General features: G+C 44.1%; 1 protein-coding gene across 1 annotated transcript; it reads left to right on the forward strand.

The window, feature by feature from the left end:
• Positions 1–39,040: 39,040 nt before the first annotated feature.
• dnajc10 (DnaJ (Hsp40) homolog, subfamily C, member 10) lies at positions 39,041–182,281 on the forward strand. The gene is given in 26 exon segments (XM_084314864.1): positions 39,041–39,129; positions 75,770–76,482; positions 76,576–76,738; positions 77,188–77,238; positions 77,784–77,866; positions 78,359–78,490; positions 83,122–83,215; positions 83,719–83,796; positions 84,218–84,261; positions 85,016–85,081; positions 89,665–89,730; positions 91,223–91,312; positions 104,136–104,243; positions 104,632–104,746; positions 107,238–107,365; positions 113,820–113,936; positions 116,399–116,500; positions 129,559–129,604; positions 129,607–129,618; positions 163,188–163,282; positions 166,364–166,503; positions 168,132–168,185; positions 171,017–171,164; positions 171,821–171,937; positions 178,859–178,966; positions 180,582–182,281. Coding segments are annotated over 25 exon segments (2,370 nt in total). The 5' UTR covers positions 39,041–39,129; positions 75,770–76,281; the 3' UTR covers positions 180,594–182,281.
• The last annotated feature ends 106,077 nt before the right edge of the window (positions 182,282–288,358 follow it).

Below are 288,358 nucleotides of genomic sequence, written 5' to 3' on the forward strand. Positions count from 1 at the left end.
AAACTCCTCCATAAGCTCCAACTGGTCAAGGACGCTGCTGCCCGTATAATAACCAGAACCCCTGTCATCAGTCACATCACCCCCGTCCTACGCCAACTACACTGGCTTCCCATTAAACACCGCATAGACTACAAGATCCTCCTCCATACATTCATTTGTGGGGCGGCGTGGCTCAGGGTTAGAGCGGGTCGTCCAATGATCGAAGGGTTGGTGGTTCGAATCCCGCTCAAGCCCATGTCCATCCCACTGCCGTTGTGTCCTTGGGCAAGACACTTAACCTACTTGCCTCGTATGAATGTGTATGCATGTGAATGAATGTTGGTGGTGGTCGGAGGGGCCGTAGGCGATGATTATTCGCCACGCTTCCGTGAGTCTGCCTCAGGGCAGCTCTGGCTGCAATTGTAGCTTACCACCACCGGTATGACTGTGTATGAACGAATAATGGACTCTGTAAGCGCTCTGGGGTCACTGGGGTGTCATGAAAAGCGCTATATAAATCCAATCCATTATTATTATTATTATTATTCAAGGCCATCCACAACCTCGCCCCTCCATACCTGTCCGACCTCCTCCACATCAACATTCCCACCCGGTCCCTCAGGTCTGCCTCCTCCATCAACCTGACCGTCTCCCCAGCCCGTCTGTCCACCATGGGGTCAAGAGCCTTCAGCTGCTCTGCCCCCCGCCTTTGGAACTCCCTCCCCCCGACATCAGGAAAATTGACTCCATCATCCCATTCAAAACCCACCTGTTTAGGCAGGCGTATGTCTGATTTTATTTAATTTTTTAAATGTATTGTGATTGTTAATGAACTGTTTTTTAAATTGTTGTACGGTGACCTTGAGTGTCTTGAATGGCGCCGTATGAATAAAATGCATTATTATTATTATTATTATCCTTATACCGTCCCACATGGTCTTTGTAAGCCTCACGATGGACAGTGAGGCCGGATTTATTGCGGCGCCTCTCCAGCTGGCGGCCAACCTCTTTCAAGGTGCGAAGTTCAGAGGTGAACCAGGGGGCAGGACGTGTGTAGGTGACTGTCCGGGTTATGATGGGGGCAAGAGAGTCCAGGCTGAGAGATAGGGCGGAGTTGTAGTGGGCAACCATATCATCAACGAGGGTGCTGGGGGGAGCTGAAGCCAGGTGGGTGGTTAGCAGGTTGTTGAGGGCTGGTGCACTCACTTTTTTTATATTCCTGTAGGTGATGGTGCGTGCATCTCGTTGCTTGGGTAGAGTAGCAGGAATAGTGAACAGAACAGTATGGTGGTCAGACACAGCTAGGTCAAGACACTGTATATCAGTTGGGGTTGTACCAGTGGAGCATACAAGATCTAAAGTGTGACCTTTGGTGTGGGTGGGACCTATGATGTGCTGTGTGATATTAAAGCAGTCCAATAGGGAGATGAGATCAATGGCTGCAGAGCAGCTGGTGTTGTCCATGTGGATATTGAAATCCACTAATGCACTAATAATTTACAAATAGGGTTGATCATGTGGAGAAAGGTGACCAACAGATCATTTATGTTAAACTAGTACATTTACAAATTATGTACTAATCAGTTGTAAATGTATATAAATGGTTTGTTCATGATTGGTTCATTATCCACTAATGTGTTGTAAATAATGTATAATTATTTTTTAAATGTTATACAAATATAGTTATAAATTATTTAATAATCTATTTTACGAATGTATATAAATGGTTTGTTCATGATTAGTTCATTATCTACACATACCTTATAAATGTCCTATAACTGAGTGTTAAAGTTTTACCGGAATTCCTTGGTAACTTTCACGTATGTCCGTTCGAGAATGAGGACCAATGTCTATGCATAAGAGCTCTGCTTCCTGTACTGCCTTGGTTTCCATTTCCTCCCTCTAGTTGGATTTGGGACCTAATTACAAACTACTGTATCTTTGCTCCCTGATAACAATAACTCTGTTCTCACCTTCATACACATAACCTCCTCAGTTAAACTCGTTATTGATAGCTGGAGAATGCCTTTCCCATACAATGCCACACTGCTAATACACAGAGGAACTCCTAGCCATTTCCTAATGTACAAATTAACCAATCTCTCAAGCCTTTCTACCTTTGATATTGGCACTTCATATATTGACAATGGTGACATCAACTTAGGGAATAAACCAAACTGCAAACACCATAACTTCAACTTGCCTGCAAGCCCTGACATCTCTATCCTTCCTATCCTCTCTATGACATCTTTCTTATGTCATCTGTTCACTATCATTCAACTCCTCATTATACCACCTACCTAAACCTTTCACTGGCTTGTCCCTTATAGATGGAATTTCCTCATCATCTACATAAAATCTTAGTTCTACTACCTTCTCTCTGGTCAATGAAATTCTTCTCGATTTACTAGGCTTAATCTTCATCCTAGCCCATTTGAGATTATCATTTTACTTCTCTAGTAACCTTTTTGTACAAGGCACTGTCCTGGTCACTAATGTCATCCATGTAAGCCCTAATAGATGGGAGGCACAGCCCGCCATGCCGTCTCTCCCCACCTACCAGCCATTTTGAAGCTCTAATAATGACTTTCATCGCCATTGTGAACGCTAGTAATAAAATAGTGCACCCTGCCATAATGCCTATCTGAATCTGGTGCCATATCATGCTTGTGTGTTCTATACATCCGGCAAACCCTGGGATTCCTGCTTTCTGCACTGTGGTGTCTATTAAACTATTCCTTTCTAGGTCGTTTGCTAGCCTCTGTTCCACTAAACTAAAGAAGATTGTACAAACGGTGATGATGGTACATTTATGCATATGTATTGGGAATGTCCGCCTGTTAAGATATTTTGGGAAGAAATAACCACACTATTATCAGGATTTTTGTATTTGACAATACCTGTAATGCCTTCTGTATTGCTGCTGAATGATGTCTCTCAGGCAGGGTTCGAAATTAACGGGGGCTTGGGGCATAATGCCCTTGAAAATGGACAAAATGCCCTCGAAAATCAGTTAAGGGGGGCACAAAATGCCCCCGACAGTTTACTAATTATATATATATATTTATCCGGTAATGGCGCGTCTGTGTATCGTACGGTTCAGATGACGCGCAAATAAAAAAAATTCATTTGGCGGAGGTGAGCACTGGCTGCTGCAGCTGAGCCAGGTGCTAGTCAGTTTGTGTACAAATGGCACGCACAATATAAATCAATCTTCATTACGACTTTAAAAACATAGCCATTAACATTACATAGGCCTACACACATCTTGCCATAGTGTTAGGAGTTTGTACAACACAACGCACGTTTTAACTATAGAATCAGCCCGCGAGGTAATACAGTCAACGAAATGTTACCGTAGCTACTAGCTAGCAGAGGAGGAAATGGGAGTCTGAGAGGCGGGGTGTTTAAAGACAATGATAGGCGTTTATTCAACATCCAAGAAGGCTAACATACAACTGTGTTTTACTAACTCCAACCGGGACCATTGCCGCTTTCCCACTGCATGCCATCACCTCCTAACGTTACCGGAGCTGATAATAACATTGCCTGAGCTGAAGGTGCGTGACACTAAAATGTCCGTGGGGACCCGGCGCCAACCCATAGATAGTTCCAACTCACCGAATTACGTAATCCACCACAGTTGCACTCAATATTTAAATAATGTTAGTCTAAATAAATGTAGACAGATAAATAATAATTTCAAGCAGAACACTAATCTTTCCATTAAGAACTGACAATCAGGGAATTTAAACATGGTTGACATTGTTTTTTTTGTGTTTATATTAAAGAAAGGAAAGTCTAGTGCTGGCTGAGCATATTGTTTGTTTGCACTAAGTTAATACTACAAATGTAGCCTATATTTTTCAGTCAGTTCGGTCTTTGTGTGCCAAACATTATTTAAGGCTGTAAACACTGTAAACTTTTTTATTTTTTTTTAATAAATGAGAAGCATGTTTAGATTTGAGTGTTAAATTTTTTTTTATAAAAATTTACGTATATCGAACCGAACTGAAAACCGTGACCCAAAACCGTGATACGAACCGAACCGTCTATTTTGTGAACCGTCCCACCCCTACCGTTTATCATAAAAATTCAGTGCCCCCGAAATACAAAAAAAAGCCCCCGAAAATCAATTAAGGGGGCCAAAAAAAGCCCTTGAAATTTTTTTTTAATTTCTAACCCTGCTCTCAGGTATCACACTCTGTACACATAAAGAGGCTAATCTTGTCCGGTACTACGGCTGCCAAAAAGCTAATAGCATCACGCTGGATTCAACCTGATAAAATGTGCCGGAGGGTATGGATTCTTACATATCTTGATGTGATTTACCTGGAGATATCTACCACACGAATTCTAGGTATTAATGAAGCCAGCATAGAAATCTGGTTAGGGGTGGTGGAGAGGATAAAACATTATATGAACTATTAATCCTTGGTATCAAACGGAATAATGGATGTATTCAAGGGGGGTCCGGTGGGGGGGGGGGGAGAACGAGTAAGAGCATGTATGTGTTTTATAGTGGATTTCTACTGTAAAGGTTTGTATGTCATGTCAAAAAATAAAAAAACATTTGTTCAAAACTAAATAAGATCTTACATTCTACATTCAGAAGGGATATACTGTATAGTCCAAAACTGGCAGTGAGGACTCTTTCTCCTTGGGAATTAGGATTCCTCCTGCTCTACACCAAGCTCTTGGTATAACCTGTTGATCCCATACTACTCTCAATAACCTCCACAAAAATCTGAGTACATCAGGCCCACTTTTATAAACCCAGTAGGGGACTCCATTCGGCCCTGGGGCTGAAGAAGCCTTTGCACGCCTTTACTACAGCTTCCACTTCCTTCCACCTTGGTGGCCTAATATCCATCGTATACTCTCTCCTAATGGTGGTATCTCTGAAGGAAGGCCCATTTCTCTATTATTTCCTGTATCTGAGTAAGTATTTTTTTTCAGCTTTGAGTTGTCCTCCCTTTCCTTGGCTGAACATTCCTTGAACAAACTTATATGGATCACTATAAAATGCTACTCGCTCCTTCTTTCTCTTCCTCCTAAGTTGTTCTGCCCTCCTGAGTAGGCCTACTGCTAACCGATTTCTTAGCTATTCCTGCAAAACATGAATTCCCTCTTTCTCATCTAATGACGCCTTTCTCCACTGCTTTCTTAGCTGTCTCCTGTCCTTCACAAATGTCTATTTCTTTTTGCCGTCTGGACCTAACTTTGCAGAACCATAAATAATGTCTTCCATCTTCTCTAATTTATTTACCACTGTTCCTTTAAGCCGATCTAACACCATTTTAAAATCCCTATTGTCGGGAATCCGACCGTGCTCCAGTCCTCTTGAAAGAGTTCTAGTCAGACGTGGATTTCTTTTATAGTTTAATAGCAAAAGTAGTCAAAATAAACAGAGCAGTTGATGCGGAAAAGATAACAGATAGCAGAGTATACTCAAGTCATTGAGTTATCTAAGTTTCGTGCCACACAGACTGGTGCATCCAGTTAGCTGTCCAGCACTTCACCTAGAAGTCTGACGAGAGAGCCTATCATATAATTATAGCAAAACGTCGAAAAGTCCCTTCCCCCTTGAGAGAGAGAGAGAGAACTCTCAAGGTCGGCCTGCAAATGGAATGCCCGGTTACCATGGAAACTTGACAGCTTTAAAACAGTTAATGTATGGTACATTGTAGATGCTGTTTTATAGTTATTTTACAATAGATAGATAGATACTGTAGATAGATAGTGTCACAGTCTCTGCCGGGCTACTCTCTCTATCAATCTATCAATCAATCAATCAATCTATCTATCTATCTATCTATCTATCTATCTATCTATCTATCTATCTATCTATCTATCTATCTATCTATCTATCTATCTATCTATCTATCTATCTATCTATCTATCTATCTATCTATCTATCTATCTATCTATCTATCTATCTATCTATCTATCTATCTATCTATCTATCTATCTATCTATCTATCTATCTATCTATCTATCTATCTATCTATCTATCTATCTATCTATCTATCTCTCTCTCTCTCTCTCTCTCTCTCTCTCTCTCTCTCTCTCTCTCTCTCTCTCTCTCTCTCTCTCTCTCTCTCTCTCTCTCTCTCGTTAGTCAGGTATGGAGTGCAGATGTGCTGCTGCTTTTCCCGGAACGTATGAGGACCTGTACCCGTTTTGACCCCTGCCTGGCTGACTACCCTGTAACCCGTGTATCGACCCCTGCCTGTCTGACTATCCTGTCCCACGCACGCCCCTGGACTGTACGAGATTCTCCCCCTTGTAATCAACCTCTGCCTGGAGACCTGACTACTCCTTTTCTAATTAAATATACCTGTGCTGGGTTTTAACAAGACCTGTCTGCCGTTTCTCATTATCTGCATATTGGGTTCAATATGCCGAGTCGTGACAGATAGCTCTCATTTACAGTACAATATTAATCACAATGTGGATGTAATGAGTTTAAGTGGCATATTGCATTAAACGGCTATAACCTCTCTTTGCCCGTCAATGTGCGGCTCTTCCATCCATAAAAAAAATTACTTTTTTTTCTTTTTTATGTCACTCATTCCATAAGGACGTAGAATAAACATTTAATATTTTTTTTTAAATGGTCCATTTGCATGTTCTTGGTATCTGAATCTAGGGACATATATGGATCAGTGTCAGAAATAGTGTGTCTGTTACTAGGCTTGAGTAAATTGTAATGAACCAAAGGAGAATATCAATTCTATTTTTTTTTTTTTTTTATCTTTGACTGTGAATAACACCATGCTAAAATTGACCAGACCTGAAAAATCTAAGCAAATGAATAAAGGGAAGATGATTAAACAGAAGGTTTTTAGATACAGTACTGAATTCTGCCATCTTTTTTATAATGTAAATTTCTCCACCATTTTTCATCATATTGCAACACCGTTTTTTGCAAGACGTTGACAGAAAGGTAGAGAAACTAACTGCGTTCTGTTTTATGGCAATAACGTTCAGGTTTGTGGGAGATAATCCCAAAAAATAAGAGAAATAAAAAAGTTAATCCAGAAGTCAGATGATTGACAGGGGCTGGTCTGAGCTGGGTAGGGTAGTTTTTCGAAATTTGAAAGCCCTGAGTCTCTTCCTTCAAAAGACTACACTCACTTTTGGATGTGCCACTTCCTCCTGTCAATATGCGCCGGTTTCCGACTCAATGCCCTGAGATTTCTATAATCTTATATTTCACTAATAACAGTTAAAATAATTGGTAAACAAACGTAATGCTGAAAATATACACTTTTACTGTATATCTCAGGCTTAAGAGGTTAACCCTGTGAGGCCCAAATTAAAAAGACATTAGCTACTTCAGAGGTCAGAGGGTGGGACATATAAACACATTTACTATCAAATAGCATTGTGAGGCTGAACAACAGGACCAATTGACTATACATGTGCTTAAAGGGGAACTATCTTATAAATGGCCCTTTTCAGTGTTTACCATTGTTTCTTCTATGTGGACTTATATTAATAGGATCTATTTCTCTAATTCTCATATTGGCGCATTCTTCCAATTCTCCTCTCACAATATTCACCCTCACTGAACCGAGTCATCTGAAAATGTGCATATCTGTGATGTCAGAGATTTCTCAGCTGCATAAAAATGTGGCAGTTGATGTGGCAGTTGGCACCAGGCCTCACAGTGGTTGGAGCCCAGCCTCAAAACGGCTTAAGATCTTGAGGTAGAAAAATGCGGTTTTTGAGTACTTGATTCGAAATACAAAACAATGCATTTTTTTTTTTTTTGAAAAAAACCTAGGTGTTCCATAGACTCACAGGAATTGTGTAAAAGTGCCCAAATAGTAAAATAGTTCCCCTTTAAATTTTTTAAAATAAACATTCTTTTTTTAAATGGCTAAAAGTGATTTTGTAATTTTGCAACCGTGGGTCTCACAGGGTACTTTTAACCCTGTGAGGCCCAAATAAAAAAGACATTAGCAACTTCAGAGGCCAGAGGGTGAGACCTATAAACACATGAAGGGTGCCGTGACTGAAAAAAAAGGTTGAGAAAAGCTGGTATATGGTGTGGCTCTTTGTGGTACCACAGTAATTTTTGTGGCTCTTAGGTCGCTTTCACATATAGTTTTGGTGGACTCGGTGCGGTTCTGGGGGTGAAGTTGCAACATTGTTGCATTCTTCATTTGGTTCGCCTGCTTTCACACTGATATCTGTGAGGCGGACCGAGACCTTCTGAACAATGTCACGCGGTCGAAAAGGGCGCTTGTCTATTGGACAGTGGAAATGTGTGTGTGGCTGCCTGCGATCCCGTGTGTGCGCGCGCGCGTGTGTGTGTCTGTGTGTGTACTGCGGAGCCCTCCAGATCAGCGGAGCCGAGTTTTGACATGGCATTGATCCATTGTTCTATTGAAGCACATTACCACCATCCTCTCGCTAAACAACTTGTAGACCACAGTGTTTTTATGAGTGCCCACAAGTAGCTGTTTTAATAATATAATAAGCCGCGCTTCGGTAATAATAATAAGCCGCGTTTTTTCTTCCTTCTTCCCAAGATGCACAGACATATATAGATAGATAGATAGAGAGATTAGATGCAGTGTGCTTGTTTTGCAGTGAGTGCTGCGAGCAGTGGTAATAATAATCACTTCCTATATTTGGTTCGCGTTTGGTTCGATGAAGCCGAACCGAGACCTACGTTTTCAGGCGGACTAGAGTTCGCCTGCTTGGTCCGCGGACCGAGTTCGACGCGCATTCACACAGACCCCAAAAACCGGACTATCGAATTCTGGTCCGAAAGTCCGGACCAAACAGCCCCTGTGTGAAAGCGACCTTAGTCTCTGACTGGTTGGCCACCCCTGCTCTAGGCTATACCATCTATAACCTCTAGTAGTCTCTATACCATCTAGAACAGGGGTGGGCAATTATTTTTCCCAGGGGGCCAAATGAGCAACTGAAAATATTTTGGAGGGCCGGGCCAAAATTCCGAACTAAATTATGCATAATATACATTTGATTTCTATATAAAAAGCAGTAAATGGCATTGTTTTGACCGCTGGTAAGAGTGTATGTTATTATTTGGCAATTAAAAGGTGAGGTTAGCTTTCAAAAATATCATTTCTTCAAATAGAATTTCCAAAATGATCATCTTTGTAGCCAAAATAAACAAGACATGTCACTGAACTGTGTAAAGAAAAGTGTCCCAGTTTTGTAGCCTTTTTGACTTTACATGCCTACACTGTAAGATCTTTCACCGTAAAGTTACAATAGCTTACTGGCAATATTTTGCATGACTTTTACAGTAAGATTCACAATAATTTACTGTGAATGGCTTCACAGCAATGTGTTGTAATTTCACAGTAATGGTAGTACAATACATTGTTGTAATTTCACAACTTCTTACTGTAAGAAATTACTGTGATATCACATTACTTACTGGCAATGTGTTGCATGACTTTTACAGTAAGATTCACAATAATTTACTGTGAATGGCTTCATAGCAATGTGTTGTAATTTCACAGTAATGGTAATTTCACAACTTCTTACTGTAAGAAATTACTGTGATATCACATTACTTACTGGCAATGTGTTGCATGACTTTTACAGTAAGATTCACAATAATTTACTGTGAATGGCTTCACAGCAATGTGTTGTACTTTCACAGTAATGGTAGTACAATACATTGTTGTAATTTCACAACTTCTTACTGTAAGAAATTACTGTGATATCACATTATTTTGTTGTATATATATTACAACAATGTATTGTGACTTCACAACATCAAATTGTAAGACATTTACTGTAGTATCACATTATTTTGTTGTATATATATTACAGCAATGTATTGTGACTTCACAAAATCATATTGTAAGAAATTACTGTGATATTACAATATTTTGTTGTATATATATTACAACAATGTATTGTGACTTCACAACATCAAATTGTAAGAAATTACTGTGATATCACATTATTTTGTTGTATATATATTACAACAATGTATTGTGTATTTACAATAGCCTACATGTATTTTTGTAGTCCAGCTCCAGTACACTTCCTGAAGGTCACACTTTGGTTTCCTGTCGTGATTAATCACGTCATCCTATTGTATCTTGACATGAAACTATTGTATGAGCTTCCTCCAGAAGTATACTGGAGCTGGGGACTATAGAGTTATGCATGTCTATCATTGTAAATTGACTGTTATTTTGCCAAATTATATAATATAATAATTATTATTTTTCAATTATTCAAGTCTTTTGCATTACTTTTCAGACTTGCCAACAAAATAATTGAATAATAATAATAATTATATTATATAATTATAAATAATTTGGCAAAATAACTGTCAATTTACAATGGTATGCATAACGTAAGGTTATGTATATAACCAAGTTCTATGAATTCTGGTGACGCTCAGCGTCAGTCTGCACTAACCTCACTTTGTGCACATGCACTGAATAAAAAATCCACAATGTACCTTTACATACCAACATTCGTCTGGCCACACCCCTATCCGCTTACCTTCATAAGCAGGTGTGTGGTCACCTACTCGCCTCCTTCCCAAACTTTCACCACAAGGCGAAATCAAGGGCCGCAGCGGCGTCCTGACGCTGAGCGTCACCAGAATTCATAGAACTTGGTTATATACATAACCTTACGTTCTATTTAATTCTGGCCTCCGCTCAGCATCAGTCTGCACAAGAGGAGCTGAGCGGAAGCCAGAAGCTCGACAAATGTACCCCGCTGAGGCCCCCCACAACCATCAGACCGGGGAGGACCGAGCCACCCGACCCTCCCTAATGGAGGGATAACCTCCCTATTGGAGGACGGGAGGGAGACGGATCCGACCGTGCGAAGAGGAACTCGAGCAACTCAACGCACAGGGTGAACAGACCGTAGCTTGACCCCACGACTACTCACACGCACAACCCGCATGCCACCAGGGAACGAACGGAAGGAACAACCTCGTTACTGCCCCCAAAATCATGGGGTCAAGAGCAAACTCAACCCCGTGGCAAGGCCGTAGCAGCGGAGCGCGAAGGAAGACCCAGACCCACTGAAGGGACTGGATCCCCCGGAAAAAGGGGGCCCGGAGAGGTCAATGACGCCAGGCATCAAGACCTCACCAGGCGGTCACTTAGTGACACCGCCCCCCACATCGCCAGCGTATTCGGACAGGGCCCCTCCAAGAGCGGGCCCTCCCCCCACTAGTACGCCGCATGGCACACTGACCCTGCAACACAGGCAGTCAGCATGGCACTCAAAAGGCGAACCATAACGGAAGCAGGCAGCGCACCGGGGAAACCAGGCAACGGGCTGTTGACCCGAGCCTGGAGCACTGCGGACGAGACAAGCGCCAAAGGGGTCAACTGAAAACAGCACCCCGGCGGAAGGGGCGTATGCTGCCATCAAAAAAACCCCACCCAGAGGGGTCGAGGCAGAGAAGGCTGACACGATTGGCAGACGTCATGGGGCACACTCAACCGGGTAACCCGGGAGTTGACTCTGCTCCAACACACCAGGGAATCAACCACCCTCTTGGTACACAGACAGTGGTTGTTCCTATAACCCCTCAAGAAAAAACTCCAAAACACACCTGCGGGTATACACCAGCTATACCGCAGTACAAGTGTTTCAGTTTCCAAAAAGGGTTATCCCAGGCCTACGGTTTCAACAAAACATTACTTCGGACCGGGCCCGGCGGCTCGGGACCACACAGGGTTACCAGAGGAGGTCCAGAAGACCACCCCAACAGCCCCCTCTTCGCCATGCGTGAGAGAGGAGCGAAAGAAAGGAGAACCAGCCCCTTATGATAGTGCCAGGTACAACGTGTACCCAACAAAGGGTCTCCATAACGCCTAACCCTGTGACACCCGGGCCGACCCGGCATTTTTCCCCCCGAAGTCCCTCAGGGTACCAGAACAGCAGATCTGCGTCCCCGGCGGACAACGGGTTAACTGACCTGGACCAGCACGACCAGAACCAGTCCCGTGCCCTAACCACGCTGACATGCCCACTCCAGGAGAGGGGGTAGGTATGCGTGTTGATCTAAAACATGAAAAGAGGGCGCCACCCAGACGGTCCCATTTGTACCGCGCTAAGTGGCCCACCCCAAGGGCGTGAGACCCCTCTACCTATGTTCTGATCTATTCCGTTAACATCCCCCAGATATGAACGAGAATTCATCGAGACAACCTAGTAAACTGGCGCTCGGAAGAGACAAAACTCCATCCCAGTTGCCCTATAAAAACGCTGTTTTAATAACGAGCAACCAAGGCGTACTAGCCCCCTGCGTGATTCTTAACAGAAACACCCCGAGCCAGCACTATGTACGCGTCGAGACCCAAACACATCAATGGATAGTCTAGCAAGACACCAGACATTGTTCCTCCAAGTCGCCTGGGAGAACGACACGGAGCCGTCGTGCTTCATGTTCTTTCCTCTTTTTATTTAAAAAAGAAAGAAACACAGACTGACATGAATCCCACGTGACGCAGCTGAGGGTAAAAATGGTTTACATTTTTACATCCCGCCACCCTCGCCACAGGGAGGAGACGGAAATCCCCAGAGAGACTTCCCACGCGAGCTGTATAGATTGAAAAGAAATATTGCAACATTGAGCTATGTAACACTTGGGTTAGGGCTCTCCGAGGAGGAGGCACTGAACCAATACACACTCAATAATCGAATTGAATCGAATACACACACAATAGAGCAGAACTCCTTTTTTGAAGTTCTACTCACCTTGACAATCTGAGGAGGAGGCTCTGAACTCTGAGGAGGCTCCCTCACTGGGAAGGAGAGTCCGAACTCACAGAAGGCACTTCTCCCTGAGGAGGAGCTTCGTGAGGAGGAGCTCTGACAACTCCCTGAAACAGATCCATAACATGGATCTGGACAACCCACGGAAGTCATACCAATAGAGACGCGCTCAGTGACGCACTCCATGGCGGGGGAATTTCCGCGGTGCACACGCCCTATCTTTCAGGCCGTGGGACCAGGAAAAAAGTACACTCTTACTACAGAGGAACGCCGTTTTTCATAACGAGAGAAGACAGAAGTCCTCGATTATGTAATGGCCACAGACCTTGCTAAGCACACATGATAAGTGACCAAACAACCTTTTCTTTAGGAAATTTTTTTTTCTCAAGCGGAAAGCACAACCCCAGCAACTTAAGCTGAGGGTTACATCGTATCCCCACAAACACAGTGACACAATATATTGTAACCAAACATGTCTGAGAGGAGGGGGGGGAAGCCCCAGGGAAACCGGGGGGTCACCCCTCCTATCTTACCCTTGATACGACCAAGGCGAACAGGCACCTCTGTTAATGTGTGAACACGCTGTTCATTGTCATCACAGGCTGAGAAAAAAGATTCATTCCTCAATCACATGTCACTAAGCATAGCTTTACAGGTTAATTAACCCTCTTAGTTGTGAGTTCACCCACGGTACAACGTTACATGAACACACATGTTCTCATCACAACCAAACCAGTTCATTTTTACACATGTAAAAAACAACGCCGATTTACTACAGAGAAAAAAGCTATACCAGTGACAAGACAATTCACACACAACACGCGTTGCATCCTCAATGTATTGCAGCAACACATGTTTTGGAAACATCGTTATTACAAAACATTTAGAAGGGAAGAAAAGAAGAAGTGTTTAAAGTCCGGTCAGGACTCCTACCTTCACCCTGAGCGCAGGCCGAGAGAACAGCAACACTGGTTAACGGGACACCGAGTTGAACCCAGCATCTCCTGCATTGGTGACAAGGGTATGTCCGCTACGCCACCCAGCCGCCGTTCTCCATGTTGACGAAGTCCTCGCTGGCACTGGCACCCGGATGTAGGGTCGACTAACATCCTCTGTCAAAGATGACGTCGTAGTCAGAGTGTTAAAGGCATGTTATAGTCACAGTAACGTTTCAACAGTGTAGCATTAAGCTAACAGCCGTCCGACTGATAGCAACAAGCTAACGTTTACTAGCCTAGTGAACACAACGAGCTAGCGCCGCAGCTAACAGCTGACTGGCTAACAACAGTAGGCCACAAACTAGCACGCCAGCTAAGCAGCTATCACCTGAACTGTACACAACGACATAACAAGCCACACTTCAGACAGGCCGCTGTCCAAGTCCCTCCCCATCCTAAGAGGGAAGAGAAAAAGAAATGTCAAACACAGTTTTCAACTGTGATTTACCAGACATACAGCGGAGCCGGCACAAATTCCCATCCGGGCTGCAGCCGACTTGAGCATGGAACTCCCGATAATGAAGATCCTATGACCACATTTCCTCGTTAGGGTGTACTTCCACATTTATGTGAAAGATGGGGCCTGCACTGGACAGAGAAGCATCCGCTCGTCCAGAGAATCCCCGGTTTTAACCAGGTCTTGGTCGCGGCCCACTAGGTTGACCATCATGGGCGTCAGACAAAGATCCTCCGTCCGCCGCTTAAGAAGCTGAGCAGAGAACCCCAGTCCGGGGTCGGCATTCGTAAAATTGCCAGCTAACCCCCATAGCATAAACAGACAACCAGTACTCGCAAGTAAAACAGTACTCACCTCACCCGGAAGCAAACCGGCTTCTCACAACAGCCGGTGCCTCCCACAGTCCAGCTGTATGACCGGAGGGCCAATACCCATCCAGCCGCAGCAAGGAGGACTGCAGTCGGGGAGTATATCAGCGGCGCGAGCCCCTAATACGAAAAAGCCGGTGGAGGTCAGAATGATCATCATCTTCCAGACACTCCAGTGACGAAGACAATATCGCCGTATTTTCTCGAAAATAGTGAGAGAGAAAATAAAGATATGATGTCAACGTATCTTCCCGTTCTTTTGTTTTCCAACTTTCTTCAACTAAACAACCTCGTCAAGTGTGGGTATCTACCGAGGCACTTCCTTGTGGTGAAAGTGAAGAAGGAGGCGAGTAGGTGACCACACACCTGCTTATGAAGGTAAGCGGATAGGGGTGTGGCCAGACGAATGTTGGTATGTAAAGGTACATTGTGGATTTTTTATTCAGTGCATGTGCATGAAGTGAGGTTAGTGCAGACTGACGCTGAGCGGAGGCCAGAATGAAATAGAACTGTATAGTCCCCAGCTCCAGTATACTTCTGGAGGAAGCTCATACAATAGTTTCCTGTCAAATACTATTGGATGACGTGATTAATCATGACAGGAAACCAAAGTGTGAGCTTCTGCCAGGAAGTATACTGGAGCTGGACTTAAAAAATGCACATAGGCTATTGTACATTAAAAACAACAGTCCAAACGCACAAATGAGGTAAGCCGGCATTTATTGTCAAAAGACAGAATTATTACAAATAATTATATACAAAGAATTACATGAGGTAAGCCAGCATTTATTGTCAAAAGACAGAATTATTACAAATAATTATATACAAAGAATTACAAAGAATTGTATTCTTATTCTTGAAATGGTAAATGGCTGTTTTCTTTTTTACAATTTGTGCACATTTTACCCATAGGAAAATCCCGCTCGTTGTACAAGTATTGCAGAGAAAATTCAAAGGTACTCACAGTTGCACGAGAGTTTCGGACAGAGAAACACAATGGTTTGAAAGCTCGGCGTTGCTAATAAACATTTTAAATATTATTTTATAAACTGCTGGTCAACACTGCTCAAAACGGCTTTAGCTGACTGATGCGCCTTGCACATAGAGCGTTTCGCCAGTTCTTCAGAGTTAATTATGGGATTTTATTGTCAAAACACAGAATTATATTACAAAGAATTATATTCTTATTCTTGAAATGGTAAATGGCTGTTTTCTTTCTTTTTTTTATACAATTTGTGCACATTTTACCCATAGGAAAATCCCATATTAACTCTGAAGAACTGGTCCTCTGAGAAACCCTCGTTGTACAAGTATCGCAGAGAAAATTCAAAGGTACTCACAGTTGCACGAGAGTTTCGAACAGAGAAACGCAATGGTTTGAAAGCTCTGCGTTGCTAATAAACATTTTAAATATTATTTTATAAACTGCTGGTTAACACTGCTCAAAACGGCAAAACTAAGACAAAGTAATCATATTCGTAAGTAAAATGGTAAATGGCTGTTTTTTTTTATTTTTTATTTTTTTACAATTTGTGCACATTTTACCCATAGGAAAATCCCATATTAACTGTGAAGAACTGGTCCTCTGCGAAGCGCTCGTTGTACAAGTATCGCAGAGAAAATTCAAAGGTACTCACAGTTGCACGAGGGTTTCGGACAGAGAAACGCAATGGTTTGAAAGCTCGGCGTTGCTAATAAACATTTTAAATATTATTTTATAAACTGCTGGTCAACACTGCTCAAAACGTAAGACAAAGTAATCATATTCGTAAGTAAAATGGTAAATGGCTGCTTTTTTTTTCTCCTTTTTTTTACAATTTGTGCACATTTTACCCATTCACACACCAACGGCAGCGGCAACCATGCAAGGTGCCAACCTGCTCATCGGGAGCATGTAGGGGTTAAGTGTCTTGCTCAAGGACACATCGACATGCTGCCCGGGGAGAATCTCCGGATTGCCAGACAACTGCTCTACCTCCCGAGCCACTGTCGCCATGAAACTAGTACTTCCAGGTCTTACCCGAAAATGGAACTAATGAATACACTTTATGCACTCACTCAAAAGAACAAAAGAGGCACTCAAAAGAACAAAAGAGGCGCAGGGACGACAGGAGCATGACAATTGTCTTTGCAGACCATTCAAAGTCTATGAGCTTCCGAAGAAGGCTGTTCACGTGAGGGGACGACAGGAGCATGACAATTGTCTTTGCAGACCATTCAAAGTCTATGAGCTTCCGAAGAAGGGTGTTCACGTCAGGGGACGACAGGAGAAGGACAATTGTCTTTGCAGACCATTCAAAGTCTATGAGCTTACTTACGAAGAAGGGTGTTCACGTCAGGGGACGACAGGAGAAGGACGATTGTCTATGCAGACCATTCAAAGTCTATGAGCTTCCGAAGAAGGGTGTTCACGTCAGGGGACGACAGGAGAAGGACAATTGTCTTTGCAGACCATTCAAAGTCTATGAGCTTATTTACGAAGAAGGGTGTTCATGTCAGGGGACGACAGGAGAAGGACGATTGTCTATGCAGACCATTCAAAGTCTATGAGCTTACGAAGAAGGGTGGTCACTTGAGGGTTGATGGCGCTTCGCTTCTTTTCCCTGGAGCCTTTCTCCGGGTTGATGCCCAAGAAGCACCTGTTAATAAGCAAAGATACGTTTTAGTTTTAAATAGACTCAGCATTTATCAAGGTGCTCACCTGTGTTTTTTCCCACACCACACCCTGATGAAGACTGCTACTAGTTCAAACTTGTTGGATCATCCTCACAATACAAATATTTGTTTAGCCTCATGGTACCTCTAACATAATGTTTACTTATCCAAATTTTGAAGCCATACTATAATGTGAATTAAACCATTATGTCAATTTCTTAACAAGATAGCAGCAACATCAAGTGATGGTGTGGTCCCAATTCACATAGTTGGTTCCAGGCTTCATACTCAAAGCATTTAATCTACTTTATGGCCTCTGTAGAAAGGCATGGACTTAATAGCCAGATAGTCTTTGCATGATAAGTCTTACTGATGACATTGATCATGTGTTCAGAGTGTTAAAATACCTTTGGATGAACTCCAGTGTGGATGATCCAACGGAAGGATACTCCAGGTTGAAGACATAGTAGCTGGTGAATAAAGCAGCTACCCCATGCAAAAAGAATGGGTGTGGGCCCATCACAACTTCTCCCTCGATGGATAGCATCCATCCAGAAGGCTGCATTGTGTCACCTGAAATGAACAGATACCCCGTCATGCGTTATTGTGGACAGGTATACATTCCTGCAAGGACATGACACAGAACTAGGGCTGTCTTAAATACTTCGAAGCTTCGTTCGATGGGCATGGGATTCAAATATGAAAATAAAATTCGATTATAAAAAAATAAAAAAATGCATATATATATATATATTTTTTTTTGCAAAATCAACTCTGCCTCTCTTTGTTAATAACAACAAGCAATGCTGTCTGTTATTTAAGATGAGGTCGCACTGACAGATTTGTGTTCATTGTGCTGCTTTTATAAAGCCTCAAATGACGGCTTACAATATTTAATGAAAGCAAAGTGTTTTGTTTGTCTAAGATTTAAAAAGGTTTAAACTTTACAGCACTGACAAAGTTGAACAAAGTGCTGTACAAGTCCCACAACATTAAAAAATTTTATATATATTTTTTTAATTTCGAAGCTTCTCGGCCCTGAAGCTTCGAATTCCAAAGAAAAATCGAAGGTCAGCCCTACACAGAACCCTGCAGTTCAGGTGGACAGCACTTTTCTACTCCACCATCAGATGGGTATAGGCTATACTTATCAGCCTGTAAAAGAGTCCCTGTGCAGATAGGAAAATCCAGCTAAAGGACAAAGCAACTCCTAGCCCTCCAGTTACAAGCGCAGATGGAATGGAGACATGCCAGCTCAGGATATTATTTATAAGCGTCATATGTGTGCCGTATCACAAACTGCCTTCTGTCAGATTTTCCCCCTCGATGCAAAGGAACACAAGCTCATCCCTGAACATTACATTACCTTGAATTATCAAACAGGGGGTGCTTGGGAGTGCTGCAGTATTCACATCAGCAGCAGTGGCACAGGTCTGCAACAAAGTAACACACAATAGCAGATTTAACATTATGAAAGGATGAAGATAAGCTAATCCACGCACTACAGCTCACCACACATCGGCTCTGCCCATTTGGAGCAACTTGGGGGTTAAGTGTCTTGCTCAAGGACACTTCCGACATGTGGACAGTCAGAGCCAGGATTCGAACCACCAACCCTACGGTCGATGAACGACCATCTCTACCAACTGAGCTTCAGTCGCCCCTAATGTAATCACTCGCATTTCAAATATTTTAATATTTAAATAAATAAAACTTACATCAACTTCGAGCAGTAGTTTCTCCGTAGGCTCCTTGAAGTACACCATACGGAGCAGGACAATGCAGGCACTGATCTCCGAAACCTCTGGATCATATCTGGCCAGAACATCCCTGATCTTCGTGTTGTCCAGTTTCTGGCAGAACTGCAGGATGGTCCGTCCTCGATGACACAGGGCATCTTTGATCTTTTGAAGGACATCGGTGTCTGTCAGGAGGCCAAAGTGGGAGAAAAGAGAAAAGGCCATTCTTCTTTGACCTCCACCATCGTTGGTGCAGGCATTTTGTTCAAGTAACGCCGCAGGATGACGTAGGTCCTCTCCATCAAAAGTTCTGCTCTCGCTGTCCCACCCATCCCTTCCTCTGTGTACAGACATACAAACCAAGTAACAACAATTAGATTTGATGTTGCCACATCTGGGAAATTGAGTGGCAAACCTTTAATTGTATGCTCTCTCATCATTACTCATTCTGAATATTAAGGTGGCCTTTTTGCTTAATGTGGGATGTTTATTCAGGTGTCAATTCACCAAAAGTAAAGTAGATTGCATGCCTGAGTAGATGTTCCGCAGATCCCTTTTCAAAGCCGCCAAGGTTTCCTCTGTCTCCCCGTCCGGTAAGCTTGCTGGGCCCCACCTCACACACCTAGGGATAGGAAGGAATCATAGGTTAACCCAATACTATTGGGGGAAATTATTAGGGCTGACCCCTATTAGTCGATTAATCGGTCGAAAGGAGCCGTAGTCGACTGCCAACCTCTTAGTGGAATACATACAAAAAAAAGATTATAATATATATATTTTTTTATCATTCTTTCCAAAAGAAAAAAGGCCTCAATGCTAATGGCACGCATACCAGAGGCTAACTGCCTACGAAAACAGGCACAGAGGCACTGAAAGAGGATTTCACCCATCTAATGAACACACTAGACTAGACAAATATCAAGATGTATCCATCAGTGGACCAATTCCATGCTTTTGCAGAGGACAAGAAGCCTTCAGTCGACTCCTTCAGACATTAAGCACCCCCACAGCCCAAATGGAATTATAAAAAAAAAACTATATATAAATATATATATATATATTCTACTTTTTTTCTTTTTTTTGTCGACTAACTGCACATTTTGGCCAATCATAGTCGACTATCCAAATCCTTAGTCGGGGACAGCCCTAGAAATTATATTAAAAAAAATCTACACATAATTTAAACATTCAATCCAAATAACCTAAGTTAGTCTAGCATGGCAGTGCCACTTTAACCCCTAATTGCTGCGAGTGTGAATGGAGAGGACACTGGCGCTGTTTGTTTTGCCACCCCTACCCGTATTGGTCGACAGGACCTCTCGTCAGCCTGGACTCTCCTGCCACACCAGTGGGCCGTCTTTCCTCTCTGCCTCTGCAGCGTCTAGCCAGAGTGTTGTTCCTGTTTTTATACTCCACTCTTGTTTTTACTTGTTGGAGAAGAGAGTGGCATCCGTCTCCAACAACTTCACCTCGCCTGCTAATGTCAGCAAAGGTGTCAGGATGGCTCCTGACAATTGTTTGGACGATGCTGAGGCACGTGGTTCTGGTTGGGTTGTGCTCGTGCTCCATCATCTGATCCACCAAAGCGTTCACAAAGGCTCTTCTCTCATCTGGCTTTGGTCTCTCTTCTTTTTCCACTGCACGTTGAATGGCTGTTGACATCCGGTTCCAGTTGACACAAAAGTCTACATGCCATGCCCTGCCAGAAAGTGCAGAAGTGCTTGGGGGGCTGCTCAACAGAGAGTGCGGGAATGATTGCATAGAGGTGTTCGGAGAGGACAGAGTGTTCACAGAGCTCGTTGTTGGGGAACTTGAAGCAATTGGATGGGGAGGGAGCACCTCCATATTAAGGGTTACTAACCCTAGAAGGGACAAAAACAGTTATGCCAATGTTCCAAGGGCATAGTTCTAAGTGTCATGTGAGTCTAAATATGAATTTACCTTTATTAAGACCATCCATCAGCTTCCGACACTGGATTGGTTTGAGGTGTCGGACCAGATCCACCCTCTCCATTAAGGCCAGATCTTCGACACTCTCCACTCCAAGATCCTCAAGTAGGGTGGTCAGTAAGTCATCAGGGAGGCCCGGTAAATATGACCAAACTGCTTCCTTTATAGCTTCCATTACCTAGTCTCATTGATTAGGGTCAATCATGAATCAGTTTGTGCATATTCCCTACTTGTCTGTTTGCAGTGCACTATATGCGGTTAACTGCCAACATGTGCTCGCTATACAATCAACAATACAAATTTAAATACAAAATCAACTATCTTAAGGTTACTTAACACTTTCTCTGCCAAGGACGCCTAAACTCGTCATTCCCCGCCATGCTAATTCTGCCAATGACGCCGTAACACGTCATTGAGATCAATATTTCAAAAATCTGTGATCGCAATCATATTTCTCCCGTGGAGACTTGAGATCTACTGTTGATCCCCTCTCAACTCTCCAACGGTTCAAGAGCGCCATCTGGTGGCCGATCGGCGGATCGCCCAAACCGGAAACGGAAACTGGTGCTCATCCAAATTCGGTCCAATCACTCGCTATAGGTCCCGGGACTCAAGCTAGACACAATGGATAGCAATCCGTTACCAATAACTCGATAAACAACATGATTTGGACGTATATACCATTATACAACCTGGAGATGGATCGCATATTTCAACATCCCATAATAGGAATATTTTTGCTCCACGCTCATCGCCCAATGGCCCGAGGAGACTGGGGTGAGTTTCAGCGTTTTTTTTTACCGTGTTCGATACAAACTGCTCTAATGATCATATCACCCACACTAGATGAATCATCTAACGTTGGCCACGGAATTATAAACGACCCCCCCCCCATCCGGTCAACATCAGATGATAAGTAGTAACTTCTAGAAGCACGTCCATTTGAAATTTTTTATCTCGCGCCGATCGCTATCAAACTGTATACAATCATCAATATAATGCATTTAGGGCTATAAATCACGTTCTGCAGAAAGCTGCAGAAAATGATAAAAACATATTTATACTTTAGACCGTATTTTAGTATGAATATGTGAATGAAAAAGTATAACGTTGCTACACCCTGAACAATAGATACTTGATGTTGAATGGGCCATAGTAATGTCAATTTAGCAATACAATTTAAAAAGTTATAGCCCTGCAAAGAAGGGGAACTTCTCCATAGACAAATAGAGCTGGCAGAGGATGGTATAATGATGTACATAAGCCTGGCGAAGAAAGTTTAAACTGCTCCTGGAAAAGAATGGTGGAGCACAATAAGCATCTGATCGTGCATGTTGTATGCTGGAAGAGGATAGTAGTCCAGTACATCTTCGTGCTTAATGCACACATAATCCTCTTGTGCCACTCCTAAGTATATGCGGTTAACTGCCAACATGTGCTCGCTATACAATCAACAATACAAATTTAAATACAAAATCAACTATCTTAAGGTTACTTAATATCCTGCTCCACTTATGTCTGTCCTCACGTCTGTCATATCCTCCCTTTCCTGTTTAAACTGCTCCTGGAAAAGAATGGTGGAGCGTAATAAGCATCTGATCATGCACGTTGTATGCTGGAAGAGGATAGTAGTCCAGTACATCTTTGTGCTTAATGCACACATAATCCTCTTGGGCCACTCCTAAGTATATGCGGTTAACTGCCAACATATAATTTGAAATTTATTTGAAGGATAAACCCCTTGAGATATGCTATCTCGTTTTCGAGGGGGTCCTTAACACTTTCAGCGCCACGCCTGGTTTTCCGTTTTACCGCTTGAATGCCACCATCGGCGCCAATGTTAACGTTAATATCGCCTAATCTATGTTTTAAATTATGGCTATGTGTCTAATCTGCCCATCGCATTATCAAAGACTATTTTCCAGTCAGTGCTGTGAAGGCAGATTGTTTTTTTATCGCGTCGTTGCCGTTTCAGAGCAGTTAGAAAAGCCCCCGTTTTGATATAAAAAACAGCTCATTCTGGAGCATTCTATGAAAATCGTCTTTTAGTGGAATATTCCACAACGTTGATATTCGTCGGCCTTTTTATGAATCGTTTTCAAATAAACGCTAGATGATCAATATTATACGTGCACGCACGCACATTACGGCCGCCCACGGATAATCGCCTCGTTGATTTCCTCTCTGACTTTTACAGTGAAACCGAAAGAAGACATTTCACAAAACAGCTTATAACTTCATCAAACTTACTCTGATTATCCTACCACTGATAACATAGAGTCCTTACCTGACATCAGATGGTATCCAACTGGTATATTCCAATTCCTGATCACCATTCGAAAAAATCGATACGTGTATGGATCCAACGCGATACAGTAGAACTCCATGATCCGCGGGGATCTGAGGCTCCAGAATGAACTCTAGTAACCCCGGCTGGATCAGTGAACTGGAAAATGTGGAGTACCGGATTTTTTTCCCCATTCATTTTCATTGAGTCCATTCCAAAATCACTTATGTCATCTGGGAGACGACAGGGGGCGCTTTTTTCCACAGTGATCGTCGGCGCCCCTCGGCTATACTCGGGTAGGCTCGGGTGATGCAATAATTTTTCAGATCGCAAAAAAAAAAAAAAAAAATCGAGAAATCTCGTGAGTGGCTAGCAACCACCTATAAAAAAACACGAGAAATCTCGTGAGTGGCACTGAAAGAGTTAACATAGGATACAAAACATACAATACAATACATAACAAAACAAAAAACAGGACAACAAATGCACTTATACACTGACAGACGCTCTCCCAAGCTCACCCCCAAAATCCACACTGATTCCTCCCAAGAGGATCACCAATATATATATATATATGTTCCCTTATAAAACACATACAAAATTATAATTTGATCTGAAAACGACATGTAAGCCCTAACACAGTAAATCAATAACAGGTGCAAGTAGTCTGTAGATGAGTGAACAAAGATATCTTGAATAACCGGTAAGAAGTAAGAGATCTGAGTGAACTAGGCAGTTTGTTCCAATCAGCTGGTGCTTTATATTTAAAGGCAAGTCGACCGATAGCTTTGATGGTTCAAGGTATACTAAAGAAAGGAAGATCCGTGTGTCTTAAATTATAAGTTGAACTATATGGTGTTAAGAACTGCTTTAGATAGGGGGGATAATTAAAGTAAATACATTTGTAAACAAAAAGCAACCAATGAAAATGTCTTCTGAATTGGGGAGAAAGCCAGTTTAAGGCGTAGCTTTAGCTCTTGTTGGCCTAGCGTCTAGCCACACGGTGCTCCCGGCGCTAACCTAGCCTATACTTTAGCTAAGCTTGCTACCCTTATTATTTCGCCCAGGCGTTATCTGGGCCCATAACCTGTTAACAGAATTCGGCTATAGGGCGACAATAATGTGGTCAAGAGGCATGGTTTCTATCTTGAGCCTTAACTGGCGTGGTTTATTATTCACATGGCAGAGCAGTAACACATGAGTCTCCTCTCACTGAGAGGCTGGGGGGAAGAGAAAGAAGTGGGAGGAGACATCTCTATTTATACCCGCCACCTGGTGGTGCTCCTGAGTGTCTCCGCCTAGAGCGCCCTCTAGTGGAAACAGTTATATATGCAGATAGACAGTTACTAGTGTAGACAGTTATATTATGCAGTTAGACAGTTACTAACAATCCTACACAGAACCTCTGCCTTCAACAATATTAAACATTTAATGTTTTCAGAACTATGCAAAAAAAATATCATGTGTCCTATTTCACTTGTTATATTTCCACATTTTAGTGTTCTTCAGTTCTTTTTTTTTACTGTGCAGAAAAAAAGAAAAGGATCAAGTGTCCCATTTCACTTGTTATATTCCCACATTTTAGTGTTCTTCAGTTCTTTTTTTTCATTCAGTGTGAGAAATCCAGTCTCTTTTGAGCTTTAACAAGTCCATCAAAGTCAGGTTGAATGTCTGAGGTGGAGATGCGAAGCACAGCTGACAGATGTTCATCAGTGAGAGAGGATCTGTACCTGGATTTGGTAAACGTCTTGACTGAGAATTAGGGATGTCCCGATCCGATCACATGATCGGGGCCGATCACGTGATTTTCCAAAGATCGGGATCGGCAAAAAAAATAAAAATAAAATCGTAATTTTTTTATTTATTTATTTATTTTTAACTTTTTTTTTTATTCAACAAACATGACCATGTTCACGACTTAAACTCATACTGAGGCCTTAGTTTTGGTTTTAAATTGCATATCATCATTCATTTATTTATTGTCACACAGAGCAGAAGAATTTTGCCAAAACAAACCAATAGTATCCAGCTGCAGAACGGCAGAACAGCCAAACTCTCAGACCCAAATAATTTTTTTTTATTTTATTAAAAAAAAAATGATCCCAATTTCTCACATTACATTCACCCTGAATGTTGACGTTATCCAGGTGAAAAGTTAACTTCATTCAAGCGAGGCATTGCAATCCTTGACATAAATCATTTGAAGGAATCGCGTTTGGGTCTGAGATTGTGGCTGATCTGCCGTTCTGCAGCTGGATACTACTGGTTTGTTTTGGCAAAATTCTTCTGCTCTGTGTGACAATAAATAAATGAATGATGATATGCAATTTAAAACCAAAACTAAGGCCTCAGTATGAGTTTAAGACGTGAACATGGTCATGTTTGTTGAATAAAAAAAAATGTAAAAAAATTTTAAATACTTTTTTTTCTTTTCTTTTTTTTCGGATCGGGAAAGATCGGTATCGGTAGATACTCAAAATCACATGATCGGGATCGGATCGGGGGCAAAAAAACATGATCGGGACATCCCTACTGAGAATGTCTGTTGCACTTAAAGTGCTCTTTCAGTAGTGAATCAGACTGCAGGTCAATGAGTTCAAGCTGAACATCAGTGGGTACACTATCAACACTGCAGGTAAAGGGAAAGGAAACCAGCTGCATTTCATCCTCAACCTTTTTGAAATCTTGAAAACGCCTTGAAAATTCATCATGCAGTGCTCCTAACATGGATGAGTACCTGTGCCGGTGATCAGCTGATGGTTTGACTTCTTTCAGGGTTTTCATGTGTTCGAGATTGTTGCTGCCTAGTTGCCTTGAAATTAATTGCAACTTTGTCATGAAGGCTTTCACATGGCTATGCATTTCATGAGCAAAAATGCCCTTGCCCCAGGCACGTTGGAACTATAAAACGGTAGGGGGTGCTGGGGGGTCGCCAGATGATAAATTTTTTTTTTTTTTTTTTTTTTTTTTTTTTTGCGGTCAGGCCACTGAACTTAGAAGCAGGCCAGGCCAGTGTTTCTAGTTGCACCAGCGCAATAGTTAGATAACCTAGGTGGGGAACAACCAGGAGATCACTGCAACTCACACAAGTTGGAGAACTATCTCTCTCTGTGAGGATTGGCCCATTCCCGCCTCACGCTTCAAGGTACTGTGAGGAGGATTGGCTCATTGCCACCACATGCTTCTAGGTCAAGTACCAATTGCCGTCACGCACCTGTCGGTTGTTTGTAATCAGCGCCCAGAGCCCTTCATATACTCGGGTCTTTCTGTCAATCGTTGTCGGGTCGTTTTGGATTTCCACTGCTACTGCCTGTGCCTCGTCTGTTTTTCTTCAGGACGTCCATGGAAGTCGCCGCTGTTGTGTATCTCTATCATCCGTTGGAGCTGTGCCTCGTTGCCCGCTTTGCGCATTTGCGCTTTGGTGAGTTTTTGGAACGAACCTTTTGGATTCTCTGTTTTCTGTGTGTTTGGATAACACTGAAGATTTGCCGTTTTTGTTTTGTACTGGACTCAGCTAAACTTGTGTGTTGGTAACACTGAAGATTAAGTCACGTGGGATTGTACTGGGCTCAGCTAAACTTGTGTGTTGGTAACACTGAAGATTAAGTCACGTGTGTTTATACTGGACTCAGCTAAGGAGGACGGGACTGCCTCTGTATTCCGTTGGCTTGTTTATTGACCACTCTCTCTCTCTCTCCGTTCCTCCCCGAGTTGGATCCTGGAGTAGCTGCAGAGCCGCAGAGGCAGTGGCGCTACGCCGCTTCTCCATCTCAATACCGGGACGATCTGCAGAGCCGCAGACAACTCTGCCAAGAACATTCTCCCCTTTGTTGTTCTTATTGTTATTTCGCTCATTCCTGTTTCAGAAATAAATACGCCCTAGTCTTTGGCTAACTCTGAACTACCTGTCTGTGCCGTGCTGTTGGGGTCGGTTTCAAACCATAACATTACGACCCGACCATGGCGACCCCAGTCGACACAGACAGGGTCAAGGCAGCGTTGGCGGTCCAGATCGAATTGACCAACGACCACAGCCTACAGTTAGGTGCGGCTGCGGCTGCTGTGCAGGACCTCCGGGCTCAGGTCCAGCCTATTCAGGAGTCCCTTAGCTCTCTGGCTACGCTGCAGACAGCCCAGGGTAATCAGCAGGCTGATATTCTGCACCAACTACAGACGTTGAGTGAAGCATTTAACGCCCTTCTTGTAACCCCACCTACTCCAGGAGTCTCGGCCAGAGCACCACCCGCAGCCGTGGCGGACCCCGCGCCTCCCGACCTCGCACCTCGGGAGCCCCGTCTCTCCGAACCACGTTGGTTTGACGGTAACTTCGAGGATTGTGCCACATTCATCATGCAATGTGAGTTGGTTTTCCTTCATCAACCCAGCCGATTTACTTCAGAGGGAGCCCGAGTGGCTTACATGACTAACCTGCTCTCAGGCTGAGCAGCACAGTGGGTTACTGCCTCCTGGTCAATGAGGGCTGATTATTGTTTTTCCTACCCAGACTTCGTGGCAGAGCTTCGCAGGGTTTTCCACCACCCAGCTCATGGCCAGGACCCAGGAGCTCGGTTGGGCACCTTCCGGCAGGGCAGTGGCAGTGTCACCGACTACGCGCTGGAGTTCAGACTGGCCGCAACGGAGAGCGGTTGGAACGATCAAGCGCTTCGTCTCACCTTCCTGAGGGGGCTCAACGACGCAGTAAGGGACCAGCTCGCGACCCGTGAGGAGCCCGATTCCCTCGAGGGCCTATTCGACCTCGCTATTCGCATCGACGGACGCCTCCGGGAGAGTAGGCGCGAGAGAGCCCGACTGGGACCCCCAGACGTTCCCCAGACCCCCCGCACTCGTGACGGTACTGCGGTCCGTCCTGCTCCCTCCGCAACTGGTGGCCCCTTCCCCTCCCGTTCGGTGCCCGAGGAGGAACCCATGCAGCTGGGACGCACACACCTTAGCCAGGCTGAACGGGAGGCCAGGTTCAGGTCCGGCCTTTGCCTCTACTGCGGCCGGGATGGACACCGTATCTCCAATTGCCCCACCCGGCCAAAAGACCAGGCTCGCCGGGACCCCGGGAGATCCTGGTGAGCCGTTTTTCTTGTTCCCACACCCGTGCACCACCTAACCGTCTGACGGGCGTCACCCTAGCCTGGGCGGACCAACGGGCAACGGTGGAGGCACTCATTGACTCGGGTGCTGATGAGAGTTTCCTGGATTTCGAGTTTGCCACCCAGGCCAACATTCCACTTGAGGACCTCGAGAGACCCTTGGAGGTGTTCGCGTTGGACCAGCACCGCCTGGCTGACATCACTCAACGCACCTGTCCAGTCCTTCTCACCATTGCTGGTAACCACGTTGAGAGACTCCAGTTTTTTATCACCAGATCCCCTCTTGTCCCTGTAGTCCTGGGTCGGCCCTGGCTCGCGCTGCATGAGCCCCACATCGCCTGGTCCTCCGGTACCATCAGGGGGTGGAACTCCTCCTGTCATGCCCAGTGTCTTCAGGCGGCGTCCAGTCCCTCGCCCCGGAGTTCCCTTTGTGAGCCGCCCCCGGACCTCTCGACTATTCCCCCCGAATACCACAACCTCGAGGAGGTTTTCAGTAAGTCCCGGGCTCAGGCCCTTCCGCCTCACCGGCCTTACGACTGTGCCATCGACCTCCGCTCTGGGGCTCCCCTTCCCGGCAGCCGCCTCTACAGTCTGACCGTCCCTGAGAAGGCAGCGATGGATAAGTACATCTCTGAGTCCTTGGCAGCAGGCCTCATTCGGCCTTCCTCCTCCCCGGTGGCGGCCGGTTTCTTTTTTGTTGGGAAGAAGGATGGAGACCTTCGACCCTGCATTGACTATCGCCAACTCAACGAGATCACCATTAAGAACAAGTACCCTCTTCCACTCATGAACTCCACCTTCGAGCCCCTCACCCAGGCTACCGTCTTCACCAAGCTGGACCTCCGGAGTGCCTACCATCTGGTCCGTATCCGAGAAGGCGATGAATGGAAGACCGCCTTCAAGACTCCCAGGGGCCACTACGAGTACCTGGTGATGCCGTTCGGCCTCACCAACGCTCCGGCGGTATTCCAGGTGCTCATGAACGACGTCCTCCGTGACATGCTGGAGGAGTTTGTGGTGGTATACCTGGACGACATCCTCATCTTCTCCAAGACCCTCGAGGAACACGTCCAGCATGTCCGCCGTGTGCTGGAGCGCCTCCTCCACAATCGGCTCTTCGTCAAGGCAGAGAAGTGCCGATTTCACTCCGACTCCGTCGATTACCTGGGCTTCATCGTGGAGAGCGGCTTGACCCGAGCTGACCCTCGCAAGATCCGGGCCATGGAGGAGTGGCCGGAGCCCACCTCTCGGAAAGAGCTACAGAGCTTCCTCGGGTTCGCAAACTTCTACCGAAGATTCATCCGGAACTACAGCCAGGTGGCGGAACCACTTACCAGGCTAACCTCTCCCTCCCTGCCGTTCGACTGGTCCCCAGCGGCTTGCGCTGCGTTCCGTTCCCTCAAGAAGAGGTTCACCACCGCCCCGGTCTTGCTCCACCCAGACCCCAAGAGACAGTTCATTGTGGAGGTGGACGCCTCGGATACTGGACTAGGGGCTATCTTGTCCCAGCGGTCGGCAACGGACCAGAAGGTACATCCGTGCGCCTTCTACTCACGTTGTTTCCTCCCTGCCGAGAGGAACTATGACATCGGCAATCGGGAGCTGCTGGCGGTAGTGGCTGCCTTGGAGGAGTGGCGTCATTGGCTAGAGGGGGCCGAGGAACCATTCACCATTTGGACGGACCACAAGAACTTGACGTACATCCGTGCTTTCAAGCGCCTCAACGGCCGGCAGGCAAGGTGGGCCAGCTTCCTCAGTCGGTTCGACTTCTTGCTGACCTTTCGCCCTGGGTCCCGCAACACGAAGGCCGACTCCCTGTCCCGGTTACACTCCAAGGGGGCTCCAACCACTGAGGATCCGACTCCCATCCTCCCAGAGGCCAGGGTGGTGGGAGTGGTCACCTTGGGCATCGAGGGGTTGGTAAGGCGTGCCCTACGCTTCCATCCCGCTCCCGGCAATGTACCTGTTCGTCGCCTCTTCGTCCCTGACTCAGTCCGGTCCCGGGTCCTCCAGTGGGGCCATACCAGCCGGTTCGCCTGCCACCCGGGCGTTCATCGCACGTTCTCCTTCCTGGCTCATCGATTCTGGTGGCCCACCATGAGGAACGACGTCAAGGAGTTTGTTCTGGCCTGCACGGTCTGCGCTCGCAGCAAGGCCTCCCACCAGGCACCCTCCAGGCTATTGCAGCCGCTTCCCATTCCGAGCCGCCCTTGGTCCCATGTGGCGTTGGACTTCGTCACAGGTCTTCCTTCGTCCCAGGGGAACATGTGCCTACTGACCGTGGTGGATCGGTTCAGCAAGGGGGTTCACCTCGTGGCCCTTCCCAAGCTTCCCTCAGCTGCCGAGACAGCGGACCTCCTGACAAGCCACGTGTTCCGCCTCCATGAGTTTCCCCAGGACATCGTCTCGGACCGGGGCCCCCAGTTCACTTCCCAGGTATGGCGGGCCTTTTGCAAGGGATTGGGGGCAACAGTCAGTCTTTCCTCTGGTTATCATCCCCAGACTAACAGACAAACAGAGAGGATGAACCAGAGCGTGGAGTCTGCTCTCCGTTGTGTGGCTGCCGAGAGACCCGCTTCCTGGAGCCGGTTCCTCCCCTGGGTCGAGTACGCCATCAACTCCCTGGTCAGTTCCGCCACCGGCCTCTCGCCTTTTGAGGTATCCCTGGGCTACCAACCCCCTCTTTTCCCTGCACAGGAGTCGGAGGTGGCGGTTCCCTCCGTGCAGGACCATCTCGACCGGTGCCGACAGGTCTGGGAGATCACCAGGACTGCACTGCTCCGGTCATCGGAGCGCGCCAGTCGTGGGGCTGACTGGCGCCGGATCCCTGCGCCGACGTACCACCCTGGGCAGAGGGTGTGGCTGTCCGCCAAGGACCTTCCGCTTCGATCCTCGGCCAAGAAGCTTAACCCCCGGTTCGTCGGTCCTTTTGAGGTTCTGAAGGTGCTCAGTCCCGCGGCGGTGAGTCTTAAGCTTCCTGCGTCCATGCGCATTCACCCCGTTTTCCATGTGTCCCGGGTTAAGCCTGTCTCCCTCAGTCCCCTGATGCCTCCTGCTCCGGACCCGCCTCCTCCCGAGATGGTGGACGGACACCCCCAGTGGCAGGTCCGTCGGCTTATGGACGTCCGATGGCGGGGACGGGGGTTCCAGTACCTGGTGGACTGGGAGGGATACGGCCCGGAGGAACGGAGCTGGGTCTCCCGCCAGCTCATCATGGACCCCGACCTGATCACCGACTTCCATCGTTCCCATCCGGACAGGCCGGGCCGGGCTGGTCGCCGGGTGGCTCCCGTGGAGGGGGGGGTACTGTGAGGATTGGCCCATTCCCGCCACACGCTTCAAGGTACTGTGAGGAGGATTGGCTCATTGCCGCCACACGCTTCTAGGTCAATTACCAATTGCCGTCACGCACCTGTTGTTTGTTTGTAATCAGCGCTCCAGAGCCCTTCATATACTCGGGTCTTTCTGTCAGTCGTTGTCGGGTCGTTTTGGATTACCACTGCTACTGCCTGTTCCCCCCGTTGTTGTGCCTCGTCTGTTTTTTCTTCAGGACGTCTATGGAAGTCGCCGCTGTTGTGTATCTCTATCATCCGTTGGAGCTGTGCCTCGTTGCCCGCTTTGCGCATTTGCGCTTTGGTGAGTTTTTGGAACGAACCTTTTGGATTCTCTGTTTTCTGTGTGTTTGGATAACACTGAAGATTTGCCATTTTTGTTTTGTACTGGACTCAGCTAAACTTGTGTGTTGGTAACACTGAAGATTAAGTCACGTGTGATTGTACTGGGCTCAGCTGAACTTGTGTGTTGGGAACACTGAAGATCAAGTCACGTGTGATTATACTGGACTCGGCTAAGGAGGACTGGACTGCCTCTGTATTCCGTTGGCTTGTTTATTGACCACTCTCTCTCTCTCTCCGTTCCTTCCCGAGTTGGATCCTAGAGTAGCTGCAGAGCCGCAGAGGCAGTGGCGCTACGCCGCTTCACCATCTCAATACCGGGACGATCTGCAGAGCCGCAGACAACTCTGCCAAGAACATTCTCCCCTTTGTTGTTCTTATTGTTATTTCGCTCATTCCTGTTTCAGAAATAAATACGCCCTAGTCTTTGGCTAACTCTGAACTACCTGTCTGTGCCGTGCTGTTGGGGTCGGTTTCAAACCATAACACTCTCTCTCTCTCTCTTGCTCTCACACACACACAAAGGGAGCCGCATGTGATTGGTGGAGGCGGGATCCTTACGAAAAACTGCTAATCATTGACACATGCTAGCCTGTAATAATCCCCCCCAGAAAAATGTACTTTGCATTTGATATATTGCAAATATATGCCATCACACACACTGGCATTTAAAGGGTTAGAATTATAAAATTAATATGTGGTGTTATGATCAGGGCTGAAGTTGAATAAAATATTGTATTTATCAATTACAAAAAACTGAAAATCCATAAAAATCTGTGTTGTTGCTAATTATACATATGCTAGCCTGTTTTTTAACAATAATTTGTGATGCCATCACAAACACTGGCATTTAAAGGGTACAAATAAAAAAAATGCCTGCACCAGAATGCAGGAAATGAAGTCTTTGTAACAAAAAAAATCCTGGTGGGGGACCCCCAGACCCCCTGCTTAAAAAGTGGCCTGACTGGGGCTATATTTCCTGGCCTGAATGATTTCCCCAGTCCGGCCCTGGTTAAAAGCCTCCAATGCTTATTAGTGTGTGTGCGTTTGAACGTTTGCATGTTTCAACCATACATTTCCATTTAATTTTTTTTATACCTCCTATAATAGTGGGGGTCTCTCTGACACCGTTTTTTTTGGGTCGCGGCCTGAAAAGTTTGGGAACCCCTGGTCTAGCCTGTACCCCCCAGACATGTTGTTGGCCCCGTCAAAACAGTATCCTATCAGCCTCTCCATGGGCAGGTCGAGGCGTAAAAGTATTTTATACACAAAAACAGCGTCTCGGCTGTTGTGTCTGGGCCGGGCATTGTAAAAACCCCAAAAGAAGTTCTGAGCTTCCAAGTTGTCATCGGCGAACTGTATATTACACGAGAATTGTTCTTTTCCAGTGAGTGACATCAGTGGTTCCGTCAGCGCTCAAGCCAAAGAATGGGCTTTTGGATGCTTTGCCTCTAATTTGTCGCTGAATATCATGGGCAAACAGCTGTAAGATTTCGTTTTGGATGTTGTTGGACATCCAGTTGTCTCTCTTTTGGAGCCAATTCTTCAACTCGGGATCAGACTCGGTGCGCACTCTTTCCATCATGAGCTGCCATAACACCCCATCCCTATTTGCATCACCCCTCAGTGGAAGCCCCTGGCGCCCGAGGGGGGGTATAGGGGAACAGACTCAGTTAACTCTTCAATACCTGATGCTGAGGCTGAACCTGTCGTCTCTGTCTCTCTCTGACGTTTATCAGATTTAGTGGGACTGTCACTGGGACCGGCGGGACGTTTAGAAAATAAATCTGATATTTTTCTTTTCTGCGAGTGAGACATTCTGTGCTAGCAAAGTCTGACTACTAGCTAAAATCGACTGACTGCGCAAGCACTGTATCACAGTAGCTCAGTGGTTCGTGGCGCGTGGGAAGGACGGGAGACGGGAGGTGAATACAATTAGTTGTTTCACCTGTCATTCAATCAGTCTGTGACAGTCTGTCATCACTCGAAAATCTACTCGGTTTTACACGTATGATTGTGTACATACAGTAGTGTAATGAATGAATGAAAACTTTATTTAACAGATTGGAGAATGGCTACAATACAGTACGGCTCAATACACACAATATTAAAATGGTGAAGTGCTTTGAGCAGGATAAACTTATAATATACAGTGTTACAGTTATATAGTTACAGTATATACAAATATATAAATACTGTCATAAAAAAAAAACATAAAAAAAAAAAAATTATATATATAAACGTTGTGTGTTCAGTAGGGATCGGTACCGTTCACATTTGAACCGATACGGTACCGGTACCGGTACCTGTGAATCGATACCGGTACCCAACGGTACCTTTTTTCGGTACTTTAGTTTCTAAAAATGTAATCTACCTACCTCAGTTGTGAAAAAAATATCCAAACTTCAAATAACCACACTTTCGACCGTTTTCGGCTTGCCATTGCCCCGACTGCTTTGTTGATGAATCAAGTCAAATCCTAGGTAAGCGCATGTTGTGCGTGTGAACGTTGACATGAAAAGAAAAAATGTAAAAAAAATAATAATAATAATGTAAAAAAAATAAAGATAAAAAAAAATTAAAATTATTATCATGTAATCTTTTGCGGGCTGGTCAGAATCATCCCGCAGGCCGTATTTGGCCCGCGGGCCGTACAATGCCCAGGTCTGATCTATAACCTCTAGTCCATACCATCTATAAGCTCTAGTCTATACCATCTATAACCTCTAGTCCTTACCAGTAGTAGCACTCACTCAAAACTGTAGCACTCAACACTTTGATGAACATTGTTACTCAGCTGATAGAGTTGTGCCCTCCCTGATGACTTGTCGTACAGAACTTTGGATCACTTTGGATAAAAGCGTCAGCTAAATGACTAAATGTAAATGGTTGCATTTATATAGTGCTTTTATCCAAAGCGCTTTACTGACAGTTTGTGTCTTTAAATGTTATCCATATTAAAAGGCCAAGGTGAAAAGATAAGTTTCAGCTTACTTTTAAAAATATTTAGTGAGCTTGCCTCCCTAATTTCCATGACCATGGGTATTGTGTTCCATAGCTTTGTGTAATTAGCAACGGCTGCATCCCCAATTTTCTTTTGGCTATTGTTGGGAACGTTTAGTAAACAAGTGTTAGAAGATTGTAGTGTTCTTGGGGGTATATAATTAACAAGTGAATTTGCAATGTAACCAAGTCAAACCGGGTACCGTTAGGTTCTACAAGAAAAATTTTACCTTTATCGAAGGATACCTTGGTGCCGCTTGCAGTAGCAGCTATTACAGATAATAGTCCTTGTGGGAACGATGGTACATATAGAGCGTTCTTTAGCATCACCGTACGCCGGCGCCCCCTGCTGTCCGTGAGGCATACCTGTGCGTCTCCCCTCTCTTGTGCCAATCCGTAGATGCGTCTACCATCTGCCAGCTCCATGCAGTGCCTCTCTGAGTGGAAAGTGTCGTCAAAGTTCTTGAACCGACTCCTGTCGTTGATGACATGGGACGACGCGCCCGTGTCCACAATCAGTCTCCTTCTCTGGGCCCGCTGCATCTGGGCCGGTACGGCGATGCCCGCCGTCTGTGCTCCAAAAGCGCAGTCTTCTTGTCCCGTTATCCTACGGGCGTCGCCTCGACTCGCCTCGCGTCGATCGTCGCCGCCATCGATTCTCCAGGCGTCATCTCGATTAATCTCACGTCGATAGTCGCCGCCGTCGTGTCCGCTGTCGTCATCCTGTCCACAGCCGTTATCTTGTCCGTAGTCACCATTCCGTCCGTGGCTTTCGTCTCGCCTGTAGTAGCCATTTTGTCCGTGGCTTTCGTCTCGCCTGTAGTCGCCATTTTGTCCGTGGCTTTCGTCTCGCCTGTGGCCGCCATCTTGTCCATGCGCGTATTGCACGCTCTGGTTGTGTTTCTTTATGCACGCTCTGTCTGTGTGCCCCGTGGATTTGCAGAAGCTACACCAGACAGCCTTTGTGCATTCGCTTCTCCGATGGCCTTTATCTCCGCATCGCCAACACGCCAGGTCCGTCGTAGTCCTGGTTCTCTCTCTTGGCGTCTCTCGAGCCTTTAGCACCCTCTCCCCCTCCTCCGTGGCGGCTGGGTGGGTGTCTTCTGAGGCCTCGAAGTTCCTTAACTTAGCCTTGAACTGTCCCAACGTAATGTCCGTTGAACCGTGTGTTATCAGGAGTGTAAACGGTTTGTACAGCTCCGGTAGTCCCCTCATCATCATCGCCATCATTAGCCCATCGCTCGGTGCTTCTCCGGCACTCCTCAATGGTGTCGTGATTTGCTCCGCTCTGTTGACGTATTCGGTCACAGTTTCGGTGATCCCCTTCCTCAGGCCGGTTAGTGCTGTGTAGAGGGCCACGACTCTGGGTCTTCCTCGCCCGATGAAATGCTCTCTCAGTACTGCCAGGCTTTCTCTGCCTCTGTCTTTACTGTCGCGGAATATCAGCCCCAGGCTGGTGTCGTCAAGCATCTGCGCTAACTCACAGTACGCGTTAGCATTCCGCTGGTCGTCCAGGGCTTGCTCTTCCGCTGTCAGTTCTCCGGTGGAGGCCCCCAGGATTGTCTCCTTCAGCCCCGCCCTGTGCATGCAGCACAGCATGCGCTCTTCCCAGAGTTCGTAGTTCTCTGCTTTTCCAGTGAATGTCGGCCACTTGTCTCTTCTCTGGTTTTCCATCCTCTTCGTTAATGGTATGCTTAGCTTTTACTCTGGTCGGCCTAGCGACTAGCCACGCGGTGCTCCCGGCGCTATCCTAGCCTATAACTTCAGCTAAGCTTGATACAGTACCTCCACTATTTCGCCTCGGCGTTATCTGGGCCCATAACCTGTTAACAGAACTCACTTTAGGGTGACAATAATGTGGTCAAGAGGCATGGTTTCTATCTTGTGCCTGAACTGGCGTGGCTTCTTTTATTCACATATAAGCAGCAGTTGTACAACTCTTCTCTCTTTGAGAGACGTTGGAGGAGAGAACGAAAGGGGTGGGCACCTTTCCTTTTATAGTTGCCCTAAGGTAGAATACCTGGGTGGCTACGCCCAGAGCGCCCTCCAATGGGGACAGATATATATGCACCAAGGCAATCACTGGTGGAGACAATTGTCTACACAGGTAAACAGTTACTAGTGTAAACAGTCATATGTACAGTTAGACAGTTACTAACAATCCTATACAGAGTCTCTTATCTCAACAATAATATATTGTCTATATTCATGTCTTGCCCGAAAAGGTCTCAAATGGCCCTAAGAGAAAGCCCTTTTTGTCATAAGTCCGTTGGAGAATGAGACCCAATGTCTGAACTGGACTGTCAAGACTTGCTCTGATGGGGAGGAGCTCTTGCAGAGCAATCGCTAGGAGATCTGCTTGCCTCAAAACCTATAGTTTCCCGTAAACACAAGTAATTACATATAAACAAGTAATCGCCATCACCCATGGGATCATTGGAATTATTCTTTTTGGAGTACCTTCTGGCTAAGGTAAGGTATATAGTCTATTTTACCAAACCTGAAACATGTTTCTGTAACAATCACAGTGTCTTATTTTACCGGACCTAAACCAAGCTTTTTCTAATGATCGCATTTTCGGGGTAAGACTAGTTAGTTGGGGGCTCGCTATACCAGCGAGTGCAGCGTTTACTAGTTTGTTCATCTTGTGATTGAATGGGAGGGGGAGGGTGATGAGGGGGCAGAGGAGAAGAAAGAGGATGATGAGGGGGAGGAGAAGGGAGAGGGCTGGGCTTAGATGGTCAGTCCCTCATGGACCGGCAGTGTGGGGGTCGTCGTTGGGGTCGTCAAGGTTTGAGGGCGGGGCTTCAGTGGTCAGTCCCTCCTGGGCCGGCGTTGGAGTGATATGGGGGTTGTTGAGGTTTGTGGGTGGGGATTCTGTTAGGGCTGGCGGTGGGGTGACATAGGGGTCATTGAGGCCAGGGGAAATTAGACGGAGACGCTTGCCATTCGGGGGAGGAGTCAAGTCTGTCGGGGAGCTGGAGGTGAAGGTGTGACTCTGGGCAGGTTGCTTCCTCGGGTTGGGGTCGACCTCGGGTGGTGTTGGTAGATTGGATTCCCTTTCTTGCGTCTGTTGGGCAGAGTTTGGGGGTGGGGAGATTGCCTCTTGCAGGCTCGCTGTAGCAAGGTTGTGGTCTGATACTGGGTGGCATGGAGTGTTCCCAGTTATCACTGTAGCAAGGTCATTTCCTGTTGTTTGGGTTCCCTTGTTGTGCTTTGTCAGAGTTTGGTGGAAAATGGTATAATGGATGTGGGAACTGAACAGCTTTGCTCCAAATCTGTTCAGAAAAACTCCTTGAAAACTGCTTGAAAAATTCCTTGTGCTCCCAGAATATATTGAAGTTGTCAATCAAATTCACCTTGTGCATTGGGCAGGCAACTGAGAGCAACCTATTCATTTTAATTAAATTAAATGTTTTAATTGTATACATTTGTTATGTTATTAATTTATATAAATTTTAATCCTAAATCGATTTGTCCTGTTTGTGACTGGTGATAGAGGACCACTAATGTATGCTTCTATATCTATGGAATTGAGCATTTTTAGCAGTTCTGTAAAGTGGCCTTTCAATGTTTTAGTTTGTCCCATAGAGATATAATTTGCCCCATTATGAACTACAATCTTGTTTAAAAATAAAAAATGTATTATCACGCTTTTATTTTGAAGGCTCCGAGCCCAACCCAGAAATGTTATTTCTGAGGAAGCAAGGAAACTATAAAATAAGGAAGGGACATTACGTCACTGTGTAGCGCGTGAACGCACATTGGTGCCAAGTGTGAACACTTTCAGTTCAGCTGACTTTTAATTAAATGGTATCGCATTCTCCTCGTTTATGTAATTTAAACTGGTTATTACCTCGGATGTCAGAATCGTCGGTAATTTGTTGCATTGTTAACTAACTAACGTTACGTTTGATATATTGATTGATGTATATTTTTGCTTCTCCGTGCCGCGTCTCCCATAGTCTTCAGTGGCACCAAGCAGGGCATAGAACCGAACGCTTGTATTCTGATGTAATGACGCTTCCTTCTTTTATAGTTTCCTTGAGAGGAAGGCGGATCTCGGTATCTGTAACCCGGACACACGCACACACACACAGTCAGACACACACACACAGAGAACAAGACACAAACTTGAGCTACTGTGATTGAAGAGAACAGCAGGTACGTACATACATTACTGATGAGAGCTGAGGTCATTTAACTAAAGCTATGATGACTGTCATGTTGCTGTGACGTTACGTGGTGCTAACCGGCTAAGCTAATTAGACTTATTAACTAAAGGCGGTAGGAAAAAGTTAGCTAGCCGCCTGCTAGCATGTAACTTAGTGATGATGATGACGAAGCTGGATGTTCTCATTGAGATAGATACAACATTTCTGTCTGTCTGTCTGTCTGTCTGATTTTGTGTTGTGGTCTAACCCTAACAGTCTTAGACAGGCTCACAGAGAATTATGTCTGTCTGATGTTGTGTTGTGTGATTGATTGATTGAAAAGTTTATTAACATATTGCAGAATGGGTACAGTACAGTACAGCTCAATACATACAATTGTTAAGGGGATGCAGACCAGAGCAAGACTTTCGTCTTGTTTACATCAGGGTCCCCCATTTTCAATTCATCATATATTTGTGTTGTGGTCTATCCCTAACAGTGTCTCCCCCCCCCCCCTCAATGTACAGTTTTGCTTGTATATGCAGTGTGCCCCCCCCCCCAACCACCTCTAATGTAGATTACCCAGTATGGTTGTCAATATCCCAGTGTACCCAACCCCCCCCCCCACCCAACCTCCTCCAATGTACAGTTTCTACGTCAAATGTATATACTCCCTTTTCCTGACTCCTTCTGTATCACAAACAGTACTGTATTTGCAAATCTGGTATGTCATAAATGTATAGATGTAGCAGTACTGACTATCTGTATGTCATGTATGTCATATATGTCCTGATGAATTGAAAATGGGGGACCCTGATGTAAACAAGACGAAAGTCTTTCTCTGGTCTGCATCCCATTAACAATTGTGTGTATTGAGCTGTACTGTATTGTACCCATTCTGCAATCTGTTAATAAAGTTTTCAATCAATCAATCAATCAAACACACAGTCTAACCCTAACAATGAATGAATGAATGAAAACGTTTTTTAACAGATTGCAGAATGGGTACAATACACACAATTGTTAAGGGGATGCAGACCAGAGAAAGACTTTCGTCTTGTTTACACCAGGGTCCCCCATTTTCAATTAATAGTGAACACAGTCTTAGACAGGCTCACAGATAACCCATAGCTGTCAACATTGGGATTTGAAAAAACTGTATATTTCGCCCCGCCCCCTTGCCCCTGCCCCGCCCCCTCCCAATGTAGTCTCCTCCCCCTTGTATGTATATTATAAGGGATAATGTATAGCTACGAGGTCATTGCCGCAAAACAATTGACCGACAAGGAGTTTAGAATACCGAGGCGCCTCGCCGAGGTGTTCTAAACGCAGTGAAGGTCAATTATTTTGCGACAATGACCGAGTATAGCTTGCTTGATTGATTGATTGAAAAGTTTATTAACAGATTGCAGAATGGGTACAGTACAGTACAGCTCAATACATACAATTGTTAAGGGGATGTAGACAGTGGTGCAGTGGCAAATTGACAGTAGGTCAAACGCTCCACGCGCGTGCGCGCGCGCATGCACAGTTTTTTTTGGCTGCTCTCGTCCTGCAGCTGGATACTATTGCCTCACAGCGCGGCCGTCAGCGCGCGGCCCAGAGAGCGCCGCTGGCTCTGCGGCTCTGCAGCTGCATGCTTCTCCGGGAGTCCGGTTGGATAATGCCATGTAAAAAGCGATTGCGCGTACTTCAGCCTCAGTGACCGAGGTATAACGCCGTTATACCGAGTTATACCAGCACTGCACCACTGGATGTAGACCAGAGAAAGACCTTAGTCTTGTTTACATCAGGGTCCCCCATTTTCAATTCATCATAACATATATGACATGCATGACATACAGATAGACAGTACTGCTACATCTATACATTTATGACATATCAGATTTGCAAATACAGTACTGTTTGTGATACAAAAAGTGTCCAGAAAAAGAGTGTATATACATCAGGGTTCGAAATTAACGGGGGCTTGGGGCATAATGCCCTTGAAAATGGACAAAATGCCCTCGAAAATCAGTTAAGGGGGGCACAAAATGCCCCTGACAGTTTACTAATTATATATATATATTTATCCGGTAATGGCGCGTCTGTATCGTACGATTCAGATGACGCGCAAATAAAAAAAAATTCATTTGGCGGAGTTGAGCACTGGCTGCTGCAGCAGCAGGAGCACTGCAGCTGAGCCAGGTGCTAGTCAGTTTGTGTACAAATGGCAAGCACAATCTAAATCAATCTTCATTACGACTTTAAAAACATAGCCATTAAAGGGGAACTATTTTACTATTTCTTTCACTATTTGGGCACTTTTACACAATTCCTGTGAGTCTATGGAACACCTCTGTAATATATATATTTTTTTTATTCATTGTTTTGTATTTCTAATCAAGTCCTCAAAAACAGCTTTCTACCTCAAGATCTCGAGCTGTTTTGAGCCTGGGCTCCTAAACCACTGCGCCGGGCCTGCTGAGCGTCGTGTTCGCCTGAACATTAACATGCAGCAGTGACTATATGACATCACATATAGGCACATTTTCAAACGACTCAGTTCAGTGAGGGTGAATATTGTGAGAGGAGAATTGGAAGAATGCACCAATATGAGAATTTTGAGACATAGATCATATTAATATAAGTTCACATAGCTAGGAAACAATGCTAAACACTCAAAAAGGCCATTTATAAGATAGTTCCCCTTTAACATTACATAGGCATACACACATCTTGCCATAGCGTTAGCAGTTTGTACAACACAATGCACGTTTTAACTATAGAATCAGCCCGCGAGGTAATACAGTCAACGAAATGTTACCGTAGCTACTAGCTAGCAGAGGAGGAAATGGGAGTCTGAGAGGCGGGGTGTTTAAAGACAATGATAGGCGTTTATTCAACATCCAAGAAGGCTAACATACAACTGTGTTTTACTAACTCCAACCGGGACTATTGCCGCTTTCCCACTGCATGCCATCACCTCCTAACGTTACCGGAGCTACCGGAGCTGATAATAACATTGCCTGAGCGGAAGGTGCGTGACACTAAAATGTCCGTGGGGACCCGGCGCCAACCCATAGATAGTTCCAACTCACCGAATTACGTAATCCACCACAGTTGCACTCAATATTTAAATAATGTTAGTCTAAATAAATGTAGACAGATACATAATAATTTCAAGCAGAACACAAATCTTTCCATTAAGAACTGACAATCAGGGAATTTAAACATGGTTGACATTGTTTTTTTGTGTTTATATTAAAGAAAGGAAAGTCTAGTGCTGGCTGAGCATATTGTTTGTTTGCACTAAGTTAATACTACAAATGTAGCCTATATTTTTCAGTCAGTTCGGTCTTTGTGTGCCAAACATTATTTAAGGCTGTAAACACTGTAACACTGTAAACCTTTTTATTTTTTTTTAATAAATGAGAAGCATGTTTAGATTTGAGTGTTACATATATTTTTATAAAAATGTACGTATATCGAACCGAACTGAAAACCGTCACCCCAAAACCGTGATACGAACCGAACCGTCCATTTTGTGAACCGTCCCACCCCTACCGTTTATCATAAAAATTCAGTGCCCCCGAAATACAAAAAAAAGCCCCCGAAAATCAATTAAGGGGGGCAAAAAAAGCCCTTGATTTTTTTTTTTAATTTCTAACCCTGATATACATTTGATGTAGAAACTGTACATTGGGGGAGGTTGGGTGGGTGGGTGGGGGCTGTACATTGGAGGTGGGGGGCGGGGGGGTTGGGTATACATTATCCCGCTTATTACATGGCTAACTTACTAACAATATACCTAATTCATTTTACACCATCGACAAGATGAGATCAAATGCAGACGCAGTTGTTCTGTTCTGTGGCTCCGCGCTGTAATCGCCGGCAGCTTGCACTGATGAGTGCAGCTGTGCATATGCTGAGCAGCTTTCATGACTGCAATCTAAATGCTTGATTGCTTCGGCTGCGAACAGCGGTCATTATTGCTCTGTTGCCCCTGACGGCGGTCAGTTATCGAAAAATAACTGACCGCTGCTATGGGCAACCGAGCGCTATTGACCAATCACAATCAAGCATTTTCGCGAATGTTAAAACACCATGTAATAAATATATATATTGTCTGCACTGCGCAGCCGTGGAATCGTGAGGCCATAGATTTAGAATAGATAGAAATGGCACATTGTGGTGTATCATAATTAATTTGTTGAATACAATAGGATTTTTATAACGTTGACAGACACAAATTAAAGCATAACATTTTACACTAAGTTCTCTTTTACCTCTTATTTAATTCATTCATTCATTTAATTGTAGGCACTGTTTATATTGTACATAGTCCTGTGTGTTGTATATTGTGTTACTTTTGTGTTTATTGTCTCTTTCTGTATACACCGTGGGAAGGGGGGCACGTAATTTAATTTTTCTCTTATGTCTTGCACAAATTGGAAAATGACAAAGTTGACTTTGACTTTTAACATGTGTCTATAGTGTCGGACACTAATTGTAATGTTAAAAACGGATACTGCTGTAATATAAAGTGAAATTCTACCATGCCTCAATGTATCAACTTTAAACACTAAATGTTAATGTTAGAAATTAGGGATGTCCGATATTATCGCATTAAAATGTGATATCGGAAAATATCGGTATCGGTTTAAAAAAAAAAGATAATAATTATTATTATTTTTTTTTACATTTCTATAACCTTTATTTACCTAGGCAAGCAAGTAAGAACAAATTCTGATTTTATTTATTGTCAAAAGTATGCATAATGTGTTAATTCCACAACAAGAGATATGTAATGTTAATTACCTGAAATTATTCCATTTGGGGGGGGGGGGGGGGGGGGAGTTGAACCCTGCATATATCGGTATCGGTTGATATCGGTATCGGAAATTAAGAGTTGGACAATATCGGTATCGGTAAAAAAGCCAATATCGAGCATCCCTTTTAGAAATGTTAATTTCCATTATTTCCACCATGTGCAACATTTCCTAAGAACACCAATGTCCATTCTATCAACTCCAAATCTGTGCTATGAGCTCAATTCTCCCGGTCCATGCAGAAGTAGAATTGCTGTCTTGTTTTGGATGAATGAGTAGAAATGAAAAACGGAAATCTTCTTTTATTAAAGTAGTTTTGACATGTGATATAGATAAAGATATTGTTTCATTGTGTATTGATTAACTTTACATTTGCTCTTCATTCATATTACAAAAGTTATACTGGCAGTGGCACGTCTAATACAGCAATGGATTATGGGTAAATGCAACGCTAAAGCAGTGCCAATGTAAGACTGACTTTACATTAAACTAATGACAATAATATAGTATAAAGTAGGGTATTATTTGGACTAAAGAATGGTGTTGTCTCACCCTACTCGCATGTTGAGGGAGAGCACCATACATTATACACTGAGAAACCACGGCCGAGAGTGAGCTCTCCGGGAACAACCCCACTTTGCCGGTATAGTGTAAGCAGAAGAAGAGAAGCTTGTCTGCCTTTTGTAGGTAGGTAGTTGTAGAATGTAATACATTTTCAGGGTTCGAAATTAACGGGGGCTTGGGGCATAATGCCCTTGAAAATGGACAAAATGCCCTCGAAAATCAGTTAAGGGGGGCACAAAATGCCCCCGACAGTTTACTAATTATATATATATATTTATCCGGTAATGGCGCGTCTGTGTATCGTACGGTTCAGATGACGCGCAAATAAAAAAAATTCATTTGGCGGAGGTGAGCACTGGCTGCTGCAGCAGCACTGCAGCTGAGCCAGGTGCTAGTCAGTTTGTGTACAAATGGCACGCACAATATAAATCAATCTTCATTACGACTTTAAAAACATAGCCATTAACATTACATAGGCCTACACACATCTTGCCATAGCGTTAGGAGTTTGTACAACACAACGCACGTTTTAACTATAGAATCAGCCCGCGAGGTAATACAGTCAACGAAATGTTACCGTAGCTACTAGCTAGCAGAGGAGGAAATGGGAGTCTGAGAGGCGGGGTGTTTAAAGACAATGATAGGTGTAACTGAGGGGTACAATTCCCTGACTGTATTGATAAGTATGGTATCATTAAACCACTACCGCTTTATGTACTTTAACTACTGGCCACACAGTACATGATATAGATATGATGAACACTTTCCCACCATGAAACCAAGTCCACACAAATGTATAAGTCGAATATTTAATATATAGCAAAGGGTATATACAACGTTCACTTAATGACATTTATGATTTGAATGCACTTGTAAGGCAAATGAGTATTCGTAGGCAAATCAACATTGAATGTCCAATCTCTGGTTACGCAGGAAGCAAGTATACAACCTGGTTCTTTAGGGAACTATAGCGATGGTACTTAATGATTATAGCTGGATATACTAAAGGGGGGTCCTGCTGGTTGTAAGTCAGTAGGGGGGGGGGGGGGGGTTAGGAGAGCCGCCGGCGATATCCCATCTGGCCAACGATTTCTTGGGAGAATTCAGAGTGCTGAACACGGTGCCCACAGAACCTTGGTCCACAGATGAATACAGTTGGGCCCTCTTGTAGACGGTAGCTGCCGGTCCACAACGAAGAGACGTGAGGCGACCTCACTCGGGGTAGAGCGCCGTCTCACCTGGACTCCTCTCGGGGGGTAGTTCCAACACTCACCAGTGTTGGCTGTTATCCATGGCATAAATCAAAGCACCCAAAGCAAGTAGATAATCCAAGCCGTGTAGGGCTCGCCGTCGTCCGGGTAAGGTAATCCAATGTGCAGGTCCACTCGTCCTAGCCCAGAACTCCTCGGATGAAAGCACCACACGTGGTCTGCCCAGCCTGGTTAAGACTCTAGATAACGCGAGGAAACGATGGGGGTACTGCTCACTTTATAACTCTAACCGAACGATGCACCATACATAATAGACTATTATTAACTTAATAGAAATACGTCCCACTCGACGGTATAGTGCCAAACTATGACAATTCAACTATTAATCCACACGATGTCTCAATGCCATTCTGAGGCCAAGTTGACCATACTGCACCACACGTGTATCGTGGGTGAGGCTTAACGTCTTGCCACTAGGTTGGAGGGTAAAGAACTAAGGGCTAAGGGACTAAAAGAAAGTTCTACTTTACTTGCGCCATATATATATGCGCTGTGAACAAATAGTACCATTCGTATTTCGCCAGACGTATTCCTACGCGGAACCGGGCTAGTAACGACATGTTCGTCGGCACGATTGAACTTGAACCAAGGGGCTTGGCTGCTGGCGCCAAGTTCTTGTCCAATGAGAGAATGAAACTATTATGGGCTGTTAGTAGACTAAAGGGATATTCAGTGTATATGTACAAGGAATATACAAGGGATATCAAACGATATACAAATACTATTAAATATATATCCATAAATAAATATATATATTCGGTTTAATCTGATCCTTCACAACAGCCGCCCCCTAATTAGTCCCACCTAATTAGCTAAGCAGAGACAGATTAACCGCACTGTCTACCACTCAAGGTCCGCTGTAAGGGTCAGTCAACTCACAAAGTCATGGGTTCATGGTCGTCATCGATAGTGTCTGGGAGTCTGGGCAGTTCTATTAGCCTCGCCACGGGTCGTGTGTAAGTTCGCCCTTGGACGAGCACCTCAGCTGCTCGGACCTTGCCATCGGCACCGGTGATCACTTTGCTTACGCGGCCAGCCGGCCACATAGCTCTGGGTAGTGACTGGTCGATAATCATGACGACTGTTCCTTCTGTCAAATTGTCTCTCTCTTTTACCCACTTCTGGCGGGTCTGTAGAGACGGTAGGTAGTGGAGTAGAAAGCTGTTCCAAAACTTGTCAGCTAGTACTTGACTGTACCTCCACATTCTTCGGCCGTTCGCTTCTTCAGGCCTGTACATTGTCTGGGGTAGCGCGGGGTCTAGCCGCCCCATCAAGAGTGTGTTGGGGGTGACTGGGTCGACATCTGCTATATCACTGGAGACGTAGCCGAGGGGCTTGGAGTTCAATACTCCCTCGATCTCCGTGAGGACTGTCATTAAGACTTCTTCCGCTACAGTCTGGGCCCCAAGCACGGCGTACAGGGCTGTCTTTATAGAACGTACTTCTCGTTCCCAGGTTCCACCGAAGTGGGGTGCGTTCGGGGGATTAAACTGGAAGTCAATCTGGGATGGAGCGAGGTGGGTCTTAAGTTCTGGGCCCATAGCTTGGAAGCTCTCTCTCAGCTCTCTTTCTCCGCCTTTGAAGTTTGTCCCGTGATCAGACAACAATGTAGACGGTTTTCCTTTCTGTGATGTGAATCTTCGGAAGGCCATAAGGAATGAGTCTGTGCTCATGGTTGGAAGGAGTTCGATATGTATCGCTCTGGTGGTCATGCATTTGAATACAATACCCCACCGCTTCTCGGTTCCTCTTCCTTTCTTTATATACAACGGGCCAAAACAGTCCATGCCTGTGGAGTGGAATGGCTTGTCGCCGAGTCGGAGGCGACAGGGGGGTAGGTCAGCCATCCGGGGTATGCTGGGCTGCGCGCGCCACTTTCGGCAGTCTAGACAGGTTCGCTGGAAGCGTCGCACCGCTTCTCTTCCTTGAAGTATCCAATAGCGACGTCTGATCTCCGCGAAGACTCTCTCTGCTCCTGCGTGGTGTACATCCTCGTCGTATTTCTTTATGATCAGCTCTGTGACCTTGTGTCGGCTGTTCAAGACTATCGGGTACTTAACGTCATCCGGTAGGTCGGGGGCTCTCCGCAGACGACCACCCACTCTGATGAGATTATGGGCGTCACTCTCGGGTGCCAGGTGGAGCAGTCTGCTGTCTGATGGGACGGGCTTTCCTCCCTGTAGACAGTCTAGCTCATCGGGGAACGAGTCTCTCTGGGCTCGTTGTAGTAGAAGAAGTTCTGCTTCTTCGTAGTCAGCTGCTGAAATGTCGGCAGTGGGCTGAATCTCTGGGTGGTGCCACAGAAATGTCTTTAGTTGCGCACTCTGTAGGGTGAGGCAGTCATCTATGTTGGGGTCTGTGGAGGCGACTGTGCTCAGTCCACAGAACATAGGTTTCTTGTTCTCAGCCTCCTCTTTACTCGCCTCCCGTGGGGTGGGCGTAGGCCACTCTCCTTCCGGGAGCTTGAGTAGGAGAGCCTCGGCTTCTTCTTGAGTCGAAACGCTTTGTAAACAGTTGTCCACGTAGAAACTGTTCTTCACACTGTGTCGGACCTCTTCATCTGCTGCTGGGTCCTCTGCGACGTGTTTCTGTAGTGCAAATGTAGCACAGCACGGGCTGCATGTGGTTCCGAAGGGGAGGACTTCCCATTGGTAGATGGCTGGGTGCTCATCTCCGATCCTCTCTCTCCATAGGAACCGCAGTAGGGGCTTATCCTCCTCCACTAGTCTCACCTGCAGGAACATCCCTTTGATATCCCCGCTGATAGCCACCTTGTCCTGGCGGAAGCGTAGTAGCACGCCTAGTAGAGAGGGGCCGAGTGTGGGGCCGGGCAAGAGCTCTTTATTCAGATTCTGGGATCCGATCTGGTAGCTGCAGTTAAACACAATGCGATCCTTGCCGTTGTGGTGGACCTTGTGGTGCGGCACGTACCATGATTCGGTCGTCTGATCGGCCTCTTTAATGTCAATCTTCGTCACGTGTCCCGCTGTGATTAGCTTCTCAATCTCAGCGCGGTACACACTCTCTTGAGCGGGGTCTTTGGCTAGGCGCCGCTCTGTGTTCAATAGATACCGCTCCGTAGCTTCTTTCGTGGCGTGAAAGGTGGGCATTCCCTCTCGCCTCAGGAGTGGAGTTGCGTATCTCATCACTCCGCCGACTGTGACTCTCTTTGTCCCTTGCTCGAGGAGGTTTATGGCGTAAATGTCTTCTTTAGAACGAATGTCTTTCTTTTCGTTCTTAAAGGGCATTGTCTCTAGTGTCCATAGCCTCTCGACATGCTGCAGGAGAGTGGTGTCTTCTTCTGTCACTCTGGAGTGGAGGCAGCTAGTGGCTGCTGTTCGGTTGAGAGATTTAGCGAGGGGGCCTTGTAGTGTCCATCCTAGGCGGGTCTCGACTGCTGCAGGACAGCCTCTGGGTCCTGTATGGACCCGGTCTATCGGGACTATGAGGTCTGCATGGTCGGAGCCTATCAGCAGGGTCGGGGTGGCGCCGTCTATGAGCGGGATAGGTAGTTGACGCAGGTGCACATATTTATCCATCAGCTTGGCGATGGGGTAGGTGTACTGTGATAGTCCTATTTCTTGGCTGGTGAAAGCATTTGTAATCCTATACCGTCGCTCTGGCTGCCCGCTTGCTGCCATAGTGAAGGAGACATTCTCGCCTTTTATCGTCTTTAAATCTCTTCTTATTGTCCGAATCGTCATTTGGTTCTCGCTCCCCCGCAGTCCCAGCTGGGCCGCAGCGGACGCGAGCAGAAGGGTCTTCTCTGACCCGTCATCAAGGACGGCGTAAGTGTCCATGACTTTATCTTGGTAGCTCAATGTTACACGGACTACCTTTAAGAGCACTTGGGCGCCGCTGCTGCTGGCGGGGTCAATGTACATGACACTTGCCTTGGTGCTGCTCGATGGTGCAGGTGCAGGCTTTCTTCTGTTACTGTCGTGTAGGACATCTAGGTGGGCTCCGTCACACCGACTGCACCTCTTCTTTAGGCGGCACTCGGCTGCCATGTGACTGCGCGCACATCGGTAACAGCGCCTGTTGGACTTTATCCATTGACTCACTTCTTCTGCATTCATCTTGGTGAACAGGTCACATTGTGACAGCCAGTGTTCCTTCTCGCAGTACGGGCACACCATCTTCCACTTCTCTTTCCTCGAGGGGGTACTGTGGTTCTTACTGCTCGGTACTGATTCTGATTGGTGCATGACAGTCACCGATCTTCTTCCATCGTTTATTCTCCTGGGTCCCTCTCTGGAGCTTGGTGTGCTCCGCACGAACGTATCCAGTCGTAAGCTGCTGACTTCTTTCGCCAGGAAGTCGGCTAGATCGAGGAGGGATGGTTCGGGACCGTTAGGATCACGGTGGTCTCTCTGCCGCCTAAAGCGCTCTTGTCTGGCGGGTGGCAGCTTCTCTAAAATCCTCTCGACGTTAGAGTTGGCGTATAGCTCGTGCATACCCTTTTCTCGTTGCGCTCCCAGCATCCCTACCAGGGACTGCACTTTTATAGACAGGTCGTCTAATGAGCGATTGTCTGTTGCTGGGGGTAGGCGGTCAATATGCCTTATCTCTTGGATTACGTAATCCCATATACGTCCATATCTCTGGTCCAGCGCTGCTAGAGCCGCGGTGTATGGGGTCGTAGAGGTGGCATAGGCTAGCGCTATATTGTGCGCTCGGGGTACTTTCAGGTGCTTCAGTAATATTGCATACTTGTGGCGTTCATCAGCGACATCCACCATCATTGTCTCTAAGCACATCCGGAGCTCCGTGTACTGTGCCCGATTCTCATGGGTGAAGTCTGGAATGGTCGGTGTGCCAATGTATGACGCCGTGGATGGCTGATACATCGGCGAGCGTTGGGGGAGAGGCCTCCTAGGCGAGTCTCCTCTTGCGCCTCTCTGTGGGCTGGTACCGGCAGGGTACCATGGCCCGCTGGTCCAGCTGCTATTCCTCGGGGCTGGTCGTGCGTCATGCTCACCCGTGAATAGAGTCGGGGGTCTGTAGCGCAGCGCCGCGGGGGTATAGCCTGGGCTGTACTGGACCTCCTGGTCCGGTGGAGTACTGTGCTGTCGTCGGGCTTGGTTCTCCTCCTCTCCCTCTTCTTCTTCTATCAGGTCCTCTAGATCCTGTAGTCGTTTATTTAGCTTCTCCGCAGTGTATGCTGCTCCTTCCTTGTAGCTGGGTCTCGCTTGGACCGGTCTGGGAAGGGGGTCTGCGGGGGGTATAGGCTTGGTCTGTTGGTCAAGTTCAGGGTCGCTTGCTCGGTTAGGGGATGCTGCCCTTGACTGTTGTCTCGACGAGTTCCTTGAACCCCTGGCGGAGGGAGATGGTGTTGCCTTGGTGATCAGCTGCTCCATTAGCTGCGCTTGTAGTCTGTCGCGCTCGGCTTCGCGCTTGATGAAAGCGATGTCGCGCTCTGCTTCTCTTTGGGCACCGGCAGCGGCACGCTGGGTGTCTGCTCGGTCTCTTGCCATATTCTCTTCCGTCTGAAGGCGTCTCATCTCCAGGCGTATGCGCTCTTCTTCGCTCCGTTGCTGTGTCTGGAGTCGATCGCGTTCACCCTGAAGTCGATCGCGTTCACCCTGGAGTCGATCGCGTTCGGTAGAGGCTGTCAGGCTGACGAGGAACGCCTGTGATAGCATCCTCTCCGCTTCGCTGGGAGAAGACGGTTGTAGAGGTGAGCCGCTCCTGGCTTTACTCGTCGGGGAGTCCTGGAGCTCTATTTTCTCGGCGCTCTCCTCATCTTGTTCCGTGCAGAGTTCTCTCTCTGTAGGGTTGTCTTCCTCCCGGGGCTGGTCGGGGACTACTTCTTCGGTATTGGCGGGGGGTAAAGGCATGTCAGCTCCCTCCTGGTCCCCACCGTGAGCTTGGTCAGTTACATTAGAACTAGAGATGTTCCGATACCATTTTTCCCTTTCCGATCCGATTCCGATACCTAAGCTTTGGGTATCGGCCGATACCGATATTTATCCGATACCAGTGCATAAAAAAAAAATTAAAAAAAAATTATATAAATTATACTTTCTTTTTTTTTTTCAGATACTGTTATACTGTTTTTTAGTAATAACTAGAACGTATGGTATTTATTCAACAACAGGTGATTGTATAGATTTGTATTAGTATCATTAATCAATGAGTATGGGCTGCAGCACTGCAGATATACCCTACTCCAATGATCCACACGGACATTAAACGGTGTTGCACTCGCTACTCAGTGGCTCTGCAGATATACCCTATTCAGTCTGTAAGCTAGTGGCAGACGTTCATGTTGTGATTTTTGATGCAAAATAAATATTCAACATTCTCTTTTGAAACTCCGCCTCAGACTCTTATCCTTTGGCACTTGCTGTACTTTGCTTGCAGGTCTGCAGCCATTATTGCTGGATTATGTGAATAGCACCAACTTTAGACACGGTAACGTTATCAAGCTAAGCTAACTGACCTAGCTCGCCTTCCCGTATCGACATTAAGATAACGTTAGTAATAGTCAGCTAACGCTAGTCCGTAGCTACTTAACTTAAATACAATTCACCGTGGGTGCATTATTGTTGATAGACGGTCACGGACAGTGTTAGGTCCTGGAGAAAGGACAGGCGATCATCTGATTTGATGTAACGTTAAAAGCGGATGTTGTTCCAACTAGCTATCTTTCCAGCTAATGCTATCATAACACCAGCCAAACACATCCCGATTCCCGTCCGAGCTCCCCGTCACACCGCACTGTCGGGGACAATGGAATTTAAGAAAGTGTATCTGCTGTTAAAATGACACAGCATCACACTTTAAAACATGTTCATTTTATAATCCTCACTCTCCGCAGGACTCGGCAGGAGATAAATTACATCATGGGATCGGAGGCTAGAATTTACGTGTACTCGCCGATACCGATACTAGCATTTTAGGCAGTATCGGCGGCATTTCCGATACTAGTATCGGTATCGGAACAACTCTAATTAGAACCCACTAGGGCCTCTGTGGTCGGGGTAACCTGGTCGTTAAGGTCAGACATAATTTTACTTTCTACTTTTACCGCGTTTACCGTCTGTAGAAGGCTAGGTAGTTGACTGACAGCGTAATCCTCTAAGTACGGAGGTGGCTGTCGTCTGCGCCGCGGGCGTTCTATGTTAGGAGGACCGTTTCGTGGAGTGTTCATCATAGGCCATTTCAATATTAATAACACTATATTAATATTACACTAGTTACCCTCCGGCTCGAAGGACCAATTGTAACTGAGGGGTACAATTCCCTGACTGTATTGATAAGTATGGTATCATTAAACCACTACCGCTTTATGTACTTTAACTACTGGCCACACAGTACATGATATAGATATGATGAACACTTTCCCACCATGAAACCAAGTCCACACAAATGTATAAGTCGAATATTTAATATATAGCGAAGGGTATATACAACGTTCACTTAATGACATTTATGATTTGAATGCACTTGTAAGGCAAATGAGTATTCGTAGGCAAATCAACATTGAATGTCCAATCTCTGGTTACGCAGGAAGCAAGTATACAACCTGGTTCTTTAGGGAACTATAGCGATGGTACTTAATGATTATAGCTGGATATACTAAAGGGGGGTCCTGCTGGTTGTAAGTCAGTAGGGGGGGGGGGGGGTTAGGAGAGCCGCCGGCAATATCCCATCTGGCCAACGATTTCTTGGGAGAATTCAGAGTGCTGAACACGGTGCCCACAGAACCTTGGTCCACAGATGAATACAGTTGGGCCCTCTTGTAGACGGTAGCTGCCGGTCCACAACGAAGAGACGTGAGGCGACCTCACTCGGGGTAGAGCGCCGTCTCACCTGGACTCCTCTCGGGGGGTAGTTCCAACACTCACCAGTGTTGGCTGTTATCCATGGCATAAATCAAAGCACCCAAAGCAAGTAGATAATCCAAGCCGTGTAGGGCTCGCCGTCGTCCGGGTAAGGTAATCCAATGTGCAGGTCCACTCGTCCTAGCCCAGAACTCCTCGGATGAAAGCACCACACGTGGTCTGCCCAGCCTGGTTAAGACTCTAGATAACGCGAGGAAACGATGGGGGTACTGCTCACTTTATAACTCTAACCGAACGATGCACCATACATAATAGACTATTATTAACTTAATAGAAATACGTCCCACTCGACGGTATAGTGCCAAACTATGACAATTCAACTATTAATCCACACGATGTCTCAATGCCATTCTGAGGCCAAGTTGACCATACTGCACCACACGTGTATCGTGGGTGAGGCTTAACGTCTTGCCACTAGGTTGGAGGGTAAAGAACTAAGGGCTAAGGGACTAAAAGAAAGTTCTACTTTACTTGCGCCATATATATATGCGCTGTGAACAAATAGTACCATTCGTATTTCGCCAGACGTATTCCTACGCGGAACCGGGCTAGTAACGACATGTTCGTCGGCACGATTGAACTTGAACCAAGGGGCTTGGCTGCTGGCGCCAAGTTCTTGTCCAATGAGAGAATGAAACTATTATGGGCTGTTAGTAGACTAAAGGGATATTCAGTGTATATGTACAAGGAATATACAAGGGATATCAAACGATATACAAATACTATTAAATATATATCCATAGGGCTGGGCGATATGGAAAAAAATCATATCGCGATAACGATATGATAATTTTATTTTATTTCTCGATATCGATAATTATCGAATTGTTATAAGTATAAATTTTTTTTTTTTTTTTTAACAACAGATGTATGTTTATTTTGCAGCAATTCTTTGTCATTGCCGCCATCTTTAATAATAATGGATTGGATTTATATAGCGCTCTTCTCTGACTGACTGTTGCTCTGACTCAGAGCGCTTCACAGAGTCCATTATTCGTTCATACACAGTCATACCGGTGGTGGTAAGCTACAATTGCAGCCAATTACATCCCCTCACACTCCAGTTCTCAGGCTGCAGCTGGTTTAAAAGCTAAAGTAAACCGGCTTCTCTGCTGGCTGTGGCTCCAGAGGAGTTGAACAGTTCTGCTAGTTTATTTTCGATCTTTTGACGCTTTTTTGGTGGACAAACCACCGCACATGTGCACTGTGACTCGTGACTGGAGTCTAGTTCTGCTAGCACACATAGCCTACTGTGTACAGACGGTTTCAAAATGTATTTTAAATTAGAAAGCAAACAAAATAAATGGACAAGAGAAAAAGAAATCTGAATTTGGTCAGTATTGTCATTTGGACAAGCAAAGCCATTACTTTAAGTTGCAGGCAAGAAAGACAAGTCTGTCCACTGTCTCTGGTTTTAAAACTGCCCTGTTGCAGGTAAAAAAAAAATAAAAATAAAAAAAAATAAATAAAAAAAAATAAATAACGATTTTTCGATTTTTTTTAAATTTCAATATTCGATATCGATTATTAAAATATATCGCGATATTTATCGTTATCGTTATATCGCCCAGCCCTATATATCCATAAATAAATATATATATTCGGTTTAATCTGATCCTTCACAACAATAGGTGTTTATTCAACATCCAAGAAGGCTAACATACAACTGTGTTTTACTAACTCCAACCGGGACCATTGCCGCTTTCCCACTGCATGCCATCACCTCCTAACGTTACCGGAGCTACCGGAGCTGATAATAACATTGCCTGAGCTGAAGGTGCGTGACACTAAAATGTCCGTGGGGACCCGGCGCCAACCCATAGATAGTTCCAACTCACCGAATTACGTAATCCACCACAGTTGCACTCAATATTTAAATAATGTTAGTCTAAATAAATGTAGACAGATACATAATAATTTCAAGCAGAACACTAATCTTTCCATTAAGAACTGACAATCAGGGAATTTAAACATGGTTGACATTGTTTTTTTGTGTTTATATTAAAGAAAGGAAAGTCTAGTGCTGGCTGAGCATATTGTTTGTTTGCACTAAGTTAATACTACAAATGTAGCCTATATTTTTCAGTCAGTTCGGTCTTTGTGTGCCAAACATTATTTAAGGCTGTAAACACTGTAAACTTTTTAATTTCTTTTTAATAAATGAGAAGCATGTTTAGATTTGAGTGTTAAATTTTTTTTTATAAAAATTTACGTATATCGAACCGAACTGAAAACCGTGACCCCAAAACCGTGATACGAACCGAACCGTCTATTTTGTGAACCGTCCCACCCCTACCGTTTATCATAAAAATTCAGTGCCCCCGAAATACAAAAAAAGCCCCCGAAAATCAATTAAGGGGGGCAAAAAAAGCCCTTGAAATTTTTTTAAATTTCTAACCCTGCATTTCATGCTAAACCCCTCCTTTATCCGGTCGCTGTTCTTCTTCCTCTTTGGGTCGCAACTGTCTTCCGGTCTGACTTTCTGTGCTAACGTTCTAATCTACACTGCTGCCACCTGTCGTCACGGAGGGGAATTGCAGCCATTTTGTAAACATTTAAAAAAAAATAAAAGAAACACGGGGCGGCTAGGTGGTGTAGTGGGCAAGGCACTCGCCACCAGTGTGGAGACGCTAGGATTCGCGTGTTCGAATCCAGCTCTCCACATTGTTTTTCAGTTTGGCTGGTCGTCCGCAGTAATACACATTGGCCGTATTACGGGGAGGGAAAACTGAAGGGTGGGGATCGAACGTTGTGAACAAGCGACTCCTACAAGTCGGTTGGTGCGCCTGCGCAGTAGAATCAGGAAGTGTCGGGGGCAGCGTGAGCCTCCCACGCGTTACTCCTCGACACTTGAGAGATCGAGCTGCGCAGGTGAAAAGATGCGACTACTGTTACCTCAAGTACCGGAGGGGACTTGTGCTATGTATGACTTAGTCCACATTGCAGCCGGCTTGTGGGAGGCAAGAAACAGCGTTCGTGACAGGGGAGGGTTGAATTGGATGATACGAAATTGGGATGGGAGAAAATATGGAAAAATGGGAGAAAAAGTGGATAAAAAAAAATAAATAAATAAAAGAAACAGGAAAAATACGGGAATGGGATGACGGCGGGAAGGAAGGTTGAAATACGGGACAATCCCGGGAAAAACGGGATGGTTGACAGGTATGAGATAACCATGTCTGTCTAATTTTGTGTTGTGGTCTAAGTCTAACCCTAACACACAGTCTAACCTAACCCTAAAACAAAGTCTTAGACAGGCTCGGATAAATCTATGTCTGCTGTTGTGTTGTGGTAAACAGTAAACACACAGACAGGCTCACATAGAAGTATGTCTGTCTTCTTGTTAGGGCTACAAGATATGGAAGAAATGTATGATGTTAATTGAGATGGCGATTATGGGATGCACGATATTGCTTTTTTGACACCGATACCGATAACTTTATGCTCCTCAAGCCGATAACCGATATCGATAATCGATATTTATTGTATTATAATTTTTTTTTTAATGTATACATTTTTTTTGATACATTTTTTTTTCAACATGAAACAAAACATATCTCAATACAATAATAATACATAAAAAGACTTCCCAGTACAATAACTTAACACCAACTTAAATGTGACCTAACCAGACAACAGAAACAAAAGCCAAGACAACAGTTTTGACTGATAAAGTGACCATATTTATTTTTCCAAATGAAAATTCACAATCCGTCAACAGCTTGTGGTGCATCCAACCTAAGACGCTCGAAGCTTTTTGTTCTTCTTTTTTCAAAGCGGAGCCTTGAAAAAGAGGCTTTGAGTGGACACATCACCACCTCACATCACCACCACAACAACGGGTCACCTGCGGCATCACCACCGCCACGGTGTTGGAGGCCCGCGACGACGGCGCGAGCACGCTTGTACCTATTGACCAGTCGTTTGCTAAATTAAAGAAGTTTGACAGAAATGACCCAAGGGCTCAAGCCGCTAGCTTTTAAGCAGTCCTTGGTGGTGCAAATTAACCTGGCTACTACGGAGCAATAAGTGACTGCGTATTCAACCAAGGGTTACATCACAGCCACGAAAGGGGCTAGCTTTGCTTAGCTCCTCGCGTCGTCGTGGGCTTCTAAGTTAACACAATAACACACCGTCGTGGCGGTGGTGATGCCGCAGATGCCCCGTCGGGCTGGATGTATTGCAAGTTGTTGCCCTTTTCCCTCCTTGTGGAACTTCTGCATTGCATTTATTACAAATAGCAAGCGAACTTTTTCCTCTGAAAATCCGAGTACCGACGCGGCCATCTTTGTTGTTAAAACGTCCGCGCTGCTTCCAGAAACTTGCGTGGCTACGTCACAGCCAAGAAAGGGAGCGCTGGATTTGTGTAAAACGCCCTGTTCCTAAACCACACGCTGTCTAGTCGTACCACAGTACTGACACAACGGGAGGAGCGTGGATGCACACTGAAATACTGACCGCTATGAAAGCCAGAGACAAAAAATGCTCTGAGTTTCGTAAAAGCCAGTCAAAGCTTACCAAAAGCACGAGCAGTGAACTCCAAGACCACGTGACTGAACTCAAACTAGAAAGAAACAGACTAAAGGTGCTCCCATAGTCGAGCAGACTGTACACAGAGCAGACTCCGCGGAGGTCCGTGCGGCTCTTTGAGCCTTCATAGTCGAGCAGATCTCAGCGGACGTCCGCGGTCTATTTCCTACATTTCTCGCACCAGTTTTACTACATTTCCCACAAAAAAAGTTTTACGCACTTGAATAACAGGTAGCGAGATGCAATGTACCGTATAGGCTTGAGGTGGACAGCGCGTGGTGCTGAAATGAAACACGCATTGCATGAAATAAAAGCACCAGTTTTATTTAAAAATATTGGAAACGGAGATAACATTACATGCAGTTCGATGTCAACCAAAACGCCAAGCAGCGTTTTGTGTGACACCAAGTCAGCGGCGCGGATGTCCGCGCGTCAGAAAATAGGCGCTTCGCACCTGTGGGTCTGCTGTCCGCTGAGATCAAAGCTCAAGAGTCCGCGCGGACGTCCGCGCGGACATCCGCGGAGTCTGCTCTGTGTACAGTCTGCTGGACTATGGGAGCGCCTTAAGAAATGACGTAAACTCCATGATCAAAACTGCTAAAAAAAATTTCATCAATGACAAAACCGAGGAAAACTAAAATAAACCACGTGAACTTTGGAAATTACTCAACAATCAACTAGGTTGCAGTAAAAAACTTAAAACCAGGTTCTCAAACATAAACATAAAGACGGACAACACGCTCATCACAGACAAGCTGGATGTAGCCAATTACTTAAACACTTTCTTCACAAACATAGCCACAACACTGGTAAACAAACTACCCTCCCACTCAGGGCAGTATGGGGTAGAACACATAGCATACTACAAGAACCTAGGCGTCCACAAAGACGACTTCAAACTGGAAATGGTAACTACAGATGAGGTACTCAAAAAACTGAGCGCCCTCCAACCAAACAAGGCCACTGGCCATGACAACATCCCCTCCAAATTCCTCAGAGACTCAGCAGCAGCCATCACCCCAGTCATCACACACATAATAAACCTCTCCATAAAACAGGGACACGTCCCCAAGGACTTCAAAATTGCGAGAGTAACACCCCTGCACAAAAAGGGCAGCAAATTAGACCCGGGCAACTACCGCCCTGTTTCTATCCTTACATCCATCTCGAAAGTCATGGAAAAAATAGTATACGAACAGATCGAAAAGTACCTCGCGGAAAAAAATTTAATCTACGAATTCCAATCTGGCTTCAGAACATCCCACTCCACTGACACATGCCTTCTCTACTTGAACGACCACATCAAACAAGAGGTGGACGCGGGCAAATACTGCGGCATGGTCATGCTGGACCTACAAAAGGCCTTCGACACTGTCAATCACACCATTCTGATTGACGAGCTAAAAGCAATTGGTTTTGATAGTTTATCAGTGAGCTGGATACAATCCTACCTGGAGGGGAGGGAACAGATGGTGGAGGTAAACGGTACCCTATCCCCCCCCCTCACAGTGAGCTGTGGTGTTCCACAAGGAAGCATACTAGGACCGCTACTATTCCTAATTTATGCAAATTACATGTCATCAGCTTGTGACTGCAACTTGTTCCTGTTTGCGGACGACTCAGCCCTGCTGGTCTCTGACAAGAACAAGTTACAGGTTGAAAAAGCCCTCAGCTCGGAACTAGGCAAAATCTGCATATGGCTCGCCGACATCAAACTATCATTACACATGGGCAAAACAGAGTCCATTCTCTTCGGTTCAAATAACAAACTCAGCAAGACCGACGGCTTCTCGGTTACAGTGGGTGACAATATTATCACAAGGAAAGATGAAATTACCTACCTGGGTTCCATCCTAGAGGCTAATCTTTCCTGTGACAAAATGGCATCCAATGTAATAAAAAAAGTCAACCAACGAACGCGATTCTTGTACCGGATCTCCTCTCTGGTAAACAAGAATACCCTGAAGACTCAAGCAGGAGCACTCATTCAAGGGTACTACGACTATGCTTGCACCTCATGGTACCAAAGCACCTCAAAGGCACTAAAAAACAAATTACAAACATCTCAAAACAAGCTAGTCAGACTACTGCTTGACCTGACTCCTAGAACCCACCTCACCCCTGCCCACTTTGACAACCTAGGATGGCTTAGAGTAGACGACAGAGTACAGCAACTTGCAATGGGCCTGGTCTACAAGATACACTACGCGACCAAGGTACCCATGTACATGTCAAAATACTTCCCAAAGGTCAGTGAATACCACGATCACAACACCAGAGGGAGCTCCACAAATCATGTAAAACCCAGATTCGGCTCAAACAAGGGACTAAACACGTTTCGCAATTATGCCACATCAATGTGGAACGCCCTACCTAAAGCTGTAAAGGAATGTGAATCACTACCCACTTTCAAAAACACTCTAAAAAAACACCTACGTGAGACTGCAATTCGAAACTGGCCCCTACAAATGTCCTAACCTAGTTGTACAGTCAGGGCTCTACGTAGGGCTGGGCGATATGACGATATTATATAAATATCGGGTACAGTTCATTAACGATACACTTTTTAAACGTATCGTGGATATCGTGATGTTTTGCCCAAGAGGCTTGTGTTGCGTCAATCTGGTCCACACGTTGAAACTTTTGAACAGCGCCGCCGCCGCCCCACACACACACTACTGCATCAAAAGTTACTACTTATGATAACAAAGGCATTCGTTTTGTGGCGTTGACGTTATATAGTTACACTTTCAATAACATCAGCGTATTTACATAGCAACGACCGAGGTCGACCTAGATATAGCAAGCATTAGCCGTTCATATCTCAGCCCGTGCTGACTCCGTTGTGCCCATTCTGCGGTCTGTTAATAACGTTTTCAATCAGACAGATGTATGGAAAGGCTTTTATTATAACATCCGTTGCAGTAAAATCATTATGCCTCCAGTCGTTTAGTCATTCTGCAGAGCTAAAAGCTAAACGTCGGCCGCGGCGAGCTACCGCTGCCATTGTTGTTTTCATTGAGCTCTCCAATAGCGGAAGTAAAAAATTAATACGCGCTTGCCGATTGGTGCTAAGAACAGCAGGGCGGGTGCAAGCGATGTGACGTAATTGGCAGACGCGACTGTCAATCAAAATGATTCTGTTTGCCGACTGAATGAATATAAACGTAATTGCAGCATAGGTACAATACAGTACAGCTCAATACAACAACAATCAACAGTGGACTGGAGGATGCAGACCAGAGAAAGACTTTCGTCTTGTTTACATCAGGGTCCCCCATTTTCAATTCATCATATTTCATATCTAAATCATATAATATCTCATTGCTAAATATATGCAATATATAATCTAATAATCTAAATCTAATATATAATATAAAAATGCTAAATGCATGGGTATTTTATTTTGTCTTTAATGTTAGCTTGCAAACTCAAATACTGTCTGGGTAAGCCTCATAATGAATTGTTTGGGGAAAAAAAGAAAAACATCGTGATGCGTATCGTGTATCGCCGAAAGGTCAGAAAATATCGTGATATCATATTTAGGCCATATCGCCCAGCCCTAGCTCTACGCTAACCTTTTTCACTAGGGGCACAGGTGCTCCTAAATGAAAAAATTTAGGAGCACACAAAGAAATTTAGGAGCACCCAAAAATATTTAGGAGCACAGTGAAAATATGTCAAGTAACAAGAGTTTATTTTTTTTTTCAAAAATAAATGTATATTTGTACTGTGCGTGCATGTGCAAACGGGACACATCTGTGCAATAGCACATACCACCAAAGTCACTGGCGTGCGTGTGTGTGTATCATCTGCGTGTGCAAACGGGAATGGGACAGACATTTGAACTATTAATTAAGTGATTAATGCCTACTATGGCAAAGTTGTAGCCAACAACTAGGCCTAATAAGAAAGGCAGTGATATTGAACAAAAAGGAGACACTGGCTTTACAACCAGGGCCATCAGTAGAGGGGGGAGCTAGTGTTGCTCTTTTAGAAAAATAATCCTTTCAGGGTTGCCTATTGAAATACTGTACACCTCCAGTACAGTAGTTTGCGTGTCCGGTAGACCATTGATTGACAGTCGATTCTGCCATTTACGACGTCACACCTTGCACTCTGGCCGTCCGGCGCTGCAGCTGGACCCTATTGCCACACCGCTTGCACTCTGGCCGTCCGGCGCTACAGCTGGACCCATTGCCCACCTCTGCGGTTGATAACGCTAGCCAAGTTAGCTGTACACACATACACAGTGGGCCAGTTGTAGGGGTGTAACAATGCATCGCAATGCATCGATCCTACTTTGCAATATTTACAAAACATGACATTGTTTTCGAACTCTAGCCATGGGGAAATGTTTAGCCAATTCACGTTAAATTTGTATGTCTTCCCTCCGGCTCCAGTGGGTGTAGCTTCGCTAGCTACAGTGGCTACATTGGGTGCTACAGTGGGTGTAGCCTCGCTAGCTTGGCCAACTTCGCTAGCATGCTGGCTAGCGTCAGTATCTTGGTTAACGTTAACGTTAACCATCACCTCTGTAACATGAGCTGCCTCGCCTGACTTCTCATTCTCCGGTATCTTTCGCGCAAAATAAAAATGAATGGGCTTCGACATGGCTGTATTATTGTTTGACTCAGACAGTGACGCAGCCGCTGATCATTATTTTCGGTTTCCAGTCGCGTGACCACAGGAAACTACTGTGATTGGAACGTTTATGCGGCTGTGAACTGTGGGACTTGTAGTTTTTTAACGATTCTCGCAGCGGAGAAAAAAAAGGACGAATGAGAGGCTGTACTCTGCACTCGCTGGCCCCACTCGCACGCCGTGCGATTACTTGATTTTGCATGTTCGCACGCACATATTTTTAGGGGCATATGCGAGCAATATGGTCGCACTGTAGAGCCCTGTGTACAGTAAATGACCAAGTAAGGCTTTGTCAGTATTCCAATGTACAGTGTAAAATGTGTGTGTCCCCTACCCAACCCCCCCCCCCCCCCCCCCCCCACCTCCAATGTACAGCCCTCACCCACCCACCCCACCCAACCCCACCCCACCCACCCAACCTCCTCCAATGTACAGTTTCTACGCCAAATGTATATACACTCTTTTTCTGGACACTTTTGTATCACAAACAGTACTGTATTTGCAAATCTGATATGTCATACATGTATAGATGTAGCAGTACTGTCTATCTGTATGTCATGTATGTCATATATGTTATGATGAATTGAAAATGGGTGACCCTGATGTAAACAAGACTAAAGTCTTTCTCTGGTCTGCATCCCCTTAACAATTGTATGTATTGAGCTGTACTGTACTGTACCCATTCTGCAATCTGTTAATAAACTTTTCAATCAATCAATCAATCAGTCAAAACAAACGCACTTCATTCCAATTCACCCACACCGCATTTTTTTTTACCAAAAAATATATTATATTATCGGAGCTATTAATAACGTTATCGGGATGACGTCATAATTGCTGATATCGGCCCGATAATTATCGGTAGATACCATTATTTTCTTTTGTATTATTATTAAAACACATTGGTTGCCAGCCGGATATGGCGATTTATCGCTTGGATGCCACCACGTTCATGAATGGGAGGATGAGCACATTTGCGAATGCATAAACTATATCTTAAATGATGGCTATGGGAATAAAACAATAACAACTTGCCACGAGTATATACGTGGCTCTGGTCCACAACGCATGGCACCGAAACACGTATATACTCGTGGACGGACGGCATAGTGTTAAACCACTCGTGCCTAGAGCCAGGACTTGACAGTCACAGACGGTGCACGTTTCGCTCGCATTTGATAACTTCCGTGTTTCACTCCAGCTGGAAGGGAGGGGCTGAGCCTGATACCCCCACCTTACATTTTAGAAGTCTTGTTGTTACATGTTATTACAAAGAGAGTAAAGTACCGAAAAGGGGTACTGTTGGGTACCGGTATCGATTATCATTTATCAGATATCGGACCGATATCAGTTCAAATGTTGATGGTACCCAACCCTAATAGCCAGGTAGGGCTGGGCGATATGGCCAAAAATGTTATAACGATAACGATATGATAATGTTATCAGTATAAAAAAAGCTGTCCACAACGCCAGATTCCCACCCGCCAGCTTTCCCACCCTCTAATACTGCCAATTGTATTAGTGTGAACGGCCAGCCAAGCTGGTGACAACGCCGGGAGCTGGATTCAAATACGCGAATCCAGCATCTCCGGCGTTGGTGACGAACGCAATCTCCGCTACGCCACCTGACCGCCTCGATTATTTTTTTTATCCACTTTTTCTCCTTATTTTTCTATTTTTCTCCCATCCCAATTTCGCCTCGCCAATTCTCCCTTCAATTCTCCCCTCCCCTGTCTCGAACGTTGCTAGACTATGCTTCCCACTGGTTGGCTGCAGTGAGGACCAAGCCTTGCATCACGTGTCCCCTCCGGTACACGAGGAGGCAGCTGTCGCATCTTTTCACCTGAACAGCGCGATCTCTGTGGCGAGGAGTAACGTGTGGGAGGCTCACGCTGCCCCCGATACTTCCTGATTCTGCTGTATAGGCGCACCAACCGACCTGTAGGAGTCGCTGTCCACAACGTCCAATCCCCACCCACCGGCTTTCCCACCCCTAACACTGCCAATTGTGTTAGTATGAACGACCAGCCAAGCCGGTAGCAACGCCGAGAGCTGGGCTCGAACCCAGCATCTCCTGCGTTAGTGGCGAGTGCCTTGCCCACTGCGCCACTTAGCCGCCCTAATCGATATCGATTATTAAAATATATTGTGATAATTATCGTTTTATCGCCCAGCCCTACTAATAGGTAGGATGTCACCTAGGGCGATATGGCAAAAAATCATATCGCGATAACGATATGATAATGTTATCATATTTCTCGATATCGATAATTATCGAAATTGTTATAAGTTTAAATTTTTTAAATTTATTTTTTAACAACGGATGTATGTTTATTTTGCAGCAATTCTTTGTCGTTGCCGCCATATTTAGTGTTACATCCCCTCACACTCCAGTTCTCAGGCTGCAGCTGGTTTAAAAGCTAAAGTAAACCGGCTTCTCTGCTGGCTGTGGCTCCAGGGGAGTTGAACAGTTCTGGCTCTGCTAGTTTATTTTCGATCTTTTGGCGCTTTTTTGGTGGACAAACCACCGCACATGTGCACCGTGACTCGTGACTGGAGTCTAGCTCTGCTAGCACACATAGCCTACTGTGTACAGATGGTTTCAAACTGTATTTTAAATTAGAAAGCAAACAAAATAAATGGACAAGAGAAAAATAAATCTCAATTTGGTCAGTATTGTCATTTGGACAAGCAAAGCCATTACTTTAAGTTGCAGGCAAGAAATTATAAAAAAAGATTTTTCGATATATATATTTTTTCGATATTCGATATCAATTATTAAAATATATCGCGATATTTATCGTTATATCGCCCAGCCCTAATGTCACCAGTGAGGTGAGTCTTTTTTATACTTCCTCTTGGCCGCTCTCAGGCTCTGTCTTTCTTCTCTCCCTGCATCTGTCAGCCATGGTCTGGTTATGGAACGGCTGGCAGGCTTCTTGGTGAGAGAACAGAGCTTGTTAAAGGAGGCTGAGAGGGCTGAAAGGAGGGTGGAGGTTGCCGTTGAGATCCAGGGAGCTGCCACAGTAAATTTGCAGCTTTGTGGATGGGAGGCATGACAGTGGGAGTCAGGTCGAAGGATTGTAGAAGAGACCCCTGCGGCAGTCTGGGAAGAGTCAGACAGGTTGAAGTCATCCATTAGCACCAGGGGGTGCCATCTTCTGGGAAGGAGCTTAAAAGCATGTTCAGCTCGTTTGGAAAGTGTTCGAGGGGACCTGGAGGGCAATAGAGAATAACAACGGTGAGATTGAACAGACTAGTAGTAGATACAGAATGATACCGCATGGTATTCGAGAGAGGAGACGGTGAGGATCTGGGTATGCTTCTTGTAGTCTATGAGGGAGAGGTCAGAAGACCAGTGCCTCCACCACGTCTGGAGGGTTGTGGTGTGTGAGTAGATAAAGCTGCAGGAGTTATCTGGCATTATCTACCTCCACATAAATTCAAGCATGAGTGCCAGCAAGGTGTGGTGGAACCGGAGAGGTGAATCATGCGCGTGGTCAAATATTTACGGTTGATTTGATAATGAAATACAATTTGGGTTAGAAGTTCAGTAGAGCACTTGACTTTCTCTGGCCAGGAGAATTGGTCAAGCACCCCCCTCATTCTGTGGGTTTGTCTTTTAAACTTTCTGGGAGAAAAGGGCAGGGGAGGGATGCCCAGGTGAGGGGAGAGGAAAGGAGGATACAGGGAGGAGGGGGAGGTGTGGAAAGGAAATTCCACAAAGGCCAAATATATATAAGAAGTCTTGTTCTTGTTCATAAAACCTGGGTTGTAATTCACAACCCTACCGTTTCATTTTGAACTAAGATGCTAAATTGCATATAGTCTGTATTGTATTGTATTGTCTGTCTGTCTGCCTATTTCGGGGATCAATCTATTTAGGGATGTCCCGATCCGATCACGTGATTTTTCCGAAGATCGGTGTTGTGAAGGGCCAGATTAAACCGAATATATATATTTATTTATATATATATATTTAATTGTATTTGTATATTCTCTAATATTCCCTGATATCCCTTGTATATTCCTTGTACAATATGCATTGAATATCCATTCTAGCCTACTGAACATCCCATAATAGTCTCCATTCTACTATTGGTCGAGACCTTGGTGCCAGGCTGCCATACCCCTCAGACCCAGTTCAAACGTACCGCTCGACATGTACGAACAAGTCCTAGTTCCGCGTAGGAATTTGGCTACCGCACCACTAATGGGACTATTTGTTCATTGTGCGTATATATACTGCGCTACTAAAGTAGGACTTTCTTTTCAGTCCAGTTTCTTACCCTCCAATAGAGTCACAGACGTAAAGCCTCCCCGCGATGCCACGTGTGGGAGTAAGGCCAAGTTCGGCCTACCATCGGTATTGAGACATCGTGTATATTAATATTTGAATAGTCATATTTGGCACTATATCGTCGAGTTGGACGTAGTCTATTAAGCTAATAATAGTCTGTTAATATATAGTGCTTCGTGCGGTGAGAATACTACCGTAGTCAGTACCCCATCGTTTCGGGCAGAGAACTGGCTGCTTACCCAGGGTGGTTGACCCTATGTGAAGCTGCACCCGAGGAGCCCCAGAGCCGACGAGCGAGTGGACCTGTATACCGGATTATCCTACCGACGACAGCCCGCCTTCCCAGGCACGGATTATGCTTTGGATACTTTGATTATTCTATGGATAAAGACCCCCGACACTACCGTGTGTTGGAACCCCCCCCCTGGAGAGGACGCAAGGTGAGGAGACGCTCTGCAAGACGAGGTCTCTCCACATCTCTCCCCCGTGGACCGGAGAGAGCCGGCCCACAAAGAGTCCACCTGCTTTCATCTGTGGTCCAAGGATCGCCGGCGCATTGAACGGCACTACAGTGGGTTCACCTGGGATACCCTTGGCCGGACGAGGCAGCTGGATTCTACCCCCCCCCCCCTCCTACTCCTGTCGGCTTACAAGCGACCGGATTAACCCCCTCTAGTGTATCCAGCCTATAATCATTAAAGTATCATTGCTGTTATTCCTTAACTATTCCAGGTCGTATATTTACCACCTGCGCCTTCAGAGATTGGACATTATCTATTGATATACCGACGAATACTCCTTGCCATAAAAGTGCATACTATTTCAATTCATAAATGTAATTAAGTGATTAAGTGTTTATTCTACACACCATCGCTGTGTAGGAAATAAAGACCTGTTTCTAATTCGTACATTTGTGTTGGATCCGTTTCATCTACGTGAGAGTGTTCATGATAATATATTTATGCCGTGTACTGGGTGGCCGAATATTAAGTACAAAGGTAGTGGTAGTAAGTATCATATCTAGTAATACAGTCAGGGAATTGTACCCCTCAGTTACAATTGGTCCTTCGAGCCGGAGGGTAATTAGTGTAATATTAATATAGTGTTATTAATATTGAAATGGCCTATGATGAACACTCCACGAAACGATCCTCCTAACCAACGCCCGCAGCGCGAACCACGGCTCCCTCAGTACTTAGAGGCTTACGCTGTCAGTCAACAACCTAGTCTTCTACTAACAGTAAACGCGGTAAAACTAGAAAGTAAAAGTATGTCTAACCCCAACGCCCAGACTACCCCGACCATAGAGGCCCCTACGGGCTCTAATGTAACTGACCAAGTTCACGGTGGGGACCAGTGGGAACCAGACATGACTTCACACCCCGCCAGTACTGAAGAAGTAGTCCCCGATGAGTCCCGGGAGGAATACAACGCTACCGAGAGAGAACTCGGCACGGAAGAAGACGGGGAGAGCACCGTGGAGATAGAACTCCAAGGCTCTGCAAGGAGTACCCCGAGGGAAGGCTCCCCTATACAACCGCCTTCTCCCAGCGAGGCAGAGAGGACACTACAGCAGGCATTCCTCGTCAGCCTGAAAGCCTCTACTGAACGCGATAGACTCCAGGGTGAACGCGATCGATTGCAGATACAGCAACGGAGCGAAGAAGAGCACATACGCCTGGAAATAAGACGCATTCAGATGGAAGAGAATGTGGCCCGAGACCGAGCAGACAGCCAGCGAGCAGCTGCTGGTGCTCTACGGGACGCAGAGCGCGACAGACAGCAAGCGCAACTAATAGAACAGCTGATCAGACGGACAACACCCTCTCCCTCCGCCAGAGGCTCCAGGAACTCGTCTAGACACACCTCCAGGGCGGCATCCCCTAGCCGAGTAAACAACCCTGAACTTGACCAACAGACGAGGTCTATACCCCCCACAGACCACCTCCCCCCACCGGTCCAAGCGAGACCTAGCAACCGGGAAGGAGCAGCATATCCTGTGGAGAGGCTAAACCAGAGACTACAAGCACTGGATGACCTAACTGAAGACGAAGAGGAAGAGGAGGAGAACCGCGCCTGAAGACAGCACAGTACTCTACCGGACCAGGAGGTCCGGTACAGCCCAGGCTATACTCCCGCGGAGCTGCGCTACAGACCCCCGACTCTATACACGGGTGAGCACGACGCACGACCCGCACCGAGGAACAGCACCTGGACAAGCGGGCCATGGTACACTGCCGGTACCAGCCCATACCAAGGAGCGGGAGGAGACTCGCCTAGGAGGCCTCTCCCCCAACGCTCGCCGATGTATCCACAGTCAGCGTCATACATTGGCACGCCTATGGTACCCGACTTCACCCAAGAGAACCGGGCCCAGTATACAGAACTCCGCATGTGTCTGGAGACCATGTTGGTGGATGTATTGGATGAACGCCACAAATACGCCATCCTACTGCAGCACTTAAAGGTGCCCCGCGCACATAATATAGCGCTCGCCTACGCGACTTCCACCACCCCATACACAGCAGCGCTGGTAGCATTGGACCAGAGGTATGGGCGCATATGGGATTTACGTGATCCAGGAGATCCGACACATCGACCGCTTACCCCCAGCAATAGACAATCGAGCACTGGACGACCTGTCCATCAGAGTGCAGTCCCTGGTAGGGATGTTGGGAGCGCAAAGAGAGAAGGGGAAGTATGAACTTTACGCCAACTCAAATGTGGAAAGGATCCTGGAGAAGCTGCCGCCCGCTCGTCAGGAGCGCTTTAGGCGGCAGAGGGACCACAGAGACCCGAATGGCCCCGAACCGAACCTCCTCGATCTAGCAGACTTCCTGGCGAGAGAAGTCAGCAGCCTACGGCTAGATACATTCGGACGGAGCACCCCTGGCTCCAGAGAAGGAACCAGACGACTAAATGATGGAAGAAGATCGGTGACTGTGATGCACCAATCGGAGTCAGTACCGAGCAGCAGGAGCCACAGTATCCCCTCCAGAACGGAGAAGTGGAAGATAGTGTGCCCCTACTGTGAGAAAGAACACTGGCTAGCGCAATGTGACTCCTTCCCCAAGCTGAACGCGGAGGAAGCAGGTCAATGGATAAAGTCCAACAAGCGCTGTTTTCGCTGTGCGCGCTCACACATGGCAGCCGAATGCCGCTTAAAGAAAAGGTGCACCAAGTGCGATGGAGCCCATCTGGACATACCTCACGACAGTAACAGACGGCGCCCTTCACCTGCACCATCCAGCCGCAAAGCGAGCGTCATGTACATCGATCCCGCCAGCAGCAGTGGAGCCCGAGTACTCCTAAAAGTAGTGCGTGTGACACTAAGCTACCAGAATAAAGTCCTGGACACTTACGCCGTCCTCGATGACGGGTCAGAGAAGACCCTGCTGCTCGCCTCCGCTGCGGCCCAGCTAGGGCTGCGGGGAAGCGAAACCCAAATGACAATTCGGACAATAAGACGAGATTTGAAGACGATAAAGGGCGAGAATGTCTCATTCTCTATCGCAGCAAGCGGCCAGCCTGAGCGACGGTACCAGATTGCAGACGCTTTCACCAGCCAAGAAATAGGACTGTCGCGGTACACATACCCCGTCGCCAAGCTGATGGAGAAATATGCACATCTGCGCAAGTTACCGATCCCGCTCATAGACAATGCTATGCCGACCCTGTTGATAGGCTCCGACCATGCAGACCTCATTGTCCCGATAGACCGGGTTCATACCGGACCCCGAGGCTGTCCTGCAGCAGTCGAGACCCGTTTGGGATGGACTCTCCAAGGCCCGCTCGCCAAATCTCTCAACCGAAGTACAGCCACTAGATGTCTCCACTCCCGAGTCACAGAGGGAGAAACCGCACTCCTGCAACACGTAGAGCGGCTATGGAGCTTGGAACAAATGCCCTTTAAGAATGGAAAGAAAGACATTCGCTCTAAAGATGACATTTACGCCATTCACCTCCTCGAGACAGGGACCAAGAGAGTCCCGGTCAACGGCGTGTTGAGATACGCCACGCCACTCCTGCGGCGAGAAGGAATGCCTACTTTCCACTCCAAGACAGACGCCATAGAACGGTACCTGCTGAACACGGAGCGGCGCTTAGCCAAGAACCCCGCCCAAGAGAGTGTATACCGCGCTGAGATTGAGAAGCTCATCACAGCGGGACACGTCACAAAGATGGACATTAAAGAGGCTGACCAGACCACTGAATCGTGGTACGTGCCCCACCACAAGGTCCATCACAACGGTAAAGACCGCATAGTATTTAACTGCAGCTACCAGATCGGATCCCAAAATCTGAATAAAGAGTTACTGCCCGGTCCCACACTCGGCCCCTCCCTACTCGGCGTTCTACTCCGCTTCCGCCAGGAAAAGGTGGCCATCATCGGGGACATTAAAGGAATGTTCCTGCAGGTGAGATTAGTAGAGGCGGACAAGCCCCTGTTACGGTTCCTATGGAGAGAGAAGCCAGGAGATGAGCACCCAGCCATCTACCAATGGGAAGTCCTCCCCTTCGGAACGACGTGCAGCCCCTGCTGTGCGACATTTGCACTACAGAAACATGTAGCAGAGGACCCAGCAGCGGACGAAGAGGTCCGACACAGCGTAAAGAACAGCTTCTACGTAGACAACTGTCTACAAAGCCTTTCAACCCAGGAAGAAGCCGAGGCTCTCCTGATTAAACTCCGCGCCTCATTGATCAAAGGCGGCTTTGATCTCAGGCAGTGGGCCAGCAGCGATCCGCAAGTACTGCGCAGCCTCTCCTCCGAGGACAAGGCAGCCAGCAGCGAGACCTGGATGGCTACAATCCCGGGAGAAGCCCAGGAGATGACCCTGGGATTGGTGTGGCGATTCAAAACAGATTCGCTTCACTACAGACACAAGCCCCTGACTACGGAGCAGGGAAGGCCGGCGGCGGCGCCGACCACCAGACGGAGTGTGTACACAACACTCGCCCGACAATATGACCCGCTAGGATGTATTCTACCGTACACCACCAGGGCAAAAATGATTGTACGAGCATTGTGGGACAAGGACCAGGGCTGGGACGACCCCATTCCCGCACACCTTGCATCCACCTGGAGAGAGTGGGAGATGGAGCTCCACTCACTCCCAGGCGTTAATATGCGCCGAAGCTACTTCCCACCCACGGTGAGGCCAGAGACATGTAAAATGGACTTACACGTCTTCAGTGACGCCTCAGAGGTCGCATACGGATCAGTAGCCTACTTGCGGGCCCAAGACCAAGGGGGAGAGATCTACACAGCATTTGTCCTCGCCCGCTCGAGAATAGCCCCACGCAAGCAACAATCTATCCCACGTCTAGAGCTCTGCGCAGCCCTAGCCGGAGCGCACCTAGCCACGCTCATCCAACGTGAGCTCACCATACCGGTGTCTAGAACAATCCTGTGGTCAGATTCCACGACGGTACTCGCCTGGATCAAATCGGACTCATGCAAGTACAAAGTCTTTGTGGGAGTCAGAGTCACCGAGATTCAAGACTTAACCGAAGAGTTAACCGGAGAAACAGAGTGGCGCTGCGTTGATACAGAACAGAGCCCAGCTGACGTCATCACCCGGGGGATGCCCCTGGATGACCTCACCCGTCGCAATGTCTACAGTGACGGCCCCGCATTCCTAAGACTCCCGGAAGGACAGTGGCCCATGCCTATCCCGAGGGAAGCAAGTCCAGAGGAGGTGGAAATTAAGAAGTCTGTGTTCTGTGGATTGAGCACCGTAGCCTCCACCGACCCTAACATAAACGATTGCACGTCCATAGAGAGTGCACAACAAAGAACATTCCTGCGGTACCACCCGGAGTGCAAGTCCCCCGCTGATATGTCAGCGGCTAACTACGAGGAAGCAGAATTGCTTCTACTGCAGCGAGCCCAGAGAGACTCGTTCCCCGATGAATTGGCCTGTCTACAGGGAGGAAAGCCCGTCCCATCCGACAGCAGATTAATTCATCTGGCCCCCGAGAGCGACGCTCACACCCTCATCAGAGTGGGTGGTCGCCTACGCAGAACCCCCAACACACTCCTGATGGGGCGGCTAGATCCCACATTACCCCAGACAATGTACCGGCCTGAAGAAGCGAACGGCCGACGAATGTGGAGGTACAGCCAAGTATTAGCCGACAAGTTTTGGAACAGTTTCCTACTGCACTACCTACCGTCTCTACAGACCCGCCAGAAGTGGGTAAAGGAGAGAGACAATTTGACAGAAGGAACAGTCGTCATGATTATTGATCGATCACTGCCCAGAGCTATGTGGCCGGCCGGCCGCGTAAGCAAAGTGATCACCGGTGCCGACGGCAAGGTCCGAGCAGCTGAAGTGCTCGTCCAGGGTCGCACTTACACCCGTCCCGTGGTAAGGCTCATAGAACTGCCTCGACTCCCAGACACAATCGATGATGACCATGACCCTACAACCCTATGACTTTGTGAAGTTGACTGACCCCTACAGCAAACCCTTATGTGTAAATAGACAACGCGATTAATCTGTCTCCGTTTAACTGATTAGGTCTGGGACCTATTCAGGGGGTGGCTGTTGTGAAGGGCCAGATTAAACCGAATATATATATATTTATTTATATATATATATTTAATTGTATTTGTATATTCTCTAATATTCCCTGATATCCCTTGTATATTCCTTGTACAATATGCATTGAATATCCATTCTAGCCTACTGAACATCCCATAATAGTCTCCATTCTACTATTGGTCGAGACCTTGGTGCCAGGCTGCCATACCCCTCAGACCCAGTTCAAACGTACCGCTCGACATGTACGAACAAGTCCTAGTTCCGCGTAGGAATTTGGCTACCGCACCACTAATGGGACTATTTGTTCATTGTGCGTATATATACTGCGCTACTAAAGTAGGACTTTCTTTTCAGTCCAGTTTCTTACCCTCCAATAGAGTCACAGACGTAAAGCCTCCCCGCGATGCCACGTGTGGGAGTAAGGCCAAGTTCGGCCTACCATCGGTATTGAGACATCGTGTATATTAATATTTGAATAGTCATATTTGGCACTATATTGTCGAGTTGGACGTAGTCTATTAAGCTAATAATAGTCTGTTAATATATAGTGCTTCGTGCGGTGAGAATACTACCGTAGTCAGTACCCCATCGTTTCGGGCAGAGAACTGGCTGCTTACCCAGGGTGGTTGACCCTATGTGAAGCTGCACCCGAGGAGCCCCAGAGCCGACGAGCGAGTGGACCTGTATACCGGATTATCCTACCGACGACAGCCCGCCTTCCCAGGCACGGATTATGCTTTGGATACTTTGATTATTCTATGGATAAAGACCCCCGACACTACCGTGTGTTGGAACCCCCCCCCCTGGAGAGGACGCAAGGTGAGGAGACGCTCTGCAAGACGAGGTCTCTCCACATCTCTCCCCCGTGGACCGGAGAGAGCCGGCCCACAAAGAGTCCACCTGCTTTCATCTGTGGTCCAAGGATCGCCGGCGCATTGAACGGCACTACAGTGGGTTCACCTGGGATACCCTTGGCCGGACGAGGCAGCTGGATTCTACCCCCCCCCCCCTCCTACTCCTGTCGGCTTACAAGCGACCGGATTAACCCCCTCTAGTGTATCCAGCCTATAATCATTAAAGTATCATTGCTGTTATTCCTTAACTATTCCAGGTCGTATATTTACCACCTGCGCCTTCAGAGATTGGACATTATCTATTGATATACCGACGAATACTCCTTGCCATAAAAGTGCATACTATTTCAATTCATAAATGTAATTAAGTGATTAAGTGTTTATTCTACACACCATCGCTGTGTAGGAAATAAAGACCTGTTTCTAATTCGTACATTTGTGTTGGATCCGTTTCATCTACGTGAGAGTGTTCATGATAATATATTTATGCCGTGTACTGGGTGGCCGAATATTAAGTACAAAGGTAGTGGTAGTAAGTATCATATCTAGTAATACAGTCAGGGAATTGTACCCCTCAGTTACAATCGGGATCGACAAAAAATAAATAAAAATCTGCCATTTTCTTTTTTTTTTTAACTTTTTTTTTTATTCAACAAACATGACCATGTTCACGTCTTAAACTCATACTGAGGCCTTAGTTTTGGTTTTAAATTGCATATCATTCATTTATTTATTGTCACACAGAGCAGAAGAATTTTGTCAAAACAAACCAATAGTATCCAGCTGCAGAACGGCAGACCAGCCACACTCTCAGACCCAAATTAAAAATATATATATATATATATATTTTTTTTTAATCCCAATTTCTCACATAACATTCACCCTGAATGTTGACGTTATCCAGGTGAAAAGTTAACTTCATTCAAGCGAGGCATTGCAATCCTTGACATAAATCATTTGATGTATAATTAAATCAAAGGAAATGCGTTTGGGTCTGAGAGTGTGGCCGGTCTGCCGTTCTGCAGCTGGATACTATTGGTTTGTTTTGGCAAAATTCTTCTGCTCTGTGTGACAATAAATGAATGATGATATGCAATTTAAAACCAAAACTAAGACCTCAGTATGAGTTAAAAAAAAAAGTAAAAAAAAAGAAAGTTTTTTTTTATCGGATCGGGAAAGATCGGTATCGGTAGATAATCAAAATCACATGATCGGGATCGGGAGCCAAAAAACGTGATCGGGACATCCCTAATTCTATTGTGTCTTCTCTTGCAGGTCACTATCATGGTTGCTGTGTTCTGATGTCTGTCAACTTCAACCAGCCACCACAAGCACTGGTCACCAAATCTGTCTGTCTGTGTGAGAGGACACTATTAGCTACAGTCTGTGTGTTCAGCGTGGCACTGGTAACCAGTTAGCTTACATTCAACATATCTGGATATGCTTTAGACCAAAGCATGTAATCAGCTTTTCTAAGAGCCACTCTCCACATAGTGACCTCTAGACTGACCCTAACCCTAGTGACCTCTAGACTGACCCTAACCCTAGTGACCTCTAGACTGACCCCAGCCCTGTCCACTCAGAATAAGTCAATACTGCGCTCATCGTGCTGTCGTGGAAAGCATTTAGAGAAGGACTATATTTTAAAGGAGGGGGGTGGTGTAGCTGCCCAGTACAACCACAGTCTGACACTGTTGCTCTCTGTGCACTAACACTGGAGAGATTGAGGGTTCACTGCCTTGCTCAAGTGCCTTGTACCTCACCAGTGATTGAGGGAGGGGACTGAGATGGGACCATCCTGTGGTCTGCTGAGTTCCAAGCTTGCTGCCACACTGAAGGTGCTACTGCTGGTCTTGCTGCTGGCCATGGCCTGGGCAGACCACCAGGACTATTATGGTCTGTTTGGGTTGGGAAGAGAGGCCACGACCAGAGAAATACGACAAGCCTTCAAAAAACTGGCCCTCACCATGCATCCTGATAAAAACCCTGTAAGTAAGTCTATCTATCTAATATGTCTGTCTGTCTGTCTGTTTATCTGTCTGACTCCAACCCACTCTCTCTCTCTCTCTCTCTCTCTCTAGAATGATAAGTCAGCCCATGAGAAGTTTGTGAAGATCACACAGGCATATGAGGTTTTGAAAGATGAAGATCTAAGAAAGAAATATGACAAATATGGAGAGAAGGGTCTGGACGAGCAACAAGGAGGACGATACGAGAGCTGGAACTACTACAGATATGACTTTGGTTTGAAATATCTATCTATCTATCTATCTATCTATCTATCTATCTATCTATATCTATCTATCTATCTATCTATCTATCTATCTATCTATCTATCTATCTATCTATCTATCTATCTATCTATCTATCTATCTATCTATCTATCTATCTATCTATCTATCTATCTATCTATCTATCTATCTATCTATCTATCTATCTATCTATCTATCTATCTATCTATCTATCTATCTATCTATCTATCTATCTATCTATCTATCTATCTATCTATCTATCTATCTATCTATCTATCTATCTATCTATCTATCTATCTATCTATCTATCTATCTCCTTTCTTTGATCTAACCTTGCCTTGTAACAACCATTTGAATGGATAGAACATCCAAAAGTTTGTTCTAATTTGTCTTTCATGTGGCTATCTCTATCTCTATCTCTATCTCTATCTCTATCTCTAGGTATCTATGATGATGATATCGAGGTCATCACTCTGGACACAGGAGACTTCGGTATGTGTGTTTAGCTTATTATCTGGTATGTGTGTAGCCTATTATCTGATATGTGTGTTGCATCTTGGGAGTCTTAGGGCTAGATCCTCAAAGAATGGATTGCACGGTGCTAATTGCACCATTACTTACAATTCATTATCAATTGAAAATGGGGGACCCTGATGTAAACAAGACGAAAGTCTTTCTCTGGTCTGCATCCCCTTAACAATTGTGTGTATTGAGCCGTACTGTATTGTACCCATTCTGCAATCTGTTAATACGTGCAGGTGATTGATTGAATGAAAATTGTTTTAACAGATTGCAGAATGCTTTCATATTGTTGTCCTCCGGTTTACCTTCCAGCTTCCTGGGTTGTTATCCTTGGCCTCTCTAAGGTTGATTTTTAGCAGCCCCCTGAACTTTTTTCACCTCCTCTCTGTTACCTGCATTGACATACCATAACAAAGCTGGATGCTAGGTAGCCTAGCCTGCACATGCTATGCAGTAAATTAGCTGTGTGTGTATGTTGTATTTAATGTGTGTGTTTGTGTGTGTGTGCACTCCAGATGCTGCGGTAAATTCAGGAGAAATCTGGTTCATCAACTTCTATTTTCCACGATGTTCACACTGCCATGAACTGGCTCCTACGGTAACACACACACACACATGCACGCACACACGCATAGAACATCCTACACATAGAACACCCTACATACAAACACAGTATTGGATAAGTAATTGACTTATAAATGGCAAAATATAAATCATCTTCTCCTGTAATTATGTCGAAAATATATAAAATATAAATCATCTTCTGTCAAAATATATAAACTATAAATCAATGTGAAAACAGATAAAATATAAATCATATGTGAAAACGGATCAAATATAAATCATTATATGTATAAACAGAGAAAATATTAATCATTATGTGAAAATATAAATCATATGTGAAAACAGAAAATATAAATCATATGTGAAAACAGAGAATACATAAATCACCTCCCTTCTGAAACACATTAGACAACATTGTCAACAAGCAGACTTTAAAACTAAAACATCTCTCTCTCTCTCTCTCTCTCTCTCTCTCGCTCTCGCTCTCGCTCTCGCTCTCGCTCTCGCTCTCTCTCTCTCTCTCTAGTGGAGGGAGTTTGCCAGGGACATGGATGGACTGGTTCGTATTGGAGCAGTGAACTGTGGAGACAACAGTCGACTATGTCGCAGTAAAGGAATCAGCAGCTACCCGAGTCTGTACATATACCACTCAGGACAGGTAATACTGTAGTACTGTACATATACCACTCAGGACAGGTAATACTGTACATATACCCACTCAGGACAGGTAATACTGTAGTACTGTACATATACCACTCAGGACAGGTAATACTGTACATATACCCACTCAGGACAGGTAATACTGTAGTACTGTACATATACCACTCAGGACAGGTAATACTGTAGTACTGTACATATACCACTCAGGATAAGTAATACTGTACTACTGTATATATACCACTCAGAACAGGTAATATTGTAGTACTGTACATATACCACTCAGTACAGGTAATATTGTAGTACTGTACATATACCACTCAGGACAGATAATATTGTAGTACTGTACATATACCACTCAGGACAGATAATATTGTATTACTGTACATATACCACTCAGGACAGATAATATTGTAGTAGAGCATGTGAGCGGAGCGGGTGGATTTTGAAGTGGGCTTTAAATTGGGTCAGAGCGACTCCGGAGCGAGAGCTCTCCTCCACTCCGAGCCGCTCCCAGCCGTTCAGTGCACACCAGGGTTTCCGTTAGAATTTTTTTTTGCAGGTCTGAGTGTCCGGTAGATTTCACTCTACCGGACAAATGGGATAAATTCCGGTCAGAGTTTATTGAGCTTAAAAACAATTGATAGGCCTATATAAAGAATGACATCCTCAAGGCATTTATAATATTTTAACTTAAAACTAGGCTACTTTTGCGTATATACAGTCATTAATATATTCCAAATAAAATAAGTCCCTCGAGACTTCGTGCTGCTGCGCTGCCGACTTGAGGTGTCTGTGGGCAGTCTGCCCGACATTAATAAACAGCAGTCTGTTATAATCACATTTTTATGAGCTAACGAATTCCGTTATATTGGACATTTGTATTAATTATATCAAGCGAAGAACTGAGAAATTTGGCAGAGAGAGACGGCAACATTATCGTGGGTTTGCGTGATGTATATCTCCACCTCCCAACGACTTGGTGCTGGTCATAATGTCCGGTGAAAACAATTCCCTCCAAGCACAACCCGACCACCTGAACCGTATCAAAACAGGCCAAAATCAAATAGCCCATGCGATGAACGATTCATTACATTCGTTTCATCGTTGCTCCACCAAGCAGCCGGTCCAACAATGAAAGCTGTTGTCAGCGCGAGCCGGCCGCAGTTAGATTTGCAAGAAGCATCCAGCTGCAGACCCGCAGAGCAGCTTTCAAGGTCTGGGGACCGCACTGTGCCAGCAAAGCTGGTGGGTTCTGTGGGTCTGCAGCTGCATGCCTTTCGCAAATCCAGCAGCAAGCTCTCGCCGACACAGCGTCGTCACCACCAGACCGGCTGCTTGGCGAAGCAACGACAACAAATGCAATGATTGTTTCGTTCATCGCATAGGCCATTCAACTCCAGCCCACCCGAATACAACCCAAATAATCAAATTGTGCCCAGAGGGAATTACTTTCACCGGACATTATGACCGGAGAGATTAAATATGTCGGACTTCAACAGATTTTGCCGGTCAAATACCGGTAATTACCGGCTAACGGAAACGCTGGTGCACACGATCACACAGTGGTTTAAACTGATGTAATATACATAATAATAATAATAATAATAATAATAGATTCTATTTGTAATGCGCTTTACAGTTGCGGGGCAAATCTCAAAGCGCTACAGTTAAAAGAACTTAAAAACTAGCGAGAATAAAGGAAAGAAAGAATATAAAAATAGGCAAGACTAAAACATAGAATAACATAGAATAAATAAAACTGATAAAAGAAATTGGTAAAAGAACATAAAATGTGTGGAGCAAAAAATTTGATAAAAAGTCAACAGAAGGCTCTACTAAAAAGGTGAGTTTTGAGGCCTTTCTTAAAAGCATCCACAGTCTGTGGTGCTCTCAAGTAGTCAGGGAGAGCATTCCACAGACTGGGAGCGGAAGAGCAAAAAGCCTGATCTCCCATAGTGCAGAGATTTGTCCTTGTGCGCTGGAGGAGGTTTGCCTGGCCAGAGCGGAGATGTCGGGAGGAGGAGTGAGGGGTGTGTAGAGGCATTTGTGGGTGAGCATGGAGACTTGGAACTCAATCCTGAGTGAGACAGGGAGCCAGTGAAGGGACTTGAGGATGGGAGTGATGTGGTGGTATTTCCGCACTCATCAGGATCCTAGCAGCGCTGTTTTGGATACATTGTAGCCTTTGGATGTTCTTGCTAGGGATCCCGATGAGGAGTGCGTTGCAGTAATCCAGCCTGGAGGAAACAAAGGATGAGCTTTTCGGCATCTGACAGAGTGAGTGAGGGGCGAAGTTTGGCGATGTTCCTAAGGTGGTAGAAAGAGTTTTTGTATAGTTGATTTATGTGCGCCTCAAAGGTCAGGTGAGGGTCAATTTTTACCCCTAGGTTGGTGATTGTTGGTGACAGGGTGATGTTTTGGCCGGAAAAGGTGATGGTGGTGATGGTGGATGAGCGAACCTGGTGTGGGGTGCCAATAATAATGGCTTCAGTTTTAGAACTGTTTAACTGTAAGAAGTTGTGCTTTATCCACGCCTTGGTCTCCTCAAGGCAGGTGGTCAAGAGTGGAAGATGGCAGAACTGTGGATGGGGTAGGGTTTATTTTTAGGTAGAGTTGGGTGTCATCAGCGTAGCAGTGGAATGATATTCCATGCCGGCTGATGACAGAGCCAAGGGGGAGCATGTAGAGGGTGAATAGGGTGGGGCCGAGGACTGATCCTTGTGGGACACCACAGGTAACGTGATGGGTGTCAGACCTTGCCTCTCCCAAGGAGACATACTCCGTTCTTCCGGTGAGGTAGGATCTTAACCAATCAAGGACAGTCTGAAAGTCTGATCGTGGATTGGAGCCGGTGAAGGAGGATGTCATGATCGACGGTGTCGAAAGCTGCTGTGAGGTCAAGGAGGATGAGGAGGGAAGGAGAGCCAGCATCAGCCGTCATCAGTATGTCGTTGGTGACCCTGACCAGGGCAGTTTCGGTGCTGTGGCCAGAGCGGAAACCTGACTGGAACTTCTCGAGAAGTTGGTTCGAGTTTAGGTGGTCCTGAAGCTGAGCGGCAACTACATTCTCCAGCACCTTAGACCGGAATGGGAGGTTGGATATAGGTCTGTAGTTGGCCAAGATTTCCGGGTCTAGGGAGGGTTTTTTAATTAGTGGCTTTATGACTGCAGTTTTAAGGGCAGAGGGGACATGGCCAGCCTGGAGAGAGAGGTTTATGACCTTGGTGATGAGAGGGCTCATAGCGACAATATATGTAGTACAATGCCAAAGCAATAGGTGGAGATGTAGTTCAAACATGAAGGCCATTTTCAACCAATCAGAAGGGTGAACGCGTCACTAGTCACTACACATCCTGCTAAGTCAAAACAGAAATCCGCCATCTTTAAATCATCTCGGGAACTATTTAGCAACATTTATTTTCAGCAAGAAACAAACAAAGTGCAATAAAAAAAAAGGATGAAACGAAACCAACATCAACACAATGTACCACCACCAAGAGCGGAGAGTTTAGTCTCACAAAAAGAGCGCTGATGTTGTTAGCTTACATGCTAACGTGAATGGGATCTGCCAGTATAAACACTTAGCATTGCGGCTAGGCTAGCGTACATTAGCATAGTAAAGCTAGTAGAATGGTTGAAATAAAACGTTATTTAACAGATTGCAGAATGGGTACAATACAATACGGCTCAATACAAACAATTGTTAAGGGGCCCATGGGGTGCAGACTGTTGTAGTTTGGTCAAATCAAGCTAATTTACATCATGCTCCAAAAAAAAATTCTGCTGAGCGGGCAGGAGCGCGGAGCGCTTAATGCGCAAATGAAGGTGAGCGGTGAGGGGGGGGGGGGGGGGGGGGGGGGGCCAACATGAGCGAATGAGAGCGGAACTAAGCCGTCCAGAGCGAAGAGCGGATTTCTCGGCCGCTCCGCGCCGCTCGCATGCTCGTCTCAGGACAGGTAATACTGTATTACTGTACATATACCACTCAGGACAGATAATACTGTACATATACCACTCAGGACATGTAATACTGTAGTACTGTACATATACCACTCAGAACAGATAATACTGTACATATACCACTCAGGACATGTAATACTGTAGTACTGTACATATACCACTCAGAACAGGTAATACTGTAGTACTGTACATATACCACTCATGACAGGTAATACTGTAGTACTGTTCATATATACTGTATCTTTTTAGTACGGAAGTTCAGTAGTCTTAACCGATCTATTTATTCAGCCATTTAAATGAGATTCAATAGTCTGTTCACTATTTTTACTATGCACTTCCTGCCAATTTCATGAATTTAAACCCCCATGAACAGTCTATTTTAAAAGTGTAGTGTGCGTAGTAGGGTTAGTAGCTTCTGTCTCATGGTGTAGGTACTGAGGGTAGTAGAGTTAGTAGCTTCTGTCTGATTGTGTAGGTACTGAGGGTAGTAGGGTTAGTAGCTTCTGTCTGATTGTGTAGGTACTGAGGGTAGTAGGGTTAGTAGCTTCTGTCTGATGGTGTAGGTACTGAGGGTAGTAGAGTTAGTAGCTTCTGTCTGATTGTGTAGGTACTGAGTGATTTCAGACACGGCACAGGTGAGGACTCTATTCTGTGTTGTATCTTTACCAGAAAGCAGAGAAGTACTTTGGAGACCGCTCTAAGGAGAGTCTGGTCCAATTTGCGATCCAATTTGTCCCTACAACTGTGACTGAACTATGGCAAGGTACACACACGCACACACGCACGCACGCACGCACGCACGCACGCGCACACACACACACAACACACAAATTAACTCATTAAACCCTGACTATACCAGTCTAATTTTCTTGCCATTACCAGAGATTGTCCCTGTCTTTGACAAATGTCATGTTCACAGGTGTATAAAGTGTGCTTTGGTAGATCTCAGCCTACCTTTCACACTGCCATTGATGTTGAAAAGGGTTGAAAATATGCTCAATGAAACTTGAAAGTTGCTAGGCATATATAATTAACCCTTGTGAGAATCACTTATTTTATGTTCCCTAATGTTACTGTATTACTACTACAAGCTATAAAAATCTGTGCAGCAAATGCGGGGACTTGCAATTTAGCAAAATTACTGTGATTTCTTGACATTTTCCAATTAAATGCACATTTAACCAAAATGTGTGGGTGCTTGCAAAAAAACTTATATGAACAATTTATATTAACGTGTTTATATTCTGTGTTCTGTTCTGTTGCTAGGCAACGTGTTCAGTGAGATAGAGAATGCGTTCTCATCGGGAATGGGGTGGCTGATCACCTTCTGTTCCGATACTGGAGGTAACACACACACACACACATCACTACATGATCAACAGCGTAGCAGGGAGGCCACAGTCAGAGCTACAGTATAGACTATACAAGGCTGCCTGTAACATAGCAACCAATGTTTTGTACATGCCAATGAAAGAGGCAACGGTTGCTATGTGTTGATATATTTTCTAAAGAGATTGTTACATTTCATATGAATTTGACAAGATGTTCTATATAAACAAGCTTCAGAGAAGAAAAAATAGCCCCTAACGTTTGTTACCGACACTTGTCATGGTTTTGTGTAAACCTTCCATTGACTGCAATTCATTTTACACTTCTGCTGGCAAAATTGGAGTTGTTCCTCTTCTTTGGTATTGGCTCATATGATGGCTGATGCTGGATTGATTGCTGTGTGGGTTAATGTATTGATTATATCTGTCATCTTTAGACTGCCTTGCGTCAAGAACCAGACAGAGGTTGGCAGGCATGTTGGTGAGTTTATTATTAGTATTTATTTATATTATTATAATTCTAATAATAATAATAATAATAATTTATTATACTGGTGAGTTTATTATTAGTATTGATATGTACTATACATATTGATGTATTATTATTACTACATTATATTACTTAACTCTTACATTATTATTATTGTTGTCTTGTTGACAGTTATTGAGAGTAAATTAGTTTGAATATGGCTACAGTGATGTCATTGGGGACACTGAATCCTTGTGTTGTGTTAATTACAGCACCATGAAATACTTGAGCTGTAATTAACACAACACAAGGATTCAATGTCCCTGATGACATAACTGGTGGCCATATTCAAAAACGAATGTACTTTCAATAACTGTCAAACTAAATGCATGTGTTTTGGTGAAGTGCCCCTTTAATACCATATTGCCAAATGCTATAATGGCCAATGCCATAATAATACCATAATGCTCAATGCTAAAACACTATAATGCTTCATACAATGCCAAAATGGCTAAGCTATGCAATGCTTACCCATGCTAATCGGCACTTGTGGCTATATTTATTATTATTATTATTATTATTATTATTATTATTATTATTATTATTATTATTATTATTATTATGATTATGATTATGATTATGATTATGATTATTATTATTATTATTATTATTATTATTATTATTATTATTATTATTATTATTTATTATTATTTATTATTATTTATTATTATTTATTATTATTTATTATTATTATTATTATGTGTAGGACGGTCTAGTCAAGGTGGGCTGGATGGACTGCAGCAACCAAGCAGAGCTGTGTGATAGTTTCCAGGTAAGACCAGCAAATATAGCTGACATCATCATCCTTATTTTTATATTACTGTTACTGTTATTGATAGTATTATTATTATTATTATTATTATTATTATTATTATTATTATTATTATTATTATTATTATTATTATTATTATTATTATTATTATTATTATTATTGTTATTATTGTTAGGTATTATTATCATCACAGACCTGCCAACCTGCATGTATTTTGTGTACCAACCAAGCAATTATTGGTCAAAATACGCAGGTACGAAAAGCCAGCAAAAAAAAAAAAAAAATCAGAAAAATGGCCGTCCATTTCCATTCATTCAGACGCAAAACAAAGCGAAAGAAAGAAACTTGTTCGTATTCTTCTGCCCCATTCTCGTTGCAATCAGCTCTCGTCTGGGATCGCTTTTGGAGCAGACGCTTCTTGGCTACAACGGTGGTCAATAATTCTCGCCATCAGCGGTGACTGGTCAGTTCAGGACCGTTTACAACCGGACGTGGTCACTCGTCGGAGCGGCTTGTCAAATGACGCTCGCCGGATATTTCGTCAAGACCCGAATCATGCAATAGGTTGAGTGTGGTGACGATCGAAAGGCGGCAAATTCAACTTTCAAACAATGTATCGGTTGATTGGTGAAAAATGCACCCCGGAGCCGACAGACGAGAGCAAAGTAACGCGAGTGTGACGGCCCTTATACGGGCCGTCGAACGGTAAGAGTTTTAAGCACACATCATATAATGAAATATTGGGTGTTTATAGAAAGGTTTAAAAGTTTAAAATCCCTAGAATTAACTCATTCTTCCTACAAGCACACGATTTGACACCAATTTGGGCAGAAACCCTTTACACTACATTCATTGTACATTTACATTTTACATTTAGTCATTTAGCTGACGCTTTTATCCAAAGCGACTTACAAGTTCTGTACGACAAGCCATCAGGAAGGGCACAACTCTATCAGCTGAGCAACAATGTTCATCAAAGTGTTGAGTGCTACAGTGTAGGTTAGTTTATTAGGACAAGTGCATGACAGTACGGTTAGTTAGGGTTAGATTTTTTTTTTTTTTTGTTTTTTTTTTTAATTCAGATAATGGTTGAAGAAGTGCGTCTTTAGTCGACGGCGAAAGATTGGACGTGATTCGGCTGTCCTAACTGGGGTGGGTAGTTAATTCCACCATTGTGGGGCAAGGACTGAGAATAGGCGACTTCTCTTTGATGACCCTCCCGGAGCTTGGATAGGAGTAGGTCTGAGGCGGCCAGAAGATGCAGAGCGTAGGGGTCTTGAGGGTGTGTAGTTAGAGACCATTGACCGGAGGTAGGCGGGAGCGGTTCCCTTTGCCGCACGGTATGCTAGGTCGAGGGCCTTGAAGCGGATTCGTGCAGCAATGGGGAGCCAGTGCAGGTCCCTAAGAAGTGGGGTGACATGGGCCGACTTCGGTAGGTTTGAGATCAGGCGGGCCGCTGCGTTCTGAATGAGTTGAAGAGGCTTAGTGGCAGTGGCCGGGAGGCCAGCGAGCAGTGCATTGCAGTAGTCGAGGCGGGAGATGACTGTTGATTGGACGAGGAGTTGGGTGGCTTCTTTTGTCAGGAAGGGGCGGATCCTTCTGACGTTGCTCAGGAGGAATCGGCAGGTTCTTGTCGTCGCTGCGATGTGAGCAGAGAAGTTCAACTGGTCGTCGAGGACAACACCAAGGTTCTTGGCGGTCGGGGACGCAGTCACAGCTGCATTCTCGACTGTGATTGAAAGGTCGGTTAGGGGGGAGGATTTGGCCGGCAGGTGGAGCAATTCTGTTTAGCTTAGGTTCAGTTTGAGGTGGTTGGACGTCATCCAGGCTGAGATGTCGGACAGACAGGCCGAGATCCGCTCAGAGACGTGGATATCTGAGGGAGGGAAGGAGAGGAAGAGTTGAGTATCGTCGGCATAACAATGGTAGGAGAAGCCATGAGACGTGATAATGTTACCCAGTGATTTAGTGTAGAGGGAGAAGAGAAGGGGTCCTAAAACCGAGCCCTGGGGGACACCCGTCCGCAGGGGGCGGGTGGCCGACAGGGTCCCTCTCCATGACACTTGGTAGGAGCGGTCATTGAGGTATGATGACAGCCATGTCAGCGCAGAGCCAGCCACTCCCATTCCTGCGAGGGCCGCAAGGAGGATCTGGTGGTTGACTGTGTCGAAGGCTGCAGATAGATCTAGGAGAATCAGGACAGAGGAGAGGCCTTTCGCTTTTGCTAAGTGTAGTGCCTCTGTGACCGCAATGAGGGCTGTCTCTGTGGAGTGACCAGTCCTGAAGCCTGACTGATTAGGGTCTAGGAGGTCATTCTGTAAGAGATAAGCAGTAAGTTGGTTGGATACAGCACGTTCAAGTGTTTTAGAAAGGAAGGAGAGAAGAGAGACAGGACGGTAGTTGCCTATGACGGTAGGGTTCAGGGTTGGTTTTTTTATGAGCGGCGTGACTCTGGCTTGTTTTAGGGAGGTGGGGACCACCCCCGAGTTGAGTGAGGAGTTGATGGTTGCAGTTAGGAATGGGAGGATGTCTGGTGCTATGGTCTGGAGGAGTGGGGAGGGTAGCTGGTCCAGCTGGCAAGTAGTCGGACGGTTCGACGTTACCAGTGTCAGGGTCTCTGCTTCTGTAATGGGAGAGAAAGATGACAGAGTGAAGGATGAGGTTCTCGATTCAGCATTTGGAATGGGTGGGGGTTGGGAGAAGGAGCTGCGGATGTTCTCCACTTTTTCCTCAAAGAAGATCGCAAAGTCTTCGGCAGAGAAAGATGAGGGAGGGGGGGGTGGGGGGGGGAGTGAGGAGGGAGGACATGGTAGCATGCAGTTTGCGAAGATTCTTGGCAGAGGCCTCGATCCTATGGTGGAAGAAAGAAGCTTTGGCATTAGTGATGGTTTTGGAGAATGTTAACAAGAGGTTGTGATATGTGTCGATGTCAGCAGTGAGGCGTGACTTTCTATACTTCCTTTCAGCTGCTCTCAGGACCTGTCTTTGTTCTCTCACTGGATCTGTCAGCCATGGACTGGGTGGGGAACGGCGGGCAGGTTTCTCAACGAGGGGACAGAGCTTGTTGAAGGAGGTTGCAAGGGCTGAACACAACTTGCCCTTATATGTTGAATAACTTGGTGATATGGCGTGTGCAAAGCGAAGTGGTGCACAAGTGCGTGAGCGTTACACTATTGTGGTACTAAAAATATTTTCCCAAGGTTGGCAGGTCTGTCATCATTATTATTATTATTATTATTATTATTATTATTATTATTATTATTATTATTATTATTATTATTATTATTATTATTATTATTATTATTATTATTATTATTATTATTGTTTATAATTATTAACTCATTGACCGCCATGCTTAAGTGCGCAAGAGGGCGCTAGAGCGCTACCGCTTTAATCAATGGGAGGACGGGGAGATTTGCGAGTGCTTAAAATATATCTTAAATTATGGCTATGGGTCTAATACACTCGTCGATTATGAATGAATGAATGAGAACTTTATTTAACAGATTGCAGAATTGGTACAATACAGTACGGCTCAATACACACAATTGTTAAGGGGATGCAGACCAGAGAAAGACGTTTGTCTTGTTTACATCAGAGTCCCCCATTTTCAATTCATAGACATTTATGACATACTCAACATACATGACATTTATGGCATATAGGTATTTAGTACTGATACATTTGTGACATATACGGTATTCAAATATACAGTACTGTTACCCATAGATCCTGACAGAGTATATACATATGATGGGGAGGGGACTGTACATTAGGAGGGGGTGGGTGGGTGGGAGAGGAATATACATACGGTGGTGAGGAGACTGTACATTTGGAGGGGGTGGGTGGGTGGGAGAGAAATATACATACGGCGGGGAGAGAATATATACATGCGGTGGGGAGGAGACTGTCTATTAGGAGGAGGTGGGGGTGGGGGGTTTGGACATTTACGGTGGCCAGTTTCGAATTGCAGCCTCCCGTAGGTGCTCTTTAAGAGCGGTTTTGAATGTGTGTAGGGATTCACATTCCTTTACAGCTTTGGGTAGGGCGTTCCACATTGATGTGGCATAATTGCGAAACGGGTTTAGTCCCTTGTTTGAGCCGAATCTGGGTTTAACATGATTTGTTGATGTGGTCGTTCAAATAGAGAAGGCATGTCAGTGGAGTGGGATGTTCTGATAGTTGAAATCGGGTTACCTCGCCTGATTATTTAAACCACGCCCGCACGGCTTGGATCGTCCCAAAAAAAAAAACGATACCATTCCCAGTGGAGTCCAATACCAGCCGGAAGGCGTAAGGGGCGGTATTTGCCCTTTTCCGAGCTCAGACTCATTCCCAACCATAACATCAGGCTGGATGGATTAAAATGAATGGATACCGCTAATAAAAGAAATAACGACCAAAACCCGACTACACTCGTGATTGGCGCTCAAGCGATGGCGAGTTAACCCGACTATACTCGTGATTGGCGCTGAATGAGTTAATAATTTTTTATTATTGTTATTATTTATAATAATTGTTACATATTATCATCATTATTATTCTTGTTATTATCATCATTACAATTATTATTATATCTTCAGGTGACCAGTGGCTCCACAGCTTTTTTCCCACCTGGGAGTTCTCTACAGCAGCCTAGCAGTGTCCTGGTAACGCACACATACACACACACTCACTCACACACACTTACGGTATATACACATTTATGCACTCACTCACTCACTTTTGTGGTATGTGCTTCACAGTAGGCTTGGTGTTCTTGGTGGGCCGTGAATACTTTCAGTTTTGTAATGAAGTTTGAAATTACCATAAAATATTCATGATAAAATATTAAACATTAAACATTAACATTACCATTAAACATTGAGATTACACATCACGAGTAAATTCAGTTTGGAAGTTGTAAAAGTGGGAAAAAGTTTGATTTACTTTATTTATTTTGCCTGAAAGGAAACAAAAAGTAAAACATGAGATGTAGACTTAAAGGTGACACAGTATCTATGTATTCATTCAGTATTTACACAGTATCTTTGTAGTCAGTATTTAGACAGTAGCTATGCATTATTCCGGTATTTTAGACGGTATCTGTTTCATTCTAGTGGCTGCAGTCTTTAGACAGTATGTGTACTGATACAGTATGTATGTATGTATGTATGTATGTATGTATGTATGTATGTATGTATGTATGTATGTATGTATGTATGTATGTATGTATGTATGTATGTATGTATGTATGTATGTATGTATGTATGTATGTATGTATGTATGTATGTATGTATGTATGTATGTATGTGTTACGACCCCTGTGGTTCTAAGGGTAAAGGGCTGTAACATAACAGTTGGTTGACAGAAAAGATGGACCACGTTTGTAAACAACAATGATATTTATTGAGAGATGCAAAGGAAGCACATGTAGCTCAAGGGGGAGCCCAGGCCAAAACAACAAACAAACACCACTATACTCCAAATAAACCAATCTAATCTATGGTAAAAGAAATTACATTACCTAAACTACCCTTACCTAACCAAAACAGGAGAAAACAATATCCAAAGGAAATGGCAGCTCACCCCATCTGTGCTTCCTGAGAAAAGAGAGACAAAAACACATTAATGATACATACAACCAAATGGAAACATAACAAAACAATCTATAGGTAACAATGCTCTCTCTGTGGCCATACAATCACAAAGGCACTTTCACTATTACAAAGGCCATAAACAAGAAGGGATATTATCAAAGTACAATGCCACAAAATAACACTAGGCCTAGCCTCATGCCAGAGAGAGAGAGAGAGAGAGAGAGAGAGAGAGAGAGACTGAAGTGAGAAGCCATGTTTTAACAGGTGAGTGGTGATCCATGATTGGGTGGTGGGTGATGGGTGTTGATTGAGTGTTGGAGTCTGGAAAACCATCCACCAATCTGTGCTGTGCTGCTATAATGGAAGGGCAGGCCTGGCAGGGACCAATGGTGGAGGACGGGTGGAGGGAACAATGGCTGGAGGGAGGAAACAAAATGGAGCACACACACACATGGATACACACACTGGGGAATATATACATTGGGATGTAACAGTGTATGTGTGTATGTGTATGTGTATGTGTATGTGTGTGTGTGTGTGTGTGTGTGTATTCTGTTTCTAGTGGCTCCAGTCTTTAGACACCAGAGAGATCTACATTCAGGTCCTGAACCATCTGCCTGACCTGGAGCTGCTCACACAGCAAACCTTCAAGGTACACACACATACACACACACACACTAGTTTGCAAACTAGATCACGCACTTCAAATATGAACACACACTTCAAATATGTTCACGCACTTCAATGAACACACACTTCAAATAATATGATCACGCACTCCCTCTCCCAAAAAAGATTGCATGAATTTACCTGCACATATGCAAGGTATCACTTTTTTTGCCATATTTTGTTTGTGAGGTCAAAACAAACCAGCTGGCTTCTGCACACACAGCTGCTAGCCTTCTCTCTAAAATCAGTGCTGTTTTGGTTCTAGACCGGATGCCTCAGGCAACACTAGATTCAAGTGACCTGTGATGTAGCCTGACAGTCAGAGGACTAGGATGCTCTGATCTGCTGCACCACGTTCGCATGTGCAAAGCACATCTGTACAACTAACAAATGCACAAGCACACTGTGCCCATCATAATGTGTTAATAATATTTAGTAATATTAATAATGTGTTTGATAATGTTTAATAATATTAATAGTGTTTAATCATGTGTAATATTTGATAATGAACATTAATAATGTGTTTAACACTTTGGGTGCCGGCCAGAAATCCGGAAAATGACTGTGGATTGCCAGGATTCCTGGGCGATTTTAGCATATCTCATGATCTTAGCGGAGCTATTTCTATATTTTATATTATAACTATGGGGAAATGGTTTGGCTCATTTGACGACGACAAGTTGATGTACACAATGAAAAAAAACTTTTGTTTCTGCATGTCTTCGTTCGTTCACAATTACAAGTTAAAAAACGTCAACAAAGGGTAAAAATCCAGGTATATTCTTTAGAACAGGAGTTATGGGCTCTTTTATGAAAGGTGTGCCGCCGGCGACGCCGGGGTGATAATAGGTACTGAACGTGTTATAAAGCAATTTAGACTGGGATGGATGGATGGATGGTTTGATTGATAGATTGTTTTATAGATTATTTTATTGGTTTGATTGATAGATTGTTTTATTGTTTTGTTGTTTGATTGATTGATTGATTGTTTTGTTTGATTGATTGATTGTTTTGTTGGTTGTTTGATTGATTGTTTGATTGTTTTATTGGTTGTTTGATTGATAGATTGTTTGATAGATTGTTGGTTTGATTGATGGATTGATTGTTTTGTTGGTTGTTTTATTGATTGATTGATTGATTGTTTTGTTGGTTGTTTGATTGATTGATTGTTTGATTGGTTGTTTGATTGATTGTTTGATAGATTGTTTTATTGGTTTGATTGATAGATTGTTTTATTGTTTTTTTGGTTGTTTGATTGATTGTTTTGTTTGATTGTTTTGTTGGTTGTTTGATTGATTGTTTTATTGTTTTATTGGTTGTTTGATTGATAGATTGTTTGATAGATTGTTTTATTGGTTTGATTGATAGATTGTTTTATTGTTTTGTTGGTTGTTTGATTGATTGATTGTTTTGATTGATTGATTGATTGTTTTGTTGGTTGTTTGATTGATTGATTGTTTGATTGTTTTATTGGTTGTTTGATTGATTGATTGTTTTGTTGGTTGTTTGATTGTTTGATTGATTGATTGATTGACAGTCCGACTGACTGACAGTCCGACTGACTGACAAACTTGAAATGCAGTAATACTATTATATCGATCAGGTGGGAATATATTGTATTGATCAGGTTAGTAGATATTGTACCGATCAGGTATTATAGATCATGTGCATGCAATAAACTAAAAAAAAACATTTAGACTGTTTCTCATTCATGTACTGTGCATAATCTGCTCCTGTGTTGTAGACAGTGTTGCTCTGTACCTACCTGTTTTCCAATTTATTCGTCCATAAATGATAAACACATTCATAAAGTAATAATATCTTGTATTGATAATATATCAATTAGTTTCACCTGGAAATACTACTACCTTATCAACCACCATGCCTGGCGCTAATGAACAAGTAAGTTATAACTACTGGTGTAGGTCCAGAAAACATTATTATAAAATACAGAATACTTTACAATGCAGAAAACTTGAAACTGATGAAATGAACATTTTTATTGCAAAATATGTTCAATAAACTGGGTGACAAGTCATCAGTACCAACCATTGTTGCTGTGCATTAGACACATATGCTGGTAACATTCACAGTATAAAATTATGGTAATTTACCAAGACAATACCTTATAAAAAGTGAACACTGGCTGATGATAACCAACCATTGTTTCAGTGCATTTAGGAGTTTGCTGGTAACATTCACAGTATAGGATTATGGTAATTTACCAAGACAATACCTTATAAAAAGTGAACACTGGAGGATAATCAACCATTGTTTCAGTGCATTTAGAAGTTTGCTGGTAACATTCACAGTATAGGATTATGGTAATTTACCAAGACAATACCTTATAAAAAGTGAACACTGGCTGATGATAACCAACCATTGGTTCAGTGCATTTAGGAGTTTGCTGGTAACATTCACAGTATAGGATTATGGTAATTTACCAAGACAATACCTTATAAAAAGTGAACACTGGAGGATAATCAACCATTGTTTCAGTGCATTTAGAAGTTTGCTGGTAACATTCACAGTAAGTAAGTAAGTAAGTAAGTAAGTAAGTAAGTAAGTAAGTAAGTAAGTAAGTAAGTAAGTAAGTAAGTAAGTAAGTAAGTAAGTATTTATAAAGCACCTTTCATACATGTTATGTAGCTCAAAGTGCTGTACACAAACATAGGCATATATAACTATAAAAGTAATAAAGTCACAGTGATCAGTTAAGATCAATGTATAAAATAAAATAAAAAATAAAAATAGAAATAAATAAATAAAAAAGATGGATTATGGTAATTTACCAAGACAATACCTTATAAAAAGTGAACACTGGCTGATGATAACCAACCATTGTTTCAGTGCATTTAGAAGTTTGCTGGTAACATTCACAGTATAGGATTATGGTAATTTCCAAGACAATACCTTATAAAAAGTGAACACTGGAGGATAACCAACCATTGTTTCAGTGCATTTAGAAGTTTGCTGGTAACATTCACAGTACAGGCACGTCACATGAACTACAGGGCGTATCTTACTTGGTCTCTCGCATCGATGACTGCATTGTCCATTGATAAATGGATGAAGCGCCAGATGATCTGTGGACCAAAAAATATCCAATACATGCTTCCAAAGTATATAAATAAGAGGCCAATGGACTGCATTAGAAAAGTGTGGTATGTTACCTACAGTATATACTTTTATAAACTGGGTGACTGTCAGCAACCATTGGTTCTGTGCAAACGGTAAAAATGAGGGGGGAAAAAGATAAATAAAAAAATAAACTATATACACACAATGCAAATTATGAATGGAGTCGATACAGCTAGATCGCTAACATAACGTCTCATCTGCAAGTGGTCCAAACATGCCTATGCAATATCGACAACCGTGGCCCAAATACATGTGTTCAACGCATTTGTCTTGTACAGAAAACAGTGCAACTACCCATACACTATACTATACTATACTATACTATACTATACTATACTATACTATACTATACTATACTATACTATACTATACTATACTATAATATACTATACTATACTATACTACACTATACTATACTACTCTCAGCTAGCTATACTATGTACCGGTACACATGGTTCTGTCTGTATCACACAATGATGGATTATTTAGAAGTAATCTGTACTTCTGTGTGCCGGATTATTTAGAAGTAGTCTGTACTTCTGTATGACAACTAATAAAGAAACTATTTAGAGAAATCCCTCTTTGTGTGGTACAGAGCGAAGCATTTGTCACGATGCAGGGGGACTTTGCACAATGTGCAAAAATATCTGGTCTCACTCCTGATGCCACGCCTACTGCAGACCCGACATTTCCTACACGGTAGCTTTCGCTTGGGGGTGGCTTTGTATGCAACCATTACATGCTTCACAAAGCCACCCACAAATCTGCTCTGCGGGTCCCCCAGTGGGGCCCTAGGGTCGTCACGCCCCACCTGCTCAGCCCCTGCCTCCTCCTCATCCCCACCCCCTGCCTCCTCCCCTGCCTCCTCCCCTGCCTCCGCCTCCATCTCCGCTGTCACCCCAGGAATCTTCTTCAGACCATCTGTGTAGGTCCGCGCCACAGCCCTGGTGAACCGGAAGAGGTTGTAGTAATGCCCTTGTGGGTGCTTTTTTTTGTACAAGACAAAAGCGTTGAACATACATATTTGGATCAGATACATCACAAACTTTTTGGTCCACTTTCTAGTCTTACGTGTAACCGGATAGTACGAGATGTTCTGATCCAGCTGATCGACGCCGTTCATGAATTTATTGTACGACATGATTGATGACGGCTTGAGCATCTCCACCCTCAGCGCTTTGCCCTTCTTCTGCTTCTTCCACACCATCGCCATTTCCATGGTGTCCTCGTGGTAGCTGCTGATGGTCTTCACGATCCTCTTATCGCGCCACGATCAGGACCTCCTTGTTGTTGACCGCAATGCGCTCCCCCACACCGATGTCACGTTTGGTCACGTTCTTGATGATGGCTGGCTCCCCCCGGTGCTTCCTGAGGGTACCACAGACGTCGGTCCTCAACTGTCGGAGCCTGGCGGACATACGTACCGAGTTGTAGAAATTGTCCATGTACAACGTATATCCGGCCCCAGACAGACGTCCAAGCAGACCGACGACCGTGTCCCCCAGGAGCGAGCCTTCCCGACAATATGGCTTAAATGCAAAGCAATATCCTGTGCGTGATTCGCACAGGAAGTACGACTTGATGCCATAGCGGGTGGGCTTGTTGGGGTTGTAGACCCGGAAGGTCAGGCGGCCTCGCCATGCCATCACCCCCTCGTCAATGGCGAGCTCACGTTCAGGCTGGTACAGGTCCTTGCACCTTGCGTTTACATGGTCGACTACAGGGCGTACTTTACACAATTTGTCTAACTTCCAGGGATGTATTGTCCGCAAAGTGGAGGAATCGCCAGATCAATTGAAACCGGTTGCGTGGCATGGTCTGCGAGTAATATGGTGTGTACATCATGTCGTCAGTGGTCCACATCTGGTCCACGCGAGGCTTCCGCAAAACACTGCTAAGGAAATTGAGTCCAAGGAACTTCTTCAGCTCCTTCAATGTGAGGGGCTTCCAAAGCAGTGCCCTGCTACTGGTTAGCGTGGGGTCCAGCCGGGCAATGGACTGATCAGCGTAGAGGTTCGTCTGGGCAACAATGGAATTCGGAAAAGCATCCGTCAGGAACAGATCCATCCATTTTGCAGGCCGGTACGATTTGAGTGCCGCGGCGTCCTGGAGCAACCCCGGTTGGGCTGTGAAGGGGATCCTGTGAGGCACCCAGCCCTCACGAGACCAGGCATTCTCCTCTTCCTGACGGATCGCAGCCCTGCTCTTCGCTCCTCCGCGTCGCACGCCACGACCTGTCAATTATACAAATATACTATAACACCCCTACTGTAGACAAACATTCATATGCCACGTAGTTACAAACTGTGTGTGAGTGAATGAGTGAGTGTGTGTGGGGTTCAGATGTCAGAGCTGGACGTGGTGTGGGGTCAGAGGTCAGAGCTGGAAGTGGTGTGCAGAGTGAGGCCAACTTACCGCTCTTAGATGTGCGTTTCCGCCCTGCAACGGGTTCCGGCATGTCCAGACTAGCATCCAGTTCTAGAATCACATGATGTAATACATTACACTAGGGCAACGTATTGTCATTGTATTTACATTATATATATATATATATATATATATATATATATATATATATATATATATATAGCATTATGTGTTATATTTTATGTACAATTACCTGCAGGAGTAGAATGTGATCCTATGTCGTTGCCAGTCTCTGCGTCACTCTCTGCGGGGTCTGCGCCAGAATCTGAATTGGATTAAATTCATTCAGTAAGTAAGTCTCATAAAACACAATAGTAATACATTTACATACATAAATGTAGTTAGTACATACCCAAGCATGTTGGTGTATCAGCCCCGGGCTCTGTGTCAGATCCTGTAATGAACACAAAATAAATCAGCGGCCATTGTACATCAAAGCATGGAGTAGGGCCTTTTTTTTTTTTTACAAGGGCTTGTGTGTGTGTGTGTGTGTGTGTGTGTGGTGTGTGATATGCAGGCCTCGCCATAGTTCAAAGGTGTTTGAGAGGGTTCATGCCTTTGATGTGGTGTGTGTGTGTGTGCTGTAATCAATGATATTGGGACTATGCTAAATGAAATAGCATTGATTACAACACACACACACACACACACACCACATCAAAGGCATGAACCCTCTCAAACACCTTTGAACTATGGCGAGGCCTGCATATCACACACCACACACACACACACACACAAGCCCTTGTAAAAAAAAAAAGACGCCCTACTCCATCTCACTTCAAACAGGCCTACATGCCATGCACCCCAACTTAGCACATGGTGGCATGCACAGCATGCAACTATATCACTTACATTGATAGCTACACACATCAAAGGGCGTGCACCTACACACACACACACAACAAAGGCTGTGCACCCCAACTTAGCACATGGTGTCCTGCACAGCATGCAACTATATCACTTACATTGATAGCTACACACATCAAAGGGCGTGCACCTACACACACACACACACACAACAAAGGCTGTGCACCCCAACTTAGCACATGGTGTCCTGCACAGCATGCAACTATATCACTTACATTGATAGCTACACACATCAAAGGGCGTGCACCTACACACACACACACACACAAGGCCATGCAACCTAACGTGTAGCACATGGTCATCAACTATCGATTTGAACATGCACGTAAAACAATATTCACATTGCAACATGACGTACCATTGCCCCCTCGACCACCACCGCGTCCCACGTCTGACTCGTGCGATGAATCAGACCCATAAGTACACCTCCGACCCAAATCGAGATCATCGTCAGATGACTCCGGAGCTATAATATAATAAATGCATATTGGCGTTGGTTTGGCGAACTAACGTTACATATTCACAGTATACAATGAATCAATTAGCGTTAGGTAAATCATCAAATACACGTTTCACACACACACACAATCACATATAATAAATGCATATCGGCGTTGGTTTGGCGAACTAACGTTACATATTCACAGTATACAATGAATCAATTAGAGTTAGGTAAATCATCAAATACACGTTTCACACACACACACAATCACATATATATAAGACCGTGTAATTACCTGGTGGTTCCCAATCGGCGCTCCCATCAGATTCATGGGTGGTCGAATCGCTGTCCGCTGACTCGGATGAAGAAGCTATGACCACAGCGGCAGCCTTCCTCTTCCTCGAACTGCGTCGGGGAGAGCCGCTCCCGGGGCGAGACGCGTTGCTGGGCCCAGCAACGGTCTCACGGCTCTCTCCGATCGGAGCTACCAAAGTCGTTGGTGCTGCTGCTGGAGCTACCAAAGGTCCGGTCGTTGGTGCCGCTGTTGGAGCTACCAAAGGTCCGGTCGTTGGTGCCGCTGCTGCAACCGCGGGTCCAAACGCCAGCTTCGTTTGAACAAACCGATCCGCTGTCGGTTTGTCGCCTCGCTTACCTACACTACGTCTCCTCATACTGAACTAATAATCTAAATGGAACTACTAACTGATCAAACTACTATTACTACTACTGAAATATACTACCTAGACTACACACTAATCCCTCACAATAGTACTACTACTTAGCACGACTAAGTACTTTCTAAAGCACAGCTGAAACCTTACAATTATTCTGATACTACCACTATACTGTATAACACTATAAATATAGACTATAGGCTGATCTCAATTCAAATATCTCTCTCTCAATCTCTCTCTCTATCGCTCTATCTATCTCTCTCTCTCTCTCCCTCCAAAACCTCGTCGATTCTGGGATCGCGCAAACTTTTTATACCTGTGGTCACATTGGCCAGGTATGCTGGCCAATCAAATGCCAGATTCATTGTGGGGTACAATATTCACCCTCATGTGATAGTGTTAGAAAATAGGGGGACACTGCCACCTAGTGTAATTTGAGAGGAAATGCAGTTTCCTGTTCAAACTTTCTGCCAAAAGCTCCGCGGTGAAGTTCAGACGGGGAAAATCGAAAAAAGATGTAAACAGATCAAAGACGCTGTAAAGCGTCTTCGGCAACTTGAGCATGGCCGGGAATGACGCTGTAAAGCGTTTCCCGGCAGTTAAAGTGTTAATATTGAATAATGTGTTTAATGTTTACTATTTAATAATGAACATTAACACATTGAACGCCAAAAACGAGTATACTCGTTATTGCCCGCCATGCGTTGTGCGCCAGAAACTAGTTAACTCGTTTTTGGGATCAATATTTCATTTTTATCGCCATGGCATTCATAATTCATCCAGCCTCCCTCCGGGACTGCAGCTGGACCCTGTCTGATATTGCAACGCGTCAATACCGCCGCCTGGTGGATGTCCGGCGAGTTACACTCTAAGCCAAACCAGAAGTGGCGCTCGGTGCATCGAGGAAATCCCTCCGGCAGTAATATCTTGTTACGTGGATCCAGACAAACACTCAAGTGCATGGGATCACTTTCGAAACGCAATAATCAATATGATTTCGGCGTTTATTGCGTCATACAAACGGGAAATGGATCTAGCAGATCGACGTCAAATAATTGGAATATTTTTCCTCCAGTCTCATCGGCGAACGGTAAGAGGAACATAACGTTATTTTCAGCCCGATTGTTTATTCATTTCATGGCAATACATCTGATCAACATATCAACCCATACTAAATAAAGCCGTTACTGACTATCAAGGAATTATAAACGACCCCCCCCCCCCCCTTTCCTTCACGCATGATGAAGCATAATGTATACCGATCATATACATTTGAAGTTTTTAATATAGCGAAAAACGCCAATCGATAATCTATCATATGCGTCAGGGCCTATAATCGCGTTTTAGGAATTACTGCAGAAAACCTTAAAAACATACTTATATTCTCGATGGTATTAACACAACAATGTATGAATGAAAAAATATAACGTTCCCACATCCGGAACGATAGATACCCGATGTTGAATGGGCCATAGTAATGTCGATATAGCTATAATATTTAAAAAGTTATAGCCCTGCAAAGAAGGTAAACATCTCCATAGGGTTACAGCGCTGGCAGACTGGGCATACTGCGTGGCAATCAAAGTGTTTATACTGTGTTTAATAATGAACATTTTAGTCTCGAGGTCTTCTAGACAGGGTTGTCCTTTGAGCCCCAGGCTTTCCCCCCTATCCCTGGAGCCACTAGCTGAATTTATAAGACAAACAGAAGAAATTGTCCCCATAACAATTAAAGATACCTCTCTCAAAATTGCTCTTTATGCGGACGATTTACTGATCTTTATGCAATATAATTTGGTGAACTATCAGGCTTCAAAATCAACTGGCCCAAATCTGCATGCCTGCCCCTTAACACTTTGACTGCCCATCACAAGTTTTTTATTAGCGATCTGAAATCATATTTCATCAACCAAGTCTACCGTTGGAAAATCAACCACTCCAGGCGCTCAGATGTGAATGGTAATTCACCCTTTTGGATTGAACTCAATGAAAATGAATGAGAAAAAAAAAAACGGAATCCACGTCATTCAACCGCCGTCGACCAGTTTCACTCTGGAGTTTCAGAGCAGCAGGGATTGTGTTTTTACAGTATACACGGTGAATCAATAAAAATCGATTTTTTTCGAATGGCGATCAGGAATTGGAATAATCAATTTGGCTACCATCTGATCTCAGGTAAGGAATCTATGTTACCAGTCTTAGGATGATCAGACTTGTTTTCACGGAGATATAAGCTTTTATGTGATTATGTGATATCGCTGATTGACTGTGCGAGCGGTCAGGAAATAGGATAATCGATTTTCAGCTCGCGGTCAGAGTGTGCATGCGTACACATATACTATCGATAATCTAGCATTTATTTGAAAACGATTCATGACATGGCCGAAAAATGACAACGTTCTAGAATATTCCAGTAAAAGGCGATTATCATGGAATGTCTTAATTTCTCCATGAAAACGAGTGCTTTTCAAAATGCTAGAAAACGGAAATGAAGCGATAAAAAAACAATCTGCTACGACAATGTTGACTGGAAAATGAGTCTGATAAGCGATGGGCAGATTAGACACATAGCCATAATTTAAAACATAGATTAGGCGATATTAACGCTAACATTGAAGTGGTGCTGGGCATTCAAGGGGGAAAAATGGAATTAAGCTTGGGCAATCAAAGTGTTAATGAGTCAGCTAGAGCTATCGACCTCCCAGCAGACATCCCCATAGTTGAACATTTCAAATACCTCGGCATTGAACATTTTCCCACCCTGAATCAAACTCTTAAGCACAATTATTACATGGCGTTTTAACATTTGCCGAAATGCTTGATTGTGATTGGTCAATAGCGCTCGTCAGAGGTCTGTTATTACTCGATAACGGACCTCTGCCGAGCAATAATGACCGCTGTTCGCAGCTGAGCAATCAAGCCCACTGACGCACACTGCATCAGTACAGCCAATCAGACACACCTGCCGGCTGCCGGCGAAGCTGCCGGCGATGACAGCGCGGAGCGACAACAGAACTGCGTCTGCATTTGATCTCGTCTTGTCGATGGTGTAAAATGAATTAGGTATATTGTTAGTAAGTTAGCCATGTAATAAGCGGGATAATGTATAGCGAGGCGCCTCGGTATTCTAAACTCCGTGTCGGTCAATTATTTTGCGACAATGATCTCGTATTATACAGGCACGTAGTTGTACAATAAAATACTTCAGGACCTCAATAGGTGGTCGAGCCTCCCCAACTCACTACTAGGGTTGGGCACCGAGAAGCGGTTCTAATAGGAACCGGTTCCTAAATTCCGGTTCTGGAACATATTTGCATTTCGATTCTTAATTTCGATTCTTAAAAAAAAAGAAAAAAAAATTTTACGTTGTTAATTAATACCCTAGTTACAGTACAGCAACCAAATTAAACTGTACCAAGTCAACTGACAATGTGAATAATATGAAAAATATTTAAGATTAAAAAATAAATCTCCTGAGAAATAAGCTGTGACCTATTTTGACCTGCACCTCAAATAACCGGAATCGAGAATAGTTTAGAACAGGAATCGAAATGGAGAATCGGAATCGTTCAAATCCAAACGATGCCCAACCCTACTCACTACAGGCCCGAGCATCGATTATCAAAATCAATGTATTACCCAGAGCAAACTTTATTAGTTCAATGCTCCCCTTACCCCCCCCCCCCCCCCCCCTCCCCTCCAACCGACTCCTGGCGCAAACTACAATCTACAATATCTAAACAAGCAGCCGAGAATCAAAAGAACCACTGCTCAACAGAGGAAAAGGGACGAGGGTCTAGCAATCCCGGATTTTTAATTATATTTCTGGTCCTTCGCACTTGATTAACTGGTTTGACCCCGAGGTTGCCGTGGCGTGGCGTGCCTTGGAGGAAGCAACAGTCTCTCACTAAGACTATAAGATGTAATCCATTCCAACACCTCGATTTAAAAAAAAATGGCAATTACGATTTGGTAATCTGGTCTTCTCCCATGTGGTTCAGATGTGGCGTAACGCACATAGGTCTTGCGCCATCAAATGCCCATGGCACCTCGACTCCCCATTATTTCATAGCCAACAATGACTTATTTTGCATAAACCCATTATTATGAATGGCAATAGCGATTAAAAGAAATACTGTGAGAAAAACGTAGATCTACATTTCTGTGACGTAGCCGGTACTCAACGGTTGGGCGACAGAAACGTAGTTATACGTTAACTGGTTCCCGGCCAACCACGGACATGTCCGTGTTTCGGATCCAACGGTAGAGGGCCAACCACGGACATGTCCGTGGCAAGGTTGTTTTGGCTTTTATTCCATTTTAATAACTTACTCAATGTCACCGAGCGGCACTGCAGATTTACCCCACTCTTGGAATTCTGAAAAGTGCATTACCGGACAGATCCTCGTAGGGGCGCTGTCTCGATAATTCAGTGTTCCCTGTGGCAGAACGGTGCTTTCTTTTTCTTTTTTTTTTTTACTTTGAAAGGAGTTTACTGTTAGCTGGAATCTATACGTGTAGCCTGTAGCTTGGAATACCTTTTGCGACGGCGAATTCACTATGCAGTAAAGGAATATATCATCAGCCAATGGACATCGATCTACCAGCTGGCGATCGATAACTGGGAAATCCTTTTGGGGATCCAACTGGCCCACGGTAAGATCGTTTTCACGTAAATTACATGCTGATCAGGCCTTGTTATCATAGCCAACCAGGTGATCAGCGAATGTGGCTACTGAGGCTAACGCAGTTATTGGTAATCAATAATCAGAAACAACGTCCCCCGCCCCCCCCCCCCCCTTTCAACGCTGTTCGATTTAATGTTATTAGCTTAGCGCCCTGTATCTCGCCTTCCAGGAAATATACTAGACCAAATCCCATATAACGCTTATATTCACGAGGCTCTAAAATGAGAACGTATTGATGACATTTTCTTTTCTTTAAGCCATTTTGAAGGGACAGTTTATGGTCTCAATTGACAATGAGAATGGACAGATAGCAATACTATAAAGTATAGATTTAGCTCTACAAACAGCCTCACGCACAATGCAAGTCTGTTTTGAAATGCTGGCCTTATAGAGTGAGATTAGACGGCCCCCAATGGCCGGGAATGTGTTAACGGCACCCAATGTGTTAATAATGTCCCATATGTAATCATATCAATACTGATATAATGTTTCATATTTAATCATATCAATAATACATTTAATCATGTTTAATATTTAACTATATGTATAATGTGTTCATATGGTTAGAACAAGCTGGCCCATCATCGCTGGCTCCTCAGCTTCTCATTTGGACAGAAGCCTCCAGCTTCCGAGTACAAGAAGCTAAAAGCTCTCCTCAGGAATGACCATATACAGGTACATGTCTATTTGACTACCTTGTCCTTATCCGTCTTTCTCCCTGCCTGACTACCTGTCTGACTACCTGTCTGACTGACTGTCTGTCTATGTAACCGTCTACCAGTCAGGCTGACTGTCCCCTCTGTCTGTCTATCTGTCTGTCTGTCTAACCATCTTTCTGTTTCTAGGTTGGCAGGGTGGACTGTGTGACGGACCAGGATCTCTGTGCTTCTTTCTACATCCAGAAGCCCTGTTTGTCCCTCTAACCATCTACCTGTGTGCCTGTCTGCCTGTAGGTTGGCAGGTTGCACTGTGTGCCAGACCAGGATCTCTCTACATCCAGAAGGCCTGCCTGTTTCTCTAACCATCTACCTGCCTGACTACCTGTCTGTCTATCTGTCTCTAGGTTGGCAGGGTGGACTGTGTGACAGACGCAGATCTTTGTGCTTCTCTCTACATCCAGAAGACATGTCTGGTCGCCTTCAAAGGACATGGTGTCCACGACTTTGAGATCCACCACGGTCTGTCCTGACATCACCGCTGAACACATCCCATAATACTCCACCTCTCACTGGTTCACTGGTTCCTAACATACTGAACACATCCCATAATACTCCACTTACTGGGGACTATTTATTTTGTGCCATACTGCCATTCACTTGTTTGTGAAGCTGTATGTTAGGAATAGGTGTTAACCACATCCCATAATAATTACATATGATGACTAGTCGGTCCTTCCAGGAAATGCTGATTGTGCGATCGCAAGAATTAATCAAACTCTTATATCTTCAATATTTGCTGTGGCTTGCAATTTGGCTAAATTCCTGCTATTTCTCATTATTAACCATTTCCAAATCCGAGCCATATGTGTGTATATATAATAACTAGGGATGTTCGATATTGGCTTTTTTACCGATATACCGATGTTGTCCAACTCTGATGTTGTCAACTACCGATATCAACCGATTCCGATATATGCAGGGTAACTAACATTACGTATCTCTTGTCGTGGAATTGACACAACATTATGCTTACTTTTGACAATAAAAGTATGCATTGATGTGTTTGATTGATTGATTTCACTGGATGCATTCAACAAGGCATTCTAAATGTAAACATCTGTGCATCTCTCCTTTCTTCTCTCTCTCCCTCTGGTTCTCACTCTCCATTTATATTTTCCCTCTCTTTCCTTCTCTTTCCCTTATTTATTGTAATTTTCCTTGTATACTATTGCTACTGTAATTTTTTATTTAATTTACTTTATAATTATGCATGTACATAACCTTGTTTTTGTTGCAGCCTCCTCCCTTCCCTCAAAAGGCTTGCTTTTTGGTCAGGCTGCTTTTGTATATAAGAATTTGTTCTTACTTGCTTGCCTGGGTAAATAAAGGTTAAATAAAAATTTAAATTTCGAAATTAAAAATGAAAACGATAATTTCCGATATTACATTTGAATGCCAATATCGGCCGATAATATTGGACATCTCTAATAATAACACAACGTAGCAAATGCTTTACAGCTGCTATCACAAAATGGTTAGGGAAAGTAATCATAAGTACTTACTGGAGTTTTCAATATAACGTTGAATGGTGATCCATTTTGTGAATAAATTAGTTTTCTGATGAAACAATATCTTCGTTTTCGTCTCTACAATCTGTTATCAACACTTCTATCTAACATTAGCAAGCATAGCGTAGCCCGACTTGACTGTGTTAACACTAATGTTACAAGTGTAACAAGTTTGTTGAAAGGCTGTTCATCATTGCATACAACTTTAATCCAAAAGTCAGTTCGGAAACTGTATAAAAAATTACTTTACAGTAACTACCACACCACACACTTTTACTAATTAACTAACACATAGAACTTAGCAAGGCTCTAAATTCATGAGAATTAGGCTACCAATTTGGTTTGAGGCTTTGGATGAAGTAAGAGAACCCCTCAAATCTTTCCTGAACTTCTCATTTTTGCCAACTCACGCAATTCTTCAACAAATAAACCACATAAAATTGCCAATTGCATTGCAATATTCTTGAAAAGTCGCTGCAAAATCAAGCATTTTTTATTGTGACAGTCACAAAAAAAAAGAATCCTGGAGGGACTGACTAGTGGAGAGAAACATTTCTTAAAGGTGTATGTGATGGATTTAGATTAGATTAAAATGTATTGTCATTATACAGCACAAGTACAGTACAACTAAACGAGAAGAGTGCAAATGTAGCAGTAAAGTGCAATAGTAATATACAATGTACAGGTGATTAAACTACATATCAAATATATAAATTAGTACTACTGAGTAATAGCGCTAATCAGGTGTATGTACAGAGTTGTAGTATTAATATGTACAGTGATACAGGTATACAGTAGTAGATACAGTAGTAAGTCATACTGGTCAGCAGCATAACTATTTAGATTAGGTAAGGGATATGTACAGATATAGATATAGTATCTACAGATATGTGCAGTATGTACAGATGGATGTGGATAGATATATATACAGAAATAATAAATATATATATACAGCATTATTGTACGTGCTATCATACAAAGTTGTATGGGTTATATGCAGGTGTATAAGTAGGTATATAGAAGGATTATAATTATGCAGGTTACATTCAGACAGATATGGATATATACTATATATACATATATTTGTGGTATATATAAATGTATATATGCCGTATATACAGCACTGTTTGTACATGCTATCATACAGAGTATATGGGTAGACTATAGTATGAGGTGGGTAGTTAAGATTATTCTGATTACTATGATTAGATAGAGAGGATGTGGGTAGGAGATGGTAATAGTAGATGGAGATAGAGGTAGGAGACAGAAATGGGAGATGGAGATAGAGGATGGAGATGGACACGGAACGACCCGTCAAACAGAGAGACAATTTCACTGGCTCATCTGATTGGATTTGAGGGTTTAACAGCTATAGGTGTTGTGTGATGTTTGTTTAGCCATATAATGTAATTGTGTGTGTGTGTGTGTGTGTGTGTACACAGGTAAAGACGTGCTTTATAGCATTGTGGCTTTTGCCAGAGAAAGTGTCAGCGCCCATGTGACCACACTGCAGCCCGACAACTTTCCCTCAGACAGGAAGGAGCCATGGCTCGTCGACTTCTTCGCTCCGGTTAGTCAAACGGCGTGTGTGTGAGAGAGAACATCTAACACATGGTAAAGACATCATTCATTCATTTAATCTTGAAGGATCATTGAGCGCAAGCTCTCATTTACAAGGACATTGAGAAATACAGCACATAATACATAAAAAAAATTGTGTAGGAACAGAAAGTCAATCAATTAAATATTTAAAATAATTAATAATAATAATAATAATAATAATTCATTTAATTTATATAGCGCTTCTCAATGACCCGAAGTCGCTTACAGTAGTCGGGAGCAAAGTAAAAACAGAGAAACAAAAACAAAGAAACAACAAAGAAACAAAAACAAAAGGAACATGAGACCATGGGGGGAACAGGGGAAGACAGCATGAGATAGCTCAAAAAGACAGAGCGGCAGGAGACAGACATCAATCAGGTTGGAGGGGGGGGGGGGGTTGAAGGCAAGGGAGAACAGGTGGGTTTTGAGGCGAGCTTTGAAGGTGGAGAGTGTAGGGGAGTCTCTGATGGACTGAGGGAGGGAGTTCCAGAGGCGGGGTGCAGTGCGAGAGAAGGCCCGATCACCAAAGTTTTTGAGTTTGGATGTCGGGACAGTGAGGGAGGCAGTGGAGGAGGACCGGGTGGGGCGGTAGGGAAGAAGGAGATCAGTCAGATAGGGGGGGGCCAGGCTGTGGAGGGCTTTGAAGGTGAGGAGTAGTGTTTTAAAGTTTATGCAGTGTTTGATCGGGAGCCAGTGTAGAGAGTGGAGGACAGGAGTTATGTTAGGGCTGGGCGATATGACCAAAAACGTTATCGCGATAAAATTATAAAATTATTTTCATATAATTCGATATCGATAATTATCGTCGATATAATGTCTGTCAAGTTTAATTAACTTCTAATATGCTGCTGCGAATGTCTCAAGTCGAGTTGATGTCGTCATCAGTCCGCGCACGTTAACAGTTAGCCGACAAGCGGAGTATCTCATGACAATAAATATGACACTAAAATACTCTCTTCCGCCACAATATATTGAAACGACGTCCACTCCCACACTACTATAAACGTGGCCTCAGAATTCAAAACACACATACTCGGCACGTAAATATATAAAACAGTGCCGTGCAAGCTAGGTATCCTAGCCAGCCTGTTGCTTCTAAGCGGTGTATTCCACGACAATGTGCTAAATATGACACTAAAATACTCTCTTCCGCCACAATATATTGAAACGACGTCCACTGTATACCCCACACTACTTAAACGTGGCCTCAGAATTCAAAACACACACATACTCGGCACGTAAATATATAAAACAACGCCGTGCAAGCTAATTAGCCTAGCAAGCCTTGTTGTTGAGTGAGTCCTAGTACCTCTGGGTCTCCTTCCGGATCTCGTTCGCTCTCGGCCATCTCCTTCACTGATTGGTTGTTAGCTGTTGTGCGTATGCACGTCACGTCATCACGTAACATTGGTTGTTGTTAGTGAGTGTGATGAGCCGAGGCTGAACGGAGCCAAGCTTGGAAATCGATATATCGAAACTTTGCGACCACGTTTCATGTTTATTTCGAGGAAATAATTTATCGCGATAGTTATCGTTATCGTTTTATCGCCCAGCCCTAAGTTATGTGTTCACGGGACCGGGTGTTAGTGAGGAGGCGGGCGGCTGAGTTTTGGACCATTTGCAGTTTATGGAGGGAGCGGGAGGTGATGCCAGTGAGGAGGGAGTTGCAATAGTCCAGGCGGGAGGAGATGAAGGCGTGTATGAGGGATTCAGCAGCAGGGGGGGAGAGGCAGTGATGAATTTTAGCAATGTTGCGGAGGTGAAAGTATGATGTTTTTACAATGGAGCAGACGTGGGGGTCAAATGAGAGGGTGGGGTCGAGGAGGACACCAAGGTTTCGGGCTAGGGGGGAGGGGGTGATGGTGGAGTCATTGATGGTGAGTGTGATGGGTCCGGATCTGGTGAGGGTGGTTTTGGTGCCAATAATGAGAAGTTCCGTCTTGTCACTGTTCAATTTGAGAAAGTTATGAGTCATCCAGGTTTGGAGTTCGGTAATGCAGGATTCGATGTGACTGAGGGGTGGGCTGTGGGGGGATTGTGTACTGATGTAGATTTGGGTCTCATCAGCATAGCAGTGGAAGTTGAGGTGGTATTTACGGATGATGTGACCAAGGGGGAGAATGTAGCAGATGAAGAGCAGGGGGCCAAGGACTGAGCCTTGGGGGACCCCCTGTGTGACCCAGTTGGTGCAGCCTTTGGAGGAGGATGGAGTGACACACTGTGTCAAAGGCTGCACTGAGATCAGTGGCGGCCGGTGGGTACTTCGCCACTAGGGGCGCTATACCAAACATTTTGCAAACATGTACAGTACAGTACCACGCAACAGACTCATGGCAAGACGTGAGCGATTCGACTCACGCTCACGGCAATGAATCGGCTCTTATGAACGAGTCGCTCAGCTGTTACTACAACAACACACAACCAGTCAAATAAAGTATAGTCTAGACTCTAATTCACAACTTGAAACACAATATATAAATAGAAAAGTTAGAAACAAAACTCGCCCTTCTCCAAACACAGGCAGATCTCTCCCTCTCTCCTTCTCTCTCTCACACACAGCGCGATGTGGAATCGATTCGTTACACAATCAGACCTATTATATACCAAGAATAACTTCAGTATGAGTACAGGGCTGTACACATATTTTGCATATTGTTAAACGAGCCAAGGCTAGCTATTAAACTATCGATATGAATCGAAAATCTGGGACCCTGATGTAAACAAGCCAAACGTCTTTCTCTGGTCTGCATCCCCTTAACAATTGTGTGTATTGAGCCGTACTGTATTGTACCCATTCTGCAATCTGTTAATAAAGTTCTCATTCATTCATTCATTCAAACATAGACGATATTGAACAAGCCATAATCCACGTATTTTCAATCCGAGAGAGCTGCAGTAGTTAAATCAATGAGCCATCGACACAGTCAGTGTGGTGGTAACGTTATTATTGCATCCAAGATTGATACACGGCTGGCTAGGCAGTTGGTAGTCATAGTCTTGTGTTATAAAATAAATAAACAATCAGCAATGTCTCGCTTCATGAATGGCCAGCAGTAGCCTAACAGTACTGCTCCTAAAAAAAACTATTTACAAACGTTAACGTTAACCACAGAGAGAGAGAGAGAGAGAGAGAGAGAGAGAGAGACTCACTGTTTAGTTGAAACGTCCAGGGCAGGAGAGCTTGATAAACGTGTATAATCCACTGATGATGTATTCCAGACCACTGTCCACTGTAGTCTGTCTCCAGACTGCATCCGCCATATAGCTTGTTAGCCAAGTGTTAGCTCGTTAGCACAACACAAGTACATTCCTTTGTCCATTTCCGCTCGAACAGACTGCAAACTACCTGGCGTTCTATCGCCATGCTCTAAGACAAACTCTAACCTTAACCAACTTTGAAAGAGTGCCTAAGCTTAACAGTCTAAAGAACTTGCAGTCACGGCACGCTCGTCTAAGACAAACAGCTGCCTGCATCATTCTCACAACAACACAACTATCTCCACCGACCAACCTAGGAATAACCTAGAATTGGAACATTAGAAATTGGATTCGGCCAATCAGAGATCGTCTCTGTGAAATTCTGCTACGGAAAAAAATACTGGAGTCGGCCAATCAGAGAGCGTCTCCGCGAAATGCGGCTACAGATATTCTTGACGCTACTGGCTAGACCGCTTCAAATCGCGCCCGGATTCCAACATAATAGTCATATTTCAACGCACAACGCGTTATGCACTGATTGGCTGTGACGGATACAGCGATCAAACTGTGACGCGCACTCAGAGCGCTATCGCGTATAGCCCGGGCCGAGAAATAAAAAAAAAAATAAAAAAAACGTGATGTCACTTCCTGCTCTGGAAAACGAGTGTTTTTTAATTGCGATAATAACGTTATATTGTGCATTGGAAATACAAACATACTTAAAATGAGTAAATATTATTCATTTTAAACATGTTTATATTATTTATAGGGCTATAAAACAAAAAACTAAACTTATTTTTCTTGTTCTCTCATATAACCAGGGTAGTTCCTGAGGGGGGGCGTGAGCTGTTCATTTGAGATATTTTGTTATTGAAGGAGAGGAGAAACGAGTTGCAGAGGTCAGGGGAGGAGAGTGAGTTATTGTCCGGGGGTTGTAGGAGTTTCTTGACGGTGGAGAAGAGGGTCCGGGGGTTGCGGTTGCTGCTGTTGATGATGGTGGAGTAGTGGGCAGATTTGGCAGCTTGAAGTGCATCACGGTAGGAGGAGACGTGCTGCTTGTGGAGGTCGGCGTGGATGGTGAGGTGGTTTTTTTTATAGAATAGAATAGAAATACTTTTATTATCCTGTGGGAAATTAGACACTGCAAATCGCTCAACATTTAAACATTTAGACAGGACAGGTCACAATTTAGAATGATAACACAAATCAAATCAAGTTGCCTAGGATAAGAGTAGAGTCAAATAAAATAGGATAAAATTAAATAAAATATACAGAAATAAATACAGTAAGAATATACTGAGCATACTGAGCATGGGGTAAACAATTTGGTCAATATAATTATAATTTACATCTAACTAATGAAATATGAAATATATATTCCAGTATTCACAGTGTCACAAGGTGCAGTATGCTTTAGGTAGTGTATTGTCCTCCTTGGGTTCCAATAAGACCTAGATCTATGTCTGGCAGCCGTCGCTGCCCCCTATTGTGGAGCCTGGAGGCCGCTAGTCGCGTCCTACTAGAGGCGTTCAAGTTGACGGCCGGGCTGCTTCATAGAGCGGAGTTCCGGAGTGTACCAGGGGGAGGAGGTGGTGAATGAGACAGTGATGAGTTTTCAGGGGTGCCAGTGAGTCAAGGGAATCCGAGAGAGTAGAGTTGAGGAGGAGGGCATAGTCGTCGGGGTTAGACGGGGCAGAGTCAGGGTGAAATGCAGAGGATATGGACTGGGACAGTGTGAGAGGGTCAATGGATTTTATGTTACGGAAAGAGATGGTGCGTTTATTGGAGTGGTGGGAAGGGGAGCAGCGAAAAGGATGCAGTAGTGGTCAGAGAGTGGGAATGGGATGGGGTGAGGATTGGATATGGGTAGGGAGGCAGAGCAAACAAGGTCAAGTGTGTGGCCTTTGTTGTGGGTGGGAAAGTTGATGTGCTGGGTGAGGCTAAAACAGTCAAGGAGGGAGAGGAAGTCAGGAGTGAGGTTTGAGTTAAAAAAAACAATTAAAACAACTGCAGACTGGTGAAATGGTTTAAACTGACCAATGGATGCTGTTAAATTGAGTATCAGAATCCTCTGATAGCTGATAAAGATATGAAATCATCTGATCTGATAAAGATATGAAATAATCTGATATGATAAAGATATCAAATCATCTGATGATAAATATATAAAAGCATATGATATGATAAAGATATAAAATCATCTGATATGGTAAAGATATAAAATCATCTGCTATGATAAAGATATAAAATCATCTGATATGGTAAAGATATAAAATCATCTGCTATGATAAAGATATAAAATCATCTGATATGATAAAGATATAAAATCATCTGATATGATAAAGTTATCTGATATAATAAAGATATAAAATCCTCTGATATGATAATGGTATAAAATCCAAAAAAACGACCTAAATTCTTTATAAATACATTTTATTCAATGTTTTTTTTATGAAACATTTAACAAAATATGTTAGAAACAACAGCCTATTGTTTTATTCAATGTGTTTTTTTTTCCTTTTAATAAAAATAACCGAATTGAATAAACAATGTTTTATTATCATTATTTATGAATCTGCTAACTTTGACAGCACCTATTATTATTATTATTATTATTATTATTATTATTATTATTATTATTATTATTATTATTATTATTATTATTATTATTATTATTATTATTATTATTATTATTATTATTTATGTTTAATTATTATTATTTATATTACATTATAATATATTATTATTATTATTATTATTATTATTATTATTATTATTATTATTATTATTATTATTATTATTATTATTATTATTATTATTATTATTATTATTATTATTATTATTATTATAGTTGTGTTCTCCATGGCTAGCCTTACTACCACAGCTTTATTATTACTATTTTAGTATACCGTATTATAATGTATTCTTATTATTCTATTATTATAGTGGTGTCCTCCATGTCAAGCCTTACTACCACAGCTTTATTATTATATAATTTATTATTTTATATGATGTATTATTCATATATATTATTATTATAGTATAATATATTATTATTTGTGTTTAATTATTATTATTTATGTTTTATTATTATTATTAACATTATTATATTATAATATATTATTATTATTATAGTTGTGTTCTCCATGTCTAGCCTTACTACCACAGCTTTATTATTGCTATTATAGTATGTTATAATGTATTATAATATATTATTATTATAGTGGTGTCCTCCATGTCGAGCCTTACTACCAGAGCTAAGGAAAGCTTCAGTCCAGCTGGCTGGTCAAATGAAGTTTGGAACTCTGGACTGCACCATCCACCATCACCTCTGTAGCCAGGTTATTATTATTATTATTATTACTACTCCTATTATTTATTATTATTGTCATTATCCGGGTTAATTTCCCGGCAGCGGAACCAGGGTTTCCGTTGTCCTGTAACTACCGTTTTTTTACCGGGGAAATCTGTTGAAGTCCGACATATTTAAATATCTCCGGTCATAATGTCCTGTGAAAATAATTCCCTCTAAGCACAACGATGTGTCAGCGGGAGCTTGGTGCTAGATTTGCGAGAAGCATGCAACTGCAGAGCCGCAGAGCTCACAGAGCTGTGCCCGCACAGTGCAATACTCCAATTCAGCCATTGGCAATTCAGCTGTTGGGTGGGTGACGCTGCTGAGCGGTCCCCAGACCGGACCTGAAAGCACCGCTGGCTCTGCGGCTGCAGTTGCTTGTTTATTGCTTCGTTGGGAGGCGGAGATAGTCATCACGCAACCCCACGATAATGTTGCCGTCTCAGTAGTGCCAAATTTCTCAGTTCTTCGCTTGATATAATTAATACAAATGTCCAATATAACGGAATTCGTTAGCTCATAAAAATGTGACTATAACAGACAGTTATACAGTTAACAGTTTATTAATGTCGGGCCGACTGCCCACATAGACACCAATTTGATTTCAAGTTGGCAGCAGCACGGAGTCTCGAGGGACTTATTTTATTTGGAATATATTAATGACTGTATACGCAAAAGTAGCCTAGTTTTAAGTTAAAATATTATAAATCTACATGCCTTGAGGATGTCATTCTTTATATAGCCTGCCTATACATTGTTTTTAAGCTCAATAAACTCTGACCGGAATTGATCCCATTTGTCCGGTAGATTGAAATCTTGCAGGACACGGAGACAGGCAACAATTTTTTCTAACGGAAACCCTGAGCGGAACTTGGTCAGTTCTCCATACTAACACAATTGGCAGTGTTCGTGGCTGGAAAGTATGAGTCCTGGTCATTGCAACAGTGACTCCTACTGGTTGGTCGGGGTGCCTGTTCAGCAGGGAGAGGATCTGGGAGAGATGGCATGAACCTTTGCACAGTACACATTACTCTCCCAGTGAAACTCCTCGCTGTCTGGTGAAAAGAAGCAGCTGGATTGGAGTATATTGGAGGAGGCATGTGGTAGTCTACACCCTCCACAGACTGACAGTAGGGTAGTCTACACCCTCCACAGACTGACAGTAGGGTAGTCTACACCCTCCACAGACTGACAGTAGGGTAGTCTACACCCTCCACAGACTGACAGTAGGGTAGTCTACACCCTCCCCAGACTGAAGAGGTATTGGCATAACAACAAAATTGGAGGATGGGTCAAAAGCCAAATAATAAATTAATACAATTATTGTTATTTGTATTACTATTATTATTATCACTATAATTATCATTATTATTATCTCCAGGTGGTAACCTGGGGGGAATTATGCCCTTGTTTACCTAGCAGACCTCCTCACCCCCTATACCAACATCAGGGCCCTCAGATCTGCTGATAAGGGTCTCCTAACCACCCATAGGTCCAATTTCAAGTCTAGGGGGGGGGGGGGGCATGCTTTTTCTGTCGCAGCCCCTGACCTCTGGAACAGCATCCCATGTCCATCAAATCTGCCCCCTCCATCGAGTCTTTTAAATCTAAACTCAAAACTCATCTATACTCCCTAGCCTTCCCTGACTTACTCTGACTCTTGCCTTGTTTGTTTTGATGTGTTGTTCTGTTTCTTTGTCTGTCTGTTGGTTGTTTATATTTTGTGTTTATTTTATACTTTAGGATTTTTTTTTAATTTTTTTTAATTTTTTTAAGCTATGCGACTCACTGTGAAGCACTTTGGTTGACAAGTGTCATGTTTAAATGTGCTATACAAATAAATGTGATTGATTTATTGATTGATTGATGCATTTGGTTGCGTCTGTGTGTCTATCCGGAGCTAATCTCTCCAGCTACAAGGCCGTGGTGGATGATATTTAGTATGGTCAGATCAACCACACCTATTGTCCCTATGACTGCTATACTGTATATCTGCCCTGTTTGTCTTCCTTCTGTACCACAAAACTGAGGGACCGATTAATCAAAATGCACGGAACACCTGCTCAACCCATTCTCTTCTTAATTCCTGGAGTTCAGCATCACTCAAGTGGATTTCCTGTAATAACGCAATTGAGCAATTTAATGTTTTCAATTGATCTAAAATCTTTTTTATTTTTACGGGGTGATTAATAACTTTAACATTGTAGCTGATGAAGATTTGTGCTCTACTGTTCAAGTTATTATTATTATTATTATTATTATTATTATATTATTATTATTATTATTATTATTATTATTATTATTATTATTATTATTATTATTATTATTATTATTATTATTATTATTATTATTATTATTATTATTATTATTATTATTATTATTATTATTTATTATTATTATTATAACAAGACTATAACTCTGTCTATCTTTTTGTCTGTCTGTCTATAGTATAACATCCATGCATATCCAACCACTGTCATCTTTAACCGTTCAAACGTCCACGAATACGAAGGACAGCATTCTGCTGACGGCATCCTGGAGTTTATACAGGTATAACACACATCATAGAGTTAATACAGTATAACACACATAGAGTTTATACAGTATAACACACATCATATAGTTAATACATATATAACACATAGTTTATACAGTATAACACACATCATATAGTTAATACATATATAACACACATAGTTTATACAGTATAACACACATCATATAGTTAATACATATATAACACACATAGTTTATACAGTATAACACACATCATATAGTTAATACATATATAACACACAGAGTTTATACAGTATAACACACATCATATAGTTAATACAGTATAACACACATAGAGTTAATACATATAACACACATAGAGTTCTATTTCATTATGGCTTTCGCTCAGCATCAGTTGCATAATATCTCGCTTCAGTGGATATGCACTGAATAAATTTCAAAATGTACCTTTACATACCAACATCCGTCTGACCACACCCCCATCTGCTGCCTACATAAACAGGGGTGGGGCTACACACTCATCTCCTTCTCAAATTTCATCCACAAGGAAGTGCCTGTTATATACTCACTTGACGTGGAGAAAATATTTAGTCTGAGGAAAGGAAAACGGAAGAACAAGGAGATACGTTGACATTATATCTTTATTTTCTCTCACTATTTTTGAGAAAATACGGCGATATTGTCTTCGTCACTGGAGTGTCTGGAAGATGATGATCATTTTAAACCTCCACCGGTTTTTTCGTATTAGGGGCTCGTGTCGCTGATATACTCTCCAAACTGCAGTCCTCCTTTGCTGCGGCTGGATGGGTTTGGCCCTCCGGCCATGCAGCTGGACTGTGGAAGTCTGTTGTGAGGGACTGGTTGGTTTTCGAGCCTGGGTGAGTAATGTTTTGCTTGCGAGCGCCAGTTGTCTGTTAGTGCTATGGGGGCTAGCTGACAATTTTTACGAAAGCCGGCCCCAGATTAGGGTCCTCTGTTCGGCCTCTTAGGCGACGGTGGAGGATCTTGGTCTGAAGCCCATGATGGTCAACTAGTGGGCCGCGTCCAGGACCTGGTGAACCCAGGATTCTCTGGACAAGCGGATGCTTCTCTGTCCCGTGCAGGCCCCATCTTTCACATAAAAGTGAAAGTACACCCTAACGAGAAAATGTGGGCATGGATGTTCGTTATCGGAAGATCCATGTTCAAGTCGGCTGCAGCCCAGATGGGACTTGTGCCGGCTCCGCCGTATGTCTGGTAAAATCACCGTTGTAAACTGTGTTGACATTTCTTTTTCTCTTCTCTTAAAGGATGAGGAGGGTTTCAGACGGCGGCCTGTCTGAAGTGTGGCTTGTTATGTCGTTGTGTACAGTTCAGGTGATAGCTGCTTAGGTTGCGTGCTAGTTGTGGCCTACCTGTTAGCCAGTCAGCTGTTAGCTGCGGCGCTAGCCCGTTGTGTCACTAGGCTAGGAAACGTTAGCTTGTTGCTATCAGTCGAGAGCGGCTGTTAGCTTGATGCTACACTGTTGAACGTTGCTATGACTATAACATGCCTTAAACACTCTGACTACGACGTCATCTTTGACAGAGGATGTTAGTCGGACCTACACCGGGAGCCCTGCCAGCGAGCACTGCGTCAACATGGAGAAACGTAGCGGCTGGGTGGCGCAGCAACGTTACCCTCGTCGCCAACACAGGAGATGCTGTGTTCAACTTCGGTGTCCCGTTAACCAGATTGCAGTTCTCTTGGCCTGCGCTCAGGGTAGGAGTCCCGACCGGACTTTAAACACTTCTTCTTTCCTTCCCTTCTAAATGTTTTGTAATAACGATGTTTTCCAAAACGTGTGTTGCTGCAATACATTGAGGATACGACGCGTGTTGTGTGTGAATTGTCTTGTCACTGGTATAGCTTCTCTCTCCATAGAAATCGGGTTGTTGTTTACATGTGTAAAAATGATCTGGTTAGTTGTGATGAGAACATGTGTGTTCATGTAACGTGAACTCACAACTAAGGGGGTTAATTAACCTATGAAGCTATGCTTAGTGACATGTGATTAAGGAATGAATTCTTTTCTCAGCCTGTAATGACAATGAACAGTGTGTTCATATATTAACAGGGTTACCTGTTCAACTTGGTCGTATCAAGGGTAAGGAAGGAGGGGTGATCCCCCCCCGGTTTCCCTGGGGCTTCCCCCCCTCCTCTCAGACATGTTGTTTACAATATATTGTGTCACTGTTTGTGGGGATACGATGTAACCCTCAGCTTAATTGCTGGGGTTGTGCTTTCCGCTTGAGAAACTATTTTTTCCTAAAGAAAAGATTGTTTGGTCACTTATCATGTGTGCTTAGCAAGGCCTGTGGCCAATACGTAATCGAGGATTCTGTATTCTCTCGTTATGAAAAACGGCGTTCCTCTGTAGCAAGAGTGTACTTTGCCATTTTTTGTTGTGATGAAGGGTTGTGTGTGTCTTGTGATCTACAACTGGGTTAGGTTTGGCCCACAGAAGCACATATGTAAGTCTGGTACCGGGGCTCTTAAAGGGGGCCCTCTCTGTTCTGTGTTTTTTCCTTAGTAAAAATCAGATAGCAGGTTAGCACATGAGCTATGTGAGGCTGTTCGATGCTTCATGTAGCAGGCTATGACTGTGTCATGCTCTACTTGTCATTACATCGTATCATGGGTGTGGGGTCGTAAAGGGGTGAACTGGTAATCCTTTCCTCCCCTTTTCTGATTGGTCAGGGGTTAAAACCTCCTGTCCTTCAAGGTTCCTGTCACGTTGCTGTTCGGCACGTTACAGGGTAAGAGTAAGAGGGGGGGGGGGGGGGGGGAGTTTCCTGGTCCCACGCCCTGGAAGATTGGGCGTGTGCACCGCGGAAATTCCCCCACCATAGAGTACGTCACTGAGCGCGTCTCTGTTGGTAAGACTTCCGTGGGTTGTTCAGGTCCATGTTATGGATCTGTTTCAGGGAGTTGTCAGAGCTCTGACACAGCCATGAGCGGTCGCAAATTCCTGAGCTCCCGGAGCCCTCGTCAACACAGCAAGCAAAAGAGATTTTGCGCACATTTTCTCCTCGTTATGTTTTGGATAACGGATTCGTACCTCTACTCAACGATGAAGCACAACCAGACAGAAGAGGAGAGAAGAGCAAAAATAGAAAAGGAGGTACACAGCGACTTTTATTTCCAAAACGGCACGGAGCATAAGCACCTGGCCGTGGGGACAGCGACCGTTCACGCAACATTAACGGCCAATCCTGAAAGAAAGAACAGACCCCCGAATGGCAGAATGGACCGAAAGACCTTTTTGTCCCTTATCCTGCTACTCTCGGGAGACATTCATTTAAACCCAGGCCCGGTCTTGACCAGAACTCAGGCGAGAAGACTTGGTCTGGCAGCGCAAGAAGCGAGGGAGGTTTCCATCGCGACCAACAACATCAACAACTCGACCTGTGGCTACATCCACTGCGCGGACGGCAACTATTCCCCAATGACGCCGCAGCAGACGAGCACACGTGAGGCAGAGACGAGAGGAGGTGAACCGAGGGTCGAAACCATGACGACCATCTCGACGCGGGATTTAAACATCTCAACGCCCGATAGCCGGCTAGCCAGCGGAGCTAACGGCGAAAACATCCAGGAACAAAGGACTCTGGACCAAGTCCTTTGTTGTACCAGCACGGCGCGGGACCCGACCCCCCCCTCCCCCTTCCCACCCACGACAACAAAGCCCCCCCAACCGGCAACCCCACGGACAAATCGCCTGATAAATTAGCCAACCTAGCCAGGCTGGCTGTGTTTACCAGCCCAGGAGGACAAAGGGTTGCCGCCAGAGAAGACACAGGACAAAGGACCCCCCCTCCCCCTCCCCACACACCAACACACAGACCTCACGGAGACAACAACAAAGCCCCCCCCCCTCCCTCCCCCACAGCAACACCAGACACAGAAGACAATTACCTGGAACTTGAAGACATCAATACCACAGCAAATAAAAACGGACTACACATTTTTCACCTTAATGTAAACAGCATTAAGCATAAGCTGGACGAAATAAGAAACCTGTTTATGAGCGGTAAGGTAGACTTAATATGCTTTACTGAAACTAAACTTGATCCATCTGTAACAGACCCTGAAATAGAATTAGAGAACTATACTATAGTCCGTAATGACAGAAACCAGTATGGAGGTGGTGTCTGTATGTACATCAGCGTTTCCGTTAGCCGGTAATTACCGGTATTTGACCGGCAAAATCTGGTGAAGTCCGACATATCTAATCTCTCCGGTCATAATGTCCGGTGAAAATAATTCCCTCTAAACACAATTAGATTATTTGAATTGTATTAAAATAGGCTAAAATTAAATAGCCTATGCGATGAACGAAACAATCATTACATTTGTCGTTGCTTCACCAAGCAGCCGGTCAATGACATCCTGTGTCAGCGAGCTGGCAGCTGATATATTTACGTGAAGCATGGTTTGGCAGGGTGCAGTACTCCAATTCAGCCATTGGCAATTCAGCTGTTGGGTGGGGGCGCTGCTGACACCGCTGCTCTGCTCTGTCTGCTCCTGCTCCATGCTTCACGTAAATATATCAGCTGCCAGCTCGCTGACACAGGATGTCATTGACCGGCTGCTTGGTGAAGCAACGACAAATGTAATGATTGTTTCGTTCATCGCATAGGCTATTTAATTTTAGCCTATTTTAATACAATTCAAATAATCAAATTGTGCTTAGAGGGAATTATTTTCACCGGACATTATGAGCAGCAGCACCAAGTCGTTGGGAGGTGGAGATATACATCACGGCGCAAACCCACGATAATGTTGCCGTCTCTCTGCCAAATTTCTCAGTTCTTCGCTTGATATAATTAATACAAATGTCCAATATAACGGAATTCGTTAGCTCATAAAAATGTGATTATAACAGACTGCTGTTTATTAAGGTCGGGCAGACTGCCCACCGACACCTCAAGTCGGCAGCAGCACGCAGTCTCGAGGGACTTATTTTATTTGGAATATATTGACTGTATATACGCAAAAGTAGTCTAGTTTTAAGTTAAAATATTATAAATGCCTTGATGATGTCATTCTTTATATAGGCCTATCAATTGTTTTTAAGCTCAATAAACTCTGACCGGAATTTATCCCATTTGTCCGGTAGATTGAAATCTACCGGACACTCAGACCTGCAAAAAAAAATTCTAACGGAAACCCTGATGTACATACATAAGGACCCCAAATTCATTACCCGTACTGACCTTCATCATGAGACAATTGAAACCGTATGGGTGGAAATTTTATTTGAAAGGGCAAAATCTGTTCACAATATACAGACCGCCAGATCAAACTGGCTTTTATGATACTCTGGATGTGTGCTTAGCTGGAGCTGAGGATGCGGAAAAAATTCTTATTGGGGATTGGAACACGGATATGCAACAAAAAGATGCACCCGTCTTCAAATCCTTCAATATGTTTTGTGATCTGCACGGCCTCAGCCAACTAATCACCCAACCCACAAGGATATGTGAATCAACTCAGACTACCATTGACCTCATACTGACCTCTGACAAGTCCAAGATCTCCAATAAAGGGGTTATAGCATGTGGGTTAAGTGATCATTATATGATATTCTGTACCCGCAAAAAGCTAAAACTAAAGGCTGGCTGTCACAAAACAGTCACATCTAGAGACCTCAAAACCTACTCTAGCGAGGCCTTTAACCTTGAACTGGAGAGTCTGGACTGGTCAGATGAACTCAATGGTACACTGGTTGAAGAAACTTGGCTTGGCTTCAAAACCAAATTTTCATCAATACTAAACAACATGGCCCCCCTAAGAACCACCAGGGTAAAAAATCGCGCTGAGCCATGGATGCACACTGAAATACTGACCGCTATGAAAGCCAGAGACAAAAAATGCTCTGAGTTTCGTAAAAGCCAGTCAAAGCTTACCAAAAGCATGAGCAGTGAACTCCAAGACCACGTGACTGAACTCAAACTAGAAAGAAACAGACTAAGAAATGACGTAAACTCCATGATCAAAACTGCTAAAAAAAATTTCATCAATGACAAAACCGAGGAAAACAAAAATAAACCACGTGAACTTTGGAAATTACTCGACAATCAACTAGGCTGCAGTAAAAAACTTAAAACCAGGTTCTCAAACATAAACATAAAGACGGACAACACGCTCATCACAGACAAGCTGGATGTAGCCAATTACTTAAACACTTTCTTCACAAACATAGCCACAACACTGGTAAACAAACTACCCTCCCACTCAGGGCAGTATGGGGTAGAACACATAGTAGCATACTACAAGAACCTAGGCGTCCACAAAGACGACTTCAAACTGGAAATGGTAACTACAGATGAGGTACTCAAAAAACTGAGCGCCCTCCAACCAAACAAGGCCACTGGCCATGACAACATCCCCTCAAAATTCCTCAGAGACTCAGCAGCAGCCATCACCCCAGTCATCACACACATAATAAACCTCTCCATAAAACAGGGACACGTCCCCAAGGACTTCAAAATTGCGAGAGTAACACCCCTGCACAAAAAGGGCAGCAAATTAGACCCGGGTAACTACCGCCCTGTTTCTATCCTTACATCCATCTCGAAAGTCATGGAAAAAATAGTATACGAACAGATCGAAAAGTACCTCGCGGAAAAAAATCTAATCTACGAATTCCAATCTGGCTTCAGAACATCCCACTCCACTGACACATGCCTTCTCTACTTGAACGACCACATCAAACAAGAGGTGGACGCGGGCAAATACTGTGGCATGGTCATGCTGGACCTACAAAAGGCCTTCGACACTGTCAATCACACCATTCTGATTGACAAGCTAAAAGCAATTGGTTTTGATAGTTTATCAGTGAGCTGGATACAATCCTACCTGGAGGGGAGGGAACAGATGGTGGAAGTAAACGGTACTCTATCCCCCCCCTCACAGTGAGCTGTGGTGTTCCACAAGGAAGCATACTAGGACCGCTACTATTCCTAATTTATGCAAATGACATGTCGTCAGCTTGTGACTGCAACTTGTTCCTGTTTGCGGACGACTCAGCCCTGCTGGTCTCTGAGAACAAGTTACAGGTTGAAAAAGCCCTCAGCTCGGAACTAGGCAAAATCTCCATATGGCTCGCCGACAACAAACTATCATTACACATGGGCAAAACAGAGTCCATTCTCTTCGGTTCAAATAACAAACTCAGCAAGACCGACGGCTTCTCGGTTACAGTGGGTGACAATATTATCACAAGGAAAGATGAAATTACCTACCTGGGTTCCATCCTAGAGGCTAATCTTTCCTGTGAGAAAATGGCATCCAACGAACGCGATTCTTGTACCGGATCTCCTCTCTGGTAAACAAGAATACCCTGAAGACTCTAGCACAGGGGTCAGCAACCTTTTTGACATGGAGTGCCTGTTTGAAATATAGTTGTAACTAGTGTGCCTCAACAATATTCAATGCATCGTAATTTTTTTCTTCTGATAATCAGGTATTTTTAATGATAATTTTTACATTATTACATCATTATTGTTATTGTTATTATTAACAATATTATTATGATGGTTGTATCAACCCTAAATCTGAGTTGGGGGGGGGGGGGGGGCAATGCAGACAAACAGCTGCATACAGTGCGACCATTTCACTCACATTTGCCCATTCATTTTTGGACACATCACACACCGGTGTGTGTACTGTACGTGTGCTGTCATAGCTCCACCTACAGGCCTAATGGAGAACACCAGGAGAACACCAGGATGTGAATGGAGGGTGAATGTGATGTATATCGTGTAAATACGTTTTGATTGATCGCAAGACTACACTGTAAAAAAAAATAGTAATAATAAATTACCAGAACTTAAAAATATTGAGTTCAGTTACTGTGCATTAAGGTTTTCAGTTTTCAATCCATAATAAGTTAACAGAAAAATAAGTACACAACCACATTATTTCAACCTAATAAAACTATGTTTATTGTCATTGTTTTAAGAACACAAGTTGACTTGGTAATACTCACATTTTGAGTAAAAAAAATGGCTTTTAACATGTGCAATGTTCAATGAAATAAAAAAATAAATAATAAAATTGTTGATTAATCCCACTGGTCACAATGGTGACCGTAATAATGTTTTTGTTATAAGGCTCTGCAAATGTTACTGAATGATGTAGCAATGTATTTCCAGCTAAATTGAAATAATAAACAAATAAAGGGTCTCAATTAAATATGTGGTAGTAAAAATAACCTGTGGGAGGATTTCAACAAGATAAATGCGACAACAGTGCAAAATATTTCACTATAATATTTCAGAGCAAAAAAAAAAAATTTTTTTTTTTTTTTTTTTTACTGCTGCCCCCTGTGCCTATGCAAATGCCCCCGCGTGCCTATGCAGGCACGCGTGCCTAAGGTTGCCTACCCCTGCTCTAGCAGGAGCACTCATTCAAGGGTACTACGACTATGCTTGCACCTCATGGTACCAAAGCACCTCAAAGGCACTAAAAAACAAATTACAAACATCTCAAAACAAGCTAGTCAGACTACTACTTGACCTGACTCCTAGAACCCACCTCACCCCTGCCCACTTTGACAACCTAGGATGGCTTAGAGTAGACGACAGAGTACAGCAACTTGCAATGGGCCTGGTCTACAAGATACACTACGCGACCAAGGTACCCATGTACATGTCAAAATACTTCCCAAAGGTCAGTGAATACCACGATCACAACACCAGAGGGAGCTCCACAAATCATGTAAAACCCAGATTCGGCTCAAACAAGGGACTAAACACGTTTCGCAATTATGCCACATCAATGTGGAACTCCCTACCTAAAGCTGTAAAGGAATGTGAATCACTACCCACTTTCAAAAACACTCTCAAAAAACACCTACGTGAGACTGCAATTCGAAACTGGCCCCTACAAATGTCCTAACCTAGTTGTACAGTAAATGACCAAGTAAGGATTTGTCAGTATTCCAATGTACAGTGTAAAATGTGTGTGTGTCCCCTACCCAACCCCCCCCCCCCCCCCCCCCCCACCTCCAATGTACAGCCCTCACCCAACCCACCCAACCCCACCCCACCCATCCAACCTCCTCCAATGTACAGTTTCTACGCCAAATGTATATACACTCCTTTTCTGGACACTTTTGTATCACAAACAGTACTGTATTTGCAAATCTGATATGTCATAAATGTATAGATATAGCAGTACTGTCTATCTGTATGTCATGTATGTCATATATGTCATGATGAATTGAAAATGGGGGACCCTGATGTAAACAAGACGAAAGTCTTTCTCTGGTCTGCATCCCCTTAACAATTGTATGTATTGAGCTGTACTGTACTGTACCCATTCTGCAATCTGTTAATAAACTTTTCAATCAATCAATTCACTCCTCCTCACAAAGCTCCTCCTCGGGGAGAAGTGCCTTCTGTGAGTTCGGACTCTCCTTCCCTGTGAGGGAGCCTCCTCAGAGTTTCAGAGCCTTTTCCTCAGATTGTCAAGGTGAGTAGAACTTCAAAAAGGAGTTCTGCTCTATTGTGTGTGTATTCGATTCAATTCGATTGTTGAGTGTGTATTGGTTCAGTGCCTCCTCCTCGGAGAGCCCTAACCCAAGTGTTACATAGCTCAATGTTGCAATATATTCTTTTCAATCTATACAGCTCGCGTGGGAAGTCTCTCTGGGGATTTCCGTCTCCTCCCTGTGGCGAGGCTGGTGGGATGTAAAAATGTAAAAAAAATTACCCTCAGCTGCGTCACATGGGATTCATGTCAGTCTGTGTTTCTTTCTTTTTTGAATAAAAAGAGGAAGGAACATGAAGCACGACGGCTCCTTGTCGTTCTCCCAGGCGACTTGGAGGAACAATGTTTGGTGTCTTGCTAGACTATCCATTGATGTGTTTGGGTCTCGACGCGTATGTAAGTGCTGGCTCTGGGTGTTTCTGATGGGAATCACGCATGAGGCTGGTTGTCTCGATGAATTCTCATTCATATCTGGGGGATGTTAACGGAATAGATCAGAACATAGGTAGAGGGGTCTCACGCCCTTGGGGTGGGCCACTGAGCGCGGTCCAAATGGGACCGTCTGGGTGGCGCCCTCTTTTCATGTTTTAGATCGACACGCATACCTACCCCCTCTTCTGGAGTGGGCATGTCGGCGTGGTTAGGGCATGGGACTGGTCTGGTCGCGCTGGTCCAGGTCAGTTAACCCGTTGTCCGCCGGGGATGCAGATCTGCTGTTCTGTTACCCTGAGGGACTTGTGTTTTTTTCGGGGGGGAAAATGCCGGGTCGGCCCGGGTGTCACAGGGTTAGGCGTTATGGAGACCCTTTGTTGGGTACATGTTGTACTCTGCACTATCGTAATGGCTTACGGCCATACCAACCTGTACACGTCCGATCTCGGAAGCTAAGCAGGTTCGGTCCTGGTTAGTACTTGGTTGGGAGACCGCCTGGGAATACCAAGTGCGGTGAGCTTAGGGCTGGTTCTCCATTATTTTCGCTCCTCTCTCACGTGTGGCGAAGAGGGACTGTTGGGGTGGTCTTTTGGACCTCCTCTGGTAACCCTGTGTGCTTCCCGAGCCGCCGGTCCCGGTCCGAAGTAATGTTTCGTCGACCCGTAGGCCTGGAATAACCCTTTTTTGAAAACTGAAACACTTGTACTGCGGTATAGCCAGTGTATACCCGCAGGTGTGTTTTGGAGTTTTTTCTTGAGGGGTTATAGGAACAACCACCGCATGTGGTACCAAGAGGGTGGTTGATTCCCTGGTGTGTTGGAGCAGAGTCAACTCCCGGGTTACCCGGTTGAGTGTGCCCCTGCACGTTCATGACGTCTGCCAATCATGTCAGCCTTCTCTGCCTCGACCCCTCTGGGTGGTTTTTTTTAATGGAGGCTTTGTCATGGTGATCAACGCCAGCATACGCCCCTTCCGCCGGGGGGGCTGTTTTCAGCTGACTCCTTTGGCGCCTGTCTCGTCCGCAGTGCTCCAGGCTCAGGTTACAGCCTGCTGCCTGGTTTCCCCGGTGCGCTGCCTGCTTCCGTTGGTTAACCTTTTTTGAGTGCTTACGGCCATGCTGACTGCCTGTTCTGCAGGGTCAGTGTGCCAGGCGGTGTGCTATTGGGGGGAAAGGGCCCGCTCTTGGAGGGGCCTTATCCGAATACGCTGGCGATGTGGGGGGCGGTGTCACTAAGCCTGTGCCATTGACCTCTCCGGGCCCCCTTTTTCCAGGGGATCCAGTCCCTTCAGTGGGTCTGGGTCTTCCTTCGCGCTCCGCTTCTACAGCCTTGCCACGGGGTTGGGTTTGCTCTTGACCCCATGATTTTGGGGGCAGTAACGAGGTTTGTTCCTTCCGTTCGTTCCCTGGTGGCATGCGGGTTGTGCGTGTGTGTAGTCGTGGGGTCAAGCCACGGTCTGCTCACCCTGTGCGTTGAGTTGCTTGAGTTCCTCTTCGCACGGTCGGATCCGTCTCCCTCCCGTAAGCCTCCAATAGGGGGGGTATCCTCCATTAGGGAGGGTCGGGGGCCTCGGTCCTCCCCGATCTGATGGTTGTGGGGGGCCTCAGCGGGGTACATTTGTCGAGCTATGGCTCCCGCTCAGCTCCTGTTATGCAACTGATGCTGAGCGAAAGCCATAATGAAATGGAACGTAAGGTTATGTATATAACCAAGTTCTATGAATTATGGCGACGCTCAGCATCAGGACGCCGCTGCGGCCCTTGATCTTTCATTGTGGTGAAATTTGTTGGGAAGGAGATGAGTGTGTGGCCCCACCCCTGCTTATGTAGGCAGCAGATGGGGGTGTGGTCAGACGGATGTTGGTATGTAAAGGTACATTTTGAAATTTATTCAGTGCATATCCACTGAAGCGAGATATTATGCAACTGATGCTGAGCGTCGCCATAATTCATAGAACTTGGTTATATACATAACCTTACGTTAATACAGTATAACACACATAGTTAATACATATAACACACATCATAGTTAATACAGTATAACACACATAGAGTTTATACAGGTATAACACACAGCATAGTTAATACATATATAACACACATAGAGTTTATACATATACTGTAACACACATCATAGAGTTTATACAGGTATAACACACAGCATAGTTAAGTAAGGGATAATGTATAGCTACGAGGTCATTGTCGCAAAATAATTGACCGACACGGAGTTTAGAATACAGAGGCGCCTCGCCGAGGTGTTCTTTAAACGTAGTGAAGGTCAATTATTTTGCGACAATGACCGAGTATAGCTATACATTATCCCGCTTATTACATGGCTAACTTACTAACTATACCTAATTCATTTTACACAATCGACAAGACGAGATCAAATGCAGACGCAGTTGTTCTGTGGCTCCGTCCGCTGTCAGCCCAAATAAAGTTATTATTATCGCCGGCAGGTGTGTGGACTGATTGCACTGATGTCAGTGGGCTTTGCTACAGCTGCGCACAGCGGTCATTATTGCTCGGCAGAGGTCCGTTATCGAGTAATAACGGACCTCTGACGAGCGCTATTGACCAATCACAATCAAGCATTAAGGCAAATGTGAAAACGCCATGTAATAATACAGTATAACACACATAGAGTTTAATTATACAGTATAAAACACATATAGTTAATACATATATAACACACATAGAGTTTATACAGTATAACATGCATCATAGACTTAATACAGGTATAACACACATCATAGAGTTTATACAGGTATAACACACATCCTAGAGTTTATACATATATAACACACATCCTAGAGTTTATACATATATAACACACAGAGTTAATACATATATAACACACATAGTTAATACAGTATAACACACATCATAGTTTATACATGTATAACACACATCATAGTTAATACAGTATAGCACACATCATACAGAGTTAATACAGATATAACACATAGAGTTAATACAGGTATAACACACATCATAGAGTTAATACAGGTATAACACACATAGAGTTTATACAGGTATAACACACAGAGTTAATACAGGGTTGGTGTGAGGCATTGGCAATAAGCTTTCTTGGCATGAAGTACATTTCAGTTTACCCCCTGTATCTCTCTCTTTGCCTAGGACTTGGTGAATCCATCCGTTGTGGCTTTGGATCCAGTGAGCTTCGAAAGAGAGTCAAAGGTAATTTCCAACTAATAAGAGTTTTCATTATTAACTCATTCAGCGCCAGTCACGATGATAGTCGGGTTAACTCGCCGACCGTTCAGCGCCAATCACGAGTATAGTCGGGTTTTAATCGTTATTTCTTTTATTAGCGATATCCATTCATTTTCATCCATCCAGCCTGATGTTATCATTGGTAATGGGTCTGAGCTCGCTAAAAGGCAAATACCACTGCCTACGCCTTCCAGCTGGTATTGCACTCCATTAGGAATGGTGTAGTTTCTTTTCTGGGACGATCCGAGCCGTGCGGGCGGGGTTTAAATACTCAGGCAAGGTAGGCAGATACAACGATGGCATGGAACAGTAACCCCGCCCCCCCGTTCCTGTGTAACGCACAGTAATGTGCGACGGACCTCCATGAGCAGTATTTGAAATGGCGATCAGATAATTGGATTATTTCTTTTGCATTACATCAGATACCAGGTAAGAACACTATATATAAAAGCTTGCATCTATCTGATATGTCTTTCTACCCCGATCAAAGCTGTCTCTGTGTGTGTGTGACTGTGTGCCGTTGGGTGGGAGGAGGTGGCGGGGGGAGCCCTGCAGTCCAGGGCTCTTTTCATTCTTGCATGAGGAAGGATAATAATGATGATCTAGCGTTGATTTCAGGAAGATTCGATAATCAGGCGAAAAATGACAACGTAGTGTATTCCACTAAAGGGCTATTGCGTCTTTTTCCTGGAATTACTAAGAATCAGCAAAACTACTCGTATTCAAAACGGTATAAAACGGAAATGTACCGATGTTTTTCAATCAGTTTTTGTACATGTTGACTGGAAGCAACTCACTGATAATCGACGGGTGTATTAGACCCATATATTTTTTATAATTTAAGATATATTTTAAGCACTCGCAAATCTTGCAGTCCCCCCATTGATTAAAGCGGTGGTGTTCTAGCGCCCTCTCGCGCATTAAGCGATGGCGCAGAATGAGTTAAAGGGGCAGGGTGACATTTCTACTTCAGAAAAGACTAGTTGGCTTTCCTCTAGTTAGCTTTGAGCTTTCTGAGTTGCAGGTCGAAAAGTACCTGGCGGAAAAAAACCTAATCTACGAATTCCAATCTGGCTTCAGAACGTCCCACTCCACTGACACATGCCTCCTCTATTTGAACGACCACATCAAACAAGAGGTGGACGCTGGCAAATACTGCGGCATGGTCATGCTGGACCTACAAAAGGCCTTCGACACTGTCAATCACTCCATTCTAATGGACAAGCTAAAAGCAATTGGTTTTGATAGCCTATCAGTGAGCTGGATGCAATCCTACCTGGAGGGGAGAGAACAGATGGTAGAGGTAAACGGTACTCTATCCCCCCCCCTCACAGTGAGCTGTGGTGTTCCACAAGGAAGCATACTAGGACCGCTACTCTTCCTAATATATGCAAATGACATGTCGTCAGCCTGTGACTGCAACTTGTTCCTGTTTGCGGACGACTCAGCCCTGCTGGTCTCTGACAAGAACAAATTGCAGGTTGAAAAAACCCTCAGCACGGAACTAGGCAAAATCTGCATATGGCTCGCTGATAACAAACTATCATTACACATGGGCAAAACAGAGTCCATTCTCTTCGGTTCAAATAACAAACTCAGCAAGACCGACGGATTCTCAGTTACAGTGGGTGACAATATTGTCACAAGGAAAGACGAAATTACCTACCTGGGTTCCATCCTAGAGGCAAATCTTTCCTGTGACAAAATGGCATCCAATGTAATAAAAAAAGTCAACCAACGAACTAGATTCTTGTACCGGATCTCCTCTCTGGTAAACAAGAATACCCTGAAGACTCTGGCAGGAGCACTCATTCAAGGGTACTATGACTATGCGTGCACCTCATGGTACCAAAGCACCTCAAAGGCGCTTAAAACAAAATTACAAACATCACAAAACAAACTGGTCAGACTACTACTTGACCTGAACCCCAGAACCCACCTCACCCCTGCCCACTTTGCCAACCTAGGATGGCTTAGAGTAGACGACAGAGTACAGCAACTTGCAATGGGCCTGGTCTACAAGATACACTATACGACCGGGGTGCCCATGTACATGTCAAAATACTTCCCAAAGGTCAGTGAATACCACAACCACTACACCAGAGGAAGCTCAACAAATCATGTTAAACCCAGATTCGGCTCAAACAAGGGACTAAGATAAGATAAGATATTCCTTTATTGATCCCCTTGGGGAAATTCAGGCATCATAGCAGCATGGGGGGGAGGGGGGGAGGGGTACAGGTAGTAAAACAACACAGTATACAGGTAGTAAAAGACAACACAGGCAGTGTAAACAATTTGATCAATATGGTCAATATAATTTACTATCTGACTAGCTGAGGAATATTCACATTATTCACAGTGTCACATGAGGTGCAGTATGCAAGAGGTAGTGTTATAATAATTTACTATCTACTGAGTATACATTAATCAAAGTACCAGGGTAGTCTACTTTGTCCCCCTTGGGTTCCTATAAGTCCCAGGTCAATGTCTGGTAGCAGTCGCTGTCGCTGCCCCCTGTTGTGGGGCCTGGAGGCTGCTAGTCGCTGCCCACTGTTGTGGAGCCTGATGGCCGCTGGTATGAAGGACTGTCCGAGGCGGTTAGTTGAGTGTCGGGGGGGGATGAGTCTGTGGCTGAACGAGCTTCTCATCTTGACTAGCTCGTCGTAGAGGGGGTGGTAGGGGTTCTCCATGATGGCATCCAGCTTCCTGACTAAACACGTTTCGCAATTATGCCACAACAATGTGGAACGCCCTACCCAAAGCTGTAAAGGAATGTGAATCCCTGCCCACATTCAAAACCGCCCTTAAAGAGCACCTACGGGAGGCTGCAATTCGAAACTGGCCACCGTAAATGCCCAAAACCCCCACCACCTCCTAATAGACAGTCTCCTCCCCACCGCATGTATATATTCCCTCCCCGCCGTATGTATATTTCCCTCCCACCCACCCACCCCCTCCTAATGTACAGTCCCCTCCCCATCATATGTATATACTCTGTCAGGATCTAGGGGTAACAGTACTGTATATTTGAATACCGCCTATGTCACAAATGTATCAGTACTAAATACCTATATGTCCCTATGCCATAAATGTCATGTATGTTGTGTATGTCATAAATGTCTATATGAATTGAAAATGGGGGACCCTGATGGAAACAAGACAAACGTCTTTCTCAGGTCTGCATCCCCTTACCAATTGTATGTATTGAGCCGTACTGTATTGTACCCATTCTGCAATCTGTTAAATAAAGTTTTAATTCATTCATTCATTCATTCATTCATTCATTCATTCATTCAGCTTTCCGCTAGTTAGCTTTCCTAGCTTTCCTCTAGTAAGTTTTCCTAGTTTTCTTCTAGTAAGCTTTCCTCTAGTTAGCTTCCATCTAGTAAGCTTTCCTCTAGTTGGCTTTCCTCTAGATGGCTTGCATCTAGTTGGCTTTCCTCTAGTTAGCTTTCCACTAGTTAGCTTTCCACTAGTTCGTTTTCCTAGCTTTCCTCTAGTTGGCTTTCCCAGCTTTCCTCTAGTAAGCTTTCCTAGCTTTCCTCTAGTAAGCTTTCCTAGCTTTCCGCTAGTTAGCTTTCCTAATATTATTATTATAATTATTTAAATCCAAGGATGTCTGTAGAATTGATATGAACGCAGTCACTAATGATTTCTCACAAATTAAGCCCGACGGGCCCGGTATCGGGCTAAGATTTATTTCACGTCATAGATAGATCAATACAGTCCGTATTATTTAATGTTGCAGTTTTTTTTTCAAATGTAGCCAAGAGTAAAGTAAAGTAGCCTATGTAAAGGGTCACAGCCAGCAGGACCCACGATTGATGACCTCTCGCCCACCAGTGACTTTACGTTTGCCAGAGACATGTTCTTCCCCCCCCCCCCCCACGACGAGATATTGGTCTGAGTACGAAAAGCCCCCCACAAGGCCAAGAAAGAAAGGGGCCGGTTACAAAGGCAGCAAGCCTTATCAATAAAAGAAATTTTAATAAAAATTTAATCAAAAGCATAGCCCTGGTTTCTAACTCTGGTTGGAAGACAGTGATTATAAAACGATATTCCTGTTCTACCATTTTTTGTATGTAATAAATGTGTGCTTCCCCCTCTCTCCTATAATGATTAAGTATAAGTTCTTCCATCTCAATACTGCGGGGCCCTTTCCTAGAATGTGCAGTAAAGGAGTAACCGGCTGGAATGTGAGGCCATGGAGAAGAGAGGGGCCACTATAGCCGTATAAACTACTTTTCACATGTAATAATTATGGAAACACATATGCTGTTGGTATAAAGGTATATATATAATGCTATATTAATTATGTTTCATAATTCTTTGCTTAAAAAGAATGATATGCTTGGCGATGATACCTACACCTTTGATACATACAGTAAACGGATTTTTTACTTGATTTGATATGTAACGCAAGTAGGGGAAAAGAGGGATGATACTTACTGTACACGTACAATACAATGATTGGAGCTATGTACTGATGATGGCGTGACGTGACGGACCTCCTTATAAAAAGGCTAGCTTACTGGGGATAGACAGATTTTGATTTTTGGATTTTGACATGTTTTACTGCTGTAAGAGATTCTTTGGAAATTTTTGCATTCTTATGTAATCCTTGTATTTTTGATTAAACCTTTTCTGGAAAATACTTCGTGTTACTCCTTCTAACCATCCTGGTAAGCTTTAAAATATGTTGCACTTTTAAGAACCCATTTTGCATGATAAAGGAAAATCGGCAGGAACGCTGCCCCGTCGACACATTATTTATGATGTAAAGACTTTAGCGGTAATGATTACAGATGTCTTTCTTCTCACTACAGAGACGTAAAAAAGAAGTAGATAATCTAGTCTTATTCAAATGATATAGAATAATGACTCTAGATATTAAGCGTTGCATTGAAGCTTCGTCGAGTAACTCTCCCCAGTTGCAGTGCGACGGATTAGGGAAATGGAAATCATCTGATTAACGACAGGGTCATACTTGTCAGATAAAAACTTCCCGGTGATAAAACAAAATAGAGATTTCGCAACTTCTATCACTTGACCTAGTCAATGACGGAGGGGGTCGAAACGTGCATTCGCTATTTTTGTCGGTCAGTTGTAATTTGATAACAACAACAACATTTTGGAGACCCACTGGATTCTGAATGTCAAACACATCGCAGGACGCTGCTTGATGTCAAGATGAGCAGACCAATGAGTTATGGGGTTATCAATCTGACCTGAGATCTAGCGTGGCATATATCATGGTGTCCCTAGAAGTGGGCTTTTATACTAATTGAAAAGGTAATAACAGCCAAGAGAATATGAACTTGGAGTAACATAATGCTTACTTAGAGTCAAAACTTAAGTAGAAAACTACTTGCGAATAGCAGGCCAAGGGAGCCTTAAAGTTAAAGGACTAGGGAGCCTTAAAGTCACTTAAACTTGAAGTAACTTAATGTTTACTTAGATTTTAGCAGGCCTAGGGAGCCTTACAGTCACTTGAACTTGGAGTAACATAATGCTTACTTGGAGTCAAAACTGAAAACGACTTGCGACTAGCTGGCCAAGGGAGCCTTAAAGTTAAAGGACTAGGGAGCCTTAAAGTCACTTAAACTTGAAGTAACATAATGCTTACTTAGAGTTTAGCAGGCCTAGGGAGCCTTACAGTCACTTGGAATAACATAATGCTTACTTGGAGTCAAAACTGAAAACGACTTGCGACTAGCTGGCCAAGGGAGCCTTAAAGTTAAAGGACTAGGGAGCCTTAAAGTCACTTAAACTTGAAGTAACATAATGCTTACTTAGAGTTTAGCAGGCCTAGGGAGCCTTACAGTCACTTGAACTTGGAGTAACAATGCTTACTTGGAGTCAAAACTGAAAACGACTTGCGACTAGCTGGCCAAGGGAGCCTTAAAGTTAAAGGACTAGGGAGCCTTAAAGTCACTTAAACTTGAAGTAACATAATGCTTACTTAGAGTTTAGCAGGCCTAGGGAGCCTTACAGTCACTTGAACTTGGAGTAACATAATGCTTACTTGGAGTCAAAACTGAAAATGACTTGCGACTAGCTGGCCAAGGGAGCCTTAAAGTTAAAGGACTAGGGAGCCTTAAAGTCACTTAAACTTGAAGTAACATAATGCTTACTTAGAGTTTAGCAGGCCTAGGGAGCCTTACAGTCACTTGAACTTGGAGTAACATAATGCTTACTTGGAGTCAAAACTGAAAACGACTTGCGACTAGCTGGCCAAGGGAGCCTTAAAGTTAAAGGCCTTGGGAGCCTTAAAAGTCAAGGGCCAAGGGAGCCTTAAAAAAGTCACTTGAACTTAAAGTAACATAATGCTTACTTAAATTAAAAACTTAAGTAGAAAACTACGTGCGACTAGCGGGCCTTGGGAGCTTTAAAGTCCAGGGCCAAGGGAACCTTAAAAAGTCACTTGAACTTAAAGTAACATAATGCTTACTTAGATTCAAAACTTAAGTAGAAAACTACGTGCGACTTGCAGGCCTTGGGAGCTTTAAAGTCGAGGGCCAAGGGAGCCTTAAAAAGTCACTTGAACTTAAAGTAACATAATGCTTACTTAGATTCAAAACTTAAGTAGAAAACTACGTGCGACTAGCGGGCCTTGGGAGCCTTAAAAGTCAAGGGCCAAGGGAGCCTTAGAATCAAACCTCCAGTAGAAAAATCTACGAGCTAACAGTGCTAACAGGAAGTGAACTGGCCCTAGCCAGACGAGAGCTAATTAGCTCACCATCGGCTAACGAGCCAGTGCTAACAGGAAGTGAACTGGCCCTAGCCAGACGAGAGCTAACTAGCTCACCATCGGCTAACGAGCCAGTGCTAACAGGAAGTGAACTGGCCCTAGCCAGACGAGAGCTAACTAGCTCACCATCGGCTAACGAGCCAGTGCTAACAGGAAGTGAACTGGCCCTAGCCAGACGAGAGCTAACTAGCTCACCATCGGCTAACGAGCCAGTGCTAACGGGAAATGAACTGGCCCTAGCCAGACGAGAGCTAACTAGCTCACCATCGGCTAACGAGCCAGTGCTAACAGGAAATGAACTGGCCCTAGCCAGACGAGATCTAACTAGCTCACCATCGGCTAACGAGCCAGTGCTAACAGGAAATGAACTGGCCCTAGCCAGACAAAAGCTAACTAGCTCACCATCGGCTAACGAGCCAGTGCTAACAGGAAGCTACCTAGCCCGAGACTACAGGAGGCTACATAGCCCTAGTCAACAGGAGCGCCGGCTAACGAGCTGGTGCTAAGAGGATGGCTACCTAGCCATTGCTACCAATGCTAACTGAAGGCTACCAAAACGGAGCCCACAGGAACTCAGCCTAATTAGCCACAAGTGAATTGAATGCTAACTGAAGGCTACCAAAACGGAGCCCACAGGAACTCAGGCTAATTAGCCACAAGTGAATTGAATGCTAACTGAAGGCTACCAAAACGGAGCCCACAGGAACTCAGGCTAATTAGCCACAAGTGAATTGAATGCTAACTGAAGGCTACCAAAACGGAGCCCACAGGAACGCAGGCTAACTAGCCAAAAGTGAATTGAATGCTAACTGAAGGCTACCAAAACGGAGCCCACAGGAACGCAGGCTAACTAGCCACAAGTGAATCGAATGCTAACTGGAGGCTACACAGCCCTAGTCTACAGGAGCGCCGGCTAACGAGCTGGTGCTAACAGGAAGCTACCTAGCCCGAGACTACAGCAGTGCCGGCTAACGAGCCAGTACTAACACGATGTCTCACAATCATTCCCACATCACCGAGGACGAGGAATTACCCTCGGATGATGGATTGGGAGTTTTTATACCCGGCCTGGGTCTAGAATACCTAGGAGAGCGGGGAGACCACCCAGAGTCTCCTGAAACGTTTGCGGAAGGTGAGGAATTCACAGAACCAAGCGACTCACGGTACCCAGAGCGGCCGGCTGTACAGCAGGCGGTAATTGGAACACGGAAGGCCACGACAGCTACGGCCCCCGCATACTGGCCCGACAGCCTGGGACTTCAGGGACAGTGGAACCCACTGCCCCAAATCCCTACACCAAACTCCCCGCGAGGGGAGCAGACCATGCCACCTGACATGTCAAAATTGAATGAAATCTCTTGTACTATTAAACCAAGAACTCAACCAGGAAACCCTAAGCATATACAGCACCTATGGGTCTGCTCCATATGGTTACAAAACTTTGTACCAAAAGGAAACTACACGTTTGTGGTTAACCCGGCCAACCGAGGCCTACGTAATGGAGGAGGAATGGCAAAAATCATACAAGATATGGCAGGACCCGGCTACGCTGACTGGTGTGCAAGAGAAGTGGCCAGACAACCTAGTAACCTCCTTAAGGACGGCACGGTGCTGGTAGGAGTCCCCTACCTACTTAAAAATAAGGGTTACGCGGGGATACTGACAATTGCCATGCAGGACGTACTGCCAGGAACAGCCACACCCGAGTACTCCTGGCATACTACAGGAACATTTTCAGACAAGCCCAGGACGCAGGCATAACAAGCCTAGTTATGACCTTGTTTGGAATAGGGATTTGGCACTATGATGCCAACACGAGCATATGGTGCTTCTTGGAAGCCTACCAAGAAATACCAGCTGCATCAATGGCAGTGGTCTTGCTGATCCCGGATAAATACCAAGCAAACACAGTGCGCAGAGCTCAAATGGAGGCATGGCCACCAGACTACCGTAATGGCTGGGGGAACCTGTTCGAGGAAATCGAGTCCACTATGGTCGGAGACCTCACACAGGTCATGAACGAGCTGGCATACAGAAACCAGACATGGTCTGGTCCCCCGGGAACACCACGGGAAGTGAGTCACTCAGAACAGAGGGCCCAAATTACGTGGCCCCTGTCAGGACCAAGGAGGATATATGAGAAAACACCAGACACTCGGCCTCCAAGCACGGAGACGGAAGGCCCGGGGGGGTTTCACTAACCCTGAAAGCCCTGAGCTCCACTCCACCTGTGCGAGACACATCCAGGAAGGGATGACACAGGAACAGGGTCAGGACCTAGGAGCAGAAACAGGCCGAGCACTGCCTGCTCCCACCCACGGGTACATGGGCCAGGGGGCTCCCCGCTCAATGAGCAATCCCTCAGGATATGAAATGGGGGGATTTACACTCAGGGGACACCTCCCGACCCTGGGGGGGGATCAACCACACCAGGGCGAGATCACTCCCTGCGGTGCATAAGCCCAGGACCACGTGTTCACGAGGAAGTGAGACAAGCGAGGGCAACCTATACCTCTCCCCGTGGTGAACACTCAGGGGTGAGAGGAACATCTACAAACTCTCACATACAAACACCAGACATAACGGTCACTAACTACCCAGTCTGGACCGACAACTCTGACGCACCATGGTCAATTCTCACATTCACTGGACCGTCATTGACGAACTATGGTAGATGGGAAACAAGCATGGTAATGGCAGGAGGCGCTTACTACCGGAACCTGAGGAAACAGGTAATGGAAATAAGGACCAAAGAGCCCCTGAAACCGGGCAAGGCAGTAATCACTGAGTGTGATTATAATGTGTTTCACGCGGAGAAAGTTGTCCATGTGACCCTAAGCCAATACCGGTACAAAAAAGTACAGTCCTCACAAAAGAACTGGGACAAACTGGTGTCCCGTATGAAGGAACTACTGCAAAAAAGAGAAATCTATGCTGGCCATGGTACTAAGGACTTGCCCTACCGACTAGCCATAAACCTGATGTGGGGCAGGTCTCGAGGATATGGCCAAAGAGGCATATGGTTGGGGGAAGCCGTAATCAGCGCGATCTCAAGCCTAAGGAATGCAGAGCACACAGAGATCCGTCTCATGGTGGAACCTAGGGACCATGAGGCAATAACCCTGGCCTTGGATAGAGCAGGGGAGGGTGAGGAAGACAAGGACGATGAGCCTGGATTGGTACCTCTCACTCCCCCTCCGAACCCTAAGGGGTCGGGACCCGTTCCCAGGAAAGAAAGGTCCAACTCCCAGAACTCCTCCCGAGTGGCGGAAAGAGGGAAATCATCCACACCCAGGAGACCGACAGTACAGTTCGAACCTGAAAAGGCGGAACCTGCGCGATCTCTGGCCAGGAGTATCCATAGATTTCTAGGCTGTCCCCCGGAGTCAGGGGACGACCCAGCAAGTAGCGAACAGGAGTATACTGACCTATCCCGGGAGACCGGGATAGGTCAAACTCCAGAGCATCCTCCAGGTCTTCATCTCGATCAAGATCTAGGGAGAATGTTCGGTACCCGAGGGGCGAACCTCCTAGACCTCGGAACAAGATAGCGAAACCGGTCAAACTGAGACCTATAGGCAAGGGGCCTATTCTGAAAGGCACCACCTTTCAGTCACCCTCGGGCTTGACCTGGAGCTCAGGATTGGAGGATGTCTCTGACGAAAGTGAAGGAGAAGAAACAGGGGATATTATGCCATCATATCCCGTGACATGGGGAAAGGCTCGGGCCTTAGCCCGGTCACTCGAGGCAGAGAAAGTATTGTCTCACCCTGAGATAACAGAACCATACAAGCATGCATATTTACATGCAGGCTATGACGTACTACGTGAACAGGTGTACAAACGAGACAGGGCCATGGCCGAAATAACCAGGAGAGAAAGAAACTGGTTGAACGAGGCCCCGTCCATAAGCCCAATCCGAGCCCTGGTGCACACACGAGAGAAACCTTACTGCTGTGACCAGTGTGGGAAGAGCTTCAAGAGGATGGAAATAGAAGTAAGAACCCCCGGTCAAGACCCAGGGGAAAACATGGTGGAGAAACTAAACCCACAGGTGCGAGACAGGAGCTTGTCTCTCACTGTTGCAGCAGAATCAGTCATACGTGGAGGACCTGTGCGAGGATCAGGCTTACTGCTTGAACTGCCTCTGGCAGCCAAATGCGCAGCACGGTCCCGAGACCAGTTACGTACCGAATGTATGCTATATGACCAGGTCAAAATGCTGCATAACCAAAAATACAACAAGGGGGAAAGGGAAGGGGAGGAGCCACGAGATGAGAAGGCTCACCTTCGGCCTCCCAAAACCCGGCAACAGCCACCAGCTAAAGCTAGACCTACATGTGGAGGAGGCTACCTAAGCTATGGTGGATTTAGCCTCTACTCGGACCCTGACCAGGGGGAGATCCTGGAATGGGACTAATAGTACGTGGATCCATTGGGGCACTCTTCCTCTGGCAAAAGCCCAGGAGATAGGATGCGACCCTCGAAGAATAGTAGAAAGGTACTACATTGTACGTAACCCTCCCCCACAGGAACGTGCATGGAATAATATGCATTGGTATGATTCCCCATACGGGACACCGATGACCTAATGAGGTGGAGGGCAGTTTTGGGGGGGTCTGGAACACTGTATTATGACCCCAAATTCCCCTGATCCGTAAGCATCCCCTTGATAGTGGCTAACTGCTATCGCTCTTCCCCCACTGCACGACTAGGGGCGAAGCAGAATGAGGCCACATGGCAGGCAAAGACTTTGAAGTGTGGAAACCTAGCAACACTGTTCGAACATGCTCTAGATAAAGGATTCCCTTACTATTGGCCACCGGAGGCATATCTGTTAAACAGATGGAATTTCATCAATAACCAGTATTGTAATAACAAAGGGAGTGGTAACCGACACCTGTTTAACACCTGCACGGGATGTAACAAAGCCCTGTTTGACTTTGTATCCCCATGGAAACCCATAGCTGCTTATCTGGAAACAGGAGGACAGCTGAACCAAGAGTTTGGATGGACAGGGAGGGGGTTTCACCTAGAGGGTGTCTTTCCCCTTTCACATGCTAACAACATGACAAACGGATCCTGTTCACAGGATCGAACTCCACATGTGGACGAATGGAGCAAAGGGAAGGCCCTCACTCAATTTGCGGTGGTACTAGGTTCCATCATCGGCCGAGGGGCTGAAGACATTGGGACTGCGCTCAAGGACGGTGTGGGTGATTTATGGAATTTTGCCACCTCTGTGGTACAGACGGCTAGAACTGCCATTCTGGGAGTTATGCGTTGGGCTCTCCCCTGCATTTTGATAATAGGGGTGATCGTTGCTATAAATCTATTACGTCATATGGGTCTCTTCCCCCAGATGGGGGGAGCAATAAATAATGTAAGACAGCGAATATGGCCTCCAATTGAGAAGGTGCCCCTTCTTAAATGATCCCCTTACAAGATAAGAAAATATTTGTGTATAAAGAACAGTGTTCTCTTATCAGAACACAGAGACACACACAGAGCACAGCGAGCAACCCAGAAACTGAAGAAATGGCCGTTACGGGATTTGCCATCTTGGAAGATGAAATAATGTTACATGAAGGTCTAATGGATTCCGTGATGGGTATTTTGGGAAACGAGACCCACGTCCCTAGAGAAGCGACACTCATGTCAACTATGTCATCACCGACTCTGGCTTCACCGGTGATGCCTGACCTAGGATCGCCAGCAACAACGATCGCATCATCGGATATGACACCTGCTCAGACCTTGGGATCGACCTGGGTGAGACGAATGCCTCTTCATCGGGGAAGGTGGGACGGAGTAGACGACGGTCAGCGATCTCAACTGTATGCTGAAGACGGGAGGAAGATGACCAATGAAGAACTTAAGTCACCCACCACTTGGTCCGAAATAGTGGGGATAAGCCAAGAAAAAAGGCCTTATTCTGACCCTTTTACCAGAATGCCATTTGATGATTTTTTTCTCTTAAGCACGGGGTCAGAAATGCGAGCAAGTATTTCTCACATCTTGGAGGGTGAGAACTGGCAGGGGATCGTCCCCGCCTGGGTGAAGATTTACAAGGCGACACGGGAGGGAGACCCCCACTATGGCAAAACGTGGGCTACCGTAGAAACTTGGGGGAAAAGTTGTGAATACTTCAAGATTGATTTAATCTTTTACCCGAAAGTAAGCGTGGCCCACATCGAGACCTGGACCGGAACCCGTCGGGTTCAGAGGGATTTGCAGACTTATCCAGTCCAGCCGTCCATCGAGCGAGGGGCTGTGGTGGTTCAAGAGGCCAGGGGAGGTGTAAAGGGTCACAGCCAGCAGGACCCACGATTGATGACCTCTCGCCCTCCAGTGACTTTATGTTTGCCAGAGACATGTTCTTCCCCCCCCCCCCCCCACGACGAGATATTGGTCTGAGTACGAAAAGCCCCCCACAAGGCCAAGAAAGAAAGGGGCCGGTTACAAAGGCAGCAAGCCTTATCAATAAAAGAAATTTTAATAAAAATGTAATCAAAAGCATAGCCCTGGTTTCTAACTCTGGTTGGAAGACTGATTATAAAACGATATTCCTGTTCTACCATTTTTTGTATGTAATAAATGTGTGCTTCCCCCTCTCTCCTATAATGATTAAGTATAAGTTCTTCCATCTCAATACTGCGGGGCCCTTTCCTAGAATGTGCAGTAAAGGAGTAACCGGCTGAAATGTGAGGCCATGGAGAAGAGAGGGGCCACTATAGCCGTATAAACTACTTTTCACATGTAATAATTATGGAAACACATATGCTGTTGGTATAATGGTATATATATATATATAATGCTATATTAATTTTATGTTTCATAATTCTTTGCTTAAAAAGAATGATATGCTTGGCGATGATACCTACACCTTTGATACATACAGTAAACGGATTTTTTACTTGATTTGATATGTAACTCAAGTAGGGGAAAAGAGGGATGATACTTACTGTACACGTACAATACAATGATTGGAGCTATGTACTGATGATGGCGTGACGTGACGGACCTCCTTATAAAAAGGCTAGCTCACTGGGGATAGACAGATTTTGATTTTTGGATTTTGACATGTTTTACTGCTGTAAGAGATTCTTTGGAAATGTTTGCATTCTTATCTAATCCTTGTATTTTTGATTAAACCTTTTCTGGAAAATACTTCGTGTTACTCCTTCTAACCATCCTGGTAAGCTTTAAAATATGTTGCACTTTTAAGAACCCATTTTGCATGATAAAGGAAAATCGGCAGGAACGCTGCCCCGTCGACACATTATTTATGATGTAAAGACTTTAGCGGTAATGATTACAGATGTCTTTCTTCTCACTACAGAGACGTAAAAAAGAAGTAGATAATCTAGTCTTATTCAAATGATATAGAATAATGACTCTAGATATTAAGCGTTGCATTGAAGCTTCGTCGAGTAACTCTCCCCAGTTGCAGTGCGACGGATTAGGGAAATGGAAATCATCTGATTAACGACAGGGTCATACTTGTCAGATAAAAACTTCCCGGTGATAAAACAAAATAGAGATTTCGCAACTTCTATCACTTGACCTAGTCAATGACGGAGGGGGTCGAAACGTGCATTCGCTATTTTTGTCGGTCAGTTGTAATTTGATAACAACAACAACATTTTGGAGACCCACTGGATTCTGAATGTCAAACACATCGCAGGACGCTGCTTGATGTCAAGATGAGCAGACCAATGAGTTATGGGGTTATCAATCTGACCTGAGATCTAGCGTGGCATATATCACCTATCAAAACAGCAGTCAAAAGTGTATATTTTCAGCACTACGTTTGTTTACCAATGATTTTAACTAGGGCTGTCAGTTTATCGCGTTAATTAGATTAATTAATTACACAGAAAATTATCACGTTATGAAAATTTACTCAAAATTAATAAGAAATATATATATATTTTTTTTTATTTAAATGTTTTTTTAATCTCATTCATTCCATAAGAACGTAGAATACACATTTACAGACTTTTTTTAACATGGTCCATTTGCATGTTCTTATCTGATTCTAGGGACATCTATGGATCTCAGGGGATTTCCGATATTATCGGCCGATATTGGCATTCAAATGTGATATCGGAAAATATCTGTAATTGGTTTAAAAAAAAATAAAGAAAAAATAATCATTCTTTTTTTCATTTCTATAACCTTTATTTACCCAGGCAAGCGAGTAAGAACAAATTCAGATTTTATTTATTGTCAAAAGTATGCATAATGTTGTGTTAATTCCACAACAAGAGATATGTAATGTTAATTACCTGAAATTATTCCGTTTTTGGGGGGGGGGAAACCCTGCATATATGGGTATCGGTTGATATCGGTTGATAGCGGTATCGGAAATTAAGAGTTGGACAATATCGGTGTATCGGTAAAAAAGCCAATATCGAGCATCCCTACAGGGAATGTATTCCCAGTGTCAGAAATACTGTGTCTGTTATTAGGCTTGAGTAAATTGTAATGAACCAAATGAGAATATCAATAAATGTTTTTTTTATCTTTGACTGAATAACACCATGCTAAAATGTACCAGAATGGAAGATGATTAAACAGAAGGTTTTGTAGATACAGTACTGAATTCTGCCATCCGGACACATGCAATTTGCAATATGATGCAATAAAATGGTTATGCGATTAAAATGCGATTAATTAGATTAATTAACCCTTTATCTGCCAGGGATTATTCTGATCATATACCCCTATCTGCCACTGTTGAAAGTCTATGGAGATGTTCCCCTTCTTTGCAGGGCTTTAACTTTTTAAATTGTATTGCTAAATTGACATTACTATGGCCCATTCAATGTCAAGTATCTATCGTTTAGGATGTAGCAACGTTCTACTTTTTCATTCACATATTCATACTAAAATATGGTCTAAAGTATAAATATGTTTTTATCGTTTTCTGCAGCATTCTGCAGAACGTGATTTATAGCCCTAAATGCATTATATTGATGATCAAATACAGTTTGATAGCGATCGGCGCCAGATAAAAAATTTCAAATGTACGTGCTTCTAGAAGTTACTACTCATCATCTGATGTTGACCGGATGGGGGGGGGGGGGGTCGTTTATAATTCCGTGGCCAACGTTAGATGATTCATGTAGTGTGGGTGATATGATCATCAGAGCAGTTTGTATCGAACACGGTAATAATAAACGCTGAAACTTACCCCAGTCTCCTCGGGCCGTTGGGCGATCAGCTTGGAGTAGAGTAGACAGTTTTCTATTATGGGATGTTGATCTAGATTAACCATTTCCAGGTTGTATAATACTATATATGTCCAAATAACGTTGTTTATTGAGTTAGGGCGAGCGATTGATTATCCAGTGTGTCGAGATGGAGCCCCGGGAGCTATAGCGAGTGGCCGGACCGAATTTGGATGAGCACCAGTTTCCGTTTCCGTTTTGCTGTTTGGGCGATCCGCCGATCGGCCACCAGATGGCGCGCTTGAACCGTTGGAGAGTTGAGAGGAGATCAACAGGAGATCTCAAGTCTCCGCGGGTGAAATATGATTGCCATCACAGATTTTTGAAATATTGATCTCAATCCAATCCAATCCACTTTATTTACAACAAAGTTGACCAAAGTGCTGTACAAGTCCACAAACATAGGATAAGACATAAAACATAAAAATGTAATAAAAGCACATAATAAAACGGTACAATGTGTCACATAAAAAAGGCCAGTCTCTCAAAAACGGTTTAAAAAAACAAAAGCCAGAGCAAATAAGTGTGTTTTGAGGCGTGATTTAAACACCTGCAGAGTGGGGGCCTGCCTAACATGCAGTGGCAGCTCATTCCAGAGCTTTGGGGCTGCCACTGCAAAAGCACGGTCCCCCCTAAGCTTCAGCCTGGAGTTTGGAACGGCCAAGAGGAGCTGGTCAGAGGACCTGAGGGACCTTAGAGGAACATAGGGTTCCAGCAGGTCTGAGAGGTAACCCGGTGCCAAGCCGTTCAAACATTTAAAAACAAACAGTAAAACCTTAAAATCAATCCTAAAACGCACAGGAAGCCAGTGGAGGGCAGCCAGCACAGGGGAAATGTGCTCCCGCTTTCGCGTTCCCGTCAGCAGACGGGCAGCAGCGTTTTGCACCAACTGCAAACGAGAGAGGGAGGCCTGACTGACGCCCACGTACAGGGCATTACAGTAATCAAGGCGAGAGGTCATAAAAGCATGGATAACCGTTTCAAAAACGGAACGGGATAAAAAAGATTTGACGTGTTACGGCGTCATTGGCAGATTACGCATGGCGGAGAATGACGTGTTAACCCTTTTAGGTCGCAGGGCTTGTTTGGACCCGTGGGCGGAGAACAAAGGGATTTAGAATGACTCATAAATGCTCTGGAAGTCGCGCTTTTCAGAAATCTGTAAAAATAGAAAAATTACAATTTCGAGTGCTTTGAGATTTACTATATATGTCTCCTTACTTGCTAAACATAATACGATTTGTAAATACGTTTAATTCTTGCTAGATGTTATGCTTGTAATTATCTGCGTTTGCCAGAGAACTACAGCGCGTCACGAAACGCACGTCACGCACGCGCGCACACACACAAGAGAAGCGTGTGCGCTGTGAATAGGTGTTAGACCCCCGCGCAGAGGTGAGAGGTATCAGAGACTCGCTACCCCCCATCCAAATTCTAAACAACAGATCGGCATCGGCTTTTCATAATATGTATGAAATATCTCTTGCAATAATATCCACGGGACACTGAGCTGCTTCGCAGAATAATGTGGTGTGTGTATGTGTGTGTGTGCGCTGAGACGCAGCGTCAAGACGAAACTTGTGTCGAGTCTGCTTCTATGTATGTCTGCTTCTTCTGCTTCGACAGTCCTGTATACCCACGTCGCGCTAAAACATTAACTAAGTATGGCAGAGTGCGTGTGTGTATATGATCAGCCACTGGCTACTGTGTGACGAGTTTGGTGTTTTGGTCACCCGCGCTGTAGTAAACACGGTGTGAAGGAAAGATGACGTCGCCTCTCTCTCTCTCTCTCTCTCTCTGTCTGTCTGTCTGTCTGTCTGTCTGTCTGTCTGTGTCTGTCTGTCTGTCTGTCTGTCTGTCTGAGAACCCAGGTTGCTTTCTAACCTATATATATCTCTCTCCCTCTATCTCTCCCTCTCTCTCTCCCTCTCTCTATCTATATCTCCCTCTCTTTATCTTTATCTTTATTACGGATCCCCATTAGTCATCACCGCAGCAACAACTAGTCTTCCTGGGGTCCACACACAACAAAAACAGTACATACATACATAACATTATAGTAGCATACATTTAAAAATATATTCCAATATTCCTACATATAAAAATATAAAAATATTTCCAAATAGCATTACAGTACACAAACAGAGTATCAGATCACAGAAAATACAATAAAAGGGATTAAACTCTCAGACAGTCATTTCTTTACAGTGTAAACTACAGTATCTGTGTTTTTCTTTAATGTAAACTAATTTCTTTTTCTCTCAATGCTCTTTTCAAATTATTTTTAAAACTTATCTTACTGGTTATCTGAGTAAGATGTACTGGCAGTTTATTCCAATATGACATGGCTCTATATAACACAGTTTTCTTTGCTGCATTGGTTTTTGGTAGTAGCAGTGTGAACGTTTCCCTACAGGCATGCCTAGTATTATACTTATGTCGATCATGTGTACATGTTAGCTGTGAATACAAACAGATAGGTTCTCTTGAGATATATATATTCCTCATGAACAAGATCAGGCTGCAATCCAGTCTGTCTTCCACCTTCAACCACAACAGCTTGGTATGCATCCCCTCCACACTGTTTCTCATTGAGCAGTTCAGGGCCAGACGGGCCGCTCTGTTCTGAGTGAGCTGGATCTTATTGAGCTCTTGTCTTGAGGCATTAGACCAGACAGCTGGACAGTAGTCAAGGTGAGAAAGAACTAATGACTGTATCACTTGCTTCAATATCAGATCGGCTAGAAAATACCTACACCTTCTGATAATTGAAATACCTCTGCTCATTTTGGCAACCACATTGTTGGTGTGAGTTGACCATGAGAGTGTTCCATCAAGTGTGACACCCAACAGCTTTGCCTCTCTAACTTGCTCAATAGCTGTTCCGTCTAAAGATATACTTAGCTTCACGTCTTTTCTTATAGTATGCTTGGATCCCAATATTAGGCTCTTGGTTTTTGAGATGTTTAACTTCAGCCTGTTTTCAGACACCCAAGTGGACACTAAGTTCAAATCTCTCTCTCCATCTCTCCTCTGTATCTCCCTCTCTGAGACTACTCCCGGTCTGAGACTACTTCTGTGTGTGTGTGTAACCAAATGCATACCTACATGTATGACCTATATCTATCTAATACTTTTGGATATGAGCATTCTTTTCAATAAGTATGGAAGCCTGAACACAGAATGACACCAGTATCACTGACTACCACGGCAAGCCTATAGAAAATTATTCTATTTAATAATAATAATAATAATAATAATAATTATTATTATAAATGTCTCTCTCTCTGTTTCTTTCTTTCTTTCTTTCTTTCTTTCTTTCTTTCTTTCTTTCTTTCTTTCTTTCTTTCTTTCTTTCTTTCTTTCTTTCTTTCTTTCTTTCTTTCTTTCTTTCTTTCTTTCTTTCTTTCTTTCTCTCTCTCTCTCTCTCTCTCTTTCTATTATATTACTATTATATATCTATCTAAATATCTAAACCTCTGTCTATCTAGTGTGTGTATATGCATGGCATCAAATCAAAGTGTGTGTTGCCTGTATTGATCAGTCACACTATACCCCCATTCAGCTGTAATTGTTCCCTGCTGGGCCTTTGTTTCATGGTGTGAATTAGTCATTGAAATTAACATTGACATCACATTGAATTCTGGGAAGGAGTGTAGTTCCCTTATCATTAGCTGAATTCACTGAATTCCCTTCAGAGGCTCCTGCTGCAAATTGGTAATGACTGTACCAGAATGTTTGATAGGACATTGATTGAAAACTATCGTCTCAAATTTGACAATTGATGGCTTATTTTTAAGGTATGAATCTGTAATTTTATATTATGTAACAAAAAAAAAGGGGGAAATTCTCAGGAGGAGGAGCTATTTAGGTTAGACTTCTAAGGGTTAACTCGTCCTTGGCGATTAAAGGGTTAATTACAAATCCTGTAATTAATTAGATAAATCTTTTTATCGCCTTTTTTTTTTTTTTGCAAAATCAACTCTGCCTCTTTTGTTAACACTTTAACTGCCAGAAGACGAGTTTAGGCGTCCTTCCCCGCCATGCTCAAGTTGCCGAAGACGCCGTAACTCGTCTTTGATATCAATATTTAAAAAATCTGTGATCGGATTCATATTTCCCATCCGCTGGCCTGAGACCCACCAAAAAGCCCCACTGAACCCTCTAGCGGTTCAAGAGCGCCATCTGGTGGCCGATCGGCGCAATCGCCAAAGAGGAAGTTACTTGGACGATGTGCTGTTCTCCCATATTACTTCCGGGCACTCGGTATAGGTTTCGGCACTCTGGCTCGTCACAATACATAGCGATCCGTTGCCAATAACTCGATAAACAACATGATTTGGACGTATATACCATTATACAACCTGGAAATGGACCGGTATTCAAACATCCCATAATAGGAAAATGTATACTCCACGCTCATCGGCCAACGGCGCGAGGAAGATACGGTAAGATTCAGCGTTATTTTTCAATGTCTCCTATACTAACTGATCTGATGAACATTTGACCCACATTAGATGAATGGTATAACGCTGCCCACGGAATTATAAACGCCCCCTCGCCCATCCGGTCAACATCAGATGATGTGTAGTAACTTCCAGAAGTCCGTCCAGTTGGATTTTTTTAAATCGCGCCGATTGCTATCAAACTGTATTTGATCATCAATATAATGCATTTGGGGCTATAAATCACGTTCTGGAGAAAGCTGCAGAAAGAGATGAAAACATACTTATACTTTAGATCACATTTTAGTATGAATATGTGAATGAAAAAGTTTAACGTTCATACACCCTGAACAATACATATAGGACCTTGAATGGGCCCTAATAATGGCAATTTAGCAATAGAATTAAAAAGGTTATAGCCCTGCAAAGAAGGGGAACTTATCCATAGACAAATAGAGCTGGCAACTTATGGTATATCATGAATTTAGCCTTAGGCAATCAAAGTGTTAACTACAACAAGCAATGCCGTTTGTTATTTAAGATGAGGTCGGACTCGGCACTGACAGATTTGTGTTCATTATGCTGCTTTTATAAAGCCTCAAATGACGGCTTACAATATTTCATGAAAGCAAAGTGTTTTGTTTGTCTAAGATTTAAAAAGGTTTAAACTTTACAGCACTGACAAAGTTGAACAAAGTGCTGTACAAGTCCCACAACATTAAAAAAAAGAAATTATAAAAAAAAAAAAATTATCTCGAAGCTTCGAATTAAAATCGAATCTCGGCCCCAAAGCTTCGAATTCCCCCAAAAAATTAGAAGGTCAGCCCTACTACGGATAGCTCATTATATCAACGGCGTTGTTGTTTGCAGGCTTGGAGCTGTTGGTTAGCTAGCTATCGTTCTCAGTTGGCTAACGTTAGCTACTAGCTAGCTAATACTGGCCTACCTTTTTAATTCGCAATGGAATGGCTAGCTAACTAACTGTACAAATCGATGTGATTGGCTGAGACCGTAATTTGTACGGTTGGCTGGATTGGGGGTGGCCAGCTGGCTAGCTTTTCAATCAATCAGGCTGGCAGTTCGTAGTGCAGTAGCTGGCTGGATAGCTGTTGTATTGTGGGTTAAGGTAGCCAGCTGGCTGGCTGGCAGTTCGTGGTGCAGTAGCTGGCTAGATAGTTGGCTAATGTTGGCCAATATAGCTGTAACTGAATGATGCTAGCCTTATGTTGTCTTATGAGTTTCAGTTCATAGGAAAATACTTTGACTATAATGGTCAGAAGTAGGGATGCACCGATATGAAAATTTGCCACAGATACCGATACCGATTGTTCAACTAACACAATCGGCCGATACCGATACCGATATTTGTGGCAAAATATTTTTTTTTAATATTTTTTTATTTTTTATTTTTTTTTGTAATATTTATTTTTTTGTAATTTGTAATTTTTTTTATGAAACTACTGTATATTTGTCTTACAAATTGTGCTCACCGATATGAACATAGGCCTCTTTACTTACTTAAAAAAAGGAAACATCAAGAAATAGCACTATCTCTCTCCCAGTATGTTCTGCAGGGCTGCAGCTAGATACTAGTTCTCCCAGCATGGTCTACCCTGCTGGGCTGCAGCGAGATACTATTGTCTCAACCAATGACATTTTGATTGACAGTCGATTCTGCCAATTACGTCACACACCGCTTGCACCCGCCTCTGCTGTTACCACCAATCGGCAAGCGTGTTGCATTTTTTACTTTTGCTTTTGTCCGCCATTGATTTTGACGACAGAGGTTTTCTAGAACAACAACACGGCGCGGCGCGCGGCCGACGTTTAGCTTTTAGCTCCGCAGGATGACTTAAATGAGGCATAATGATTTTACTGCAACTAATGTTATAATAAAACAAAGCCTTTCTATACATGTGTCTGATTGAAAACGTTATTAACAGATTGCAGAATGGGTAAAACTCAGGGCTCTGTGAGCAACGTAAGGAACTGAGCTAGTATGAACGCTTGCTACGTTCGGGTAAATAATATGCTGACGTTATGAACGTGTAACACTAACTATATAATGTTAATGCCACAAAACGAATGCCTTGTTAATCACAAGTAGTAACTTTGATGCAGTAGCTTGTGTGTGTGTGTGTGGGGGGGGGACTGCCCGGACTGGGGACGGCAGCTAGTATGAACGCTTGTTACATTCGGGTAAATAATATGCTGATGTTATGAACGTGTAACACTAACTATATAATGTTAATGCCACAAAACGAATGCCTTGTTAATCATAAGTAGTAACTTTGATGCAGTAGCTTGTGTGTGGGGGGGACTGCCCGGACTGGGGACGGCGTTGTGGAGGTCGCGAGTGAACTTTTTTTTGTCTTGACTCTACACAAATTGATGGATATTTATCGGCTACTGCCATCGGCACATCCGAGCTTATCGGCCGATAGGCCGATTGCAGTCAATAAGGCACTTATCGGCCGATACCGATACCCGACCGATACATCGGTGCACCCCTAGTCAGAAGTAAATTAACTGTATATACTCTCTTTTAGAAACTGTCTCTTAAACAGTACTGTATATATTGTATGTCATAAATGGCTGGATGTAACTACTGTTTATCTGTATGTCAAATGTTATGATGAATTGAAAATGGGGGACCCTGATGTAAACAAGACGTCTTTCTCTGGTCTGCCTCCCCTTAACAATTGTGTGTATTGAGCCGTACTGTATTGTACCCATTCTGCAATCTGTTAATAAAATGTTCAATCAATCAATCAATCTGTTATGCTTAACATGCAGTACTATTAACTTTACTTAATTTCTAAGATTAGATAATTTAGTTATTTTTAAATGTCTGATCTAAAGATAAACAAAGGGTTTTAAAAGTGTTATATTTATCTTCTCTTATAGTACCAGAGAGAATCTGAGGAGAATCGACCAGCAACAAAAGCAAAATTGTTAAAAAAAAAAAAATATATATATATATATATATATATATTTTTTTTCATTTCAACCTTTATTTAAAATCGTAAGCATCTGAGGTTTCCCTCATTTACAGAAACGACGATTGTACAGTACATAATAAAAACAATATTCACAGAAATTTAAACACCAGAGTAAAACAAATTAAAAACGTTTAAAAATAATTTTAAAATATCAACTAAAACAGTTACAGGTAGTCACACAATGGTCTGAAATCATACATTTAAACATTCCAAGGGAAGGGAGAACCTCCATTTTTAGCGTGAGTTGAAGGACATTCCATGAGTTAGAGGCATCAAAGGAAAAGGCTGACTTCCCTAGCTCAGAACAAATCTGAGGAACCCTAAGAACCATCCAGTCATTCGATCGAGTTGAATAGGTTCCAATATTCCAATTTAACAGTGAGGAGATATAAACAGGTTGTTTACCAATAAGGGCTTTAAAAATAAATAAATACCAGTGTTTGTTGCACCTTTCTGCAAGAGAAGGCCAACCCACCCTATCATACAGGACACAATGGTGAGTATCATATCTGTCACCAGTTATAAATCTGAGAGCTGAGTGATATGCAGAATCCAGAGGTTTAAGAGTTGATGCCGCAGCATGCCTATAAATTACATCACCATAGTCCAAAACTGATAAGAAGACTGATTCCACAATTCTTTTTCTACTAAATAGAGGAAAATTGGATCTGTTTCTGTACAGGAAACCAATTTTCTCTCGCAGTTTAGTGGCAAGATTTTCCACATATATATATTTATCTTTCTTTTTTACTTTTTTTTTACATTTTAAGATTTAACATTTTTCCCTGTGGTATCGAAAATGGTATCGAATATCGACATTTTCAAGGTATTGTATCGAAGTTCGAAATTCCAGTATCGTGACAACACTAGTGTTGCAATGTGACAGCTCTGTTTACACATCATTCCTATTCCCTTTTAATTGTACATATATCATTTTTGTTTTGATTGTATTGTTCCACTTTTGCTTTGGCAATGTATTATTATTTAAATTGTTTTTATTGGTTTTTTTAAACATTCAACAACATTATATACATACGTACAAACATACATACAATACATGACTACATATAACCGCACAATACCTAAAATAAATGAAAAATAAAGTAGACAAAAATAAAATAAAAATAGTAAAAATAATCAATTGCCTATCCTATGCCTGAGCATCCTCTGCCGGGAATTTTAGATTGAAATAATCCAGAAATGGCTGCCAAACTTGGAAGAATTTCTGGGTAGAGCCCCTGGTGGAGTATTTAAGTCTCAAGTTTTAGGTGTGCCATCACATCTTCGACCCAGCGTCGATGTGATGGAGGGATGGCTGACTTCCAATTAAGCAAAATAAGGCATCTAGCCAACAAAGAGGAGAAGGCCACAGCATCTGTTTGAGCGACAGATACCCTGATTTCGCCAGGGAGCACTCCAAAAACTGCAACCAAGTGGTTGGGGCTGATCTCCCTGTCACACATGAATGAAAATGTTTCAAAAACAGAAAGCCAGAATCGGGATAGTGATGGGCATGACCAGAACATATGGCAGAGAGTGGCTGGAGCCTGATGGCACCTGGGGCAGGTCGGATCCACATCCGGGTAGATCTCGGCAAGTCTGCTCTTAGAGAGGTGTAGTCTATGAAATACCTTAAATTGGAGTAATCCATGTCTGATGCAGACAGATGATGAATGTATTCTTTTAATTGCCAATTGCCAAGAATCTTCAGGGATTTCAAGTCCCATATCCTTACCCCATGACTCCCTAATACGGTCCAGTGATGGGGATGCCATCTCTTGGATATCCCTGTATAGTGAACTCACTATCCTCTTTTGTTTTGGGTCTCCCTCCAGCCACTTATCCAGCCACCTGTCTGGTTGAAGTACAGGAAAAGAAGCAAAATATTTCTTTACAAAACCCCGCACCTGTAGATATCTAAAGAAATGTGAGCGGGGGATGTCATACCCACCTACCAACTGTTCAAAGGACATGAAAAGCCCTTCTTTAAACAGGTCCTTCACCTTCTTTAGCCCCTTTCCGGCCCATGTTTTGAATGCTGCATCCATGAGTGAGGGCGTAAAAAGTGCATTAGATGCAATTGGGAGATAGGGTGAGGCTTGTTTATATTTAAAGTGAGTCCTAAACTGTGCCCATATACGGAGTGAGCCAATCACCATGGGGTTATTTGTGAGGCGCTTTTTACTGAGTGGCAGTGGAGCACACACTAGTGAGGATAGCGATACCGGGTGGGCGGAGTGTTCCATGTCAACCCACACCATTCCGCCTCCCCCATGTGATGCAGCCATCCAATATGTCAATTTATGGATGTTTGCCGCCCAATAGAATTGTAGAAATTTGGGAGTGCTAATCCTCCATCCTCTTTCGGTCTTTCCAGGAATGCCCTTCTAATACGCGGGGTGGTCTTATTCCAGATAAATGTTGTAATAAATGTGTCTAATTCTTTGAAAAAGGATTTGGGGATAAAGACGGGCACTGTTTGAAACAAAAATAGGAACCTGGGCATAATTGTCATCTTAATTGAGTTAATCCTGCCGGCTAGTGATAGGGGAAGTGTTGACCAGCGAGCAAGATCTTGTTTAGCCTTATCCAGGGCTGGTTTAAGGTTTAGCTTAAATAAATCCCTATACTTGCGTGTCAGTCACTCCCAGGTATGTAAAAGACTCAGATATTATCTTCAGTGGGTATGCCCCGAACGACATCTTTCGAGCTAAATCATTAACCGGAAACAACAGGCTCTTAGAGACGTTAATTTTGTATCCTGAGAACTTGCCAAAGTTTGAGAATATCCAGTGCCTTCGGGATGGAAACATGGGGATCGGACAGGTACAGGATCAGGTCATCTGCATAAAGTGATAGTATATGTGTTTGGCCGCCCCTAGAGATACCTGCGAGGCCCGCATCACTCCTCAGAGCGACCACCAGTGGTTCAATGGCGAGATCGAACAATAAGGGACTCAATCCGCAACCCTGTCTAGTGCCCCTCCCTATCTGAAAGTATTTGGAAATAGTCTTATTGGTTCGGACCGAGGCCTGTGGTGAAACATACAAGACCCTAATCCAACCGCGGAAAATGGGCCCAAACCCAAACCTCTCTAGAGTTGTGAAAAGATATTCATATTCAATGCGATCAAATGCTTTCTGAGCATCGAGAGATAACAGAACCTCTGCTGTGGGCGGGGCTTCAGGAGAGTATATGATATTGAACAGCCTACATATGTTACCAAAGAGCTGACGCTCCAGAATAAAGCCTGTTTGATCTGGGTGTACCACTGTATGGATAACTGACTCCAGTCTACTGGCTAAAACTTTGGTTAAAATCTTATAATCGCAGCAAAGCAAACTGATTGGCCGATATGATTCACACTTCAGAGTGTCTTTTCCTTTTTTAAGAAGGACTGAAATTGTGGCCTGCGTCATTGTGGGTGGGAGTGACTCTCGTTCCAGTGCCTCTGCATATACATCTTTTAAAATCGGAATTAGTTTGAGAGAGAATGTTTTAAAAAATTCTATTGGGAAGCCGTCCGGCCCTGGGGCTTTGCCACCCTTCATCTTCCTGATAGCTTGATCAATTTCAGCCACAGAGATATTGCGGTCAAGATCAGACCTATCCTGGTCACTTAAGGTCTGCAAATCAAGATCATCGAGAAACTGCGCCATCTGTATATCCTCCCTTTTCTCAGAGGTGTAAAGGGTCTCATAGAACTCCTTAAATTGGTTGTTGATGATTTTTTGATCGGTAGCTATTCCATCTGAAGTGTCAATCTCGGCAATAAGTCCGGCCTCTGCAGACTGTCTTAGCTGGTGACATAGCAATTTGCTAGCTCGTTCCCCATGTTCATAAAACTCCTGGCGAGATCTAAGATGAAGCTCCTCCACTGCCACAGTGGACAGGATGTCAAATTCTGTCTGCAGAGTAATTCTCTCCTTGTAGAGGTCAGTGGATGGTGAGGCTGAGTGTTTATGGTCAATATCTTTTAATAGGGAAGTCAGTTCATTAAGGCGTGTTGAGCGTCTCTTATTCAGACCGGCATTAAAAGATATTATCTGGGCCCGCAAGTATGCTTTCATCGCTTCCCAGAAGTTACAGTGGCTTGTGTTCCGGATGTTTGTTAGTTTCTATGAAAAAAATCTATTTGGAAGTTAATAAAATCAACAAACTTTTCATTCGACAATAAGCATGAGTTCAGCCGCCATATTATTTGTGGGGGTTCATTATTTGGAAATCCCAGTGCCATTGTAACTGGGCCGTGATCTGAGATAACAATACTCTCACAATCGCTTGACTTAAGAAATGGGAGGAGCCTTTTATCGAGTAGAAGATAATCAATCCTGCTATAGGACTGATGTGCTGCTGAGAAGAAGCTATATTGTCTGGACCCTGGGTGTTTGTACCTCCATGCGTCAATCACTCCGTATGCCTGTAGAAAAGCATTAATAGTCTCTGCTGATTTACTCAATGTTCCAGGTGTTCTGGATCTGTCCAGCAGGGGATATAGGACTGTATTTAGATCTCCCCCCAAAATCAAGTGATGACTATTCAAGTCTGGAAGCAGAGAAAACAAATCACGAAAAAATTTAGCATTGTCCCAGTTAGGAGCGTAGACACATGCCAGTACCACCGGTATATTAAACAGGTGTCCCTGAACGAGAATATAGCGACCATCGCTGCCCGATATCACCTTTGATTGTGTAAACTGCACATCTCTATGAATAAGAATGGCTGTACCACGGAATTTGGCATCAAATTTGGAATGAAAAATCTGCGAGAAGCCCCCCCTCTTCAGCATATTATGATTCTTATTAAGCAAATGTGTTTCAGTTAAAAAGGCTATATCTGTTCGCAGTTTTGATAAGTGCAAATATTTTACTGCGTTTCACTGGGTGATTAATCCCTTTAGTGTTCCATGTTGTAAATTTTGTAGTTGCCCCCCGCAATTTATTAGGATTAGGTACAGCCATACCGTGGTGTAAAACAAGACATAATTACCTCCTGGTCACAGACAGCCCAAGCACAGAGCAATTTAATTGACAGTAACCCTCTATAAGAACAATGCATCATTAAAGACATGAACAAGAAACACAAAAGAAAACAAGGATACGAACACAAAACGCAAAACATCCCAAGACCCCCCTGCTGGCCCCTCCCCAAATGAGAGACTGCAGAAACCTCTACTTGTCTTTCCTCCTCTGACAAGACCATATTCAAAGCTTACCCTGTGGGGCTGAGCCTTACCAGAACCGTGTAATACTAAAACTGAAATAATACTAACCAGTCTAACCACAATCAATCTTTTACCGTCTGTAGTAGACAAAAGAAACAAAACAAAACAACACCTTGTTAAAATTAAAACACTGGATTTACGGCAGCATGGCGTGCCTATCATTGAAAATAATGATCAAGAATAGAATATGGATATCAAAAAGGCACTCTAGAGTCCCTGAAATGCCCTCTTGTGAAGAGCCTCATTGATTTGATCCCGGAAGTGAATGGAATAGGGAACAGTCCTTCAAAATAAAACGCTACGTGCAAGCGTGACAATAGTATGAGCTGACTGTATCCACATAACATAGACATGACCATATCATAAAAAGAAAAGAAAAAAAGAGAAAAAATTAAAGCCACAGCCATTAAAGCAGACCAGTGATCCCGTATTCGCTAAGCGCAACACCATTGTATTATAATGAGCCTGGCTGGCACAGCAAGACATACCATCCAGAACGGGCTTCTTATAACACAGAACGAACACAGCATAGAAATAGAAGCAGAGACGTTAACATAAAGTGCTTCGTTTAGCAGCAGTTACTGCAAAGTAATATAAAATCCTCTCATTTGCGTCGATCACTGCAGATTCCCGTGGAATCTACAGTCTCTATACATACAGTCTGTGTTATTAACCCAGCCTATAAGACAAAACACCAGACCAAAAATAATTATTAAAACAATGTCTGTATTATTAACGAAAACCTCGCCAGCGCCTATATACTGAGCCCGGGAGGCCGATATAGCAGTTCAACAGGTGCGCACCTATAAAATGCCGTTTGCTGGTATTCAATTAGAAAAAAAAACACCAAACCAAAAATAATTATTAAAACAGTGTCTGTATTATTAACGAAAACATCGCCAGCTCCTAGCTGACCCAGAAAAGCAGATAGCAGTACAACAGGAGTACACCTAAATGCTGTTTGCTGGCGTTCAATTCGAAAAAGAAAATACAAAATAAGCATACAGATAGTTGTCGGAAGCGCCCTTATTGGCGTCGTTCACTGTGTGATTCCCGTGGAATCTACACAGTATTATTAACCCGGCCCATAAGAAAAAACAACAAACCAAATTAGATATAGAACAGTATCTGTATTATTAACGAAAGCCTCGCCAGCGCCTATATACTGAGCCCGGGAGGCCGATATAGTAGTACAACAGGTGCGCACCTATAAAATGCCATTTGCAGGTATTTAATTCGGAAAAGAAAATACAAAGTAAGCAAGCATATAGATACGCACCTTTAGTTGTCGAAGGCGAGAAAGTGTCCACAAAATTTAAGTCTTTCTGTATTGTCCACTGGGCTTATAGTCCGTTGTGCACCTTATGGAAAAGAAACGATAAATAGACGCAACAAGTCCAATGTTGTCTCGTCTTGCCATCACTACTTGGGATGCAAATTATTCTCTATGAAGTTCTTTGCCTTTGCGGGATCTTTGAAACTTGTGCATTTGCCATCCGATGTAGTTATCTTTAGCTCTGCAGGGTACCACAAGCCAAAGCGTACCCCCTCACAGGACCTGAGCAAGCCCTGTGCTTCGTTGAACTGGGCCCGTTGTTTGGCCACGGTTTGCGTGAAATCTTGATGCGCGCAGATAGTCATTTCCATTGACCGCCGTCTCCGGTGGTCATTTGTTTCCCCTGCTGTCTGGTTCTCCATAGAATTTCCTCCCTCTCTTGGAAGTAATGACATCTGACGATGAAGGTCCTCGGTGGGCCGCCGCCGTCTTCTCCACTCGCTCTCGTGCGAAAGGTACGATGGGCAAAATCCAAAGTGGGTAGTATGGAGAGGCCAAATGCGACTTTCAGGCACTGAGAGACATAGTCTGACTGTCGCTTCCCGTCCTCTCTTCCTTCTTTTATCCCAGTTATACGCAGATTAAAACGGCGGGACCGAGCTTCCAAATCCTCATTTCGAGCTTTCTGGGTCGCTAGTTCTTTCAGACCCTCAGTCAAATCTTGCTCCAAGGCGGTGATCCTGTCAGACTGGTCGTTGACCGCAGTTTCCAGTTCTACAAACTGTTTCCCCATGGCCTCAATTTTGGCGTTGACATTATCATTAGCCTGTTTAATTTCCGCCCTGAGATTGTCAACCTGGGTCTTAATCTCGACCGACTGGGCCTCCCCCTTGTCGAGCAGCTCCGTCCTCAGCGCCGCAATAGCTTGTAGGATAGCCTCTTGCCCCGTGTTCTCAGTCGGTGTAGCATTAGCCTCCATAGCTTCCATGTTGGCTTTATTCTGGTGACGAGTACCCTTCATCATCTGCTGCAGGTTGTATTGCGGCGACAAAACTATGCAAACGTTCTCAATATCTCTGTTGGGTGTTCTCAGACACTCCATGAACTTTCAGGATCAAACTGGTGAATTAATTTACATAAAACACAATACTGGTAAGGAGCTCAGCCAAAACACGTCCTCACATGGCGCTGCCTCTGCTTTGGCAATGTAAACTCATGTTTTCTCATGCCCATTGAATTGAGTGTGTGTGTTGTCTGTGTGTATGCAGAGTGTGAAATAAATGGGTCATGCTGCCTGCATGCCCAACGTGAGAAGTTAGTCTCGTCATTCTTGTAATTGCTACACTATACCGTTACAATGATATATAAAATATCATATTATATTATATAACCATTCAATATGCACATGACAGAAAATATTATATGCCATATAATATGTTCTGTCATGTGCATATTGAATGGGTATTACTAATACTATTAATACTAATACTAGCCGAGAGTAGGTCAAATTTTGGCTGGTAGCTCTCGGCTAGGTGGTAAATTAAAAAGTAGATCTTGGTTCAATAAAGGTTGGGCACCCCTGGACTTAACACATTGACCGCCAGCAGCAGGGGGCGCTGATCCCCCTTCATTGCCAGGTCTTTATTCAATGGATATAGTTTTAGACTGCGACATTTGCGAGTGCTTAAAATATATCTTATATTATATCTATGGGTCTAATAACGTTGTCGACTGTCAGTGAGTTGCTTCCAGTCAACATGCCCAAAACAGATTGTTTTTTCATCCCTACATTTCTGTTTTATACCGTTTTGAATAGAGTATGGTTTGGGTGTTTTTGAGTAATTCCAGGAAAAAGACAAGAAAAAGGCATTTTAGTGTAATCCAGTCATCACGTTGTAATTTTTCGGCTGATTATCTAATCATCCTGAAATCAACGCAAGATTATCATTATTATATCTCGTCGTGCATACATGAAATGGCCATCGTAGCGGGGCGCTCGCCCCCCCATCCCCCCACCGCAGTCAACGGTAATAAGCACATACACCTACACACAGATAGCTTTGATCACGGTAGAAATAGTTATCAGATCAATGCAAGGTTTCATATATAGAGTCCTTACCTTGTCTCTGATGTAATGCAAAAAAAATAATCCAATTATCTGATCGCCATTCCAGTTATCCACAGCGATCATGTCCCCGACATTACCGAACGTTACACACGGACGGGCGGGCGGGGTTAATATTCCATGCCGTCGTTGTAAGCCCCTGGCTCGCCTGAGTATTTAAACCCCGCCCGCACGGCTCAGATCGGCTCATAAAACACACCAGCCCATTTACAATGGGATGCAATAGCTCCGCAAGGCAGTAGAGGGTGGTGTTGACCGTCAGCCAGCTCAGACACATTCACCAGGGTATACGGAGGCTGCAGACATGAATTATGAATAGATATAGCGAATAAACGAAATAACGGTCGTTTTTGGCGATATTCGCCTGGCGGGCAATAATGAGTACTAGTTTTTGGCAATTATTGTGTTAAGTATCGGACGGGCATCTCGTCTGTCGGCTCCGGCTGCGTTTTCTCTGATCAACCAATACCTATTGCATGATTCCATTCTCGAGTTACAAGACTAAACATCTGGCGAGCATCATTTGACAAGCCACTCGGACGAGTGACCACGTCCGGTTGTAAACGGTCTTGAACTGACCAGTTACTGCTGATGGCGAAATTATAAACCAGTGGGTCATGCTAGCCTATTGTTTAGCCTTCCTCTTATAAACCAATCGGTCATGCTAGCTTATTGTTTAGCCTTCCTCTTATAAACCAATGGGTCATGCTAGCGTATTGTTTAGCCTTCCTCTTATAAACCAATGGGTCATGCTAGCTTATTGTTTAGCTTTACTCTTATAAACCTTATAGCCTGTTACTGTTTCTCATCATTATCAGACCTTCTAGCAGCCATCTTTACTGCTGTAGTCATGTGATTAGAATAGTGCTGTCAATCGGTTAAATTATTTAATCTGATTAATCGCATGATTGTCCATAGTTAACACAATCTGCGCCAAGAACTAGTTAACTCGTTATTGCCCGCCATGTGTTCAGCGCCAACAACGAGTTAACTCGTTTTTGGGATCGTTATTTAGTTTATTCGCTATATCTATTCATAATTCATGTCTGAAGCCTCTGCAGACCCTTCAGACCCTGTCTGAGCTGGCAGACTGTCAACACCGCCCTCTACTGCCTTGCGGAGCTATTGCACTCCATTGGAAATGGGCTGGTGTGTTTTCTGAGGCGATCTGAGCTGTGGGGGAGGGGTTTAAATACTCAGACGAGGCAGGCCTTTACAACGATGGCATGGGACACTAACCCCGCCCGACCGTTCATGTGTAACGCTCGGTAATGTCGGGGACACGATCGCTGTGTATAACTGGAATGGCGATCAGATAATTGGATTTTTTTTTTGCATTACATCAGAGACCAGGTAAGGACTCTATATATAAAACCTTGCGTTGATCTGATATTTCTTTCTATACTATATTTATTGTGTATTATTGTTGTTTTTATTGTATGATTTTATTACCATGATCTTGTGTTTCAGATCGTTCTGAAGGAGAGACATGGTTGGTTGATTTCTACGCTCCATGGTGCGGCCCCTGTCAGGCGCTGCTGCCGGAATGGAGACGGCTAGCCCGGGTAGCTTAATTAATTATAAATGTTTATTTATAATTATATATATATATATATATATTAGAGGTGGGCATAGATTAATTTTTTTAATCTAGATTAATCTATCTGCAATCCTGGATTTAATCTAGATTAAAATGGCTCAAAGAAAATAAAAAAAAAACTGCCGAAGGCATTCAAAATATGTGTGTTCTATCCAAATAATGACCAGAAGTAAGTCCTTACTTTTTCTTTCCTCCTTATGTTTCTCAGGCCAGGTGGCCCATTACACCATGAGCCCATCTCCCGTTTCCAAAATGCATTACAGACTGTTTGAAAAAGCTGTTTTGCTATGATAATTGGTAATGAAATATCAAAATAATGTTCAATAAGATGTACTTGTGTTTAATAAGTTGTTTTATTCAGAAGTTAACACAAATAAATAATATTACCAATACAGTACAGTATCTAGCACTCTCAGGAGCAAAACAGAAAGAATCATTTCAAACTTGAACTATGTGACATGGCTTGAATCAACTGCTCCAGTGGAGTTGCTCAGTGGCCAATGGTGTCAACTGTGGTTGTACTGGGCAGCTCCCAGGTGTGAATGGAACTGTGTGAATGTGAAGCAGGGCGTTCCTGAAAAAGAGCATCTGTGCTCAGCGAACCTACCCTGGGTAAATAAAGGTAAAAAAAAAATGTAATTTTTTTTTAGATTAATGCGTTAATTATATTATCGCGCGATACTAGTATAGCGTTTATAACCTTTATTTATACAGGGTAGTTTCACTGAGCATTGAGGCAGGGTTTAGACTAAGGTAGAGTATTGAGGCTGGGTTTTGGGGGTAAGGTATAGTATTGAGGCTGGGTTTAAAGGGTAAGGTAGGGTATTGAGACTGGGTTTAGAGAGTAAGGTATAGTATTGAGGCTGGGTTTTAGGGGTAAGGTATAGTATTGAGGCTGGGTTTAAAGGGTAAGGTAGGGTATTGAGACTGGGTTTAGAGAGTAAGGTATAGTATTGAGGCTGTGTTTTGGGGGTAAGGTAGGGTATTGAGGCTGGGTTTAGGGGTAAGGTATAGTATTGAGGCTGGGTTTTGGGGTTAAGGTAGAGTATTAAGGCTGGGTTTTGGGGGTAAGGTAGGGTATTGAGGCTGGGTTTAGGGTGTTGGGTTAGGTATTGAGGCTGGGTTTAGGGGTAAGGTAGGGTATTGAGGCTGGGTTTAGGGTGTTGGGTTAGGTATTGAGGTTGGGTTTAGGGGGTACGGTCTGTGTCTGTAGATGGTGGTGGGTGTCGTCTAAGTGGGCTCAGTAGACTGTATATCTAACCTGTCTGTCTGTATTTCTAACCTGTCTGTCTGTGTCTGTAGATGGTGTGGTCTAAGTGGGCTCAGTAGACTGTCTGTCTGTATATCTAACCTGCATCATGAAATCTCTTCATTTGACCACGATTCGATTCGATAAATCAGTTAATTCCCCCAAAATGTTTGAATACACAAATGTGGCTGGGGGAACTGATTCACTCAGCATGAATGGACTATAGGTAAATAAAAACAATACACACATAAAAAATAAAAAATTAAAATAATTTTTTTTTCCGATTAATTAGTGTGGGTGACCTGGCGAAGCCAGGTTGCCACCCACACTATAGAAATCTATACTATTTTTATTATTCTTTCTTTATTCCACCGATTTTGCAAACACTACTCGTGCCAGAGCGCTCGCGCCCCATACACGTGAAAGGTATCAAAACGACTGGCTTGCCTATGGCAACAGCGCTATTCAAACTCGGAAAGTTTCACCGCACCGTTTGGCTACGAATTTAAACGGGAACATTGCGGTCCCATTGGAAATGCATTGCAAGTTAGAGTGCGGCAGCTGGAATAATTTTTTTTCCACTACCTTGGGTAAATTGCGAGAGTGATCTCAAAAACACATCAAAACGATGACACGGCTGTCTGTTCGCTCACAAAAGAAAAATAAATGGAATTGGACATTTCTATCTCAACTGATGACCATTTGTTTGAAGGTTCTCCTCCCCATAGACACCAATGTAATCCCACTCTAGAAATACGATGATTTTTTTAGCTTTTTTCCCCTTCTGTTCCGATCGCCACCAGGGCCACAATTGTCGACGGAATGCCACAATATCGCACACAACCCTTCGCCTACTCCTTGAAGTGCTCATGTGCGCTTTACAACGCTTCATCTCTTATGGTTTGCTTTTAATCATCGTGACAATGCAGTCATGCATCTGCTCCCATTGGAATACATTCAAAGTGAAAATGCAAAGTAATTCGTGATTGCATCACCTGTGTGGCTCATGGCTCATGATTGGTTCAGCCTAACAGCTGTGAGGCTCATGGCTCATGGCTCAGCTGACCTGCCAATGACCTCCCCTGGACTTAACCCTTAAGTTACCCTCTGTGTTGCAGTACTGAATTGCTTGACAGCGCCCTCTGTCTTGCGGGTTGTGTCATTGTACTCAGTAGAGATATCCTCTTTCATTGGTCGATGTTGACCACCTTTCATTGGTCGATGTTGACCACTCCCCCGATCCTTAGACCACGCCCCTTAGGCCACACCCCCTTAGTGTATCTCTTGTGTAATAGTGTAATAGTGTGTAATAGTGTAATAGTGTATTAGAGTGTAATAGTGTAATAGTGTATTAGTGTGTATTAGCGTGTAATAGTGTGTAATAGTGTAATAGTGTGCTATGCGACTTGCGGGTTGTGTCATTGCACTCAGTAGGGATATCCTCTTTCATTGGTCTATGTTGACCACTCCCCCGATCCTTAGGCTGCGCCCTCTTTTTGTATCCTTTGAACCGTTTGTCATAGAGACTCGCGAGAGACCCTCTCCCGTTGGCCGGCGGTGCACAGGCGTCACCCACACTTTCACAATTTCCCCCGCGCGGAATTGTCTAGTTCAGATTATAATCGATTCTAACATATTCAAATCGATGCATCGAATCGAACACATTAGAATCGATGCATTTTGATTAATCGATGCATTGTTACACCCCTAGTGTGTGTGTGTGCACGCGTGTAGTTGTTGGTAGGTGTGTGGGCTCAGTAGACTGTCTGTATATCTAACCTGTGTGTCTGTGTGTAGATGCTGGTAGGTGTGGTCTTAGTGGGCTCAGTAGACTGTCAGCAGCACCAGTCGTTCTGTCAGAGTGAAGCAGTCAGAGGTTACCCAGAGATCCGTCTGCTTCTTCCTCCTCCCTCCCCCACAAGACCTGGAGAATATCTGTATGTAACACACACACACACACACATATATACATATACATATACTAGGGTTGACCCCTATTAGTCGATTAGTCGACTAATCGGTCGAAAGGAGCCGTAGTCGACTGGCCAACCTCTTAGTCGAATTAAAAAAAATCTATATATATATATATATTTATAATCTTTTTTTAATTTTTAATTTTTTTTTATCATTCTTTCCAAAAGAAAAGAGGCCTAGAAGCGTGGCTAACGCTAATGGCATGCATGCCAGAGGCTAACTGCCTACGAAAACAGGCACAGAGGCACTGAAAGAGGATTTCACCCATCTAATGAACACACTAGACTAGACAATATCAAGATGTATCCATCAGTGGACCAATTGCATGTTTTTGCAGAGAACAAGACGCCTTCAGTCGACTCCCTCAGACATTAAGCACCCCCACAGCCAAAATGGAATGATAAAAAATAAAAATAAAAAAAATGTAATTCTTTAAAAAAATATTATACTTTATTTTTATTTATTTTTAGTCTACCAATAGTCGACTAACAGCACATTTTGGCCAATCATAGTCGACCATCCAAATCCTTAGTCGGGGACAGCCCTAACATATACATACACATACATACATACACACACACACACCTCCAAACGACCTGGAGAATACATGTATGTATTCTCCTAGTTGGCTAGTTAGTCGATTAGTCAAGCTTACTAACCAAATATGGTCCATTTGATAGATTCTGTAGTTTATAGCGAAACGTTTTAGTGATTGAATGGAAAAATAAAATGGCACTTGAGCTGAAAGGGAGCTGTCAATCAAGAATGATCAAGCTCCCACAATCCTGATACTGTGGATCTGAGCAGCCAGATGAACTGTTTTTGAGCTGGGTTTTATAATAGTTATTAACATTTTTAATCATTCAAATTTGGCTGGTGCTTAATTACAAATTTTCCAGTGGTGTGAGAAACTCGGAACACATTTATTATTGCTTTCCCCCGACTTTAAAGAGCCGTAACATAGTCATAGTCAGAAGGATGTGGGCTGGTGCAGAATCAAAGTGGTCCGACAATACATCACTCTCTGTCACTCTCTGTCACTCTCAATCACTGTCAGTCACTCTCAATTACTCTGTCACTGTCGGCCACTCTCAATCACTGTCAGTCACTCTCAATCACTCTCAGTCACGCTGTCACTCTCATTCACTCAGTCACTCTCAATCTCTGTCACTCTCTGTCACTCTCAATCACTCCGTCTTGTTTTTGTATCATGGGCAGCAGCTCAACTCCTGGTGCTCCCAAAGGCCATTCTGCTACACTCACACAAGGCTCGTTCCAACCACCTTCAGTCAAGTCTAGCAGCGTGACTGCATTCAGTTAATTTCCAATGTAGAGGAGCGTATGCAGTATGCAGCGTATGCAGTGGTGTGTACCTCGTGGCTGCAGACACTCCTCTACATAGGAAATTAATTGAAAGCAGCCACGCCGAAGTCTTGTCAAAAACCGGCACACACACACACACACACACACACATACACATACACATACACATACACATACACATACACACGCACACACACACACCATAATGTGTTTCTCCAACAAAACTGGAATTTCTGTCAATACCTATTGTTTATTTTTGTGTGTCCAGGAGTTACAACGGCTGGCACAGGGATGCTCATTCTTTGAGAAGCTGGGCTCTGAGGTGAGACCACCTGTCTGTAGACAAGATACAACCTGTAGTAGTATTATGTTATTGTAGAATATATGAAGTAACATAATAATACTATTATATATATAATATTTGAGACATACAAGATACAATCTGTAATAGTATATATTTATAATATACAAAATAACATATATAATAGTTAAGACAAGATACAATGTGAGAATAAGAGTTGGAGGGTGTATTTCTTCATTTAACAGAGCTATGCTTCCTTTCTTGTGCTATGCTAGGTTTTTGTGCAACTGAATCTCTGTGCTGGACACAGAGATTAAATGTATTTATTACATGGCGTTTTCACATTCGTCGAAATGCTTGCTTGTGATTGGTCAATAGCCTCCCGACAGCGGTCATTATTACACAATAATGACCGCTGTGGGACAATAATGACCGATGTGCGCAGCTGTTCGCAATCAAGCCCACATCAGTGCAGCAAATCAGACACACCTGCCGCGGCTGCACTGACAGCGGAGTGTGTGACGATTACAGCGGAGCCAGAACAGAGGCTGCCCGCGATAATAATAATCACTTTATTTGGGCTGACAGAGCCACAGAACTGCGATTTGTCAAATGAATTAGGTATATTGTTAGTAAGTTAGCCATGTAATAAGCGGGATAATGTATAGCTTTACTCGGTCATCATCGCAAAATAATTGACCTTCACTGACGTTTAAAACACCTCGCCGAGGCGGCTCGGTATTTTAAACTACGTGTCGGTCAATTATTTTGCGACAATGACCGAGTAAAGCTATACATTATCCCTTACATATTTTTTGCCTGACTCTCTGGAAAGATGGAAAAAAGGTGTATTTCCCAAAATGTTTGAGTGTTCCTTTAAGTCTCAGATTCTGGCAACCGATTCTCGTGTCCCCTGCGTCACATTGTCACGCCACAACCTTTGTGTTTATTCTTCACGCTCTGACACCCTTAGGTGTGTGTTCTTCATGCACTGTGTAGTGCCCTTGGTTAACCATATAACATTAAGGGTTAGGGTTAGCTAATCTGTACATTAAGGGTTAAGGTTAGCTTTAGGGCTAGCTAACTGGTACATTAAGGGTTAGGGTTAGCTTTAGGATTAGCTAACCGGTACATTAAGGGTTAGTGTTAACTCATTGACTGCCACGCTGTTTTCCCAAGTTTACTTCCTGGTGCCAGCGTTTCAGATCGCTTTGACGATGTTTGTAGACCCATCGTATATTCTATATTATAGCTATGGAGACTATTATATACTATGGCTCATTTGAAATGCTTATATTTATACTCCAACAGGGAGCAAACTGTTTATTTCTACATACATCCGTTCCTGCGCAATCCCAGGCTAAAGAGTGGCCAGTTTCCCAAAAATCCCTGCAAATTTTCTAGTAAGAAAGATATTGCGTCTTTTGTGAAGCATGCACAGTTCGTGCTTGTTGCTCGACACTTATACATTTCCAGGTCAAAGGGCTCATGTTGATACATATTATTGTTCTATTCACAAAACCACCATGGGTAATCTTACCTGCTTCTCGATTTTGCATCCATTCCGGCTCATCTGGGTCTGACTCGGTAATCTCGCTGCTATTGCTGAACATTTCAGTGAAATATTCGGGCTCTGGACGTGCTCTTGAGACACTCTGAACAGATAACATTACATCCTCGGCCGGTTTACTTACTTACTTAACGTCACGGTGACCAAATGCGTCCACATTTTTATAGGATTCTATCACATTTTCATAACAATAGCGAATATAACTTACCCTGCACCGTTTTCATTGAGGTTTCTTACAAATTAACGATGTTTTATTTGTCCTTTATATGCGGATAACATTAAAATCTAAAATTGTACCATTATGTTCCCCTTTAGACAACAAACATAATGCTAATGATGCACTTTTGTTAAGATAATTAGGTGACCATTTTCGGTCACTATATTCAGGTCGCATTAATAGTTTAACGCTGTTCAGATCACGTTTTCCTAATCCGGTGCTGACCTGTGAACTAGGTGATACATGTCTTGGGATTTGTAGTCATTTTGTAGTCATAAAATGTTCACCTTTTAAACCAATGCTGCCATCTACTGACAACAGAAAGTGTTGTGTATAACGTTAAATTGATTAGGAGAGGCTACCCGCACACTTGTAAACACTGTCGCCCAAAACACATTCTAGAGATTCCCACTTTATACTGGTACATACGTTCATATCTAATAGTCTTTAGATGACTAAATATAGATGAATACTCATGAAATTTGAGATATATATTCTAAAATAAGTATAATTTCACTTCACCTAGCTGTCGTCATGAAATTCCCAAATGCTGACAGTAAAAAAAGCCTGGATGTCGCGCAAAATGGGGCGTGACCGAATTTGGTCTACAGACAAAGAGAGTGACCGAGATTGGTCTACGTTCCGTTATCCTCTTCATCCCGTTTGGGGCATAAGGCCGCAATCATGAATATACTAGTTTTTGGAGTTCAACGCATTGGCGCCAAAAAAGAATATACTCGTTATTGGCAGTCAATGAGTTATGGTTGGCTAACCACTAATATAAATGTCAAACCTGCTGCCAGAAATCTGGGTGTGATTTTCGATGTAAAGTTTTGAGCAACAGGTTCATATAGTTACTCAGCCATGCTTTCCTCGGGTCAGAACTATGTTTTTCATCCTTTACCTGGAGAAATTAATTAATACTTTTATGATCTCTTGTGACTACTGTAACTCTGTATTCCTGACTCAGCTAAAAGTCCCTTTCCTGTTCATCCAACGTGCTGCAACCAGGCCTCGTAACTGCTCTCTCTTTCCCTCTCTTCCTGGGTCTCTCTCTCTCTCCAGCTCTCTCCCCAGGGCGTCAGTAGATTTGTCTCCAGACAGTTTCCTGTCGTTAGTGGTGCAGGGTCGTGACCCCTGGGTGGTCGACTTCTACGCCCCCTGGTGTCGCCCCTGTCAACTTTTCTCTCCCGAGTTTGAACTACTGGCTAGGGTGGGTGACAGACAGACAGACAGACAGACAGACAGACAGACAGACAGACAGACAGACAGACAGAGACACACAGACAGAGACACACAGACAGAGACACACAGACAGAGACACACAGACAGAGACACACAGACGGATAGACAGACCGAGACACACAGATGGATAGACAGAGACAGACAGACAGATGGACATAGACAGACAGACAGATGGACAGACAGACAGACAGAGCGACAGACAGATGGACAGAGAGACAGATAGACAGACACACACAGATGGATAGACAGAGACACACAGACGGACGGACAGACAGACACACAAATGGATAGACAGACAGACGAACAGATAGACAGAGAGAGAGAGAGACAGACAGACAGACGGAGAGACAGACAGAGAGAGAGACAGAAACACAGATGAACGGACGGACAGATAGAGAGAGAGGCAGACAGACAGACATACAGATGGATAGACAGAGACAGACGGAGAGAGAGACATACAGAGACACAGACGGACAGACAGACAGAGAGACAGATATACAGACACACAGATGGATAGACAGACAGACGGACAGATAGACCGAGAGAGAGACAGACAGACAGAAACACAGACGGACAGAAAGATACACAGAGAAATATATGTGTGTGTGTGTGTGTCTCTCTCAGATGATGAAAGGAACAGTGAGAGCTGGTAAGGTGGACTGTCAGGCTCACTACCAGACCTGTCAATCAGCCGGAGTCTCCGCCTATCCTACCGTCCGCTTCTACCCAAACACACACCAGGTAAGACACACGCACACAACAGGTAAAACATGCACACACAAACCAGGTGAAACACATACACACAAACCAGGTGAAACATATACACACAAACCAGGTGAAACACACACACAAACCAGGTGAAACACATGCACACAAACTAGGTGAAACACACACACACACACCAGGTGAAACACACACACAAACTAGGTGAAACGCATACATAAAAACCAGGTGAAACACATAGACACACACCAGGTGAAACACACACACACAAACCAGGTGAAACACATACATAAAAACCAGGTGAAACACACACACACACACACACACCAGGTAAGACACACACACACTCATACACAAACCAGGTAAGACACACACAAACCAGGTGAATCACACACACACCAGGTAAAACACAAATTGTTGTATTTTATCAGATGCAAAAAAATATATGTATAACAATAATCACAACGGCATTATATCACCCTTCAGTTCGGAGGCGTCCGAACACCAGGTCCAGCTTTTGGCAGTGACTTTCGAAATCCCTGGCGAACACCAACACGTCGTCTAGGTAGACCAACAGGACGTCGAAGGCCAGGTCTCCTAACACCGCGGTCATCAACCGCTGGAACTTCGCCTGCGCATTGCACAGCCCGAAGGGCATACGGGTCCACTGGTAGAGGCCGAAGGGCGTCGTGACGGCCGTCTTTTCTTGGTCCTCCTCCTTCACCGCCACCTGGAAGTAGCCCGCCGTGAGGTCAAGGGAGGAGAAGACTTTGGCCTGCCCAAGGGCGTCTAGGGACTCCTCTATACGGGGTAGAGGATACGCATCTCGGTGCGTCACATTGTTTAGTCGACGGTAGTCGCAACAGAATCGCACAGAGCCGTCTTCTTGATCACTATCACTGCTGGCGACGCCCATGGGCTACAGCTCTCCACTAGGACGCCCTGGTCGACCAGGTCTTGCACGTGTCGTTTCACTTCCTGAAAGATGTGGGGCGGTATCCGGCGGTGTCGTTGTTTGATGGGGTGTGCGTAGTGAGTGAACGTGGTCGTGTAACCGTAGTCTCTGTCATCGACGGAGAACACCGTCTTGTGTTTCTCCAATACTTGGTTCAGTCGGTCCACTTGCGCCTGCGTGAGGTCTTGGAGGTTCGCTTGTACGGGCACGGCTAGCCGTCGGGTCTTCTCGTCGGCCACCGCCGGCGTCGGGTTGTCTCCGGCTTCAATCGCCGTCACCCTAAATCCTCCGTCTACTGCTTCCACGGTCACCCTCTCTTTTGGGCCGTATTTGACTGGGGCAGTGGAGTTCCGCCAGTCGGGCCCGGGGCCGGAGCACGATCTCGGCGTCGGTCGGGGTTAAGCAGTCGCACGGGCACCCTTCCATTTAGGGCGTGCGTTACCACGTTAGCCACCATTAGGCCGGGCGGCAGGTTGGCACTCTGAGTGCTCTCGAGCATCACAGGGCGCCGCATCCTCGCCGACGTCTCTCAGCGGCCCGGGACGACCATTTCACTGTGGGGGGGAATAACCACCGGGTCTCGGCCGGCCACCTTCACGTACCCCATTTTCCCCAGGGCGGTGCACCCCTGTTCTTCCTGCGCAATGGCAGTGACGACTTGGCGCAGTGCGACACTTCCGGCGTCGGAGCGACGATGACCTGAGGGGCGCATCCCCTTGATTCCCTTGAAGAGGCCGTCCACCCCGCAGAGTACGTTCATCCCCAGAAGTCCCTGGACGGCGTCTCCCGTGGGGCTGCGGAGGGGGTCGTCTTTCACTATGAACACTCATTTCCCGGGGAACGTCATCTCTAGGCACTTCACTTCCACGTAAAGGCACCCCACCACTGGGATTTCTAAGCCGTTGGCGGCCGTGAGTGTGATCCAGTTGGCGGGGGTCAGCCTCTTCTTCGGGAAGTGCCGCTTGAAATGGGTTTCAGACATGGTGGTAACTTCGGCTCCGGTGTCGAAGAGACGCCGTCTATCTGTACGTCTAGGGTGAAGCATTCCCGTGTACATCCTGAGCCCCTGGGTCCTTAGCGACCGATTTGACGGCTCCTGTCGCGACGGCGTCGATCGCCCCTCGCTAGGGCGGGCCATACTTTTTTTTTTTTGGAAAATCAATCGAGTGGGGTGTCTAAAATATGTGTTTTTTGTGGGGAATTCTTTTTCTAATCGGATAACTCCTACCTACATTGTTTTGGATTTCAAAATGGCCGATTTGACCATTTTTCACCCCTTGGCCATACATGGATGCCAACATGAATCTGAAGGAAATCCTAACATGCAAGGTGTCTAAATGATGTGTTTCTTAATGGGGAATTCAAATATGAGTTCATTTTTGGGATAGGATAACTCTAACCTACATCATTTTGGATTTCAAAATGGCCGATTTTACCATTTTTCACCCCTTGGCCATACATGGATGCCAACATGAATCTGAAGGAAATCCTAACATGCAAGGTGTCTAAATGATGTGTTTCTTAATGGGGAATTCAAATATGAGTTCATTTTTGGGATAGGATAACTCTAACCTGCATAATTTTGGATTTCAAAATGGCTGATTTTACCATTTGAACCCCTTGGCCATACATGGATGCCAACATGAATCTGAAGGAAATCTTAACATGCAAGGTGTCTAAATGATGTGTTTCTTAATGGGGAATTCAAATATGAGGTAATTTTTGGGATAGGATAAATATAACCTGCATAATTTTGGATTTCAAAATGGCTGATTTTACCATTTGAACCCATTGGTATTGTATTACAAAATTGCAAAGATAAAAAATATATGGGAAATCATTTATAATGACAAAGCCATCAAATTTATTAACAAGTGAACTGTATATAACTGGATACAACTCCAAAGATCAATAATAATAATACTAACAATAATAAATTGTATTTGTAATGCACACAAACACCTAAGTGCTAAATGTCGATCTCCTGACTTCTTGAACTTTGCCAGGTTCCAATATCTTGATTGGACTCATTCTTGGATGGCAAGATCTCCTACTGTACTGCTTTAGCCACCAACCTACAAACACAAACTTAAAGTCAACGTCAGCCATAAATAGGTGAGCTCTTTCCAGAACTACTCAGCAGAAACCTCTGTAACCATTTAAACAAACGTCTCAATGTATTGAGAAAATCCATGGGGCTCCATCAATCCTCTATCTTCTTAAATTTGATCAGGTTGCACAAGTCCTGCTTGGATTCATTATTGGACATCAGCCTCCTGCTGGTCTCCTGAGCCCTGATCCCTCCATCCCTTTTTTCTTGTGAAAAGTACTTAGCAGAGGCCTCAGTCACCATTTTAACAACCCTCTCGATGCTTTGTGTGTGGCAAGGCCAGTCGAGAACCTCCATGGGGGTGTTGATTAAGTTCTTCACCTCGGAGGTGCTTAGGGAGCAGGTGAGAGGTGGCTCTGACAAATCTTCTGACCAGCTGATTAGCCACCAATGCTGGAAGCGTCACTATTGATGTGAGGTGTTCTTCTGATCCTGACACAGGAGTCTCCCAGCTGAGTGTCTGGATCCCCCTCTCCCCTGATGGCCAGGATTCTCTCCACCCCCTCAATTCTCTCTTTTTGATCCTCAGAGCACAGCAGTGTTTGGAGGATGGCTTCACTGTGGGCATACCAAGCAGATCTTCTCACAGTTGGCATCACAACATCCAGCACCTCCTTCCTCTGAGACTTGAGGCAGTCCAGCTGAAACAGGATGTGCCTAGGCCCTTCGATCCAGGAGTGCTTGACCTTCATGTTGAAACAACATGGATAATACACTCCAATGATGAATTCCACAATGCATTGTAGATTATTCAGGTTCTTTCTTTTAAGTTGATGCTTTGACACCCAGAGCCTGAGGAGTCTGTTTGCTGTGGTGAGCCAGCGGCTGTGGTTTACCGGTCCAATCTCCAGCAGAGCCAGCCTTGCAGAAAGCACTCCATCCCTGATTGCACAGACCAGCTTATAGCCATAGTGTTGATCAGTTGAGAGATCTTGAATGATCTTCTCAGGCAGCTTGATCAGCGGAGGGCCAAGAAAGATCCTGGTGAAGTTAGGATTGATCTCCAAGTCTGTAACAGAATCAAGGAGCTGTCCTATTGGCCCAGACAATTTGTTGTCTGACAGAGTAGCCCCATCAACTTCAACAATGAGACGGCGCAGTGGAAGTTCACCAGTATGCAGGTTGCACACCAACCAGACCAGCTTTCTCCCCAGGTGCAGCTCCAGCTTCCGCATTACACCTGCCTTCACTCCAGTGTTGACATTGGTCGAGTCTCCTCCAATGGCCCACAAGGTCTTATCAGAACCTCTCTCTTTCAGCCAGGCAAACAGGACCTTAGCAATCTTCTCTGCATGGGACTCCTCTTTAGTTGCTTTCTCTGGTGTAAAGTGGAACAGATAGTTGCTGCCAGGCTCACTAGCAACACTATAGTGTTCTTCCTTGATCTTTGCAGGAAAAGATTGGTCACTGCCCTCAGCTTCCATCATCACATTGGTCATGTCAATCCGCCCATCAAAGAGGATACAGGAGATCCCCCCTCCTCCCTGCACTTCTCATCAAACTCTTCCCCCAGCTCTTGCATCAACTTTTCTTGTGCTCTCTTAACCTTGTTCTTATCAATCACTTTACTTGTGTCATCTTCTAAGATGAGTCCTGCATCAATCAGAGCTGCAGTTGCTATAGCTGCAGTTGGCCTTAGACCTATGCCATACCTTACACTAGCAAGGGCGATGTTTGGAATCTCATAATTTTTCCGTAGCTTTGCTGAAGCTGCAGGGTCAGTTTCAGGAATGAGCTCAACTTCAGGGACTGTAAGGAAGCTCTCAACATCCTTCCTGGCAACCTTGTCTGCTGCTGCAAAGCTTTCTTCTTTGCCCCTTCTCCTTTTTTCTGCCTTCTTTTCCATCCCCTGCCTTTCCAATGTTTTAAGAAGATAAGAGGATTGATGGAGCCCCATGGATTTTCTCAATACATTGAGACGTTTGTTAAAATGGTTACAGAGGTTTCTGCTGAGTAGTTCTGGAAAGAGCTCACCTATTTATGGCTGACGTTGACTTTAAGTTTGTGTTTGTAGGTTGGTGGCTAAAGCAGTACAGTAGGAGATCTTGCCATCCAAGAATGAGTCCAATCAAGATATTGGAACCTGGCAAAGTTCAAGAAGTCAGGAGATCGAGATTTAGCACTTAGGTGTTTGTGTGCATTACAAATACAATTTATTATTGTTAGTATTATTATTATTGATCTTTGGAGTTGTATCCAGTTATATACAGTTCACTTGTTAATACATTTGATGGCTTTGTCATTATAAATGATTTCCCATATATTTTTTATCTTTGCAATTTTGTAATACAATACCAATGGGTTCAAATGGTAAAATCAGCCATTTTGAAATCCAAAATTATGCAGGTTATATTTATCCTATCCCAAAAATGACCTCATATTTGAATTCCCCATTAAGAAACACATCATTTAGACACCTTGCATGTTAGGATTTCCTTCAGATACATGTTGGCATCCATGTATGGCCAAGGGGTGAAAAATGGTAAAATCTGCCATTTTGAAATCCAAAATGATGTAGGTTAGAGTTATCCTATCCCAAAAATGAACTCATATTTGAATTCCCCATTAAGAAACACATCATTTAGACACCTTGCATGTTAGGATTTCCTTCAGATTCATGTTGGCATCCATGTATGGCCAAGGGGTGAAAAATGGTCAAATCGGCCATTTTGAAATCCAAAACAATGTAGGTAGGAGTTATCCGATTAGAAAAATAATCCCATATTTGAATTCCCCACAAAAAAACACATATTTTAGACACCCCACTCGATTTTCCAAAAAAAAAAAAGTATGGCCCGCCCTAGCCCCTCGCGTTCCAGACCAATATTCCTGCGTGGCGCGGGTCTGCTCTTCTGACATCATTGGTCTCTCTTAGGGCTGACCCCTATTAATCGATTAGTCGACTAATCGGTCGAAAGGAGCCGTAGTCGACTGGCCAACCTCTTAGTCGAATATAATACGTTTTTTTTTTTTTTATCATTCTTTCCAAAAGAAAAGAGGCATAGAAGCGTGGCTAACGCTAATGGCACGCATACCAGAGGCTAACTGCCTACGAAAACAGGCACAGAGGCACTGAAAGAGGATTTCACCCATCTAATGAACATACTAGACTAGACAAAATCAAGATGTATCCATCAGTGGACCAATTGCATGCTTTTGCAGAGGACAAGAAGCCTTTAGTCGACTCCTTCAGACATTAAGCACCCCCCACAGCCCAAATGGAATAAAAAAAAAAAAAAAAAGTTTAAACATATTATACTTATTTCTTTATTTTTATTTAATTTTTTTAGGTTGACCAATAGTCGACTAACGGCAAATGTTGGCCTATCCTAGTCGACCATCTAAATCCTTAGTCGGGGACAGCCCTAGTCTCTCTACTGGTCAAGGTCAAGGAAGTAGGTTAGGATGTTGATCCTGTTCGTGACGCCAAATGTAGCAGGGTGGATTATGTTATTGTGTCTCAGTGTGGAGGAGACTTGAAGTGACTATGTTATTGTGTCTCAGTGTAGAGGAGACTTGAAGTGACTATGTTATTGTGTCTCAGTGTGGAGGAGACTTGAGGTGACTATGTTATTGTGTCTAAGTGACTATGTTATTGTGTCTCAGTGTAGAGGAGACTTGAGGTGACTGTATGTTATTGTGTCTCATTCTGTAGGAGACTTGAGGTGACTGTATGTTATTGTGTCTCAGTATGGAGGAGACTTGAGGTGACTATGTTATTGTGTCTCAGTGGAGGAGACTTGAAGTGACTATTCTGTTTGATGGACCAACCTGGTTCTCACTTGAGCTCATATGGAACTCAAAGTCTTTATAAGGTGGTTGATGTTCCCTGTCTGATTGGAATGTACTGTATCTGTGTGTATGTGTGCAACAGCGTGACCAAGTTGGGGAACCAGTGAACAGCCGTGATGCTAACATGATTGCTGACCTCATCAGACAGAGACTGCAGCAACTTTCACCACAGGCACAAAATACACTCAAGGTAAGAGAGACAGGTTAGAGAGACGGACAGACAAGTAGACAGACATACAGACACATGCTAGAGAGACAGACAGACAGATAAGTAGACAGACAGACAGGTTAGAGAGACAGACGGACAAGTAGACAGACAGACACAGGCTAGAGAGACAGACACAGGCTAGAAAGACAGATAGACAAGTAGACAGACAGACATGTTAGAGAGACACAGACATGTTAGAGAGACAGACATATAGACAAGTAGACAAACAGGCAGATGGGTTAGAGAGGTAGACAGCTTGACAGATGGGTTAGAGAGACAGACAGACAAGTAGACAGACATACAGACATGTTAGAGAGACAGACAGACAAGTAGACAGACATACAGACATGTTAGAGAGACAGACAGACAAGTAGACAGACATACAGACATGTTAGAGAGACAGACAGACAAGTAGACGGACAGGCTAGAGAGAGATAGACAAGTAGACAGACTGATGGATGGGTTAGAGCAGGGGTTCCCAAACTTTTAGGGCCGGGGCCCAGAAAATAAGGCGTCAGAGAGCCGCGGCCCAATGCACATCGTCTGGCCTTTTTTTTTTTTTTTTTGCCAGGCGACCGATTTTTTAAGCCAAATATCACTTCAATCCTATTAAGTTAGTTCAAGTTAGTTATTCATTTATATGTGCTATTTATGAGAGGGCTAACTTGTTGCAAAATAATAATGATAATAATAATAGCCTCATTAAAATACTATTGTTGCTTCGGTTGTTTTCAGCGTTTTATGTGCATAATCTGTTATTTAGTTTGAAATGTTCGTTGAAATAAGTAGATTTTTCGTTTTTGTTTATTTATTAAGTTAATATAAAACCATATAGTCACATTTTAGAATACAATAGAATAGAATTTTAGAATACAACTAGAAACACTGTCCTGGCCTGCTTCTAAGTTCAGTGACCTGACAAAAAAAATAAAAAAAATAAAAATAAAAAATAAAAATAAATTAAATTTTTTTAATTTTTTTTTATTTTTTTTTTATTTTTTTTAAATCATCTCGCGGCCCATCCGTGGCTGCTCGCGGCCCACCTTTGGGTCGCGACCCCGACTTTGGGAACCACTGGGTTAGAGAGACAGACAGACAGGCTAGAGAGAGATAGACAAGTAGACAGACTGACGGATGGGTTAGAGAGACAGACAGACAGGCTAGAGAGATGGATAGACAAGTAGACGGACAAGTAGATAGACACACACGGACAAAGTGTTTATTTCTGAAATTGTGTTAGTAGAAGTTGTAATGTATTCTTTCTCTCCCTCTTTCTCTCGGTCTCTCTCTATCTGTCTCTCTCTGTCTATCTGTATCTCACACTCTGTCACTCTCTGTCTGTCTATCTCTCTCTGTCTATCTGTATGTGTCTGTCTCTGTCTCTATCTCTGTATCTATGTGTGTCTCTGTTTCTCTCTGTTTCTCTCTGTGTGTGTGTGTGTGTGTGTGTGTGTGTGTGTGTGTGTGTGTGTGTGTGTGTGTGTGTGTGTGTGTGTGTGTGTGTGTGTGTGTGTGTGTGTGTGTGTGTGTGTGTGTGTGTGTGTGTGTGTGTGTTGTGCGTGCGTGCGTGCGTGCCTCTCTCTGTCTCTCTTTCCAGGATGAGCTATGACGACAGGGAATCTCATTGGACTGGAATTGGACAAAGCAGAAATCTGATGTGTGAAATGAAGACAACTACAGACAGACAGATACACACACACACACACACACACACACACACACACACACACACACACACACACACACACACACACACACACAGCGATGATTAAAGGTATTTACTATGATAGCAGATGTTTGAGAATAAAACAACAGGTTTACACACATAGTCGAAGAGAATGTTACTGTATAGAAAACGTGTTACTGAAAACTTGAGAGACTCATTGAAATAGACATACACAGACAGTCATTTAGACAGACAGATAGTGAGACGGACAGATGGAGAGACAGACGGGTGTGTGTATATGATGGCGTAACGTTTTTGCTCAGATGACATCTCCAGAACATTGTTGCCAGGGTAAGGGTTAACATTGTGTGTTCTGCCTATTTGCATTCTAATGGTAATGTTGTTTGTGTTGCGTACCGATAAGATTTAGTCCCAGCGACCCATCTGATAAGATTACATTTCAATGTATCAAATGGACTCCTCTGAAAACACTTACCTCTTGGATGAGCTGTTGGAAATGGCCACCAGGTGGTGCTGTCGGACAAGAGACAAAATAAGACAGGTGTGTTTTCATCCAGCTAGTAAACAATTTGGGTCATCAGTCATCTTGCCTACATCCTAAGCTATGTCTAGCTATCTTTTTTGTTAAGATCATCAGAATAAATCACAGATAATCAAAACAATTATGGCTCCGCTTTTAATGTTTAGAATCTGTACCCGATTTCATAATTTGGAAAGTTTGATAAAAGAGATGCTGATTCAGAACATTGAAGGAGTTAATGTGCTAACTAAGCATTTTCGGAAACCAAACCAATATAAATTGACATGTCTCGCATAAAACCAGCAAAAGCAAATTATGGTCTGATAAGTAGGATGTATTACATCTGGTGGAGAGATGTGGAACCTGACCTCAGAATAGTCATTCCCTCATTGGGCTTAACTTATTCAACATTGTTCTGGGGACCCCTGCTTTACTTGGGCTAGCTTGAAGATGCTCCAAAGATCTGAACTCTGTTTTGCACAAAAACATTTTGCTAAATAAAATAAACGTGTTTTGTATTAACCTCCATGTCTTTATCTGTATCTATATCTCTTTCTTTCTCCCTTTCTCCCTCTGATTGATAAAGCACACATTGAACATGTTACAAGTTATAGTTTGTTTTTGAGAACGACCTTAACACTTTGAGCGCCACTCATGGCTAATCTCGGGTTTACGATTGTGACGTTGAAAGCCACGTCACGGCTTTTCTCTGATTTTTTTTATTTTATTTTTTTTAGCGATCTGAAATCATATTGCATCACGCGAGCCTACCGTTGGAGATCCAGGGGCCGCCGGTGATCAGATGTGAAAAAAGCGCCCCCTATCGTCTCCCAGATGGTAAATCACCCTTTTGGAATGGACTCAATGAAAATGGATGGGGAAAAAAAATGTCCAGTCCACATTTTCCAGTCCACTGATGCAGCCGGAGTTACCAGAGTTCATTCTGGAGCCTCTGAGCCGCGGCGATCATGGGTTATACTTAGGGGTGCACCGATATGCAAATTTGCCGCCGATACCGATACCGATTGTTCAACTAACACAATCGGCCGATACCGATACCGATATTAGTGGCCAAAAGAAAATTAAAAAAAAAAATTTAATTTTTTTTTTTTTTTTTAAACTACTGTATATGTGCACGCGCGCCCTTTTGGTGGTGCGTGACATGAAAAGGCTAATGGCGGTGCTATGGTGTTATTTTACTAATAAATATAATCTGTTTCTGAGCATAATTCTCATTTTGTTCTTTCGTGTGGTGAAGTATTTTATTTGTTGCAATTTGAGTAAAATGACTGGAGTTACCAACATTTTCGTTAATAACTGCTGCTTATTGTTGATATAGCTGGTTAATTGTTGTGTGCTCGCTAAGGCGAGGATAATGTTTACTTGTATTGTATGACTCATGAGCATTATAAAATAAAACACATGGCATGGTGAATACAGGTGCAGCTCAATAAATTAGAATATCGTGGAAAAGTCAGTATATTTCACTGTATTATTGATGCAGTCATTTGTGCACTGCAAAAGGAGCCCTAACCAAGTGTACTGAGTGAACATACATGAACATACTTAGTTTTCAGAAGGCCGACATTTCTATAGTATATACAAAAGAAAAATACATCTATTTTATTTTTAATTTTTTTATTGATGAGTGATTTTGGGCTTTCATGAGCTGTAAGACATAATCATCCAAATTCAAACAAATGAAGGCTAGTTGAAATATTTCACTTTGTGTGTAATGAATCTAATCTACGAGAGTTTCGCTTTTTGAATTTAAATACTGAAATAAAATAACATTTCCACGATATTCTAATTTATTGAGCTGCACCTGTAAATCCATAAACATTTCTTGATGTTTCCTTTTTTGTAAGTAAGTAAAGAGGCCTATGTTCATATCGGTGCGCACAATTTGTAACACAAGACGTGTAGTAATATTTTATTTATTCATTGCATTATTATTATTATTATTTAATTTGTTGCCATGCCTAAAATAATAGCAGAATTCAGTGTTTCTCGTCAGGCGCAAAAAGGAACATCATCTCAGCTGTGAGTGTGCGCACGCTTCTCAAGGCCGCAAAAAGGAACTTTAAGGAAGTAAAGAACATAATCTTTCATCAGAAAAATCAAGGCAGCTCTCTGAATGTAACGTTATTTATATTTCAACGAAAGAAAAGCGGGGGTGTCTGAAATATCTACGGTACCGTGCTGTTTTTCTTGTACACAAAACAAATACGAAGACAATGTCGGCTGTATGGGCTCATTTCACGGTGTCAGAAAGAGAAAACGGACGCTATGCTAATTGCAACAAATGCTCCGTTGATGTTTCAAGGGGAGGCACCTCAACCAGGGATTTTAATACATCAAATCTGATCAACCATTTAAAATCAAGGCACGTGGAAGATTACAATGAGTATATGAAAGCCACATCGGCACTGGCTACTACGAAAGTGCAACGCAAGTCCTCGACCTCGACTCAGTCTCTGTTAACACACGCATTCGAGCGCAGCCAAAAGTTAGATAGGGACAGTGCCAAAGCTAAAGGTATCACTAAGAAGGTGATGGAGTTTATCGCACTAGATGACCAACCCTTCTCCGTTGTGGAAGACGTGGGGTTTCGGAGGCTGGTGGAGTACATTGAGCCCCGGTACACACTGCCAAGTCGGCGCTATTTCGCTGACGTCTGTCTACCCGACATCTACAATGTTGTGGCCACACACATTCACGAGCTACTGATGTGCACGCCATTAGCTTCACAACTGATATATGGAGTTCCGATGTCAGTCCCATGAGCATGCTTAGCCTCACCGCCCAATGGGTAGACAAAGATTTCAAATTGGTCAAAGTGGTGTTGCATTCGCAGGAGTTTACAGGGTCCCACACAGCAACAGCAATCTCCGCAGCATTCGATAAGATGTTTGCCACGTGGAAAATCGACAAATCACAGGTGCATGTTGTCGTGAGAGATAATGCCAAGAATATGTCTAAAGCGATGAAGGACAGTGGACTCACCAGTTTTGGGTGCATGGCACATACTCTCCAGCTGGCAGTCCACGAGGCGGTACTGAGTCAGAGGAGCATCGCGGATGTGGTCGCAATAGGCAGAAAAATAGTCGGTCACTTTAAGCATTCCCCACTCGCGTACTCACGCCTACATGCCCTGCAGAAGACAGGCCAGTTGGGTCCAATAAAACGGCTCCAGCAAGATGTTTCCACGCGCTGGAACAGTACTTTTTATATGCTGCAAAGCCTTCTAGAACAGAAGCGCACACTCGCTGCATATTCCGCAGATTATGACCTCCCCGCAACTATCAATGCGCACCAGTGGGGATTGGTTGAAAACGTCCTCACACTTCTCTCTCCGTTTGAACAACTGACAAGAGAAATTAGCGCATCTGAGGCGTCGGCTGCTGACGTCATTCCATCCGTGAGGGCCCTGAGACGCCTTCTGAGCAAGGACGTTGACACAGACCATGGTGTCAAAACCACAAAGACCACACTGCTAGAGGCTATAAATAAACGCTTCGATCAAATAGAGTTTGACCCCATCTACAGTATTGCAACCGTACTGGATCCTAGATATAAGGACCGCTACTTTGATGGGGATGCAAAACGACGTGTATTAGTAGACCTAATTCATGCAATGCCTGGTGATGACGAAGCGCATAATGCAGAGGCAGCTGGTGGCCCACAGCAGAAAGGGCTAGCCTGGCCTTGCAGACAGCAGTGTGGGATGGACTCTCTACCACTAGCCTTGCAGACAGCAGTGTGGGATGGACTCTCTACCACTAGCCTGGCCTTGCAGACAGCAGTGTGGGATGGACTCTCTACCACTAGCCTTGAAGACAGCAGTGTGGGATGGACTCTCTACCACTAGCCTGGCCTTGAACTGTACACTGTACATTGGAATATTGACAAAGCCATACTTGGTAATTTACTGTACATTGGAGGGGGTTGGGTTAGGACATTTGCAGGGGCCAGCATGTTAGGGTTAGTATGTAGTGCATAATGTTATGGTTAGTATGTAGTGCATAATGTTAGGGTTAGTATGTAGTGCATAATGTTAGGGTTAGTATGTAGTGCATACTGTTAGGGTTAGTATGTAATGCATAATGTTAGGGTTAGTATGTAGTGCATAGTTAGGGTTAGTATGTAGTGCATAATGTTAGGGTTAGTATGTAGTGCATACTGTTAGGGTTAGTATGTAGTGCATACTGTTAGGGTTAGTATGTAGTGCATAATGTTTTTTTTTTAATCAAATTTTTATTTTTTTGTATTATTATTTACATGAAACAAGACAACACATTAATCACAATCACAATACACAGAACATCACAGGAAAATAACAAAAACAATAATAATACAGAAATAACAATTTATAAATTATAAAGACAAAAATAAAAGAAAACAGAGTTCAACCTTTTTAAATTTTAAATTCAAGGGGTACTATCTAATAAATGGCCTTTCCCAGTATCCAGCCCCGATTCCCGGCCGTGTGGCCCTATATTAATAAAACGTACATCTCTAATTCACAACAAGGCCCACTCTTCCAATTCACCTCACAGCATTCACCCTCACCGAGCTGAGTTATCACAAAATGTGCATATCAGTGATGTCAGAGATCTCCCAGCTGCATAACAATGTGGCAGATGCCACCGGGTCACACAGTGGTTGGAGCCCCGCCTCAAAACGGCCTAAGGTTCTGAGGTAGAAAAACACCACTTTTGAGAACACGACTCGAAAACAGAGCAATGAACCTTCATGAAAAACAAAAACCTACAGAGGTGTTCCATAGACTCACAGGAACCGTGTAAAAGTGACCAAATAGTGAAGAAATAGCTAAATAGCTGCCCCCCAATAAAATCCCCAGTTAAATTCAAGAGGACATCACAAAAGACAAGACAGACAAGCCATTTCCTCCTCCCCCTCCCACGAGACCGCCGGACTCCCCCGAACAAGCACCCCAACCCCGCTCAGCCGCACACGGCGGTCCTGACCTTTCTCAGCTGCTGCGAACCACAGGTCAATCCCAGCCTGCCCCACCCCAATCACCCGCGCCGTGGATATCTCAAGATAAATCACATCCAACAGTGTTAGGGACCAGTTAATCACTGTGAGCTTCTCAGGCTCCTTCCATCTCAATGCTATTAGCTTCTTCGCTGCTGTGGCGCCCGCTAGGACAACCCTTTTCAGTTGTACGGACGCGGATAGTGTTGTTATATTGTTCAGGAGTAGCGTAACAGCTGTGAATGGGATAGTTAAGCCACACAGATCTGAAAGTTTGTCCGTTATTGACCTCCAGAAGCGGGCCACTGGTGGGCAATCCCAATACATATGCATATAAGTGCCAGTGGCCTTTTGAGGGCACAAAGTGCACCGAGAGTCGGTTATCAGTCCCATAGCAAATAGCTTCCTAGGTGTAAGATAGGTCCTATGAATATAATTAAAATTAATTTGCTGGTGATTGGGGTTGCGGGAAGACAATGCCACATTTGCCCAAACATCATCCCAGTCAAACTCGGGGTCCAACTCCGGGATATCCACACGCCAGATTGTATCCAATGATACATTTTTATACGTGGATTGAATTAAGAGCGTATACAAGTCTGAGACAAACCCTCTGGAGGTCGTCCTGTCCACTATGAGCTTGAGGAAGGGGTGTGGGTGCAAAGCTTGAGCCCACGGCACGCCATGCGCCCTCAGCGCTGACCTTAGTTGAAGGTAAAGAAAGAAGGACTCGCCGGGAAGATCATGAAATTCTCTTAAGTCCTGAAACGCACTGAGGCCGTTCTTATCATAAATATCCTCCAGAGTATGAACTCCCCTCCTTTGCCATTGAGGAATATTAACCGGCTTGTGCCCAACAAGTAATTGCTGGTTATTAAAAATTGGAGAGTCCAGGTGCCATGGGCAGGGGCATTAACCCCACACGACTTCTGTACATTACGCCACGTTTGGATCACGTGAGTTATGATCGGTCCATACCTCAGTCGGCATTTCGAAATAGGGACAGTGGAGTACACCACATCCTGCAATCTTAGCGGTGAGACCGCCGCCGCTTCTAAGGAGCGCCAAGATACAGCATCTACAGGGTCTAGCCAGCACATCAGAGGTCTCAGTGAAAAGGACCAGAAATAAAGCTTAAAATCAGGGATTGCGAGGCCCCCATCTTGTTTTCTACGTTGAGTAGTAGCTCTTTTGATTCTCGGGCGTTTGTTATTCCAGATAAACTTAGATACCATTTATTACGTAAACATTGACTACAAGAAGGCTCATTAACTTGTCAATGTTACACAATAAGGAGACGGCAGCCAAAGTATCTAAATAAAGAATATTTTTATTAATAGTTACCATGGTTTTCGTAACTGAAATGAACATCAAATAATAGACAGACAAACACAGGACTATACAGACAGGTTCAGCACCAGACGGAAGGGATGACAGACTACTTATACAATGACGAGACAACACACACCTGGAGTAATGGTAATTGGGTACACCTGGGGGGGAAAACAATAGGGACTCCACACCATGACAGAGGACTACATCTAGACATGACAACTCACATTAGGAGCGCCTGATCAGGGCACAAACATACCCCCACATAACACCCCCCCCCCCTCAAATTTATGGCCATAACCCCAAAGTGAAATGGGGAAATGGACATAAACAAGAAAAACCGCACCTAAATAGCTAAAGGGGAAGAAAAAAATAAAATAAAAATATAGCGGTTGATAAGTGGGGAACCCTGCTGTAAACAAGACGAAAAGTCGCCCTCCGGTCCGCATCCCCCCAACAACCGTGCATATTGAGCAGCCCCGCATTGCACCCTGCAATTCATCAATAAAGTCCCCGATCAACCAGGTAAGGAGAATGGACAGCCTCAGCCTTACTCCTCATCACTCCCGACTCCTGGAACACAGAGAAAAATCAACAAAAAGCAAAAACAAAACAACAACAGAAACACTTCTCACACAACCCCCCCCCCCCCCCCCCCCCAGCAACACAGCACAAAACCCACACCCCACCACTGACTACAGCCGTGACAACGCGTCGGCCAACACATTGTCCTTGCCCTTGACATGCACCACCTCCACATCAAAGGCTTGCAGGAAGAGGCTCCAGCGCATCAGCCGCTGGTTCGAATTCTGCATTCTGCCTATAAAGACCAATGGGTTGTGGTCCATGTAAATTTTAACAGGTGACTGAGAGGAGCCAACATACACCTCAAAATGGGAGAGGGCCAGAATCAAAGCCAATGCCTCCTTCTCGATGGTCGAGTAACGCCTCTGGTGTATATTAAACTTCCTGGAGAAGTACGACACCGGGTGCTCAATACCTCCGTCATCATCCTGCAAGAGCACTGCGCCAGCGCCCAACTCGCTAGCATCCACCGCCAATTTAAAAGGCCTTGTGAACACAAGCGCCGCAAGGACAGGAGCACTGACCAGAATGGACTTCAACTGTTGAAACGCGAAGGAACACCTAGGCGTCCACTGAAACGGGATCTTCGGGCTCAATAGATCTGTAAGGGGAGAGGCTACCGCCGAAAAGTTCCTACAAAACCCCCTATAATACCCCGTCATCCCCAGAAAGCACCGGAGATCCCGACGTGTAGCTGGCTCTGGGAAACCAAGTATAGCCTCCACCTTAGAATGGACAGGGCGGACCTCCCCCCGCCCCACTACCTTGCCAAGATAGGTGACGGTCGCCCTGCCAAACTCGCACTTGGCCAGATTCAGTGTCAAGTTTGCCCCAACAAGCCGTCCAAACACCTCCCGCAACCTAGCTATGTGCCCCTCCCAATCGTCAGAGTAAATGACGAGGTCGTCGAGGTAGGCCGCACAACAAGCCACTCCCGACAGCACCTGGTTGACCAACCTCTGGAAGGTCGCAGGCGCGTTGCGCATCCCAAACGGCATCACCGTGTATTGCAGGAAACTGTCAGGTGTCACGAATGCAGAAATCAGTTTAGCCCGGTTCGTAAGTGGCACCTGCCAGTACCCTTTTAGCAAATCCAACTTAGTTACAAAAGACGCGCCCCCCACCCTGTCAACACAGTCCTCCATCCTGGGCAACGGGAAACTATCTGGTCTAGTCACATTATTTACCCGACGAAAATCAGTGCAAAATCTATCCGTTTTATCAGATTTATCCACCAACAAGCACGGCGAACTCCACGGGCTGAAGCTGGGCTCCGCGATGCCATTAGCGAGCATATACTCCACCTCTTTTTGCAATCGTGCGCGTTTGTGTGGATTCACGCGATACGCGTGCTGTTTAATGGGCACTGCCTCCCCCACATCAATGTCATGATACAAGACACTCGTGCGCGAAGGGATATCCGAGAAAAGTTCGCTGTGAGTCCCAACCAGGCCCATGATATCCGCTTGCTGTAGCTCTGACAAATGGCCCAGCCGACAGCCAAGAGTGACCACAGACTCTGTGTTTGTAAGACGGCCCTCCACAACCGCTTTAGACGGGATAATCACGTCATCCTCCAGCCCACCAACATCGCCTGCAAGAAAGAGACTGTCATTACTCATATTGACACTAGATGGGGCCAACACACAAGCCGACACCGGCGTAGCGGCCACCACAGTACTGGCCACAGGCCCCCTTGTATGAAACGGCTTAATCATATTAATATGACACAGGCGGGTCTTCCGCCCACGATCCGGTGTCTCAATAAGGTAATTCAGCTCCCCTACCTTTTCCCTAACCCGATACGGTCCACTAAATCGAGCCTGTAGACTGGACCCTGTTACCGGAAGTAACACCAAGACCCTCTCCCCTGGCACAAACGCCCTATCCCGAGCCTTCCTATCATACCACCCCTTCATCCGTTTTTGTGTGTCAATCAGATTTATTCTCGCCAGATCACATGCCCTCTTCAGCTTTTCCCTAAAGCCACAGACATAGTCCAATAGGTTTTTCGGCTCACTCTCCCCCAACCACTTCTCCCTCAATAACCTGAGCGGCCCCCTCACAGAGTGTGCAAACACCAACTCCGCAGGGCTGAAACCCAAAGATTCCTGTACCACTTCCCTTGCGGCAAACAACATCAAATGAACCCCCTCATCCCAATCATCCTCTGTATCACGACAGAACGCCCGAAGCATAGTCTTCAACGTAGAGTGGAATCTTTCTAACGCCCCCTGTGACTCCGGTTGGTATGGACTAGAGAAGCTATGTGATATATCCAGCTGTTTCAAAACCTGCGAGAAGATACGAGACAAGAAATTCGTCCCCTGATCGGATTGGATGACGCGAGGTAAACCGAACACAGAGAAAAACCTCACCAAAGCCTGTGACACCGTCTTGGCCGTTATCCGTTTCAACGGAATCGCTTCAGGGAAACGTGTGTTGGCACACATAATGGTCAAAAGAAAACTATTACCTGCCTTCGTTCTAGGGAGCGGTCCCACACAGTCAATAATAACCCTCTCAAAGGGTTCCCCCACTTCCGGGATAGGATAGAGCGGCGTCCGTGGAATGACGTTGTTGGGTTTCCCCACTATTTGACACGTAGAACACCCCCTGCAGTGCTGCGCCACATCCCGTTTTAACCCTGGCCAAAAAAAATTACGCAGCACCCTATCGAACGTCTTGTTGACCCCCAAATGCCCTGCGAACCTATGATCATGAGCCAAACAAAAGATATCATGACGGTACTTGAACGGAACCACAACCTGCGTCACCACATTCCAATCATTCCCCAATGACGCATCCGGATCAGGGGACCATTTACGCAGCAACACCCCGTCTCCCAGGACATAACAGCTTTTAAGACCCTTACTCTCTCCTTCCCCCACAGCGGACGCAAAAAGCCCCGACAGGCTTGAATCTCTACCCTGTTCTGCGATAAGTTCCTCACGAGCTAAAGAGAACTCAGCCGCGCTACTGGCAACTTCAGCCGAGGAAGTAGTGTTCAGGAACGAACCGGCTGAAACAGAAGAAACAGCGTCATCCGACACAAGTTGGTCAACTGTAGGGGCAAGCTGCGACAATAACAACGAGCCAGGCTGCCCCTGGAGCACCCCCTCCCTCCCAGGCTCGTCGCCGGCAGCCGCTACTACTGTATCGAACCGAGCTCTAACAACCATGGCTCGCGTCACCGCACATGAAGAGAACACCCTCGGATACGCCTCTGCCAGGATGTCTACCGCCCCAGACTGTGCTGGCACACAAGTCACGTCTGCCTTCACGAGGACCTTACCCCCTGCCAAATCGTTCCCAAGGATTAGTGACACCCCCGCAACCGGGAAGCAACTTTCTACCCCAATGACGACCGGGCCCGACACCAATTCAGATGTCAGGTGGACAATGTGAAGCGGGACCTTCATCACATGCATCCCAAAAGACCTAACTGTTATCCCCGCATCCACCTCTGTACTACTGTCGAAAGGCAACACATCCCCCCGAATAAATGACTGGGATGCAGCCGTGTCCCTTAATATGGTCACAGGAACCCTCACCCCATCGCTAGATAAGGATACAAACCCCCCGCTGATAAACGGTAGGTAAGCTTTAATATCCTCACCCCTTTTGTCATACTCAACCGATGTGCGTGTGGGTGCCATCACCAACGAAATCTGCTTACTGGGACGAGTAAGGGCAAAACAATTCTCTTTTATATGACCTCGTTTTCCACAGTTATAGCACTCGCGTGTCTCAGACCTCGCGCCCCGCTCAACCGCCTCGCCCCCACTGATACCACCCATGCCCACAGTCTTGTCGCCGAAGCCCCACCTCGGCTTACTCTCCACATTGCGTACAGGGTAACATGGCGTAAAGAGTGTCTTGTGCGTCAGCACAAACTCGTCCGCCAGGCTCGCAGCCACCGAACACTCAGTCACCCTATGCTCGTTCATGTACATAGCAACATTATCGGGCAAACAATACGACTTGAACTCCTCAAGGAGCACGAGCTCACGCATCTTAACCAGGGTGTCCACCTTCTCCGACGCGCACCACCGGTCAAACAACAGCTCCTTCTCGTACGCAAACTCCACATAAGTCTGCAAGCTGCCCTTTCTCAGAGCCCTGAACCGCTGCCTGTACGCCTCAGGCACCAGCTCATACGCCCTGAGAATCGCAGCTTTGACCGCCCCGTAGTCTTGGGTATTCGGGCACAGGGACGCATACACATGTTGGGCTTTTCCCGTAAGGACACTCTGGAGCAGCAACGTCCAGTGTTCGGCCGGCCATTTCAGTGTTGTGGCCACAGTTTCAAACATGGAAAAATATTTATCCACATCTTTCTCCAGAAACTGCGGCACGAGACGGAGATATTTGGCCACGTCGAACCTATCCTCAACGTGTGGGCGCACCTCTGCCCCAAGCCTCCTGAGTTCGAGCGTGCGCGCGTGAGTGCGCTCCGCCTCAGCTTGGTCACGGTCAACACGCTCTAACTCGCGCGCATGCACACGCGCCGCCTCTGCCTGCTTCAGCTGTTCAAACTTAAGCTCCAACTCCAACTTACGCAGCCCCAGAGAGCCATCAGAGACTTGGTCTAACTCCTCCTCCTCGATATCGTCATGCACCACCTCTTGGGTGGTCAGAGCCTCTACCAATACCCCCCGCTGCTGTGCTTTCCTACCCGGGGCCAGCTTAACCCCATAATGGTCCGCTATTCCCGCCAGCTCATCCTTCGTGCACACGCCTAACAACCCCACTGACGGCCTACGCACAAAGTCTGCCACTGTCACTGGCATTTCTGAACAGGGAAGAAACAGGGAAGGAGAAAACGAGAGATACCTACAACCACCATATATCAAAACAAACGAAAACAATCAACCCCTAAATAACCACAACAAAAAAAAAGAAAAACGGCTTCACCCTATGCGTCTGTATAGTCCTGGTCCCTACCTACTTCGGCCACCGCTCCACTACCAACCCTGGTACAACCCTGTGCGATATATATACAAGCGCTGGCATGACCGCTTAACGCCTCCACACCTAGAGGTATTCGCAAATCAACCACTGTCGTGTGTCAAAAAAAAACCAAACCCATCCCCAAACGTTCTCAACCCTCACTATAGTACCCCTATATAAGTAACCACTATACACATGCCGGCCTAGGAGGAGCCTGACAGGGTCCTTCTAATACCCCGACCGCATGTGGTGTGTCCCCAGGCGATGGAAGGTACCATATATAAAATGGTCCAACTGCCCTAGCTGGTTGAGAACGCTCCCTATTGGAGAAGTATTTGCCAAGGGGGTCTAAAACATGGGTCACACACACGACAATGCCAACTATACCTCACAGTGTGGATCAAGCCGAGCGGCCATCACCAAATGCCTGCTCTGAGTCGTTTGGCCGAGCCCCCATATTACGTAAACATTTACTACAAGAAGGCTCATTAACTTGTCAATGTTACACAATAAGGAGACGGCAGCCAAAGTATCTAAATAAAGAATATTTTAATTAATAGTTACCATGGTTTTCGTAACTGAAATGAACATCAAATAATAGACAGACAAACACAGGACTATACAGACAGGATCAGCACCAGACGGAAGGGATGACAGACTACTTATACACAAGGGAATGACGAGACAACACACACCTGGGGTAATGGTAATTGGGTACACCTGGGGGGGAAAACAATAGGGACTCCACACCATGACAGAGGACTACATCTAGACATGACAACTCACATTAGGAGCGCCTGATCAGGGCACAAACATACCCCCACATAACACCATCGATTGTACCTTGCGCCAGTGGTCTATTGGAGGGGGCAGGGGGAGCATTGAGCTAACAAATTGTATCCTAGGCAGGACGTTCATTTTGATTATGGAAGCCCGGGCTTGTAAGGAGTTAGGAAGGGACGACCATCTGTCTAGATCCTGGTGTATTTTATCATAAGTACCCGTGAAGTTGTACTTAGTAGTTTGACTCAGCATGGGGAATATCTCTATGCCTAAGTATTTAAAATGTTCCACTATGGGGATATCAGCTGGTAGTCGCACCGCCTTGGCCAGCTCATTAAGAGGTAGGCAGGCTGATTTGTTCCAGTTAATCTTAAAGCCTGACAATTTACCAAAGTCGTCGATTATTCCCAGTAATTTTGTGGCCGACCGGGAAGGGTCGTCCATAAAAATCAGTAGGTCATCCGCATAGAGAGCAATTTTGTGTGGTGTATTATTGATCATTATGGGGACGATGTCCTCCGATTGCCTAATAAATTGGGCCAATGGTTCGAGGGAAAGCGCAAATAGTCCTGGGCTCAGAGGACAACCCTGTCTAGAAGATCTGGAGACTGGAAAAAGTGTGGAACAGTTTTTGCCTGTCAGTATCATTGCCGACGGCAAGGCATACAGGACTTTAATCATATGAATAAAACTCTTTCCAAGACCCATAACCTCAAGTACCTTCCACAGGTATGACCACTCTAGTCTGTCAAACGCCTTCATGGCATCCAAAGACAGAACTGTGGACGGAGCTGTATTGTCTTTACTGTTATCGACTACATGCAACAGCCTCCTAAGATTATCTGCAGCCAGGCGCCCCGGGATAAAACCAGTCTGATCGCAGTGTACCAATACCGTCATAAATCTCTGCAGGCGGCGGGCCAGCACCTTGGCAAACACTTTTAGATCGGCCCCGAGAAGACTCAAGGGCCTATAGCTACCACAATCATTGGGATCTTTATCCTTCTTGAGAAGTAAAGAAATCAACGCCATGTTGACATCTCTTGAGAACTCCCCTTGTTCGATAGCGTAATTGATCATATCGAGCATCAATGGACCCAGTTGGTCCCAGAAAGCTAAATATACCTCGGGTGGAATACCATCCCAGCCTGGTGCCTTACCCCTCTGCATTTCAGCAATCGTCTCCCTTAGTTCCATAAGAGTGATCGGTTTCCCCAGTTCCTTAGCCTCTTCCTCAGAAATGTGGGGTATCTCAAGCCCGCCAATGAACGATTCAAATTTAGAGTTATCGAAATTAACCTCTGAGCTATATAACTGTGAGTAAAACTCTTTAAAAGTGTCGTTGATCTTTTTCAAATCAGTAGTGACTGTACCCTGTCGCGTCTTGATCGAAGGGATATCCGAGAAATGATCATTCAAGCGTATTTTCATTGCCAATAGATGGCTAGGCCTGGAACCGTGAAAGTAGTAATTTTGCCTTGTCCTATGTATCAAGAACTCAGACTGTTGTTTAAGTATGGAGTTTATTTATTTCTTGACTATCTTACGTTGTGTGTTTAGTCGTTCACTATAGTTAGTTTGCAAAGATGCGTATAGGTCCGCATATAATGTTTCCAGTCCTTCTAGTTTTTTTGACCGGGATTTACGCAAATTGGAGGCGAAAAGTGTGACATGACCCCTGATAAATCCTTTCAATGCGTTCCACAGGACCCTAGGGTCTTCGACCGTGCCAACATTGATCTGCAAGAATTCAGCTAGTTTACTCCTGAACTCAGAACAGAAATCATCGTTCTTTAATAAGGTTGAGTTAAAACGCCACCTGGGAGCTCTCGTGGAGAGCCTGCAAAAGGTTGCCATAAGGAAAATCCCCTTGTGGTCCGAGAGAGCCAGGGGAACCAATGAGACGTCGAAACTATCAAACATATTAGGGGACGCGAATGCATAGTCTATTCGAGAGAAGGTTTTGTGTCTGGCTGACAGGTGAGAGTAATCCTTGAGGGTGGGATTGGATATGCGCCATAGGTCTGCGAGCCCCGTGTCCTGGGCCCACATCCTGAGGGCCTTAGAGGACCGTTTTTGGTGGCTTGTTTCAGAGGACCCGGACCTATCCATCTCCGCATCCCAGCACGCATTAAAATCGCCACCCACAATGAGAGCGTATCCAGTAAGTTCCAACATATTCTTTGTGATTGTATTATAGAATGCTGAATCAAATGTGTTAGGGGCATACAATGCTATTATTGCCATCTTCCTATGAGAGAACTCAACTTTTGCTATAGTAATCCTTCCCTCCGTGTCCGACCACACATCCAGGACTTTGATATCAAGGTTACGTCTTGTAACTATGACGACTCCTTTTGTCTTATCATCGGCTGAGGATGAGGAGATAACGTGATATTGTCGATTTGCTAGCCTTGACACATCACCCACCAATAAATGCATCTCACTAAGGAGAGCAATGTCAATATTTCTTCTCTTCAATAACCAAAAAACACTGGCACGCTTGTGTGGGGCGTTAAGACCCCCTGCGTTCCAAATTAAAATATTCAATTCATGGTCGAATTTGTCTAAATGCGTGGAGAACATACCAGTGCAGCCAGGCTGAGGACAGAGGCGCTGATCCAGGCGGGCCCAGACGGTCAATCCCAGGAGTTCAGAGGAGGAACAATTACACACATATAGGACAACAGTACAGAAAACACAGAAAAATACCACCCCAGTTACAACCCCCCCTCCTTCTACTCTATACCCTAACCCACCAGTCCTAATATTAACCCTCCTATCCCCATTCTCCAATCCCCTCCCTATGCCCCATCCACTAAGGATGGTCATCTTCCTATCGTTTCCCACTGGAATCATGGATCCAATAAGACGCTCTCCACTCCGACCCCCTCTCTAGACAAACCCCTGATTAAACCCCCACTAGTCCAATAAACACAAATAAAAAATTTAAATTCGGTCGAAAACCACCGTGAGCCTTGGCCCTAACATGAGACAACTATAAGGGAAAAAATAGCCATTATTATATAATAACTCAACATCATCCCTGTAACCAACTACCTCTGAATCTGCATATCAATGTCGCAATGTTATAGCACAAATGGATAAAGGAAAATAAAAAAAAATTTAAAATTAAAGCATACCAGAAGATAGTCTAAGGCAGGACCGGATCACAGTTAAATTGTGCTAACAGACGTAATTTAAACAGCAACAATAAAAAGAAAAAGGGTTATGGTCAAGGTGCACGCATTTAACAGCCCCTCTGGTCAGGCACAAAGGCTGGAATGACATAATCCTATATAAGAATAGAATTAAACACCTTCATTAACCCGGGGATAGTAATAAGCTATACCTGACACAACCTGTTATCATATATTGCATATATATACTTAACCGACCTTCTACTACTGGAGCCCAAAGCTCAAAACAGCCTGGATATAAAAAATTAAAGCATACAAGAAGTTAGTTAAGGACCCGACCACCGTTGAATTGTGCAAACCGATGTCACTTAAACAGCAACAACAACCAAAATACGTAAACATTAACGGGTCTCGAATGTCTCGGCGCAGGCGATAGACACAGCCTGCTAGTTAGCCCGAGGCTAGCGCGTAAGCTAGTGATGAATCCAGCTAGCACGCTAGAATCTGTTATGTACATTGTCCAGCTAGCTCACTAGCTTTCATAGAGGCGACACACACGTACGACCATGAGGTCAGCATTAGCAAGTAACAGAAGTCATTGGGATGCCCCGCTAGCTTGGATGGGCAGTGGACAGTTAGCCTGTCTGGGCATGACAACAAGCATTTGTGAGTAGTCCGCCCTATCAATGTATTTAGGCCCACATCGCCAAGTCACTCACCCGACATAGTTATCAAGCTACAGTCTCGGCTATCCCACCGAGATATTCCTCCGCTTTAGCCAACGATCAAAATGAATGACGATCATCGCCCTTACACAGCACAGATAATCTTGCGGGGGCGAATAGCGTAGGCCTCAGGCCCAGTTTCCATAGCCTGGCCATGACCACTTTGTATTCGCCTCTCTGTGCTTGAACCTCCGGCGTAAAGTCTTCGAAAATGGCCACTTTGTGATCGCCGAGACCTAGTTTACCCCTTCTGGCACGGGCCGACCGCATGATGAGCTCCCTCTGTTGTAGTCTGTTTAGCTTGACAATGATGGGCCTCGGCTCTTTGTTCACTCCAGGACTGGTCTTGCCCGCTCTGTAGGCCGACTCGCATACGGGTGGGCTGGGGAGGACATCTTTCCCCAGTATTTTCTGCAACAATTCCGGCATGGTCTCCGAGAGACGACCTCCCTCACTGCCCTCCGGTACACCAACAATCCTGATGTTGTAGCGTCTCTCCCGGGACTGCATTTCCACAATTACCGACTGTAGTTTGGCAACTTCAGCCTGCCTAGCCAGCAGGGAGCTCTCCAGACACGCCAGCCTCTCGCCCTGTAGTGAGGCCTCTGTCGTTAGCGTGGCTAGTTCGTTAGCATTAGCCGTGGAGGCAGCATGTAGCGACTCCATCTTCTCTCTCAACGGGTCGACCGCCAACCTAATTTCCTCTGTCATCTCTCGATGAAGGGTATCAAAAAATTCCGCCTGCACTTTTCTTTGTGTTTCAGCGAAGCGTACCTCAAAGTCTGCATGGAGTTTGGTCATGACCGAGAGAACAGCTTCACTTATCTCACTGATTCCGGGTGACTGCGAGGGTAGACCCGGTGGCAGTTTGCCGGCTGGAGTGCTCATGGATCTGGTCTCCACCGACATCGCAGAAAGTTGAAAAAAGTCGACGAAAGTAGTTGAAACTCGACGACTCAACAAGCAGACTGTCATGTACGAAGGTCTAAGGACCACACAGAATAATAACTGGAGCTGGCTACACATGAGCAAAAGCAGCCTCTCTCAGTAAATGCTTTCAAAACAGTCCCGGGCAGGTAGGTAATAATAAACACAAGACGTTGTTCCAAAAATAGTAAATTATATTTATTATGCCGGGTAGGGATTTAAACCTCCACTGATGTTTAAATAGGCAACAAAGGGAAAGAAACCCACAAACAATTAACAAACAGGGAGAGGGATAAAGGGAGAACACACAAGGTAAGTATAATACAAAGTAAACTAGATAAGCGCCCACAGACACTCACCAACCAGCCAGAGGTTGGTACTGGGAAAACCCCCAGCAAAGGTACCAAAGGTACAATTCCACACTCAGTGGGATTAGGCCTAAAGCCAACAAGAGAATACTTACTCCAATGGAGGAGTGGCGCAGAGGCCAACAATATCTATATACATATACCAGTACTTTAGTCCACCCGAAGCAGTAGATAAGCACAGTATCAATTCCACCACAGTGGCAAACAATGGCAACCTCACTCTACTCTGGTCACTGGCAATTGACAGAATGAGGCGCCCAGACGTGTGTGTGCTGTCAGGTATTTGGCTACCCATCCCTCTCGAGGTGATTGCCATCAGCTGTCATTCATTAGGCAATCAGCACTCTTCAGTGTAGGGGCGGGCAGCACCTGACAGGGAGAGAAAAGAGACAGTATTAGCTCTCATGTTCACACACACACACATCACATACAAAACACATTAAATATACTAACCTGATGTTCAGATGGTGTCATAAATACAGTAATAATGGTAATGACCAACCCACGTACCCAGGTACGTCACACAGACCAATAACAAATAAAAATAAAATAAAGACTAATGGGGAGAAAAGTGTATTTTGCACGATAGAAGGGAGCTCTCGTGAAACACGTCTCACTCCATGAACGCCTGGCTCCGCCCCTCAATATCCAAATCGTATGTAGTGCATAATGTTAGGGTTAATATGTAGTTGTCATGAACCAAACTCAAGGTACAGACAAAACAAGGGAGACCACACAAAGTACTTGAGGTTTTTAAAGAAAAGTCATTTAATTATGCTATTTAAACTATGTACAAAATAAATTAAAAAGTGCATGAATGAGTCAGTGTGTGGTGCGTGTAAATGATAGTAATGAGAAACAACCAAACCAAATTTAAACAAACAAAAGGTCAGGACCAGCTTGGAGGAGAGACAGACAGACAAATGGAGAAGTCAGGCCTTTTACAGAGGTGTGCCTCCTCCTCTTGACACACCTGCACAGGTGCGTCTGATTGCCAGTCTGTGGATGACAGACATGTTAATGGAGACAATCCAGGTATATTCCTGAGTCCACCTGTAGGAGAGGGATGGGGTTGTCACACCCCCCCCCCCCCCATAAGAGTGGAGAACACCGTGGTACTCCGCAAAATGTACATATTACACCAAATCAATACTAACAAAGTGTACATTTTCCAAAAAACAACAATTTTACTTTTAAAATTGCAAAAAGATTTTCCTTCCTACAACACCATCCCTCCAGCACCCATTTTTAAACATTTTATTTTGTTGCACATCCAAATGTTCCACCATCCCTACAGCACTCCACTCCTCCGCAACCTTGGATCCTAGGAGCATTTTTAAGAGAGAGAAGCACAGAGGGACAGTAAAAACACAGATAGCACTCTGCCCACGACTCCGCCAAGTTGGCAGCTCGCTAGAACAGCTCCGACCCGGCCCGGTGAATTCCGCCTAAAACTTTAATAATACCCCGAGCCACACACAGTACTTTATTGCTCATTCTCTTTGTTCAACTAAATGAGTCAACGTGGGAGAAAGAGGGACAAAGAAAGGCACGACGCACTGCTAGCACTAGCTATAGAGACTCCAATACCACCCGAGGACACAGACGCACATGCTACAGGATTGAGCGATGCCTGCCAACCTGATTCTCAACGAGATCCGGAACATTCGGCAAGAAGTACACGGACAACTCGAGACAATATCACTATCAATAAGTGATATACAGCAGTCGGTTACAGGTTTGAAAAGCCACATGGACGCAGCCGAAAACAGACTTGATGAAACCGAAAACAGACTTGTCGAAACTGAAAGCAGCTGCGCGACCAACCAGAGGTTGATTCGCTATTTGCTGAGAAGAGAGAAGCAGCTAGAAGTCAAGTCAAGAGTCAAGAGTTTTATTCGTCACGGCATACAAGTATACAATGAAATGCGGGTGGTCTTGCCCGCAACGATGTGCAATAGTGGTACAACATATAATAGAATCCAATAAAAAACATTGTGCAATAACAGGTAACAGGTAACATGGTGTGACATCTCGATATCTGTACATAGTTATTTACAGAGCATATAGGACATGCTAGGTAGCTTTGGTAGTGCAATACACTGTTACTGTTGCTATACTAGTTTAAAGTGGCCTTTCCTTTTGGCAATAAGTGTGGATGTGTGCGGCATGAGTGTGTGCCCGCTCATGTTAAAGTGTTAAAGTGTCTGCTAGTGTGTGAGCGTGCACAACGTGCATGTCGTGTGTGTGCTCATGTGTGCTTGTGTGTGGATAGTTCAGTGTTCTGTGGCACTCAATGTTCATTGTTCAGGGCTCTGATGGCCTGGGGGAAGAAGCTGAGCCTAAGCCTCTCTGTCCTAGTAACTGGGGTTCGCAGGCGTCTGCCTGACCTCAGCAGCTGGAACAGGCTGTTATTGGGGTGGTGTGGGTCTTTCATTATTCTGCAGGCTCTGGATTTGCACCTCTTGTTGTATAGAACCTGCAGGGGAGGTAGTGCAATACCCGTGGTATGCTCGGCTGAGCGCACCACTCTCTGTAGGGCCTTCTTGTCCTGTGCCGTGCTGTTCCCATACCAGGCAGTGATGTTTCCGGTCAAGATGCTCTCTACAGCTCCTGAGTAGAAGGACTGGAGTATCTTCCCCGATACTCTGAACTTCCTTAACTGTCTCAGGTGGTAGTGGCGCTGTTCGCCTTCTTTACTACTGTGTCTATGTGTGTTGACCATGTCAGGTCCTCTGAGATGTGGACCCCCAGGTACTTAAAGCTGCTCACCCTGTCCACGGTAGCCCCGTTAATCATCAGTGGTGTGTGTGTCTCCTGCTGTCCTCTCCTATAATCCACAATCAGCTCCTTGGTTTTACCAATGTTCAGGAGCAGGCTGTTGTCCTGGCACCAGCGTTCCAGTACCTCAACCTCCTCCCGGTAGGCCTTCTCGTCGTTGTCCGAGATCAGCCCCACCACCACCGTGTCGTCTGCAAACTTCACTATGGAGTTGGAGCTGAACTTGGCCACACAATCGTGTTTGTAGAGTGAGTACAGCAGGGGGCTCAGAACACAGCCCTGGGGGGACCCGATGCTCAGGGTGATGGTGTTGGAGGTCTGACCCCCCACCCTGACCGCCTGGGGTCTTTCACTCAGAAAGTCCAGTACCCAGGCGCTCAGGGCGGAGCTCAGACCCAGCTCGATCAGCTTGTCCGCTTGTAGAAGCTTGTAGAAGACAGGTGCGAGGAATTTGAAAACTTTTAAGGCTGCAAAGTAAATATCAGCGCATTTTTCTTTTCTGTGTTGGCCCGACAAGAACTCTACACCGTTCTCAATATAATTATAAACCCTAACTTTGTAAGGTCTGAAACGGATGATACTCACTCGCTACTTCTATAATTATTATGGTAATTCTCTGTCTTGTTTAATTTGACTGAATTAAAAGGGTTGTACAGCAAACATTTCATTTAGCAGCATAATTATTCTACGTAAATGAGTCGTCACAAGTGGCCGGGGGATGATACTAGAGGGCGTTATATCTGGCGGGTAGGACCCTGAGGAGGTCAGATTTTTGGTTACTAACTTTCGAATTTAATTAGAATGTACCAACAAGCCCAGACGACTCATAGGTCGGTCTGGACGCTTACTTTCCTCTCATATGCAGCGTGCCTTGAGAAAAGGCTGCATAGAGAGAGCTTTACTTGTTGGTGTTTAAACAATGTGGAGATCCAGGTTCTGTTATTTTTGTATATAGTTATGTGGTTTGCAACAATGTTTAATGTTGATAATGCTACACTTAGACAGCACACCCCTCCCCTCTTTATTTTTTCTGTTTTGTCAAGTGCCTCACTATTTTGTAATGCATAAGCCTTGCTTTCTAATCCGTAAACTAGAAGTTCATAAGTCATCTCTATGGCGGACACCATTAAGGTCATAACTTAATAACTTCAAGGGATTGAACAGCCCAATTAAGAGGAAGAAGATTCTCACACAACTGAAACAACTCCATTGCCAAATTTATTCAAGAAAGTCATTTTTCCGATATTGAACATCAGAAACTAAACCGGTCTTGGGCTAATCAGGTCATCTTCTCCTCCCACCAGGGGAGTAAGAAATGTGGGGTTGCAATTTTAATACACAGGATGGTTAAATTTTCCCTCATATCTCAATTTAAGGATAAAGAAGGCAGATACATTTTGGTCAATGGATCCATAGGGGGCAGGGAGGTTTCTCTTCTGAATGTATATGCTCCAAATGATAATAATCCTCAATTTATAACGAAAATATTTAAGTTAATTTTGGAAAAAGCATCGGGTCTCTTGTTGTGGGGAGGAGATATTAACTCTATTTTATCAAACTCATTAGACAAACAACCAGCATCGACCTCAACTCTCTCCTCGATGTCTAGATCGCTTAAAAATAATTGCCTTGAAACCGGTATGGTAGATGTGTGGAGACACATACACCCGAGAGGAAGATACTTTACATTCTACTCCAACCCAAATGATTCTTATTCACGCATCGACTATTTCTTTACCAGCAAATCAGAAGCCCATAGGGTGGTCAAGTGTGACATTTTATCTATTACATTATCTGACCATGCGCCAGTGGCTCTGGTCTGGAACACAGGAGACTGTCGCTCATCCAGGAGATGGCGCTTCGACACAGGGCTGCTAAATGACAAGAATTTTGTCCAATTTGTTGAAGAGGAAATGCAACAATACCTTGAATTCAACATGACACCTGAAATTTCTCCTGTGACACTGTGGGAGTGTGCCAAAGCTTATTTGAGGGGTCGCATAATAGCTTTCGCATCTGCTAAAAAGAAAATAAATTATACATACAGAGTTAGTTTAGAAAATTAAATTAAAAGGCTGGAATACCAGCACAAAATGCAGCAGCTCCCGGAGGTACTGAAGGAACTTAAAGAGGCGCGTCAAGCACTCAATAAACTAACATCTGAAAAGGTAGAGCGTGATTTAAGGTTTATGAAGCAGACATCTTATGAAAGTGGGGACAGAGCTAGCCGCCTGCTGGCATACCGCATAAGGAAACAACAAGCCCTGTCTACTGTAGACAAAATTAAGTCAACCAAAGAAGGGAACACCTCGTACCTAGCAAAACCAGAGGAAATATCCTCAGCCTTCGCAGAGTTTTATAAAATGCTTTATAAGAATACCGGTACCTGTAATGAAGTGAATGAGATAAAAACCTTTTTGCAAAACATTAATCTCCCAAATCTGTCAGAATCGGCAAGAGACGAAATGGAATCCCCTATTACAGATTTTGAAATCAGAGAAGTAATTAGAAATCTCAAAAATAATAAAAGTCCAGGTCCGGATGGTTTTTCTAACGATTTCTATAAGACATTCGTGGACATTTTAGCCCCCTTGTTACTGAAGGCATACGACCACTCATTCCAGACAAAAACACTCCCTGAGACGTGGGGGGATGCTATTATCACAGTAATACACAAAGAAGGGAAAGACGCAACACTATGTGGGTCCTACCGTCCAATAAGTTTGCTCAACTGTGATTTAAAGGTGCTCACCACTATTTTAGCCTGGTGGATGAACTCAGTTATAAAATAAATTATACACCCTGATCAAACAGGATTCATCACAGGCAGATATTCTGGTAATAATATACGAAGGCTCTTGAATGTGATGGCGTTTTCCCAGAAGGGTCAGGATGAAGCAATGGTCTTAGGACTGGATGCCGAAAAGGCTTTTGACCGGGTTTCATCGGAATTTTTATTTCAAACTTTAGAAAAATTTGGTTTTGGCCCAATATTTATTAATTATATTAGAGTATTATATTCAGATTTGAAGTCCTCTGTGCGTGTGAATGGCAACATTTCTACTGCCTTCAGCCTACAACGGGGAGTTAGGCAGGGTTGCAGTCTTTCTCCTCTACTGTACGATATTTCAATAGAAGTGCTGGCCCAGTTGATAAGGAAGAGGTGAATATCAGGGGAGTGAACGTGGGAGGGGAAGAACATAATATTTCATTGTATGCGGACAATGTCCTCCTCTACCTATCCGACCCAGTGAGGTCGATTCCATGCCTTATGAGTAAAATTTAAACATTTGGTTATTACTCTGGATATAAAATTAACATAGACAAAACAGAGGCACTGGCTATTGGGGGGAAAATTTCTCAACAGGCCAGATCCCTCTTCCCTTTTAAATGGCCAAACACTGGTATTAAATATTTAGGCATTACCATAACACCCACATTTGACCAATTGTATAAAGCCAACTACACAAGGCTTATCAATAAGATCAGAGAGGACGTGGATAGATGGACAGTTCTGCCTCTTTCCTTGATAGGGAGGGTGGAAATAATCAGAATGAACATACTCCCTAGACTACTGTATCCGTTTCAAATGCTGCCCATCCCAATTGATAACCCCACTTTTAATTTACTAAATCGATTACTCTCACGTTTAATATGGCAGGGGAAATTACCTAGAGTGCATTTCAAAACATTACAGCTGGCCAAAACTGCTGGCGGTTTGGCCCTCCCTAACCTCAAATATTATTTTTGGGCTGCTCAACTTAGACCCTTGCACACCTGGATTACAGATGATTTGTCATCAAGATGGTTAAAAATGGAAAAAGACTTATCTACACAGAAACAACTTACTACCTTATTATTCTCTGGACATAAGATAAGGGAGGACTCAATAGGTGTGTGGTCCAGATTTACGATAAAAATATGGAGAGAGGTCCAGAAAGAGTTCAGGTTGCCTTTAACATCGGGCCTGACCTCGATTGGTTTCATTGGGGACTTTACACCATCAACTTTGGATGCAGGATTCAGTGGATGGAGGACAAAGGGTCTGAAATTTGTTCACCAACTTATTCACTCCGGCCAGCTTAAATCTTTCAAACAACTCAGAGTGGAGTTTAGCCTTCCTAGTACTGACTTTTTCAAATGTCTCCAATTAAGAACTTTTTTAGAAAACCAGGAAGATTAGGACAAAATTCGACACCCTTCTGCTATAGAACGCTTTATAGCTAATATCCAAATTGATGCTTCAATACAAAAAAATATTTCTAAATTATATCAAAACCTAATATCAATGAACCCCAACGACTCGCTATACATTAAGTTGAAGTGGGAGGCTGAGCTCCAACAGGAGATCTCACAAGAGGAGTGGTTCGATGTTTGTACTGAAGCACATAAGGTGACTAATTCTAATTCCTGGAGAGAATATAAATGGAAGGTCATTAGTAGGTTTTTCAAGACCCCCTTATTGACTGCTAAAGCAGGTACAACTCCCACAAGCGAATGCTGGAGGGGATGTGGTGAACAAATAGGTAACTGTCGTATCATTTGGTAAATATAGCTCCTAAAATGTATTGGAAAATGTTCCTAGGAGAAAAAGGTTTTAAGTACATAGTTACATACTTCTTCATCCACCGTAAGGACAGATCAGCAGAGTCCGGCAAACAGCGTGGAGGAGGTATCGCCTTCATGTTTAACAACAATTGGAGCGATCCAACCAACGTGAAGGAATTATCGAACCACTGCTGCCCAGACCTGGAATATATAACCATCAAGTGTCGTCCTTTCTTCCTCCCGAGGGAGTTAACGGCGATCGTCCTGGTCGGAGTGTATATTCCACCGCAAGCCAGCAATAGTGTCGCGCTCTCCAGACTCCATGATGAGGTAAATAGAATCCAAGCGGCGAACGTTAACGCCGCCATTATAGTAGTGGGTGATTTCAATAGCGCCAATCTGAGAAAGGTTTTACCTGACTTCTATCAGCATGTGACTTGTAACACCAGAGGCGGTAACATCCTAGATCACTGTTACACGCAATTCAAGGGTGGCTACAAGGCTCATTCTGCTAGTGGCTTTGGTAAGTCGGATCACGCGGCCATTTTCCTTTCACCAAAGTACAAACAGAGAATCACTCCTGTAGTCTCGCGAGAGGTGCAGAAATGGGATTTGACGTCAGAGGAGACGCTCCAGGCTGCGTTTGAGTGCACAGACTGGGGTGTGTTCCGCGACACAGATAACATTAATGTCTACACGGAGACAGTGCTGGACTATGTTCGTACTTTGGTGGAAGAAACAATCCCCACTACCACAATTAGAGTTTACCCAAATCAAAAACCCTGGGTAGACAAATCCGTCCGTGAAGCTCTGAGAGCGCGCACCAAAGCATACAACGACGGCCTAGTGGCAGGCAACATGAATGACCACAAGGTGGCGCAATACAACGTAAGGAGGACAGTGACGGAGGCCAAACGGCGCTACAGGGATAAAATTGAACTCCAGTTTGAACAGCCTGACTCTAGAGCTATGTGGCATGGGCTCAAAACGATGACAGACTACAAAGGCGCCTCCCTCAAACTGAACAGTGACATCTCCTTAGCAAATGACCTCAATACCTTCTATGCGAGGTTTGATGCTGGTAATAACAACACCAGCCCACAAGCCACGGCAATGGGGAGGGGGGGGTCTGCTGCTGATGGAGACTCAGTGTTCAGGGTAACAGAGCATGAGGTGAGGCGGACCTTTAAAAAAGTGAATATCAGGAAGGCAGCAGGACCGGACGGCATCCCCGGCCGCGTCCTAAAAGTCTGTGCCGACCAACTGGCCCCGGTATTCACTGACATATTTAACCTGTCCTTAGAACAGGCTGTCATCCCCACCTGCCTGAAGAAGTCCACTATTATCCCTGTACCCAAAAAATCCAAGCCTGCTTGCCTCAACGACTACCGCCCTGTAGCTCTCACCTCCATAGCCATGAAGTGCTTTGAGAAGCTAGTAAAGGGCTACATCTGCTCCTCCCTCCCCATCAACATGGACCCCCTGCAATTTGCATACCGCCCCAACAGGTCCACGGAGGACGCCATAGCCCATGTGCTGCACACAGCAGCATAGATAGATAGATAGATACTTTATTAATCCCCTTGGGGAAATTCAGGGTATCTCGCAGCTCACATAGTATACAGACATTGACCATTCCCATACAGTAGTTACACGTTATGTCTGCATCATGAATTAAAATAAGTACATGATCAAATTCAATTAAATCATACCCATCAATATTAAAATTAAAATTAAAATAGGAGCGTGATTAGATAAAAGCAGGTGTATAAAAACAGGTGTAAAAACAGATGTAAAAACAGGTGTAAAAACAGGTGTAACTATAATACGCTGTTGTACAGTCTGATGGCTGTGGGGACAAAGGACCTCCTGTGCCACTCAGTCCGTGAGTGCAGGGAGATGAGCCGTCCGCTGCGACTGCTGCTCTGCCCCCAGAGGAGCACACTTGACACCACTGCCTGATAAAACATAAACAACATTTCCCCACACACATTAAAAGACCTGAGCCTCCTAAGGAAGAACAGCCTGCTCTGTCCTTTCTTGTAAAGTGCTTCCGCATTAGCAGCCCAGGCCAGCTTATCATCTAGGTGCACTCCTAAATATTTGTATGATTGCACCGTCGCAATGTTGTTTCCCCGTATGCTGACTGGTTGCAGAGGTGGTTTCGACCTGCGGAAATCCAGTACCATCTCCTTGGTCTTTTTTGCGTTCAGAAGAAGGCCGTTCCGTTCGCATCACACCTGGACAAGAGGAAGGGGAACTATGTGAGAATGCTATTCATCGACTACAGCTCGGCATTCAATACCATAGTCCCCTCCATACTCATAGCCAAGCTCAGGGACCTGGGTTTGAACTATGACCTCTGCCAGTGGGTCTTGGACTTCCTGATGGGCAGACCCCAGGTGGTGAGAGCAGGCAACTGCACCTCCTCATCCATCACCCTCAACATAGGGGCCCCCCAGGGCTGTGTTCTGAGTCCCCTCCTCTACTCCCTGTACACACACGACTGTGTGGCTCAGCGGAGTAGCAATACAATCATCAAATTTGCTGACGACACAGTGGTGGTGGGCCTGATCTCTGCCAACGACGAGAGGGCCTACCTGGAAGAGGTCAAGGTCCTGGCGGGATGGTGCCAGGAAAACAGCCTCTCCCTGAACGTCAGCAAAACAAAGGAGATGATTGTGGACTTCAGGAGGTCGGGGTCAAGGACTACAGCCCCCTCAGCATCGACGGGGCACCGGTTGAGAGAGTCAACAGCTTTAAGTACCTCGGAGCCTACATATCCGAGGACTTGACATGGACCACACACATTGACAGTGTTGTGAAGAAGGCACGACAACGCCTCTACTTCCTCAGGCGCCTAAGGAAGTTCCAAATCAGTCAGAAGATCCTTAAGAACTTCTACTCATGTACAATAGAGAGCATCCTGACTGGCAACATCACCTCCTGGTTTGGGAATAGCACTGCACAAGACCGAAGCAGACTACAAAGAGTGACACGTTCAGCCGAACGCACAATTGGAGGGGGGCTCCCCACCCTCCAGAACATTTACAACAAGCGGTGCAGGGGCAAGGCTAAGAGAATCATTAAAGACTCCAGTCACCCGAACAACTGCCTCTTTGAACTGCTGCGGTCAGGCAAGCGATACCGGAGTCTCAAGGCGAGCACAAAAAGACTCAGAAGAAGCTTCTATCCCCAGGACATCAGGCTGCTAAACGAACAATGAACACTACACAACAACAACCATCAAACGCACATAGCACACACATCCACACGCACACACTCACTTTAAACAAACACACTGTAGCACCCACTCCACACACTTTATAGCACACACTCACTTTAAACAAACACACTGTAGCACCCACTCCCCACACTTTATATTTATTGATGAAGGATTGCACTACAACTCGTACACCTTACTGTAAATTGTACCTAAATTGTACCTCATCCCATTTCTGCTTTGCACTACATAGTATTGTACATTAGTACACTGCATAGTATTGTATATTATATGGTAACTCAGTTACGTCCATTCTGCATCGAACATTGTACATATGTCTATACTGAACACTGTGACCTCATTTTCTACTTCTAAATTACATGCTATACTATGTTATTTGATACTATCTTGTCTAGCACAGTCTCTGGAGCGTAACAGTAAGAAGCATTTTGTATGAAAGTATTCTGTACTTCTGTATGACAACTATTAAAGAAACTTGAACTTGAAACTAGGATTTGGTCAGAAAATAGCTGTCCCATCAGTCAATAAAAGGGCCAAGTTAGAGACAGCAAAGTATACTAGGAGCAGGATGTAATCAAGGCAGGGTGTGTGTGAAGCAACTTGGAATGTGAGCGTGAGACAGTAGGTGGTCAATAAGAAATGTTTACAATGGGTGTTGGCCAACAGCTAAAACAATGAGCTGGGCACATCACACAACTCTGTTATCTGTGGGATCTCTAGTGACACACAGAAATAGGCAGCTGGAACATAGGAGGGCCTAGTTTCAGGATTACAGAAGAACTCATACTTTTAAATGAATGTTTATATCCTGAATGAAGCTTCAAGTGAAATTGCAAATATTACTGTTATGTTGGACTGATGATGCTGAACAGAAAAATATGATATATGCTGTGTTTATGACAGAGTCATCGAGGTTACAATCAAGCCTTTTCCATAAACCAAACTGGAGAATACCCAACGTGCTGAGTAATAGCTGTTTAAAATAGATATAGATCTAAGCTAAAAGAATAATTATAAAACTATGAAACTGGGCTTGATGGTAACAGACGGTCATTCTCATCTCATATAAATATTCTACTAGTTAAAAGTAATATGTCTGTGTTTAGAAAATCAATCTCAAATCAACTAGATATATCTTGAAGCTTAAATACTAAAAGGTATTAAGTTTAGTTTAGGCTATTCAACTCTCTGACTTTAAAAAGGGCGTAAGTCAGTTGGGTCTGTTTGGAAACCACCCACTTTCAAATACCAACTGTGAAAGCTTGAGATTGGATGAGACCATATGTGTGATGTCACTTGGTGGGGACGGGATGGGGTTGTCGAGCCACTGGTCGTCTTTCAGGGGTGTATAGATGAGATGAGTTTTTTGCGTATTGTATACCGTAAGTGGGGTATGAAGTGTGCGATTGCTGGGATAACGCCGTGCCTTTGTTTGCTGGCGCATCTCAAGCGACAGAAAGCAGTGGCATAAGGACGTCGGCAAGGACGCGGATGGGATTTCCAGACTTCAGTCCAACACCGTTACAGATCGCGGGATCACTTGGTTATGTAGAAGGGCGCCGATATGATATAGTACGTTACGAGTCGTGGAGGTCCCAAATGGTGGAAATAGGCGAACGGAGGCCAGCTTTGGGTGAGCATGTACAAGCTTAGAGGTTCGTCCAGACTAGCCGAATGCCGGTGTTCTACGAACGGGGAGTTTCTCTGGACGTAGCAGCTATCCTGCCGTAATCTGGCCATTTAGAGCTTGATTAAGGGGGATCGGGTTGCCTGCTAACCTCGAGAAAGTTAGTTACAACGAGGCAATGTTCGACACATATCCCACAAGGGCGTGCTCGCCTGGGCGTCTATTTTCACTGTTTCGGCCCGCGACAACAATTACAATAAGCTCTTAGCAACAAATTGTTTCATTATACTGTTTACAATGTAAGTGTTCATTGCATGTATTCTAATACGGACGCTCTTATTGCGATAAAAATTTGCGCGGGGAAACTATTGAAAAATGTAATGTAACAAGTGGGTGTAGATACAATGTGCAAGCACTGGAAGTGAATGGATGTTTACAACTAAGATAATGTGTTTTGCTAATTATGTGTGTTTGATGGATGTCTGTTAGTGGTTAGGAATGGATGCCAAATATGTGTAGGTTATTGTTGTATTATTATGAAATTCTAGTGACCATCGGCCGCGGGGAAAAGTAATAGAAAACGTTGTTTTTTCGGGGGCCGATGGAACGCAGCAGCCATTAGCTGCTACGTTAGCCGCGTGGGCGAGCAAAGTTAACTATGGACAGGGCGTCGTGATATCGAGTATATGGTGTGGATCGGAAGTGTCATGGGGCTACTGGGATGTGTGGTGTATGTTAGAATTTTCGAATTCGGTGGGTTTAAGGTCATTGTTTAATGAAATAAGGAATCGAATGGGACGAATAGTTTGACCCGGAAGTCGTTCTGAGCACTGCTAGAACAATGGCCGCAGCTGGCGGCGGGGTCAAGCTAGCATTTGCAATGGCATGTGTATAATGTAATGTTTTTATGTTGTTTAAATCTGTACACTAGCGCTTAAAGGGATTGAAGTTCTGCTGCGGGGTGGAGCTGTGTTGTGCTAACATTGCGGTGTGTCGGGCCACTCGACACTACGGGACGATATGCCGTTTGGGGGATGTTATTGCGGTGTCGTGGTTGAAGCTAAGCTAATGCTAACTAGCCGACGCTAATATGCTAAGCTACCTATGCTAACGACGTAGCATGATGGGACTCTAGGGATATCTCGTGATGTGCTACTAATACAACTTGGCATGTAAACAAGGAGCGCGGCCATCTTGGGTAGGGGCGCCGTGTTTACTATCTAGGGTAGGGGCGCGGGGCGTCCATTTTGAGGGATTTATTTTTTCAAGCTGCTTTGGTTTTCATTTTGTCCTAACACACAGGAGGTTTTTCTTCTTCTTTTGAAGGTAAATTTGATAGTAAGGTTAGGTTGTTATGCAGTAGTAGTGTTGGTAGTTTAGTCTAGTAGTGAGATGTAGGGGGAGGTGGGATCCCAGCCCCCCCTCCTCTCTCACTCTCTTTCTCTCTCCCTCTTTCTCTCTCCCTCTTTCTCTCTCTCTCTCTCTTTCCCTTGTCGAGTTGGGATCTGAAGTGGCTTGCTATTTGATATTCGGTTATGGTGTTATGTTTTCAATTTGATGTTAATGAAGGGGTTAAGGGTACGTAGGGACATAGTGTGTATTTTTTGTGTTTAGAACAGGTTGCTAAGCCCCCCCTCTCATAGTGGGGATTGTGTTTTCCTGTTCAGGGTGCCATTCTTCTCAATTTTTAGCTTGGGTTTGTGTATTATTTTTGTAGGGGAAGGTGTAGTAGTGGTTGGGGGATGCATTTGCGAAAGCGTTGGGCTTTAAGCCGTATTGTGTAAGCGTGATTTTGGTTCAGGTTTGAGTGGACGTGGTTGTTTTGATTTATGTTGTCCCCCCCCCCCCCTAGCCCGTGTAGAATTTTTTCCTCCCTTCCTGTCCTGCGTCCTTAGCTTAGGTCCTGGCTCTTTCCCTAGCTTCTTTCCTAGCTCCTCTCCCCTTGATGCTCAGGTTCCTAGCTCCCTCCCTCCCTCCTCCTTCCCTCCCTCACACGGTGGTGCAGGAGGATGTGATGGGGGGCCGGGCAGGGGTGGGCGTCCCGTTGATGCCAGGATATCAGGGGTACCATTCTGTGATCTGGGTGGTAGACATTCTGGGTTGGAGAATGGTAAGGCCAGGGTATGCAAAGGGTATGGCATAGGGGACGTGTCTGGGTCTGTTGTGCATTGGTGGTTCAGTGGTGGGATTCTCGCCTGCCACGGTTGTATGTATGTGTGTGCAGTTTTTCCATAAGTGGGGTTGATTCTAGTTCGGGCGTAGGCGAACAAGGTGTGTAATTTTTTCATTTAGAAGAGGTGCTAGCTCCAGGCTCGCTTCTAATTTTTAGCATAGGGTTGTGCAGGGAAGTGTTGTTATGACGGATGTGGGAGCTGGGTGCCGTGTGGGCGCTGCCCATCTGTGTACGTGTATTGTGGGACGATATTGGTGATATTCCTGGTAAAGAGAGCCGAGGGTGTTTTCGTTCGGGGTCGACACTGTGGCGGGAATGCTTTGGGCTGAGTGGTGGTGGGTCCTTGGGAGTCAGGGATCTGTGGGAATATTGCTGTAGCATGGTGCTGGGGTCTGTGATTTATAACATGGACAGCTGGACACTGTGCAACGCACAGCGTTTCAGTGGTATGAGCCACTGAAGGTTTATTTTTTCCTCATGAGATGATGGCGTGTGTTTAACACCTAGGGTTTGGTGTTAAAGAGGGGGATTGTATATAAATTATGAGTAATTATGTGAATACTGTTATGTAAAATGTAATGTAAGCAAGGAATACATTTTAGACTTTCTCAGATAGAAATAAAGAGCGCTACACATAGAAGGAAATGTTAAAATTAGATCTACACATAGGCATTAAGCTGTCAGTGACAATTAGAATGTTATATGAGATTAAGATGACAAATACATTAAGCAAAGAAGACATTTTAGTCAAATACATTACCATATCCATCACAAATGTTTAGAAATGATAGGTTGTAAAACTAATTCTGATTGTTCAAAGGAAAGGACCATCAACGTACCAATGGACGGGAGAGGTTGATGTACAATGGGTATTCCTCAGAGTCATGTGAAGCGGATACACGACAAGGGATTGGGAAAAATCCAGTTTTCCAATTGGACAACGGAAAAAGGCTAAGGCTGTGTCGTTATGATTCAAATAAATTGCACTAACTCTCTCTAAAGTGATATTAGTATAGAGATGCCCGACATTTCCATGCTTAAAGATAATGATGGATTGTGATGGGAAATACCACTGCTAATTAAGTGTATGTTTTTTTCTTTCTTTCTCCACAGTTGCTCGGGGGCAGACAGAGGCAGTTCTGACGATTCCAACTCCAACTGGGGAAAAATTTACTGTTAAAGTCTGGGTATAAGTATAATAAGCGTCTTATCAATTCCTGTCTGCACTGGAAAGAATTGACAGTATGAGTGAAGTTTAACTCAAGTTTGTAAAAATAGTTTGAAACACAGAGAAACTTGTTTTTCCAAACGGTAATATTACGAGTGCATGAGAGTGAAGTGTGAATGTTAAATATAGAAGCAAATTCACCAACTTTGATAGGAGCAATTAGTAGCAAAAATAAGATAACAGAAACAAGGGTTGACAATCAGTCTATTTCAATAACCCATAGTATAACAAATAGAAGTAATATAGAAATGGCCAACAGTAGCCAGGCCAATAGTGGGGAAATGCCAATAACCTCTGCAGACACTTCACTGACCGCATTGAGCAGTGACATTAACCTGATTGATTTGAATATGACTGATTCCCCTCATGTGACGAGCGGGTCAGAAGGACTTGGAATGTTAAACTTGCCTCCAACACAGGGGGGTCCTGCGCAGGAACAGCAACAAAATCCGAGGGGAGCACCCTGGCAGCCGCGGGGACAAAGTGGAAAAGGAAGAGGCGGAGCAAATGGATCCAGGCCTCAGCTAGGGTCAATAGAGTGCTGCCCGTGCGGAAATTCCGGACATATGTCTAGGGACTGTGACCAAGAATATCAACCCTGAGGAGAAGGGTATCGTCCTAAAGCCAGAGGAAGTGGTCCTCGATGGAATAACAGACGAAGAGGCGGCTACGGGGAAAACCAGGGTCGGTATCAAGAACAGTGTCCACAGCCCACAAGCTCCCCATTTCCGGAACCCCCCCAGCACCAGAGCCAAGATGAGAGGCGGGGCCCAGAGATGGGAAGTCAGACCGCCAGCGCTGAGATGGAGGAAGGGGGGCAGACCTACAAGCAGGAGAGAGCGTTTATAGAAGCGTTCGAACGACATGAGGCAGTTCATCGAGACCTGATGAAGACACAGCGGGCGATTGGTCAAGCCGCGCACGAGACGCAGAGACTGGAGCAAGAACTGGCGAGAAAGAATGTATTGCTGAATGGTACAGTTTGTGATGTCATGCTTCGGGCGTCAGAACTAGGCCGCCGTGATCAAGGAATGCCCTGTGCTCCGTTGCCCAGACAGGGAACTGGGCCTCAACAGGGTGTTGAGAACCGCGGGCGGGGTGAGTTTCCAGGCCCCTCCCAACAACAGGCTCAAAGGACAGCGGCTGAAAGGAACAGGTATGTGTCTTTCTTTCCCATGCAGCAGGACATGCCAGGAGAAGACCAAAGAGGTGTGAATCTAGCTTGCTGGATTTGTGGTGAATTTGGTCACATGGCCAGATCCTGTGGCAAAGGGGGGGAGCCCAAAGATGGACTGTCAGAGGAAAGAGCCATGGAGGTAATGGCAGAGAGCAAGGACAAACTCTGGGGCCGACAAACCCAGGGCCATCCGATTACAGGCGGGGGGCCCACAGGGCCCCACAACCGAGGGAACAGGGACAGGTTTGCTGGGCCTGTGGACTGATAGGTCATTATCAAAGGTCATGTCTGCAGAGGCCATCGGCTGAATAGAAAAATATAGATAGGTATTAGAAATAAAAATAAATTGAATAAAAAATGCTACTGATTAGAAGAAAAATAGAAGAGAAGATATATAGATAGGTTAGAGGATTAGATTATGTGTGTAAGTTACTAAAAGAATGTGTGACTAACTTGGAGAAGTGGAAGATGGAGTAACTGACAGTTGCATGAGCTAATCGTACTAAAAAAAACTGGTGGTTAAACAGTTAATATTAGACATTTAATATTAGACAGAGAAATGATGTGACACTACTTCAGATAGTGATCAGTAGTAATTATCCATGCTTGAGCAATAATCAGATTGGTCAAAGGGTGGACTGCACGATTAAGAAATTAAGAAGATGATATTGATAGACGGAGATTAACAATCATGAATAATAGATATAGGAGATTATTTATTTTTATTTTTCTTTCCTAGTTTTTTACGAGCAATTTCTGCCTCAGGCTGGAAGTTTTGATTTCGTTTTTTAGGGTGTGGTTGAAAAACGACACGCAACATTTTTGGTTATTGTTTTCATTTGTTGTTTTGGCATGTTTTTCTTTGTTTTTGTTTCTTTTCTCTATTTTTTCTTAGGACCTGACAGGCTGGGAGTGATCTCTCACCGGTCAGGGTAAGAGGATTGTGGCGACACAGTGGGACTGGTAGTATATGTCTATATAGTGGACTGAGAACAAAGTGAATGGACTAGAGCTGGTTCATGGTTTTGTTCTCCGCTCATTAAGAATCCAGATTTAGAATCTGGGAGGTTGTGTCGCAGTTTGGTGGTAAGTGTTGGAAAAACAAGATTATCTGTACGTACATAAGCTCTGTAGGTTTTGGTCGCCATTGGCCAAATCGTTTTTGTGTAAGGTGTGGACATGTGTAATTGATAACTGGCTTGTGGGGGACTCTGACGGCTTGTTAGAGGCTGGCAGAGCGTGTGGAGGATGTGTGTTTAAGGCGACTGTGGTTTGTTGCCAGGCTATAGGGTTTGTTGGCGACGGGGTCTCGTCAGTGCTGGCTGTCCGTACCGAGGAAACTGTCTGGAAACAGAGGTATGATTGTGAAAATGATATTCCACACTCAAAGAGTGGTGGGGTATACTGTGTTGAACTTGAGACATTGATCTAGTAATACAGCACAAAGTAATGAGAGCGATCTAGAAGCCATGAAATATATAGATAAACGATTTGGAAAAGAAATGAAAGTTGTCAAACTCAGAACAGTAACGAGTGTCTGAGGGAGGAAAAATTTGGATTCTCAATCAATTGTTGTGATAAAAGTAACCTGCGTTGTCCACCGAAGCGATATATACTCACTGCAGGATACGGATGGGAGATGGGTTTGTCAGCATTCATCAGAGTGTGGTACGAGGAAAACCAAGGACTCCATCGGTACTGTTGATCCAAGACACTGGCTAGTGTCTACCCAGCGGTTCCATGGGGAACCATAACACTGCGGGTACCAAGAGATCCAGGAGAAGCCTAACTCTCAAGCGTTGAGAGTTCCGGCCAACGCAGTGACCGAGTCCTGAGGATTTGGAAGGGAACGAGAGAGGCCAAACGACAGGCAATCTACGAGGAGAAAGGCTGCAAGGCCTCATCAACTGCTCCGGCTGTCAACAGACAGGCTGCAAGGCCTTATCAACTGACTGGGTGTTATCGAGCGAGGGGGTTGAGCCCCTATCGCCCCTATCAACGAACAGGCGGAGGGTGGAGAGAATCATAACCTCTGCCACTATTCCGAGGGTCGACGGGGGTCAAGCCAACGACGACTGTAGGAGACAACACAACCTCCTCAACAGCCGTGACAGCGGCAGAGGGGAGGTCTAATGACCCCACCTGAGATCGACGCAACTGACATCCGAGGGAAGAGCTCCTGTTTCAACTGAACAGGTCATACAGCAGGGGGTCATGCCCCTATTGAGTGACAGCACGAGGCGACAAGGCCTCGACAGAAGAAGGGGAGGGATCGGAAGTCAAAAGGGTGGCTTTCTGATTCTACCTCCCTGTTTGAAGCCAAGAGTTGTTGGTGGCATTTAGAGTGAGATCAACAGTTTTGATCTGCACCATCTCTGAGAAATGAGGAGGGGGTGGATAGGTCAATCCGGCAGACATTGACCCCCCTCTCCCTGCTCCAAGTCAGAATTTGACACCCCTAATGGAAACCAGTGGAAATTGATCCTGGTAAGCGAGGTCTGATAAATATCAGAGTGGGAGGAAAAGGGTGTCAAAGACTGCACACGATGAATAAAATTGGACTGAAAATAAAGACGTTTGAGTGGTTATACTTATAAATAGGAAAAAGATGTTTTTTCGATTTCTTAGGATCGGAGTGTGGTTTGCAGTATGTATTTTTTATCCAAGTATGATTTAAAATGTTTTATTTTTATCCAGGTAGTGGAAAGCAGTAAGCAGAAGTTAGGATCTATATTTAGCATATTATACTAGCTAATTGGGGATAGTTAATCTCTATCCAAGTGTGGATTGTCGTATCATTTGGTAAATATAGCTCCTAAAATGTATTGGAAAATGTTCCTAGGAGAAAAAGGTTTTAAGTACATAGGATTTGGTCAGAAAACAGCTGTCCCATCAGTCAATAAAAGGGCCAAGTTAGAGACAGAAAAGTATACTAGGAGCAGGATGTAATCAAGGCAGGGTGTGTGTGAAGCAACTTGGAATGTGAGCGTGAGACAGTAGGTGGTCAATAAGAAATGTTTACAATGGGTGTTGGCCAACAGCTAAAACAATGAGCTGAGCACATCACATAACTCTGTTATCTGTGGGATCTCTAGTGACACACAGAAATAGGCAGCTGGAACATAGGAGGGCCTAGTTTCAGGATTACAGAAGAACTCATACTTTTAAATGAATGTTTATATCCTGAATGAAGCTTCAAGTGAAATTGCAAATATTACTGTTATGTTGGACTGATGATGCTGAACAGAAAAATATGATATATGCTGTGTTTATGACAGAGAGTCATCGAGGTTACAATCAAGCCTTTTCTATAAACCAAACTGGAGAATACCCAACGTGCTGAGTAATAGCTGTTTAAAATAGATATAGATCTAAGCTAAAAGAATAATTATAAAACTATGAAACTGGGCTTGATGGTAACAGACGGTGATTCTCATCTCATATAAAGATTCTACTAGTTAAAAGTAATATGTCTGTGTTTAGAAAATCAATCTCAAATCAACTAGATATATCTTGAAGCTTAAATACTAAAAGGTATTAAGTTTAGTTTAGGCTATTCAACTCTCTGACTTTAAAAAAGGCGTAAGTCAGTTGGGTCTGTTTGGAAACCACCCACTTTCAAATACCAACTGTGAAAGCTTGCGATTGGATGAGACCATATGTGTGATGTCACTTGGTGACGTCACGCCGAGATTTCTCCCTCATTGATAAAAGGGGGGTGAGGGAATCACAAAAAAACACACAGAGAAGAGAACACACCAACCCCCTTTTGGAAGAGGACGGCAAGCAGAGGAACAACACGAAGAAGAAGCTTTTTGAAACGAGAAAAGAATCCTTTGTCCCCAGAGGCAACAGAGAAAATCAACAACTCAACGACGCTCTGCCACTAAGGCTCCATCGAAGATTATTATTCTTTAATCTACTTTCTTAGTCTAGTGTTGGTGACAAACGGCATAGTGTTTGGTACATCAATATTATTGCACAGTATACTCATTTGAACCAAATTCATTGTTGTTCACTTTCAGGACTTTTTGCAGGTGTTCCTTTGTACACTGATTCAATAACTCCATTGAAGGAGTGTGTATAAAGTCTTTCACAATGGAAGCCATATTTAAAGCACTAATCACTACTTATATAGAAAACAAACAGAAAACATGGTGAGCAAGACTTTCTGAGTGCCAATCCCTAACCATATACAATGATATTTGTATTCTGAGCAACCCTGGTTCCCTACCTACCAATATCACTACTCTAAACCTAACCGTCTTCTTTGAGGCATGCCGGGCTCAAGGCCACTTTAAACGCTAAACTCCACCACCCTAAGGTCTGGAAGCGTACCCTCGACAGAGCCCAAATTCTCCACCCAGGATTACCTCAAAACAAAAAAGGAAAAATAATAAAGTAATGGACTGTTGGAAGTACAGCTGGCCCACTCGGTGCCTAACTAACCAGGGCTACTCACTAACACTTTTAAACAGATTAAATAGCACTCAAAAAGCCATACTCACCACGTGCTGCATGTATACAGAGGAGAGGATTCACCACACTCTCACTCAGGGCCTAATTACTGACCAAGCTGTTCTCCTCCAAACCAATCAAACAAACAAACCAATTACTTGTATGCATCTCCTAAACAATTTACATGTAAAAACAAACATGCAATTACTAACTAGTGAATACATTTACAACAAAAATGTGGTATGGAATAAACTTTCCGAAGTGTTACTTACCAAGAAAGTCCAAAATCAGATTCCACCACTACAAACTAAGCCAAAAGCCAACAAACGAATCAATTAAACCAAAGGTCCACCAAAAGGAACAAGCCCCCATTTTGTCATGAACCAAACTCAAGGTACAGACAAAACAAGGGAGAACACACAAGTACTTGAGGTTTTTAAAGAAAAGTTATTTAATTATGCTATTTAAACTATGTACAAACAAAAGAAATTAAAGAATGAATGGATCAGTAATGTAGTAAGTGCATGCAATGTTCACCAAAACACACACCCACACACTTTATAATTTGTTCCTCAACGTTATATAGACAGGTAATGTTTTGTAAACTAACGTTATGTTTAGAATGGAATGAATACATCAAGGCAAAGATTGTTAGCTCAAAGCTAATCCGGCCCGTTTTCATCAACTAGCTTCTGTTAGCAGCCAGCATTAGCCTTCATTAGCTGAGCAAGTAAACAGTACTAACAGCGGTCCAATGTTCACCAAAACACACACCCACACACTTTATAATTTGTTCCTCAACGTTATATAGACAGGTAATGTTTTGTAAACTAACGTTATGTTTAGAATGGAATGAATACATCAAGGCAAAGATTGTTAGCTCAAAGCTAATCTGGCCCGTTTTTATCAACTAGCTTCTGTTAGCAGCCAGCATTAGCCTTCATTAGCTGAGCAAGTAAACTAACAGTAAAAGTTTTTACATGAAATACAGCTCAAAAACCCTGCTGACAAACGTTTGCTTATTAAATACATTCTATAATATAATAATACAAACGTTTCATTACCTCTCTGTGACGACAAAGTTGTTTAAATAACAGGAGAAAAGTTGCTGAAAACAATGTAATTCGATGGGACAGGAAGTACCATCTCCACCAGGAAGTCCTACCGGAAGTGCATACTTCAAGTTGTGCAAGTGGAGAATAGGGAGGAGAAACTAACTGCGTTTCAATATTTGTCAAAAACGTTACCTTTTGTGGCTTATTATCCCGAATAATAACAGTTATTGATATTATTCATTCAGAACGCTGAACTTTGAACCCCCACTGAACCTGCCAGGAAGTGAAGTTCGAAAAAATTCCAACGCTGATCGGTAGCTATAGACCACTACACTTCCGCGTTACATTGAAATCGGGGAGGAGATTGCGGGGGGGGGCAAATTAATGAATGTGGATGAGAGCCTTGACATCAAGTGATTGCAGCTACGGCTGTGGGGGTGCTAGAGACATGATCGAATAGACTTGTATGCGCTTGAATCTCCTGTACACGGCACGAGACATTCCTAATCGATCAGAACTAAATTGGCAGCGAAAAAGACAGTTTTTAAGCATCGATTCCCCATGCACATGCGCAGATTGGCCACGGAGTGTGACGCAACGCACATCCACCCTGGAATGTTCCATTAGAGGGGGTGTTGTGTTGTGAGAATGTGAGCGGCAGGTTACGATATTTAAAAAATGGCTAGCTATATGAGTACCTTGCCAGCTGCTGAAAAGTGCCGGTATTTGAACAAAATTGCCTGCTTTGGTGGCTAATGTCCTTTCAGCAGAACAGGAGAATGGAAAAACGATCCCACTCAATGGCCAGACATGTCTTATGGCGACATCTACAATTACCTGATTGAGTCTCCAGGTATAGACTAGTAATGTTGATTTTCAGTCATCTATGACATTTTTTGCCTAGATATACCGTATATTTAGGCAAAAAATTTCATATATGTCATATATTATACGTCTATACCAGCACCTGCTAGACTAGAATAGGCTGTCATTAGCCTACTATGTAGCCTAAGCTACTGATTATAAATGCACAACACTGTGCAATATTACACTTACTGTATTCCTTTTACTGTATATTTTATTCTATCTTAGGCACTTTGTTTTGTTATTCTTATTTGTGACTTGTTCTGTCTAAATGTTTAATGTGAGCGATTTGTAGTGTCAAATGTCCCTTGGGATAATAAAAGTATTTCTATGCTATCATGCATAGCCCACAAATTATTTGAGCACAGTGCCTCAACCTGACATTAATTTCCATGGTCTCATACAGGTGTTTACACAGCTGCAAAAATGAAAAACTATAAATCCCTGGAGGCGCACAAGTTTTTTTCGAGTGGTTGGGTATCTATTGTGCAGCACTATAAACCCGAAAAAGACATGACAGTATTCAGAACCCAGGTGAAGCCATCCTGGAGGGTCACAGAGAAACCCCACAATGCATGGTTCGCTGCCAGGAGCACAGGAGACATTGTAAGTGCTCACTGCGATTGCATGGCAGGGTAAGCTGACACTCAAACAATACTATAATTAATAATACCTACACTTGGTTGAGAAAAGTAATGAGTTCTACATCTTAATATAACATATTGAATGAAATTACTGTAGTTAAAAGTAACTTCCATTTCAGACTCGGGGAGACATGTTCTCATGTGGGGGCATTGCTTTTTAAACTGGAGACATCGGTCCGTTTGGGCTATACCAGTGTGGCCCCCACCAGCATAGCCTGTGCATGGAACAAAGTCTCCACCAAAAAGGTGGAGGGAGATAGAGTTTCAAATATAAACTTTTATTCGGACAAGGCAAAGAGTACGGGAGGCAGGGCACGGAAAGGCCCAATTCCAGTCGCCAACCCACAGCAACAAGAGCAGTTCCTTCACCTGTTGGCTGCGACTGGAGATCTCCCTGTAGGTCTAAGAACCCCCTGTAGGTCTAAGCACCTTCCAAGGGTTTTCGGCACCATTCAGGCCATGGTTCACAAATCTTTCCATCACTGAGGAACAAGTAGAGGCCATAGAAGAGGCAACTTTGGATCAGGCACAATGTGCTGCATGGCACCAAGAGAGGGTCGGAAGGGTGACAGGAACATCAGCTCACAGAGTACTGCACACATCCACCGACACACCGTCTGCAACACTGGTGAGAGACATTCTGGAAAAAGGCTCAACTAAAAACAGACTCATGGCTCCTGGAATTGTCTGGGGTAGGGAGCATGAACGAGATGCCATAGCTATTTATAAATACACTCTGTCCCTGGAAGGGTCCACAGCCCAAACCTGCATTAAGACTACAGACGAAATTCACAAGGTCCACACAAACCTGAACACTCAAAGAGCTGGCTTCCGTGTGTCAATAGACAGGCCCTATATCGGTGTCAGTTGTGATACATATGTGTCCTGTGAGTGCTGTGGGAGAGGAGTAGTGGAGGTGAAGTGTCCCTTGAAATGGGTTGATGTTGCTCCAGAAGATTGGCCTAAAGACAAGACCGGCCATCTAGACACTTTGTTGACACTGAGGAAGAACCACAGCTACTACACACAGGTAATAAAGTAAAGATTCTTACACATAATAGTTAATGCTCTGTTCTCCTTGTGTGGCATTGTGGCTAAATTTCTACTACTTTTTTTAATCACAGGTTCAGTTGCAGATGTTTGTTTGCAGAACACAGTAGGCCTATGCCGACTTTGTTACTTGGACCCCGAGACATACTGTCATTTTCAGAGTCCGTCGGGATGAACATTTCATTAGTGAAACAGTGGACTCCATAAGCTGGCATATTCACCCTCGGCTGGTGGGACACTCACCTCAGGTTCCAGAGCTACAGGTAAAATGCACTGGTTCACACATTCTTTATATTTAAGATCTAAGAGCTTGGGTTTAACAAGGTTTGGTGGTGTGTGCTGTTCCCTAATTTTTTTTTTTTACAATTTATTTAAATGTCTACTCTTCATTTGAATTCACACCCAGGTGGCCAAAAAGTTCCGGCCCATTAATGGCCTGTATCCGGCAGGCCGGAAGAAATTAGTCGGCCCAAGTCCGGCTGCCAGAGTCGGCCAAGTAGGCGGCAATGACTGACTGGCCGATTCCGGCCCGAGTACACTGGGCCAGGTCCGGGGTTGCCGGAAGCGGTGAACGTCCGGATTGGCAGAGTAGGCGGCAATGACTGACTGGCCGATTCCGGCCCGAGTACACTGGGCCATGTCCGGGGTTGCCGGAAGCGGTGAACGTCGGGTTGCCTAAAGCAGCCCAGATGCGACCCACACACACTGGGCCAGGTTTGGTTGCCCGAAGCCTAGCCGACACTGCCAATGCAATGGTACTACACAGTAAATTCCGCAGAGTACATTTGACTCAAACTGAGTACATTTGATTCAAACTGAGTAAAGAAATTTTACTCAGTTTGAGTGAAATGTACTCAGTTTGAGTCAAATTTACTTTGCGGAATTTACTGTGTACCCAGTATTCTGCCAGAGCTACTCCACTATCTGCCTATGACCATACATTACCGGAAATACAGTAGGAAATGGTTGATTAGTAATACAATGCCACATATTTAAGGACCCTTCCCTTTACCAATGGAGTATTGGCATGTCCCGCATTGAACAATTCAGAAGTTTACATGCTGTCTCCTACCTCACTGAAATATATTCTCAGTGTATGTGCACATTGTACACAATATACACCATTCTGCAGTGAAGCTCAAATATCAAGTAAAGTAACAATTACCCCCATACATGCTACTTTTTCCAGTTAAAAATGACAACTTGAATAGATATTTAAACATTTATTAACAAAAAAATATCACATCCTCCTCTCTGAACCCAACGACAAAGCCTCCAATGAAATTAACCCATTGTTCCCCTGCAACAGCTTCTCCCACAGGGGATCTTTGATTAAACACCTGCTATCAGAAGAATATAGACAGTCAGAAAAAAAGTTCAGTTTACTACTTAAGTACATTTAAAAGTAGAAACTTTGACTTTTACTCAAGTGTGTACTTTCACTTAAACTTTCATGTTAGTCTAGCTTAGCACATTTTTTTAGGAGAATTAATACAAAAACGAGTGATATGGCCGTTCAGTTGTAAATGAAAGCCTGCATTTAGTAAGACGTTGTTTATAAATGTCTTTTGGTTTAGTTATGAATGAATGACAGCATCTCTATAGTACAGCTCTATTACTAGGACATAAAGTGCTTTGGAATGACTGTATACATCATTCACAACGGGTGGCCCCAGCAGGAATCAAACTCCTAACCGTGACAGTGTTAGTGCCATGCTCGGAGTGCCAAGCACAAGACCCCAATGTTATGCGGGGCTCTGCTCATAGGCGGGCGGCTCGTGGCGTGGCTCGTAGTCCTGGTTGTAGAAGCAACCGTCGCCCTCCATGGAGACCCCCCTCCTCCCGCGTCACCCCAGCGAGGTGGCGGGTGGCGACCCTGACGAGGTGAGCCATGGTGGGGTGGCAGGGGGAGGCCCCTGGGGGGGGCTCCGGAGAAAAGCGCCAGGGGGCCGGGCCGGGAGGCGCCCCTGGGGCACCCCGGGAGGCGTGGGCATAGCCTTACGGACCACGGGGGAATAGGTGACGTGGGGGCGTAGCGTGGCGGGGGTCTGGGGGAGCTGTCGCCGGCCCCGGCGAGGCGTGCTGGTCCCCGACGTGGAGGGGACGGGACTTCCACTCACTGCCCTACACGAAAAGTGAAAAAGGCAAATAAAAAGAACGAACCACAAATTCAACGACAGAAGAGAAGAGGATGAGATAGAGAGAGAGAAGAGAGAGAGAGAAGAGAGAGAGAAGAGAGAGAAGGAAAGCAAGATAACAAAATACAACAAGAGCCAGTATGGAAGCAAATGAGTGACAGAAGTATTTGAATTTGATCAGACACCGAATTTATAGCATTGAAAATAATTACTTTGAAAACATGTATCTGAATTGAATTTATAGCATTGAAAATAATTACTTTGATAAATGTATCTGATTTTTGAATTTTATCAGACACCGAATTTATAGCATTGAAAATAATTACTTTGAAAACATGTATCTGAATTTTTTCAGACACCGAATTTATAGCATTGAAAATAATTACTTTGAAAACATGTATCTGAATTTTTTCAGACACCGAATTTATAGCATTGAAAATAATTACTTTGAAAAATGTATCTGAATTTTTTCAGACACCGAATTTATAGCATTGAAAATAATTACTTTGAAAATCATGTATCTGAATTTTTTTGCTCCGAATTTACCTATGTGAAATTAAAATTCAATGTAAAAAATTCGAATGTATAATAAAATTCAATGTAAAAAGATTCGATGCATAATTGCGGTGTATAAAATTCGATGTAAAAAAACCATCATCCGGGCTACCCAGACAGGATAAGCAATCGCGCCTGGATGCAATCGAATTGACTTCTGGCCTATCACTGCACGGCTTTGTCAGTCATGTGATCACACCAACCCGGGAGAAAGATGGCGGTATATATACATACGTTGGGGGGAGAATATACATACGGTGGGGAGGAGACTGTACATTAGGAGGGGGTGGGTGGGAGAGAAATATACATACGGTGGGGAGGAGACTGTACATTAGGAGGGGGTGGGAGAAAATATATACATACGGTGGGGAGGAGACTGTACATTAGGAGGGGGTGGGTGGGAGAGAAATATACATACGGTGGGGAGAGAATATATACATACGGTGGGGAGGAGACTGTATATTAGGAGGGGGTGGGAGAGAAATATACATATGGTGGGGAGAGAATATATACATATACGGTGGGGAGGAGACTGTACATTAGGAGGGGGTGGGAGAAAATATATACATACGGTGGGGAGGAGACTGTACATTAGGAGGGGGTGGGTGGGAGAGAAATATACATACGGTGGGGAGAGAATATATACATACGGTGGGGAGGAGACTGTATATTAGGAGGGGGTGGGAGAGAAATATACATACGGTGGGGAGAGAATATATACATACGGTGGGGAGGAGACTGTATATTAGGAGGGGGTGGGAGAGAAATATACATATGGTGGGGAGAGAATATATACATACGGTGGGGAGGAGACTGTACATTAGGAGGGGGTGGGAGAGAATATATACATACGGTAGGGAGGAGACTGTACATTACGAGGGGGTGGGAGAGAAATATACATATGGTGGGGAGAGAATATATACATATGGTGGGGAGAGAATATATACATACGGTGGGGAGGAGACTGTACATTAGGAGGGGGTGGGTGGGTGAGAGAGAAAATACATATGGTGGGGAGAGAATATATACATACGGTGGGGAGAAGACTGTACATTAGGAGGGGGTGGGAGAGAAATATACATATGGTGGGGAGAGAATATATACATATGGTGGGGAGAGAATATATACATACGGTGGGGAGGAGACTGTACATTAGGAGGGGGTGGGTGGGTGGGAGAGAAATATACATATGGTGGGGAGAGAATATATACATACAAGGAGACTGTCTATTATATGTATATTTCTCTCCCAACCACCCCCTCCTAATGTACAGTCTCCTCCCCACTGTATGTATATATTCTCTCCCCATCATATGTATATATTCTCTCCCCACCGTTCTCTTGGTGTAAAAAGTTTAAGACCAGGGTGAGGCCAGGCTATGGATGGCTTTGAAGGTGAGTAGTGTTTTGAAGTTAATGCGTTCCTTGATCGGGAGCCAGTGGAGGGAGTGGAGGACAGGAGTGATGTGTTCGCGGGACCGGGTGTTAGTGAGGAGGCGGGCAACTGAGTTTTGGACCATCTGCAGTTTATGGAGGGAGCGGGAGGTGATGCCAGTGAGGAGGGAGTTACAGTAGTCCAGGAGGGAAAAGATGAAGGCGTGTATGAGGGATTCAGCAGCAGGGGGTAGAGGCAGTGACGGATTTTGGCAATGTTGCGGAGGTGAAAATATGAAGTTTTGACAATGGAGCGGACATGGGGTCAAATGAGAGGGTGGGGTCGAGGATGACACAGAGGTTGCGGACTAGGGGGGAGGGGGTGATGGTGGAGTCATTGATGGTGAGTGTGATGTAATACAATAATTTATACTGTAGCATTACAAACCATTTGACAGCCAGGTCCTGCACCTCCGTTCTTGTCCTCTAGGAGCCATCGCAGCATGGCCAAGACCTTCCTCATCCAGCATACTGTCCGGGTGTAACTTATTGCCAGCGGAAGAGTGCAAGAATGCTTCCGCATTCGTCACCGCACGCCAGTACGGTAATGCGCCTTTCCTTTCGCCCCGCTCAGACAAATGCATGTAGTACATTGCAACACAACGCAGCATTTCCGCGGCTGTCTTTAACTAGCAGGACGCTAGTGGGCTAGTCGCTAAAATATATAATTGTACCAACACAGATATTAGGCAGTACACACATTGTCCTGCAATACATGTACAGTGAATGCACAGCTACATTCGCCATATATTTCTATCGCTGCTGCGGTCTATAGTGAAATGCAATATTATTATTATTATTGTAAAGATTATCATTACAATCGCAGCCTGGAGGCAATGTTACAAGTGTACGAGGGTTGTGTGCAAAGAGCACAGCCTCTCAATTTGCACAACGTGCACAAAATAATAATTGTAATGATCTTTACAATAATAATAATATTGCATTTCACTGTAGACCGCATCAGCGATAGAAATATATGGCGAATGTAGCTGTGCATTCACTGTACATGTATTGCAGGACAATGTGTGTACTGCCTAATATCTGTGTTGGTACAATTATATATAAAACGATATATATATATTTGAGCGACTAGCCCACTAGCGAGGCAACCTCCTGCACCATCGCAGCAGCGCCGAGCGTGGTGATACAAGCGGGCTGCTCTGAGGAAAGGAGCCCCTTCACGCTAGTGGGCTAGTCGCTCAAATATATATCGTTTTATATATAATTGTACCAACACAGATATTAGGCAGTACACACATTGTCCTGCAATACATGTACAGTGAATGCACAGCTACATTCACCATATATTTCTATCGCTGCTGCGGTCTACAGTGAAATGCAATATTATTATTATTGTGAAGATCATTACAATTATTATTTTGTGCACGTTGTGCAAATTGAGAGGCTGTGCTCTTTGCACACAACCCTTGTACACTTGTAACATTGCCTCTCCAGGCTGCGATTGTAATGATAATCTTTACAATAATAATAATAATAATAATAATATTGCATTTCACTGTAGACCGCAGCAGCGATAGAAATATATGGCGAATGTAGCTGTGCATTCACTGTATGTATTGCAGGACATTGTGTGTACTGCCTAATATCTGTGTTGGTACAATTATATATAAAACGATATATATTTTAGCGACTAGCCCACTAGCGTCCTGCTAGTTAAAGACAGCCGAGGTTGAGTAGTTTCTTCTGATATCACTTTCAAACTCCAAGTGATTCATTGCAATGTACGCGGAAATGCTGCGTTGTGTTGCAATGTACTACATGCATTTGTCTGAGCGGGGCGAAAGGAAAGGCGCATTACCGTACTGGCGTGCGGTGACGAATGCGGAAGCATTCTTGCACTCTTCCGCTGGCAATAAGCTACACGCATACTGTCCTTCTGAAGCTCTGAAGTCATTAGTGGCCATGAACCTAAAGAGAGAGAGCGAGAATACGTTAGTAGATAGTCTAAGGCCAGTGATTCTCAATATTATTTTGCATATCTAGGACCTCTAATTTAGTCCATGTCATGCACATCTACATAAAATATACTGTAGCATTACAAACCATTTGACAGCCAGGTCCAGCACCTTTCCGTTCTTGTCTTCTAGGAGCCATCGCAGCATGGCCAAGACCTTCCTCATCCAGCATACTGTCCTTCTGAAGGTCTGAAGTCATTAGTGGCCATGAACCTAGAGAGAGCGAGAATACGTTAGTAGATAGTCTAAGGCCAGTGATTCTCAATATTATTTTGCATATCTAGGACCTCTAATTTAGTCCATGTCATGCACATCTACATAAAATATACTCTAGCATTACAAACCATTTGACAGCCAGGTCCAGCACCTCTCCGTTCTTGTCTTCTAGGAGCCATCGCAGCATGGCCAAGACCTTCCTCATCCAGCATACTGTCCTTCTGAAGGTCTGAAGTCATTAGTGGCCATGAACCTAGAGAGAGCGAGAATACGTTAGTAGATAGTCTAAGGCCAGTGATTCTCAATATTATTTTGCATATCTAGGACCTCTAATTTAGTCCATGTCATGCACATCTACATAAAATATACTGTAGCATTACAAACCATTTGACAGCCAGGTCCAGCACCTCTCCGTTCTTGTCTTCTAGGAGCCATCGCAGCATGGCCAAGACCTTCCTCATCCAGCATACTGTCCTTCTGAAGGTCTGAAGTCATTAGTGGCCATGAACCTAGAGAGAGCGAGAATACGTTAGTAGATAGTCTAAGGCCAGTGATTCTCAATATTATTTTGCATATCTAGGACCTCTAATTTAGTCCATGTCATGCACATCTACATAAAATATACTCTAGCATTACAAACCATTTGACAGCCAGGTCCAGCACCTCTCCGTTCTTGTCTTCTAGGAGCCATCGCAGCATGGCCAAGACCTTCCTCATCCAGCATACTGTCCTTCTGAAGGTCTGAAGTCATTAGTGGCCATGAACCTAGAGAGAGCGAGAATACGTTAGTAGATAGTCTAAGGCCAGTGATTCTCAATATTATTTTGCATATCTAGGACCTCTAATTTAGTCCATGTCATGCACATCTACATAAAATATACTGTAGCATTACAAACCATTTGACAGCCAGGTCCAGCACCTCTCCGTTCTTGTCTTCTAGGAGCCATCGCAGCATGGCCAAGACCTTCCTCATCCAGCATACTGTCCTTCTGAAGGTCTGAAGTCATTAGTGGCCATGAACCTAGAGAGAGCGAGAATACGTTAGTAGATAGTCTAAGGCCAGTGATTCTCAATATTATTTTGCATATCTAGGACCTCTAATTTAGTCCATGTCATGCACATCTACATAAAATATACTCTAGCATTACAAACCATTTGACAGCCAGGTCCAGCACCTCTCCGTTCTTGTCTTCTAGGAGCCATCGCAGCATGGCCAAGACCTTCCTCATCCAGCATACTGTCCTTCTGAAGGTCTGAAGTCATTAGTGGCCATGAACCTAGAGAGAGCGAGAATACGTTAGTAGATAGTCTAAGGCCAGTGATTCTCAATATTATTTTGCATATCTAGGACCTCTAATTTAGTCCATGTCATGCACATCTACATAAAATATACTCTAGCATTACAAACCATTTGACAGCCAGGTCCAGCACCTCTCCGTTCTTGTCTTCTAGGAGCCATCGCAGCATGGCCAAGACCTTCCTCATCCAGCATACTGTCCTTCTGAAGGTCTGAAGTCATTAGTGGCCATGCACCTAGAGAGAGCGAGAATACGTTAGTAGATAGTCTAAGGCCAGTGATTCTCAATATTATTTTGCATATCTAGGACCTCTAATTTAGTCCATGTCATGCACATCTACATACTGTAGCATCCATCAACACAGGATGACCCTTTCCAGCTGTTGAAATGAAAGTCCCAGATTGAAAAGTATATATATACACAGTCACACACACAATAAAACATTGTATACATCACTTACAAGCATGACCACTTGAAGATCTTGAAGACTTGGTAGATCTTGACCGTCTTGGGAGAGAGAGAGAGAAGGCATTACAGGATGACTCTTTGAAAATGATGTCTCAGATTCAAAAGTATATATTATATATACACAGTCACACACACAATAAAAACCACAACCACTTGAAGTATACGGGTAGTTGTTATTGAGCTGTCTTCTGCTTTCATGTCGTTGTTGAGAGACAGCACTGTAACAGTATTTGCTACATTAACAATGAAATTATATATTTTATAATTAAATTAAACCATGAAAGATCTGCGTGATATGCATTGGTTAGCTAACGTCAGTATTCTACAGTCTAGGCCTGCTAGCAGTAGTGCTTGTATTACAGATCCCGCCAGTTTCATAATATCGAGCAAATAACGTTACAGTAGACTAGTCACTGAAACACAGACTAAACAGAATTTATATCAGCAGCACGCATTACTTATAAATAATAAAATATATGTGTTGCACAATTACCCGAGATGAGAACAGTTGGTGACAACGTGAGGCTCTGCCTGTAGCAGTGTATGTAGCCTATATATGTGTTGCACAATTACCTGAGATGAGAACAGTTGGTGACAACGTGAGGCTCTGCCTGTAGCAGTGTATGTAGCCTATATAGCTAACGTGAGCTCGCGCTACACTCAGTGTATGTAGCATAGATATCTATAGATATCTGTGTTCTATAGATATCTATGGTATGTAGCCTATATAGCTAACGTGAGCTCGCGGCCTCGCGCTACACTCAGTGTATGTAGAGCTAGTAGCTAACGTGAGCTCGCGCTACACTCAGTGTATGTAGCCTATATAGCTAACGTGAGCTCGCGGCCTCGCGCTACACTCAGTGTATGTAGAGCTAGTAGCTAACGTGAGCTCGCGCTACACTCACTGAAACACAGACTAAACAGCACTCATTTATATTAGCGGTATTACTTATAAATAATCAAAAATATCTGCATAAATTACCTGAGATGAGAAGAAATGCAACCGTGTCATACTGGTCTGGTCTGACTCTGCCGCGCGCGACGCGCGTCAATTCAAAATTTCAAAAACCACAATGCATTGTGGGGATCCCCCCCCCCCACAATGCAACGCAGCTGTTAGTCAGTGTTGCCAAATGACAATTATTATTTATATTATTTTATATAACAGTTACTCAATCAACTTGCTTTATACCTACAATCTCTCTGACAAATCTCAATGGCACAAGAATAACTTAAAATAATACTAATAATAATAATAATAATAATAATAATAATAATAATAATAATAATAATAATAATAATAATAATAATAATAATAATAATAATAATAGCTCTCTTTTCAAGTAAAATAATATGAAATAATGTTCGAATTAATACATCTTTAACAAATTATAGGCAGTATAGTATTTGTTTCAAGTTTAAAGTTCAATAACTTCGTTTTTATATACTTTACAGTGAAAATGTTGGTTTTGATTGATTGATTGATTGATTGATTGATTGATTGATTGATTGAAAACTTTATTAACAGATTGCAGAATGGGTACAATACAGTACAGCTCAATACATACAATTGTTAAGGGCATGCAGACCAGAGAAAGACGTTCGTCTTGTTTACATCAGGCACCCCCATTTTCAATTCATCATAACATGACATGTGACATACAGATAGACACTTCTATACATTTATGACATACCAGATTTGCAAATACAGTAGGCCTACTGTTTGTGATACAAAAAGAGTTTAGAAAAGAGAGTATATATTTGACGTAGAACCGTACATTATAGGTGGGGGGGGGTAGGAGGGGTGGGGGGGGGGCACTGTACAACTGCACAAGCACAACTGTACATTGGAATATTGACAAAACCATGTTTGGTACTTTACTGTACATTGGAGGGGGTTGGGTTAGGACATTTACAGGGGCCAGTTTCGAATTGCAGTCTCCCGTAGGTGTTCTTTGAGAGTGTTTTGAAAGTGGGTAGTGATTCACATTCCTTTACATCTTTGGGTAGGGCGTTCCACATTGATGTGGCATAATTGCGAAATGTGTATAGTCCCTGTTTGAGCCGAATCTGGGTTTAACATGATTTGTGGAGCTCCCATGGTGTTGTGGTCGTGGTATTCACTGACCTTTGGGAAGTATTTTGACATGTACACATATACCTTGGTCGTGTATGTATCTTGTAGACAGGCCCATTGCAAGTTGCTGTACTCTGTCGTCTACTCTAAGCCATCCTAGGTTGTCACGTGGGCAGGGGCGAGGTGGGTTCTAGAAGTAAGGTCAAGCAGTAGTCTGACCAGTTTGTTTTGAGATGTTTGTGTAGCAGGGTGGATTATCCCTACTTTATGAGATGTACACTGTCACCAGGTAGGGGGGAACGCAGCAGATCTGAGTCCAACTGAATCCCCGACTTTAGTGCAGGAGTGGAGCTTTAGCAGAGGGTCACAGCCTCTTCACCCTGCTCCCCTCTGGGAGAAGGCTGAGGATCCCAAAGGCTGTGAAAGCTCGACACAGACTGAACTTCTTCCCCTCAGCCGCCAGGCTGATCAATGCCTCAGGTCCCCCCCCCCCCCCCCCCCCCTCCCCCCTCTGCCCCCAAGTGACACTGGCACAATGACACTGACTGCACTGCACTAGTCCGTACTGGATCCCTGCACTCTTCACTTTATATATATATATGTATTTATTGATTAATCCCCCACTGCACTGTTTCGTTTCTTGTCTGTGTTGGTGTTGTTTTCTGTGAAAAAAGAAAGGAAATGCATACACTGTATTGCTGCAACAATTACCAATGTGTTTTACACAAATGGCTAAATAAAGGAATCTGAATCTGGGGCCTAGGATTTACTAACCTAGTGTGCTGGTCCAGCTTTAACAAATTATCTCTGTATCTTTTCAATGTAAATAATAAATCAGTAACCAGTATTGTTATGTTAGCGTACTGAGCTGCGGTTAAAGGCCTTAACCACAGGTTAAAGGCCTTAACCACAGTTGTTATGTTAGCTACTGAGCTGCTGCAGGCCTTAACCACAGTATTATGTTAGCTATGAGCTGCTAACTATAGAGGCCATAACCACAGTATTACATATACTCTTGTTAGCTTTATGAGGCTACATCAACACACTCCTATGAGTGCAGCATATGCAGCTTTATGAGGCTACATCAACATCCTATGAGTGCAGCTATAATATTAGCTTTATGAGGCTACATCAACATGCAGGCTCCTATGAGTGCAGCTATTTAAAGGCCTTAACCACAGTTGTTATGTTAGCTACTGAGCTGCTGGTTAAAGGCCTTAACTACAGTGTTGTTATGTTAGCTACTGAGCTGCTGGTTAAAGGCCTTAACTACAGTGTTGTTATGTTAGCTACTGAGCTGCTGCAGGCCTTAACCACAGTATTATGTTAGCTATGAGCTGCTAACTATAGAGGCCATAACCACAGTATTACATATACTCTTGTTAGCTTTATGAGGCTACATCAACACGCTCCTATGAGTGCAGCATATGCAGCTTTATGAGGCTACATCAACATCCTATGAGTGCAGCTATAATATTAGCTTTATGAGGCTACATCAACATGCAGGCTCCTATGAGTGCAGCTATTTAAAGGCCTTAACCACAGTTGTTATGTTAGCTACTGAGCTGCTGGTTAAAGGCCTTAACTAAAGTGTTGTTATGTTAGCTACTGAGCTGCTGGTTAAAGGCCTTAACTACAGTGTTGTTATGTTAGCTACTGAGCTGCTGCAGGCCTTAACCACAGTATTATGTTAGCTATGAGCTGCTAACTATAGAGGCCATAACCACAGTATTACATATACTCTTGTTAGCTTTATGAGGCTACATCAACACGCTCCTATGAGTGCAGCATATGCAGCTTTATGAGGCTACATCAACATCCTATGAGTGCAGCTATAATATTAGCTTTATGAGGCTACATCAACATGCAGGCTCCTATGAGTGCAGCTATTTAAAGGCCTTAACCACAGTTGTTATGTTAGCTACTGAGCTGCTGGTTAAAGGCCTTAACTACAGTGTTGTTATGTTAGCTACTGAGCTGCTGCAGGCCTTAACCACAGTATTATGTTAGCTATGAGCTGCTAACTATAGAGGCCATAACCACAGTATTACATATACTCTTGTTAGCTTTATGAGGCTACATCAACACGCTCCTATGAGTGCAGCATATGCAGCTTTATGAGGCTACATCAACATCCTATGAGTGCAGCTATAATATTAGCTTTATGAGGCTACATCAACATGCAGGCTCCTATGAGTGCAGCTATTTAAAGGCCTTAACCACAGTTGTTATGTTAGCTACTGAGCTGCTGGTTAAAGGCCTTAACTAAAGTGTTGTTATGTTAGCTACTGAGCTGCTGGTTAAAGGCCTTAACTACAGTGTTGTTATGTTAGCTACTGAGCTGCTGCAGGCCTTAACCACAGTATTATGTTAGCTATATGAGCTGCTAACTATAGAGGCCATAACCACAGTATTACATATACTCTTGTTAGCTTTATGAGGCTACATCAACACGCTCCTATGAGTGCAGCATATGCAGCTTTATGAGGCTACATCAACATCCTATGAGTGCAGCTATAATGTTAGCTTTATGAGGCTACATCAACACGCTCCTATGAGTGCAGCATATGCAGCTTTATGAGGCTACATCAACATCCTATGAGTGCAGCTAATGTTAGCTTTATGAGGCTCTGCCCCCCCCCCCTCCACTCCTATAACACCCACCTCGCTCTGCCCCCCCCCTCCACTCCTCTAACATTTTATTTATTAATTGTATTATTATTATTTTATTTGTTGCCATTAAAATAATAGGCAAGCATAGGGCTAAAACATTTTCATAAACAATAATATAATCTTTTGTTATTTGGTTATAATAAGGGCTTTTCTATGCATTTGTCTGATTGATTGATTGATTGATTGATTGATTGAAAGCTTTATTTACAGACTGCAGAGTGGGTACAGTACAGCTGTATTCACTTGTTGCGGTGGTCTCAACGGAACAATTTTGATTGACAGTCGATTCTGCCAATCACACCGCTGTTGTGTGTGGGGGCGGCGTCGCTTGACTGAAACTTCGGCTCTGCCCCGGCAACCATTGCCGGGCCAGAGCCGGTTTATCTTTGGCGAGCCCGAGTCGGCTCTGCCCCGGCAACCATTGCCGTGCCAGAGCCGGTTTATCTTTGGCGAGCCCGAGTCGGCTCTGGCACGGCAAGCCGAGCCGGGCCAGAGCCGGTTTATCTTTGGCGAGCCTGAGTCGGCTCTGCCCCGGCAAGCAGAGCCGGGCCAGAGCCGGTTTATCTTTGGCGAGCCCGAGTCGGCTCGGGCATGGCAACCATTGCCGGGCCAGAGCCGGTTTAGCTTTGGCGAGCCCGAGTCGGCTCTGCCCCGGCAACCAGAGCCGGGCCAGAGCCGGTTTATCTTTGGCGAGCCCGAGTCGGCTCTGCCCCGGCAACCATTACCGAGCCAGATCCGGCTCATCGTTGGCGTGCCGTGCCGGACATATGCCGAGTGTGCCGACCGGTAGCCGGAATTGGGCCGAGTATGCTGGCCACCTGGGCAGGAACAAGACGTGGAGCCCTGAGACCGTGCTAGGCGGAGAACACTGCAGTGAGGTAGACAATAGAAAATAAGGGAGAATCATTTACAAGATTTCAAAGAGGATTTCAAAGGATTTAATCAAGGGTAAAAAAATAAGAAAATAGTACCAAACTGTTGGCACTCAAAGTGCAGGAACTAACACTAAAAATTGTAGATACCCCTACCCGGGGTAGAACTAATTGTGACCATTTCCATTGCAAAATAGCAGATCCGGTTTGAGGAAGAATAGCCACTGCAGTCGGCACGGTTTGCCACATCAAGGACCAGCGCAGGGATCCGAGTGTAATATTTAACTTTGTGTGTAATGAATCTATAATCTATGAGAGTTTCGCGTTTTGAATTGAATTAAGATAAGATAAGATAAGATATTCCTTTATTGATCCCCCTTTATTGATCCCCTTGGGGAAATTCAGGCATCATAGCAGCATCGGGGAAGGGGGGGGGGGGGTACAGGCAGTGTAAACAATTAGGTCAATTTGGTCAATATAATTTACTATCTAACTAGCTGAAAAAATAATTCACATTATTCACAGTGTCACATAAGGTGCAGTATGCATGAGGTAGTGTTATAATTTAATATCTACTGAGTATACATTATTCACAGTATCACAGTATCCACTGAATATACATTATTCACAGTATCACAGTATCACAGTATCCACATAAGGTGCAGTATGCCTAAGGTAGTGTAGGTTGTCCTCCTTGGGTTCCTATAAGTCCCAGGTCAATGTCTGGTAGCAGTCGCTGCCCCCTGTTGTGGAGCCTGGAGGCTGCTAGTCGCTGCCCACTGTTGTGGAGCCTGATGGCCGCTGGTATGAAGGACTGTCCGAGGCGGTTAGTTGAGTGTCAGGGGGGAATGAGTCTGTCGCTGAACGAGCTTTTCATCTTGACTAGCTCGTCGTAGAGGGGGTGGTAGGGGTTCTCCATGATGGCAGCCAGCTTCCTTATCATCCCCCTCTCTGCCATCACCTCAAGTCTAGGTAGCTCGACTCCCACCACGGAGCTAGCCTTCCTCACCAGCTTGTTGAGCTTGTTGGTGTCCCTTGAGTTGATGTAGCCTCCCCAGCATGCCACAGCATAGAAGAGGATGCTGGCCACTACAGACTGGTAAAATGATTGCAGCAGTCTGTTGCACACATTGAAGGACCTGAGTCTCCTCAGGAAGAACAGCCTGCTCTGTCCCTTCCTGTAGAGGGCCTCTTTGTTATCCGACCAGTCCAGTTTATTGTTCAGGTGTACCCCAAGGAACTTATATGAGTCCACCACCTCCACATCCACCCCTCGGATGGTGATGGGATTGATTGATTGATTGATTGAAAACTTTATTAACAGATTGCAGAATGGGTACAATACAGTACAGCTCAATACACACAATTGTTAAGGGGATGCAGACCAGAGAAAGACTTTCGTCTTGTTTACATCAGGGTCCCCCATTTTCAATTCATCAGGACATATATGACATACATGACATACAGATAGTCAGTACTGCTACATCTATACATTTATGACATACCAGATTTGCAAATACAGTACTGTTTGTGATACAGAAGGAGTCAAGAAAAGGGAGTATATACATTTGACGTAGAAACTGTACATTGGAGGAGGTTGGGTGGGGGGGGGTTGGGTACATTGGGATATTGACAACCATACTGGGTAATTTACATTGGAGGTGGTTGGGGGGGGGGGGGGGCAACACTGTATAAACAAGCAAAACTGTACATTGAGGGGGGGGGGGGGAGACACTGTACAAACAAACAAAATTGTACATTGGACTATTGACAAAACCATACTAGGTAAATGACTGTACATTGGAGGGGGTTGGGTTAAGATATTTACAGGGGCCAGTGTTGAATTGCAGTCTCCCGTAGGTGTCCCTTGAGAGAGGTTTTGAAAGTGGGTAGTGATCCACATTCCTTTACAGCTTTGGGTAGGGCGTTCCACATTGTTCCACTACACACATGAGTGCATGCTTACCAACTGTCCGTCTGCAACACTACTATCACCAACATCTAAGAAGGGAGATCCCCCCTTGAATGGCCCTTCTAAGGTTTCTCTCCTCCACACTGCCTGTGGAGCTTTTTTCCCTATTGTTAGGTTTTAGTGAGTTTTTCCTTACCTTCGCGTGGGGTATGTCTGGGAGTGCTTGCATTCTTTCATTTATCTGCATCCATCTAAAAATGTTTGCACCTTATGGTGTTCTTGTTCTGTTCTTGACTTATTGTTATGTTTTCTTCTTGACTTGTTTAAAGAAGATCTGTACGGCCCATGGGGACATTAACATGTGTTGTCGGGCCCTATAAATAAATTTGATTTGATTTGATTTGATGTGGCATAATTGCGAAACGTGTTTAGTCCCTTATTTGAGCCGAATCTGGGTTTAACATGATTTGTGGAGCTCCCTCTGGTGTTGTGATCGTGGTATTCACTGACCTTTGGGAAGTATTTTGACATGTACATGGGTACCTTGGTCGTGTAGTGTATCTTGTAGACCAGGCCCATTGCTAGTTGCTGTACTCTGTCGTCTACTCTAAGCCATCCTAGGTTGTCAAAGTGGGCAGGGGTGAGGTGGGTTCTAGGAGTAAGGTCAAGCAGTAGTCTGACCAGTTTGTTTTGAGATGTTTGTAATTTTGTTTTTAGCGCCTTTGAGGTGCTTTGGTACCATGAGGTGCAAGCATAGTCGTAGTACCCCTGAATGAGTGCTCCTGCCAGAGTCTTCAGGGTATTCTTGTTTACCAGAGAGGAGATCCGGTACAAGAATCGAGTTTGTTGGTTGACTTTTTTTATTACATTGGATGCCATTTTGTCACAGGAGAGATTAGCCTCTAGGATGGAACCCAGGTAGGTAATTTCATCTTTCCTTGTGACAATATTGTCACCCACTGTAACTGAGAAGCCGTCGGTCTTGCTGAGTTTGTTATTTGAACCGAAGAGAATGGACTCTGTTTTGCCCATGTGTAATGATAGTTTGTTATCAGCGAGCCATATGCAGATTCTGCCTAGTTCCGAGCTGAGGGTTTTTTCAACCTGTAACTTGTTCTTGTCAGAGACCAGCAGGGCTGAGTCGTCCGCAAACAGGAACAAGTTGCAGTCACAAGCTGACGACATGTCATTTGCATAAATTAGGAACAGTAGCGGTCCTAGTATGCTTCCTTGTGGAACACCACAGCTCACTGTGAGGGGGGGGGATAGGGTACCGGGGTGGGGCCTCTTCTTGCCCCTCCAGAAGTCCACCACCAGCTCCTTGGTCTTACTGGTGTTGAGTTGGAGGTGGTTGCTGTCGCTCCACCCCACGAAGCTCTCCACCAGGGCTCTGTACTCCTCCTCATCATCGTCGGTGATGTAGCTTACGATGGAGGAGTCGTCTGAGAACTTCTGCAGGTGGCACCCGCTTGAGTTGCGGCAGAAGTCTGAGGTGTAGAGGGTGAAGAGGAAGGGTGACAGCACAGTTCCTTGGGGGGCGCCGGTGTTGCTCACCAGTACGTCAGACTGACTGTCCTTTAGTCTGACGTACTGCGGCCTCTCAGTGAGGTAGTCCTTGATCCAGGCCACCAAGCCGTGCTCCAGCTGCATCGCGGAGAGCTTCTCCGCTAGCAGTGACGGCTGGATGGTGTTGAAGGTGCAGGAGAAATCAAAGAACATAATCCTCACTGAGCTGCGCGGCTTCTCCAGGTGCGTATACGCTCTGTGGATCATGTAGATGATGGCATCCTCCACCCCGATGTTTGCCTGGTATGCAAACTGCAGGGGGTCGAGGGAGTCACGCACCAGGGGCTTGAAATGTTGCAGGACCAGTCTCTCAAACGTCTTCATGACGTGCAACGTCAGATCGACTGGCCTGTAGTCGTTGAGGGTGCTGGGTCGTCCCTTCTTGGGCACCGGGACAATGCAGGAGGTCTTCCAGAGCTGGGGCACCCTCTCCAGCCTCAGGGAGAGGTTGAAAAGATGTTGGAGCGGTGCTGCCAGCTGCTCCGCACATACTTTGAGCACCCTGGGATTGGTGTTGTCCGGTCCTCTGGCCTTGTTTACACTAATCCTGGAGAGCTGCCTACTGACCTAACTGTTAGTGATCGTCAGGGTTGGGGGTGGTAGGCAGTCTGCTGCTGTTGGGGGTGGGGTGCCGGTGCTGATGGGTGTGGGTGGGTGGGTGGGGGTTTGGGGTGCTTTGTAGGTGTGATCTGGTGCTGGTGTCGATGGGTGGGGGGAGAGGTGTGGGGAGGCCACTCTGGTCAAAGCGGTTGAAGAACGAGTTGAACTCGTTTGCACGCTCTGGGGGGCCCTCAACAGCTGTGCCCTGCTGTTTGAACTCAGTGATCTTCCTGACCCCCGCCCACACCTCCCTGGTGTTGTTGGCCTGTAGTCTGCCCTCCAGCCTGTCCTTGTAGCTGACCTTGGCTGCCCTTAGCTCTTTTTTGATCTCCCTTTGGACAGCCCTGGCCTGCTCAGTGTCCCCTGCCATGAAGGCCCTCTTTTTCCTGTTTAGCAGGTGTTTAATGTCCTTGCTAATCCAGGGTTTATTGTTTGAAAAGATTACTGAAATAAAATTACTTTTCCACGATATTCTAATTTATTGAGCTGCACCTGTATATGCATACATAGTAGCAATAGAACCAAAGTATATAAGAACATTTGAAAGTTTAAAGTAATGATTAGAACTAGAACAAAGAAGCATGGGAATAGAAGGGCTGGTATACAGGATGGAATACAAGATGATGGCTCAGGGCCATCTCCCCAGAGGGGCAGGAGAATCACTCAGAATCTAGTCTAGGATGGAACCTACCTGGGTTCCATCCTAGAGGCTAATCTTTCCTGTGACAAAATGGCATCCAATGTAATAAAAAAAGTCAACCAACGAATTCTGATTCTTGTATCGGATCTCCTCTCTGGTAAACAAGAATACCCTGAAGACTCTAAGGGCGCTTTCACATATAGACTCTGGCAGGAGCACTCATTCAAGGGTACTACGACTATGCTTGAACCTCATGGTACCAAAGCACCTCAAAGGCACTAAAAACAAAATTACAAACATCTCAAAACAAACTGGTCATCTCAAAACAAACGTCGGCCGTCTAATGAAGTTAGATTTATACAGTACACTTTGACTGCTGAATTGACACGTTTAACTTATTCATTCTTTAATTCAGCAACATTAATGCTTCTTACTGTTACTGTTAGAGACTGTGCTAGGCGCGACAATGCTGCTGCGGCGTTGAAGTGGGAAAGCGGCAGTGAAACACAGCAGCCTCTGGCGTTGCCGCCTCGGCCGCTGCCGCAGGGCGGGGCCGCGGCGTGTCACGTGGCCGTCGCGGCCAATCAGGCCAACCCCGGAAATCAAATCCGTTGCGGAAGTGATACACGCGTTTGGGATCCCTTACATGAAATCCTGAAATGAAAAAGGCAAAGATTTAACCACAAAGCACCTAAAATCAAGCTAAACCTAATGTGCACTACAGTGTACAAAAATTCATTGCTCGGTCTTGTAGTATCTTAATAAAAGAGGCCGTGGTAGTGCTCAGTTGTGCTTTATTCACAGTTGGGTATTCATACAGGTAAACAGTGAAACCGCAGCCAGTCCCTGTGGCTGCTACCTTATTCTGACCCAGAGCGCTCCGAGGCGCCTCTGGTTCACGTAACAGTAACCAATGATAAGCAAGACATGTGACACCTTAACATCAGGGGAGTTGTAGTCCTACACTACACTACACTCCTCCCCTCCCCTGATTCCTGAGATTACAGATCTAATCTGTCAGGGGGGTTTTGCATTTCGTTTTGGTCTACTACTTCCCCTGACCTGAGGACCATCTGGCCCTAGTATTACTCGCTCTTCCGTTTCAGACTGTGGTAACTTAGTTGACACCATTTGATTCACATGTCTTTTACATACTTTGTTCTGAACCTCAACCATGTATGTAACCGGGCCTAATGGCCTCACAATCCTCCCATGAACCCACTTTTCTCCTTCCCCTCCCCCATAGTTTTTCACCAACACCCGCTGGTGAGGTTGAAATGATCGGACCCTCTTCTGCGGTCCCTCCGGACTCCGCTGTGTGCTCTGTTGTCCCGTCTCTGCACCGCTAGGCTGTATCAGCGACAGTCTCGTTCTCAGTTTCCGTCCCAAGAACAGTTATGCCGGTGTTTTACCCGTCACACAATGGGGGGTGCTCCTGTAACAAAACAGAAAATTTTGAATAGAGTGCTGCGTTGTGATACTCTGACTCTTTGCTTTTTCCAGCGCCTTTTTCAGATTCTGCACCAGGCGCTCTGCAGCCCCATTAGAGGCAGGGTGTTACGGCGGCGACCGTGTGTGTTTCACCCCATTGTTCCTGAGAAAGTCCTGGAATGTCCGTGACTGAAATGGGGGGCCATTGTCTGACACCAGTTCCTCTGGCAGTCCATAGTTTGCGAAGAACCCCCTCAGAACCTCCACTGTTTTCTCCGCTGTCGTTGTCATCATCAATGACACTTCCGGCCACTTAGAGAAACTGTCTGTTAACACCATGAACTTATGTTTGCCTTTGTCTGCAAAATCCACATGGACCCTCTGCCACGGTCTCACTGCACCAGTCCATGCATGCACCAGAGCCGTCGGTGGTGTGTTTCTAGTCAGTTGACAAGGGTTACATGTGGCCACCAGGTTTTCAATGTCTCTGTCCAGGTTTGGCCACCAAAAATGGCTACGTGCTCTGGTCTTCATTCTCACTATACCCAGGTGATCGTCATGTAACTCTTTTAACATTTGTGACCTCAGTACGGGAGGAATGACCACTCTAAAACCCCACATCACACAATCACTCTCTACAGACAGTTCTGTACGTCTCACCCAGTATGGTTTTAGTTCCTCCTCCGTGACATGCTTAGGCCACCCTTTCTGTGTGAAATCTTTCACTGATCTCATTACTGCATCACTCTTGGTGTGCTCTGCTATCTCTCTAGGAGAGATAGGGATCTCATCTAAGAACGAGACTCTGAAGTCCGGGCTACACTCTTGTGCCTCTGCCTGCATCGGTAACCTAGATAATGCATCCGCATTCCCATGTGTCAGGGCGGCCTTATACTGAATATCGTACTGGTAGGCTGCTAGAATTAGGGCCCATCTCTGCAGTCTTGCTGCTGCTAATGTGGGAACACCTGTCTTAGGTCCTAAGATCTTGACCAGTGGCTGATGGTCTGTACAGAGGGTACATTTTCGACCATACAAATATTCATGGAACTTTTTTACTCCAAAAATTATACTGAGGGCCTCTGTAGTAAATTCCCAAACATAGACTCATGATTAACTAATGTGTGGAAATATTTAGGCCTCAAAACAATAAGAAATATGAATGTGTGTGTGGTTACATAGACGTGATTGCCATTGTAGGCCACACAGGTCGATTTACACATGACGTGAGTGGTCAAATGATTCTATCTATGACCGCAACCCAAGGACCATCTGCTATGGCCTGGGACAATGGGCTCTGTAAAGATCAAACGAAGAACAAAAGGTCACGTAGACATGTTATCTAGCTGGAGTTTCCTGTCACACACACATTTTCAAATACACATCCACACACACACACACACTCACACACACCTAGTCACACACTCACACACACACACACATACTCACACACACATAGACACACACACACACACACATTCACACACACACACACACAGACACACACACACACATTCACACACACACACATTCACACACACACACACATAGAACATCTCCAAACAAGCTAACTATTTCCTGGTATATTGTTAAAATAGTAATTTGTATCTTGAATTAAGTCATAAAAGTAAGGTAAAATATAATTAGGTTTGGTCATACTAAAATGTCTACAATTAGTTAATGTGTCTGTGCTATTTTCATTTAGATTCAATATGATTAATTGATTGTTCTATATGGTATTGAAATGTATTCTATTAAGCTAACAGAATGATAAGATTTGTTAGATATATGTTCTGAAAGTCAAACAGACTTAGTAATAAAGAAATATATCTGTGTTTAGGTAATCAATATAAACTTTGATTCATCAAAGTATTAACAAGTCAAGTAATGTTTAAATGAAAATGATGCAATGTTTAAATGAAAATGATGCAATGTTTATATTATTGACTAAGGACAAAGCCTGTTTGCAGTTATGGGAAGGGGGTTGGGCTATTAAGCCAAACCCCTATTTTTCAAATACCAGCTTAAGCAGGCTTGTGATTGGGACAATAATGTGATGATGTCATCAACTCGGGGACACTGGCCTGGGCTATAAGAATGGGGTGTAATGGTGGGAGAGGAACTGAACAACAACCAAAGAACACTCTGAACCAACCAAACCCACAAGGACAGGACCTCACCTACCATCTCACCCATCTAAAGCAGGCAGCAGAAGACAAAGGACTTTTTGGAGGGAAAACAGACTGCTTTGTTTTGTCAGCCAAGACAACACAAAGACCAGCAACAACTTATCAATTATCATTCTTTATACTGTAATATTAGTCTGGTTGTTATCATCTTACGGCATAGTGTTTGTGATCAACAACCATAGCATCTTCTTATTGTAATTTGTATTCACTCTTAACTTTGATTAAACAACTGTTATACCACTTTCCTCCTAATTCCTGCTGCCTTTCTGCCTGCAACCACTGCAGTGTTTAAAGAGAAGTGATTCCCAGCTTTAAAGTATTGAGACACAACGCCGAGTACTAGCCAACAGGTTCTGGCAGAGCAGAACAGAACAGCTGGGGAATCCACTTCATTTTGGTGCCGTTTGACCCGTGAACAAGTGGCGGCCCTGGACGAGATTTTTTCCCTTCACTCATCAACCTCATCGGCGGACGACAGAGGACGCAACTGCGTGAGCTTCGTTCCTGTGAGAGAGGTGAGTGTGGAAGAAGAATGGGCTGCTCAGTTCGAACAACAAGGGGTTGGGGAAAGAAACTAAAGAATTTAACCTCATGTAATCATGATGTAAGGGACAATTAGATTGAGTGTTCTGGCTGGGGAGGGCGGCTCTGTAATCACCGAGCGTAGTATATTTTATTGTAAAATGTTAGCACTATGAACGGGGCGCCGTTGCCAGTCGGAACAAGTAAGGGGATAGGAACATGTCTTAGATTCGTGCTCAGAGTTAAGCCGAGATAGACACCGTGCGTAGTATGTCTTAAGAGTAGTGACTGAAGCACGCCGTTGCATAGTATTTTCTACAGTAGAGAGTTAGCACAAGTAGGTCTGGTTTTAGCCTTGGGCACGGGCGGGCGTGTTGTAACAAAAATAGTGCTTAATGAAAGGTTTACCGGTCGCGCCGCGTGCGGCGTTCGAAGAGACGGTAATGTGCGTGAATGCTGATTTTGTACTTTTTAATTGTGTACTTTTTAATTGTGTTAGGAAGCGTGTATGAATGTATGGTTGGCGAATGTTTATGGTTAGGAGTGATTGGTGGGAAGTATGAGAATATTGTTGTGTTATTATGTAATTTAAGTCACCGATTGGCCGTGGGGGAATTTAATGGTGAACGCCGGTTTTCCGAGGCCCGTCGAACGCAGCAGCCGTTAGCTGTGGTATTAGCCTCTGGACACCGGAGCATGCGGAGCGAAAAGTAGACGTAATTCAAATGTGTAAGGTCGATCGATAGTGTCTTGAGATTACGGGGATATGTAGGGCACTTAAAAGTTTTCATATTCGTGGCGGATAAAACCAGTTATGTAATGTTTAAGGTGATCGGGATTTTCTAGACCCGACCCGGAAGTCGTTCTAAGCTCGCCGGATATGACGACGGAGGGGTCAAACTAGTGTTTTGATATTATGTTTTTATATTTCTAATTAGATCACTACACTGGCGTTTTGAGAGAAATAGGATTCTGTTGTGGGGAATGTGGTATTGTATTAACGTTGCGAGGGGACGGCCCGCGCGGCGGAACGGGTCGTTGGGAACGTTTTTATGGGATCATGGGGTAAGCTAAGCTAATGCTACTTAGCCGCGCTAATGGCTAAAGCGATCGCCGGTTGTGACGTCACAAGGGTGCGCGGTCTGACGGCTTACGCGCGCTAGGTTGAAGCTAACGAAGCTAATATGCTAAGCTAACATGCTAAGCTAACATGCTAAGCTAACTGTGCTGACGTCATGACATGACTGGACTCTCGGTATGTCTCGCGAGGGGGCGTCCATCTTGACGGGGCTCCGAGCGTCCATCTTGACGGGGCTCCGAGCGTCCATCTTGGGAGGGTGCCGAGCGTCCATCTTGGTAGGGGTGGCGAGCGTCCATTGTTAAGGGGAAGGTGGAGTTTATTGGGAATACGGTAGGGGGCAGAAGTGTACAGGATGAATATGTTTGGATTCTGCTCACAGAACGTTTTCATTGTACACTCTCTCTCCCCCTCTCTTCCTCTCTCACTCCCCCTCTTCTCTTTCTCCCCCTCTCTTTCTCCCCCTCTCTTTCTCCCCCTCTCTCTCTCCCCCTCTCTTTCTCTCTCTCTCTTACTCTCTCTCCCCCTCTCTTCTCTTTCTCCCCCTCTCTTTCTCCCCCTCTCTTTCTCCCCCTCTCTCTCTCCCCCTCTCTCTCTTTCTCTCTCTTTCTCTCTCTCTCTCTCTTCCTCTCTCTCTCTCACTCTCTCTCTTTCTCTTTCTCTTTCTCCCTTTCCCTCTTGCCTCCCCTCCCTCTCTCACCCTCCTCCCTCCCTCTCCCTCTCCCTTTCCGCCTCTCTCCCTCTCCCTCTCGCCTCCCCTCCCTCTCTCACCCTCCCTCTCCCTCTCCCTTTCCGCCTCTCTCCCTCTCCCTCTCGCCTCCCCTCCCTCTCTCACCCTCCTCCCTCCCTCTCCCTTTCGCCCCTCTCCCTCTCACCTCCCCCCTCTTTCACTCTCTCTCTCTCTTACCCCCCCATCTCGCTCGCTCCCCTCATTTCAACACCGCCTCTCTTCCATGTACTTCCCCCCCCTCGGCCCCCCCCCGAAACGCTTCTCTTTCTCTCCTAGGTTAGGGCCTGTATATAGAGTTTTTTATGGGTTTCAAACGCGGTGTAGTGCTAGGTATATTGTTTATTGTTGTTTACTGTAAGGTTTCAAAGGCGGTAGGTTGAGTTTGGGACTTATTATGCATATGTTGTTGTTCCAAATTCAGTTTTATTGTTACTCTTAGGGAATTTCTAGTGCTGGCAGTGGTATTGCCTGCGTTGGCGCTACGCTTTGTTCGACAAGGCGCTCGTACTTCTTTCCTTACATTTGGACGGGCCCCGGCTGGGGCTCAGTACCAGTTCATGTTGGTGGGCCGTAAGTCGGAGCATAAATACTCTATTCGGCTGCGCCTGCGATGGGGGTGTGGGTAGACAGTTCGTCGTGGCTCACTGTCTGCCTCCACGCCTTGTGCGCTGTGTGTGACTCGTCGGTGCTCGCTGCCACACTGCGCACATTTTTCATTTTACCAGGGGTACGGGGACTGCTAAACGTCGTGGCGGGGGTGGGCTCGCTGTCTGCCACCGCGCATTGACAGGGGTGCGCTATGCGTGCACTCGTCAAAGGCTCGCTGCCACACTACGCGCGTCGAATTATATTGTGTGTGGATATTTGGGTGACTGGTTACGAGTGATTGAAGAAAGGTGAGAATGGAAAATACACAGATGGGGGCAACCGGAGGGTTAGATGCACTGACCATAGGAAGGGTGGACAATCTGTCTATTTCAACGACTGGAGATGTCACAATAAAAGTGACGAAAAGATGGCCAAAGATATTCAGGCCATTACAGAACCTTGTAGTTAAAGGAGGCCGGTGTAGAATGCGTACCCAAATCAAGATAATGCCGATAACCTCTGCAGACATTACATTGACCGAATTGGACGTTGACTTGATTGACTGGAATTTGATCGACTCCCCTTTAGTGTCCAGTGAGACGGAGGGACTGGAAATAATGTCTTTTACTCCGCCACAGGGAGTCGTTGCAGCAAGCGACCCAGAGACAGCTGTATTACCCGAGTCAATCCAAGCTGAAGTGTCCGTTGCAGATGACTGCCAGTTACAGACGTGCCTCCCTCTCGAAGAACAGCTAGCCGAGGCTAGACGGGTAGTGGACTATCTCCAAGGCCTACTCCAGCCCACACAGCCCGGAGGGGAGACAGGTTCCAATCGCCTCTCTCCCTCTCCCTCTGGAGAACCAGATGGCCAGAGACAGGCCCAGTTGGGGCCACAAGGGGGTCCCGTGCCGGGACAACAACTAACCCCAATAGGACCACCCACGAGGTGGCAACCACGAGGAAAAGGTGTAGGCAAAGGCAGGAATCCGATTGGCTACAGTGTGCGGCAGGTGCACTGTTGGACGTGTGGGACCCTCGGACACATTGCTCGGAACTGTGCAGAGCAGGACCATCTATCCCCAACAGGGCGTGTTTGTGCAGGAACAGGTGGCGGGCCCCTCCCAACCACGGGCCCCTCTCAAGGAACTGTGACTGGACCAAATAGGTACGTGGCTTTTTCCTCCGAACAGGCTCCAGGGAACCATGGCGATGGTGGCATACCACCAGGACATGCTCTGGGCCCGATGACCCCAGGGTCATCCGGTCACAGGCAACTGACCCACCGGGTCTCACAACCCGGGGGAGACCGCCAGTGTTGTTGGGGCTGTGGAGTGAAAGGTCATTTTCAAGGGTCATGTCTGCAGAGGCCACCGGCAGAATAAAAATATATGCAACTGACTAGGGTAGAGGTGGGATATATTGAATGATAAAATATGCTCCTAATTAGATTAGAATGAAAAGTAAATAGAGGTGTTAGGTGATTAGATTATGAATGAAAGTTACTAAAAACGGATGTATGGGTGACTGACAAATGCATGAACTAATCAGACTGACAAGAGGTCAAATTATGTTAAACAGTTAATCGATATTAGACAGTGTGATGATGTGACACTGCGGCAACTAGTGATCAGTAAATTATCCATGCTCGGTCAACATTCAGATTGATCAAGAGGTGGACTGCATGATTAAGAAATTAAAAGGACTCATAGTTGTTTCTAGTATTTTATAGTATTGATAGAAGCATATTAACAGTTATGAGCAATAGGATAGGTGTTTGTTTACTTTTATTTTTACTTCTCTTTTCTAGTGTGATATGAGCAATTCCTGACTTAGGCCGGGAGCGTACATTTCGTTTATTCATTTGATTTCCCTTTTTGTTTCTTAGTTAAAAATGAGCTAGAAAGCTCACAAGTTTGGTTTATTTTTTCATTTATTGGTTTGGCAGCGTTTTCTTTGTGTTTTGTTTTCTGTTTTCTTTCTTTCTGTGTGTTTTTTGTTTTTTCTTAGGGTACCTGGCAAGCTGGGAGTGATCTCGACACATCGGGACGGGGTAGTATATGTCTGTAAGATGGACTGGGAACAAAGTGAAGGAACATGAGCTAGTTATGGATTTTTGTTCTCCGCCCATTGAATACCCAGTTTTAGGGGCTGGGGGTGTGTCGTGGTTGGTGATAGTGTTGGGGAGCATGATTCTCTGTACATTAATGAAGCTCAATAGATTTGGTCGCTATTGGCCAAATTAGTATTGTGTAGGGTGTGAACATGTGCAATTGATAATTGGCTTGTGATGTGGAAGGTGTGTGTTTAAGGCGGACTGTGATTTGTTGCAATACACACAGGTTACTGGGAGAATGGATGTGTCAGTGCGGACCGTCCGGGCCGGGGTGCAGCTGTCCAAAAGCAGAGGAAGACGGTAACGATGTTTTCATGTGTATTTCACATCGAGAGGTGGAGAGTATACTGTTTTGACAGCATAATATAATGAGAGCCATGTGAATTTTTCAGAATTTTGAAATTTAATGATCTAGAAGCCATGAAACATATAGATAAATGATTTGGAAAAGAAAGTTGTCAAAAGCTCAGACCAGTAAAGAGAGTCTGAGGGATGGAAATTATGGATTCTCAATCAATTGTTGTGGTAGAAGTGATCCCCACTGTGCCCCGGAGCGATATATATTCACTACAGGATACGGATGGGAGAGGACACTGGCTAGTGTCTACCCAGCGGTTCCATGGGGAACCACAACACTGCGGAGAACCAGGAGACGCCTACATCTCGGGCCGGGAGAGTCTTGGCCAACGCAGTGACCGAGTCTTGAGGCTTCAGAGGGAAACGACAGACAACCAACGAGGAGACAGGCAGCTAGGCCTCAGCAACAACTCCGGCTGTCAACAGAAGCAAGGCCTCAACTATTGACCAGGGGGTCAACAAGCGAAGGGGGGGAGCTGCTATCGCCCCTATCGACCACCAGGTCGTCTAAGGAGGGGAGGAGAAACAAACCTCTTCCACTGATCCGAGGGTCAACCAGCGAAGGGGTCGAGCAGCCAGCAACGACCTCCCCATCGCTGTGAAGAATAGAAGATACTACAGCAGGGGGCTCTACCCCCTAAGAGAGGATCTCCACGAGTCAAGATGTGCTTGACAGAAGATGGGGTGTATTAGAAAGGCAATTTGCTTTCTGAGTTGCACCCAGCAGTCGTGATATTGCACCAGCTCTGAGCAATAAAGAGGAGGCAGGGTCAAATCTAGAAAACATGGACCCCCCTCCTCAAATGCTCCATTGATCTTGGTACGAGAACAAGTTATTAAAGACCGTGCACATGATCACAAAAACTGAAATGGCTAATTTGAATTTTAGGATCTGAGTGTGACAAATCAGATATATATTTTATCCTAATATGATTTAAAATGTTTTAAGTGTTATCTAGATAGTAGTGTGTAGAGATTGATATCTATGTTTGACATATTGAGGATAGGTAAACTATCCGAGTGGGGAACTGTAGTAAATTCCCAAACATAGACTCATGATTAACTAATGTGTGGAAATATTTAGGCCTCAAAACAATAAGAAATATGAATGTGTGTGTGGTTACATAGACGTGATTGCCATTGTAGGCCACACAGGTCGATTTACACATGACGTGAGTGGTCAAATGATTCTATCTATGACCGCAACCCAAGGACCATCTGCTATGGCCTGGGACAATGGGCTCTGTAAAGATCAAACGAAGAACAAAAGGTCACGTAGACATGTTATCTAGCTGGAGTTTCCTGTCACACACACATTTTCAAATACACATCCACACACACACACACACTCACACACACCTAGTCACACACTCACACACACACACACATACTCACACACACATAGACACACACACACACACACATTCACACACACACACACACAGACACACACACACACATTCACACACACACACATTCACACACACACACACATAGAACATCTCCAAACAAGCTAACTATTTCCTGGTATATTGTTAAAATAGTAATTTGTATCTTGAATTAAGTCATAAAAGTAAGGTAAAATATAATTAGGTTTGGTCATACTAAAATGTCTACAATTAGTTAATGTGTCTGTGCTATTTTCATTTAGATTCAATATGATTAATTGATTGTTCTATATGGTATTGAAATGTATTCTATTAAGCTAACAGAATGATAAGATTTGTTAGATATATGTTCTGAAAGTCAAACAGACTTAGTAATAAAGAAATATATCTGTGTTTAGGTAATCAATATAAACTTTGATTCATCAAAGTATTAACAAGTCAAGTAATGTTTAAATGAAAATGATGCAATGTTTAAATGAAAATGATGCAATGTTTATATTATTGACTAAGGACAAAGCCTGTTTGCAGTTATGGGAAGGGGGTTGGGCTATTAAGCCAAACCCCTATTTTTCAAATACCAGCTTAAGCAGGCTTGTGATTGGGACAATAATGTGATGATGTCATCAACTCGGGGACACTGGCCTGGGCTATAAGAATGGGGTGTAATGGTGGGAGAGGAACTGAACAACAACCAAAGAACACTCTGAACCAACCAAACCCACAAGGACAGGACCTCACCTACCATCTCACCCATCTAAAGCAGGCAGCAGAAGACAAAGGACTTTTTGGAGGGAAAACAGACTGCTTTGTTTTGTCAGCCAAGACAACACAAAGACCAGCAACAACTTATCAATTATCATTCTTTATACTGTAATATTAGTCTGGTTGTTATCATCTTACGGCATAGTGTTTGTGATCAACAACCATAGCATCTTCTTATTGTAATTTGTATTCACTCTTAACTTTGATTAAACAACTGTTATACCACTTTCCTCCTAATTCCTGCTGCCTTTCTGCCTGCAACCACTGCAGTGTTTAAAGAGAAGTGATTCCCAGCTTTAAAGTATTGAGACACAACGCCGAGTACTAGCCAACAGGTTCTGGCAGAGCAGAACAGAACAGCTGGGGAATCCACTTCATTTTGGTGCCGTTTGACCCGTGAACAAGTGGCGGCCCTGGACGAGATTTTTTCCCTTCACTCATCAACCTCATCGGCGGACGACAGAGGACGCAACTGCGTGTATGTTCAAATTATGTTAACCAAGTGACTGTTTGATGTGCAGTATTTAGGTTTGAGATGCAAACCTGATTGTGATATTTCTGTACAACAGACAGCTGTTAATATTCTCTGATCATCTGTTGTATGTAGAAGTCAACCTTCTATTCACCTTGGACTCCTGGCTCTGATCAAATAAATCAGCTGAGTTGAACTACAATTCTGGTTTGTCTGGCGTACACGTTTTATTCTTCATCTGCATTAAGCCAGATGAGGAGACCAACCATTCTATCAAGTATGAATCTTTCCTCCTCCTTCCAGATAATCAATCTCATTGTATTGTACTACAATAACCTCAAATTATTGTAGGAAGTCTGTGGGAATTTACTACACCTCCTTCTCTATTTGCGCATAATTTACCTCTGCCTTGGACAGGGTCCGAGAGGCATATGCTATTGGCTGCTCACTGCCATCTGGTAGCTTGTGTGATATCACCGCCCCTATCCCGTATGGGGAAGCGCCACAGGCCATTATCACTGGTAACTGGGGGTCAAAATGCGCTAGCACTGGTGCTGCTGTCAGCATCTTCTTGGTTCTCTCAAAAGCCTCTTGACGCTGCTTTGACCAGACCCATTCCTGTCCTTTCTGTAGTAGTTCTGTCATAGGTTTTATCTGAGTAGATAAAGAAGGCATGAATTTCCCATAGTAGGTTAACAAAGACAGAAACGCCCTCAACTCTGTGGTGTTTTTGGGCACCGGGGCCTTTTCGATGGCCTCCGTTTTCTCCTGAAGGGGGTGTAACCCCTGTGCATCTATGCGATGGCCCAAATAGCACACACTGTCCTGAAAGAAAGCACACTTTCCCTTGTTTACTCTCAGCCCATATTGATCCAACGTCTGCAGTACCCTTTCTAGGTTTTTCATATGACTGTCTGTGTCATTGCCTGTCACCAATATGTCGTCTAGAAAACAGACTACCCCATCTAACCCTTGCAGCACTTGATCCATTGTTCGTTGAAATATGGCTGGAGCGCTGGCTACCCCATAAGGCAAGCGATTGTATCTGTACAACCCTTTTGGTGTGTTGATTGTTAAGTATTTCTTGCTCTCCTCTTCTAATTCCATCTGCTGATATGCCTGTGTCAAATCTAGCTTTGTAAAATGTTTCCCTCCTGCCAACTTGGCAAATAAGTCTTGTGTTCTGGGAAGAGGATACTGATCTACTGTACATCCAGAAATGGATTTACTGTTTCTTTGTAGTCCCCACATATGCAAACCGTGTTGTCTCTCTTTGGAATATTCACTATGGGTGCTGCCCACTCACTGTGTGGCACTGGAGAAATAACCCCTTGCTTCTCCAAGTCATCTATCTGTTTGTTTACAGCTTCCCTCAAAGCATAAGGAACAGACCTGGCTTTGCAAAACCTAGGTTTTGCATGTGGGGACACATACATTTTAGCCTTAACCCCTGTCACTTTACCCAAACCATTGCCAAATACCTGCGTATATGTCTGACACAGGGACTCCACCGGATCCCCTATCCTGTTGACCTTAGACCAGTCTAGGTTTAATGGTCTTATCCAATTACGACCCATGAGTGCAGGACTCGCCCCCTGGCTACCACTAAGGGTAACTGCAACTTCTGTTCCCCACTCTCAACTGTGACCATTATCTTCCCCATTAACTCCAATGGCTCATCTGTGTACGTTTTCAACTTAGTCATACATGGAAGTAATGTTACATTTTTGAACTTGGCATGGTACATACTCTCTGAAATGACTGACAACGCGGCACCTGTATCCACCTCCATACATATTTTCTGATCATTACATTTCACAAACACATTGTATGGTTTCTCATACTCACAATCCATATTAGGTCGGACTGTATACAGTCCCATTTGAGTCTGTTCCTCTGAACCGGACCCATACTCTGCCTGTTCATGTTCAGTCTCTGAGATCATGTTGACTCCTCCTCCTCGCCCGCCTCTGTGCTGGGCCGCGCGCGTTGCTCTCCCTCGCTGATCTTGTCCGTTGAATTGGCCCCTCTTCCTGCAAGCCCTCTCCAGATGCCCCGTCGTCTTGCAAAACCCGACACTGGAAATCCTTGTAGCGACAATCTCCCGCCGAATGTCCTCTCCCGTTGCAGCGGTTACATTCCGACGCATTGCCGCTCCTCTGCTCTGTTCCTGCTCCCGGTGTTCGCTGTCCTCCCGTAGCGCCTTCCCGTTGTCCTCCCGTCATCTCCACTCTGTCGGCTCTGAACTGCGGCTCTGGCACAAACCTTTTCATGCTGACCACGGTGCATTCATAGTTGTTGGTGATCTCCAGAGTCTTGGTCCACGCTAGGACCCCGTCACAAGCTGCATTCAGCAGCTTACTGCGCAGATCGTTACTTGTGATACCGCAGATAAACTGGTCACAAAGCTGCTCTTCCATTGATGTTCCAAACGCACACCAAGAAGCCAATCCTTTCAATGCCGCCACATATTCCGTGAGCGATTCACCAGAGAGCTGTTTGCGATTTCTGAACGTATACCTCTCTGCTAGCACATTCTTCTTCGGTGAAAAATAGGCTCTCACTGCCGTTAACAAGTCCTTCAAGTCCACGTCGCCTGGCCTGTCCGGCGCCACCAAATCCTTGAGCAATGTAAACGTTTTAGCTCCTACCACAGAGAGAAACACAGCCCTTTGCCGGCCTGCCGCGATGTTGTTTGCGATGAAAAACTGCTGAAGTCTCTCTTCATAGGCTTCAAATGTCTCTATCGTCTCATCAAACACCAGTCCCGTTTCTAGACTGTACAGCGCCATTCCTTTTTGCACTTCCCCGCCACGAGTTTCAAGAGAAGAAAAAAACGTGGAAGCTAGCTTGACTATTATTCTTTCTTCGGCTACAAGCCTACAACCTCTATTTCCGAGGTGGACACAAACGTGTGTTTTCCTTTATCCTCGTCGCCACTGTAGTATCTTAATAGAAGAGACCGTGGTAGTGCTCAGTTGTGCTTTATTCACAGTTGGGTATTCATACAGGTAAACAGTGAACCCGCAGCCAGTCCCTGTGGCTGCTACCTTATTCTGACCCAGAGCGCTCCGAGGCGCCTCTGGTTCACGTAACAGTAACCAATGATAAGCAAGACACGTGACACCTTAACATCACGGGAGTTGTAGTCCTATACTACACTACAGGTCTCAGGAGGATAAACTACCATAGCATCACTGGTTGATGGCGTCACAACGTTATGTTGATTGATTGATAACTTTATTAACAGATTGCAGAATGGGTACAATACAGTACGGCTCAATACACACAATTGTTAAGGGGATGCAGACCAGAGAAAGACCTTCGTCTTGTTTACATCAGGGTCCCCCATTTTCAATTCATAATGACATTTATGACATACGTACATACAGATAAACATGTTTGCTACTGTGTACAGGCCTACATCTCGTTCATTACATATGTATTACACTGACTGAATTCGTTTTTCGATCGACTGATTTATTAGTATTATTTAGTAATTTTGGTAATTATAAAATGTAGAATAGACGTAACGTTACCAGTGATGAAGTGTCGGCCGCAGACATACACCTGTTTGCTGTCAGGATCCCAAAGTTTCCCCTCTGTGTCCTCTCTTTTAATAGCCAGGAGCCATAATCGCCTTTCTTCCTCCTTCTGCCTACTAGGGATTACAGAAAAGCGAATCTCCGGATTGTCTTTTCTGTTGGCCGAACAATTAACAACACAGCAACTTTTAGGCATGGCTGCTTGTTGTTCTGTTGTTAGTAGTTGATGCTCCGATTGCCGCTCACATTCTCACAACACAACACCCCCTCTAATGGAACATTCCAGGGTGGATGTGCGTTGCGTCACACTCCGTGGCCAATCTGCGCATGTGCATGGGGAATCGATGCTTAAAATGGTCTTTTTCGCGGCCGATTTAGTTCTGATCGATTAGGAATGTCTCGCGCTGTGTTCAGGAGATTCAGGCGCATACAAGTCTATTCGATCATGTCTCTAGCACCCCCACAGCCGTATCTGCAATCACTTAATGTCAAGGCTCTCATCCACATTCATTCATTTGCCCCCCCCCCCGCAATCTCCTCCCTGATTTCAGAATCCCGGAAGTGTTGCGGTGGTCTATAGAGGCCCTCCACAAAATGGCTGCAAAAAAACTACAATTCCCATGGTTAAAATTTCAAAATGGTCGCCGTCCTCCCGGTAGACTTCAGTAAATCGAAAACTTCAAACGATCTAATGGCACTTTTAACCTATTGCTAAACTAACGTATTGATGATAATATACATTCTACATGCTTTTGTGACATGTTAGTGATGTTAATACTTGAAAACGTTTGATTTTAAAATCGCAAATTCTTTGCATCACTCTGAAAAATATGGATATATGTATGGTTTGGAGACAATCCAGGTATATTCCTGAGTCCACCTGTAGGAGAGGAATGGGGTTGTCACAGTAGTGCATAATGTTAGGGTTAGTATGTAGTGCATACTGTTAGGGTTAGTATGTAGTGCATAATGTTAGTGTTAGTATGTAGTGCATACTGTTATGGTTAGTAGTGCATAGAGTTAGGGTTAGTATGTAGTGCATAGAGTTGATTGATTGATTGAAAAGTTTATTAACAGATTGCAGAATGGGTACAGTACAGTACAGCTCAATACATACAATTGTTAAGGGGATGCAGACCAGAGAAAGACTTTCGTCTTGTTTACATCAGGGTCCCCCATTTTCAATTCATCATAACATATATGACATACATGACATACAGATAGACAGTACTGCTACATCTATACATTTATGACATATCAGATTTGCAAATACAGTACTGTTTGTGATACAAAAAGTGTCCAGAAAAAGAGTGTATATACATTTGACGTAGAAACTGTACATTGGAGGAGGTTGGGTGGGTTGGGTGGGTTGTTGGTGGCTGGGGGCTGTACATTGGAGGGGGGGGGGGGGTTGGGGTAGGGGGGGGGGACACACTGTACACTGTACATTGGAATACTGACAAAGCCATACTTGGTAATTTATTGTACAACTGGGTTAAGACATTTGTAGGGGCCAGTTTCGAATTGCAGTCTCCCATATGTGTTCTTTGAGAGTGCTTTTGAAAGTGGGTAGTGATTCACATTCCTTTACAGCTTTGGGTAGGGCGTTCCACATTGATGTGGCATAATTGCGAAACGTGTTTAGTCCCTTGTTTGAGCCGAATCTGGGTTTAACATGATTTGTGGAGCTCCCTCTGGTGTTGTGATCGTGGTATTCACTGGCCTTTGGGAAGTATTTTGACATGTACATGGGTACCTTGGTCGCGTAGTGTATCTTGTAGACCAGGCCCATTGCAAGTTGCTGTACTCTGTCGTCTACTCTAAGCCATCCTAGTTTGTCAAAGTGGGCCGGGGTGAGGTGGGTTCTAGGAGTCAGGTCAAGCAGTAGTCTGACTAGCTTGTTTTGAGATGTTTGTAATTTGTTTTTTAGTGCCTTTGAGGTGCTTTGGTACCATGAGGTGCAAGCATAGTCGTAGTACCCTTGAATGAGTGCTCCTGCCAGAGTCTTCAGGGTATTCTTGTTTACCAGAGAGGAGATCCGGTACAAGAATCGAGTTTGTTGGTTGACTTTTTTTATTACATTGGATGCCATTTTGTCACAGGAAATATTAGCCTCTAGGATGGAACCTAGGTAGGTAATTTCATCTTTCCTTGTGACAATATTGTCACCCACTGTAACCGAGAAGCCGTCGGTCTTGCTGAGTTTGCTATTTGAACCGAAGAGTATGGACTCTGTTTTGCCCATGTGTAATGATAGTTTGTTGTCGGCGAGCCATATGCAGATTTTGCCTAGTTAGGGTTAGTATGTAGTGCATATAGTTAGGGTTAGTATGTAGTGCATTGAGTTAGGGTTATTATGTAGTGCATAATGTTAGGGTTATTATGTAGTGGTGCATAATGTTAGGGTTACGATGTAGTGCATAATGTTAGGGTTAGTATGTAGTGCATAATGTTAAGGTTAGTATGTAGGGCATCACAAAAAATATTGTTTGTTTCCTGTTGGTTGTCAGTTAAGGCCATGGGTAGGTAGGGAATTTATTTAATTTAATTTTTTTATTTTATTCTTTCCCACGGCGACTATGGATAGGGAATTTCTTTATTTAATTAAAATGTTCACAACAACATGGATGCATGTACTCTGCCAGCATGTTTAATATCCATAATACTAAAGGTTTGACTAAGATTTCTATGAAACGGTATAAAAAAAAATATATATATATATATATATATTTTTTTTTAACTCATATATATATTGGGTCGCACCTACATCGGCAGGGTCGGTCGGCAACCGGAAACAAACCATTATTTTTTTTAGGCCTAGTGCATAGAGTTAGGGTTAGTATGTAGTGCATAGAGTTAGGGTTAGTATGTAGTGCATAGAGTTAGGGTTAGTATGTAGTGCATACTGTATCTGGGTAGCAGCCTACAGCCTTCCTCCAACCTCTACTTTGTGATGCCAGTGGAAAAGTCCCTCCTGGCATGAAGTCCTGGCACACACACACACACTCTCACTCTCTCTCATACAGACACACACTCACTCTCACACACTCATGTTCTCTCACTCACGCACACACACACACACACACACACACACACACACACACACACACACACACACACACACACACACACACACACACACACACACACACACACACACACACACACACACACACACACACACACACACACACACACACACACACACACACACACACACACACACACACACACACACACACACACACACACACACACACACACACACACACACACACACAGGTTGGCTCCAGTAAGCTTGAACACCTTGTTAGGGTTAAACACTGACGTTTCTTCTGTTTTATTGCTGTTTGCTGCGTCACTCTCCATGGCTTCTCATGACCTCGCTGTTCCCTTGTTAAACCTTTGAGTGTGAGTAAGAGAGAGAGATAGAGATGGAGAGTTGTGTGTGAGAATTAGTTTTCAGACATAATGGTGATTAGGAATGCTGAACTTGAGCTACTGTTGCTTCTAATACATGTGTTATATTGACTACTGTTAGTTCTAATACAGGTGTTATATTGACTATATATTGACTACTGTTGCTTCTAATACAGGTGTTATATTGACTATATATTGATTACTGTTAGTTCTAATACAGGTGTTATATTGACTACTGTTAGTTCTAATACAGGTGTTATATTGACTACTCTTAGCTCTAATACAGGTGTTATATTGACTACTGTTAGTTCTAATACAGGTGTTATATTGACTACTGTTAGTTCTAATACAGGTGTTATATTGACTACTCTTAGCTCTAATACAGGTGTTATATTGACTACTGTTAGTTCTAATACAGGTGTTATATTGACTACTCTTAGCTCTAATACAGGTGTTATATTGACTACTCTTAGCTCTAATACAGGTGTTATATTGACTACTGTTAGCTCTAATACAGGTGTTATATTGACTACTGTTAGTTCTAATACAGGTGTTATATTGACTACTCTTAGCTCTAATACAGGTGTTATATTGACTACTGTTAGTTCTAATACAGGTGTTATATTGACTACTGTTAGCTCTAATACAGGTGTTATATTGACTACTGTTAGTTCTAATACAGGTGTTATATTGACTACTGTTAGCTCTAATACAGGTGTTATATTGACTACTCTTAGCTCTAATACAGGTGTTATATTGACTACTGTTAGTTCTAATACAGGTGTTATATTGACTACTGTTAGTTCTAATACAGGTGCTATATTGACTACTGTTAGCTCTAATACAGGTGGTATATTGACTACTGTTAGCTCTAATACAGGTGTTATATTGACTACTGTTGGTTCTAATACAGGTGTTATATTGACTACTGTAATTGTATCTCATACTGGCTTCAGTGTCTTGCTTCGCCTATTGGACTGCTCTTGGCGCCTATAGAATTTCACTCAGTGCACCTATCACTGACTAGGACCACGCCCCTCTGTTTTGCATATAAGCAGGTGTGGTATTCGCTAATCTCTCTCTTGCTTTTTTATGCTGAGTGATGTCACTAGCATCTAGACCAGGGGTCTCAAACTCAATTTACCTGGGGGCCGCTGGAGGTAGAGTCTGGGTGAGGCTGGGCCGCATCAAATATTCCACAAAAAAAGGGTTTCAAGTATTCAAAAAAAAAGTACAACTGATCCAATCTTCTCAATCTTTAGCAATAACATTTCAGAACATGAACAGTTCTTCAGAACATGAACAGTTCTTCAGAACATGAACGGTTCTTCAGGCTTCTCAGTGGTGTCAGTGGACTCATCCACAGCTATGGAAATGCACTGTGCATTTTTTAAGCTGTTTAATCAAATCACCAGCCAGTATTTCAGTTATTCTGGTTGCTGTGCGATCTGAGGGGGATTTGCTTTTGTTTGCCTTCAAACATGGTCTCCATCACTTCAGTCATACATTATTTTCAAATAGCTACCGGCATCTTGGCATATAGTCACATAATTGGTTTGGTGCTGGGACCAGGGGGAGTAGCTGGGGGGGGGGGGAGGTTAGGATGATTCCAAGGGCCCAGCACTGGGGGGGGGGGGGGCCAGAGAACGCTATTATTATCTTTTTTATTAATATGGTTTTATTATTATCCTAAAGTAAGTTAATGTAGATGACTCAAAAGTATAATTGCCTGTATTATAAAAAAAAATAGGTAAAAACCATATTATGCATTTTCATCAATAAATAAATGCCCCAGATTGGGGGCCCCACATTTTTTAATAGATTGGGGGCCCACAAATTGATTCTTTCATGGGGCCCAGAATCTCCAGCTACGCCCCTGGCTGGGACTCAGGATGAACGCATATTTTTCCGTCCATTCACCTTTGAATTGCAGTCGACTTTTCTTTTACTGACCATCTTTGAAAATGCCATTTTTTCTGCTGGCTGCCTGCTGGCGAAAATACGCTAATAGCTACATTTATCTCACAGAGATAAAACTGGGAGCGAGTTTACTGTAGATGCGCTGCCAACTCTGCTCTGACTTGAACTGAAAGAGAGAGACGACATGCAGTCCGTGAAGACCCGCCCTACTCCCCTACTCTGCCTCTGATTCGCAGACTGTGGGTGAGGGGGAAAAACGCTGACGGGACGCGTATGTGATTGGACCAGACTCGTACACAGACACAGACAGTGGCAGTGCAGCCGGACAGAGCACAGTGCTCGCAGAGGAGAGAGATAGCGAGGATGCATTCTTCCAACTCTTGCGCAACGACTCTGCAAACAGTTGCGCCGCATTAACACTAAACTTTGATGTCCAGTAGGGGGCCGCAAAATATCATCCCGCGGGCCGCAATTGGCCCGCGGGCCGCGAGTTTGAGACCCCTGATCTAGACGCTGTATAAGAAGATGCTTCTAGTCATCGATCAACGCAGAGATGGACTCCGCTCCACCAACCGAACGGTGGTCTAGCATGGTATACAGTAGCATGGTATGGTATGTTAACAAAGTATGGCGCAAAATAAGCAAAAAGATCTGCAAAGGAACTGTTCTGATACCCCAAAACAAACTGAGGTTTAAAAAAAAAAACAGAACAAAACTACACGACAGACAAGTGTAGTCAGATTTGTAAGGACAGCAGCTTGGGTAGAGTAGTTAGGTATAAATATGTGGTACCAACCTGACATCCCAAGGAAAGACTTCAGCTGGGTCTTTGTTGTTGGAAGAGGACAGGCTCAGTGGCTTGGACCTGAGGTCTGATAACTCCATTTCCAATGATGTAACCCAGGTACTCAGACTTGGCGAAGGCACACTTAAGACGGGTCTATTTAGACTCCTGGATATCTGGTTACATAATTTGTAATGACCAACCTGAAGCGGTTTCCTGCCCTGTTCCTTTCTATAGGGCCAATCACGGATAATGGTTGGAGAGGAACTCTAGATGACACTGAGGGAAACTTCTACAAAACTGTGACATCAGTACATAGACCAGACCAACCAAGAAAGTAGTGCCTAATATGAGCAGTCTTGTGTTTCCCCGGGGAATTGAGTGAGCCAGGGTACTGTCAAAGTACTGTCTCTCTGGCTGCTTTAGGAATCACAAGCTGCCTCACTGACCCTTATTGTCGATACAACACTCCCTTTTGTAGGGGAATAACCCTCCTCAGTGTTACTCTCAAGCTCTGCCTCTTCTCTCCTTCCCATGTTTGACAGTAGGGAGCCAGGGTTGGGTATTTTCTTTGCATCTGGATTATATTGCTTGGAATCTAGAAACCCAATGGCAATTTGGGCCTTGGCTCGGTGAGAGGGTCTACCACTGTGTGCTGGAACTTATCCTGCCTTCTCCGACTGTGGGATTTGTATGACTCCCTGGGCTCAGCTTCAATCTCAGCAGCAAAGAAAGGCAATGCACAAAGGGTCTCTGCTTGAAAATCTGCTTGCTTTGCCTTGGCTCTGGTAAGAACTACATTACAGGCCTGTCATGGGTGAATCAGATCAAAAAGGATTGGCAAATCATGACCCCCAGCACTACAGGGAATGGCAAGTAGTCAGCAACTGTAACATTGAGAAGGTTTCCTTGGCCCTGACATACACATCTGCTGAGGGGTACATTTCTCATCACCATGGACACAGCAGACAGAGACAGTTTCTTGAATTTGTCAACTGAAATCTCCTGCGCTATTAGTTTGGGCGAGACTATTAGTTGGAGGAGATTAAACTGCTGTTGTAGAGCATTGAAACGTTGATCCTGGTCCAGCCGAGCCCCTCTGGCCTCTTGTTGCCCCGCGTGAGTCCGCAAAATGGCTGCCAGGTTTGTGAGAGTTGGTTCCTTGCCTTCCTCCGGCTCAGGTCCAGGAAAAGCACCAGTTCCTCGTTGACATGCAGATCCTCAAGCTCCTGTTCTCCTGGGACTTCACCTCCTCTTCTGCTCATCTTTTGAGTTTGTAAAAAGGGGAAAACATGACGAAGGAGGGAGAAACATTTGACCAGCGCCCACTACTGGCTGATCCCACCGCTGAAACCATAATGTGAGGGATCGATTAAGCAAGACAACAAGACAAGAGAAGCTATGGTGCCAAAAATAAAGAATTTTTATTTGCACCCAAGGTAATAAAATTCATGGGCAACAGAAAAATAAACGGAACTATAAAGGTGTGTTAAATAAGCAAAGAGATCTGTAAAGGAACTGTTCTAATACCCCAAAACAAACTGAGGTGTGTTTTACAGGACAGACATAGTGTTGCTCTAATCTGATTACTTTTTTCAGTAAATAGTAATCTAACTTGTTACTTTTTACAGCCAGTAATCTGATTACAGTTACTTTTCCAAGTGGCTGTGCGTTACTATTTAGTTACTATCTCATAATGCTGATGATAAGAGAGCCAGGGGTACAGTCAGCTAGACCGGAGATGGGACGTGCGCTCGCCCACGCACTCACACAGCCACACACACATGAGAATAACAAACTATAATACCATGTTTTATATTACACAATGGTTTTACAATTATATTATATTATATATAAAATTATATTATATACATTTTCTATTTTATTTCGTTTGGGAACCACTGTCCTAGAGTGCCTGAGCAGTGGACAGCTGTGACCAATTGCAAATCTGGTATGTCATAAATGTATAGATGTAGCAGTACTGTCTATCTGTATGTCGTGTATGTCATGTTATGATGAATTGAAAATGGGGGACCCTGATGTAAACAAGACGAAAGTCTTTCTCTGGTCTGCATCCCCTTAACAATTGTATGTATTGAGCTGTACTGTACTGTACCCATTCTGCAATCTGTTAATACAGTTTTCAATCAATCAATCAAAAGACCTTATATGGCCTGATGGCTGATGACGTCTCATGATGACCTGTCTGAGCAGCCAATCATGATTTATGACATTATGCACTTTCAATAAAGCATTATTAAAAAAAGAAAAAAAAAGTGTCATTCTTATGTTGTCGCAGCAGCAGGGGGGACGACGACGACTTCGTAACCTAGTTACTTTCAAAGTAACTAAGTTACTTTGATAATCAAGTAATCAGTAAAGTAACTAACTAGATTACTTTTTAATCAGTAATCAGATTATTTTTACAAGTAATCTGTGGCATGGACATGACCTTAACCAAAAATATATCTGCCAAAGGGACAAACAGGGGGAACATTTATACTATCCTGTCTAAACCATTTTTAATGGGGATAAGAAAACCAGTCACATTCAACATTCAACATTTTCACACAAATGATCATCTACATTATAGTTCAGTTCACTAACCAATAGTCAACACTTAGCAAATACACAAACTGCCACTAGCCTTAGCATAGTCTGTAGTCTATTACCTAGCACACCAACCCTTTTTTAACCTTTATTTACCATGGGTAGGATCTGTTTTTAACTTTTATTTACCCAGGGTAGGTTCTGTTTTTAACCTTTATTTACCAAAGGTAGGTTCTGTTTTTAACCTTTATTTACCCAGGGTAAGTTCGCTGAGCATGGATGCTCTTTTTAAGCAACGCCCTGCTTCACATTCACACAATACTGGGAGCCGCCCAGTACAACCACAGTCTGACACTGTTGACCACTAGGAGCTGCCCAGTACAACCAGTCTGACACTGTTGGCTACTAGGAGCTGCCCAGTACAACCAGTCTGACACTGTTGGCTACTAGGAGCTGCCCAGTACAACCACAGTCTGACACTGTTGACTACTAGGAGCTGCCCAGTACAACCACAGTCTGACACTGTTGACCACTAGGAGCTGCCCAGTACAACTACAGTCTGACACTGTTGACCACTAGGAGCTGCCCAGTACAACCACAGTCTGACACTGTTGACCACTAGGAGCTGCCCAGTACAACCACAGTCTGACACTGTTGACCACTAGGAGCTGCCCAGTACAACCACAGTCTGACACTGTTGATCACTAGGAGCTGCACAGTAGAACTACAGTCTGACACTGTTGACCACTAGGAGCTGCACAGTAGAACCACAGTCTGACACTGTTGACCACTAGGAGCTGCCCAGTACAACCACAGTCTGACACTGTTGACCACTAGGAGCTGCCCAGTACAACCACAGTCTGACACTGTTGACCACTAGGAGCTGCCCAGTACAACCACAGTCTGACACTGTTGACCACTAGGAGCTGCACAGTAGAACTACAGTCTGACACTGTTGACCACTAGGAGCTGCACAGTAGAACCACAGTCTGACACTGTTGACCACTAGGAGCTGCCCAGTACAACCACAGTCTGACACTGTTGACCACTAGGAGCTGCCCAGTACAACCACAGTCTGACACTGTTGACCACTAGGAGCTGCCCAGTACAACCACAGTCTGACACTGTTGACCACTAGGAACTGCCCAGTACAACCACAGTCTGACACTGTTGACCACTAGGAGTTCCATTGGAGCAGTTTGGGGGTTAGATGCCTTGCTCAAGGGCTCTTCAGAGGTTGGTGTTGAGGTCCCACCACAGGCAGGACAGCCGAAACCTGACAAATGTTCCGCCGTTGACTAAAAACACTTCTTCAATTAATATCTTTATTTTTTTTAACTTAAATTTTTTATTAACATTTATAGACAAACAACACTTACAGAATACCTACAATGACATCAACAACACAACAGTACATCCACATGGGCCCCTTGAATTTGGCCGCGCTCAGCCTCCTAGACCTCCATGAGAGGGACCCCCCCCTCCCGCCATCCACCCCCAGAAACAGGGCTCCCCCACATCCCAGGGCCGTCCCACACGGGGGCCGAGCACTCAGCGACACGGGTACCTTGAATTTGATTGGGCCAGGCCCAGTAGAGGTTCGAGGGGTGGCACTCCCCCCACGGAGCCAAGCCTGCCACCTCCCATGTCACCAAGCACCCCACCCCACGGCCGACGACCCCACAACATCCAAGACCCCACTCTCCCGGGCCAAACCGCGGAAAAAAGATGGTCCCCCTCCCCCGACATCCCCCCCCCTGAGTTAAGCCCATAGGAGCCCCCCATATCCCACGCCGATGCACGCGCAGCCGGGCCCCCAGCGACACGGGGCCCTTGAATCCATTGGGCCAGGCCCAGTAGAGGAGAGGATAGGGGACCCCTCCCCCACCGAGCCAAGCCCGCTATTTCCCATGCCACCGAGAGCCCCACCCCACGCTCACCGACCCGCCAACACACAGGACCCCGCCGGGCAAAGCCCAGCCGCTCTGATCCCCCTGAGAGAGACCCCTCCCTCCCGCCCTCCTCCCCAAGAAACAGAACACCCCCATATCCTGGTCCACCATGCGCGGAGCCGAGCACCCAGAGCCCCCACCTGCCCCCGCCCGACCGCCAGGCCCCCGGCCCACGAGAACCCCAAGCCCAGGCCCGCTGAAGGCCAAAGCACCACGCCTCAATGGTCCCCCGACCCCCCGCGACCCCAAGCCCGGTGCCCCCCCGGCCCGATGACCAGACCGCCCAGGCCACGTCGGCCGAGGGCCCCAGGATACCCCACCCCCCACACCAATCCCACAACACGCAAGGCCCCCCCTCTCCCGGGTCGAAACGCCGGAACGATGGCCCCTCCCCCCGACACCCCCTCCACTGAACCCAGCCTGCCCACTTCTGTACCTCCCATGTCACCGACATCACCGCATATATTTATGAAAAAATAAAACAACACAATAAGAAAAATGAAGTGAACATAAATGGTTATATGGTTAGCACTCTTTCCCCGGTTGGCGGTTTGGAGGGGGATCAGCCCTCCCACTGGAGAAGCCCCCCCCTAGAGACGGAGATACCCCCCTAAAGAGATTCTCCAAGCCTCTCTTCATGTCCAAAATGTTTTATTCTTGTCCTTCATATTTGTCCATGTGCACATTTAAAGCAACTGCTATTCTAACATAACTCAGAAGAAAATGATATAAAAGAAGACTAAAGACAATTGGTACTTCCCAGGTAATTCTTTTTAACCCCGTTTAACCTCCGTTGGCGGGTTGGAGGGGTAAGGCTCTCCTGGAGAGGGCCCCTCCTATAACGACGGAGATATCCCCAATGGGGATTCTCCAATGTCCCTATTATTGTCCAACATTTTATTTGAATTTTTATCTTTCATATGTTAGTACATTTCCAGAGCTCCCGGTCCGGTCTCCGAATGTGATTCCCCATGTTCCCCGTCATCTTATTTGTGTGTCATGTGTGCTAGTGTCTACAGTTTAGTCTAGTACGTGTTATTTGTATTATATGTCCCGAATCAAGTCCCAATTTCCCCAACTAATGCGTTTACCTTGTCTGTATTCCCAGTGGTCTGTGTGTTATCTGCAGTGTGTCTCGAACCATAACCTCCATTCACTATCAAATTATATGCATATGTGGTATTGAATCTTGGTCGGTGTGTATGACCTCAGTGCTCCTGCTTGGTGTGTGAGACTTCATTATTCGAGTTCTGTCTGGTCCGGTTGATCTCGGTGCTCGGATCCTGGTTGGTGTGTGTGACCCCCGTGTTCGCATCTTGGCCGGCCCGGGCGACCTCTGCGCCTGCATCTCGTGTGCGGATGGTCCGGCCGACCTCGGTGCCCGAGTCCTGGTTGATCCAGTTGTTGTCATGGTCCCAGCCAGGGATCATGCTTGAACAATATGAACAACAATATGTCGTTTTCTGCCGTCCTCTGGTGGCCAAACACAGCAGCTCCAGTTACTGAACCTCCTAGGTTTGCTGAATAATATTAATACTGTGATTAATGCTGTGTTCTCTCTGTTCATGTTGTGTGGTGCGTTTTAGCTTGTGTTTTTAAAAAGGTTTATCTTTTCATGTTCCTTTAGAGCAGCGGTTCCCAAACTTTTTTGGCCGCGCACCCCCTGTCACCTCCCGACCTAGCTCGCGCACCCCCCAATGCAAACATAAAAAAATAATAAATAAATAAGTCCCGAGTCTCTGTGCTGACTTTAAATCAAATAGGTGTCCGTGGGCAGTCGGCCGACATTAATAAACAGCAGTGTGTTATAATCACATTTTTATGAGCTAACGAATTCCGTTATATTGGACATTTGTATTAATTATATCAAGCGAATAACTGAGAAATTTAGCAGAGAGACCATAGCTGTCAACCCTACCGTTTTTCCCGGGATTCTCCTGTTTTTTCAACCTTCTTCACGCCCTGTTCACGGTTCACGTATTGGCACGTATTTTGTACATTTTTACAAAATGGCTGCAATTCCCCTCCGTGACGACAGGTGGCAGCAGTGTAGATTAGAACGTTATCACAGGAAGTCAGACCGGGAGACGGTTGCGACCCGAAGAATAATAAGAACAGCGAGCGGATTTGCTCAGAGCTCAGGGGAGAGACTGATGCACCGAGGGTGTCAAATCAACTTAGCCATTGTTTGATTGCCCACTCTGTATCTTTTTTTTTTTTTTTTTTTTAACTTTGACCAGTCAGCTGGTTCTTTTAGCGTTTATCGCTTTTTCTGGTCAAGCATGACCGACAGAAACAGGTTGAATGGGGTTTAGATCGGGGGAAAGACACTCTGAGAAAATACGGCGAGTCCGGGAGTCGAACTCGTGTACCCCAGATCCGTGACGCGCACGGTTGTCCCCGACGCTGAAATAGCGTTCGAGGTACGCGGTGAGCTACTGGAGCTCCCCCACTCTGTGGCTTTTGTCTCTGGAACAAAGGGTTTGCAAATCTTCTGTGGATAAAACAATACAAAGTTACTGTATGTGATGCAGGAATGTGTAAATGTATTGGTGAACAGCCGTTTGCTCTGCGCCTCCCCTGTCGTCCCCTAAGGTTCACGCGTCCCCTCCTCCCATTCCTCCACGGAGAGCATGCCTTCACTGGCCCAATTTCCTGAATGCGATTTATAAATATAAATTGATCCGTTTTAAAAGTTGTCGTGAATTGTCATGGTATGACAAATACAGTTACTGGTAACTCGCAGGCATTGCAGAGATATTGAGGAAAAACACAAAATCGCATTGGCTTTTTTTCTATCTCACTTTTCTCTGTAGACACACACACTGTTCCAAAAAAGATATTCCCATTGCTAAATTAATGACCATAGGTATTTTTTATAGCTTTAACGAGTTGTAGTATTAATATGTAGCCTACAGTGATGAAGGTATAAAGACACTATGGTAATACATTGATTGATTGATTGATTGCTAATTTTAACAGATTGCAGAATGGGCACAATACAGTATGGCACAATACACAATTGTTAAGGGGATGCAGACCAGAGAAGGACTTCTTCCCCCATTTTCAATTCATAACATTTACAGTAAAATCAAATACATTTACAGATTACAACCTTTATTTAATGGTTAATATTTTGATCAAATGTAATTTACTGTATTTTTATAGCATTTACACTTAAAGTAGGAACACAAAAGTAATCTGTAAAATAATACAGTGCATTTCCTGTATGGCTGGGTACATACAGGTTTTGACCAGCAGATGGCAAGCGACGAGGCAGCTCCATTGGGAGGGGGCGGGGCCGAGGGGGCGGGGCCGGGAGAAGGGGCGGGGCTAAAATGTACACGTTTTGTCTCCTGCCTATGTTGACAGCTACGAGAGAGACGGCAACATTATCGTGAAATATAAACGTTGCGTGATGACTATTATATCTCCCCTCCCAGTCCCAACGAAGCACATACCAATAGTATGCAACTGCAGAGCCGCAGAGCCAGCGGCGCTCTCAGTCCGGTCTTGGGACCGCTCAGCAGCGCCACCCACCCACCCAACAGCTGAATTGCCACTGTGCGCGCACAACTGTCTGCTCTGCGGCTCTGCAGCTGCATGCTTTTCGCAAATCTAGCTCTCGCTGCCAAACCAAATGAATCGCGACATCGCTTCACCAATAGTCGTTATCAGAACACTACACACATATCATAATTATAGAACACACATCGTTGTCATTATTAGACCTGTGCTTAGAGGGAATTATTTTCAAAAATGTACCGAATGTACACCAACAGATTGGCCAGATTTGCCACATCAGTGGACTCATCTACTTGGAGAGAATAAAACTCACTGTTATTCACGCGACTGACTAATGTAGCCAGGATGTTTTCGGACATCATATTGATGCGTCGCGACACCGTGTTGTTGGACACCGGGATCATATCCAATGTTTTTGCTTCTTTCTCTCCAATCATACATTCAACCATATCTTTGGCAATTGGCAGGCACACGTCTTCCACAAGTGTGTGAGGTAGTCCCTTTTTAGCAATTCTGTAACTTGCGAGATAAGAAGACTTGCATGCCTTTGTGTTAGCTCCACCACATGAATGAAACTGGAGTTTATTTTGTCTGCCTTTCAAGTCCTCCAATTTTGATTTGAAAAATGCAAGGGGTTCTTTAGTAACTTCGGCATGCTTAGTCGTTAAGTGGCGACGTAGATATGAGGGCTTCATGCTGCTGTTAGATAGGATGTCACCGCACATCACACACTGGGGATCTGGGTGATCCACATCACCAATCCAAGTGAAGCCCAGACACAGATAATTTTCATCATATTTCCCTTTGCTTTTTCCAGTCTGTCACCCAGTCTCGTTGTCTTTTTTACCCTGTTTTCTTGGTGGAGGGCCGGGCTGTTGTGTCATCATCACTCTCTGTCTCCACTCTAACGCTGCTCTCCGCTTCTCTCGCCTCCTGTCCTCTTTCATTACTTTTATTAACTTTAGATTCACCTGACAGTTTCCATGTTTTTAGCCAGCTCTGCATGTTGTAAGTGCCACAATCGCGCGCTGGTCCCGCGCTTTTGGCAGGAAGTTATTACACAGTAAAATTCGCAGTGTCAAATATGCAGTGTCAAAGTACATTGACTCTTTCAGAGTTATTACAACAACAGTTTGAGTAAAATGCAGACAGTGTTGGTGAAATATTTCGTAGTTAATTGGCTGGTGTCATCACTACTCTGGGAAGCTCCGCCCATCTCCTTCTCTTGAAGAATGTCCAAGACACGCCATTTTCTTCACGTCGCGGCAGAGGTAACTCAGCAGGTAAGTTTATCCCCCTAATCACATATTAATTAATTAATTCGGTAGCTATTGGCTTCCAGCAACTTGCAAGAGGTAATGTTAATGTTGTTAAATACAATGTGGAGGGGTGATTGTGAATTGTATCGTTTGGAAAAAAAGATCGAAAAAAACACAGGGCGATACATTGGCTTAGTAACAAACATTTGCACGCCATGTTCTGAGGTAAATGTGTCCTACAGTATGAAATCAAGTAACAGTTATTTGGCATTTGACCAACGTTATTATTTTGTTAAGTCCACAGATTTCGGCGACAGCCAAGAAGACTGCACGTGCGCCATTTCACGTTGAGGGAGGCCTTGAACGTGAGCCAGCCTAGCCCTTCGTGAGTTTTTTCAAATGTGTCTTGCTAGCTAATGTTAATGCGGGGAAATACCCTTGAATGATATAAGTAATCTGTACTATGAAATGGTGTGTTATGAGAGTGAGTGCATTAGAATGCATACAATATGGTTGATTGAGTTTAATGGAAGAAACACAGGGAAAATGCAAGGAAGGCCCTGTTACCAAGCTGCTAACATTGGCTTAGTAACAAACATTTGCATGCCATGTTCTGAGGTAAATGTGTCCTACAGTATGAAATCAAGTAACAGTTATTTGGCATTTGACCAACGTTATTATTTTGTTAAGTCCACAGATTTCGGCGACAGCCAAGAAGACTGCACGTGCGCCATTTCACGTTGAGGGAGGCCTTGAACGTGAGCCAGCCTAGCCCTTCGTGAGTTTTTTCAAATGTGTCTTGCTAGCTAATGTTAATGCGGGGAAATACCCTTGAATGATATAAGTAATCTGTACTATGAAATGGTGTGTTATGAGAGTGAGTGCATTAGAATGCATACAATATGGTTGATTGAGTTTAATGGAAGAAACACAGGGAAAATGCAAGGAAGGCCCTGTTACCAAGCTGCTAACATTGGCTTAGTAACAAACATTTGCATGCCATGTTCTGAGGTAAATGTGTCCTACAGTATGAAATCAAGTAACAGTTATTTGGCATTTGACCAACGTTATTATTTTGTTAAGTCCACAGATTTCGGCGACAGCCAAGAAGACTGCACGTGCGCCATTTCACGTTGAGGGAGGCCTTGAACGTGAGCCAGCCTAGCCCTTCGTGAGTTTTTTCAAATGTGTCTTGCTAGCTAATGTTAATGCGGGGAAATACCCTTGAATGATATAAGTAATCTGTACTATGAAATGGTGTGTTATGAGAGTGAGTGCATTAGAATGCATACAATATGGTTGATTGAGTTTAATGGAAGAAACACAGGGAAAATGCAAGGAAGGCCCTGTTACCAAGCTGCTAACATTGGCTTAGTAACAAACATTTGCATGCCATGTTCTGAGGTAAATGTGTCCTACAGTATGAAATCAAGTAACAGTTATTTGGCATTTGACCAACGTTATTATTTTGTTAAGTCCACAGATTTCGGCGACAGCCAAGAAGACTGCACGTGCGCCATTTCACGTTGAGGGAGGCCTTGAACGTGAGCCAGCCTAGCCCTTCGTGAGTTTTTTCAAATGTGTCTTGCTAGCTAATGTTAATGCGGGGAAATACCCTTGAATGATATAAGTAATCTGTACTATGAAATGGTGTGTTATGAGAGTGAGTGCATTAGAATGCATACAATATGGTTGATTGAGTTTAATGGAAGAAACACAGGGAAAATGCAAGGAAGGCCCTGTTACCAAGCTGCTAACATTGGCTTAGTAACAAACATTTGCATGCCATGTTCTGAGGTAAATGTGTCCTACAATATGAAATCAAGTAACAGTTATTTGGCATTTGACCAACGTTATTATTTTGTTAAGTCCACAGATTTCGGCGACAGCCAAGAAGACTGCACGTGCGCCATTTCACGTTGAGGGAGGCCTTGAACGTGAGCCAGCCTAGCCCTTCGTGAGTTTTTTCAAATGTGTCTTGCTAGCTAATGTTAATGCGGGGAAATACCCTTGAATGATATAAGTAATCTGTACTATGAAATGGTGTGTTATGAGAGTGAGTGCATTAGAATGCATACAATATGGTTGATTGAGTTTAATGGAAGAAACACAGGGAAAATGCAAGGAAGGCCCTGTTACCAAGCTGCTAACATTGGCTTAGTAACAAACATTTGCATGCCATGTTCTGAGGTAAATGTGTCCTACAGTATGAAATCAAGTAACAGTTATTTGGCATTTGACCAACGTTATTATTTTGTTAAGTCCACAGATTTCGGCGACAGCCAAGAAGACTGCACGTGCGCCATTTCACGTTGAGGGAGGCCTTGAACGTGAGCCAGCCTAGTCCTTCGTGAGTTTTTTCAAATGTGTCTTGCTAGCTAATGTTAATGCGGGGAAATACCCTTGAATGATATAAGTAATCTGTACTATGAAATGGTGTGTTATGAGAGTGAGTGCATTAGAATGCATACAATATGGTTGATTGAGTTTAATGGAAGAAACACAGGGAAAATGCAAGGAAGGCCCTGTTACCAAGCTGCTAACATTGGCTTAGTAACAAACATTTGCATGCCATGTTCTGAGGTAAATGTGTCCTACAGTATGAAATCAAGTAACAGTTATTTGGCATTTGACCAACGTTATTATTTTGTTAAGTCCACAGATTTCGGCGACAGCCAAGAAGACTGCACGTGCGCCATTTCACGTTGAGGGAGGCCTTGAACGTGAGCCAGCCTTGCCCTTCGTGAGTTTTTTCAAATGTGTCTTGCTAGCTAATGTTAATGCGGGGAAATACCCTTGAATGATATAAGTAATCTGTACTATGAAATGGTGTGTTATGAGAGTGAGTGCATTAGAATGCATACAATATGGTTGATTGAGTTTAATGGAAGAAACACAGGGAAAATGCAAGGAAGGCCCTGTTACCAAGCTGCTAACATTGGCTTAGTAACAAACATTTGCATGCCATGTTCTGAGGTAAATGTGTCCTACAGTATGAAATCAAGTAACAGTTATTTGGCATTTGACCAACGTTATTATTTTGTTAAGTCCACAGATTTCGGCGACAGCCAAGAAGACTGCACGTGCGCCATTTCACGTTGAGGGAGGCCTTGAACGTGAGCCAGCCTAGTCCTTCGTGAGTTTTTTCAAATGTGTCTTGCTAGCTAATGTTAATGCGGGGAAATACCCTTGAATGATATAAGTAATCTGTACTATGAAATGGTGTGTTATGAGAGTGAGTGCATTAGAATGCATACAATATGGTTGATTGAGTTTAATGGAAGAAACACAGGGAAAATGCAAGGAAGGCCCTGTTACCAAGCTGCTAACATTGGCTTAGTAACAAACATTTGCATGCCATGTTCTGAGGTAAATGTGTCCTACAGTATGAAATCAAGTAACAGTTATTTGGCATTTGACCAACGTTATTATTTTGTTAAGTCCACAGATTTCGGCGACAGCCAAGAAGACTGCACGTGCGCCATTTCACGTTGAGGGAGGCCTTGAACGTGAGCCAGCCTAGCCCTTCGTGAGTTTTTTCAAATGTGTCTTGCTAGCTAATGTTAATGCGGGGAAATACCCTTGAATGATATAAGTAATCTGTACTATGAAATGGTGTGTTATGAGAGTGAGTGCATTAGAATGCATACAATATGGTTGATTGAGTTTAATGGAAGAAACACAGGGAAAATGCAAGGAAGGCCCTGTTACCAAGCTGCTAACATTGGCTTAGTAACAAACATTTGCATGCCATGTTCTGAGGTAAATGTGTCCTACAGTATGAAATCAAGTAACAGTTATTTGGCATTTGACCAACGTTATTATTTTGTTAAGTCCACAGATTTCGGCGACAGCCAAGAAGACTGCACGTGCGCCATTTCACGTTGAGGGAGGGCTTGAACGTGAGCCAGCCTAGCCCTTCGTGAGTTTTTTCAAATGTGTCTTGCTAGCTAATGTTAATGCGGGGAAATACCCTTGAATGATATAAGTAATCTGTACTATGAAATGGTGTGTTATGAGAGTGAGTGCATTAGAATGCATACAATATGGTTGATTGAGTTTAATGGAAGAAACACAGGGAAAATGCAAGGAAAAGCCCTGGGTTATATAGCTCTCCTTTTTTTGTCTGTTTGCATCTGTGGGAAATTAGTGTCAGGCTTGAATATTCAGTGACTTTGTACTTATTATTTACCTTATTGGGGACATTGATCTAAGTAAAACATTTAATAATAACTTAACTTAGATCAATGTCCCCAATAAGGTAAATAATAAGTACAAAGTCACTGAATATTCCAGCCTGACACTAATTTCCCACACTTCCCTGTGTTCAAGTTGCCCATAACTCTCTTGCAGGCTTGCTGCAAGCATGCTGTTTAAAGTACAACTGGGAGATGTCCAAAAGTTTGTTCGGATTACAGAAATAAATCTGATCGAGTTTCTGAGTGCAGGTAAGAAATTGGGATCATTGGGAAATTGTCCTCAATGTGATACTCAATGGTTATCCACTGGGTGGATCTGTGGCTTCATCTATTGTATTGCAGACAGCAATTATTCAAGATTAAGTGAATATTTAGTGAGTAGATTTAGAAATCACTGGATACATCCAATGACATTTCTGTTTACAAAAGCTTTTGTGCCCGTTTCTAGCATTTGCAAAGTTTGGTGTCCCAGCTGTAACGGAAGGTGTGAACGTTTTTGACAGTTCGGGGACCGAATTGGATGACGATGTTTTTGAGGAGGTAGCAAGAGATGCATCCACTGGGGTGCTAATCATCAAATATGACACAGGTTTGATTACATTTGTAATATATATTTAATGAATAAGTTATTTGTCATGTGAAGCTTACATTCGATTAGATAAGGGACATCTTTATGAGGAAACTGTGTATAATCTTTTTATTTATTTATCCTGTCTCCACGCTAGCCTCATCTGAGCAGTCTGTCTCCACGCTAGCCTCATCTGAGTGGTCCCAACCATCATCCCTGGATTCGTCAGGGTCCCAGCCATCATCCCTGGATTCGTCAGGATCACAGGATACTGTCATCATTTCAGAGGACCCTTCACGAAAAAACGCCATAGGCTGGATACAGAGGCCAAGCAAGTAAGAGTTGACACACATGTAATATGTATGCATCACCCTGTGAGTCACAACTCAGAAATGCATGTTTTTTACTGTCAATGTTATGCCCCCATCTTTTCCATTGTACTGGTCGCGTGCCTGTAAGAATATTGTAGCTCACTTGAGATTGGATGGATCTCTCAAATTATCATCTCCACGAGTCAGAAGCATGCTAGACAGACCTCAGATAGGGTTAAAACTGATATTAAGGATACTTATCCTTTACCTTAACTTTGAATTGCAGTCTACAGTATATTCCTAACACTGAATTGTTTTTTGTGCATGTGCTTTTGTGCTTCAAGTTGGTGGAATCCATTCTTCGTGAGAAATCTGGTGGAGAACGCATAATAAATGAATACAATCGAACCAAGTCCTTGCACGATGACAACAGAAGGAAAATGGTGAACCTATTGGCAGCTGACTTGACAGAGAAGAATGGGTAATTAGCTCCTTGTTTTTAGTTTGTTCTCAATCTAGCTTTCCGATTAATTTGAAATCTAAATGAAATCCAGGGAATATGACTGAGAAATACATTCTTCTTTAATCTTAATCTTCCAGTACTTCACCACCCAGACATCTGAAAGAAAAGTATGCCAGAGGAATCGTGACCTTATTCCCCTACCTCAGTGACCCACACTCTAAGAATGGCTATGTGAGTTGCACACAGTAATGGTTGTGGCAATATTGATACATTTTTAATCCTACCAGAGCATGCTGTTTTTCACTTTTAAATGTGAAGTGTCTGTTTTTATTGCACCCTCCAAGGAGCATTATTATGATGGCCAGAGTGGCAGTGGATACTTGGCCTGGAGGATTAAAACTATTCAGAGAACCGCTGCTAAAGACAAACGATCATCATTTGGAGGTAACACTAATAATGCATATCTTGAGTACAATGAGTTGATTAACAAAACAAGCGGCATTATTGATTACTGTATACAGGGCCGTAGCCAGGGTTTAGAAATTAGGGAGGTCCATTTATTTTTTTGGCCCAGACCGGCCCACTATAATCGGTTGGACACCACCCAGCCAGGGTTTAGAAATTAGGGAGGTACATTTTTTTTTATACAAACTTTATTATCTAGAGATCAACTTAAGGTCAGTCACTCACAAAGTAATTTACAGGACGTGGGGGCACTTACAGGTGAGTGGCCTAAAGAGTGCACCAAAGCCCTGTGGTCTCTTATGCATTTATAATTTGGTGAATGGGCTAAATGCATACCAAAATGAGTTATACAACCCAACCTATTCATTCAAAATGCATTATCTATAATAAAGTCACCTGTTGTTGGTAAAAAAAATAATTTTACTGAAGTATTAATATATTTCTCCACTTCTTGGCTCACTGAAAGTACACAAAATAAGGACAGACAAAGACAGAGACACAAAAAGCTGTACAATTTAAACAATACCATACTGGTAATGAGCAAATATGAGCAATTAATGCATGGAGCTGTTCCATCTTATTTCATTTGATACTAACTACTCAGTTCATACAGATTTCAAGTATCCAAATATCCATGATGAATAAATATTGCATAAGGTTTACACAGTAAATAGATCACCTGTTTTATATTCATGCTCAGAGAGGAGTAATAGTTAGATCTTTATGTGTGATTTATATGTCAATTAAATCAATGGTGTGCTTGTTTGGTTGGGGAGTTTGACCTCGGTGGCCTCATAGCTGGCTACGGCCATGACTGTGTACCTGCAGAACTCCATCAATCAGGCCTTTGGTAGATTCTTTTTTTGTGTGTTTTTCCCCATATTCTGTAGAATCCTGTGGAGAACCATCTCGTGGAGGAGGACCAACTGCCAGACGAGATTCCCATGTTGTTGCAGAGACTGCCCTGAGCGAAGAGTAGTGCAAGGAAGCGATCTCACTAATGAAACATTCAGCTGATGAGGACACAGTGAAGAACAAGATGAAACTGACATTTGACTATAGGCACAACAAGGTCCTCGACCCCCAGCAGTCAAGCAACATACTGTCTGACTTTCCACGTTTCCAAGACGTCAAGGGCTTGGTAATTATCTATAGTTAGTAGAAAAGACTCACGCACATCCCAAGTGTATAGTCACGGGTGCTAGACTCAAAATAGATCTGTAATGTTGTGGAAAAAAAGTCTGCACACCGTCTGTAGTGTTCCCAAGTTTTAATATACTTGAACACAACGTTTCGGCCTGTGGTAATTATCTGCCATTATTTTGACCATTTTGTGACACTTGAATGATAGACGGTAGATGTATTGTACCTCAACTAGCACCCACTAACTTTGGTTGGCTGTGAAATCCTGAAATTGTCCCCCAATCACCCCTCTCCAGGTTGAACAGGATTTCGTTCTGATGTTTGGAGAAGGTGTATCGGGCAAGCTTCTGGAAAAGTGGCCGACCACATACAAGAAAAAGATCATCCAACAATGCAGACGGCTTCCATCCACCAGTGAGCTTCAAGAGCTCCTGCTGATAGCTGATCCTCCTGAGGATGACACTGAAGTGGATGCTGACGTTGGTAAGCTGCTTTTGAGCATACCATTCTTGTTGTTTTTCACTGAACTTCTGTGAAAAATGTACGAGGCATTTTGTATTATCAACCAGTCAAAAGTGTCTTCCCATTCACTTGAATGAGTGCATCCAAGCTTTTTACTGGTACTGTATATTCATATTTTGAGTGGCAGAGCTTCTTGTGATGAACTGCTGTCTTTTATCTTATTTTGTAAAAATACTGCTAACATTGCAGATGGACTGAATTTTGTTTATGGTCTACATAATTCAAGTGTCTTAACATCCAACTTGTATCGTTACAGGTTGGGACAGTGACCTCTCATCGATTCTACTGCTGTTGCACTTGATCCCACCCTCTGCTCAGGGGCGGAAGAGACCAGGGAAGGTGTCGGCGTCCAACGCGGAGCAGCATCTTGTGATCTTCAAGAAGGTTGGTATTTTCTCCTAATGTACAAATTTATAATTATAATGCTACAATCATGTAATTATTATTATTATTATTTTTTATATTCCCCCCCTCCTTTTTCTCTGTTTTTCTCCCATTCCAATGTTAGTCGTTATGCCAATTCTTAGCCCCTTTCGTGACTGCGATGCAAGCCAGGGGCTCGAATACGCAGTCACTGGCTCCCACGTTACTAGCCATGTTAATGTGCACATCAAGCACTGCTTAAAAGCGAGCGGTGGGTCAAATATATCACGTAGACATTTCAAAGGTACCCAGCGTTCCATTAGGGTTTCACACACACACGCGGCAGGGTTTGAAAGCTCGGCGTTGCTAATAAACATTTTAAATATTTTTTATAAACTGGTCAACACTGCTCAAAACGGCTGTATTTCCGTATTTGGCTGCCTGGTGCGCCTGTGCTGTGATCACAGCGCATGCGCATCATGCACCCAACGCCGGAAATAATGCACTGCCAATTGTGTTAGTATGACGGCCGGCCAAGTCGGAAGCAACGCAGAGAGCTGGGCTCGATACCAGTATCTCCTGTGTTGCTGACGAGCGCCTTGCCCGCTGCGCCACCCAGCCGCCACAATCATGTAATTCTAATTGTTTCTCCATGTGTGTTTGTCTTCTCAGACTGGAACAAGCATCCAAGAGCATCTTGATGCCATCACTACCAGCAATCAACCCTATCTCCTGGCTGTTGGAGTGAAGAAGAATGCGATCCACCGGTTCTACATCATTCTTGACAAGAAGGCCATACCTTGCAAGTCAATCTCTTCTCTTGGTGCTTTAGATGAACTCTTTAAGGCACATTATGTGTTTGGCACAGCATACAACAACATGCTGCGCAACATGTACACGTTCCTCCAGACCACTGTGTACAGTATTGATGTTGGGAAAGTCAAGGAGAGTCCTCGTGTTGCTGAAGTTAGGGCGAGGTTGCTTCATTAGTGCATGAGGCTTCTCCTCCGCCATGAAGTGTTTTGATTGTCGGAAGGAGTTAGGTTGTACAAATAGGCTTGTTAGGCATTTGCGAATAGTTCACGGTTACGTTCAAGGAAAAAAGCTTCGCCTTAAATGTGCTCAGACTGGATGTGGCTATAGGTTTGGTACGTTTTCAGGTTTTAGGAAACATTTAGACAACAAACACACTGAGTATATTGACCAAGAGGTTGACACTGATGTTAATGTAAACAGTGTAGGAGAGGCGGTGATCGCTAATGTAGATGAGACCGCCACAACATCTGATGTCGATGCGACGGCCACATGTGGACTGTTCAGAAACTCTAATAGGAGCACTCTCGATATGTGTGCAACTGCTGTTGCACAACTCAAGGCTGCTGGAACCAGTCAGTCTACTGTAAAAAGTTTTGTCTCAACCATGGAAGAAGTGATTTCTGAGATTCATAGTCACGCTAAAGATGCAGCTCTACAGTGCTTATCTCCACAGGACACAGAAAATAAGAACAGCATAGAACAGTCATTCCAAAAGTTGGAAAACCCATTCACACACTTAAATTCTGAGGCAAAAATAAACAAACACTTCAAAGAGAAATGGGGAAAAGTTGAACCCGTTGAAAAGGTGCTTGGCACAAGATTTGACAGCAGAAGAAACAAAACTACTGGGACATATGACCAGGTCATTGTAACTGATAAGTTTGCATATGTTCCCATTTTGGAAACGCTGAAGAGCATTTTTCAAAACCCAGAACTTGCAGACATGTTAAAGCCCAGGCACATGACTAAGGAAGGTGTGTATGCAGACTTGAGAGATGCCACCTATTTGAAAGAAAGTCCCCTGTTTTCAGTAGAAAAAGATTCCTTTCAAATTCAACTTTTTTATGATGACTTTGAAACTGCAAATCCATTGGGCTCTAAAAAGGGTATACATAAATTAGGTGGTGTATACTTTACATTAAGAAATTTCCCCCCAATCTATAATTCCTCTTTGATTAATATTCATTTGTGTGCTCTTTTCCATGCACAGGACATTAAGCGTTATGATTTCAATTTGATACTTGAGCCACTTGTCAATGATCTGAAAGTACTGGAGACAGAGGGACTTAAAATTCCCATGTTTAGACACGTAATTCGTGGTACCATAGTTCAGGTCACTGGGGATAACCTTGGCTTGCATGGTCTGTTTGGGTTTGTGGAGTCATTTGGGGCTCGGTATTGCTGTCGTTTCTGTCTCCTTGAGAAAGCTCGTTTTCAGACTGTATTCTGTGAAGATGATCCGGCTGTTGTACTAAGAACTGTTGAGATGCACGCACAACACTGTCAAACTATACAGACAGATCCTACGCTACCTCATATATATGGCGTGAAACGCAGTTGTCTGTTGAATTCACTTGAGTATTTCAACACAGCCATAAACTTCTCTGTAGATATCATGCATGATATTTTAGAGGGGGTTGCTCAGTTTGAGGTGAAACTTATTCTCAAGTACATTCTTCAGGAGAAACTTCTAAATGCTGAACAACTGGCTGGCAGAATACATGCTTTTGACTATGGTTACAATCAGCAGCGAAACCGTCCGCCAAGAGTCAAGTTGTTGGATGAAAGTAAGGATTTGGGGTTGAATGCCACACAGTCTTGGTGCTTGTTGCGCAATATGCCTCTGATATTTGGTGATTTAATACAGACTGATGATAAGTACTGGCATCTTCTGCTTTTGCTTCTACAGATTGTTAACATTGTATTTTCACCAGTCCTGTCATATGGCATGACCATTTATCTCAAACATGTAATCACTGATCATCATCGGCTCTTCAAGCAGTTATTTCCTAGAAGCAACCTATTGCCAAAGCATCACTTCATGATACATTACCCTCGTAATATAAGGAACATTGGCCCAATTCTGCACATGTGGTGCATGCGTTATGAAGCTAAACATAACTTCTTTAAGAGACAATTAAAAAGCTTTAAAAACATTACAAAGACATTAGCCCAAAAGCACCAAAGTTGTATGGCAATGTATCAGGAGTCCTTTACCAAAGAAAGATTAACCATAGGTCCAGGAAAGATGGTGGCACTTGTTGAGCTCAAAGAAGGTCCAGAGATTGCTTCCTTATTTGGAGATGTAACCAGTGTTTTTTCTGCCAAGTGGATAAAACATCATGGTACAGAGTACCGCTGTGACTTGATTATCTGTACTGAGGTAGCATTTGAGATGCCTGTGTTTTGTAAGATCAAGACTATTGCTGTGAAAGATGACAGTGTATTGCTCTGTGGAAAACTGATGGAAACCATGTGTTTTGATGACCATTACCATGCCTTTAAGGTCAGACTGCATCCAGACGGAGTTGTAAAGGTCTTGGATATAAATCAGCTGTGTTACTTCAAACCATTTGATATTCAAATGAATTATCGAACGACAGATTGCTCAAAGTATATTGTTCCATATTGCCACTTTATGCAGACCTGCTAATGTTTTATTACTGCATCCAGACGGAGTTGTAAATAGGGTTGGGTACCGAAAACCGGTTCTAATAGCAACCGGTTCCTAACTTCCGGTTCTGGAACCGGAAGTAACATATTTGCATTTCGATTCTTAATTTTTAATTTTTTTTACTTTGTTAATTAATACCATAGTTACAGTACAGCAACCAAATTAAACTGTATCAAGTCAACTGAAAATGTGAATAGTATGAAAAAATTTACACATTTTCAAAAAAAATCTGAACCGGAATCGTTCAAATCCAAACGATGCCCAACCCTATATAGTTGTAAAGGTGTTGTATAAATCAGCTGTGAAGTATTGTTCCATATTGCACTTTATGCAGACCTGCTGAGGTCAATGTATATTTATGTTTTATTTTTTTATAAGCCTGCCTGACCCTGCCTGACCAACAATAAAATTGTTGAAATCATTATTTTGTGGTAACTTGTCATATACACTCTGGAATAGTGTTAAATTCGACTCTTTAAGTGTTAATTTGACACTGCGAATTTTACTGTGTAAGTGCACTGGCTCGCGCTCGCTACTGTCATCGGCCCGCTGTTAGACCGCATATGAGGAGACAGACTCCAGGCAGAGCGGAGCGCATCAGCACAGACCAGCACCTCGCCCGAGACATTGTTTATTATTATTATTATTAAAACGTACGTTTTTTATTAAAACGTTTCTTGAATTTCATGATTTACACAGTGAAAATCCCCATTTGAAATAATCAGTGATGGGCAAGCTACTTGGAAAATGTAGCAAGCTACACTACAAGTTACTCTCGATTAAATATAGCTCAACTACAATGGAAGCTATCCCCAGATAAATGTAGCAAGCTACACTACAAGAACATGGCAAAAATAGCTAGCTACATCTGCACTACTTTTTTTTTTTTTTTTTACTTCATGATCAAGTTCAAACAGGCAAAAAAAATTCTCAGTTTCTTTTCTATTCTATCTTTATGTATTATTTATCCCTAAACTCTGCATCTTCTGGCTGCCTGATACCCTCTCCTAGCTGAAACCTGCCCACTTTATCAACCAAAAACACACTTCTTCAATATCTGAATTTGAACTAATAATAACTGTCTTACTGCATTTTACTATTATGCTACCATGTCTATACTACCACCAACTATGCTAATATGTCTATACTACTACAGTATAGTATGTACTCAGAGTATAACACTCAAGCTTGACACTGCTAGACAAACAATACTATTTATCCTTGTCTGCTAGATATGTACCACTCCTGAATGAATTAATGAAAACTTTATTTAACAGATTGCAGAATGGGTACAATACAGTATGGCTCAATATACACACAATTGTTAAGGGGATGCAGACCTGAGAAAGACGTTTGTCTTGTTTCCATCATGGTCCCCTGCTGACTTGTTGTACACAATTTGTAAGTTGCTTTGACTGAAAGCGTCAGCTAAATGACCAAATGTATTTAAATATGTAACTCACAAAACATTCCATGGCCCCAAAATCATGTGGGGACCCCAGACCACAGATCAGATCAATCACCATGGTAAGTTAACAGACGAAGAAAGTGCCAACACAGCCCAATGCTGCAGTGCACGGCGGCAGTTTAACAACATTATTATTATCCCTTACCTTAGATACGCCGCGCCTGCATCCCACAACTTCATCTTTTCCATTAATTCATTCCATGGAGAGACATTGTTGTTATTGACATCATCTTCATCAATGCCATCACAAGCCCTGGAAACATCGAATCCCTCTGCCATTTCGCGCGGACTGGTTCATTCATCATTGGTCTGTTTTGATTTTCACTTCCTGATTTGCGGTTGGAGTCCCGCCCTATCCTGCCTCTGATTGGCCTACCCGTAATGTTTTGGCCTAACCATACCCAATCGTGAGTCGTCATACTCATATCTAAACCAACCAACCAATCATAGTGGGTTTTCTACGGGGAGTTTTTTTTTATCCTCGCAAATCTTTATAGTCTAGACTGTTTCTCCCGATATAGTAGCGTTGTAGCGTTTCCTCGTCGCTACGTCACTACTTCGTTCTATAAATAGCTGCGCTACAGAAAACGCTACATGATTCAAAAGTAGCGACGCTACCATCACGCTACTGAGAAATGTAGTTAAGCTATGTAGCGTCGCTACTTGTAGCTAGCTACTGCCCATCACTGGAAATAATGTATATTAGTTATATATTTATTAGTCAAATAACGCCATTAGCCTTTTCATGTCACGCACCACCTAGAGGTCGCTCGCGCACCACAGTTTGGGAACCACTGCTTTAGAGGTTCATCTCCCTTTACATATGGTTTTTGTAAGTGTTTAACTTTACATGTGTTCCTTTAAGGTTCACCCATTTTCACATGTCTTTTAGTGTTAAACATCTTTACATATGTTTCCTTAAGGGTTGTTCTTTTTATATATGTGTTCCTTTAAAAGGTTCATTCCCTTTACATATGTTTTTTGTAAGTGTTTAACTTTACATGCGTTCCTTTAAGGTTCACCCCTTTTCACATGTCTTTTAGTGTTAAACATCTTTACATATGTTTCCTTAAGGGTTGTTCTTTTTATATATGTGTTCCTTTAAAAGGTTCATTCCCTTTACATATGTTCTTTGTAAGTGTTTAACTTTACATGCGTTCCTTTAAGGTTCACCCCTTTTCACATGTCTTTTAGTGTTAAACATCTTTACATACAGTATGTTTCCTTAAGGGTTGTTCTTTTTATATATGTGTTCCTTTAAAGATATTCCTTTACACTTGTTTTTATCAATGATGTGAGTTGTTTTGCTATCCTGTGTTCCTCAGCCTTGGCCATGCAGGCCTGTTACCAGCTGGCACTTGTTAGTAATCACAGGGTAGCATATAGACCAGGGCCCCGTTCCCCGTACCTGGATAACTGAGTTAGCCGGATAACTTTCGGGTAAATCTGACTTAAGCCGGGCTTTCCGATTCCCCGTACCTGGATTTTCCAAATCACCATGACAACAGATCCAAAAGTTTGAGCCTGGTCGAAAGCAGAGTTTAAGTTCAAGTTAGCCGGATCAAGCAAAGCCATGCCCCCGCAAAGAAAGTGACAGCTCGTTTCCTGAAATTATTCCCACAGCCTAGGATCTGCGTTATACCATTCTGAATTACGTTTTTGTGCTCCATCCTTCCAGAGGGGTCTTTTGAAATGTAAAATAGACCCAAAATGCTGATACTAAATTCACTTTGTCCTAAATAATGCACGTTATATACCGTGGCGCTCGCTCGGTGCAACAACAACAAAATAAAGAATATTCTAAACACGGGTCTCTCGTTCATTAATGTATAAACAATGAATTTATCCCATCTGGCACAGTGGCGTAGCGGTAGTGCTCAAGCCTGGCAACCCGGCGACCGGTGTTCGAAACCCCGTGTTTCCAATATAACTTTTTGGAATATAATATTAATGATTATACGCAAAGGTAGCCTAGTTTTAAGTCAAAATATTATAAATCTGTCATTCTTTATATAGCTCTCAACGTGCACCAAATTGAATTATTCCTATATTGCAAAAAGAAGGAGACTGCGTGAAAGTCAAAAGAAGAACCCGTTACACCACAGAGAAGATAAGTAAAAGATCGACCATACATCAATCAATGGGTAAGGGAGCCGTATCGTTATTCTGTATAACAGTTTTACTAATTATTTTCGCTAGCAAGATCTCATTTGATTATTCAATCCAGCAGGCAAGTTTAAAGAAATATAATCTGATTGATTGAGGTAATGAGGGACTTGAAATTAGCCTATAGATAACGCATTTAACTTGTCGGCGAGGCGATTGAGCCGTACTGCAATATGTTACTAAAGTTTTAAATCAATTAATCAATCAATGCCGCTAGAGAATCAGGATCTCTGCTCTCGACACTTGCTGCCTTCTCGGCTGAGGCGGGCACGCGCACTTATCCTGGGTCGCAAGTCTGGCTTGAGTTAACGAGACTGAATCCACCTTCGAGGAACAG

This window comes from Notolepis coatsorum (genome assembly GCF_963971535.1).
Source record: "Notolepis coatsorum genome assembly, chromosome: 5".
NCBI classification, from domain to species: domain Eukaryota; kingdom Metazoa; phylum Chordata; class Actinopteri; order Aulopiformes; family Paralepididae; genus Notolepis; species Notolepis coatsorum.